This window comes from Lacerta agilis, chromosome 4 (genome assembly GCF_009819535.1).
Source record: "Lacerta agilis isolate rLacAgi1 chromosome 4, rLacAgi1.pri, whole genome shotgun sequence".
Lineage (NCBI taxonomy): Eukaryota > Metazoa > Chordata > Lepidosauria > Squamata > Lacertidae > Lacerta > Lacerta agilis.
In genome coordinates this window covers 63,668,762-63,957,119 of record NC_046315.1, presented here as the reverse complement: position 1 = coordinate 63,957,119, position 288,358 = coordinate 63,668,762, and the positions used below count along the sequence as shown (strand labels likewise).

The following is a 288,358-nucleotide window of genomic DNA, read 5'->3' as shown; positions in this document are numbered from 1 at the left end:
GTAAGTGTTGCTCAAGCTCCATTTAAAGATATTGACAGTGAACCTTAGCCTGAGCCTGGTCTGCGTAATGCAAACCTAGCCATGCTTTCTTCTGATGTACTATAAACTGTAAGAGACTCAGTAATGCCAACCCACCTACCCAGGCCTCCTGAGTTTCTTTTCCAACCAGCACCCAGCATTCTGTTTCCTGGAGGCCACTAAGAATGCTTAGTCCTTGTTTGGCTGTTTTGGAGATCAGTGAGTTGCATCCTTTTAAAGCGAAGTTTCTGTACTTCTGCAGGATTCACCCAAGGATACTGATTTCTTCTTTCTTCTTTCTTCTTTCTTCTTTCTTCTTTCTTCTTTCTTCTTTCTTCTTCCTTCTTCCTTCTTCCTTCTTCCTTCTTCCTTATTCCTCTTCTTCTTCTTCTTCTGGCTTCAATCCTGTCAGCATTCATTATTGGATAGAGTTTGGATAGTGTAGATTTGGGGATGCTGACTAGTAGGTTTCCAGTAAGTTCACCTTCATAGGCAATACTTCTCCAACTTCCAGATTCTAAGGACCAACAGAGGATGCTATCACAATCTCGACCCACCAGCTGTACTTGACTGAGGCATCCAGTTAGCCATTGTAGAGTCAGAACACTGTGCAGAAAAATTGATCTTTCCCAGATGGACCATTAAGCAAACCACTGTGGTGGTTCATACACTGTGTTATGTTCTGCATTTTGGCCTGAATATGTATGGGTGGTAATCTTGTTCTCATTCTAAATTATTTTGCTTTCTTTCCTTTTCTGTTGAAGTATAACAGTTTTACAATGGGTTTATATATCATTTTGTTCTAAAGCTGACTGCTCAGAGATATCATTAACACTGAAGAGCATCTACTGCAGTTGTGCTTATGTATAAACTCTGGGTGCGGAAACTGTGTCTATATTTCTTGAAGCATAAATTGATTATTATGATACATGCTCATCAGCAAGTATTTTTTCATCTGTCTACTATTAGAGGCATTACGGTGCTTTGGAAAGATTGTATTCTGCATAGAAAGCAAACAAGCATTTGTTATTCTGAATGCCCTGTAAGTTGTTGAAGGGGGGGGGGGTTAAAAGATAAACAGCTTCTATGAAATCATTCCAGGAACCAATTTTCGTGAGTAGCTCAAGTGGAGGGCAGGGAGGGGGCGGAAATGCAAACATTAAATCAAAGATGCCTTCAGTTTGGATTTTTGGCCCCAGAACAGGTTTCCCAACCTTAAAAGATGTGTACTTGTGAAGTGAATGCACAAGCTTGGGAGCAACAAGTGTTGTAAACGCATATAGACTATCTACCATCTGCCCATCTATTTATGTGAATGGACAGCATCTTGCAGCAAAGGAAGTCATAATAGGTCAAATAACCATGTTACCGGTTGTTAGACAAAGTATGCAATGCATTGCAATCATTTATATGCAATCTGTTTGCATTCAATTGTCGAGCAGCTGCTTGGCTTTCAGCAACTGATCAAGCATGATAATGTAGACAGAACTTAGCAAAACAAGACAAGACAAGAATCTTAGATTTGGACTTATCCATTGGAGTCCAATGCTATGGAACAGAAGAAGAGCCCTGCAGGATCAGGGCCAGTGGCCCACCTGGTCCATCATCCTGTTGTCACAGTAGCAAGGCAGTTAGTTGCCTGTGGGACACCCTCAAGGAAGAGCTCAGCCCAACAGTACTCTCCTCTCCTGGAACTGTCTTCTGAGAAAGGTTTATTAACTTTTTAAAGTAACCCGCCTTTCTACCAATGAAGGACCTAAGGCAGCTCACAATATAAATTAAAACAGATACAACTAAAACACAATAAATATAAATATTAAAAATAAATTAAACAATAAACTATTAAAAATAGCATTGAACACACATAAAATCATTTAAAAGCAGAACAGTGCCTTCCTCAAAGGACCCTGCCATAACAGCGAGTTAGTGTCCAAAGGCCTATTGGAACAAACAAGTCTTTGCCTGTTGGGCAAAGGAAAGCAGAGAAAGAGAGTGCCAGTCTAGCTTCCCACGGAAGCGAGTTTCGTAATCTGGGAACAGCCACTGAGAAAGGCCCTTTCTTGTGTTATCCCCAAACGTATCTGAAACAGTGGTGGGACTGAGAGAAAGACCACCCCAGATCTCAGACCAGCCAGGCTCACACAGGCAGATACATTCCTTCAGACAGTCTGGACCCAAACTGTATAAGGACTTATAGGTCATAACCAGCACTGTGAACTATGCCCATAAGTAGCCAATGGAATTGTTGTAACAAGGTGCTTCTGTTCCTCCTGTAACTGGCTCTGGTCAGCAATTTGGCCATGGCATCTTGGACATGCTGAAGTTTTCATACATTGTCCAAAGGCAGCCCCACACAGAGCACATCAGAGTACATCCTCCTTCCTACTAGTATAAATAACGGCAGGAAAAGAGCACAAGGAAAGTGGCATAATGAAAAGCAGTATTGGGATATAGCCGATATAGCAGCCAGTTTTCAAAGGCAAACTGAAACACGTTTGCCTGTCAGTTTTCAAAGGGCAGCTGAAATGTATTTACCTGTCAGGTACAGATGTGTCAAAAACCCTTTGGAAACTGACAGCTATGTCTGCTCCATCCCCAACACTGACTTTCACTAAGCTGTTGGAGATTTTCCCTTTCAAGTTTTTTTTACAGGTAGGTAGCCGTGTTGGTCTGCCATAGTCAAAACAAAATAAAAAATTAAAAAAAATCCTTCCAGTACCACCTTAGAGACCAACTAAGTTTGTTCTTGGTATGAGCTTTCGTGTGCATGCACACTTCTTCTTCTGTGTATCTGAAGAAGTGTGCATGCACACGAAAGCTTATACCAAGAACAAACTTAGTTGGTCTCTAAGGTGCTACTGGAAGGAAGTTTTTGTGTTTTTTTAACAGTATGGTTTCTGTTAAAATCCCATGGGTGTCATTGAAAGTGGTCACCTATCTATTGCTGAGAATAAGAAGACTGAAGGAATAAGAAGGAATATTTCCAGCAGCTTACCTGAGGTTATTTGTTATTTTTTATATAGCTGACCAGCTGTTACGATTATTACACTTTTCTGTATTTATCCTGTATTTAAGATTTTGGTGTACTGTGTGGTACATTTATTTCTGGTCTGTTGTCTGTAATAAAGTGATGGTGGTGATGTTATATAGGGGCAGGGGATAGAAATATCTTAATAAACTAATAAATAAAACCACAGTTTGAAAACTTGAAACTGTAGTGAACACACCTAGCAGATTCCAGATGCAAGGCAAGTAAATAGAAAGTAAAAGATCAGGGTAATGAGATTACAGAGTTTTTCTCAGAACAAGAGCAAGCTGCTTCCATTGTACCAGCCTAATAATGGTTTCTGTTTCAATTAATTTTGTTAAGTACACAATTCGTTACTGCGGCTCTCCTCTGTGTCTGGTCATAACCTTGCACTACTGTGGCAGGTTTGGGCTATTGACTTAGGCTTTAATTACCTCAGTGCCGTGGTCCATGCCCTTCTGGCAAAGGCAGAGACTCGCCTGGAAGTGAATCATACATGCAGACATTCTCTGATGGGGCTGAGATCATCTTTTCCATTCACAGCAGCAGCCAGGCTTCATCAGATGCTCCCTTCTTTTTGAGTTTAAGAAGAATGAAGCTGTACTATTTATGTTAGCTCCAGCTTTGCTAGCTGAATATCGCAGCATCTTCACTATCTTCAGCATCCTTCTCTAGACTGTGTCAAATTCATCTTCTTGTTTAATGCACGGGTGGAGGTGGAGGAACAGCATCTTTGTGCTATAGTTTGGCTCCTGCACCCACCCACCATCACCCACCCACCAATGGAACTTGTCACATGATCAGAGCATTATTATCTCCCCAATGATGGGAGCATTGTGGATAATTCTCCAAATTGCAGAAGACCAAGGGGAGAGTACCCTTAAGCAATCCACATTTAATCCATGAACTGACCCCTAAATCATACCATTTCATATCTAAAAAGGAACATTCAAAGCAGGAAAATTATATTTAAAAAACTCTTAACTCATTTATTTCAACTATAAAGATTCCATCTTTACTTTTTAAACCACTTTTAGACTTTTTTTTGGTGTCAGTCATACATCTTGGTGTTTTCAGACTTTCTGTCTTCAGGGGAAGCCCTTTCCAGTTTGACTTGCCTCCTGAAGAACTGCTGTAGGAACTCCCTTCACATTGTGAAATATTCTGGAGCATGGTATAGATCAAGGTCCATGAACCTGCAGCCTTCCAGATGTTGTTGGGCACCATCTCACATCATCCTTGCCCACTGGCTGTGCTGGCTGGAACTGATGGGAGTTGTTCGACACCATCAGGAGGGCTACAGCTTAGTCACTCCACATGGAGTCCTGGTGCATGTGATTCCTACCTCCATGTGTTTTTATGATGCTTGGAAAAGGATACATTATCATAACTTATTTCCTAAAAAATAGTCTGTGCCAGCCTAATCAATATTTAGTCATTGTACATGTCTGCACAGAAGTAAGCTCCAGAAGCTCAATGGGGTTTTATTCCCATGTAGGTGTTACTACTAGGAGTGTGGCTGATCTGCTTAAAAATGTTGTCTTTAATGTATGATTAAAATGATATAACAAAACAAAACACATGCAAAATAACCCACAACATAGTTCTTTGTGGGTCTGCACATTTGGGGTTCTTATCTGTAAGATCGGATTATTTTATTTCCCATTTTCTTATTATTTTATTTGTTACATATTTCGGAAATAAAATCTACTGGATTTCTCTCCCCCTTTCGCTTTTTTTTTTTTAGCCTGCATTCCTTGCAGCAATCTCAGGTACCTTCATTCTCATTCTGGTGAGAAACACAAATGACAAAAATGTCTGGTTGTGCAAAGGATTTCCTTGCAGGCAGAGCACTGATTTGACTTTTAAACCTCAGCAATCAGCAAATAATCCACTTTGTATTCTCTTACTGCTCTAATTTTGTGGAACAGGAATACATTTTGTTAAGCAGTTACGAGGAAAAAAATATTATTGCCTGAGGGACGGAGGGGGAAACGGTGAAGTAATTTGTGGGCTCTTGTTTTCATGGGATAAAAACATTGTAATTGCTTATTTATGCAGTCTGCTCCTGCTGACTCCACTTGTAAACATATCTGCTATTTCAACAAAGACATTTGTTTCCCTTGCAAAATAATTGTCCATTTAATAAAGAAATAGATTTAAGGATTAGCCTTATTGAGTTGTTTTCGGGAGATTTCCACGTTCAACTCTCATTATATTTAATTATGTAATTAATTATAACGGGAGCAGCACACTTAAATGTGCTTGGCTGTTTTATGTATTCAGCAGAAATTTTTATTTCAAAAGGACAGAGCACTTAATCAGTAGAAAGTGGTCTCCCAACCCACAGGAACTAATTTCAAGATACGAGAGAACACACTTCTTGTATATTGCACTTAGAAAAATGGTAAAATTATAGCCAACATTGCAAATGAACACTCCGTCTGGGAAACCCGCAAATCCTTGCTTAATTTATGGCGTGATCACTGGAAAGCATCTGTGTGATTAAAAAACCAGAAAACAAACCTCTGCAGAGAGAGTAGGCTGGCAGTTATCAGATGAGCCAAGTGTGATTTCTTCAGGGAAATGGAAAGTTGCGCCAAAGTTGACAGAACTCAGCAACAGCAAGTTAAGTCTTATGCAACTTAGAAAGGCAGTTGTACTGACCTCCCACTCCTTGGTCATAGCCACTGCTTAAGAAACAACACCAATTCTAGGAACACTCCTAAACTGTAAACCTGCTTCTTTCAAAGGAAGTTCAATCTTGTCCAAAAAATAAGCCAAACTTCCACCCTTTTGTGAGTTGCCCAACTCCCCATCAACAGCTTTGTCTGGAATGTGATTCAGTTTTGTTCTAAACTGGTAAGAGGGTTCGGTTGAAATCACCTAAGCAGTGATTTCATCAGCAGGAGCTGTTCACAAACAGGGCAAAGTCCAACAATAAACCAGAAACAATGAACACTCATGAAGCAGCACCCATGACAGGAGTTTCCGGGTAGACATCAACTTGCGCCAGCAATTTGCTTCTTGGAGACACCGAGGCTGGCTGAAAGAGCCTTCAGGAAGCACTGCCTTCACGCTCAATGGATGAACACTTTCACTCTCTTTCAACACAACACCAAGTCATTATGGAAGGATTATGCAGAACTGTAGAGGTTTATAGCTCAGAGCGCTACGATCCAGAACTGTTCATTCAGCTGTTGGCTTGTGTCTGCTATGACTCATAATTATAAATGTCTGCTAATGGTAATTCCACTCCTTAAATGGTCCATTTGGTCCTAGGCACTTTGGAGACTGGGCATTGTTGTTAATTCCCACAGTGTCTCTGATGATGGAGTGATCTCCTGTTTACCATGCCACTGTGAGTGACCTCTAGGCAACCAAATCAAATTGGCATGCATCCCAGACCAGCTAGGCCTTTCTGGAGACAATCCCTGACAACAATATTAGGCAATAGTTATTTGTTCCCTCTGTTCTTTCCTGCCATTGCTCTTCTTATCGGACATATACCAGGGTTATATATGTGGAAATACGCACTCAGTCCTACAAGCTACTGGAATGCTTGGGTGACAGCTACTCCATTCCCATAATATTGAAGGTGTCATGCGTTCTGAAGTGTTGCTGAGCTTAGGAGTGGAGTGGAAGGCAGAGATGAAAGAGGAGGGGAAACTGGAGAGTGGTAGCAGGGATATAAGACCAGGTAACAGAGGCTGGAGGAGGCAGTCACTTCCTTCTCCCGGGATATGGCTTCTTTGCATGAAGAAGTAGGACCTCTTCCATCTTGGGGAGAGAATCACAGCAATGGAAACTGAGGAAGGTGTCCACCACCTGCTAGGGGTGGAGAAACTGGAGTCAGAAGGTGAGGGCACAACCTGGTCATCCAGGACCTGGCAGTGCTCCCATCACTGGGAACCGATTCATCCTTCCCAATGCAGTGAGGACCTGCATATCCAACCACCTTGCAAGGCACAAGAGTCTTACAAGTGCGCTCACTTTGCCCCACCTTTAAAAGCTTGGTGAGTGGGTATGCTGGCCCATTGGGACAACTCTGTTGCTTCTCTGCAGCTCTGAATTCCTTGTCCTGATCCTAGGGGAGAGACCAGCAGCACCTCCTATTCACCAACAGGGGAGAGCTTCTGAGACATGAAGCAGGTGATGCATTATTTGGTGGTTGTATCTGCTGCCCCTGTGCAGCCTGCCACCTGAGTTAGTCACCTCACCTTGCCTCATGGATGGGCCAGTTCTGCCTGGACCCCTTGGACTGCTAATCCTAGTCCAGATAGCCTCACTTTACCTGTCATCTAGCCTGACTGTGGCTCTTGTGACTCCTTCCAAATCTAGTAAAAAGCCCCCTGAACTTAGTAAGACTTATTTTGGAATTGGCATGTATATGATTGCACTGTTAATTGTAAGGGATGGGTGGATCTGACAGTTTCTGAGTCTCTCTCTCTCTCTCTCTCTCTCTCTCTCTCTCTCTCTCTCTCTCTCTCTTTACAATCTTAACATCAGTTCCCCACATTTCTACATTAATTATTTTATTCTTTTAAAGTCCTCATGAAAGCTCATCAGCATTTCTCCTGATATACACCTTTTAGGGCACTTTTGTCTAACGTTCACATTTTTGCAAATAATTTTCCCTAACTTTTTTTGTCTGTTACTTTCACAAATGTATATGCATTTTATGCACACTTTATACACATTTTACACACATTGCTTGGCTGTAGAACTGCATGGTGAAATGTGGAGAAGTGCAAATTTTGAAAGATGGCTGTGTTTCATTTTGCACATTTATTTGCAGAGTGCGCCTTTTAAGTGTGCCTTTAAATGCGAACTAAATCAGTTTTATCCACCACCCCTAGTGGTAGCCAACTGTGGCAATCTCCCCACCCCACCCCAGAGGTTAATATGTCGTGACAGTCCTTGCAGTGAATCAAATCAAATCATTTGCCATGTTCACCGGTTTAAATAAATGACTATGATAAAACCAGAATGGCCACATCTCCATAGTGGTCTCCTGAGATGACAAATAAATTCAGCTCTGTCACCAGCGCAGGGTGCTGCCTTATATCATGTCTGCATAAATTAATCTTGCCAAATGTACTGGAGTTAACTGATTGCACATATTTGAATTACACACAGGTTGCAGATTGCCCATCTGCCCTTCATGCCTTTGGAGAGTCCTTCGCTGATGTTGCTCTGAATCTCTCAAGCAACAGCCGTTACGAATGTCCTTGACATTTTCTCCCAAAAGTGCATAGCATGTGCTCGTTGAATTATTTTGGCAGTATTCGATTTATCCTGATGAGATGCTTCATTAAACCATAAAGTAGGGTAAATCTACACCACTCGCTGTTTTATAAACCAGGAGGGCTTATAAGGATGCAAAATAAGATGCAATATGCTCTACAGAAACTAGGGCATAATGAGATGAAAAGCACTAATTAATACAACCCTTAAAAAAACAACTCTAGGGTGTTGGCTCTTATCAATTTAATTATCTAGCAAACAAGGAAAATTCTCATTAGTGCTATTCTTAGATCTCTTATGACCATGAAGTAAACAGTGAAGGGTTTCCATCTTCAGGGTTCTCATCTATAAGTTTCTGCCAACACAGCTTCAAGTGGTTTATTTCCTACATTTGTTCCCTCTTCCCAAACGTCACATGACCTTCGTTCTTATTATAGATCCTTAAACCCTCCTGCTTTTCACCCATGTCCTCTGACTGCTCCTTAGTCCAGGACCATACAGTGTGGTAAATCTCTTGGCAGTCTTTGACATAACGTTTTCCAGTTTAGATTTTGCAGCCCAGTCACACCATGCCTAAGGAGCGTGTCAAAGCTGAACCTGTGCCTTTAAACACCTGCAAGTTCTTGAAGCCTCATCAGTCATCCCTGTTTATACTTCTGCCAACTGCTGCAGCACATGAATCTGGACAATGTTATGTGTTCGTGGCAGTTGTGGGAAGGGGCGTCGCATGGAAGCCTAGAAATGTAGGTCTAGATGGGACTTAAGGTAATATAATCCAAAATAACAGCACTGAGGTGGCATCCCTCAGATCAGACCTACACAAGTTTTGTTTCTCCAAGTCAAAACAGTAATCATGTATCATGCCTTGCTGCAAGCTTGGCTTCCATCATGTTTTTTATAGTCTGAAGCAGACCAAAAAAAAAAAAAGCCCAGCAAGATTATACAGGGTCTCTCAAACAGGAAAGTCTGTGCTTGGTACAAAATGAATGACTTTCCCATTTTAATGTTTTAATGTTAGAACCTTCCCTGGGACCTTAGGGTGAAGGATGGGTTGTTATTGCTGCTGCTGCTGGTGGTGGTGGTGTTGTTTCTCCCCTAAGCCATTCTGTTCTGCATACCCTTAAAACACCTGCAAGCAACCAGGGTCAAGCTAGCCCTGTGCAAACTAAGTGTCCCAGATTCCTCTGCAATGTGCAGGGATTATGTGAAAGGCACTCAGAATTTCTTTGGCATATATGAGGGTGTACAGTGTTCTGTGAAGACAACCTTCTTCAATACCACTGTGTATCACCTAGGTAAAGGTAAAGGGACCCCTGACCATTAGGTCCAGTCGCGGACAACTCTGGGGTTGCGGCGCTCATCTCGCTTTACTGGCCGAGGGAGCCAGCGTACAGCTTCCGGGTCATGTGGCCAGCATGACTAAGCCGCTTCTGGTGAACCAGAGCAGCGCACGGAAATGCCGTTTACCTTCCCGCCAGAGCGGTACCTATTTATCTACTTGCACTTTGATGTGCTTTTGAATTGTATGTCAGGTATTAACTATGATGAGAGGGCAGTTGTTTATCAGTATAGCATCCGCCAGTAGGGCTAGGAAATAATTTCATCTGAAATTTGGAGAGCTACTGTCTAATACTGAGCTAGATGGATGGTCTGCCTTGGTTTAAGGGAACTTCCTATTTTCTACCAACTCTGCAGCATTTCTGCAATTTTAACCTTTTAATAAGCTTTTCAACTTTTAATCAACTAAAAAGTTGCTATGACTAATTGAACAGCAGCTTTAAAAAAATTCAGACATTGTTATTTTAAAACAATTCAAATGCCTTGTAAATACTGACTCAATCCCATGTTTTTTCCTCTCTCTTTCTCCCAGCAGGCAATGCTTCTTATGAGATTCTACCTGCAAGAAATATACTTTTTGCTTCAAAAACATTGTTTTGTTCATGCAAACATGGATATTCAGCCAGCATATCAATTAATTGACTAAGATGATTAGTTGATTAAAATCATTTCATTAAAGCGTGTTCTCCTTCATGGAGAGCACGTGTTGCGGTGGGGGCTAGCAAGTCACCCCTCTGCTGCTGGGCGGGTTAGTTTGGATGGCCACTACTATGATTGGGCCCTGGCTGTCGTTGGGGAGATTCATATGTTGCAATTTGTTGATGGACAGCCCAGAGCCTATAAATGACCCTGCACTCAGCGTCGGAGCCCTCCTGGCTTCGTGCATCGGATCGGACTGCTAAGCTGACGGATCGCTGAGCCAAGATTTCTTAGACGGTTGTATTGTGCCCTTTTTGCTTTTAACCATCGTTGCGATTTGCCTTTTTCATTAGCCTTAATTCTAGTTAAATTCCCTTACTTCCCCATACATTTCAGTATCCCGGCTCCCTCAACCACCCCCCCACTCCCTCCCCACCCCTTCGCCCTCCCCCATACCCAGCCGCCGCCCGGGATTGCCCGGCGCGGCGGTTCATTCGCCTCCACCACCCCCTCTGGCTCAGGAGCCGCACGGTTGACGGCGAGGCACCAGGCTCGGCCTCCGCGTGTGGAGGACTTCCTCGGGGAGGCCCTGCAGCCTGCGAGCCTCCGGCGCTGCTACCCGCCACCGTTTCAAGGGGATTCCCCCCCCTGCCTTGCAAACGGCTCCTCGCCACCTTTCAGGGAGCCGTTTTCTCTCCCGCCTCGGCTCCTGGCCGCCCTTCCTTTTCAGGTCCCACCCTCCTCCGCCTTGCCTTAGAGGAGGACCGGAGAGCCGCCGCCGGTGATCTGGGCGCGGCGGTTCTCCCGGCACTTCCTCCGCCGCTTGGTTTGCGGCGGGGCGCCGGGTTCGGCTTCCTCGCGTGGAGGATTGGTGAGGGGGAGGCCCTGCTGCTCGCGGGCCTCCGGCGCTGTTCCCCACCGCCGCAACTGAGCCGCTGCCGCGACCGGGGGAAAAGTTTGGCGGAGTGCCGGCTCTCGTTGCCTCGCGGTCGCTGCCTCGCCGCCTGGCCGCCCGCCTGGAGTGGTAGCCATAGATGGCCGCGTGAGCGGCTACTGGGGCGCCGCTTCCGGGCTGCACAGGCGGCCGCGGTTGCAGCAACGCACGAGGCGCCAGCTACCCACCGCGGCAGCTGTTGCCAGCCAGCGGTGTGCTGGTCTTTCCCCCATCCGGAAAAAGCGCGCCTGCCTTGGTCTCGGCAGCGGTCGTTTTTGCACCGCGTCCCAACCGGGCATGTCGGCTGGGGACGCATTTTTGCCTTAAAAGCTAGCTGCGGTGCTTGCTAGGGCCAGCAAGCCTGCCTCTCGGCTGTTCGTTGTTTTTGTTTGTTTGTTTGTTTTTGTGCCGTCTCTGCTCCTCGCCGCCTCCCCGGCAGCGGGAGCGGTCGTTTGCGCCGATTCCGCCCCCCCTGCGGCCGCCGGCGCAGCCAGCTGCCCACCGCGCCGGCCGTCTGCCAGCCTGTGGTGTGCTGGTTCCGTTACCCCCCACAAGCACCTTCCCCCCCACACACACACCTGCCTCAATACAAAGCAAATAAAATAATAATAATAATAATAATAAATAAATAAATAAATAAATAAATAAATAAATAAACTTAGAAAAATAATAAATAAATCAGTGTCATACCTGGTTCTTCGGGAGTCCAGGGGTCCTGGGAAGCAGCCAAGTGCCAATTTTGTATTCTCCTTCCCACGTGGCTGCCTCCTTGCAGGAGCTCCATTTGGCGCCTCTTTTCCCTGTGCATTTTTTCCGGTTGTGTGCACCCTAGTGGCCAGCCAGGTCATTGCACTGAGTTGAGTTACTTCAATTTTTGGTTTTCCTTCTGCTGCCCCCAGTGGCCAGTTGTGTTACTGCACCCAATTTTAATTTGGTTATTTATTTTCCCCCTGTTGCCCCTAGTGGCCAGGGGGTTACTGCATGTAAGATATTTAATTTACCTATTTTCCCCTCTGGGGGACCGAGCGGGTTTATTGTAGAAATAATAATAATAATAATAATAATATCACCATAATAAATAAATAAATAAAAAATTAGAGATTTGACTGGCCGCTGGTGTGTCACTTGATCTGTTTGTTTCACGTCTGCAGCTAAGTATGGCGCCAAAGAAAGTTCCAGCACAGTCGCCTCTTAGCCAGGAAAAGAGGGTCATCAAGGGTCCATCCCAGGCGTTGCGCTCTCCATCTCCTGCGCAGACCATGGAGCACATTCAGTCTTTTGTGTCCAGCCTGGCCAGTGATCCCGAAGCTCTGGCCCGCTTCACATCTGATGTGGATGGCATCATCCAGTGCTCTACTCCGCAGTCCAGCGCCCAAGCAGGAACTTCCAGAATTCCTCTGAATTCCTCTGTGTCTGGGGATGAGGGAGAGGGCGTGCAGTCGTCAGGGGTTCTGTTTTCAGATTCCCAGTTTTCCCGGATCCCGGTCTCCGCGGTCAGGGCCGGGGTTCGGGGGGCAGGAATGCCGGCCCGCAGACCTACCAGGGGGAGGGGGCCTCGGGCAACCACCTCTAGGACGATGGTTCTTCCTCGGCCTCAAGCCACTGGGGCTTTAGGAGTAGATCACTCACGCCTTTCTGTTTTGGCAGTCCCAGGGACCTCCCAACAGAAGCCAGGGTCGGAACAGCTGGAGCCAGAGTTGGAGTCTTCGGCTGAAGACAATGCACCTGTGCAATCACAGGCTCCCTCCAGTGCGAAGCACCGCCCAGATGGTCGTGGCAAGAAGCGGGCCAAAAAGAACAGAGCTGACGCTTCCGGGGCGTCGGCGGTTCCAGCTCCTGGCGTCACCCGGGTTACAGGTAACTGTCAACAGGTTTCAGGGTCGGAGTCTTCGGCTGAGGACACCCTTCCGGCACCTTCGCGGGTTTCGTCTGGTGGAAAACGTCGCCATAAAAAATGTTGCGGGGGGCACGCCAAGAGAGGTAGAGGATACAAGTCTTCCTCATCTTCTGGGTCGTCCTCCTTGAGTTCCGACGAGGAGTCTGGGGACTCCTTGAGACTCTATTGGGGTTTTGGTGAATCTGCCTCCGGCCTTCCCAGATGGGCGTGGCAGCGGAGAGCCAACTCCCATCGTGCCAGGTATGGAGCCACCCAGGAGTACTTGAATGATGTTCCGGTGCTGGAAGTTAAAGTCTCCACCAACAAGGCTAGGGACATTATCCCAGGGTCTCACCTTTCCACTAAATTGCGGAACAGGATTTTGGAGGGCCGCTATGTGGATATATTTAAACTTGCCCCTCCTGAAGAGGATTTACCTGGCCAGGAAAAAGGGGTATCTTCCTCTAAAAAACGAGCCAGCTCTGCAACAGTGGAAAAAACTTTTGAGCATTGGCTCGATTGTTTTCAGGTTTTTGCGGGAGTGGTCGCAGCTGCTTACCCGAAAAGAGCTCTTCACATGTTGGTTTATCAATCCATAGTTCGCTCAGCCTGTTCAATGGCGGGGGAGGCTGCTGCGATTACTTATGACAAAAAATTCAGAACCAGGGCCAACAAGATACACTCAGCCCGCTGGGATCGTAGGGATATAGATGTTTGGTCCACTTATGTGGCCCCTCACATCCAGAAAAGAGCCCTGGAGCAACAGAAGCAAAACTTTGGGGGTGTAAAACCCACCCGCAAGGTCTGTTGTTGGGACTACAACAATGGGTCCTGCCAGCGCACCTCGTGCAGGTACCCGCATGTGTGTGAAGAATGTGGTGGGAACCATCCCGCCACGGCATGTTACGGTACTGAGCAGCCCCCGCCTCAGCCGGCAGCTAGCGCCGCAAGATAGTCCAGACTTGAATCCGGCATCTACCCCAGTGCGTCTTTCGGCTCTGTTACCCTGGTTACAGCTTTACCCCAATCGCGAAGCAGCTTCTTGCCTGCGGGAAGGCTTTTCCCATGGTTTCAGGATTCCGGTAGCCTCGGCTCCCGTGGCACGCAATCCTGCTAATCAGAAGGCAGTTAGGAAGATGCCGGACGTGGCCAGGGAAAGGGATCGGGAGGGAGATCGCATTGGGGAGCATGGCCGCCGCCCCCCTTTCGACGCTCCTTTTCCTAAGCTGCATCTCTCCCCTTTGGGGTACGTTCCTAAAAAAGTCCCGGGGGAATTCAGTCTCATTCATAGGGAGTGGCCAGGCTTATGGCCAGCCTGCGGGCCCCATATCATCATACAATGGAGTGTCATTGTGGCACGATACTTTGAACATGCACAATGACTTCCAAGTTCACTTGGATGCAGCGGGTTCCCTCGGTTTTGGTTTGTATTGGACGGGCCGCTGGTGTGCCAGGCACTGGCTGGCGGCCTGGCAGGGGGAGGCAATTACGCGGGACTTAACTTTTCTCGAGTTTTTCCCATTGCAGTGGCAGTCCACTTGTGAACGTGTCGGCCAAGCGGTCTTCCCGCTCCTCTATGATGGAGCGGTTCAGGTCCCTGGCTCCAGAGGCGCAGGAGCATCCTTGGTATTTCCCGGGCAATCTCTGAAACCTGGTGGCAATTGGTTCTGCAGGGAGTAGCCGCGTCCATTGCCCCCTTCCACATTGCGGACCTATAGGAAGGCGTGGACGGATTTCTTATCTTTTGATGATCCAGCCGTCTCGGCCGACGTCAGGTCCCCCCCCCTTTTTTCTTCTGCCCAGGTGCTTAAGTGTTTGGCACACCTTTTCAGGTGGGTCGTCCCCCAAAGACACTCAGGACCCAGGCGGCTGCAATTTCCTTTTCTCTAAAACATGTTTTAAAAAAAAGGTTAGGTCACCAGGGGAGGGCCCATTTTTTGGTTCATACTGATGGCGCTCCACTGGCTGGGCATCAATTTGCTAAGGGGATGCGCAAGGCCATAATGGCCCACGATAACCCGGCTTCTGAGTATGCTCCCCGCTCATTTTGCATAGGCGCAGCAACTGCTGTGGCGCATTGAGGCCTGTCAGCGGCCAGGATCAAGGATCTGGGAAGGTGGAAGTCCGAGGTGTACAAGGGCTGCGGAAGGAAATAGCGCCGAGATACCGGTTGTAATGTTGCTTGTCTCCATTCTCCTTAGGTTTAGCGGTGGTTCGCATTTGGATGGTGGGGCACAGCATTGTCCACTGGGCCGGCGTCAGTGCCAGAGAAACAGGACTCGGACCCAGCCTCGGACTTCCACGCCATGTACATGTGTCCTGGTTTGCTAGGGGGTGCATGTTGTGGGGAGGAATTTATCCCTTTAATACATATGCGGGTACATACTGAGGGCCCCCCAATAGCGATTATAGTCCAGTTGGGTGAAAATGACTTGCCCATAGCGGATTGCCTCACATTACGCTCTATAAGGCAGAAGGCTTTGCAGGAGTGGCGTTGGGTCAAGATCCTCGCTTTTCATAGTGAGTGGTTTTGGCGGCAAGCCTTGCAGGCTTTTTGTGGCGGTTAGGCATTGGTTATAAATTGATTTAGGAGGGGCAGAGTTGGCTGTGGTTGCCCCTCCTATGCTGCGAAGGGGCAGGTTGGCTGTGGTTGCCCCTTCAAAGCTGCTGCTGCGAGGGGAATTCCATTACAGGAATCCAGGGGCTCACCATGCTTGTCCGTTTCCCCCCGCTCGGGGGACAGGGCCCACGCAAGAGCCCCTGGGAGCATTTGGGGAGAACGGGCGCACATTCTCTCCCCAAAGTGTTTTCCCCTATACTGACCCCACAGGCGGGTGGATGTCAGTTCTGTCCCCAGAGGGACAGATAGTCTTAACCAATGCCTAAGCAACCACTCACTTAATTTGTATTCAATAAAGTTGTGGCCAAATTAATGCCAAAAACCTAAAACTTATATCTGGTGTGAAGTGTGATTTACTTGAGGGGTGGATTGGGGACCTCGACACGCAAAGCGTGTTCTCCTTCATGGAGAGCACGTGTTGCGGTGGGGGCTAGCAAGTCACCCCTCTGCTGCTGGGCGGGTTAGTTTGGATGGCCACTACTATGATTGGGCCCTGGCTGTCGTTGGGGAGATTCATATGTTGCAATTTGTTGATGGACAGCCCAGAGCCTATAAATGACCCTGCACTCAGCGTCGGAGCCCTCCTGGCTTCGTGCATCGGATCGCCCGCCCTCCCGCCCTGTTATTAGGCCTCTGCGTTGACCTTGCTATGCCTGTCATGGGGTCGTCTGCGTTGAGCAGGGGCCTGGTAGGAATTTTTGCCACTTGGCTGATTGGAATGTTGCCATTTGGTTTTTCGCCTACTGCGTAGCAATTAGTCACAACTTGTAAGGTTGGCGGTTAGGCATTGGTTATAAATTGATTTAGGAGGGGCAGAGTTGGCTGTGGTTGCCCCTCCTATGCTGCGAAGGGGCAGGTTGGCTGTGGTTGCCCCTTCAAAGCTGCTGCTGCGAGGGGAATTCCATTACAGGAATCCAGGGGCTCACCATGCTTGTCCGTTTCCCCCCGCTCGGGGGACAGGGCCCACGCAAGAGCCCCTGGGAGCATTTGGGGAGAACGGGCGCACATTCTCTCCCCAAAGTGTTTTCCCCTATACTGACCCCACAGGCGGGTGGATGTCAGTTCTGTCCCCAGAGGGACAGATAGTCTTAACCAATGCCTAAGCAACCACTCACTTAATTTGTATTCAATAAAGTTGTGGCCAAATTAATGCCAAAAACCTAAAACTTATATCTGGTGTGAAGTGTGATTTACTTGAGGGGTGGATTGGGGACCTCGACACGCAAATTGCCCTCCTTTCTAACAGGTTTCCAGGAAAAGAAGCCAGACTGACATGTAAAACATCCTGATGCCCTTTTAAAAACTGGCTACCCTCCAATTCTCCAGGAAAAGGGCTGGTTTTAGTAATATGCACATTACTGTTAAAATTCATATTTCTTAAAATATATTGGGTGGCTGCCATCTGGCCTCTGCATCCTGCTAATTTGTAATTTATCAGTTAAGCTTCAAAATGTTGCCCTTTGTCACATAGCTCCTCTAGATGCTCTCTCTGAAAACGCTAGTTCAAATCCGTTATGTCAAAGAAGGCACAGAGTGCAATATCAGCAAGACCATCTCCAGCTACTACCTATATGGCTTTTTCTGTAGACTTTATAGCCAGGGATAAACTGTATCCCAGCAACTATCACTGTTGCATCTGGTTTCTAATATTCTATGATACTTCTGAGTATTTGATTGCCTATCCATTGTCTCTGCTAGCTCATTATCAGCTTCTGTCCCTTTGCGGGCATAGGTTCATAAGCATAGCTGGCTAATGGCTGAATAATAGCACCAGGTCCTGTGTCGTTGTTTACATTCACAGGAAGGAAAACAAACAGTAGCCCATTCTTTTATCACCTTATATCACCTTCCCCTAGCAAGAAACAGATTATTGTAGACAGCTTCAGAATGTAAACATTCAAGTTGGTTACATCCAAAGTGCAGCCAAATTTTAAAAATCCCGCCACAAAAAGTCTCCTCAGTTTGGAATGGTATGATATGTAGCGCAGGGGACTTCAGCAGGCATAGGCAAAATATCAGAAGCTGGGAGGGATGCAAGAGATTTTCTGGGTCCCAGCTATTGCATTCAGTCCAACCAAGTCATGTGGATTTCAATGAGAGAAAGTTTGGAACATGTTCAACTCTCCTATTATAATCAATTAACTTTGCCTGGATCATGCAAATCATACACAATGCTTCTAGCATGTGTTATTCTAGATGCTACAATCAAAGGCACTGTGTGTCACTTGCTTTTGGTTTCTCATTCTGTGGAATTGATGCTGTCTGGTGCAGTTCTTACAACCCCCAGGCCATTGGAATCAGTGACTGCAGAAGTGGGCAATGACCTTTTAAGAAACAGCTCCTCAAATGGGGTTGGATTACCAACAGGTCCAGCCCAATCAGCCTTCATAATGCCTCAAAAGGCCTCAGCATGCTGCTGAGACAACAGCTCCCCTTGGCTGTGACCTCTCCAGGGTCCTGACTGAATGGAAGTAACTTTTTTCTATCATAGACCAGCAGTTCTCAAACAGTTTTCTAGGGACCACGCTTTCAAAAAAAATAATAAAAAATTTGCTCATGCTGCACTGATTTTTTATTGATAAGAAATACATTGGAAAACAGAAAAAAGCAACTCCTAGCAATGCTTGATTTACAACATAGAACACAATTACTTTATAATATGATTATGAGATATCCAGAAAGTATAAAACAATGCAACCATATAAGAACTTGAATCATTCCCAGAATATAATTATAAACAAGCCTCTTACATGTGCACCTTAAGTATATAATCTCATTTATATTAGGTCTAATTTGAGACAAATGAACTCTCATTTCCTCATCAACACAAAGAAGCCTTTCTCTTTTCTGACCTTTCATATTTGTCAGAGCTGAAAACCCCTGTTCACAACAATAAATTGTGGAGAACTGTAGAAAAATAGCCAATGCATTTGCTCTCATTTTGAAAATATATTTATCCATATTCTGGTTTTTTGCTTTAAAAAAATCATTTTGATACTATACTACAATGAAAATGTTTAAATGTTTCTTCAATTGTCCTTGAATCTTCCTGCCACACTTGCCATCCTCTTCTGCCACACCCTTTGAGAACCACTGGACTAGACTTTGCCTTATTGGATATGACTCTGCTCTTCTGCTTCATTCCAGCTTCTTCTGGAAGCCTTGAGGTAAGCTAGAACATGAGAGCTATCCCTGCTGCGAGGAGGGATTCTAGCAGACCCCCACAGACTTGGCAGCCCTCATAAGTACTGTCAGGCTCTTGTTGCTGTGCTCTGACTCTCCCTGTGATCTGAGCCCAGAGAAATCCTGCAATATACTGGGTTCTTTGCCATTGAATTTGCCACAGCACATATGTCCCTAACCTGATTCTCACTTATACTCTGACCTTGCAGTTCAAAATGGAACTTATATATATGCCTGGACACAAAGTTCTACTATGCGACAACTTCCACACGTTCTTTATTGCGACAAGTCCCTTCTCAAACAGCATCACTGCATGCTGCACACCACTCCTTTACTGGAGATTTTCATAAGCAGTTTCTGCTATGCTATGGGGATCCACTTCTCAAAAGAGGGAGAATGTCAAACATTCCGCTGGGTTTTGGGTCCACCTAAAGTAGCTACTGGGAGCACGGCCATGATCTGCGCAGACTGCTGTTCTTTCTCTGGTTATTGCTGGTGTTTCTGGACCTTCCTGTTGAAGAGTTAGCCTTGATTTTCTGCCAGACATATTGACACAGAATAAAACCCAGATGTGACCACATCAAGAACAAAACTTTCATTAAGCAAACAGATCTTTTAATTTATAGCACCAGCTCCACGTGGAAAAAAAACCTGAGAAGTATTTGAGAAATACAGCTAACCACTCATAATGTTTGGAGAGACCTGAATAAGAAAATCCATACTTTGTCTGTGCTTCTTCTTCTCTGGGCTGTGTTCTGTACATTGCCTGATCCTGAAGTGCCAATAAGGATGTTATTAAGCAGAATCTTCCTTGCACTGGCAGAAGGTTGGACTACCTTACCTCTACTATTCTATGTTCCATTGTGGGAGAAGGAAACCCAAGCCCAAATGTCTTTCCCTTTAAAAAAAACTTAATTGCTTGGTTGAAAATTCAGAAACAAAAAGCAGTAGTGCATTCTCAGGCCCCATCTGCTCAATCCAGATAAAACAGTATCATACCAAGCCATGGCTTCCCTCAAAGAACCCTGGGAAGTGTAGAACCTTGTAGCAATACTTGGATCTTACAACTGACATACATCCACCCATCTTCCTGAAATGTGTACCCCAACATACTATAGAGTGCTAATGGACTCAGAAATGAGGCTGAACCTCAGAACGTATTTGCTATGTACTTTGCTATGAACGTCTTTGCTATGTGTCTTTGCTAGCTGGAGTCTAACTAAGGAAGCAGAAGAGATAAGCAAGAAGGACCAGGTCTTAGACACATGAGAATTCTTGTAACTGTTCATTCTTTTGCGTGTTCCCTATGTTTTACTCTCTCCATTCTATTATAGCTGTAGCTCAATACAGTTTTAAAATAATTTGAAATGGTCTGATCTATCACCACTTTGTTCAGTTGGTGGGAAGACTCCGATAAACTCCGGGTTTGTAATGTATTATTATTTATTGTTTCACTAGAACTGTTAGCTGAAATCATTTGCAAGGATACAAAAACACTGGGTGTCATAATAAATCAACAGGAACATAAAGAAAAAATATTTGCTGATGACATTGTGATATTAACAAATGATCCCCTGACAGCAATTCCTGCTTTAGTTAATAATATAGACAGGTGTGTTAATGTGGCTGTCTTACAAATTAATTGTACTAAATCTAGGAGAGTATGGAGCCTCCGCGGGCGCTGCCGGGGAGCCCAGGGTGCGGGACGCTCTTCCCGCACCCCAACCGGAGCCCCGCTTTGCGGTAGCGGGGCTCCTAACCCCCGGGATGGACAGGGCGCTTCGGACCCGAAGCAGCCCTCGACCACCCGGCGATTGCCTTCCCTCGCCCCCCCTGTAAAGGGGGAGTGGGGGTGAAGGGAAAACGGAGCCGGGCTTCGGGGACATGCCCCAACCGGGATGCAAATGCGGCGACAAAGCCCGCGGTGAGCGTCTAAGTTCTACCTTTGAAGAATGGAGCTAAAGGAACCCGGTGGTCGTGAGTAAAGAATCTGATTAGAATTCGTGTTTTCGGAACGATCCGGGGGGAAGGAGAAAGGCAGCCTGCCTCCCTCCCTTCGAGCTCAAACTAACCAATTTGAGTGACTACTGCTACAGAACTGGTTACAAAGTATTTAAAATTGACACATGAGACTGGCAATCTCTTTTTTGGGGAAGTTAACTAGAGGAAAATATCTCCATTTAAAGTTGCGGTATTTGTGCTCCAGCTCAGGAAAATGGCGACGAACAAAGAGGCAGGAGTAGAAATATGATACCCACTTCCTCCTCCTCTGCCAGTATGTTGGGCTTCGTCCTTGAACTGGTATTGAACTCTGGACTAACAGATGAACAGAGACTCACTGCCTTGAAGGTGGAACTGCTTTGTAGAAAAGTCAAAGTCTTGTGTGGGGGTCTGAAATGGAACCAATTGCCCACAGAGGAGGCTTTTAAAACTTTTGACACTTTGGAAGAAAGCCTTGCCAAGGAGCTGAGAGGGTGGATGGAAAGATGGAGAGAAATGAGTGAGCTACTTCGGAGAAGAAATTCGCTTTTTGGGGGTGGCAGCCCCAAGGCGACGTCAAGATTTTTTATATCCAGTCCCCGAGGTGTGAGCTCGGGGGCCAGGGACAGAGAATTAAGGTATTTACAAGAAGAAAAGGAATGCTACAAAGAACCGAAGAAGCTGAGGGATGATGAGATGGACACCCCTGAACTCGTGGCAAGGAGAGGTTTGGACTGTGCCTGGATCTGTGGACGTTTGGAGAGGGAAGCTACATGGAAGTTCAGTGCTGATGCCAACAGAAGAAGAATAATGGACAGAGGGGGTGTGGGGTGAAGCATTAAGTAAAATTTAAAGTAGCCTGTTATGGTAAATTGAAATCGGAGGGCGAATACTGTCAACAATATTTCTTTTTATATTTTTTATTCGAACATGAAAGGAGATATTTCAAGTTTTTATGTTATTAGCAGTGGTCTTAAGGATAGAAGAGATAGACTTGATGTGAATGATTTGTGAAGATCTGTGAGGTGGAGTATAAGCAAAGTGAATTTTAGTGGATTAAGTTTATGGATTAAGATTAAGATGTAGATTAAGATAAGAAATCGATAAGAATAAGTGAAGAAGAATTACGACGAGGTATTATTATGACGATGTATTCTTAGCAAAATGTTGAAGATATAAATTGAATGTAATTATACAATTGAATTTAATTTTCTTTTCTTTTCTCAGGAGAAATGGTTATAAAGTAGATTAAGGATATAAAATCGAAGGTGAAAAGGCAGGGGAAGTCATAGTCAAGATATGGAAATAGAAATATTTTTTTTTTAGAAAGATGCAGTAAGATAACTTGACATTGTTTGTATTTGTTTTATTTGTTTTGCATTTGTTTAATTGTAGGTGTGGGTGTGGGTATATGTTGTTATAGAAAAATGCTAATAAATTCTTATTAAAAAAAAATAAATCTAGGAGAGTATGAATATTCTACCAGGGCAAAAAAGACAGTATTTCTGGTTTTACTCCATATCTGAAACATTTTCATTATCTAGGAGTAACAATTCCTCCCAATTGTAAATAAAACTGCAGATATCACAATACTGTCATATATGTATCTATGGCTTGACTGCACTTGGAATATTGTGTGCTGTTCTGGTCACATCAGCTCACCTTGAAAAGGATATTGTAGAGTTGTTAAAGGTTCAGAAAAGGACTATCAAAATTATCAAGGGAATGGAGTGACTTCCCTATGAGGAAGGGTTGCAGCATTTGGAACTTTTTAGTTTAGAGAAAGGGTAAGAGGAGACATGATAGAAGTTTATAACATTATGCATGGCATGGAGAAATCGGACAGATAAAAGTTTTTCTTCCTCTCTCATAACACATGGAGCTGAATGTTGGAAGATTCAGGAAAGATAAAAGAAAGGACTTATCCATGCAGTGCACAGTTAAACTATGGCACTCACTCCCACAGAAGGCAGTGACAGCCACTAACTTGGATGGTTTTAAAAGAGGATAGACAAATTCATGGATGACAGGGCTATCGGTGGCTACCAGCCATAATCAGCTGCCTAGGACAAATCATTCCAAGCCTGTAGAGAAATTTGTTTTGGGACATTGTGAAATCTACTTAGAGAAGCCCAGTACCGAGCAAAAGGTATCTCAGTTGGGTTGCTTATGTAATTTGTAAAATTAATGGCTTGTGTTCTTCCTAGCTGTGTGACATTTACCTTACCCCCTGCCTTCATCTGTACCCTGCTACAGGTAGGGTGCAGTGAGCTCTAAGCAGCTCTTCACTGAACCTTAGCAAATTATTCATAGCTGCTGCTTAGATGCAGGCATTCAGTATCTAAGAAGTAAATGCAATGGATACCTCTTGGAACTACGACCAAGGACTAAAATTTAGCACACACCAAAGACAGCATAGCATAGTGGCTACAATGCTAAGATAAAAGACCCTGAAACTTCCCTTTGCCGTTATCCTAGGTAAACCCTCTCAACTCAGTTGCCTGCCCATCTTGAGGTAATAATAACAACAATCTATTTTATAGTATTGTTGTAAGGATTCCAATAGGCATTATGTTGTTTGTTTTTGTTTTTCCTATTCTAACTTTCAAACAAGCAGTTTCCTGCACACCCCAGTCCCCCAAATATACAAAGACCATCACCTTTTCTGCAGGTAGCATCTTTCACTGATAGCCATAGCTCAGTGATTTGTCTCGCAAGCAGAATGTCCCAGGTTCAATCCCCAGCAGATCCAGGAAGGGTTGGGAGAGAGCCCTGTCTGAAATCCTGGAGAGCTGCTGCCAGTCAGTGTAGACAATACTAAACTAGATGGACCAATGGTCTGACTTAGTACAAGACAGCTTCCTAAGTTCACATGTTCCTAAATGACCACCAAGTTTGGTACTTGGTGTTTAAACGCGTAATGGGCTATATCCAAAAAAGGTGCTTCCATTGGTACAAGGACTTTTGACTGTGCAGCAAAATTTCCCCTCCCTCTTCTTTCTGCTCTGGAGCAGATTTGGAGAGGGGGCACAGAGAGAGGAGAGGAAGGGGAAGTTCCATTGAACAAGTAGAAACTTGTGCCCTAGCAGATGTACTTCATTGGATACTGCTCAGTTTTATTAAAATTTCCAAAAGTCCCAGTACTGTACTCAATTACTCCTTCTCTCCCGAAGTTGCTCTCCATACACGAATTAAATCAGGCATAGGCAACCTTCGGCCCTCCAGATGTTTTGGCCTACAACTCCCATGATCCCTAACTAACAAGACTAGTGGTCAGGGAAGGTGGGAATTGTAGTCCAAAACATCTGGAGAGCCGAAGGTTGCCTATGCCTGAATTAAATCTATCAGTTAAATTAAAATATGAATCAGTAAAGCTAGAGAAACACAATTTTCAGTAATATACGGTAAAAGAGAAGATGTGAATGGAGGAAAAACATTGAGTCAAGCTATTCAAGGTGAAGAATCCACTCTTCTTACCTTGGTCTAATCTTCCCTGTTAGCCCTGATCTCAACAACAACAACAACAACAACAACAACCATGAAGCGATGGAGCAACGCTGAAGACAATGTTATTATCCCATGGAACACGTGCAGCTGCAAGTGTCTGCCTTCTGTCATTAAAGGGGCACATGCAGACCCAGCTGCTGCATGAAGCAGGCATCAATTTTTAAATACATTTACATTTTACGAGCACCTAAATTGTGCCTGTTTAGCTCAACCTGTATTGGAGGCCACAAGATCAACCAAACTGCAAAACATCTCAATAAATAAAGCCCCTGTGTCATTTTGAAAGCAGGCATCTCAGAACAGGAGTAGCAGATGTGCTGCGTGTCAGCTGTGGCAGAGTTGTTGCAGAGCGATGTTGCAGAGTTCCCCAAATCTAACATTTGCCTCACTCAGTCTGGCCAATGCTATTACTCATGTATGTCACAAATAATTTCAGAATTTTGGGGGATTCTGGAATAATTGGAGAGAGGCAAATTGGGAAGCCGAATGAATATATCCAATATCTGACCAGGTTTGTTATCGAGATACAATCCACACGTTTGTTTGCTAGACATCACTGCGCCAATATTTTTCACAGAAGCAATTGCAACTCACAGGGCATGCTGTATGGAGTAGAGCCCTGTGTCTCCCTTGTTTGTAGTGAGATTTTGTGCTGCATGCAGTGGCGGAGTAAGGCTCCGCGGTACCCGGGGCGGCAAAGGAAACGCCCCGGGGGCGGGGCGTCGTGACATCACATTGTGACGTCATGACGCTCCGCCCCCAGGGCGTTTCCGGGGGTGCCGGCGCCGCTTCTGCAGCCCTCTTTTAAGCCGAAGAGCTCGCTTTTAAGCTCTCCGGCTCAAAAGGAGGCTGTGGAAGCGGCGATCCGATGACTGAGTGCGCCTGCGCGCGCAGGCGCACTCCGTCGTCGGGCCGTGCGCTGCCGCTCCCAGGGTGACGGAGGGAGCGGCAGCGCGTGGGAATGGTGGGAGGGGCTGCCTCTTGTCACCCCCACGTGCCGCCGTTCGCTCCGTTGCCCCAGGAGCAGCAGCACCGCACACACCGTGCGCTGCTGCTCCCGGGGGGACGGAGCCAGCGGCAGCGCGTGGGGCTGACAAGCGCCGGCCCCTCCTGCCACTCCCCACGCTGCCGGTCACCCCGGGAGCAGCAGCGCTGCACGGACGGGGTGCTCCCTCGGCCGTGCGCTGTTGCTCCTGGGGTGACGGAGGGAGCGGCAGCGCTTGGGAATGGCGGGAGGGGCTGCCGCTTGTCACCCCCATGCGCCGCCGCTCGCTCCGGTCGCCCCAGGAGCAACAGCGCACGGCCGAGGGAGCACCCCATCCGTGCAGCGCTGCTGCTCCCGGGGTGACCGGCGTTGCCTGGGGAGTGGCGGGAGGGGCGCCGCTTGTCGCCCCCACCCGCCGCTTGTCGCCCCCACCCGCCGCTTGTGGCCCCTGCCGCCCGGGGGCGTACCGCCCCCAGCGCCCCCCCCTAGCGACGCCCCTGGCTGCATGCCACCACAAAATGTAATAAAAAGCCAGAGGGTCTTAAGTCACATGTACTGTACCTTCCAGGAAGCATGAGAAGTGGGTGCTGCTAGAATGTTGTTGTTGTTCAGTCGTTCAGTCGTGTCCGACTCTTCGTGACCCCATGGACCAGAGTACGCCAGGCACGCCTATCCTTCACTGCCTCTCGCAGTTTGGCCAAACTCATGTTAGTAGCTTCAAGAACACTGTCCAACCATCTCATCCTCTGTCGTCCCCTTCTCCTTGTGCCCTCCATCTTTCCCAACATCAGGGTCTTTTCTAGGGATTCTTCTCTTCTCATGAGGTGGCCAAAGTACTGGAGCCTCAACTTCAGGATCTGTCCTTCTAGTGAGCACTCAGGGCTGATTTCTTTGAGAATGGATAGGTTTGATCTTCTTGCAGTCCACGGGACTCTCAAGAGTCTCCTCCAGCACCATAATTCAAAAGCATCAATTCTACGGCGATCAGCCTTCTTTATGGTCCAGCTCTCACTTCCGTACATTACTACTGGGAAAACCATAGCTTTAACTATACGGACTTTTGTCGGCAAGGTGATGTCTTTGCTTTTTAAGATGCTGTCTAGGTTTGTCATTGCTTTTCTCCCAAGAAGCAGGCGTCTTCTGATTTCGTGACTGCTGTCACCATCTGCAGTGATCATGGAACCCAAGAAAGTGAAATCTCTCACTGCCTCCATTTCTTCCCCTTCTATTTGCCAGGAGGTGATGGGACCAGTGGCCATGATCTTAGTTTTTTTGATGTTGAGCTTCAGACCATATTTTGCGCTCTCTTCTTTCACCCTCATTAAAAGGTTCTTCAATTCTTCCTCACTTTCTGCCATCAAGGTAGTATCATCAGCATATCTGAGGTTGTTGATATTTTTTCCGGCAATCTTAATTCCGGTTGGGGATTCATCCAGTCCAGCCTTTCGCATGATGTATTCTGCATATAAGTTAAATAAGCAGGGAGACAATATACAGCCTTGTCGTACTCCTTTCCCAATTTTGAACCAATCAGTTGTTCCATATCCAGTTGTTCCATATCCAGCTGCTAGAATAATAACCTTTAAAATGAAATCGGGTACACGCATGCAGACCTCCACACATGCAAGCTAATGTTGAGAATGCTCTCTCCATTAACTTGAATAGGGAGAGGAAGAAAGAAGAGGTTAGTCCCCCGCCAAAATGTCTGAGGGTGTAGGGTGACTCTCAGCTCCAATAAAGGTTGTTACTGCAACGCTCCTTGATGAGTGGGTGAGATTGCCCCTCTCTGCCTAATAGTAGGGTCAGCCCTGGTGATTATTGTCCGCTGTTTGACTGAATACAGGTAAACTACCGACAAATAGGTCCAGGAGTGTTGTGCTATGCACCCTTAACATTTGTTGTTCCAAATAAATATTGCATGTAAATATTTATTGAAATTTGTGTTCATATTTCTTGTTGATGTTAATAACCTGTTCCTAACGATTTCTTTTGTTGGTATCTTTCTTACAATGGTGAATGCAAGTACTATTATTTTCCTTTACCAAATCGTAAAATTGAGCAATAGCATTAGATGGAGCCTGAAATCATGCTTGCTGACAGCTATATAATGGCTGCCCTGGAAATAATGGTGGTCTGTACTGTACTTGTGGTGTTATTCATATTTCTCCAGTAAATTTACAGTTTCCCCAGATGTTTGGCATGCTGACATCATTTGGTGCTCTGATTCAAGTTCAAGTTGACAGCCACAGGGGTCACACAAGTTTATGCAGACAATGTTATTATTAATATAAACACTTTTTATAATAGTTTGTTATCTATTTTAAATTATTATGTGTCTTTTATGGTGTATGTATAATTGCTGTAAACTGCTCTGGGGTGTGTGTGTGTGTGTGAGAGAGAGAGAGAGAGAGAGAGATTGTGGTATACAAGTATTTTTTATAAAATAAATAAATATTAATTTCCAAATGTTAACAATTGAAGACAATAACTCCTGCCGTGCAACCAATTTTAGTTTACCAGTAATTTATGTAGTTCTTTATTCTAGCTTTTAACCTTCCCTCTACTTAGAGCCTGAATAGGCAAAAAGCATTATCCTTGTTTTTCATTTGCAAGATAAAATTGCTGCAATCTTACAGAAAGTTCCCTGGGAGAATGCCCCACTGAACACAATAGGACTTTCTTCTTAGTAAACATGTAAACAATTGTGCTGTAAGAATATATAAAACACATTACAATGCCCAGTACTATTAGCATTCATTCATTCATTCATTCATTCATTCATTGTCCTTTCTTCTTTCCAAAGGAACCCAGGCATATCCAAACATGCTTCCTTGAATGCTTATGAGCAGGTTCATAGAACTGTAGAGTTGGAAGGGACCAAGAGGGTCATCTAGTCCAACCCTCTGCAATGCAGGAGTCTTCTGCTCAATTGGGACTTGAACCCACGACCCTGAAATTAAGAGTCTCATGCTCTACCAACTGAGCAGTCCCCAGATTACTTTATGCAGGGTTCAGCTCACCTGATCCATAGACCATTGTCCATTCCTAGCCATTTTCCTGCCCAATGTGAAGAAATTTACGTTAGGTGCAGAGATGGATTTATCTTTTAAGAGTGGACCCAAATCCATATCTGCCCCGAAGGGTGAACGTAACCGTGCATAAAGCAGTCTGAAAACCAGACTGTGTTCTCTCTGATCCTGCTCAAGGAATGCTCAAGGAGCATTCAAGGAAGCATAGTTGGATATGCCTGCAAGAACTCCCTCCACAAAAGTTCACCAGGTACTACACTACAGAGCACAAGGTAGCAGTAAGAGAAGTTAAAATTGCTTCCCCCCCCCCACGAGCGACTATAACTATTAGTCCCAGAATCCATAGCACCAAAAGGTATTCTGCTAGAGCCTCCAATCATTGCTTCCTCCTCCTCCTCTATCCAAAAGGGAGTTTCTATCCAGAAGGGAGTTTCTTCACTTTAACTTCTCTTACTGCTTCTCTGTAAGCAAGGGTATATTTTATCACCTGCCCTAGGACTTTGGGATAAGGTAGTGGCAGGAAGAGATGTTGATAAACAATCATTCTCTTCTCTTTTCCCATGATTTTTTTTTTAATGCAAACTGTTTTGGTGAGTTAGTATGATGAGCTCTTATCTATATTCAGCGAGACATTGTTTACACTTTTAAAAAGAGATGCTAAGGTACATTCTTTTCCCATTCTTAATTATTTTCAAAAGTACTTAAGGCATTGTGTTTGGTCCTTCGTTGCTTGCACTGATAAGCATCAGACCAAGACTGTGGTCCAATGTATGTTCATGGGAGAGGCAAATCCCATTGAAATTAATGACTCACCTCCAGGTAAGCAGGTCTAGGGCTAGACTACAAAGCAGTGAATGCCCCATTTGGAAAGCGTACAAGCCAAAAGATTAGAAAGGAACGTTTATCAGTGGAACATTTTAATGAACCCCTTAATAGGCTGTGGATTAAAGGAATACAAATCTTTTAGATAACTCTTGTTCTTACCCTTCAGTATTCCTGCCAGATCTATCTGTGAGTGGTACCTTTATCACACTCCTGCATCACAGTTTTCCAGTTAACACAATTCTGTGTCCAATGTCAGTACAATGTTATCACACGTTATCCAAGGTCAGCAGACTAAAGTTCAGAACTCTTTCCCCCTCCCCTCTCTCTGCCAATCACTTGCCAAAGGTGATGTAATTGTTGGGAGATTCATTCCCCATGTGCAGTCATGGGTTTTGTTATCTATCACATGACTGGGTATGTGTTTTCATTCCACAGAGTGGGAAGTGGGAAGTGACGGAAGACAGGATTTTTTGTCTTACTGTGTTCCCTGAAGTAGGACTTTTGTCCTTTGTTCTTTCTTTTTGCTGTCTGATGCTAGAGAGAGAGAGAGAGAGGGAGCTATGATGAAGAGCTCTGTTTGTATTATATATAATAAAGTAGATTAGCCTACATGCTGAGTTGCTGTGGTCTGTTACGCAACTGCACAAACCTCTGCAGATCCAGTAAGTGTGCTGTTGACCTCCCACATCAGTTGCTGTGATGTTCGGGCTGAAGAAGCTTAAGGAGAAGCTCCCTAATGATCGTCCAGGAAGGAGGGAACATGTGTCTCTGCCAGGGTCCTACTTGTGAGTAGGCCGTTTCCTGACAGCAATTACAATCTGATCAGGAAAGGGAACACACCATCTACAACACACACACACACACATACAATGTTCAGCCATATCTGATTACTCATAAGTAAGTCTTACCAAGTTAATAAAGCCTTATTCCGGCATTCTACTCCAGAGTCAAATCAACCCATGATGGCAGGGTGAATACAAGTGTATTAGGTCTGCACCTGCTTGTCCTCCATGATTTCAAAGGATAACTTCTGCAGTGAATAAGGTTTTGTATCTGTGTAGGCACCATGCGTGGGCAACCTACAACCCTGGAAATCAGGCCTCTACAGTGGATGGAGAGCCAACATCAGTACAAAAGGCTTCCTACTGCAGAACATATCCCTTCTACTCCCTGATGGAGTTAGTGTCTCAGCCACACTGTCTTCTCTCACATGGTTCCAGTTACAGGTGGGTAGCCGTGTTGGTCTGCCATAGTCAAAACAAAATAAAAAATTCCTTCCAGTAGGACCTTAGAGACCAACTAAGTTTGTTCTTGGTATGAGCTTTCGTGTGCATGCACACTTCTTCAGATACACTGAAACAGAAGTCACCAGATCCTTAAATATAGTGAGGGAGTGGGGAGGGGTATTACTCAGAAGGGTGGTGGGAATCTGAAGAAGTGTGCATGCACACGAAAGCTCATACCAAGAACAAACTTAGTTGGTCTCTAAAGTGCTACTGGAAAGAATTTTTTATTTTGTTTTCTCTCACGTGATGATTGTATAATGAAATAGAACACCTGATTACAATTTGAGACATGTGTCAAGTAAGAGTACCTGAGACTTCAGCCTCAACAGGCAGATATTAGGAGGCCAGGAAAAAAGAAGGCTTCTATATCTTTAGGGGGGGTGGGCTGGCATTTGGATGTCATTGATGTCGGCTGAATACTTCAAGAAACTTGCATGCTTAAGAAGCACTGATCCCACAATAAACACACACCTGGCAGCACCTCGATAGCTTCCTCCTCCAGTAGGAAACTTCCACTCGATCCTGGTTCCCTCCATGAATGGAAGGAGACTTTAAGTTTGTAGAGGGAGAAGTCAATTTTTAGCAACAGGGTAAGAAGAAGCAAAGGATTACATATGCACATGGGAAGAATTACACAAGCATAAATCTAACCTGCAAGCACAGCTACCTAATGTGTTCAATCTTCATATGTGTACGGTCACTTTATTAGGACATATGTTGAAACCACCATGAGCCACTTGCTGACCACACACCATGATCCAATGAAAATACATTGTTTGCACTGTAATCATTAGTGCTAATTGGTATAGGTTTAAATTATTAAACACTAGTTTATACTTCACGCACATACACTAGGGTGGAGTTTAGATGGTCCAACTGTGAGGTGATCCTGCAATTCAGGACATGTTCCCCAAATCCTGTTTAATAATGAACTAGGTTGATAAAATAGTTTTTTAATCAAACACATAAACCAAGGAATTGTTTGCATGGATTAAACAACCTATGAAAAGGCAGCGTTTAATGATAAGATTAGTTAGTAGAAGGAAAATGATTCCAATTGCTTTTGTTGATTTAATACAAAGCTCCAGCTAAACAGACTGTTTTGCTTGCTGTGCTACACAGCCTGATCCTGTACATCTTTACTCAAAGTAAATCCCACTGAATTAACTAGAACCTACTCCCAAGTAAATGTGCAGGGAAATGCAACCATAGGTTCAAGTGTGTGTTTTATTCATTACTTTATTCACTCAACTTGTTCAGATACCCAGCAGGAAATGCACTCTGGCCGGTGTAACAAAGGAGAAAAATATTAAAACACAAAAATACAAGCAGAAATTGAACAATTAATAAGGAAGCTAAAACCTTCTCCTTGTGCCCTCAATCTTTCCCAACATCAGGGTCTTTTCTAGGGAGTCTTCTCTTCTCATGAGGTGGCCAAAGTACTGGAGCCTCAACTTCAGGATCTGTCCTTCCAGTGAACAATCGGGGCTGATTTCTTTAAGAATGGATAGGTTTGATCTTCTTGCAGTCCATGGGACTCTCAAGAGTCTCCTCCAGCACCATAATTCAAAAGCATCAATTCTTTGGCGATCAGCCTTCTTTATGGTCCAGCTCTCACTTCTATACATCACTACTGGGAAAACCATAGCTTCAACTATATGGACCTTTGTTGGCAAGGTGATATCTCTGCTTTTCAAGATGCTATCTAGGTTTGTCATTGATTGTCTTCCAAGAAGCAGGCATCTTTTAATTTCGTGGCTGCTGTCACCATCTGCAGTGATCATAATGTAGCAGGTTCTAAAAGCCTGAGAGAACAAAAAGGGTTTTGTCTGGTGCCAAAGACACTAAATTCTTCAACACAATGGGACTTGGGAGAAAACATCTATAGGGTTGTGCCGTAAATCTGATGTTTGCTATATTTCTCTAATATGTCTAAATAAATTGGAACTGATCTCAGTGGAACTTGGTTCTGGCCATTGGTTCAGCCACAGCTTTAGAAGATTTCCATTTCAATTTGGATTACATCTGCTAATGTGACCTTTGGGGTCGGGGTCTTTTGATCCTACCCCTGGGAGTAATTCTGATTAAACTCAGTGGGGCTTACTTCTGAGTAACCATTGTAGGACTATCAGTCTACCTGCTGGTGAATGAACTGATGCCAATGAAAAGCACTGCAACAGTTCCACCTGTAGTTTTTGATACATTATAGCTCATTCATATATGTTGCCACTTGATCCCATGGCTGCAAAGCTTTGAATGGAGATGTATGAAGCAGGTCTTTGGCTTTGGGTGGCAAACGGTTACTTGTTTGTGCTGCTGGATTGCATCTATACGGTGCTAATTGGTGGCATTTTATATCTTAGCGCTGCTTCAGAGACAAGAAACCTGCAGCCTGATCAATGTTGTTGGATTCCTGAGTCCATCACCCCTGACCATGGGCCATGCTGGCTGGGACTGGTGGCAGTTGGAATCCAACAACATCTGGAGAACCACATGTTCACCATCCCTGCTCTACACAAAGTGCTGCATCTATGAAAAAACAATGGAGACAACATTTCTCTTCCTGCCTCCATCCTTTGTCTGTCGTCTCTGTCTAAGTTTGCGGGCAGTTCCTGACCTCTCAGAGCAAACAATTCCTGTAATGCATTAGCTCACAAAGGAAGGAAATAATTTCTACTTTTGTTGTTCAAATGTATTCAGCCAGGACACAAAAACGAAATACTTCAATGCATTCTTAGACTCCTTAGGTATATTAAAGGGTTTATGTCAGGAAACAGATACGCAGCTTCCTCTCTCCTATTAACTCAGAATCCAATTTCTCACTTGGCTGATCGTTTAAGTTAACATTTGCCCAACCTGAGAGACAATAGTAAAATAATGATTGATGCAGAATGTGCATGGGGATGCGGTAGAATGTGCACAGACTTGACAACCTTCACATTCTTCAGTCTTCTTCCCTCAACTTTTCTGAACATGATTTTTTATTTTTTTAAAAAAATGGCTCTCTCATACAATGAAGTACTACCTGCCCACATGCACTTCAAGAAAGAGGGTGACGCTGTGTGATGCCAACATGTTCTCAGATATTCTTTCATCATGTGCAGACTTTTGAGTGGACTCAACACTCAACTTTACAGAAAACAAGAAAGATATGAGTCACTTTTTTGGGTTGAAAAAGTGTTATTGCAGTAGAACAGTTGAGGCCTTGGGATGAGATGAGACTAAATTTATGTAGCACCCAAATATGAATTTCATATTGGTCAGGCTAGTGCCCAGACTCTTCAATGCACATTGAATGTTGCCAGAAGCAGTAAAACTTGTGGTTGCCAGCCACAGAAACTGCTTTCTTCTATTTAGTAAATGGCAGGGCAGAAGGCAGCTGGTTTTCTCTCTTTATTTGTCCCTTTGCTATTGGAAAGCATGACAATAAAAAGCATAGAAGATAAAGGAGAAGGGGAAATGATAAATCTCTGTCCAAAATGTTAAATCTCTGCCCAAAATGTTAAATCTCTGCCCAAAGAGAAAATGCTTTTAAAAGTTACTTTTATTTTAAGTAGTATTGGGTTTTATTTTGATTTGGATTGAGCCTGATTCAACAACCAAAACAGTCCCCAAGCGTCAAAGTAAAGCATAAAAGTATTCCTGGGCAGGGCCGGATTTAGATGAACAGAGGCCCTAGGCTATTCCACTTGTGAGGCCCCTTCCCACTCCCTACCCCCCACCCTCACAATTAGAAGAAAATGGAAGAGTGTTATAAACAAAATTGAGTGAAGCCAAGGATAATGACAGGTATTTAAATTTCTGAAATTCACAATTTCTCCTCTAAAGGACATAAGATGTTATTGTTAAATACCATGGTGATTTTTAAAAATCCATAAAATTAATAACAATTATAGGCCTCTTCTTTCAAGATGTGCTGTAGCTTCAGGGTGGGTCTTCCTGGGCAGGCTGGGTCTTCCTGTTATATACCTGCTGGGATTGACAAGGCATATGACCCTCACCTGAATGAATTATTCAAATTCAAATTAGGCCCCAGTGTTTTTCTTACAATCCCCTTCTCAGTGAGTTAATCAGTTTTAATCTAGCATGTAAATTCTCAAAACTTTCTTATTTGTTGATTCAAGTACTACTGCTCTCACTTCATTACAAACAGTATTTCTACCTGCAACACACTTGAGCAAACTTGCTCCTCTTCCTTTCACAGATATTTTGTTTCCATTTGCAACTGTAGCTGCCTCTGATAAGTTATCATTTAACTCTTGGGGGGGGGTTAACATTAGACGTCATGTGCATGGAAGTTGGCAAATCAATTAACCAACTATAAGAGTTACTGTTAATAGCACCAGTTTTCCTATAACTTGACATTGCTGGATAGTTTTGAGTTTTGAGTTTGCTTTCTGTTGCCACACTGGAACGTTTCTTTATTAGTGCCACTTTGTTTTGTATGATTCCTTGCAAATGAAGGAAAACAACTTTTCTGCTTGTATATGTTGATAATATAATTTTGGTTACTGAGAACAAACAAGATTGTACAAAAACAAGATTGGGTGCAGGCCTGGCCAGGACATAGGCATCCTGTGACAAAGGTGACCTGTGTGCTTTCTTGCTTGCTTGATTAACAGCTGTTGGGAACTTCAAGGTCCCTGCTCTCCCTTCTTATGGTCTTAATATTAGACCTGGAGATTGCAATAGAGAGCATTCCATGTCAAGAAGGAGGGCAAGTGGGCACCCTATCAAATGACAGGGCAGGAGCAACACGGAGCAGGGCCTTTTCACTGGTGGTGCCCATTGTATGCCTCGCTCTTCCCAGACCTGCTCTCTTTTGGCCTGTACTTTGGAGCTTTATAATTTAGGAAGACTTTGGAAGAACTGGTTGACAAGTCCTATCAGTCGCTGACATATGAGCGGATTTTATTTGCTGCTATTCTGGACTCCTAGTGCACCAGGGTTTACACCAGCATAACAGAGTTGGCCAGGACACCAGAAGGGATACGGTTTATGAGCTTTCTCAATTATCTGCACAGCAGGGAGTGTTTAGTCACCAGTGCAAAGGCTGTTTCTTGCTGGTTACCTGCTTTCAGCAATAGGGGTCGCTGTTTGGTAGTACCCGATTGGCTGGCTGTCAGATTCTAGAGCTCCCTATTGGTGGCTCTTAGGTAATTCCAAAAATACAGAGTCCATTAATAAAACACAGTGTTAGTTCATAAAGCAGTAACATTTCAATAACAAGTCCTTGAGTCTATACTCTGAATAGTGACACCAGGGACCTAGAAGGGGCAGGGCTTGTCAGTCCAACCCATGCACAGTTTCATCAGGGCTGATCTTAAGGCAATTGGAGCAATTTGGCTAAATTGGGCCCCGTGAGCCACTCCTAAGGGGCCCCCCACACCAGGGCAATCTAGATGAATTTTATTTATATCTATAAAATTTTGCAGATTTTGGCTGTGAACTAGGGCCCTACCAAAAAAAACCTAAAACTAAAGTTGGGCCCCACTTCTTCAAATTGGGCCCCACCGGCTAGCCCTGAGTCTCATAGTGGCTGGCCCTGAGTTGTCCTGCCCTTGCATGAAGTCTTGGGTGTGCAATTTTGGGAGAGGGGAGGTTGCCTGCTGGGGAGCGGGCAGACTGGCGAGACCCCCTAGATTTAAAGGCCCTAGGCTTTAGCCTACTTAGCCTATACATAAATCTGGCACTGCTGCTTAACTCAAACTACAGTCCAGAGCTTAAAGGGGAAAATAGGTCAATTTCTACCAAATACTTTCTGAACTCTTCTAGACTAGTTCCTAGACAAAGGTTATCCCATTGTAACCCTAGTAGTAGTGCCCAGCACTGAATATAAGCAAGGAAACAATAAAACACCTCATCTCTTACAGTTTGCTTTACACTAGCATATCTCATACTGAAATTATTTGTTGTATATTTTTTAAAAATTAAACATGACCACTCCTTGAACCTCTAGACCAGGGGTGGCCAACTCCCAAGACACTGCGATCTACTCACAAAGACTGGCAGTGATCTACCCCCTTTTTGGGGGTTCAGGTCAAAGTTTTTGAGCTTTTTTAGGAAGGAGGAAGGCCCATTTTGGGGGAGTTTGGGTCAAAGTTGTTGAGTTTTTTCAGGGAGGAGGTAAAATGTTAAGCTTTTTTTTAGGGGAGCCACAGTTGTTTAGGGCAGCCGATGATCTGCCAGTGATCTACTGCAGATGTCCAGTGATCTACCGGTAGATCACAATCTATCTGTTGGACATGCCTGCTCTAGACAAAGGTTAGGTTTTTGAGCATCTGAAAGTTCATTCTTTGTTCTAACAACCATGTCAAGAAAGATTTCAAAGGGTTCCTAGGCCTATTTGCTTAGCTCCATCACAATTTTGTTTCAAACTTTCTGTTTGCTCATACTTCAATGGCATTTAAACTTTCCCATTGGGGGGTGGGGATGAGTCGCCCTAGGTGCCATCATGGAGGGGGGTGACAAATTATCAAGGAACAATTACTGCCCTACTAGGGCAGTTCATTTAAAAAAAAAAAAACCTTTTTTAAAAAAAGCCTGCTCCAAAGGTCTTATCTTACTACACGAGGGATTATATAGCTATATATCTGAAATTTCATGCATATCAGTTAATATCTTGACCCTCCTCCACGAAAATAGCTGTTTACTTGGCTGTTTCCCTGTGTTGTGAAGGCTGAAATTTCAATTCCATTCAAGTTGCCTACTTGTTATCAGCGGTGCAGAATCCACATTCCTTGTAAGAAAATATGAAATAATGTAAAACCATTTTTGCAGGTAATAATAATAATAATAATAATAATAATCAATGGGGGGGACAAGAAAATTTCTGCACTGGGTACCACCTGACCTTCCTACGCCTCTGGCTGCTATTACTTCACATGTTCCAAGGCCAGCCTGTGGAATTGAGAAATAGATTCTTGAGCTATGCTGTCGCGGGCCCTTCCACCCTGTACAGCCACCCCCGGACGTTTCACGGTCTATGAGTGCTGCACCAACGACAAACGGTCCCCAGCTGCAACCCACCAGACTGCTAGCTGGAACCTGCTTGCTTCATATACCACCGACGAGGATAACGTGAACAAATAAGTTGTTTATTGAGTACAAAAGCTTGTGGTTGCTGATAAATAAAAGGTTGTTCAATAAGCTTATAACAGTTGTCCTATACTGGCCTATTACCTCTAAATGATACCGGCCTATTACCTCTAACAGTTAACTAAATACCAATAACAACACGTTTCACAATCTGTTTATCCTCTCTGCTAACTTCCACCTCAGACTCTTAAACTCCCAGCTCTCACTCCTGACTCACGCTGCTCAACTCTCCTTCTAACTCTCCACACTTCTAACTCCCCGTCTAACTCCCCTGACCACTGGGAGGGGTGTTTTATACCCAGGCTGAGCCCGCCCCTGAGGGTTCTAACTGTCAGAAAATTTAACCCCTACCTGGCATTGGGCTAGTTCTCCACATATGCATCTACCCAAAGTAATCCATGGGAACAACAGCTAGAAAGAAGGATATGCCTCCCTGCATTGCTTGGTTTGCACTACAGTGGACTTACCTATTTGTTAAAGGATTTCTATACTGCCTTTCTCCAAATGTAGCAAAGCAGTGCACAACTGTTTTACGACGCAACCAGATAATGTGTACATAAGGTATATATTAGCAGAGTATATAGGAATGCAAAAATGTATATGTTCATGACAATAGCATAACATAACACATTATATGATTACAAAACAATGCATGGTGCTTGCAGAATGTGCGTATTAGGAGCAATGGGCATTAAAATGTGGTTAATAATCTTATCAAATGCCTAGGAAAAGGAATGTTTGCAGCCAAAGAGCCTGTTTTCAAGGTGTCTTGCTTTTTCTTGTGCCTCTTTTATCTGACTCCTGCAAATAAAACATTCCCTCTGCACATGTACCATTGTGACACACCATCTCCCCCAATGCCTACCTTGCTACTGTGGAAAATGAAAAAGCCAAAATGCAAGCATTTCCATTCTATTCCATCTGCCAGTATTTGACTGGCATCAGATTTGATTTAATTACTTTATATATACAATATGGATGTCTTGGGGGGGGGGAATCAGAGATGAAAGTTTTAGGATCATCTTGTTCCACCAGGAAATGAGCAATAGCAGGAGATTTTTAATGTGTTCTCTGCCCGAACATTTAATTCTTTCTTCTTCTTCTTTTTAAAAAAGGGAGAAATCTATATTTCCAATATTGCCAGCAACCACTTTAGCAGAGGTAACAATGTGTGTGTTCAGTGACACTTGGTTTATATTCCCTAAAATCATTCACTTTTATTGGCTTGTTTTTCACTTCACTGTGTTCAAAGATTTTTTTTTATTACTATTTTGAGAGGGGAAATCTTGTATTCCCTTTGACAAGGAGGTGAAATAAAAAAAAATACATAGATCCTCTTTCTTCATCAATAGGACATAGAGACATGAACTTTTCCATGAAATGGCCAAGGAAAAATGTGTTTGGCTCTCCAATAAGAGTTCAAACAAAATGTTGAAACAACATCTCAATTAAAAAAAGAAAAGAAACAAAAACTCACCACCGTAGTTGTGATAACTGTATCACAGAGTTACGGATCCATAGGTGCCTTGACTGAAACTATGGCAACCACATTTTGAAACAAAATGAATATAAATGTTTATGCTTCACAAATACCCCCCTTCCCATTTATAGCTATAAAATTGCCTTTCAGCATCACTTTTGTCCAAGATAAATTTATTCATTCCCTACATGTATCCTTCCTCTTTTCACATATAATATAGGTAAATAAATGAATAAAACTCCCCATTTATGCTGCCATTGCCATGAGAACCCCACTGCATCCAACTATTTGGTTTCGAGCACACAGTAAGCTCACTGTGCCTGTATTAGCCTGAGATGTTGCTTTAATTAATGAGTGCTGTGTCCCCTCTTATAGCTCAGCTGTTTCACTCACCCGGATGCTTTGTCAGCTGCAAACACTGAGCTAGCAGCACCAAACTATAAAGCTGTGCTTCGAACATGTCTAAGGTCCTGTTCCATTGGATGCAATTTGTGATCTAGACACTTCTCTAGTCCGTGTTTATAAACTGAGCATGGTGAAAGAACGAATATATTATATCACCTGAGAGCTGCAGTAAACTTTTTATTAATGTCTGTTAAATGGTCCATGAAACAGTTAAGTAGCAGCACTATATTTTGTCTGCTCTGCCCTTCCAAACAGAAGTCCAGTAGTCAGGGGCGGAGGAGGGTGTGTGTGGTGGGGGTGGTGTAACCCAGTTGTCACCACTGAGGGGCGTGACTTAATGCTGGGCAGCATTCAATGCAGGGCCTGCAGGGTGCCCAAGCTTGGGCGCCTGTAAGCTCTGCGCTGGCGCCTGTAAGCTCTGCGCTGCTCCAAACGGTCTGCCCCCCGCCTTCCCCTCAGCTGTAGGGTGGCTGAGTGGGAGGAGGCAGACAGACTCCTTGACGGCCCTGCGGAGTGTCATGCCCTGGCTGGCCCTACCCCATAGGCGGCTGGCCCCGCCCCTGGGCGCAGGGCACGCACGCTGCCCCAGGCGCCCGATCGGCTTGCTCCACTGCTGCCAGTAGTGATTACTTTTTTTTACTGTGTTCGCTGTAAAACAGGTCTGATGGCACCTTTAAAGTTAGTAGATCTATTGTGGTGGCATGAGCTTTTGTGAATTACAGTGCACTTCATCCAAAGCATGAAGGATACTTGAAGGTATCTGAAGCTAACACTTCATGCATCCTATGAAATGAACTCTAGTTCATGAAGGCATGTGCCATAACAAATCTGTTACTCTTTAAGATGCCACCAGAATGTTTTGTGCGTCTCTTTGTATTATGGTAATCAACTTGCCTGGTGCCAATGACATGTACTATACTGAAGTGTTTTTCACCAGTGAGAATGTTCAGTTCTTCTGGTTTATTACTCAGATGTCTGCTGCAAATACATTAGCATAAAAAATAATAATGAACATCACTTTCTACTTAGATTCAAGGCAGCATAAAAGGAAGGTGGTGATCATCTTGAACTCTTTTGCCCCACTTCCAATCTTCTGCTTTCAGTATTGATTGATTTCTGAGAGAAAAACTGATTTATCATGTTGGGCTTACCATCCTTAGGGCACTATACCAACATGAAGGTCGACTAACCTTCCACAAAACCAAAACCTTGTCCATTTTAAATTAACATCATACCAATCTCTCTGTGAGGTGTGCAAAAGGACTACAGGCCCAGTGAATACTGGTGAAATAATTAGTGCTTCCCTAGTGTTGCAACCTTTTTTTATTGGGTATGCTCATGTGAATTTAACAACTTAACATACATAAAGTAAATTGAGTTTTCCATCACTCCCTGGCAGAGAAGTAAGCTCTGAGTCAGAACAGTAGCATGGAAGCTTCTAGACCTGATCACATTCATGACATAGTCACATAGGTGCCAACTCCTAGGAGCCATGAGGACTTTGGCCCTCCCACAATAAAATATTTGAGGGAGCTGGGCCCCCACAAAGTTGACGGGCATTCCCATTCATCATGTGATCAGTTATGTGGTGGGGCAGGACTTACCTGGGCCCCCACAATATTTTATTTAAGTTGGCATCCCTGCATAGTTGGGCAAATCTACTGTGAACTGGCACAATGAGAGACCATTTTAACTCAACATGGAAGAGGAAGAAGAAGAAGAAGAAGAGGAGGAGGAGGAGGAGGAGTTTGGATTTGATATCCCGCTTTATCACTACCCGAAGGAGTCTCAAAGCAGCTAACATTCTCCTTTCCCTTCCTCCCCCACAACAAACACTCTGTGAGGTGAGTGAGGCTGAGAGACTTCAAAGAAGTGTGACTAGCCCAAGGTCACCCAGCAGCTGCACGTGGAGGAGCGGAGATGCAAACCATATTACGAGTCTACTGCTCTTAACCACTACACCACACTGGCTCTATGTGGAATTCTGTGCATCCCTCAAAAAATTCACAGCTGAAAATATACTGATTTTTTTCCTGCTTTGTGGCAATCCTAGTCACAGGATGTGGAAAGATGCAATACTTGTTTGAGCCATGATACTGGGAAATAATATATTTAATTTTTAGCCACAACCCACTGGTTCAAATTCAAGCGTCCACTGAGGACCAAGAACACATACATATATAAAAAGGTTATGCATTCATTTCTAACAGATGGCAAAAGGAAAACTGGAATGAAGACACATAAGCAAAAGTTAGAAATGATAAGGTTGTCTCAGTTTCTATAGCACTGTCCAGGAGCTAATTTAGAAGCTAAGTCTAATCCAATTAGACAGAAGCAAAACTTATTTATGTACTGCTTTATAACAGTTTGCTGCATTGGCTTGAATCCCAAGATACATTCATTTATGAAAGTTACACTTAAAAAACAGGTAAGAACTACTTTATCAGGTTCCATGAGGGGAGGAAGAGTTGGAAGATTACATCCTGCTCAAGTACCGGGCAGATGAAAGACTATACTAAATGCATGAAGAAAGCAGACACATGGCAAGGGAGCCCCAACGTCAAAAACATCTAGGTTTATGATGTCCTCTTTCACCAAGAACTGATGATATGTGTAATGAAGTGTCAGTATATACTACTGTACGTGTTTCTCTTTGGGCAAGCAATGCAGTCTGTTTTTGACAAATTAAATGAGTAGGTACTGTGTGATCACAGTAATGACTGAATACTTAACAATGAATGCTATGGGATTAGAGGATTCAATTAAGAAGAGACCGAGCTTTAAATTTATTTTTAAAAGATTCCCCCACATTACATTTCTGCGAGAGACATAACTCGCAGAGGTTGCTAAAGCACTGATCCTTTGTTTCCCATTATACCACTCCAGCTAATTAAAAATCCTGGGAAACGGCAATAGTTTTGGCAAAATATTTCCCTTTTAATTGCAAAGAAGCCTGTAGGGACCCAGGCAGGTAGATCTGTATTTATCAAGGGTGACTAGGGAGGATGTGCTACTAACATGAGTTTTGGCCAAACTGCGAGAGGCAGTGAAGGATAGGCATGCCTGGCGTGCTCTGGTCCATGGGGTCACGAAGAGTCGGACACGACTGAACGACTGAACAACAACAGGGAGGATGTAAAATTGCCTTTGCTTTGATATATTGCCCAAATAAAACCAGCAACTCGATTTTCTCTCCTCCCTTTTAACAAAATTAAGAGAAATTCAAGGAAGTGGACCTTGTGATGGGGATAACTTAAACCAAATATATGATCCAGTAGAGTCAGGACAGGTTGACAAGACAAGGGGCACTTATGCAAGCCTTGGTTTTCTTGATTCAAAAGATGATTTCTGGGATGTATGGAGAACACTGAATTCAAGAATCAGGGATTATGCTTACTTTTCATTTTGAAATTTAACACTTGCTTGTGTAGCAGAAATGGCTGCACTTAAGAAGACAACTGAGGCTATTAAATGGGAATTATTTAAGAATATTCATCAAAAAGGGGTTTCTGGCAATTTTAAAAAGAAATTTTTATTCACCCAGTTTGGAGTCATTGTTTCAGAGCTCTTCATTATCCCATTTTGTTTTAACAACGCAAAACAATTTGGTGTCATCAGCAAACTTGGCTTCCTCATTCCTCACCTGCAACTCTAGATCATTTATGAACAAGTTAAAAAGCACAGCATGTCCTCTGTCTTCCCCATTGTTTGTATTGTCCTTGGAGCCTTTTGCACTTGTTGTTTAGTCGTTTAGTTGTGTCCGACTCTTCGTGACCCCATGGACCAGAGCACGCCAGGCACTCCTGTCTTCCACTGCCTCCCGCACTTTGGTCAGATGCATGTTGGTAGCTTCGAGAACACTGTCCAACCATCTCGTCCTCTGTTGTCCCTTTCTCCTTGTGCCCTCAATCTTTCCCAACATCAGGGTCTTTTCCCAGGAGTCTTCTCTTCTCATGAGATGGCCAAAGTATTGGAGCCTCAGCTTCAGGATCTGTCCTTCCAGTGAGCACTCTCCCCCATGACTCTCCCTCCCTCCCTCCCCGGTTTGCTGTAAAGCGGCAAAGCGGGAGCCGCTTACGGCAAGCTGGGGGGGGCCTCCCAGCCTCCCTCCCACCCTGGGTCACTGTAAGCGTCTCCCGCTTTGCCACTTTACAGCGAGCCAGGGAGGGAGGGAGGGGGACGGACAGGAGCCGTGTCTCCCAAGAGGGTGCGGCTTTGCCAGCACCCTGACAAAGCGGCGTGGGGGGTGACAAAAATATATATTCCACACTGGGTACCACCTGGGCATGCTACGCCTCTGTTGGGATGTAGACTGATCTTCTCCAATCCTCGGGCCACTTCTGAATTTTGCACTTAAGAGCTAATAAAAAAAGAAAAGCTTATACCCTAGGTGGCAAAGAACATCTGCTGAGTCTCTTTGTGGATGATATAGCTCTCATACTACAAGATCCAGAAATGATTATGTAAATTAATCACTATGGAGAGGGGGTAGGTTTATTTTTTATTTTTTAAATAAACTGGAATCCCTCTACATTAATTTAAGTTGCAGTGCTCAGAACTAGATAAGAACGCAAATGGGTATGACTTTTTGTTTAAGCTATTTACAGTATTTGGGTGTCAAAATTCAAAAAAACATTTTTCATGTCTTAGGAAAATTTAATAGGAAGTGAGAAGATGGGAAAATGTGGATTTCTCAATGCTGGGTAGAACTACAAGGATGAAAACACCACTTACTACTGTCCATGGCAGCAGTGATTGCAGCCCGACATGGCCGTGGGAAAGCCAGAGGGGGCCAGTGAGGATCCTCTTCGGGGGGGGGGGCAGCAGCTGCATCATCAGTCACAGTCAGTCATGGGGTATGCTGGGTCTTCCCACCAAAATTTTTAATTCAGATTGACAAGTTGCAGCTGTTTAACAATAGCTGGATGGAATCCACACCCCCACCAACATGTATCAGTTTTCTGTAATATATGCAGACCAGGACTCAATTGTCTTTGTTTGCCAAATATATTTCCACTGGTTGACTTGCATTTTCTCCACATGTATTTTCCCCATGCAGCTTTAAGACCCATAGATTTTTCCACTGAAGTGGAGTATATTTTACACACCGTGTTCCAGGAATCACCCTCTGCTTCCAGCACAACATTCTCAAAGGCTGTTAGAGTATGGGTGGCTTGTCCCTTAATAAACTGATTTCAAAAAATTTGTTGAATCTGCAGCCATTTGGTCTTATGTCCCATTAGACCAAGTTTCAACTCCGCCTCAGTACTGCATCAATTACTGGGGTAAGAAATGGTGTGAATCTTTGCCACCCTTTGCAAATAAGCAGGACTTTTAAAAAGCAACTCTATTATAAAAAGTTCTGCAAGAGGTTACCGTAATAGTATAGTAACTAAGTGAAATGTTTCTTCTTTAGAGAAAGAGGTTGTATTGTTAGTAGAAGCAAAACATTTCACTAGAGTGTCCGCCTTCATTATTTAATAACCCTTTTACTAGTGTAGTAATATCTGAAAGATCAACATATTCAGGAAAGTACTAGTTTCAAGTAGTCTACTTACGGCCATTTAGCAGGTTTGCTTGAATGCAGCAATAAAAAAATTATCTCTGCACTAGAGAAGTTCAAGGTTCTCTGTAGAGCCTTTTGAACACAGTAAAAAGAAAAATCGAAATTTGCACGGTGTTATTAAGCTCTAATCGTAAGACACAGATAGACAATAAACTTTTCAGGCCTCGTTGATCAGGTCATTCAAATAGTCATTCTGTGACAGCACCACATGCACTGCTATATAGAGATATTGGATGGATCGGTTGAAAACTGTCTATCAGGTGCATTTCTTTCTGTCCACACATTTCTGTGTACAGTATTTCTTTCTGTCCACAATCATACCACGGATTCTTGCTACGAATTCCTTTTACTTTAGTTCTCTACATCAAGGGTGGCCAACTCCCAAGACACTGTGATCTACTTACAAAGTTAGAAACTTGCCGGATTTAAGACTTTATTTTGAAGCGGCGGCCTTTTGCTGGTTGAAGGATTGGTTCAAACTAGAGAACGTGGACGTGTTGGACTTGGAAGGACATGACAATATGTTTGGTTGGCATGCATACCTGTGGTACGACAAGGTTAAAATCCACAGAACTTTTAAGAACCACATAGTTAGAAAATCCTTGTATCAGGTTTGGATAAGATATAAAGACTTATTGGAGAGAAAGACTCCTAGATGGATTTCACCAGTGGAGGCCAAGGCCTACAAGAGACCGAATATGTCTGCAAGTTGGTTACGATACATGGACATATTGCAGCAGGAAGGGGACTCATTTAAGCTGAAAAGCTATGATCAAGTTAAAAGTCAAGTCCCCGACTGGCTGCAATATCACCAGGTACATGAAACATTTAAATTAGATAAAAAAATTGGTTTTCAAGTGGAAAAATCAAAACTGGAAACAGAACTGATTGAATCGAACTCTAAAAACCTTTCCAAGATGTATAATTTATTGCTAGAGTGGCATACGAAAGATGAATTGGTTAAATCGACAATGATAGATTGGGCGAAAGATGTGGGACATAATATTATGATGGATGACTGGGAGAGATTGTGGCAGAAAGGTATAAATTTCACTGCTTGTAACAGTTTAAGAGAAAATATAATGAAAATGGTATACAGATGGTATCTGACACCAGTTAAGATAGCTAAGATGAATACTAAAATGTCAGATGTGTGCTGGAAATGTAAACATGCGAAAGGTACCTTTTTTCATATGTGGTGGTCGTGTCCAGGGGTAAATGCTTTCTGGGATAAGATTTATAATGAGCTTAAAAAGGTAATGAAAATTACCTTTAGTAAGAAACCAGAGGCATTTCTCTTGAGCATGACCAATGAAGAGATACCCAGTCAGGACAGAGTATTTTTTATGTATGCCACAACAGCGGCTAGAATCTTATTGGCAAGAACCTGGAAAGGTGAAGAGATCCCAACAGTGGAAGAATGGCAGATGAAGCTGATGGACTACATGGAACTCGCAGAACTGACCGCCAGAATCCGAGACCAGAGGGAGGAGAAGGTGTCGCAGGATTGGAAAAAATTTAAAGACTATTTAGTTAAATCTGTAAAATTGAACATTTGAGCAGAATTAAGCAGAAGATTGGCTTTAGCAGGGTTATGTTAGTTAAAACTGTTTAGAAGAAATTTTTTGTATGAATGATTTAATGGTTAAAAAGTATTTTAAGATTTTTATGTTTAAGTTATGATCTATATTTGATCAAGTAAAGCTAAGTGTATCAAGAAATATGGTAAATGTTGATGGAATAAGATATAAAGCTACCTACAACATATATACGATTTGGAAGACAGTGGAGGGAACAGGGGAAGTCCCCTGAATAGAGAAGAATGCAATAAGTAAATTACAAAGATAAGTGTTGGTTAAGGTTAGTATATGTTTTTCTTTACGTTTGTTTATATTGTTATTGTTTTTATTATGTTTATGTATTGTGTTTTTATGGTGTTTATGTTTATGTGTATGCTGTGTTTTTCTTTGTTTTAATGGAAAATAATAAAATCTTTATAAAAAAAGAAAAAGAAACTTGCAGTGATCTATCCCCTTTTGGGGGGTTCAGGTCAAAGTTGTTGAGTTTTTTGGGGAAGGAGGAAAGCCCCATTTTTTAGGCATTCAGGTCAAAGTTGTTGTTGAGCTTTTTTTAGAGGGAAGGGAAGCTTTTTTTAGAGGGAAGGGAAGACCTGTTTTTTTGGGGGGGGGGCGTGCAGGACAAACAAAATTGAGCTTTGTTTAGGGGAGCCAAAGTTGTTGAGCTTCTTTGGGGGAGCCAGTGATCTATCACAGACGTCCAGTGATCTACCTGTTGGACGTGCCTGCTCTACATCAAAGGTTGCACACATTATATGTAAATAGATTTAAAATTTCTTAGCAATCTATATTATTTTCATGATCGTTAATGTATGATTGCTGCTTCCTCCCCCCAAATGGCCCCCATTGCTTTGTCTTTTGTCTGTAGTGTTGTTTGTTGACCTTCTATGTATAGACATTATTGGTTGCTAGAGGCTGCAATCATAAAACTAAGATAGCAAGGCTATAATCCTAACCCCATTTACCTAGGAATAAGCCAACTAAATTCAATGAGACTTACTTCTGGGTAATATAGTTAGGACTGCAGCCATAGATGGATTTGCCATTGGCCACCACCTCTAAACATCTGTTGATGGCTGAGATATGCATACCTCCTTCAGGTCTTTTTCCTATAGAATTTTTGTACTTTGGGTACAAATATTTTTTGAACCTTTGGGTTTCCTCAGGTTGACTGATACCTCCATCTTGTGCAAAAATGGTATTATTTTGCCTAAATAAGGATCCACACTCTAAGAATGAATTCAGTAGTAATATATGATAGGATGTGCTATCCTAATCTATATAGTCTAAAAATGGAAATTATGTTGGTGGTCCTACCCACCCACCTACCTACCATTTTTTTTCAACATTGCAAATTGTTTTTCTCAGTTTCTCCACACCCAAATCTATACCCTAACCACTACATTACACCAGCTCAGTGCAGGGTGATATTTTCTGATACAAAATACAGAAACTGCAATGATCAACTGTCCTAAATCCCTAGATTGACACAAAACTGAAAAATACACCAAAATTATGTATGCAAGTAAATTTGTATTCCCCTAGTCTTTCCTTTAAGACCTTCAAAAGAAAGTGAGTTGAGTAGGCCAAAAACATCTGGAGGGCCGAGGTTGAGGAAGCCTGTTTTAAAATTATGTTGGTCCATTCTTTATAACTGAAGAGCAAGAGAGGACAGGAACTGGATCCAGAGAGCAAGTGGGCAAAAGGTGTGGCTAAAGCCCTAACGTCGCCTCCACTTGTGATGTAGGAGGATGACTTTGAGGAGAATGTGGTGCTGGAATAACAAAGTAGTACAAGACACACACCAGAGGATTAAAATATAAGGGTGAAGCAGCACAAACTTTTAAAAACCACTGGTGCCCTTGAGGAGGAAGGTGAAATTTGATTTATATTATCCATTTACACAAACATGGCCACTGCATCTTTAATGGATCCAGGTGCTTTATCCACTTGGAGTTTATTTCTTTAGTATAATATGGAGGAAATTCAGTGATCAAAGCAGCATGTGCTCACCCCTAGCAGCTCTGTTAAATTGGATAGTTAACTTTATTTTGAGATACCTGACAAAGGGAAGGCAACACAATGCTGGATAAATCTCAGGCAATTGTGTCTGCTATACACATATTTGAAAAGCAGTTTTCCCCAATATAATTCACTTTTGTGTGTTATTTTCATACTTGACCCTAGTGTATACATTGCCTGGAAGACTGCACTACAAAATTCAGAGAAATATGGATTTCAAAACATTTTGATTCCCATATTGTTTCAGAAAGTATGACTTAAGTTCACCTTGAAATGCAAAGTACAGTGGTACCTCGGGTTAAGAACTTAATTCATTCTGGAGGTCCGTTCTTAACCTGAAACTGTTCTTATCCTGAGGTACCACTTTAGCTAATGGTGCCTGCCGCTGCACCACCGCCATGCAATTTCTGTGCTCATCCTGAAGCAAAGTTCTTAACCTGAGGTACTATTTCTGGGTTAGCGGAGTCTGTAACCTGAAGTGTCTGTAACCTGAAGCATCTGTAACCCGAGGTACCACTGTATGCAGATTCTCCCTCCTACTTCCCTAGTTGTGACTACGGCAGATATCATAGTGGAAACTCTATGTAGCCTTCTCCCAGATAAGTGTGTATAAAAACGCAACCTTAATGTGCATCAGCATAGAAATGGCTTAGCCTCTAGACCTGAGAAATGTAGGACCTTGATACTGTAAAGTCTGAAGCCCAGCAATAACAATAATTATATCTAGGATTCCTATGGGAATTGTGAAGTTTCCAAAGCACTTCACAAGTATTACTGCTTTCAGTAACTTATACAAATACTTGTAAGATAAGTCCATGTTATTTGACACACAAACGAAGTTAGAGTGGGAGAGTGTTGAAGTGGAAAGTTAGTGGCTTGCCTACCCATTGACCTCACAGACTTAACCACTATACAACATCAACTCTCTGAAGATCAGGCGCAGCTAATCTGGCACCTGCCAGATGTTGTCGGACTACAACTCCCATCTTTCTTAACCATCGTTCTTGGGCAACATCTGGCTGGGGCTGATGGGAGCTGGAATCCCACAAATCTGGAGAACACCACATTGGCCACCCCTGCTAGAGATCCTTTATGATTGCTTGCAGACATCTTTAGACAGACAAAGCAGGACAGCTTGCATCAAATTAAGGCAGAATATGAAGACAGCATTTGTGACCATATTACAACCACTGCTATGAGGTGGTCTGAGAGCTCTGTTTGCATCGCATGCCACAGCATGTCACCAGAAATGTCTCTATTCCAGGAACTGCCTTACCATGCATGAATGGTGCAATAAAGGCTTCACTAATTTCACAGATTCCAGAGGATATTTCCCCCCTCCCACCTCCACCTCTACATGTCTTGTTTGTTCAACTAAGTGCAAGGCATGATGTGTCATTTTGACCTTTCATTTCACAAGTGGACAAATTAATAAGCTTGATGCTGCTTCAGTGGCCAACACAGAGCTTTTCCACATCAGCCTGAAGGCAAAATAGTTCAGGTTATGTATAACCTTAAGCTGATCCATAGATGTCAACAGTCAGCCACATCAAATTGAGAATGGTGATGTACTATATTAGAGATAACACCCCCGCTGATTCTCCCATACTTAAGGCTAGTGTCACCTTGACTTGCAGCAGTTTAAGTCAGAATATGTAGAAAACACATACTGCTGCAGTGGCTCTGGCAGACAGAACTTGAAGGATTTAATAGCCTTTCACCACCCACATGATAATAAAATCTGCTGGCAATATCAGCATCATGCATATTACATGCAACTCTTCAAGGAACTGGAGATAATTAAAGCAAATTGTTATGTTCCACCTGTTACTGCTTTATGGCTTTGAAATGATATAACTTCCAATTACCGGTATTTGCAAGAGGTGATAACAATAAACTTAAGCACAAGGGGTTTCCTTTCTTTCCCACCTCCTTTGTGCCACCTTGGTGTTTATTCAAATTTCAAGTGGTAAAATGTCTACCTGAAACAAATGAATTTAAAATAAACCACTGATCGACGATGACAAGCACTTTTGTACTGTACTCCTCAGAGAGGTTGATCTTAAAAGGAAACCAGCTCCAGAGGCAATTATAATAGTTTTATGACGACTGTGGGTGTTGTGCTGCTTTTGAAGTCCTCCTGCAAAACTTTCTCATGATTGGAACTTAGGGGAAGCCTCTGAGCTCCCATTTTGTGATAACCTTGATTTCCTTTTTACGGTATCGTGGACAGCTCCAGTTTCAAAATATAAATAGACTTTCTGTTAACTTAGCAGATGAATCTATTGATTTCACCTGAGCGCTTGTTTCCACTTCTCTGAACAAATAGGTGTTGCTCAGTACTGCAATACCTAAAGGTCCACCTTTCTCCATATGAACCAACCTGGAACCTGCTCTCATCAACTGAGACCTTTATTCGTGTGCCTCCTCCTCCTTCAGGTGTCAGTGAAATAAACAACTATCTGAAGGCAGCCCTATTTAGGAAAGTTTTTAACGTTTGATGCTTTATAATCTTTTTACTATTCTGCTGGGAGCCACCCAGAGTGGCTGGGGAAACCCAGCAAGATGGGTGGGGTATAAACAATAAAATGATGGTGATGAAGATGGAAGGTTTTGGGGGGGGGGTGGCAACACGAGAACAGGCCTTTTCTGTGATGGCTCCCTGTTTGTGGAATGCTCTCCCCAGAAAGATTCTCCTGATGCCTTCGTTACATATCTTTAGGTGCCAGGCAAAAACATTCCTCTTCTCCCAGGCCTTTGTTTAATTAGCCAACCTATGGCCTTTTAAACTGTTGGTAGTTATTGTTTTGGTTTTTACTATGCTATGCATTTTTTTGGTGTTTTTATATTGTAAACTGCCTTGTGATCCTTGGATGTGGGGCAGTATAGAAATTTAATTATTAATAATAATAATGGTGGTGGTTTTGGCAAGGCAATAAGGCAGAAACAGGAAGAATTTGGTCACAGATGCTTCAGGGATATATTGCAATGGGCAAAGAAGGATTTGATCTTCTTGGGTGATGTTTTGCTTGCAATGGGCTTTGCCAAGGCCAGCCTACCCATGAGGCAGAGGGAAGCAGTCCCCCTCAAGCAGTGGAATCCCACAGGAAAGTGCCCCTGCTGGCATTCTTCCTGCCTCTGCTGCTGTTGCTGGGGTTGCACAACAACAGCAGCAGCAGTAACAGCTTCTGGTGAGTTCTTGTGGATCTTGTGGAACTTCCACAACCCTGGTAAGTGAGGGGTGACGTTGTGGGAGGGGGGTTGTGGGGGGGAGTGGCACAGCCCTTAGTCTTTGTTGTTTATCCTCATTTGGTTAAATGATTCAACTGACTCATACAAGTAAAAATAAGCAGCAATATGGAGAAGGGACACCCCTCTTACTTATTCTCTCCAGACCTGTTGTGGCTTATGCAGTCCCCTAATAATCCTGTAGCATGGAAGTAGTAATGCAAGAATGAACTGATCAGACAAGTAGAGAGGGTTAATAGTGACTACGGTCTTTCTAGTTCCAGGGACAAATTTGAGAGGAACAAAAGGAAATCACTGATGCTAAGAGAGATGGACCAACCATGCTCATGTGTTGTTCAGAGTTTGCTAAGGATAGCTGTCTGGACATTTTCCCTGAAGGACATGTGTTAAGCTGGCAGGGAATGTAGAGAGTCTAAAGCCTCTTGTGTGCTCCCATTATTCCAGATTTAGGCTGACAGCTTACACATCATCAAAAAAGGACAAAAATATATCGTGGATTTGCATAAAAATTGCATACACTAATTTAGATGTATAGATGCAAATTTAGAAATGATTGCTACAATTAAAACAAACTGTTGTCTGGTGATCTGTGTGCCTGTTTAGTCTGCTGTACAGATGCTAAGTACTGATGGGAAACTTCAAAACCCTAACAAATATGGATAGAATACTTTCTACAACTTTCTAATACTTTCTCTTTGGACTCTTATGGCTCTTTGTCTTTATATTGGGACATGCAAATAGAAGATCATTTCAAATAGAGGATTGTACTTTTAAAGTAGGGCACATGGTCAGCATGGCCAGGTTTCTAGAAGGCCTATTTATGAGCAAAGTGTACCATAATGCCTGGTAGTTAAGAGAAGTCTGAATAAATCTGGCACAATTAGAAAGTATGGATTTTTAAAATGTGGTTAAATATTTATTCCCTCCCTTTCCTACTATTTCAGGCTGGTTGATGTACCTGTGGGCTTCCCCTGCCCAGTCATGTAGGTTCCTAAATAATAGATTGGTATGTTTGTTTATTGCCAATTAGGGCCTTAATTTATCCTTTCTGATTTCTTTTGCTAAATGAATTAAGCAGTCACCAGGGCACCAGTTAGTGTGATGTAATTACCAAAGTGCTCACACAATGGTTCCAATCAAGCAAAGCAATATTTAAGCACGTATTTGGAGGTATACTTTTAATTAATCTATTCATTTATTTTTTTATTTGTCCCCATGGCTTTGAACAGATGTTGTCTGCATTATGCTCTCTCGGGCCCGGGGGGCAGCAAAATTCTTACCACTCACTATTTGGCAGGTAGAGTTGCCTTACTCCAGTCCCTCATATCTGGGCAGCCTAATTTGTCTAATTGTTCTGCTAATTGTGCACACCATGCGTTGAATTGTTTTTGTATCTATTCCTGAAAACAAGTTCAAAAAGTTAGAGAAGGCTTTCAGGGATCAACTTTTTACCTAACCATTTGTTCAGGCTAGCGTTTCCTTAGTTTTCGAGGAAAATGGAAAGTCCCGATAGTTTCCCCAAGTCAGATTTATGCTGCCATCCTGTGATTTCGATGAGTTGAATTTGCTTCCAACAGACTTTCTCTCAATTATACCTAGATTAGAGGTGGGCCAAGATTCTCAGAAGACATATTTTTGTCTGAGAAAAATTGTGACATTTCAATCAACAGACCAATGCACCTGAGTAGGCATTCCAGCCTGCAATTTGAATCAGCAGAATGGAGCATCTCTGTCAGTAAATTATTCTGACTTGCTAGTTCCTCTCCATGACTGTGGACTGCCGGGGGGGGGGGGGACACCAGACCAAGAAGATGCCAAGCATGGCTTAAGGGATGGTTTTAATACAAGCAATCATATTATTCTTTAAGTGCATTCTTAACCTAGTTATACATAGGGAGGAACAGTAGAAATGCTTTTCTGCAGTTGGGATTCATTTTGAGAAACTGTTTGGTATTAGAGGATTTGGTTTAATGGCTTTCACAATTCTGCCGCCGTTATGCATTTACATCAATGTGAATGTCTTGAACCTATGCAAATGTAGTTGCATAAACTTAGTTTTATGTAGGACTTGGTGGCACCAAAATTATATGTGGCTATGTTTACACGGTCAGGGTCAAACATTTTAATATTGCACTGCTTCCCACATAGCAGTTTTCTAATTGCAAGTAAAATGGTTGATTAAACTGATGCCACACATTCAATGGTCATTTAATTACAGGGTACATAGTTTAGATAAATATGCACCATTGTTAACCTGTTTCTCAGAGAAATAAAATGCTCTTATTGAGCTTTCTATTAAAATGCAAATGTGAGTTTGCAGATGAAAATTGGTTTTATAGGAGAAATGGATTCCATTACTAAAAAAAAACAACCTATAATACATATATTCCTATCTGAGCACAAAGCAATTGCTGTGTGATATACTCTTGAGTTAGAAAATAGCTTGTGTCCTGTTAGCATAGGATCCCAGTGTCTGCAAAACAGCTTGTGTGTTGCAACAAATGACACGTTACACTGCTCTTATGTACTTCCCCCCTTTCTTAAATGAGGAATGTTTGTTCTGTTCTATCTTTTGAAAAGCACACATAGTTCTTCAGTACAGAGACTAAGTTCCAACTACGCTTGTAAAGTTCTGCGAGGTGCCAGTTCCCATTCTCAACAGATGAAGAAAAAAGCTACTTCTCTCCAGAGAACCTGCTCGCCTCCACCTTCCTTTCATTCATTCATTAGGAACTGCATCTTTCATTGAAGAAGTCAAAAGGCAGTACAGTCGTACCTTGGATCCCAAATGCCTTGCAAGTTGAATGTTTCAGTTCCCGAACACCGCAAACCCAGAAGTGAGTGTTCCTGTTTGTGAACATTCTTTGGAACCCAAATGGCCGGCATGACTTCTGCGGCTTCCTGCAGCCAATTGGAAACTGCGCCTTGGTTTCTGAACGTTTTGGAAGTCCAACAGACTTCTGGAACGGATTCTGTTCGACTTCCGAGGTACGACTGTACTGTACTTGGAAAGTTCATTTTAAAAAGGAACAAGTTCAGGTTCATCATTTTGAAAAAAAGAACTAGTTCAGTTCAAGTTCGTCCAGATGAGCTTTTTAGTTCATATTAAGTCCATCTTTGGAAAAATAAACAATAGAGGAAACGTTGCAACATTCTGAATGCTGATCTACTGTGCAGAAGTAAAGGTTCCAAAAGTAAATCAGGAGTTGCACACCAGTAATACAGATTAAGTTTACCCCATAACTGTAAAGGCTTACCCTCTTTAATTTGTGTTCACCTCACAGCAGCTAAAGTTACAAAACATCATTCAATTTGTTCCTATACTCTCACTGCAAGTTGCCCGTGCTAGAAGACAGCACATCTCTTCACCAAGTAATGTACTGGATATGCCTCACATTCCTTCTGATTACTTAGCAACAATGAGTAAGTGGTCTTAGCAACAGCAGAAGCTCAATATCTGCCTAATAAACTTAAGAAAATTGTCTCCATGTTTTGCTTTCTAACTTTCTTTATAGGTGTCCAATTGACACCACCTGAAAATGAAAACTGGATCATCTTCAAGTTAAAAGCTATACAAAATCCCTTGCTGCTGCGATTAAACAGTAAAACTGATGCTTTTCCATTAGGAAACACTCTGCTTTCAACTTAAAAGCAGTGCAACTCAATAATCTTTAATAAGTTAAATTTGTCCAAGGTTATTGAGGCTATCAGCCTGTCTTAATAGGTCTCCAGCTTAGCAAATATACACAAAGGGCTGCTTGCTTTCATCAGCACCAGCAATTAACAAAGCAATACTGATGGAAGAACAGGATGTTCATACTAAAACATAGCTTGATTCAGTGGTGGTAGCCTGTGTTTTCAAACATTAACTCATTCCTGTCACTTAGGAGTGACAAGGAAATATTTGTCCCCTCTAGAATTTTGCTTTACAAATGATATACGGTACGTACACAGGCATTGCCATTTGAATCAGACATCAATCTCATTTACATTCATTGCAGCAGGGATGAGGAACTTGTGGCCCTCCAGATGTTGCTGACCCATGGGAGTTGGAGTCCAACAACATCTGGAAGGCCACAGGTTTCCCATCCCTGTATTACAGGTTCCATTACATCCAATAAAAAAAATCGGCACTTATTGCAACAAATATTCCTTAAAATACCTTGGGGAAAGGAAGATAATACGTACCACATACTGAGACAGTATGAGAAGGTAGGCTGTTAAATAGGCTTGGATTCTAAGATAGGCTAATTAAAGGAAGCTCACACAAGTTATGTTTCTCTGCAATCACCTATGCCCTCTTCCCTGTCTCTATGGTCAATGTGGGATTGGCAAATCCCTCTGAAGTTATGAATTTTTCCACAGCTTCTGCACGCTGTCTGAAAGGATGGATCTTTTGCTGCAGAGTACTGTACTTTTTAAATGGATGGACATTTTAGATAACTGTGATGGAGATGCTGAATTTTAAGGATAAAAATCCATTTTGATGATCTCTAATTGTTCTAGAAAAAACAAATACAACATTTTGTTTCATGTATATTTCTATGTGGAGTTTTATTTTTATGTGGAGGCTTGATGTATTTTATTTTGTTCTCATTTGATGTGGTCTGCAGATTAATTCAGTAACTTTCTATTCTACCCAAAAATGGTTGTACTGCTGGGCTTTTTCTGTGCTTTTATTCTGCTTTTGCAGTGACATGAGAGGTGAACTGGCTGCTCTTGTTCTAACCTGTCTGTACCAGGTACCCATGGAGGCAAGGCTGGTTAACTGTTGCAGCACCATGGACAGCTCTGAGGAAGCAACTTGATCTGACAAAGGCTAGACGTGAACTGAGGCCTTCTAAATATCTTCCTCCTGCCCACCTTTCCTAAGCTGCTTTGGACTGAACTGTGGCTCTTAAAGGCCCAGCCCCTTGGTCTTCAGAAAAGCCCTTCTTCACCTTTCTGTGAACTCCTGTGCCATAAGGCAGGCATGGTTGCATAGGAAGCACTTGGTCATCTGATATGGTAGGCTTGGGGAACATCTATGAGGGTTCCAGCTCAAGTTCTATAAGTTTGAGACTACCAGGCTCCAAGGGCTCATACCACCAGGTTTCAGCTGTGTTAGCTCTGAAACATCAGCACCAGAAGCTTGGTTTGGTTCTCCAGTTGGTGGCGCAGCAGCCCTGGAACTGATTGGCTGCTCCTCCTCCTTCTCCAACTGAGCTAAAGGACATGACACTTCCACTATTTTGTGAAGATGAAGTTATCTCCTCCTCCATGTTACTCCCAGGTTGTCTTTGCTCCCTTTTATCGCTCTTGATCAACATGTATTGCCTTGTCATCTCTGCAGCTTTGTGAAGGGTTAATTCCTCTATTATCTATATGGTTTCCTACAGCTCTTTGTCTAGAATTCCACATAATATCCAGCGTGACATTTCAAGATGGTCAGTCAGAGAATCAGCTTGTGTAGCACCATGCTTCGGGCCAAAAAGAGGTGACCATTCACACAAATCAAGGAAGGCTCCTTGCACCAAAAGGCCTCTAGACATTTTTCAGATCATGCTTGTCTTATATCTAAGCAACTTGAAATTCTGTTTATCCTCCTACAGACAACCCGCTGTCTGATCTAACATCTAATATGAGTCTGACACCTAATGCATATCTGGAGTGGAGTCATATATAACAGAGTAATATCCACAGTTACATTATCCTCTTTTGAAATAATAGTTTTAGGGTTTTGATTTCTTTTTCAAAAAGCAAACAAACAGTAAGGCATGTGAAGTAGAGTGTTTAATGTGAACAGTTGATTGAAAGTTAAATGATTTCATTACATGAGCAGAAGCATATGGATCATGCACGGTTCCTTCTGCTTTGACTGGTTTTTGAGGAGACCTCTATTTCTCCTCTGCTATCCAGGAGCCTGTTTATGCAGGAAAATAAATACCAATTGCTAGTGAAAGAGCATGGTTCAATAGCTAAGCTAGTAGCAGTAAACATCACAAACAAAACTACAAAGCACTTCTGACAGTTGCCAAACAATTCCAAATTGGATGATTCACTTTAACTACAAGTCCTGCCTATTCCATTGATAAGGTTGACACAGAAGCAAGAAGAACATTCAGTGAACATTATTCAACATTTCATTTGCACCCCTACACCTGCAATTGTTTTTTATGTGAGTTGAGAAGAGAAATGTGTTGATAGTTCCAGTAATAAAGGGTCTAGTCTATGATATGTCTACATAAATCCTTTTGATTTATAATATGTGTTAGACATTGCAAAAGCAAAACACTCACTCTGTTTTCCAGAGAAAGTCCATTAAACCTCAGTTCTTTATTTTTATCCTATCTAGAGAAAGCCATGCCAAATTAAATAGAAGGATGGGAACTACAAAATTTGCACTGCATCAAAGCTTAGGATGAATTGCATATAGGTTAGAGAATGCTTCTCATGCGCTACAGCAGCCTTCCCCAAATGAATGCCCTCCAGTTGTTTTGGACTACAGTTCCCATCAGTCCCAGCCTGCATAGCCAAAGATCAGAGGTGTCAGGAGTTGTAGTCCAAAGATCTGGAGGCACCAGGCTGGGGAAGGCAGAACTATACCATCCCAAAGTTGCTAAAGTGGTATGTGGCATAATTGATACATAACTGAAGATTTGCAAACTTAATGGGATGGCTATGCAGAAGGTAACAAGGTGAAGCAGACTGTGACAATATCATTGCAAAACCATAACATGAGTGCAAGGGATGTGGGTGGCGCTGTGGTCTAAACCACTGAGCCTAGGGCTTGCCGATCAGAAGGTTGGCGGTTCGAATCCCCTTGATGGGGTGAGCTCCTGTTGCTCAGTCCCAGCTCCGGCCCACCTAGCAGTTCGAAAGCACATCAAAGTTCAAGTAGATAAATAGGTACCGCTCTGGCGGGAGGTAAATGGCGTTTCCATGCACTGCTCTGGTTCTCCAGAAGCAGCTTTGTCATGCTGGCCACATGACCTGGAAGCTGTCTGCGGAAAAACGCCAGCTCCTTTGGCCTATAGAGATGAGCGCCGCAACCCCAGAGTCGTCCTCAACTAGACCTAACGGTCAGGGGTACCTTTACCAGTGCAATGTTAGAAATTTATAGTTGGAAGTTCCCCAGAGTGGCTGGGGAAACCCAGCCAGATGGACGGGGTATAAATATTACTACTACTACTACTATTTCTCTAGAAAGTATTGCTTGCTTCTTTCCATTTTAGATGCTTAACCCTCAATTGCTCCTGTAAGATTTTCTTAACATTTTTCACGTTGTACAAGGGGTACAAGTAAACACAGTAGTGGTCAATAATGTGTCCATTCTTTTGTTATAACTATTGAAGATCTTTATTTTGTTGTATCACAGATGGATTTATCCATTATCATTGTTGCTATAGTCTGTTTTTTTCAGCTCAAGCACCAATGCTACAACCAATAAACTATAAATGATCTCATTAGAATGCTGTCTGTTCCAGCATCTGGAATACTGCTGATAGTCATCTGCTCTTTGTGGCTTTAATATTGTTTTAATGCTGTATTTTATGAATGCTGCTCTGTATGAGGAAAGGTGGGGTTCAATAAATGATGATGATGATGATGATGATGGAAGAAGATGAAGAAGGCTGTACTCATAGGAGTCAACTCCTAGGCCAACTCCTAAAATATTTTACCTACTCAGTAAAATATTTGAGGGGGCCATCTCCCCCCCCCCAAGTTGATGGGCATTGCCATTCAGATGTTGAGTGTGCACTGTGTCTTGTGATCAATTATGTGGGGTGGGTCTTACCTGGGTCCCCCAATATTTTATTCAAGTTGGCACCCTTGCTTGAATATATGACTTAATAATAATGAGAGGATATTTGAGCAAAGTGGCTTTCCCTCTTTGTTGAGCAACTACAGGCCACCTACACATATTTCAGTGTGGTGTAGTGGTTAAGAGCGGTAGACTCGTAATCTGGTGAATGGGGTTCGCTTCCCCGCTCCTCCACATGCAGCTGCTGGCTTACCTTGGGCTAGTCACACTTCTCTGAAGTCTCTCAGCCCCACTCACCTCACAGAGTGTTTGTTGTGGGGGAGGAAGGGAAAGGAGAATGTTAGCCGCTTTGAGACTCCTTTGGGTAGTGATAAAGCGAGATGTCAAATCCAAACTCCTCTTCTTCTTCTTCTTTTAAACTAAAGCAGGTGAAAGAGTACGTTATCCAAGCAGATTTGAGTCCCAGAAGTTCTATTTTAAGAAATTAGCAATTGTCTCCCAAAATAGACTTTATGAATGAAAAATAGTAATTATAACTTTTTTAAAAAGTAAAATCTATATCTCATTTCCCCTCCCACAAGAGATCATCATTCCTTACCACTCTCTTACTATAAAGAATTAATGCTTAGCTGCACAAATCAACACATTTTTTCCCTCACAGGCCAAGGATCATTTCCCCTGATAGATGCTTGCTTGACAACTTTGGGGAAAAGTCATTGTACTTCATATTTCTAATGTATGTTTTCACTTTGCTCTAATAAATCTGAGCAGTCTCAGAAGGCCAGTAAAAAGCCTGAAGGCATCATTTTACAGTATGTAATGAAGACAAAGTCTTGCTGGAATAAACCTGGATTGTATAATAAGAAAATTAGGTTTTATGTGTATCTGAGAATCATTATTTATCCGTCCGGCTGGCTGGGCAGAAACCAAGTCTCATCAAATGCCCGTATTGTGGCTATCAATATATTTATAGCTATATTGGATACAGTGTGTGCTTAGGTTTATAAAATATCCCATCAAACTCTTCTACTAATAAAATAAAAGGAAACACTGCAAATGTTCATAAACAGGTGGAAACCTCTGCTTCATCTTCTATAGAGAAATTAAATTGACTCCCATCTCCCCTTGGAAAATTGCTGGAACATCTCTGAAAAGCTCTGTAAGGTGGTAGAACATGGGGGAAGGGGTCTTATGTTTGCCAGATGCTGTTGGACTTCAGCTCCCATCAGCCCCAGCCAGTATGGCCAGTGGTCATGTATGATGGGAGCTGTATCCAACATTTTGCAGACTATGGGTTCCCTTTCCCTTCTCTACCACTTGACAGAGCTTTCTCATTTTTAAGAAACTCAGATTTTATACTTTCTCTCTTTTTTAGCACCCTTCACTGTCTGCTTGCACTTCTTTTGCCAAAGTTGGCATTCCTTTTCATTCTCTTCATTTTTTGAAGCCAGTATTCTTGCCTCTGATAGAACCTTTCCTGATCCAATTGAGCTTCTAATATTGTGTTTTTAAACAACGCCCAAGCATTTTTGAATGGGTTAACCTGCTTTGCTTTGCCTTTCAACTTCATTTTTACCAATCTCCTCGTTTGCGGGAAGGGTCCTTTCTTGAACTCAAACGTGAGCATGTTGGATTTTCTTTACAATTGGCCATTTGCATGTATATTTAATTTAATACCACTATGGTCACTGTTCCCAATTGGCCTGACAACATTTGCGTCGCACCCTAGGTCCTGGGCAACATTCAAGAATACGCCCAAAGTCACTATCCCTAATTTGGTTCCATGACCAGCTGTTATACGGCGCAGTCATTTAGAGTGTCTAGAAATGTTACCTCTTTCTCATGACTGGAACACTTATGTAGCCAGTTTGTGTGAGGGAAACAGTCAATTGGGGTGCAAAGCTGTAAGAATAATAGAATTGCAGAAGTGGAAAAGACCCCAACACTCATCTTGTCCAACCTCCTGCAATGCAAAAATCATAGCTAATGGGTCCAACCTCCCAGATGGTGAGGGTAACTAAAAGAATTCTAATAGTACTTCTTACTTTCAACAGCTGAACACAGGCAATGAAAGCAAGCTTGAGGTTTCCATTCTAGCAAACTCAATTTAACTTAGCTCTGCTTTTAGTCCATTTTGTAATGCAAGCGCTCTGTCTCCTGTAGAGGAGCTCATCCTTCACATACTGTAACAAAGGCATCCCAATACTGAATGAGATGGTGTGCATTCTGTATGATAAAAGGAGCAGTTACCCCGCTACCATATGTCACTTTCTTGTTTTGAATTTCACAAAGAAGTTCACAGTGAAAGCATGCATGCTCCACATTTCAATTATTTTTCAATAGCATTCCATTTAAAGTTAAGACTTTCTGAAGAGCTAGATGTCAGTTTTCCCCATTTTGGAAGATTTTCAGAGGAGTCCCGTTTCGAAGGATGCTAGGGAATCCAATCTTCCAAAAATCCAACCAGTCATTCAAGGGTTTAATTATATGGAAATTAAATTCTGTGATGATATGCAATTTTAATCATATTTTAAAAATAAGAAGAAAGTCACATATAGCACCCATCTCAAGCCATATGTGCAATGAAGGTGTAATCATAATAAATCGCCATGTACATGGAACAGTAATAGGTGACATGTCTTCCAGCTCATTCATGATTATGCTATTATGCCTGAAGTACTTGACATTTAATCCACTAACCTGGAGAACTGAAATACTCAAAGTTTAAAGCTATATATTCCGAAGTCTCTCATTACTGCTCTCTTTTTGTAATCAAATAGCTATAATATTTTTATGGTACTATGTAAAGGCCAGGTCATATCCTAGGTATAAAGCTCAGCTAGGAGAATTACTGAGACCTCTACCCTACTTGTGAGACCCCTACAAGTGAAAGGCAGCCTTGTGACTTTCTGGCTTTTTTATAGTTAATTTTAGGATTTTTCAATTACGAAAGACCAATACGTTCTTCAAAATTTCATTAACCACACATTTCAAACATAACTACCAATTACATTGTCTCTTTTCAGTTCTCAAAGATCAGATTAAGGTCCAATGGACAATTTGTATCACCTTCCCCAACATCCCTTAAATTCAGTTTTAATAATAATTTAAATGCTTGACAGAATCAGAATATAAAATAGGATTGAGACAAATATACCTTTTATACACATGCTGTTTAGAGTTAATATGTGTTAAAAATGGGACCTCTTTCTCCCAAGAAATTATCCCTGAAGTTAGGGTGCAAACCAGTCCTAATTAGGAAGATTTTTTAATCCCTTTTAAAGTAATGCTATACTTCGTTATACTACCCCTTGAAAGGAGGTGTTTGTTGGGAAAATTCTATTCCACCTTAAGTTGCAGACATGGAACTGTTGTGTGCCACATGTCTGTTTACATACCAGCACAGATTGCTGGGAACTTCCATTTTGTATAGCTTTTGTTTTTGAGTCTCTCTCTCGGAGCAGACAGAGAAAGACAGCATGTTTTTTTTCCTGATTTATGAGTAATAAATCCGTAGCTTGAATAGTATGTTTCCACAAGCCTCATGCCTGTTCTGTTCGCGCCGTTGACTCTGCAAAGAAGTGTGTTCAGGCTTTGAAGTCTGAGTTGCTGATTTACGTCGCACCGGAGATTGGGGGATCGAGGTAGCTGGAATAGCATGATCCAGCTGGGGGCTAGCCAGCTGGCTTCCCAACCCCCGAAGGATGCCAACAGTGTTTGGGGGTATTTCCAATTCAGTTGGGCCAGAATCATCATCATCATCCTCATCCTCATCACAGTTCTTAATAAATAAGAACTGTGATGAGGAGTTCTTAATAAATAAGAACTGGGGCTCTTAATAAATAATGACTGCTCCCCACATTAAATGGGAGACGACGTTTGCGTGTTCGTGTGTAGCCCCCTGAATTCCTGGGCGACACCTGGTAGTTCGGCTGGCTGCACCCTCCCCCAGAAGGGATACCTGGGGTTTCTGCCTACCCAGCTAACTGTCCAATCCCACCTGGGGGAGGCGTAGCCAAGGGATTGGCCAGGTAAGGGGAGGGACTACCCAGCCCACACAATAGAGAGTGTAGCTTACCAGGAAGCAGCAGTCAGCTCCAGAGCTTCTCCCACCCTCCACTCCCTCAATTAACGCTTACTTTACAGGTTAACCTTTTTTCCACAGGCACTCAGGCGCTGTTATGTCAAGGCCGCTGTTGAAGGGCCGGAAAGGAATTTCCCTGCATTGGCAAGTTTTGCCTTTCCTGTAGCAATTCGTCACAACTTTGGCAGTTTCAGGCCTTGGGCGGAATCCTTTAGTCATCTTCCTAAATGGGGGGGGGGGCGTGGGGCGGTGACTCCACGCCCCCAGTGTGGCGGCAATAACAGGGTTCCCCGTTAAAGGGGTATTGGGGGGAGGCATTGTCCATACGCCGAGAGGTTGTCATTGCTCTCCCCCACAAGTGGCAGCAAAATGGGGGGCGGGCTATCTGCTTGAACATATGTTCTCCAGAGCTAGCCCATTCCCCACACATTCTGGGTAACACTGCAGTTTCCCAGATCCCCGGCTGGGGGCTGGGAAGGATAAACGCCCAATACCTGAGCCAAGGTCTCCCTACATCTGAATCTTAATAAAGTTGTGGCCAATTTTAATCCCATAGCACATTGTCTTGTGTCATTATTCCACTCAGCGGTCGCCTGGGGTTTGGGGGACTTCGCCTGTCCACGCAAATGCCCATAGTGAAACCCAGAGGGCCACATTCAGTCCAGAGGCCTGTGGTTCCCTCCCCCTGACTGGAATTGTTTGTAAATGAAATAGTACGTTAGAAAGATCAACCATTTTCAACTCATGTGTTCTTATAAGGCATGATAATTTTTCCAGTAAATTTGAATTCAAAGCACCTAATGGATTTATATAGTGAATTAAATCTGAACCATCATCTGCAAGGTAAACCCCCATAATGTAATTGGCTGTAATGTAATTAATGTGAATGTTTCCACACATCCCATAACCCACGTATAACCAGAATGGGTTATACGTCATTCATTCATTCTCAATTATATTTACTAGTAAGATCTCCAGTTTTGCATCATTAACTTTAAGTACAGACACCTCTCTGCATTGGGCCAATGATCTATGAATCACTAAAAGAAGGACGGGGTCATATGAAATAAGACTTTCATATTTCTCTGGTTACACCTATAGGAAGCTAGACATCTAAACAGTGTTAGAAATAGATATGAACTACTTAAGCTGATGATGGTCCTGATGACACCCAAGCTTTATGATGGATAATAATTTTTATCTAAAGGATTGCTCCTTAAATCACAATTATGGGAGAACTTATCTCAAAAGTGTCAAGCCAAAAGCCCGAAATTTATGCATGAACGGCAAACAGAAATCAAACAGAAATATATCCTACTGTCATGTCCCAACCAATACCGAGCAGGAATGTCACAAGTCTGGACATTATCCCTGGGTAATAATGCTGATACAGACCTGGAGGACATGAGGGTCAGAGCTCACCCAACTTCTGGGGATCTGAAGCTCCATTTGGGATGGAGCCTATGAAGTCCAGCACAGAAGAAGCCTCCCGTCCAATAGGAATCAACAACCCAGACCTCTCAGAGTCAGCCCAAGCCAACCAAGCAGATCAGCTTGCGACAACCAAAGAACGACCTCACCAATTACTGAAGATTCCTTGACCGATTAGCAGGCATATCAAGAGAATACAAAATGCCAGGGTGAACAAACCCTAGACCACAGCACCCAATTCTCATTAAAGGCAAATAGACTCAGGCAGTTTTTGACACTTGCCTCACTACCTAGGGTTTAGATCTACTCAGGGAGTGGTCAGAATAAGTTTCCCCCTTAGAAGTAACCTGCAGTTCTTGCATCTGGCTAGCTCCCTGCCTTGCCTCAGCTTTAGGACTTCTGCTACCAGTAACCCACATCTTTTTATTTGAGACACTGCTGCCTGCTGCCTCCAGTTTGCCCCATTCTGACGCCACCCAGACCCTTAGGACTCTTCCTTGACCAATGGGTTTCAACAAACCCTGACGGAACAGCTAAGTTTTTTAACCAATGAAATTTGTTTGGCAAAACCCAATTTGGGAGGGTGGTTAAATTAAGTTTATGGAGCAAAACCCACCAGGGGGACTGAAATTCCATTCGCAAACCTGAGTTCCACATCAGCACAAACTTCACTGTAAAGTGTCAATTTAAAATTTGAAACAAAATAGAAAATTCTTTCCAGTAGCACCTTAGAGACCAACTGAGTCTCTTAAAATTTGAGTTTCAATTGATTTTCGTATTCTAACCATCTGATTTACAACTCTTTTTTTGTTTTTTAACCATTTTGGGTTTTGATCTTCTCCTCCTGTGAGGCGTGTAAATGAAGAAGGTACTCTTGTGATACACAATATTCATGTAAAGGACACACATTTGCCCTTCTACACCAGTAATTTATGCATTGGGTGCCACATTCTTGAAGCAGAGGGAAGCCACATAGAAATAAAATAAGAGGATAGGCTCTTAGGATCAATGAATTACTCCATCCCTGCTTATTTATTAACTTCATGAAGGCCGGATTGCCTGCAATGAATTGCAAGCATGCCAAGAGCTCAAACATAGTGCTTGTGTATAATCCAGGAGAAAAGAGAAAACTCTTTTTGTTGTGCAAGATGAACAACAGTTCTTGAGAAGAACCCTCCATTTTCCGAGCTTGGTAAAGGTCACAAACAGTACCTCCAATAGGATCTGGATCTGAATCAGGAGGCAATGAAGTAGATGCAACATTACATTGGCTGCCAGCAGTCTTGAGTGCTGCACATTGTACCAACAGCTAGTTTATGGACAAATTTCTAAGTCAGCCAAAAATGCATCATGCTGCAAAAGCTTTCCAAGTCCCAAATAATTTATGGCTATATGGATGCTTTGATTTGGATCCAGAACCCAGCTGGCATTCAATAAGCTGTTTAAGCACTGGTGAGATATGCTCAGTAGAACTGTCCCACTGAGTTATCTTCTTACTGCATTTGGTTCTAATGGAAGCTTCCATGAATCTTCAAAGGCAGCCCCCCCCCCCCAACACCTTGCAGTAGAGGCAGACAGACAGAAGAGTAATGCATGCTGGCCTTATCCCTCTCATTTTCGGTGAATGTACTGCCTCCTACACCATTTTGGAGCGGTACTTCCCTGTGCTATTTTCTTTTTCCTTTGCCGTCACAGGCTCTGACTCATCTGCTTACACTGCTGTTGAATCTACAGTGGCAGTGGCTAGTTATTTGATTTTTGTCAATGCCGTCACAACATTATGTCTGATATGAATAGGGGATAAATTACTTCTGTTTGCATACCGGTTCTGGAAGTGCAAATTAAAACGCAAACTAAAATGCTGCTATCTCTCAAAGTTCACATTTCTCCAAATTCTGCAGTGCATCTGCCAACCAAAAAATAATAATAATGTGCAAACTATATACATTAGGTAAAGCGTGTCCATAATGTGTGCATTAGTGAAAATAATACATGGAGGGAAAGGATTATATTAGTTGCTTGCCAAAAATGCGTATATTAAGAGAAACCTGTGTTCACATAGAGGGTGGAGTTCCTCTGAGCCTGGGTAAATACTTTAGCCCGAAGTTACTAGGATATCTTCTGGTGTTCAGATTTAATACCCCAACAATTTTTTTACATGGGGCTCAATAGATACTATGTGATCCCACTTTCCAGCAACCATGTGAGGTTTTCATGCATAGTAAGAGTTTCAGCTCTCTCCTAGTTCCGCTTTAGAGAAGTTGCTCTAGGTCTGCATCAGTCAGTGCCAGCTGGCAGCATCCTGTGCTCTCCCCGCAGCTTTCCCAGCAACACCTTTAAATCCCTGTTCACTGCATGTCTGGTACATCACGTTCATCTGCTTCTGCCTCCTGTCCTCCTCCCTGGGCTCTTCCTCCAGGCTGTGAATTTCCCTGCTTTGCCTGTGATGGTGGAAAAGCCGCACTGGAAATGAATTAGGAATGCAGGCTGCTAAGGAAGAGACCAGTCTTGGAGGAATTTTTCAATATCATGTATTCATGATGATTTCTGCTCATGGTGGTATTGGGATGGTTATTATAATTACTATGTTTATTACCGGTAAATTTGTATACCACCCTATACCCACAGGTCTCGGGGCGGTTGACAAGATGCATGTTGACAAGTGTAAGTTGTTAAAGTTATGTTTAATGCACATAAAATGCTGCTTTTGAATGCATAGCATTTAAACTGCTGCAAAGGGAAGTTTACCTTAGGCAAGAGGTTCCACTCTGGCAAAAGCGTCAGAGGGAGCTCCTGTTTTTTCATTTCAGTGAGATAAGTTACCTGATGATTCAGCACCAGAAAGAGGAGCTGCAGAGCTCCCACAACAGAAAGATGAGACTTGCGAAGCCAATTTGTGTGCTAGTGGGACCAGAAGGAGGGAAGTTTATTTAACCGCTTAAAGGACTGAAGCCCATTACTTGCCTGTAATGTGTTACCTTGTTATTTAGTAACATTTATCTTATTATAACTAATACTGAAGACTTTTCTGCAGTGCAGATTTATTTTGCCTTTTAAGCAATGCTGAATGAGGCAGAATGGGTCATGGGACTGAGTAAATCCAGGCCATTCTAGCTTCCAACCTTTCAAACTGTGACACCTACCATGTATTCTGCAGCAGACAGGGTGTTCCAGTTTTGTTGCACTATAGCACAAGTGTGTCCCTCCAGACACTGAGGAAGCATTGCAGATCAACTAGTGGAATGATGTGTGGACAGTCTGATATAAATCCACCACCAAGGCACTGTTATGGTCAACAATATGGCACAGAAGGCACCCACACAAAAACGTGACCCAGTCTGGAAGGGCCCATAGAATCAAACATAAAATGATTGTAATATGTTTTTGGCTCAGCCCTTGTTTTCAGATCTTGGGATGAGGAAAACCATAAGAGACAAATATGTAGGTTCTCTGACCTAAGAAGAAGTAAACATCTAACCCCCTTAATCTATTTGTCTCTTCCATACATTCTCCGCAGCAGCTCCGTTTGTCATGGTGGAGCATAGTCGTGACAAGTATACAAATATTCTGAAACAGATCATTTCTTCCAAATCCCCAATCTAATAAAGGCTGGGCTTCACAGTACTAATGTGGCTTACTCAAGTGTTTTACAGGTCATGATACCCTTCTAAGCACTAGCTAAATTGTCAAGCAAAGTAAGTGTTGCCTCAAGGCAGGAAACTGTTGATGAGTGATTGACCTCAGCTTATTTCCTGAAGTTGTGGGTGTAGGTGATTCTTTTCACAAGTTTCATTCTGAACTAGCTCTAGCCTCTGTGTTTTGTCTGTTAAAGCCATAGCAGGGTTTTCGGGTTTTCATTTCCCTTTTTAAATTGTAGGTCCTTCCCTCCCCTACTGAGATCCTCATGGGGAGGAATCCACACTCGGTTTAGGGGGCAGAGGAATCCATCGGTGCCAATAAGATTTTTTTCCTATCACGAATTGTAAATGTAAAGGGTAAAGGGACCCCTGACCATTAGGTGCATTCGTGGATGACTCTGGGGTTGTGATGCTCATCTCATTCTATAGGCCGAGGGAGCCAGTGTACAGCTTCCAGGTCATGTGGCCAGCATGATTAAGCCGCTTCTGGCAAACCAGAGCAGTGCACGGAAACACCGTTTACCTTCCCGCTGGAGCGGTACCTATTTATCTACTTGCACTTTGATGTGCTTTTGAAATGCTAGGTGGGCAGGGGCTGGGACCGAGCAACGGGAGCTCACCCCATCGCGGGGATTCAAACCGCCGACCTTCTGATCGGTAAGCCCTAGGCGCTGTGGTTTAGACCACAGTGCCACCTGCGTTCCATCATGAATTGTAGCACATGACAAATTTTGACAGGATACTAGCTAAAGAGAGGAGGGTTAAACCTCCCCTCCCCACAAGCTATATGATCACATAACATGATGTTGGATGTTGGTATCTGTTTGTCTCAAGAGACAATGGAGTGCGCCTCGGGTGAAGTCATTAACAGCACTGAATTGACCTCCATGAGGTGCTAGCCTGGGCAGTGTGCATGGAGGTCCTGGGCTGCCCAGACAACAAGACTCCTCTCTTGGCCTCACTTATGTGTTCCAAAGGAAATATTTTTGGCACCAGCTTGGCTGCAAGATAAGGTACCATCCAACCTTTTTAGGAACACCAGATTTGTGGAGAGCAGGGATGTCCAACAGGTCAATCGGGACCTACAGGTCGATCCCATGGAGGTTCTGGTCGATCGCGGTCTCCTTTTCCTTTGCAGTGGCATAAGAGCTTCCGGCCCTGCCCCCTCGCCCCATCCTCCATCTGCGCATGATCACTAGAACGGGAGACGGAATTTTCGCTGTGAGGCTGTTTGTTCTCTTAGCGAATCTTCGGTGAGCAACTTCTCCCCTTTCCCCCCTTTCTCCTTTACTAAATTTCCACACATTCCTTTCCTTAAAAAAAGCTCAACAACTTTGACTTGACCCCCACAAAAAGGGACTTTCCTCCCTAAAAAATAACTCAACAACTTTGACCTGAACTCTTGGGAGTTGGACGTCCCTGGCGCAGAGTTTGTTTCTCAGCCTTTTCTTCTCCTGTATATCTCCTACAAGGCAGCGGAGGTTTAGGATCAGAGTTTCCCTTCTCCTAGTTGGCCTCCCTTCCCAGGCTGACAACCCCCTTCTGCCCCTCACTTCCTTCTACAGCACATGCAGAAACTTCTTGACCATTGGACCCACTATTGGTATTGTCCGCTCAATCTGTCTTCACATAAAGTGGAAGACCCTTACTCACCAAGGATTTTAGACCCATTGGCTACCCTCACCTGGTTTAGCCAGCCAGTTGTAGCCGTTTCCCTTTTAGCCCATATGAAACACTATCCCTCAAAATTTGTTGCTGTTGTTGTCAATATCAGCAGTTCAACTCTTCACAATAAAACCTGATAAACTAACAAGCACTTTATTTAGTATTCTTGGAAACCACTGATATAAACTTTTGCTTCTGGCTCCTGCTGGTGCTGCCTTTTTTTCACAGCTGCACATGGCGACTGCCTCTCCCAGTAAGCTCTCTTCCGCTCTACATTGTACCACCAATTTTCTGAATGTGATTGCAAGTGGTTTTTGTTGCTGTTGTTTTCACTGATGTGGTGAAAATTGTAGAATTAGCACCAGGAGTTAGCCTTCTTTCGTCAGATTTCTCTCATGAATGAAAATCCATTTCCCCCACCAGGTCAACTAAGCTTATGAACAAGCTCTTACTGAGCATTTGTGACTGTGACTGTCTCTGCATAACTGGTACTGACAGGGCTAAGAGAGCTCCAGCCCACATCTCCTTCTATTCAATTATCTCCCTCGTAGGCCTGACATCTGTCTCCCTGTTGCATGTAGAACAAAAGTATCCAGGAAAATGAACTGGTCTCTACCTGCAACCTGCAATAGCCCCAGAAAATGTCTGCAAAACATCAACAGAAAACTGTGTTTATGTGAGAGTGATATATAAACAACCCCTGCCAGTCTTTTTCTACCTGTTGCTAGTCAGAAATAGCTCTAGGTCCCCAGGCACAACTTTATTATCTGTGCTTTCAGAGAACTGTTGTTTGGCAAAATACAAGTGAAACTCAAAAAATTAGAATATCGTGGTTCATTTCTTTCAGTAATTCAACTTAAAAGGTGAAACTAATATATGAGATAGACTTATGACATGCAAAGCGAGATATGTCAAGCCTTTATTTGTTATAATTGTGATGATTATGGCGTACAGCTGATGAGAACCCTAAATTAACAATTTCAACTTTGGGGTTTTCATCAGCTGCACGTCATAATCATCACAATTATAACAAGCAAAGGCTTGACATATCTCACTTTGCATGTCATGAGTCTATCTCATATATTAAACTCCAGTAGCTAATGAAAACAGTTGCTTACATAAATGGATTTTTCCACGATATTCTAATTTTTTTAGTTTCACCTGTAGGATATGTTCGCTAGAGACAGGGCGGGGGGTGGCAGGCTCAGGAACTGACCACGCACCTTCTTATCTGAAGTTGTTGAGTCATCTTGATCAGCAATGAAAAGTGAAAACTTCAATTTTCTGCTGCTGTACTTTCAGCTGAACAGACAGTAAAGGTAAAGGGACCCCTGACCATTAGGTGTCCAGTCATGTCCAACTCTGGGGTTGCGGCACTCATCTCGCTTTACTGGCCGAGGGAGCCAGCGTACAGCTTCCAGGTCATGTGGCTAGTAGGACTAAGTCACTTCTGGTGAACCAGAGCAATGCACGGAAACACCGTTTACCTTCCCGCTGGAGCGGTACCTATTTATCTACTTGCACTTTGATGTGCTTTCGAACTGCTAGGTGGGCAGGAGCTGGGACCAAGCAACCGGAGCTCACCCCTTCGCAGGGATTTGAACCACCGGCCTTCTGTTCGGCAAGCACTAGGCTCTGTGGTTTAACCCACAGCGCCACCTGTGTCCCCGAACAGACAATAGCATGTTGAAAATGGCTGCTTTGCTTCACTTGAATTTAGATGTGGTCCTACAATTTTGCTGTTTTCATGGGCACTAACAGCCATTTTTGGTCATCCAAAAACGGAGCAGCAGAGATGGCAAATTGATTATTCTTCAAGTGAGAAGCAGGAGGGAGGGGGGGCCTTGTTTATCACCTCAAGCTGTTAGCCTTCTGTGCCTTGCCTTCCATTTTCTCCATAGTGTGAATGAGCAGCAATTTTTGCCATACCTGTTATTTTTCTTTTTGCAAATGAAAACCCTTCTGTATAGATTTATAGGAGGGTGGGTTTGTTTACCTGTTATATATGTGTGTTTCCATGAACAGCTTCTTTTTTAAAGCCTTTTTTTGGTAGAATGAAGGTTCTGGGTTAGTTTGAACAAAGAGCTTGCACAGTCATTGGATGCAATCCAGACTATTTAAGCACAATTGATTTCAGTCATGGGAGAGCAATAAGTGCATTCTTAACTTTCTGCCACTGGAATCAATAGGACTCTCAATATGTTCTAATTGTGACTGCATCGCACATATTATGCTTTCCCAGCATTTGATTTCCAGGTAAGAATAATTTTTTCGTAAGATGCTCATTTGGGTCAAATGTAAATACAGCTCAAAGTAGGCGGCCTCCTGTACCTATGGTGACTCCCCACATGTTTGAGAACTCTGAAAATCTCATCCTGGCTGAGTTTCTGCCCCTTCTCAACTGTCTTATGTCATGCCCTGACTCCCAGCTTTGCAACAGTTCTTTAGATTGCTTTTTCAAGTGTGAGTGCAGCTACACCTTATTCAACAGTGATTGGCACTACGTTTCACTATTTGTGGGTAGGGTCATACACTGGAGGAGGAAGAGGCGGGCGGGGGGAGCGCACCGCCCTCGGCAGCGTGATCCCAGTGGGGTGCCATCGTGGCTGCTCCCCTGCCTGTGCTGGGTGCCACGCCCCCGCAGGTGGTGCACCATGCCCCCAGGGCGCACGTCATGCCCCTGTGGATGGCATGCCATACCCCCGGGACATGGGTCACGCCCTCTGGGACGTGTGCCAGCCACACCCCTGCCTGCTCTCTGCCACTGGGGTTATAGGTACTAAGTTTGCTTGTGCTTTCTCAAGTGGGGAAGCTTTTCGGCCCAGCTGGCCAGATCCTTTGACAAGGTGGATGCGACAACCCACTAATGTCATTATTACCTAAGATGACTGACAGGTAAATTGTCCTTTCAATCCATAAGAGCTCTGTCACACAGTGCTTCCTAAGCACCCAACATCCAATTGGTTGTCAGGCATTTGGGAACTGCAGCACATGGGTTTTTCTGCTCCTGTAGCACCAAGCATTGAAACTGCTGATAAAACAGGTTTTTTGCCCTCCATTTTAGCAGCAGTTTCCATGGAAACCACTTGGTGAAATTTGAAGAAGGTGCACTCCAGCAAAGGAATGGTTTAAGCTGCTCCTCCTTTATAGCCACGTCCATCTCACCATGGTTTAGGGGAAATGGCCTGGTGGGTCCAGTATGGAAGTCTGACAGGCAAAGTCTAGCACATATACTGGAGTTTTCCCACCCTTGGGGAATTCCCAACAGGGATACTGTTCCACAGAGTGTATGTGTAAAAATTATATATGCTTGTTAGACAGATGGCTTGTCATATGAGTAGCACACCTTATCACTTACAGTAAGAACAGCATCTCCCTGGAAATATATTTCAGAGTGAGAAAGAATTTGCTATACAGTGGTACCCCGCAAGACGAATGCCTCGCACAACGAAAAACTCGCAAAACGAAAGGGTTTTGCGATTTTTTGGTTGACTCGCAAGACGAATTCGTCTATGGCCGTGCTTCACCAGACGAATTCGTCTTGCACAGTACCACTGTAGGCCGGCTGGAGCCGCGCCGCGCCGCGTTTTAAAGCTGCAGTGAGCGAACAGCAGCGCTGCTGTTCGCTCGCTGCAGCCTCAAAACGCGGCGCGGCGTGGCTCTGGTGCCGGTCGGAAGGGGCGCCGGCCAATCGCGCCCGCCATCTTGGGTCGACTGCGCATGTCTGTACATGCGCAGTCGACCCAGGATGGCGACCGGCCAGCACCCCTTCCGACCGGAGCCGCGAAATGCAGCGCAGCGCAGTCCGGTGCCAGTCGGAAGGGGCACTGGCCAATCGCGCCCGCCATCTTTGGTGGACATGTGCATGTACAGACATGCGCAGTCCACCCAAGATGGCGGGAGCGATCAGCCGGCGCCCCTTCCGACCGGCGCTCCCGGATTTTTTCCCCATAGGAACGCATTAATTAAATTTTAATGCGTTCTTATGGGAAACGGTGCCTCGCAAGACGAAATTTCCGCAAGACGAAAAGTCTTGCGGAATGAATTAATTTAGTCTTGCGAGGCACCACTGTACTGTGATTGAAATCAAGGAGCTGTAACCAGTGTTAGTCATACTCCATATGAGCAGATCCATATGAAATTAATGGAGAGTAATATCTTAGGTCCATTAAAAACAAAACATTAAAAACAAAACAATGAATCTACTCACATTTTACTGGGTCTGCTCTAACTAGAACTTGGTTGAGTATTACCCAAAGGCAGCACGTATTACACCCTCAGTAAAATGCAATGTGTTTGTGGGGCCAATACAGTAAAACTCATCTGGATGTGTAATCTCTGGCTATGACAGAGAACTCTGGCAATATCTGGATCTATTCATCACATTGGCCGTATGAAACGACCTTATACCAAGTCATACCACTTACGCAGCACCATTCAATAAGATTGGCAGCAGTCTTCTAAAGCCTTAGGCAGAGGTCCCTAGGCCTGAAACTCTCTGAATGCAAATCATATGCTCTGCTGCTGAGTTTGGCACCTTCCTAAATTGCTTCGGATAATTTAGCACTCCCTCAGCATTGTTGTCCAGGCTTTCCTGTTGAATTCTGGGAGAGTGATCACACTTTTATTTCATTTTCTGCTAAGAACAGCATCGCTCTGGTGATGTTTTCCAGAGGCTGAGGTGGGAAAGGAATGTGCTGTACTTTTCCTGACCATCAAATGTACACGTTACTTATATTACCCAATGGTGCTGAAAGTTGCCAAGACAGATGGCCTCTCTAAAACTAAGATGCTGTGGAGGCCTATTTATCTTGTCAGCTTTGTTGCGTTGGCAGACTGACGCTACTTAATATCACAATGTAAATGAAAAGCAGTAGAATTCTGAAAAAAATTAGGCACAAGATTAAGCCATGCTGAAAGGGTATAGTTATGTTGATCAAATATCTACATACAGTGCTATTTTTCTAGAAAAAGAAGTGCCAGAACTCATCATGAACGCCTCCCTTGTTCTCTTATAATGGCAATGGAGCCCACCTGAGAGGTGCCGGAACTGAGTTATGTTGATCAGATATCTACATACAGTGCTGTTTTTCTAGAAAAAGAGGTGCCAGAACCTGTCTGCAAAGCAATATATTATCTAGAAATTATTATATCTCTATATCTCTCATTATCTAGAGATTTGTAAAGCTACAAACAAATGATACTTCATTTGGGGAACAGCCATAGTTCTATAAATATAGAATGCTTTAAATGTATGGTGTGGATGGGACTAGCGATAGAAGATGGCGGTTCTAGCCCCACCCTCCACCTGCTGCAGCATCCAGCCCACTGTTTGGCATTCAGCACCTGACAGGCTTTCCTCCCCAGAGAATATGGCCCTTGGAGAAGAGGACAGTTCCCCACCACTGTGCAAAGCAGTGGGCGGTTTTACTAGATGTAAAGCTTTGCTAAAATGTAGAGTGCTCTATACTCTTCTAATTCAGTTTTCAAATGAGACTTCATTAGATTTCCACTTGGATACTAATTCAGTTAGTGTGGCAAATAGCTAATTAACTGCTAGCTTCCAATCTTGTTTGTTGACCACATCCCCTGCATCTCAAAAGTGCAATCGGATGCTGCTATTCGCTCTACTGAAAGCTTGGCATCAGCTGTGGTCCTTCTCTCTTCATGGTTTCTCATATTCCATCTATCACTGTCATGTTGCCTCTCAGTACAATAGTTCAATCATCTGTCTCTTCCCCTGTCTCTACAGCTAAAGATGTCATTCCTGCTTTTGACCTTCCCCTTCTGCAAAGGCAAGTGCTTCTTTCCAGCCTTCCCTCTGCCTTCTCACCACACAAGTCCATGGCAAAGAGAGAGAGAGAGAGAGAGAGAGAGAGAGAGAGAGAGAGAGAGAGAGAGAGAGAGATAACACACAACACTTTTCTATTCTGACCAGGCAAATAGGCAAACACTACAAACAGGAGAGAAAACAAGAGAGGAAAAAATGAATTCTGTTTTCCCCATGGAATATATCAGACAGATCAATACCCATGATGCCTGTGCCACTTCTTCAGGAAGGGCATCTGAATACGGGCAAATAGAGGTGACACAAGGTCTAGGGGAAACAGACAAAATAATCAAAAAGGCACTGTGTCTGGATAGAATTCACTATCCAGGGGAAATGGCTGGTCTTTTGACAAAATATGCAACTTTTCTTGACCAATGCACTGGAAGAGAGCCAACATGCTGTTGTGGAGGGTGGGGTGATTGAAAAAACAACCCTCCTGTCAGACTGGGAATATCCCCTCACTCACCCAAGTTGAGGATATTCCACCATTCTTCAGAAGAATTTCTTTCCTTTCAGCAAAGTAAGTGATTCACGTATATGTCAAACAACCTTCAATAATAAAGAAAATTGTAAACTGAAGAAACGAAAACATCATGAGGCAAGAATGACAGTTGATCTCTCTAACTGAACCTAACCAAACACATGAAAGGAGGGGCCAATTCCGGAGCACAAGACAAAAGCCCCGTCCACCAGATGCCAGACATCCTACTATTCAAATTTGGCCCCAGTGTTTTTCTAACACATATCACCATTTTTTTAAAGGGAGGATTTGCCATTTTGTTGCCTATTCACTTGGCTTGAGGAAAGGCTTTTTGCAGCCCAACATCTTGAATGTTTGGGTGGCATTTGTAGAATTGGCCAATAATCTGCTCACCCTATGATCCCTGAATGCTGCAGAATTCTCTGCTTCTATCCTTTGTTTATTGTTCTTCAGCTAATTACTGATCAATCAGGTGGCCTATCTTCTTCTTCTTTTTTCAATAATCTTTATTGAAAATTATGTCATACCATACAATCAAAACAAAACAAAACAAACTGAACAACAACAAAAAATAACTAATAATAAATAACAACGTAACCAAATACATCAAATAAATCTTAAATAATATATAACAAAACAAATCTCACATATTCATTCATTCTAACAAAAACAAATCAAAACTCATTAAACCAACAAAATAAATCATAATACCTGCATTCAGCACTCAGTCTTATCAACTTCTTAGACTTCCACCTGCCGTCCTCTCGGGTTATTTGACTAAATCATTCACTACTGCTTCCTTTTACCACTAGACCACATACCTTACAGATTAAATAACCTCTTATCCTTCCCCCCTTTAACAATACGGAAGGTTAGAAATGGACCCAAGTTTTTATGGTAGGGCACTGTTTTTTCATATACTCCCCAAATTTCTCCCAACTTTGATAAAAATTTTGATTACTTCCTCCTCTTACTACTTCTGTTAACTTAGCCAAATCCAGATGACTATATAATTTCTCTTGTCATTCTTGGATATTTGATACTTCTTTCTCTTCCAGTATGTTGCGATTAATATCCTTCCTAGATAGCCTATCTTCTTATGCCATGTCCTTGTCAAAAGCTTTTCAGAACTGTAAATATACAATGTGTTCTGGATCCAGGGGATAGAAGTAAACAGACAGCAGGAAAGTACTGTAAATAGTGGAATCCACCATGGATCTGGTTTAAATGATAAGCCTTTGTGCTATTGTTCATAAATGAGTTTACATAATGTTTATTTATTGAAACAAAACTTACCAGTACATACTGCTTCATTGTAAGAAAATTTCATAAGCAATTGATCAGAATATTCACTGTTTATTGAGCCTTCTGATTGGTTTGAGCAGAAGATGTAGAATTTCCATCAATCAGTATCCTACACTGCTTGTTCCTGCAAAAAAAAATTTAAAAAATGGTGTGTTTCTTTGAAATATGTTTGTTGTGCAAAAGCTTCAGGGTGCTTTAATCTACTCTAATTGTGCAAAGGCAGGTGTATGATTGAATTCCTCCTGCAAAACAATAACAGTCTGGAAGCTACAAAGAAGTGAAGTATCACTTTATACATGCATCATTGGTACATGGAGGGAGTGGGAGAGAGTTGATGGTGCATAAGGCAATAATATTAGGGTAGCAATGTCAGTGCAAGAAATAAATCCCAGTTTCTGTAATAGCAAGGTGCCAAGTAAAATTAAAGGGGGGTGGGGAATCTAGGAGAAAAAGAAAGCGGGAAGCCTGGCTGATTTCTTAACTACAGAGCAGCAATTTAAAACAACAGAGGCAAGGAAAACTAAGGATGATGGCAGAGATGTGCAGGAGGCCTGGAAATGGGAGCCACACCACCATTTAATACAAACAGAATAGAGATAGGTACATTACAGAAAACTAGCATAATTTGAAGTACTGAAAGGGTCTTCAATGACAGCAATTACCTTCCTATCTCAGTGTTGTTATTTGATCAGGATCTGGCTGCCAGCTATGTTGCAGTAAGAAATTTTAATTCAGCTGATACAAGCACAAATGTAAGCCTGCAAACAGATTAGCTAATAAATTCATTATGTGTTGTTCATGTCTTAATGTAACTGTTTATGTCACAAGTTCCAAGGCATTGCTGGGCTCAGGAGTGGAGTAGCAGGCAGAGGTGGGCGAGGAGGCGGAACAGGAGGATGACATATGGGGGGGGGCTGAGATTGGGGGGGCAGAGGCTGGGGGACACAGGTACATCCTCCTTCCATGATACAGTTGGCTTGGCTGTGGAAGCAGGGCTCCCCTCTCAAGGAACAGAGTGCAGCTGTGGAATGGAGGGTGGGGTAGCCAAACACTAGGGGTGCAGAAATCAGCATCAGAAAGGCTTCCTTTTTGTTTATCACCCCACAACAGGTTGATAGGTATCTTATTGCAGGCACTGTTGCCTTACTCACAACAGGAGGAAGATAGCTGGGCTTCACCACATTTGCATGTACTGCAGACCCCCCAAGTGTCTCTGTTTTGCTGGGACAGCCCCAAATTTACAGAAGCCATCCCTGTTTTGATTTGATCCCGGAATATTCTGGAATATCCTTAGGACATCCTTATTTTCATCAGAGAAATATTGGAGGTGATTGTAGGAGGTTCCTTTATTCATTGGAGAAATGCTGGAGGTTATGGATTTATGCAAACCCCAAGCCAGGGAGATAGGTAACTATGCAACCTTTAGAAGGCAGGCCTATACAGGAAAGTTTTTCAAAGTTTGATATTTTGTTATATTTTTATGTATGTTGGAAGCTGCCCAGAGTGCCTGGGGCAACCCAGTCAGATGGGCAGGATAATAATAATAATAATAATAATAATAATAATAATAATAATAATATGGAATAGGGCATCCCTGTTTTCATCAGAGAAATGTTGGAGGGTATGGTACTGTGCATTTGGGTTTCTTTCCATGCTTAGGAAACAACACAAGCAAAAGCCATTGTTACTTGTTGGCTCACAGTCCCCTAAAGCCTATAGTTTTGGCTGTTCTTTGCTGGAAATGATCCTTTCAGCAGAGACTTTGAACTATTTAACTAGCTAATTAAATAACACAAGAAGAAAGGAAAGCTTGTAGCCCCGAGGAGTGTTCTGTGAGATCCACCAAGGAGGCCACGACTTTGATTTTCCATTGCTTTAACTTTGTTTTCCGTGAATCTCTGTACTTTAGCTATGAAGGCAGCAGGCAGAGAACAGTGTGCTACTTTAATAAATTTAATACAAATATAAATCTGGCAGGATAGCCATAAAGGTATGAGTTACGTCAGAGTCGCATGGGGCTGTGTGTGCTGCCATGTGGCTGCCTGTCCAATTTCTGTCATGAACGGGTAAGATCTCCATCATTATGACATTTGAAGAGGCAGGAGACAGGGGTCCCAAATATAGGAAGGACCCAATCAATGCGTCTTTCTGGATCCCTTCAGCAAAGGCTGAATCACTCAGTATCAGGGATGGACAAAAGTGATGCCAAGTGATGCACTTTTCTCACAGGAGTGAATGACAGCCTTGCACATGGAAGAGAAGGCGTGCTTTCGGAGTCACAGTTAAGAAGAGGGGTTAACTTGTCCCCTTGTCCTGGTGAGATCTTGCCCTTTCATCTCTTTTTTGTTCACTGCCGACTTTTATTTACTTACTTATTTTATTTTGTAAAATTTATATACCACTTGATTGCAGAGAAAACCTCAAAGCAGTTTCTGTTGTTCTTCATATTTGTTTGTTTTTATTGAGCAATTAAACTTTTTTTTAATGAACTGTTTATAGAGGTTTTGTTGCAACCAATCGGTATTTGATTTTTGATAAATCATTAGTAAAACACCTGCCATCTATTTTTAAAAATCCAGTGCCCTCCATTTTCAAGATGAGACAGTCAAAAGGCAGGGTAGAAATATTTGAAATAAACGTCTCGCTGTGATGACGATATAATAATTAATGCTAGATTTCAATAATGGTGAGCAACTCACCAAACATTTAGATCTGTGTCTTAAGTTTCGATGGTGTGTCTTGACATATCTTCACAGGGCTGGCTCAGGAAATTTTGCTGCCTGAGGTGGTGAGGTACCAGGGTTGGCTAGTCCAATGATTTTGGCACCTGAGGCAGAAAACACTCTTCCTGGTATTTAAAAAAAAAGTTGCAGTAATAATAACAACTAACAATTTGCTTCCCTTTCATGACCTTCAAAATAAGCCACTCTGTCAAAGGTAGGCCTGGCCCTATATGAATGAGAGAAACCAGAAGGGACAAGGCACTGTCGTATCTCCCTCTGCCACTAATCCTGGAAATGGGGGGGGGGGGGGCATGTGGGGTTCCCCACTGACAAGACAGGCAGCTGTTCACAACAGAAATGCTTGCTGGATTTTACCCCCAAATTGCTGCTTTCGGTTTCTTATGCGGTCATCGGGCTGGGCTTTCAAACTGATGTTCAGAAGAAGTGCTCTGCATTCCAGCAGAGAAATTTAATTGCAATAAGATTTAAGGCGATAATCAATAATCCCAAAGCACAGAAGACTCAGGCAAAACCTTCTGCATAAATGCATGAAGAAGGTAAGGAACAGGCTGACTGCAGGGCAGAATACAGCCCATCAGAGAGAGAAAATCACCATCCCTGACGCATTTCCCTTTTTGAAACAGAATCAGATATATGAAAATTGCTTTTAAAAGTTTGTTTCTGTCTTCTCAGCAGTGTCTCGGTGATGTTTCCCGGGCTTTGCGTGGAAAGGAGGAGAATAAATTTAATCCCTGGAGGCAATGCTAAAACAGAAAAATTCAAGTTCTCTTTCACTCTGTTCCCCCCCCCCCAGTTTAAACAAGAGAAGGAGAGATTTCCTTTTCTATTTCATCAAATCTGCAATTGTTTGGTTTGGAACAGAAAGCTAGCTTTCATTTGTATATAAAATATCAAATTGTATAATTCCATGTTTCAGCGTTTTAAGAATAAGTTTAGGCATTTATTTATTTATTCATTCATTTCTCTATATTAAAGTGTTTTTATACCCTCCAACAATTCTCCGATGAAAATAGGGAAGTCCTTTTCCATAATAATAATAATAATAGTAATAATAAATGTATTATTTATAATAATAAATGTATTATTTATACCCCGCTCATCTGGTGACTTCTATTTCAGTGCATCTAAAGAAGTGTGCATGCACATGAAAGCTCATACCAATAACAAACTTAGTTGGTCTCTAAGGTGCTACTGGAAGGAATTTTTTTATTTTGTTTCGACTATGGCAGACTAACACGGCTACCTACCTGTAACTCATCTGACTGGGTTGCCCTAGCCACTCTGGGCAGCTTTCAATATATATAGAAACACAATAAAACATTGAACTTAAAAAAAAAAATCCCTATACAGGACTGCCTTCAGATGTCTTCTAAAGGTTGTATAGTTACTTACCACCTTGGCTCACGGTTGCATAACCTCAGACCCTCCAGCATTTCTCTGATGAAAATAGGGATGTCCTAAGGGAACACGGGACATTCTGAGATCACATCAGAAACCAGGACAGCTTCTGTAAATCTGGACTGTCCCTGGAAAATAGGGACACTTGGTGTGTCTGCTCTTGCAAAACATCAAGGTGATTTACGACAACTTAAAACACTTTAAAAAGCAATACAGAGCAATCATTAAAATGACTGCCTACTTAAGTGTCATTTTACACAACTGCATAGGCCTGTCCACATAAAGAAAAGTCTTTGTAAGTTCAGAGCAAGGCTGCCTGCCTGCTGAATCTCTTCTGGAGAGTCCTTCACAGCATGGTGCCAGCCACACTAAATCTCCAGCTTCTGGAGATTTGGCCTCTGTAACATGGGGAACAAGTGACAGTGCTCTTCTGTATTATGTTAGACATTTCTAATGTATTTTGTAAAGAAATAAATTTTACCTGACTGAAAAGGAAGAGAAATGTCTGTGCTGGAATGTGAAATGCTTTCTGTGAAAACAGGCTCACACTTACCAATGTCACAAAAAACAAGTTGTGACTCAGGGGTTGTATAGTTCTGCATACAGCATTCTGCTTGTACAATGGGACTTCTATTTCGTCTCCTCCTGCACCCAAATCTACACCCAAATCTATTCCAGATAGTCCCACAACCCTCTGGAGCTGTTTTTAAGGGTGTGCGGCAGTCTAGAGGGGACAGGAGAGGGAGAGGGAGAGGGAGCCCTGTCCTATTCATAGAAGGAAGTTATACTAGCAGGGCTTCAGCATTTTGTTAGTTTGCTAACATAAATATGAAATATGAATTATGCAATGTGTTTGATATATTTATGACTTTGGCTGCTATCCCTTGTTCATCATACTGAAGTCAATGAACCTAATTCCGTTAATATCTGTGGGTTTATTTATTTCATTTATTGTTTGCTTCCCACAAGGCACCCCAAAGCAATTTACAATAGAAAAACAAACAGAACAATAGCATAAATCAAAACAGTTAAAACTATAATGGAAATAGAAATTGGTATTTTCAAAGTAATGACATTTAGGTAAATATAATTAAATACCGAATAACAATTTTGTAGAAAGGTATAGTGGTGTTTAGGGTACATATTAACATAGAATATTAAATCTGTTGTGTGTTGCAGAAAATGTTTTAAGTTATTCGTTTGGGAAAGCCAAAGAATGGCAACCGAATAAAAGTAATACAATTGTGGTATATTTTTTAAAAAAAGCAATTTCACTTTTCTAGTGAGGAGCAAAAAAAATAAAATTTAAAAATAAATAAAAACAGTTAATACTTACACAAACAACCAGAAACAACTATGTATGTGAAAACAAATTAAAACAACATGAACATAAAATCAATTCCTATCCAATACAGACACCAACTGGGATCAAAGTCTCCACTTAAAAGATTTGTTGAAAGAGGGAAGATTTCAACAGCCACCAAAAAGATGAAGGAGGCAATGCCTGTCTGGAACCCCCTCCCACTGCATAGCAGACAGGGTCAGTACAGCCACATTTAAGGCCTGATGCTAACACTGTGCACAATTGGCCTCTAGATAGGCTGGTACCTGCAGGATGATGCCCTCTCATACAGAGTGCAGAGATCGGTTGAATATAGAACGGGTGGGACATTTAGGTATCTTGGTCCCAAGTTACACAGGACTTTGCAGCCCAGTAGCTAATAGGTAGGGATGCAGGTGGTGCTGTGGGTTAAACCACAGAGCCTAGGGCTTGCCGATCAGAAGGTCAGCAGTTGAAATCCCCGCAATGAGGTGAGCTCCCGTTGTTTGGTCCCAGCTCCTGCCCACGCAGCAGTTCAAAAGCACGTCAAAGTGCAAGTAGATAAATAGGTACTGCTCCGGCAGGAAGGTAAACGGTGTTTCCGTGTGCTGCTCTGGTTTGCCAGAAGTGGCTTAGTCATGCTGGCCACATGACCCAGAAGCTGTCTGTGGACCAACACCGGCTCCCTCGACCAGTAAAGCAAGATGAGTGCCGCAACCCCAGAGTCGTCCGCGACTGGACCTAATGGTCAGGGGTACCTTTACCTTTACCTTTAGCTAACGGCTACCCAATGCAGCACTGTAAATGCAATACGATGCCAATATTTTACCTCAGTGAACAGTCAAGTTACCAGACTTTGCAGTAGCTGTTGTTTTCGTAAAACATTTACAAAAGTTAGTGCCATTAATCATGTGGAGAAGATAGATCGTTTTGAGGGTTTGCTTAAGCTAATTACTGATGTTTAATGTAAAGAGGCAGACAATGTTACAAGGAGGAGCAGTTAATCAAGCCTTAATGAACATATTGGCCAGCTAAAAAAGATTCCAGTGTCTTGTTACATATTGTAACCCACAAAGTCATTATTCTTTAATTGTTGCTTAAACCTATATTAATTTTAACTAAGAATACTGGGTTTTTTAAATTATTCTTGTAAACTCTGGCATTAGCTTGAGGAATGCAATAATTAACAGTAAACAATAAACTTTAGAATCCCTTGATATGAATTAATCATTAAAGGCCTTCTTTTACTGCTGGTAAAAACCAATTATGCTGGGGTGAGGTAACAAAAGGAGCACATCCTTGGGGATCCTGCCAATTTCCATTCCGTGGACATGACCAAGCCAGTGTAGACATCATTGAGACAGGAGTGTGTACATGAGGGCTCGGGAGAACACATATTTGCTTGAGACTGTCCTGCCATGCGGTGCCCAAAATCTTCCTGAGGTAGTGCATGTGGATGACATTGAGGCATCACTCCTGGTGGCTGTAAGTTGCCCACAGCTCACTTCCATAAAGCAGCGTGCTCAACACACAAGCCTTGTAGACCCTCATCTTGGTATTGGACATTAGCATCACATTTTCCCATCCCCTTTGGGAGCAGCGAGCCATTGCTATAGCTGCCTTGCGAATACACTTGTCCAGCTTAGCATTGATGGAGGCAGACAAAATTATCTACCACCTCAAGTGTGTGGTCACCAATGCTGATCCGTAGAGTGCTGGCTGGCGACGTCCTGACCAAGGAAGTTGGAGTTTGCCGTTGTTGTTGTTGTTGTTGTTGTTGTTGTTGTTGTTGTTGTTGTTGTTGTTGTTGTTATATTTATACCCCTCCCATCTGGCTGGGTTTCCCCATCCACTCTGGGCAGCTCCCAACAGAATGTTTAAAACAAAATAAAACATCAAACATAAAAAACGTCTCTAAACAGCTTCCAGGAGTGGCACCTGGCTGGCTGGGAGGCAGAGCGACGTGGCTCTGGGGCCTGATCCCCTTGTCACTGCATTACAATACCCACCACATTTCCTGGACGCACCTGGCCGGCAGATACAGAGCTGCCTTGAACCTTGCATGGCTTACTCTTGGGAAACCTCTGCAGCATCCTTGCCTCAGCAGCTCTTCAAGGATCTCCTTACCATCCAGTCCTTGGTAATTTTTCAAAATTAATAGCAAGTGTTTAAACTCTGGCAGGCCTCTTCTTATTTCATACTTTCTTTCCTTGTTTGCAAAGTCATTCCCTATTCTTTAGGTTCAGGGTGGAAAGGAAGCTGAGCTTGGCCCAGATGTTGTGGAACCCCAGCTTCCATCAGCCTCAGCAAGTGTGACCAATGGCAGAGATGATGGTTTTATAGCTCAGTAACATCTGGAGGACCAATGGTCTCCCACAACTGCTTCAGTGCCTATTTGGCAGAAGCCTAGAAGTGTATGGCCATACAATCTGCAGTAATGTTTCCAGAGCAGGAGGCTTCCTGTTAACTTTGATATCTGCACCTTTAGGCTCCTGCTGCTGGTTTCTTAAATGCCCCCCCCAAGTCTATTAAAAACCATATAAAGCACATCCTTCCATAGGCTTACAATGGGGTAACTGAAGTTGGTGATATTCAAACACCACTGTGCAATTCACTTTTTATACACATTGTTCCAATTTGCTGAATTTACACCTATACCCATGAAACTGTATCTGTGGTTTGCCAAGCCTTTATTTCTGGCACAGGCAGAAGAGCAGAGGGGCAGCTCATCAAGTACCTGTTTTCAGCACACAGACAGCAAATATCTTGGGACATGTGTGAACGCAGTGTACAAACCAGCCCCATGATGAGCTGAAATGCAGTCAGGATATCGACAGCTCAGACATCTAGGCTCTAGATTCTAGAGGGACTGAGATCCCATCAAAAGAGAAAATTAAATTGTAAGGTTAACTTAATGAAGTTATTTCCTCGAGGCTTAAGAGCCACAGCACAACAAACCAAAAGATTATGTGGGTCACGTCCATGCAATCCATTTAAAACCCTCTTATACCACTTCAGCAGGCATGGCTTCCCCTGAAGAATTCTGAGAACTGTAATTTACTAAGGGTGCTGGGAATTGTAGCTCTGCAAGGGAACACTAGGATTTGGGAGAGGCTATAACTGGGGATGGGGGAGAAATTCAATTCAAGTCACATTTAAAAGCGAACTCGTTGAATTTGCACATTCTGAAACAATATGTGAAGTGAAACATTGACATTTACACTTGTGCAAATTATGTTATGCAGTTTGCCAACCAGTGAAAAGCCTGCTCAGCTCAGAAGATGCACTGACCCAACATGCTTAGGACCTGGAAGAGGAACAGCTCTCCTTTTGGTTCACTCTCCTGAGGCTGAACAGCTGCTTCCACTCCCTCCAAGTTTCACTCTAATGGCTGCACTGGCTTTTCCTCCAGGCCAGGCCCTACTTTGAGGCAGAATGAGGCAGCTGCCTCGGGCGGCAGATGCTGAGGTGCAGGCAGTGGCCAGAGCTGTGTAGCCTGCCCTGTACGTCCAACACTAACCTGCCGCCCTCGAGTGCAGTGGGCAGCACTGTCCTTTCACCAGTACTGGAGTAAGATTCAACTAGCACTCCAGCTGGCTTCTGTATGTACCTTGGGGGAGGGTGCCATCTTGACCTTTACCTCAGGCAACAAAATGTCTTGAGCCAGCCCTGTTTCCCTCTCATTTTGCAGCAAACTGTGCTCCGTTGTTCACTATGCAGCTTGCATACAATTCCCATAAATGTTAGAAGTTTTGTTTCTGACAAAGCAGGTTAAATACATTTCCTGTTAGGAAAAAAAAAAACAAGCAACACATGGGGGACAAATAAATAGCATGCTGCTGACTGGTGTTTTAAAGTAAAGGTCACACCCTTTCACACCCATTCAGAAAAGCTGAGGTGAATAACTGGCGTATGTCATTCTCAACATTCGACCCTAAATATTGACATCTGGAAGGGTAGCTGGTACTCAGACAAGTGACATTTGGCACAGCTTTATTAAATTCCAAATCAGGATTGTTCAGTTTGCTATTCATTTGCTTATTTTTTTTCTAAATGTCAACCTGATTTTTCTCTCTCCATTGAATAGAAATCCAAGATCTAAAGGGCTTTCATTCCTGCATTAATTTTTTTTATTTTTAAAAAACAAAACAAAAAAGTAGTAAAGCTTTTTAAAAATTCTGTTGCTGTGTTAATTGGAGCTATCTTTTAAATTGGTAATAGTTTTTATTTATCCCAATGCTGAACAGTTGCAGCTCTGATAAATAAAGTTTAACTTTATACGTATACCTGTATGGTAACTCTCTCTCTCTCCAACCTGCATACTCCCTGTTTTCTCTGTACTTTGAGTTGGGCTCAGAAAGTAGCACTGAAAATGAAGGATGTACCTCAACCCAGTGGCATAGCATGCTTGGGCAGTTCCCCAATGCACAAAATTGGGTTGCAAAATTTCAACACTCGGTGCTGCCTCAGTATAGCTGTACGCTTCCATGCTGGCCTCCAATGAAAGCAGCTTCTGCATGTGAACCAGGAAGTGACTTCTCCAGACAAGGCCAGGGAACAACTTTGCTTTTCTCATCTCTGCTGCTGCAATCTCCTGGGTGGTGTGGATGCCGTTAAGCAGTTGAATGCACATGTGCACTCTGTCCATTTCCTCCCTCCCAGCCACTCAGCCTCTTTGCGTGGCCACGGGTGCTGGAAACCCATGCTACGCCATTGCCTCAACCTAGTACCCTCCAAATGTTGCTGGACCCACAGCTTCCACCACCCCTGATCCTTGGCCTTGCTGGCTATGGCTGAATGGAAATTGTTGTCCAAAAGACTTCTAGAGCAGCTAGTTGGGGAAGGTTGGAGGAAGCATAAACTGAGAAGAAGAAAGTGGCAGTATAAGTGTGGGTTTTTCAATTGCTCCCCCTAAAAAACAACAACAGCTGCTTAACTGGAGCCAGTTCCTAGGTGGGATTCAGGAATCAGATTATAATTAAATCCATTCCTGATGCAAGTTCCACTGATTCATAAGTTGAGTGAACCATTGCCAAAAAAAATCACAATCCAGCTGATGTATTCCATAATTCATGGAAAAGATGTGTGAAAGCATTTCTGGTGAAGCAGGGCCACTCTAACTGTCTCTACATCAGCTTAACCATGTTTCTAGGTGCCTTCTTTTAATCAAGGTTTAGCAAGCAGGCAATAAGGGGATTCCTTTCTCCTGATTGAATGGGGCGTGGGTGGCTCTGTGGTCTAAACCACAGAGCCTGGGGCTTGCCAATCAGAAGGTCGGCAGTTCGAATCCCCGCAACGGGGTGAGCTCCCATTACTCGGTCCCTGCTCCTGCCAACCTAGCAGTTCGAAAGCACACCAAAGTGCAAGTAGATAAATAGGTGAGAAGGTAAACACCGTTTCCGTGCGCTGCTCTGGTTCACCAGAAGCGGCTTAGTCATGCTGGCTACATGACCCATAAGCTGTCTGCGGACAAACGCCGGCTCCCTCGGTCAGTAAAGCGAGATGAGCACCGCAACCCCAGAGTCGTTCGCAACTGGACTTAACAGTCAGTGGTCCCTTTACCTTTACCTTTTCTCCTGATTGAATTAACAAAAAACTTCCATGTCAACATACATTCTGGCACTTTGTTCCTAAACTTATTAAATGGAGAAGAAAAATCTAATTGATATGAGTAGGGGTGGGGTGGGGTGGGGAATTGCTCAGGATTAATGAAAGCTAGATTTTCCCTTTATTTCAACCACATCTGAATAGGAAAATGTAACATATGCAGTTGAATCAGTAAAGATTTTAGAACTACAGTATATTCTGGCGTATAAGACTACTTTTTAATCCAGGAAAATCTTCTCAAAAGTCGGGGGTCGTCTTATACGCCGGGTGGAAAATCTGTGGTTGAGTATATCTCAAACTCTATATTTTAACTGGAAAAGTTGGGGGTCGTCTTATACGCCCAGTCGTCTTATACGCCGCAATATACGGTACATACAAGGTTTGGTACTAGAATAAACTCCACCCTATTGGGTTTTCACTACCCCCACTTAAAAAAACTCTTAAGAGGATTGAATGGGCAGCACTTGAATTTTGAAGTTTACTCCACTAAAGACTTATAGGAATTCAAGTTTGCTAAGGATATGCTAAGCATATCCTTATAAGATCCTTAGCTTATTTCCTTTCTTCATCCAGATCATTTGCAATGAGTTAAGTGCCATTTATCAAGGGATCTAGCTGCTATGGTATCGTTATGACAACCAGTTTACAGCTGAAGTACATATTTCCTTTTACAAACATCAAGTTCAAGAAGGGAAGATTCTAGCAGTAAATAGCCATTATGTTCACATGGCCAAAAAGAAGGAATTATCCAAATATCAAACCTGTTATTTCTGTCTCCATCTTCCTGCTTTTTCTGGGTTGCAATATGACATTACACTTTTGTCAAGACAAATTAACTCACACACATTTGATCTGCTAAAATTGGGAGGACACAATTGAACAAGGGAAGGATAGGTTTATACAATTAAGGAGTCACATAGGTTTGCTTTTCTTATCTATATAACATGTAAAAACTTGAACCAGTCCTCAAAAGATCTGGATTGGAATCTCTTTAGCACATTGCAGGTTAGGGATGGGGAGATGTGCCAGTTTAGGTTCTCATTTTTCCGTTCTTAAATGCTGTTCTCATGTTACAGTAGTGTCCTGCTCAAAATCCACACAGTGGCTAACCTGCTGCATTCCCACAATTTCTGCCACTTTGTTTCATTTTTATCTGACCTGGCTTATGGCTTCATCCGCCCCATCTCTTGCCAGAGTGTTTCTAGTGTAGACACATGATGTGTTACAGTGGTGCCTCGCAAGACGAAATTAATTCGTTCCGCGAGTGCTGCCGTATAGCAAAAATTTCGTCTTGCGAAGCATGGTCGGAGGAAGCGCGGCTTTACGGGGGGGGGGACTGCAAAAAGTTTCCGTTTTGCGAGTCGCGCCCATAGGGAAATTCATTTTGCGAGTCACCCTTTCGTTAGCGAATGCCTTTCGTCTAGCGAATTTTTCGTCTAGCGAGGCATTCATCTAGCGAGGTACCACTGTATTTCTACACTCAGCCAATAGGGTTGCAAGGGGTTGCACATCACCATAAAAGGGAACAAAAGAAGACACAGTTTTGCAGAAAATGTGCATTTGCTGATTCGTATGGATGCGGGTGGCGCTGTGGGTTAATTCACAGAGCCTAGGGCTTGCCGATCAGAAGGTCGGCGGTTCAAATCCCTGCGACGAGGTGAGCGCCCGTTGCTCGGTCCCTGCTCCTGCCAACCTAGCAGTTCGAAAGCATGAAGTGCAAGTGGATAAATAGGTACCGCTCTGGCGGGAAGGTAAACAGCGTTTCCATGCGCTGCTCTGGTTCACCAGAAGCGGCTTAGTCATGCTGGCCACATGACACAGAAGCTGTACGCCGGCTCCCTCGACCAGTAAAGCAAGATGAGTGCCGCAACCCCAGAGTTGTCCGCGACTGGACCTGACGGTCTGGGGTCCCTTTACCTTACCTTTACATTTTTATGTATTGGTGCAAATTAAGAAAGAAATAGTACAGTGTAAATATACATAAATACAATACCTCTCACCAGCAGGGGAAGACTGACTGGGCAACATGTGGCAACTGTACAGGTATTTTGAGTACAGGTATTTTGGGGCAGCTCCAAGGACTTAGCTCTTCTTTGTTATGGTTCTTTATTTTTAAACTGGTCTTGGCCACTGTCTTTTGACAACCTTTCAGACAGAGGACTGTCATCTGTAGACACATGGCAACCCTTTGGGATCGGTAGGAGCAGTTTTGGCTTGCAGGATGAATCTGCTGACCCTTAACTGGGGAATGAACAAGAAATAGACAATTTCTTCTCCATTCCTAACCCTTTGCAATCTGACTGAAGTTCTGCTTTATATATATATATATATATAGGTTATTATTTCCAAAACTTAGTTAATCACTGCAGCTGAAAAGCTAATAAATGGATACCAATAGTTAACTTCTTACAAACCCTAAAATGTTTAATACAATGTTTGGCTTCACAGTGCACCAGATAGGATTCTGTGTGCAGAAGCTGCAAGTGAAAACTGCTCAGCAGTATATTCATTAATCTGGACAAGTTGCTGTGGGAGAGGAAGTTGGAAGTTTTTAAAAAGTAATGCCCCAAATCTCTCAAGACTGCACAGCAGAGACAGAGACAGTGAGTCATTAGTCTTTTGGGACAGACCCTGGAAAACAGAGGTAGTTGGCGCATAAAGCATTATTAGAACTTGATTTATTTAATCATTCCTGTCACACTTTTGCAAGCAAATGGTTCTCTACTCTGCCGTCTATTCACAATCGGGCTTTGACCAACTCACCATTTTTTACCTCACCGCATATGAAATCGGAACTGTAATTAAAGGCGGTGGAGAGATACAGTGGGACCTCTGGTTACGAACTTCATTCATTCTGGAGGTCCGTTCTTAACCTGAAACTGTTCTTAACCTGAGGCACCACTTTAGCTAATGGGGTCTCCTGCTGCCACCACGCCACCACCGCATGATTTCCGTTCCCATCCTGAGGTAAAGTTCTCAACCCGAGGTACTACTTCCGGGTAAACAGAGCCTGTAACCTGAAGTGTCTGTAACCCGAGGTACCACTGTAGTCCACACCTCACGTGGGGGTTGTTTTGCAGATCACATAGGGGACAACAGTTGCTTCCCTCAGTTTTCAGAGGTCAGAATAGAGAACTGGAGAAGAGAAGAAGAGCAAGATAGACGGAGGGGGATAGATGAATGACCTCCATCGCAGTTTCATGTCTTCATGTGTAAACAAAGAAATAATACGATCACCCATGTGGTTTGTGCAGCTAACAATATTGGGCTATGAATTTGCACTTTGGCCCTGCGCAAATTGCTTCCCTTTTGTAACAGACGGCGTCTGATTTGCAGACATGCTGTGCGGAAGGGGGCAGTTGGAGGGTAAGACAGATGGATCACAATCTCTCTGATTCAATTTTCGTTAAAAATCCTATCATGTATTGTAGCTTTCTAAGAGTGCAAAGGCAGATAGGTTTCTAGTTGGGAGTGTAATGGGGTTTTATTTTATTTTATTTTATTTATCATGACATTTTCATCTTGCCTTTCTACTGCAAACAAATAGCAGCATTCATCAATGAAAAAATAATCTATATATGGTTTTTTTTAAAATAAAAAAAATAGACAGAGCAATAAAACAATAATGAAAGCAACAAAATAGCAATGTCAATAAATCAATACTCCAGATGAAGCAGGGTAGGGCACTGGCTCCCAGCTTCCTTTTTCTTAGCCTCAGTGTCACCATTGCACAACTGAGCAAGGAGAAGGATGGGGACAAACTAGAACTTGGTTGGCTCTGCCTCCACAAACTGTCGGTCTCCCTGCCTTCTGCCCTGCCAGTCCCAATGGGCAGCAGCCACCGCAGGTGGTCAGAATGGAAACACATGGCAGGGGAAGAACGTCAATAGCTGAATAAGCCCAAAAGTTTGGCTCCGGTGGTTAGAATGAATTTGCATTCAGTGTTTGGAAGAAACATGGCAAGGAACATTGCCTGCTATTTCACTAATTCAAAGGAATAAATGCATGGCTTCTTGAAGTTGACTTTAACTCAAAATTCAGCTTTCACTATAACAACTGGCATGTACAGGTAGTTTCTTTTCACCCGTCTAGACAGGCATTGGCCCCCGGAAAACATTTTCCCACAGAGACATTATTTGCTGGTACAGCAAGCAACTATTTACTGGTACAGCAAGCACCCTCTGCGTACCTTGAGAAGATTGTGTTTAATATTCCCCATTTGTTTTCAATGTGAGAGTCGTTATCTTTTCTAACTGCAGGCAACTCATCAATACTGCTTTCTGCCTTCATTCTGCTCCAGTGAATTATTGTTACAGATTACTCTTCAAATGCTTTGGCCATTACAGTCAGTTCTGCAGTTCATCCTTACAGTTGTGTTGGTGTTTGACTCCATGGCAAATACGGATCACAGTCATTGCTGAAATATTTCGGGCTTCGAGTGTGTGGTGCAGTGTTAAAATAACAAACTGCTCTCTTACACAGTAGTGAAAGGAGAAGTCCTTGGTTTGTGTGTTATATATAGACCTGTGTAAAAAGAGTTGAACTGTCTGCACCTTTATTCATGCATGTATATAATATTCGCCCTCCCATAACTTGAAAACTATAAGGCATAGCATAGGAAATATTTATTCACACCAGTGACTTTGACATGTGAGATAATTTTAATCAAAATCTGAGGTGTAGTAGTTTTTAAAAACGTGGTGATCTATCGTGGAACAACCCCACTGAACAGTGATTACCCAGACCTTGTTGCTGGTTGTGAAGGGAGGCCCCATAACAGTTCAAGCTTCAGCCCCCCCAAAATGTAGGTTTGCCACTGTGTTAAAATGCTCAATGTTGCTGAAAGTTTGTCTTGTGTGTTATAGGCTGAGGGGAAAGGGCTAGTATACTTCTTAATGCATCCCCCAGTTGCATTGAGATTAGTTTTAAGACTAATCACGGTACTCGGCATCTACCTGCTACCTAGACACAAATGGGAAATGGCACGAATTTACCTGATACAAAGGACTCAGCTACATCTTACATTTAGCACATGGTTACTTGCCATGTGATTCTTAGTTTATGGCTGATAAATGTGGATGAATGATAATACTTGGTGGTAGCTAGCATGCAAAAAGCACACTGGTATACTCACCCCACTTGTCTGAGCACTGGGAATTTCTGGGGATGCAGCATTTGACCCAGGTTTCCACTATAGGTCACTGTAGACATATGGGTGTTTGGTTACATGTTCATGGGTTTGTTTGCTTGTTTACAAATGTACAGGTTGAGTGGAGATGCAGCTTAAACTATCTGAAAGATAGCCAGTGACTACTGACTGGTTCCACATCAAATCTCCAGGAAATCAGCCTGTGATGCTTACAGAGCTGTACGTTTCTTCCACTTTTCCACTCAACTTGCAATCTCTCTTCACAGATCAGCATCAAGAGGTAGGGAAGATGAGGGGGAACCAGAAGTGAGAAGCACTCCTGTTAATTCTGCATCAATGACACATGCAAGGCAACTTTGCCAACCTGAAGTTAGAAGGGATGGCTTCTAGAAAAACCTGAACTGCAGGAGCACCTCTCCTCTTAGAAATGCACAGCGTATGAATAAATAAAATTCATAGCTGGCCGAGGGCAGGATGTGCAGTGCGGTTTCAAATTCAGTACGTGACAGAAACGGCTCCATGTTCTTTGGTCCATGAATATAAGGAACCACTGTGAGTTTAAGGCATGTTGTCAATTTACTGTTTCTCTAATACTGTTGACTAGTGTACCATGCAAGGTAGCTTCTATAAATTTTGAAGTGTCTTTCAACCAACACAACACTTCTAGAAAAAGCCTTTCTTTGTGTACCTCTTCTGCAAGAGGACCAGAGGATGGCAACCTGAGAATGGCCTCTGTTTGGGCGGCTTTCCATTTGTGGAATGCTCTCCCCAGAGAGGCTTGCCTGGCTCATTTGTTACTTTTGCCTGTAAGTACCAAGCTTTTGGCTAATTAAACAATCCATGGCCTTTTAAACTGGGGGAGGGGTGGTTGTTTTTGTTTGTTATTATGGTATGAATCTTTTTGTTTTTATATTGTAAATCACCCTGTCAGCTTCAGATTAGTGGATGAAAAATTAGGGAATTTCGCAGCGGCCAGGATGGTAGTGGCAAGGGGTTGGAAGGATCAAGAAGCACCTAAAGTCACTGACTGGCAGGTCAAACTACAAGAATTTGCGGAGTTGGCTTTACTAACACATAACCTAAGAGATAACACCAAGCAGGAATTTGCAGGCAAATGGGAGGTCTACAAAAGATATATGTTGAAATATAATAAGTGTGCTGGCCCCAAGGGTTTGTCCATGAAGCGAGGTCCAAGTCCAGTCCTGGGTCTAGGGGTCCAAAGGAGGTCAGTCCGGCGGGGAGCGAGGCAGGGAGCAGGTCAAGGTCCAAGGCAGGTTCAGGCACAAGGTTGCAGGTTGAGCACACGCTTGCAACTATGTTGCTCACGCAACTTGGGCTGGGTCTGGCTGGCTTTTATCTGGCCCTATGCTTAGGGCCGCCCCGATCCTCTGGAGACTCGCCTCTCCTCCGGGCCTGGAGGCGAGCACTCCTCCTGCAGACACTTAACTCCCTTCGCCTCTCTGCCCTGAGCCTCTGTAGCTCAGGAGAGGCTGGTGGGTTACTGGACCCAGGGGATGCCTCAGCTTCCTCTGAAGAGGCTGGGAGTGGAGCACCTGCAGGCAATGGGTCCTCCCTCCCATCAGGAGCCAGAGCAGACTCTGCTGATGCCTGCACCTGGGGATCCAGCACAGGTGGGGATCCTTCAGGCTCAAGCCCTGGCCCCGGCTCAGCTGGTTCTGGAGGCGGGGAATCCTGTGCAGGCTGGGATCCCTCAGGTTCAGCATCAGAGTCTGACTCCCAGGCCATCACACCATCCCCCCTCCCAGGCCTCCCCCTCAACTGAGGGGCCGGACCAGGCTTGCTGGGGTAAGCTGCATGGAAATCACGGAGGCAGGCAGGTGCGTGGACGTTTTCCACTGGTTCCCATGAACGATCCTCAGGCCCATACCCCTTCCAGTCGATGAGGTATTGGAGCTTCCCCCTGCGGTATCGTGAGTCGAGAATGCGCTCCACCTCATACTCAGGCTCCCCCTCAACCAAAACTGGCTGCGGTCGTGGATTGTCTGGGTGGAACTCGTCGGGCGGGGCGACTGGACTAAGTAGGGACCGGTGGAATACTGGGTGAACCTTGAGTGATGGAGGTAACTGGAGGCGAAACGCCACCGGTGACACCTGCGCAGTGATGGTGAATGGGCCGGCAAACCGTGCATCCAGCTTTCGTGAGGGCCGAGAAGGATGCAGGTGACGGGTAGAGAGCCACACCCGATCGCCAACATGGAGTTCTGGCCCCTCCTGACGATGTCGGTCAGCTTGGGCCTTGTATGCGTCCTTGGCCTGGCGCAGTTGCTCCATCAATAATTGTTGCTGGGACTGAAGCTCCTGAAGCCAGTCTGTCACTGCGGGGACCGCGGAAGCTGGCAGCACGTCCGGGAACAAATGTGGATGGTAGCCGTAGGAGGCCTGGAACGGGGTCTGCTGGGTGGAGGCGTTCACTGCATTGTTGTAGGCGAACTCCGCCAATGGCAAGTGATCGACCCAGTCATCCTGCTGGAAGCTGCAGTAACACCGGAGGTACTGCTCCAGCACCGCATTTGCCCGTTCCGTCTGGCCATCGGTCTGCGGGTGGTGGGCCGAAGATAGACAGACCTCCGTCCCAAGGGTCTGGTGCAGGGCTCGCCAGAAGTGGGATGTGAACTGGACGCCGCGGTCAGAAACCACACGCTCGGGAAGGCCATGCAGGCGGAAGATGTGCTGCATGTACAGTTGAGCCGTCTCCTTAGCTGTGGGTATGGACGGGCAGGGGGCACAGTGCACCATCTTAGTGAAATGGTCCGTGAAAACCAGGAGGCAGGTACAGTGACGAGATGGGGGCAGGTCTACCACAAAGTCCAGTGAGACCGTGTGCCAGGGACGTGGTGGGACTGGTAATGGCTGGAGCAGACCGGGGGGTCGCCCAGTAGGACCCTTGGCCCGCCGGCAGACATCGCAACCAGCAACATAGCGTGCCACATCAGCCTTCAGGCGGGGCCACCAGAACTCCCGGCTTACCAGATGAGTGGTCCGGTACCGCCCAAAGTGCCCTGCTGCTGGGGCATCATGGGACATCTGGAGAACCTCAGCCCGCAATGGTCCTGGTGGGATGTATAGACGACCCTGGTGCAGCAGTAGGCCCTGGTGCAGGGCCAGCCCTGGATATCGAGGGCATGACCCGTCAGACAGTTCCCGGAGCCGTTCCTGAGCCCAAACGTCGACCCGTTGCTGTTCTCGCACCCGAGCCTGCAGTGGCTTGGCCTCCTGAGTGGCCAGGAATGTGGCTGGTGGTAAGATAGTCGTCGGTACTGCCTGCTGTACAGTGTCTGCGACGTCCTCGGGTTTCCGGGACAGGGCATCCGCTTTCCGGTTTTGGGAGCTAGGGATGTAGCGGATCCGGAACTGGAACCGGGAGAAAAACAGCGCCCACCGGATCTGCCTTTGGTTCAACTTGCGGGTGGTCTGGAGGTACTCCAGATTCCGGTGGTCCGTTCTCACTTCCACCGGGTGTCGTGCCCCCTCAAGATGATGGCGCCAGACCTCAAAGGCCACCTTGATGGCCAGTAGTTCCCGCTCCCACACGGTATAGTTACGCTCCGCCGGAAGGAGCTGCCGGGAGTAGTAGGCGCAGGGTAACAGCGGCGCATCGGGTCCGTGTTGCTGAGACAGGATGGCACCGAGAGCCGTACTGGAGGCATCAGTCTCCACCACGAAGGGACGAGAGGGATCAGGATGCTGTAAAATCGGCGCCCTCTGGAAACAGGCTTTCAACCCCTGAAATGCCACTTCAGCCTCCTCATCCCAGGAGAAGGGTGTCTTGGGGCGCAGCAGTCGGGTTAATGGGGTGGTGCGATGAGCATAATCTGCAATGAAGGTCCGGTAATAGTTGGCGAACCCTAGGAACCGCTGTAAGTCCTTGCGGTTCCGGGGCGCTGCCCACTCTCGAACCGCAGCCACCTTCCCAGGGTCCATCTGCACCCCGTCAGGGGAGAGTCGGTGTCCAAGGAAGTCCACTGACCGCTGGTGGAACTCGCACTTGCTGAGCTTGGCATACAGGCGGTGCTCCCGCAAGCGCTGCAACACGGACCGAACATGACTCTCGTGACGGGCTGGGTCACGGGAATAAATCAGAATATCATCTAGGTACACCACCACGTATTTGTCTAGCAAGTCCTGGAACACGTGGTTGATGTACCGTTGAAACACGGCGGGTGCGTTGCATAATCCGAACGGCATAACCAGGTATTCAAACTGCCCATACCGGGTCCCGAATGCCGTCTTCCACTCGTCCCCGGCACGGATCCGAATCAAGTTGTAGGCCCCTCGGAGGTCCAGTTTGGTGAACATCTGCGCCCCCTGCACCCGCTCCAGCAATTCTGCAATAAGGGGCAAGGGGTACCGGTCTGGGATGGTGATCTTGTTCAGGGCCCGGTAGTCATGGCAGAGGCGAAGCTCCCCACACTTCTTCTTAACGAAGAGTACAGGAGCGGCAGTGGGTGAGGTAGAGGGCCTAATGAACCCGCGTTCCAGGTTCTTGCGAAGGAAGTCCTGCAAGGCTTCACGCTCTGGCTCCGAAAGAGAATATAGGCGGCTTACAGGCAGGGGCGCCCCAGGCTGGAGGTCTATGCCGCAGTCGAAGGACCGATGAGGTGGCAGCTGGTCTGCTCCCTGTTCCTCGAACACGTCTAAATAGTCCTGGTACACGGCAGGGAGCGTTGACACAGCCTGCCCCATGGGGGCAGCTGCTACTAACTCGGACTGAGCATGGGAACCCGGGTCTGGGAAGCGTACAGTCCGATTGACCCAGTCGATCTGAACATTGTGCGACTCCAGCCAGTCCATCCCAAGCACCAGGGGAAACCGGGGCATGGTGGCAATGTCCAGGGTTCGCACCTCCCGGTGCTGCTGGTAGCACAGGACCAAGGGCTGGGTCTCCCGAGTAACCGCGCCCGAGCGTAGGAGCCGTCCGTCAATTGCCTCCACCTGTACTGGTTCCGGCTTGTTCTGAAGCGGCACCTGATGCTGAGTGGCGAAGGCAGAGTCCATATAGGAGCGGGTTGCCCCCGAATCCACCAGAGCGTGGGTGAGAATCCAGGGCCCACCGGGGGGGTATAGACGCACCGGTATCATGAGGTGTTGCAATTCCACTGGTGAGGGCCCATCATGCGATGCTTGGGGCCCCAGGTAGCCTGGGCCATCGGCTACTGGGGTTGGCCGTTTCACCTGCGGCTGGCGTTTCTCAGGGCAGGTTCGGGCGTAGTGTCCACTCCCACCGCAGTAGAGACACAGGTTCCCCTCCCGACGCCGAGTCTTTTCCGAGGGGGAGAGGCGAGGCCGCGCTGCCCCGAGCTGCATCGGCTCCTCCAATGACTCAGCTCTGGCCACGGAACTGCAGGGAAGCACCGGCGCTGGGAGCCCGGAGTGCCGGCGGCCCCGGGCCTGGCGACGGTCCTCCAACCGATCATCTATCTGCAGACTCCGTTGGATGAGGGCATCCAGTGTGGCAGGGCGATCCAACGTGGCCAGCTGATCCAGTACCTCGTCTGAAAGTCCCTCGAGATACTGGTCCCGCAGTGCAGAGTCGTTCCAGGTCAAGTCCTGCGCCAGCAGCCGAAATTCTGTGGCGTAGATGGCCACTGTGGACTTGCCCTGTTTCAACCGCCGAATTGCCCGATTGGCTTGACTCCCCTTCTGAGGGTTGGCAAACGTGGTTTCCAGAAGATTGCAAAACCCCGTATAGTCTGTCAGCAAGGGGGAGTCTTGCCGGAGCAGCGGCAACGCCCACTTGGCCGCCTGGTCCTTCAGCAAGCTGATCAGGAAGTGCACCTTGGTGCGGTCGTCGGGGAAATCCCGAGCTCGCCCCTGAATATACAGCTTGGCCTGGGCGAGAAACATGGGAAAGCTGGCTGGGGACCCATCAAATTTCTCTGGCAGGGCCACGGGGTACTTGCCAGGAGCTGGGGCGGCGGCCCCAGGAGCCGGTAAGGCATCCAAACGCTGCTGAAGCGCCGTAACCACATTGCTTAGCTGCTGCACGGTGTGGGTCAAGGCCTGGTTCTCCTGGGCCAATGCCACCAGCGCAGCCGCCTGGTCAGCCATGGCTATTAGTTCCTCCCGAACGCACCCCAGCGAAGGGGGAGTGCGGGTGTGGCGTGAGCAAACTGTGCTGGCCCCAAGGGTTTGTCCATGAAGCGAGGTCCAAGTCCAGTCCTGGGTCTAGGGGTCCAAAGGAGGTCAGTCCGGCGGGGAGCGAGGCAGGGAGCAGGTCAAGGTCCAAGGCAGGTTCAGGCACAAGGTTGCAGGTTGAGCACACGCTTGCAACTATGTTGCTCACGCAACTTGGGCTGGGTCTGGCTGGCTTTTATCTGGCCCTATGCTTAGGGCCGCCCCGATCCTCTGGAGACTCGCCTCTCCTCCGGGCCTGGAGGCGAGCACTCCTCCTGCAGACACTTAACTCCCTTCGCCTCTCTGCCCTGAGCCTCTGTAGCTCAGGAGAGGCTGGTGGGTTACTGGACCCAGGGGATGCCTCAGCTTCCTCTGAAGAGGCTGGGAGTGGAGCACCTGCAGGCAATGGGTCCTCCCTCCCATCAGGAGCCAGAGCAGACTCTGCTGATGCCTGCACCTGGGGATCCAGCACAGGTGGGGATCCTTCAGGCTCAAGCCCTGGCCCCGGCTCAGCTGGTTCTGGAGGCGGGGAATCCTGTGCAGGCTGGGATCCCTCAGGTTCAGCATCAGAGTCTGACTCCCAGGCCATCACAATAAGAGTCTTTCTACCATGCCAGCATTCGAGGGATGAAGGGTACAGAAAGAGGTCGTTGAAAGAATGAGGAGCAAGGATATATTTAAGAATGTAGTTGAGAAGTGGTATAAGGGATAGTAAGGGTTTGTAAGCATTCATATTAACCTTTGTTTAAGCTAAAGGGTTTGTCAGGAAGTCGGAAATCATGTCTGGAAAGTTTTTTTAGTTTTTTAGGTTTTTTTTTCTTTTTTTTCTTTTTTGGAATTTTTAATTTTGTATTAACTTTTTCCTTTTTTTTTTCTTCCCCTTATTTTTCAATATCAATATTAATATCGTTATTATTAATATTGTTGTTATTATAACTCAGATTATGTATTACTTTACGATCTTGGTAGTGTTTAATAGGCGATATACCAATAAGATACAGTGCAAAAATAAGACATGGACAAATATAACTTCATTGTAAATAACTTTATTTTTATTGAAGGGTCGGGGTCTTTTTTTTTCTTCTTCTTCTTTCTCTTTGACGGTTGTTTGTCGTATTTGAGTTGTTGGAATTGTGTGTGGAAACCTTAAAGTATGCAAATAAAAATCATTATTGAAAAATTAGGGAATTTCAGCAGGAAGTTATAGGGTATGCACTGATAGGACATGAAGCAGCAGGACTTACCAGGTGCAAATTGTATTAAAGGTGGGGTGACATAAGACCACCCCGATTGCATCATGAGCACAAATCAGAATCAACATGCAATAAAAAGGATGGCTAGGGGGGACCTAGTGCTCAGCACCTCCCCTCAGCCACGTCTGCTTCAACCACATTCGCCTACCTGTACCTTGCACTCGTGGTAAGAGGCCCTCTGTCAGAGAGGTGGGCAAGGACTTGAGAAGGGGTCTTCTCAGTTGTCACACCTTGTGCTTAAATGCTTTCACAAAAGAAACAAACTCCTGGCACCAATACTGATGACATTTCCATGGCAGGTGAAGCTGATGATGACTGCTGTTAATTGTTGTTGTTGTTGTTGTTGTTTATCCAGTCATTTTGGTATATCCAGAAGCTGGTTTTAGTGTGTGACAACTTCTGTTGGGTTTTATTATCTGCCTTTGGTCTGCCGCTTTTTTAGTTTGTATTTTTGTTTCATCTATTTGTACTGCTTTGAAGTGCACGTCTGGGAGCCTTTTGCTGAAAGGCAGCATATAAATCCCTCCAAATAAATAAATAAATCTGCTGCCTGACTGGAAATATTTGAGAGCCTCCATGGCATTCGCCAGGAAAATACTACCCCCCCCCTAAAAATGACCTTCCAAAGGTGATTTCACATCAACTCAAACCTCAAGCGTTACGGGATGGGGCTCTTGTGTAAAGGTCACAAAATTGCCCAGACCTATCACATACTTTTCATTTGATTAGCTCAGAAACAGAGCACCAAACCCTGGATTTCATCAGCAGTATCTGTGGCGAGAAATACTTATCAGTATGCAGAAACTGTTGTGAGTAAAAATTATGACTTTGGTTGATCGCTTCAAATACTTTGCTGAGAAATTACATATGATATGTAATATCGTTAGCAGTCTTGCGTGTAAGTAATTGCCAGTGCATAATAACCTCTGGCAAGCTACTGAAATTAATAATTAAGCTACCTTTGTTATGAATATATTTCATGTATAAATGACTGTCCTAACAATTAGCTAAAAGGGAAACCACGTAGGGACCCAATTCTCCACACTCCAGGTTCTCATAAGTCTTATAGCAAAGGCCACCAATAATGAACCACCACTTTGCTGTAAGCTGGCAACAAAAGCTGTATGGAATATAGGGCTTTGCTGAATCTTTCTTGGCAAGGAGTTCCAGAGTGGAAGCAACACAGAACTACCCCCCCCCCCCAAAAAAAAAAGAATTCTAGCTGTGGTAAAGAAAGATAAGAAGATTCCATCTGCAGATCTCAAAGTATGGGGTTATACACAGCGCTTTTCTTCCAGAAAATAAAGGTGCTCATACTCACCATGAAGTAGCTTCAGTAAGTGCCGCACTTTTAACCAGGGCTTTTCTTGTAGAAAATAAAGGTGCCGGCACTGAGTACACTTGTGTATCCCCCCCGGGGGGGGAACACTGGTTATACGGATTATATGCAGTTATTAGTTTGTTTATGCTCACAATAGGTCACCATTATCCTCATTTTACAAATGAGAAACTGAGGCTGAAAGCAAACTGTCCGTGAGTCCATTGCAAATATGTTTCTTAGGCCCATCTAGTCCACCTTCCTGTTCTCACAGTGGCCAACCAGATGCCTATGGAAAGCCTGCAAGCAGCACATGAGCAACAGCCACAGCACTCTCCACATCTGTGGTTTCCAGCAATGGTATTCAGAAGCATGACTGCCTCTGACTGTGGAGGGAGAAAATATCCGTGAGGGCTGGCAGCTGTCGATATCCTTATCTGCCGTGAATTTATCTAACCCTTCTTTAAAGGCATCAAAGCTGGTGGCTATCACTGCCTCTTGTGAGGAGAAGAAGAGAAGAGTTTGGATTTGATATCCCACTTTATCACTATCTGAAGGAGTCTCAAAGCGGCTAACATTCTCCTTTTCCTTCCTCCCCCACAACAAACACTCTGTGAGGTGAGTGGGGCTGAGAGACTTCAAAGATGTGTGACTAGCCCAAGGTCACCCAGCAGCTGCATGTGGAGGAGTGGAGACGCAAACCCAGTTCACCAGATTACAAGTCTACTGCTCTTAACCACTACACCACTTTTCAGGCCTTTCTGGAAATGCCAAAAATATGGCTTACCATGGCAGATTTCATGCTGTGAGCTACACAAAAGTAATATGTGCAAAGCAAATTGTTGTTTTTTTAAGGGGCTGTAAACAGAGCTAAAATGAATGCTTATGCATTCATGTCAGTATTTTTATTCTGCCCATCTATAACATGAAGGACACAAATTTAATACTAAACATAGTAATACCAACCACTTTTATTTGGGGGGGGGGGTACTCCCAAACAATAAACTTGATAAATCTAAACTATTAGTGCTAAATTAGGGGGGGATGAAGGGGGAATCATAACATATAACCATTTACTGTGATAATTAAAAACCCTTAAATTAGGTGTCCAACTAATGGACAAATTATGAGAAGTGGTCATTAAAAACTTTATCCTTTGTGGCACCACAATTTCGACTTTCCATGTTAGGCACCTCATGCAGGAACTGTGCAATTTTATCAGCATTTAGTATTTAAATGCCCATAAAGGGAAGCTCCAGACTAGCATATCCAGTACAGCTTTGATTTTTTTCCACCACATTGAATAGTAATTTCTCCATCGTTACAAATTGTATTCAGGAAGCTCTCACATACTGTGTCAAACCATTGGTCTATCTAGCTCAGTAGGGATGTGAGTCTAAACCACTGAGACTCTTGGGCTTCCTGATCAGAAGGTCGGCAGTTCGAATCCCCACAACGGAGTGAGCTCCCGTTGCTCTGTCCCAGTTCTTGCCAACCTAGCAGTTTGAAAGCATACCAGTGCAAGTAGATAAATAGGTACTGCTGTGGCGGGAAGGTAAATGGTGTTTCTGTGTGCTCCGGCACTCGTCACAGTCCTCCGTGTGCCAGAAGCAGTTTAGTCATGCTAACCACATGACCTGAAAGCTGTCTGTGCACAAACACCGGCTCCCTTGGCCTGAAAATCAAGACGAGTGCTGTACCCCAGAGTCACCTTTGACTGGACTTAACTGTCCAGGGGTCCTTTACCTTACCTAGCCCAGTACTGTCTACACTGACTGGTAGTGACTCTCCAGAGTTTCAGGAAAGGAACATTCCCAGGTATATCTGGAGATGCTGGGAATTGAACATGGGACCTTCTGGATGCAAGTCAGATATCTACCACTAAGCTTCAGCCCTTCCCTGTACTTCTGTTTCTTCAGCTGCAATTCTGCGAGCAGTTAGACTGCTTACATCCCACTGGCTTTCAATGGGATTTAAGTAGCCAAACCGTGTATAGAATTGTAATCTAAGCTACTCTTTACCTTGTGTAATAAAAAATGTGCACAAAGGTGATCTAACTTCCATATATGACATCTAATGCGCAGAATAATCATTAAAAACCCAGAGGGACACTATCCTAATTGAAGTGATTAATAAATCAGATTAATCCTATGGTTCTAAATCCTGTGGACTTTGAAAGTGATTTCACAGGCTACGTTGGAATATCACTGGCCTAAGTTTTGTAGCGAAGGGAGCCAAACATCATTTGCTCTCAAAAGTGCCATGTCTGGACCATTTCAGACTCTAGATAGACACTCATAGAGCTGTGAGCCTCTATGTACACACAACATACCTTCTATATGGAAAACTGTAACATGTTTCTGACACACACACACACATGATTTATCAAGCTCCCCCTCTCCCTCATTTTAGGCCCCAGGCTAAGAGAGGAAAACAGCTGGCCTCTCTTCAGCCTGTCCACCTCCCACCCATGGCCAGCTGTCATGCTGCTCTCTGCTGCCTACATGTTGCTTTCTGCTGCCAGGGTCCCCTGGCAACATGATAAGTCCACCAGGCATGCACACATGTCAACCCTTTCTTGTGGAATTGGAGTTAAGTAGGTAAGTCGTTCTGAACCCCAACATTTTCCTGAAATGTTAGGCTCTACTCCTTGCCTGTTTCCTCATTTAGGTCCAACAGCTGTTTATATTTCGAGAAAACTACACCCATCCTTTTTTTCTCACCACAGTATGACATTCCAGAGAGTTATCATGCAAATACTGCATTTTACAGCACTATTGAATATAAATTGGAGTTGGAGGCTTACAGTTTGGAATATAAACCAGTAGAACTTATTTTGACTTGGCAGCATTGGAGATATTGCAAGCCAAAATCATCTGCCCCCATATTTTCCCTGAACGGCCAAAGAAACGTGCTTGGAATACATCTTTGTTTTAATCCAACCCCCCTCGTACATTTTCATTTTCATCTGGTGTATTTCCATTTCTGTTTTCATCCAGTACAAACGAACCATTAAAAGCCAAAAGGGTGCTCAGTCACAATAAGTGCTTCCAGCAACAAAATGTGGAGTTTATTTTATTTTATTAAGTGATTGAAAAGGAGCATTAAAAAGTAGCAACTTGTTTTGAGAGTTGCACTAGAGTCCCTCAGCTAAACAGTAAAAGAATAATTACCAACAGTGCTCAAATGGAAAGTGACCATGTCCTAGTATGTGACTGATGCTTGTGCCCTCTGACTCAAAGACCCTGTCCAGCACTCCAAATGCCTGAGGTCTACTTGTGCTTAAAGGTAATGGGACCCCTGACCATTAGGTCCAGTCACAAATGACTCTGGGGTTGCGGCGCTCATCTCACTTTACTGGCCGAGGGAGCCGGCGTACAGCTTCCGGGTCATGTGGCCAGCATGACTAAGCAGCTTTTGGCGAACGAGAAGAACGCACAGAAACGGCGTTTACCTTCCCACCAGAGCAGTACCTATTTAACTACTTGCACCTTGACGTGCTTTCGAACTGCTAGGTTGGCAGGAGCTGGGACCGAACAATGGGAGCTCACCCCGTTGCGGGGATTCGAACCGCCGATCTTCTGATCGGCAAGCCCTAGGCTCTGCGGTTTAACCTAAACTTGTGCTTACTTAGTAGTAAAAGAACCCTCTCCGCCCAGTCTGTGACAAAGCCTTTATACTGACAGAGTATCCTTTGTCTTAGCGCTAGTGAGTCTCTACCCATATTACGTCTTTCTGAGACTGAGGGAAGGCTGCAGTATCGAACCTGTACATCAGTACACTCACGGACCATTACTGCTCACCATCTTCCAGCTTCACCCCCATTCCATAAGCATTTGCTTGAGCCAGTGAGCTGTTATAATAGCACACACGCTAAGGTGATTATCGAGCAATAACTGCTAACATCTCACAAATATTGTGAAGGGTGAACTTCATCCTAAGCAGGTGGTTGTGCAACCAATACTCTGAACAAAGTAGACAGAGTCAGAAGGCCCCTCTTACTTGCCTGAAGCCTCTGCATATTTGACAGTGATCTAATGAACTATGTACAATTTGTAATGTCTACTGTAGGAACACCGTTACATGTACAGGTGGGGTGGTAGCAAGGTTAGGGCTCAAAGGTCTTCTCTTGGATACAGTCAATACTGAATTGTTAGAAGGCAGTGGATTTTAAGAGTATTTGTTGTGGTTACATTGATAAACATAGATATAGTAATCATGTGTGTTCTAATCTATAAGGAAGGGGGAGCTATTTCTGCCTTCCTGCCCCCAGGCTTTCAGAAGTGGTCTTCTGGTCCCTTCACTTGCCTTCTGTGCCGAGAAAGATGCACTATGTAAGATAATGAAAACCACTTAGGGTTGGTGTGTCTACACTCTGAAATGTAGGTCATTTAAAGTTAATATTCCCAACGAACTATATTATACTTGGAATCCCAATGCTGCCCCATTGGCATATAAGGATATCCCCTGTGCAGCTGAATCCATCCATTCAACTGTGCACAAGGAACACCACTATTGAAATGGTGCATTCGGAGCCCTTTCCAGAAATTCACAAAATGTTATATCTGGATCCAGTGCCGTGAGTTTCCATGTGTACACGTCTCAGTGATGGGTCTTGTATGAATCAGCCCAAACTATGAGCAGTCTGGTTCCCCAGAATTAACAGCTTGAAAACTTGTGACATGATGATTATTTCCCAACTTTGCGGGTTGTACACCAATTTTTTCGAGAGCTTTGAAGGCAAAACATTATACCGTACTTGTAAACTTCAGGCTAATTGACTGCTAATTGATTGCCCTGAAACATTTAGCATTCTTAGGCAAGATGCGCCACTAATGTGTGACACTTCACTTCTCACAGCTGGAGTTGTCAAAAGCAAAAGGCTGCTATTAACTCAACTAAGAAAGGGGGAGGAATCATTATTAAGGGCACCATCCTTGCAAAGCTATTGATTCTGGATATCTCATTAAATATATTAAGCCTCATTTTGTCATTACATGGCACAGCAGGTACTTTGAGGAGAAAAGCATTTCCAAGTCCCTTTGAACAAGGTTTTTTTTCTTTTCATTTCTTAGGTCCCATACATCTATCCTTAACAGGCGCTACCCCACCAGCAGAGTGCTCTCTTAGTTATTTTGCATATACTTGCTCCTACACAACAAGCCCTTGGCTGTTATATTTCACAATTCCAATAAATTAACTACCACAGATACAATTATATTTGTGTTCTGCAACACTGTTAAATGATCAGTGGTTTCATTCCTAAGTTGTACTGTATATTCCAACGGTAGAAATCCAGTCCAAACCAATTTTGAAGTGATCCTCAAAATACTGTAAATAAAAACATGTGTGAATCATGGGAGAGAACACAACAAAGACTGCTTTTTCTGTAAACATGCTTCACTTGAGTTCAGACCAACAGCTATTGTGTGGAAAAGAATGCATGCCCAAGTGCTCCATTATATACAATCAAACATGGCCGCCCCATCTTGAACCAAGGACCTTTTCTGTTTTCTAAACAGTCATTTGTTCCCACCAATTACCTTGGCAGATTGAAGGCATCAGCTGAAGACCTCTGCCTCTGGCATCAGATCTTCACTCAGCATTGCTCTCCACAGCAGGATTGGTTCTCAACTCCTGCTGGGTTTATACTCTTCCAGCACAACCCCATTCTCTAGCCAGCACAAGAGGTTATCCCACCAGGTCCATAACTTTGCAATGTTTAAGTAGTTACCTTCCTTCCATATTCTGTCTTCTGTCTTCATTTGCCCTCCTACCCAGAGTCACTCCTGAAGAGGAAGACACAGGGATTGGCTCTCTTACCCTGCCCTCTGCAGAAGAGAATTAAAGCCATCTGATGAAGGCTCGCAACACATATTGCTGTAGCATCTGGTAAAAGTTGGGGTCTATAACCAGCTGGGGCAACAACCCAGCAGAAGACAGGAGGGCCAGTGGTCTCTCGCTTTGACACCACGGTTATCCCTGCAATGTGTCTCATTACTTCTTCTCAGTGCACAGGGCTATGTAACCCATTTTCCTGCCTGAAGATGTTGGCATCAGCACTAGGACCTCATTCAACTGGCAATTGGATATTACTTCAGCCCTGGAGAGACCTCGTCCTCCACCACTTCTGAGGGCAGTTGGCTAGTTTAGCAGGTGCCGGGTAGGCAATGTGTCGCACACAGCTCTGTCTTCCAACATCTCACTGCCATTCCCTAACATCCAGCGCCAGAGGTGACTGCCTAGTTTTAGCGCCGGCCCTGTCAGAAACATTTGCGACAAGGCTGGTGAGCTTTGCCTTTAACAAAACTTAAATCCATGGGGTTTGTGAGATCCAGGTTTAGTTGTGCTTATGACAAACCCACTAAAATCAATAGCAGTTTTGTTGACTACAGTGGGCATGACATAGAAAGCAATCCCAGCCAGGGAGGTACAGATTTTCTTCTTCACCTGCAGCCCTGCCAACTCTTGCCAACAGAAAATGGGAGTGAGGGGAGGGAGCTTTGTTTACTGCACCAATTTCAGGCTGACAGAGGGAACAATATTGGGTCTCCTGTCCAGGAAATGGGCCAGCTTTAGATCTTGCAGACCCATCGCCAGCTCTGTCCCTACCATGCCCCTATAATGTAATGACCCATTTCAGGGTCTTCTGATAACTACTGCCTGAAGGCACACTTACAACAGTTGTGTACGCCCAACGAAGGTTTCAGTGGGTACAGCAGGGTCCTCTGCGGCAATGGAGTCCCCCATCCCATGTGCTGATAGAGACTGATGGAACCTATGCCCTAACCCCCTAGTGCTAACCCCCTCCAGCAGTGCAGATTGGGTGTTAGGATTGTTCTGTAAGCCTAAATCCAACCATTTGCTCAAAATATTATTTTTGGTTGTTAAAAGTTCCAGGTATTTGTACTGATGTTTCTGTCAACTAAAATAATATTCCACCCCTGAAGACTTGGTAATTCATTGGAAGAATTATGGTGCGATGCAGAGAGGTGAAAGAATGCATTTTACACAGTAGAAGTAGAGGCACACATATAGTATGAAGGCTCATTTCCAATAGTCCACCTTGTTAAAATCTAACTGTATAGTAGGTTTGGGAGAATCAAGAATAGATTCCATTATCCAAAGGTCCACAGAAGTCTTATTTACATGGATCTCTGTGGGCCTTTGGATAATGGAATCTATTCTTAACTCTCCCAAACCTACTGTACACTTAGATTTTAACAAGGTGGACTATTGGTAATGAGCATTACGAGAAGGATGATGTAGGAATGGGACATAAAAATTGCACAACAGAGAAAAAGTAAAAGTTGAAAGAAAACAAGAACGGCAACAAGGTGTACACGGTTTTAGAAATCACACTTTAAAAATACATTTTATGCAAAACAAACAAACACCAAAAACCTTTCACTCATACCTGGCTAAAGGGATGAGCCATTGTTACTATTTAAGAATTCATGTGTTTCTGTATCTTTTTAAAAATAATAATAATAATCCAAAGATCCTTTATCCAAGGATCACAGGGCAGTTTATAATATAAAAACACAAAAGTACATAACATAGTAACGAACAAAACAATACCCCCCCCCCCAGCGTTTAAAAGGCCATAGATTGTTTAATTAGTCAAAGGCTTGGCAGAAGAGGAAGGTTTTTGCCTAGCATCTAAAGCTATGTAATGAAGGTGCCATGTGAGCCTCCCTGGGGAGAGCATTCCACAAACAAGGAGCCACTACAGAAAAGGCCTGTTCTCGTGTTCCTGTCTTCCAGACCTCTCACAGAGAAGGCACATGAGAAAGGGCCTCAGATGATGATTGCTGGGTCTGGGTCAGTTCATATGGGGAGAAGTGGTCCTTGAGGTATGGTGGTCCTAAGCCATTTAAGTCTTTATAGGTCAAAACCAGCACTTTGATTTAGGCCCAGAAACTAATTGGCAACCACTGCAGTTGGGACAGGATTGCTCTAAGGTGCTCAACCTGTCTTGCCCCAGTGAGCAACTTGGCCACAAAATTCTGCACCAGCTGAAGTTTCCAAACTACGTATCTTCAGAAGCAATCCCATGTATAATGTGTTGCAGTAATCTACCGGTAACCTAGAGATTACCAGAGCATAGGCAACAGAAGTTAGGCTATCCCTGTACTAAAATGAAGGCTAAAAATAAGAGTGACCAGGCTGTTGGGTGCTGCAACATTGCAAGACTACTAGGAGGAAGGGGGGGGACACCAGTGTACCCAAATTCCCAGCAATACTGGGAAGAGTATTTGCAACTCACAATAACCTTTCTAAGACGAATGACAGCTTGAATTTGGATATGGCTTTTCAAAGCACTTTTGTCCAGTGAGGCACGTGATTTCAATTTGAAGTGGGCATTGTGCCATACCATTTTTTAAAAGGCTATTACGGTTTTTGGCAATGAAGCAAGTATTTTATAGCAGTACCATTTTAATGGTCTTATTCAGCATGAAAACAATCTGATTGATGGCTATATAGTTGGAACCTTTAGGCTTGGACTCTTTGCGCAGGTTTTGTGTGTGGGGGTGTGTGTGTGTGTGCGCGTGTGCAAACTATGGGAAATCCTGAAAAGATATTCAAAAGGAAATCCTCCTCCAGCTGCACATTTTGGGTAAATCTGATTTCAGCTCTGATTTTACACCTCCTCTTGAACAATGACACTTAAAGGATCGTCCGTTTGTGGTCATCTCTGCCGTTTTCCAGACTTTGATTATGTTGAGTGTCAGAGCCCAAACTGTATACTTTTGGGGGGGGGGGGTGAATCACGGAAATTCTGCAGGGCTTGTAAGTAACACTCTGAGAAAATAAACTGTGTGAGTAGGCGCTATCTAGTGGCAGAAGCCCTGTACTGCATACAAGCCAGCCTTAGGAGGGCTCCGTTCGCATACTGGGAGGAAATACAAAATTTAAGAGTATGAAAAGAGCCTGCTAGAGCAGGCCAATGGCTCATCTAGTCCAGCATCCAGTTCTCACAGTGGCCACCAGGATGCCTCTGAGAAACTGGAAAGCAGGTCTTGAGCACAAGAGCATCTTCCCCTCCAGTGGTTTCCAGCAATTTGAATTCAGAAGCATCTCCGCCTCTGACAGTGGGTGGAGGCAGAGCATAACCATTGTGGCTAGTAACCATTGATAGGCTTGTCTGGCATTTTCCAACTGAACCACAGGAGTTGGGTTAGGGAGCAGTAAACTGCCCATTTAGAAATTTGGTGTTTGGGATGCTTAGAGCGTGGCTTCATTTCTTAGAGAAGGATCCGCCCAAGGAAGGACTAAGCAACGTCCTCTTAACTAAACTAGCCCTGTGCAAGAAAGTGGAGCATTGTTGTAAGTTTCTGGGTGGGCCTGAAGGCTTCTTTCTGGTTGCTGGCAGAAAAAAACACAATGTGTCTGACAGAAGAAATATTATTAGGCTTAAAAGTAGGTCAGTTTTCAAGGAAGATTCGGGGAGCATCTGTATTGAGAGCCAACAACAGAAGCTGGACGCATTATCTGCAGACAGGAGACAAGAGGATAACTCCAGTGGAACTGTCCAGTTTGCTAAACTACGGAACAGCAAACATGAATTCTGACCCATTTTAAAGCTCTAGATTGCAATCCCAGGCTGTGCCTTTTGAATGAATTTCTCCAGCCTGTCTCTGACCGTATCTGGCTATTTTGATCATTGTCTAAATAATCAGGTGCCCTCCATGACTATGACTGCATCATGCACATCATCTATTTAAAGCATATTCAAATCACATGCTTCTTTTAAAGAATCCAGGGAACTGTAGTTTACCTCTAATAGAAGTACAATTGCAAGCACCCTTAGCAAACTACAGTTCCCAGGATTGGGGAGGCGGAAAAGTCATGTATGTTAAATGTGTGATGTGTATGCAGCCAGCATGTCTGGCCTTTGGGAGCCATGTACCTACATCCAAACTGGAACTCAGCTGGAAACTGTCTCAACGCTAGGCCATGTTGGAAAGTCCCATTCTATCTTAAGTTGCAGGTGTGTGAGATTGTTACATATCACATGTCTGTTTACATACCAGCACAGATTGCTGGGATCTTCCGTTGTGTATAGCTTTTGCTTTTATGTCTCTCTCTCGGAAGAGACGGAAGGAGAGAGACGACGTGTTTCTTTGTTCTGATTTATGATCAATAAATCCATAGTTGCTGGTATGTCTTCACAAGCCTCAAGCCTGTTTGTGTTGCGCAGTCTGCTCTGCTAAATAGTGTGCCCATGTCCGTAGACTTGGGTCACTGATTTATGTCGCACCAGAGGTCGAGGGATCTTCCAGCGTGCCCACGCCTAGGGGGCTAGCCAGCTGGCTGTTCGACCCCCGGATGCCGACAGGCCAAGCTCTGAAACGGATATGCCTTTTAACCAGAAAAATAATAACTCATTGATGGCTTTGGCATTTCCCTGTATTTCATTCACTTCAGAAATAAATGAATTCCATACTACTGTTCATTAAACATTATTTCAGGGTAGTGTAGAACAATGTTAGTGGTTAAAGTATAGGACTAGGACATGGGAAATCAGGGGTCAAACCCTCACTCTCAGACATGAACTCCACTGGATGACCTTGGGTCAGTCACTATCTCTCAACTGGATCTACCTCACATGGTTGTTGTGAGGAAAAGATTTTTTTTAGGGGGAGAAGCAGGTGTCCTTGAAGAAAAGACAGGATATGAATGTCAGAATAAATAAATAATGCCATACAATATACACAAACCATTGTTAACAACCATAATCAACACCAGTGGAGCAAAATTAAAAAGGAAGACAGAAGGATTATAGAAATTAAAATGCCTGGGTAAATAAAAAGCCTGGCACCACAAATATTGTAAAGTAGGTGCCAAGTGTACATTCCAAAGCCATGGCACCATGACTGAAAAATCCAAAACCAGCTAGCGATGCGATAGTTTCAATGATGGTGAAGATGAAGCCCACCGGGTAGTTATCCGAACACTGCAAGATTTACAGACATGGACAGGAATACAAAAACCCAAATTGAGCAAGCATTTATCAACTTTGCAATTTCCCCCCTTTAGAACCAGCACTAGAATTGTTTAGAACATACCGTTCATATTACTGAACAAGAAATGTCCATTTATCTAACAAAAGACTGTTATATGGATTGCCTTTGGGTGTTTTTAATGAACACACTGAACACAACAACAAAATTGGAAGAGTTAAACTCATGCTGTGAAAATTTGGATTTATACATCAATATACTAATGGAGTACATAATTAGGGATTTGGATGAAATAGTAAAATGTGTGTTATCCTCTTCAGTTTAATTCTTTCATGGAGGAGGCTGAATGTAGGGATGTGATTTGGACTGAGAGTACTGTCCTAATGTATTTATTAATCATGACAAAGAAATGCAAATTCAGGATGCATTTTAGCATAGCGTCATGCCAGTATTTAGGTGAAATGTTAATGACATTTTCTTCTACCCTATACTTCCATATTTATTTATTTTTTTGTGTTCCATCAGCATATAATTTTCTTATGCAGTTCAGTTTGTTTCAGGTCACTTATGAAAACTCAGCTGTAAGGCAATTAAGTATTTAATACTGCTAACATAAAATTTCATTATCTTTCTCGGCTTTACTCAAATGGATTTTGCCCATGAGGAAAATTTGAACCTTAGTGCAAAATTGGTGTTAAGATGTGTGAATTTTATTAATTGATGGCGTCACAATCAAAATAGCTCATAAACTCTAAAAAAATGTTATCCAAACAGAAGTAACACAAATTATTTTTAAATAACACGGCTGTATTTAAAAGGTGCTAACTGTATAGGGGATTTTTTTTTTAAGTAATCTGGAACCACTCACAAGACCTTCTAAAAGATTTAAAAGTAGTGGCAGAAGCGGGATCAGAGATTCTGTGGTCCAGAGGATGTAGAGTTGGAACTTCTTCTGAAAGTAACCTTGCAATCCTGTTCAACCTCTGCCATAATAAGCCTTGGACAAATCACACTCTTTCACTACCACCGCTGGTCTTAACAGTAAAATGGTATTAATAGAGATGGTCCTTGTAAAAAGATGCGTACAAATAACAGCGGATGTCTTGCAGGCAGGTGTTCACAAGGACAATATGAGGACTGTGCTCTCCAAAGAGGTAGCTATGAGCTTCAGTTCATTTTCTAACCAGTGGTACCATCAGGGCAGAACCTGAGGGGCAAAGTCCTTGCAGAAAGGGCAGCAAAGTTCCCAAACACAGCAGGGTTGGCTTACAATATTTTGAACTAAGTGAAGTGCAGGCAACGAACAAATGACGCGTAACCATGCACGCCAACCAATGGACGCCCTTGCATTGACCATTGAGGCCTGTAGAGAGCTGGAGTTTGAGCAAGGATGTTTGGAGAGAGCAATTGTGGTGGAGTTTGGTGCCTGGTAAGAGCTGCTGGGTATTTCAAGGATTTCCAGAGGTTTGGAAAGTGTTTGCAGGCTTTTCCATTGGCGTTTCAAAAATACGTGATTTCACGTAAACATGTGGAACCTCAGAATGTAACCCCCATGTAAATTGGGAGGTGTCTTTAATGCACACTGCTCCTGTAGGGTCATTATGTTGTACTGAAGAAACCAATGGAGGGCCAGAGGTGGCCCACTCCTGCTATACGGTGACCAGTTAGAATGGGATTGCAAGGAAATGGCAGTCCAGGGAGGAGGGCACTTCTTCAAACAATTACACCACTGAAATTTTGTCAGCACAAGTCACGCAACACATTATTTCTTGAGGAATCTGGGCACAGAAGCACAATAAAAATTACTCTTCATCAACCCGCAAATGATTTCTTACATTAGCAACTTGAATAAAGGTAAAGGTACCCCTGACCATTAGGTCCAGTTGCAGACGACTCTGGGGTTGCAGCACTCATCTTGCTTTACTGGCCGAGGGAGCCGGTGTTTGTCCACAGACAGCTTCCGGGTCATGTGGCCAGCATGACTAAGACACTTCTGGCGAACCAGAGCAGCACACGGAAACGCCATTTACCTTCCCGCCGGAGCGGTACCTATTTATCTACTTGCACTTTGGCGTGCTTTCAAACTGCTAGGTTGGCAGGAGCAGGGACCGAGCAACGGGAGCTCACCCCTAAATTATGCTAATCTATTCAAATATCTCAGATTTCCATTTTCATCTCATTCTGTATGAACGCTCGTAAACAGTTCCATAAAGCGACTTTATTAGAAAGCAAAACCAGACAACAAAAACCTGCAACAGCACCAAGGAAACTGTAATTGGAAATATATTAAGTGGTGGCTCCACTAATTGAGCGCTACGAAGTTATCCAAACAAACAAATGAGCCCAATACATTTTCCAAATAAGAGCTGCCAGCAGATTTATGGCATAGAAAATATAAGCAGACATAAATTGCAAGAAAGGTTTTAAGGGAAAGGTATGAGACAGAGGCTTGGCATATATCTCCGCTATTTTGGCTGCTCCTAGGAAGTCTAAGGTCAGGCAATGCTGAGCGAATATTCCCTCTGCCAACACCAGCTTTCTTAGCAATTCCAAGGAGGAGGGGAGTGAATCGAACTGGCCTGCAAAGAAGCGCAGGAGAACGACGCTGTCAAAAAAAATGGGGGGGGGGGGGTATTGCGCTTGCCATATTATATGTGGCTGAGTAGAAACCCCCCCCCTTTCAAAGTTAAAAAGCAACACAAAACTCTGTGCAGCACAGGGCTCTTCTTGCAAAGGCTTACATTTGGGCAGTGCTTCTTAGGAGGACTATGTGACTAAGCTTCAAAAGAAACATGAAAGGGAGACAACATCCACTTGTGCACTTCATACATTTAATAAGGTACACGTACCTCCCAGAAAACGTCTTTGAAGCTCTTCCACTCTCTGGGAAAGAAGCAGGAAGAAACAAGTACCTCTTTTGCAGAAAGCGAAGACTTTCATGAAAGTTGGGGGGGGGGCGCTTCACGCAGCAACTAATCTTAGGGAGAAAATGCACCAGGTGTATATCTTTAAACGTGTCTCTGTGTGTAACAGTGATGCAATTATACTGAGTCGAACCATTGGTCCCTATAGTTCAGTACTGCCCACACTACCCAGCAGGGGTCTCTCCCAGTCTCACCTGGAGATGCCAGCGAATGCCCCTGGAACCTATCATATGCAAAGCAGTGTGGAGTCTGTGGTGGCACAGTGGTTAGTGATGGACCTAGGACCTGGGAGACAGGGGTTCAATTCCCCACTTGGCCGTGAAGCTCACAGGGTGGTCTTGGGGCTGTCACCGCTTCTCAGCCTAAACTACCTCATAGGGTTGTTGTGGGGGGTTAAATGAGGAGTGGGAGAACCATGCCACCTTCAGCTCCGTGAATGAATAAAAAATAAAACACCGCTATGGCTCTTCCCAAAAAATACCTTACTGGTTTCAGGGGGCTTGAAACCAGTATTTTCTGCATGCAACACGGACATAACTTCTACACTATGGAATTCCTGTGCATGCTTAAACACGCATTTGTATGCGTGTTTTGGTTTCTCGTGGATTTTTCTGGCTGCGAATGCCAGCTCTCATTATGTTTCTACTGTCTTGTCTATTCATTTTAGTATTTTAAAAAAAGTTTTATTCTATGATATCGTTGTATACTATCTTGAGATACTCACATAACAGGTGGTATATATTTTAATAAAACAATTAAGCAAATGGAGGTGCAAAATGGCCCCACAGTTACACTGATCGTTTCAAAAAGGCAAAGAGATCACAGAAAGGAAAGCAACCCAGGAATGTCAATCTGCCTTTTGTTTCCTGCTCAACTGTTCAACTTGCTCATCACATGCAAAATAATTGAAGCTTTGGATTCGCTTTCAAGCAAGTAACTGAACTACAAGTAAGCTTTCCTAACCTCCACTGCAAATATTTTAATTGATCTAATAATTTATAGCTGCATCTTCTCCACATGTTCTCTGGAGCACTGGGGAATCATCAAATTTATCCCAGCTCCACTGTAATAACAGTGGGAAACAACTACGGTAAGCGCACAGATGAATAAAGTATCCCTCATGAAGCTCAGATTTTATGGGATATGTTTTGATGGCCTGTTTTACTGCCCTTCCATATAAATTATATGAACAGAATATTCCGCCATAATAATGCACGGCTTGCTTTAACTCTTTGCGTAGTATTCATTGAATCACAGAATGGTAGAGTTGGAAGGGAACCCAAGGGTCATCTAATCCAACCCCCTGCAATGCAGGAATCAAGCTGATTCAACCAAGTCTTACTCAGGAGTAGACCCACTGAAATTAATGAATATGATGAAGCTAGGTCCGTTCATTTCAGAGGGTCTATTATTATCATAATTTATTACCAGCCCTTCATGCTAAGGTCCCAGGGCAGGTTACCAACAATTAAAACACAATATTAAGAACAGTTTACAGCTACTTACCATCACGGAAATAAGGTGGATCGTAAAAATAAACTCCGAGCAAAACTTATTTAAATACCACCCTGAGAGATCAACAACAATTTCTAAAAGGAAATAATCCCAAGGGATGAATATAAAAGAGCTGTTGAGATTTTTTGTCATTTATTTCATGGAAAGTTAAGGACAGCGCTCAGAGGCATCTGAAAAACCTGTAGGCTTGACTAGAAAACCCATTTGCCTACTTTCTATAGCCAGTGTTTAGGAGTCAAATATTTACTGCATGCAAAGATTAGCCAAAATCCTCAACAACTTCTGCAAGAATTTTAGCTGTACTCCTTCTGGCCTGCTCATAACCAAAGGGCCACAACAGAATAGTAAGGCAGCACAATCAGGGCGGCTTCTCTGTTGCTCCACTGTGCTTTAATGGCAGCCAAGACACGTTCTGCCACAGTCCCTCTAAAACCCTGGACAGCCACTGCCAGTCAGTGCATACTGAGCTAAATAGACCAACGGTCTGACTCAGTATAAGGCAGTTTCCTATGCTCCTAAAATTGGTGACATACCAAGGATCTGAGGATTATACCCTGAGCAACCTTGAACAACCACAATAACCCACGTTTGTCATGTACCACAATGGTTGTGTAAACTAAACCAAAGTCTCTGCTGAAATCAGGCAAGAAGTTCAGCTGCTGTCATCCATAGAGCTGATACAAATTGGCCAAATATTTTTGCCACCACCCACTGATCTTCTTAGAAACTCATTTAGATCCAACATCAAAGGTCTCATCAATAGTTTACTAAATAATGGTTTTGCTTTGTCTTTATTACTTTTTAACCTAGGTGAAAGGTAAAGGTAAAGGAACCCTGGATGGTTAAGTTCAGTCGAATTTAACTAGGGGGTGCAGAGCTCATCTCCGCTTTCAGGCTGAGGGAGCCGGAGTTTGTCCGTAGACAGCTTTTCGGGGTCATGTGGCCAGCATGACTAACTTAGAAGACCTTATCAACACATTTTTGCAGCACATTTTCCTCATAATAAATTATTTTTACATGTACAGATAAAAAGTTAACATCTGGTTTATTCAAATTATGTGATCTTAATTAGCTGTCTCCATTTCAAAAAACTCCTAGTCCTATTCAAAATCTATACGCTTCATTGTACATCTTCCCATTAGTACAGAAATGAAATAAATATCAGTATGGACATGATCGTACCTGTCCTTAGAGACTGGTCATGGTAGGTCCAAAAATATTTATTTTTATTTAATGTATTTATTATGTTTTTGTACATCACATCCAAGCAAATTCTTTGGGTAGTTTACATAGAAGACATTAAAAGAAAAATACAATTTACAATTAAAAACCCTAATAATGATGATGGTGATGCAAAAACCCAATTAAAATTGGCCTAAAGCATCCCACCTAAAACAGGTGAGTTTCTGGGAACAGAGGTGCCACCACTGAAAAGGTCGTCTCCTTAGTAGCCACCCACCACACTTCATTAGGTTGGGGGGAGTGACCTGGAGAAGACCCTCCAAGGAAGATCTCAGGGTCCGGGTCATATGCTGTTTAGGTCTTCAAAAGGTCATAACCAACATATTGAACTGGGCCCAGAAATGGACAGGAAACCAGTGCAGATTATGAGCCCCTGTTGTAATGTGATGATTATTTACCAGTCCTCACCAATAAGCTGGCTACCCTGTTTGGGATCAACTGTTTTCAAAGCAGGCCTACATCTAAAACACTGCAGTAATCCAACTGGAAAATTAACAGAGTACAGGTAACTGCCACAGGTAACAGAGTACAGGTAACTATCTGTCCAGGTAGGGTTATAGTTGATGGATCAGGTGAAGCTGGTAAAAGGCACTCCTTGCTATTGCCGCCACCTGAGCCTCAAGTGACAGTGCTGGATATAAAAGCACCTGCAAATAACAAGCCTTCCCTTTGGGGGGAGTACAACTCTATCCAATGCAGACTGAACAAACCCCCCAAGTGGACAGAAGCACTATCCAATGACACCAACTTTGTTTTGGCCTGGAATGGGTCTGTTTATTCGCTTCAATAATCTCCTTAGCAAACCCAAGCACTGGTTCAGAATGCCCACTGCCTCATCTGGGTTAGATGAAAACAAAATAGAAACCTGGATGCCATCTGTATGTTTAGGCCCCTACATTTTGTCTTATATAGTCCGTTTTCAGTCCTCATGTATGAAGTGTGAATTATAAAAACATGACAAGAGTGTGCACCCTAACCCTGCTTATTTTGTAGCCCACAGCCAAATCGTCAGAAAATGCTATTTGCAGAAGAAAAAGAGGACATGAGCAGAAATGTGAGCTATACTTTCTTTTTAAAATCCAATAAAACTTACTAGGCCAATAGAATAACAGAATTATAGAGTTGGAAGGGACCGTGAGGGTAAACTAGCCCAATCCCTGCCATGAAGGACTGGGGCTCGAACCCACAACCCTGAGATTAAGAGTTTCATGCTCTATTGACTGCATGCAATATAAAATAACACACATATCTTCATTTAACTTTTTAATACATTTCAAAATTCAATTCAAACTTACAGGAAATCTTTAAGAAAATCTAACATGCTTTAGATGGCAACAATCAATGTATGATAACTGAGACTCAGTCATCTAGCAGCATCAACTCTCATAAAATTTTCCAAAGCATTTATATATGCATTAAAAAAATACAGGAACAAAGTTACTTTCCCCAGTTTTCTCTTCACATGTTACACTGGCATGAACATTAGGAAACTAAGTATAGAATTTTATTTGGAGGGGAAATCGCTTTAAAAACATACAGCACTTGAATAACAGGGCACTTTCCCGTAGTGACATAGGATATTAAAACACACAGCTTTTATTCCCTTTCTTCCTCTAAGAATAATAATAATAGGCATGCCATCAAGTTAGCTGGTGTCTGGACATATCTCCACTCACCTCTAAAGGGCTCTCAAAAGAAACAGTGCAAAAAGCAATCCTTTGTTGCTGCAACAGTGACACTGCTACTCTACTGCACCAGACATGCTGGAAAAGGTTCTACCTAAAATAAATGTATCTGGAAGTTACCAGAGTCTCCGAACCTCTCCGAGGCCCAAAGAGAAACACATCTCTGTCCCTAGTAGCTGTCTGAATCTTCCATCAATTAGAGCATCCCCAAACAGATGAGATCACATGGCACAAACTAGTTTCTGCTGGGAGACCAAAACAAGGAATTAGGATTAAATCCATGTTCACAGCCAACTCCCTAACATGTGTATGCCACAGATATAGAAACTAAGATATGGGCTTGTGTCTAACTATTACTCCCCAATCTGTTATATTAAATGTATGATGAACCCAATTATTTTTCATCAATGTATTCAGATTTTATGTATCTGTAGCATCACAAGCTATTATTTATTAGATTGGTACTGTGCAGCAATACTTTCTACATTACTTCTGTCCAAGGACAATCATCGTGTACAATGGTGGAGACCAAGATTTTATTTCTATATAGAAATAAATCAGCACCACTTAATATATTAAGACAGGGTTATAATGCATCAGAGGCGTCTGTCAATCGAATAACAATATGAAGGAAGCAGACCTAAAACAAATCTGTACTGATCATATTTAAATATATTGGACAGTTTCATTTTTTAATTTGATAAGCAATGCTCTTAAGGGATTCTGAAATTTCAAATGATTTAGAAATGTATTCAAAATATTCCCATACCTTCCAGTCATCAAAAATTAGCACAAAGCTAACATTCACCTGAAAACACAAGACAGGATGAGACAGTCCTTTATGCAATTTTAAAAGAGCTATAATGCTTAAATGGAATTGATTTTTTTGTCTGGGTCAGCAGAAGCATTGTCTGGAACACAGGGGGATCTTCACAAGATATATGGAAAGCAGCTGTGTGATGTTAGTCTTCTCTGGTGGTTTTAAAATGTAATAGGTTTCCCCCTGCTTGGAATGACCTTTTCAATTATGCCTTTTCTTCCACTTCGTTTTTTTTTATATTGGAAGGAAAGAAAGAAAGAAAAAAAAGAAAGAAGAAAAAGAATTACTACTATGCAACAACCTTTTCTACATGTGCAATTAATATCTCTATAAGCAAGCCCATAAATAAACAACTGAACCATTTGACCTTGAAGCAAATGGGAAGAAAATGTTGTCACTTGTAAAGCTGGTATTTTGTTTGGGGGTGGGAGGAGAATCTCCAACTATAGATTTAGTTTACCTGTTTCTTCCATGCTCTTCCTCTTTGGAATAATGTTCAGCCTCTTTCTGATTCGGGATATTCTTTTTCTGGAAAACTGTCATCACTAAGGTCACCATAGCTGTCACTGAACAGAAATGAATGAATGAATGAAAGAATGATTCACAGAATCATAGTCTTGTACACTAGGAAGGGACCCCAATGGTCATCTAGTCCAACCACCTGCAATGCGGGAATCCTGCCCGTGGCTGTCCTGAGAATTAATAAGTATCGTATTTCTGCCCCTTCAACTCTTAATCTCTATTAGTACAATAGCAATCAATATAAAGCATTTTCAATTCCCATTAGTTTCAGTGGAAGAATTAAACACATATTAAATGCTCTTCCTTACGGAAATCAGTAAACCTTAAAAACTATTTAACTTTGGCTGCTCATTCCCTCAGGATGATTAACAAAGTAGTAATCTAAACATATGAGAGCTTTCTTCCTGCTGATAGCATTTTAGCTGCGCTAAGCAGATGATGAGTCGCCGGGTGATAAATACTTGACATGGTTCAGCAATTGTGTATCAGTCACAATCAACATGCAACACCCGTAAACAGTGTAGTCATCTGAGTTCACCCTTATTTTAGCCAAGAGTTCCAAATTAGGAAAATGATTACATATTTAATATTTTTTTGAAGGGCGGTAGGCTAAAGTCTCTTTCAGGTTTCATTTGCGCAGAGTTTGTAAAACGTCCTTTAATGTCACTAGATGCAAACATTTGTTTAAAAAAACCTGTTATTATTCAAGCCATATTTCTAACTTTCAAAACTGAGTCAGTCTTCTTATATCAGTAGAATAGTAGAGTAAAATATTATGGTCCCTCTTATAAACTACTGTATTTCATGGGTGTTACTTGCAACCCTTGTTTGGTTTAAGCAGCTGATCTGGTAAGCATTAACAGCCTAAGTACAGCATTCGGTATTGATTTCCATCTGATGGCAGAGTTGCAATTGCCCATGACTGCTGATGATGCTTTGGGGGTGCCTTCAGAAACCATTACGCAACTGTCTTCTGGTTGTATACCGGTGACTGAATGAATCCATTGACTCTCCATTTCTGAACAAGAACTACTACTGCTTTGATACACAGAGATCACCAACATATCTGTAACCGTGAGGAAGTGGATTGTTCAAGAAGCGATTACTCAGGCTGGGTTCTCCAGCCCTGTGTTGTTGGGCACCCAGGCACCCCATGGTTATCAGCTCCCTCCACACCTGATTACAAAACAACAACAAACCTTCTCTGTGCTCTGACTGCTTTCTGAGTGAAGAAAAGTGATTGAGGAGACCATGGGGAACACTCCTATCATTCTACACAGTCTCAGTAACATCTCTATCATCCCAACCCATCCTCAGAAATGTCAAGGATAGGAGAAGGTTTAAGACTCAGCTGAAAGGTGCTTTTTTGATATTCAAGACAAGAATAGCAGCCAGGCAGTTCTTTTGGGAGGTTGGGGAACACAGCACTGTTCTCGGGGATTCAGTTGAGATTCAGCTTCCCCCTGACCCTGGGAAGCACAGTGCCTGCTGATGGGGACTCCGTTAGAGAGGAGGGATTGGCACTAGCTTCTGTTGTAATGAGGGGTGTTTTGCTAGTCACTGATTTTAAAGCACTATTAAGAACATGGTCAGAGTCATAGATCTTGTACTTACTGCTGCTGTACTTACTTTCTTCTGAATGTACCCAAGGAAGCATGGAATAGAACATGGTATTATGAAACAATTTTGCATATTGCACGAAAAATTAAAAAAGATATTAAAATACGATGACCTGGTTCACACATCATACCAAGTTAAACTATGGTTGCACACCCTTTCCAAACCTGGGGGAAAACAAACCACGAGAAGAACAAAACATTTGGTCTTGGCTTCTTCTTGCAGTGTGCCCAGAGAGAAACAAGCCACAAGAACTGTTCTGTACATAACACTGAGCCAATACTTTGGTTTGTCTCTTCCTGCTTTGGAAATGGAGGGGTGTGTGTGGGGGTGTAATTTTAGCACGTGAAAAAGCATGTCGAGCTATTTTAGGCTGCAATCCTAAACACACCTACTTAGAAGTTAATAGCACGGTTAATATGTAATTTCAAGAATTCAAGAACAGACATTTTTTCTCTTATTATACAAAAACCATTTCTCTTCTTTTATATCTCGGTACAGATATAACATTATCAGCTGAAAGCAACCAATTTCTGTATGAAAATAAAAAGCAGGGCATTTTGGAAGTCTGTTACAATTTACAATCGCTGTTACAAATTATCTGAATTTGTATCTGAAGAAGTGTGCATGCACACGAAAGCTCATACCAAGAACTAACTCAGTTGGTCTCTAAGGTGCTACTGGAAAGAATTTCCTATTTTGTTACAAATTAATAATACAAAACACAGTATTGTTTAGAGATGGCTCTGGACCTGATTATAAATGGTTACAAATTATTATTTCAGTTACAGACATAAATTATAAACAATCCTAATAATCTAAGGATCATGTATGAAAAGAAGATACTTGCTCTCATATGGGGTGGGGGTGGGGGTGTTGCCAATCTTCTCCTCCCACTGTCTGCAGCCCCAAACCCTCACTCCAGGGCAGAGCTTTCCAAACTGTGTGTTGCGATACATTAGTGTATCAGCGGCAATCTGTAGGTGTGTCGTGTGGGGCTGGAAAGGGGTTAGTTAACCTCTGGTTTGCTAGTAAAACTGAATGACTGGGTTGCAAAATGATGCATGTATAAAAAGTGTGTGACCAACAGGAAACGTTTGGAAGGTCTGCTCTAGAGCATGAGTAGGCAAACTAAGGCCTGGGGGCCAGATCTGGCCCAATCGCCTTCTAAATCTGGCCCGTGGACAGTCTGGGAATCAGCATGTTTTTACATGAGTAGAATGTGTGCTTTTATTTAAAATGCATCTCTGGGTTATTTATGGGGCATAGGAATTTGTTCATTCCCCCCCCCCCAATATAGTTTGGCCCCCCACAAGGTCTGAGGGACAGTGGACTGGCCCCCCGCTGAAAAGGTTTGCTGACCCCTGCTCTAGAGGGTCCTTCTTCCTCTGTATTTGGTCAGTGACACCCCCTCCCCCAATGTCCAGGTAAGTATATTTTACTCATTCAGTGAAATCTTTGAATCCAAGTAATTGTTTCCTGTAAAACTTCCATAAATAAAAAGGTAAGTTAGAAATCCAAAAATCTTTTATGATAATCAGCTTTTATTCCCTGCAGACAATCACGACTTAATTAATTGCCTGGGATTAAGGGATGGGTTTCTCCACCTCTACGTTTATTTGGCTCTCATAGAAAAAGCAATATATCAACTCATCAAATGACCTTTTAAAACTAATCATTATTCAGAACTTTTCTAGTACACATAATAACTAATAATAAACACTTCAAAAGTAATTTTGCTTTTCTGGAATTGCACACCAATCATGAAGGCTTCTGTATCTGAAGAAGTGTGCATGCACACGAAAGCTCATACCAAGAACAAACTTAGTTGGTCTCTAAGGTGCTACTGGAAGGAATTTTTTTATTTTTTATTTTGTTTTGGCTTTTTATGAAGCATCCATCACACACACACACACACACACACACACACTCTCACAAAACAAAGTTACCTAGGAGACAATTTACATCCACGTTGCAAGTAGGCACTGAGAGACCCTGTTGCAGCAATCAAAAGGCCAAGGTAGGCAGGCGATGGCTTCATAGGCCTCGAGGAAAACTCTGGATGGAACTGGACACCAATGAAATATGGGTGATCTACAGATAAATCACAGAGAAAAGAAAAGAAAAAGTTAAAAGGCAAGCATATAACACTAATAATTCTACAAACTATTTAAATTACAATGACTTTAATCCTGATTTCAGACGTGAAAATACATATTAGTGAGCATTTAAAATATAAATGCTAATGTCTGTAAATTTTAGATACCGGTAGCTTTATGGTTCAAAGCACATCATAGAAATTATCTTGTTATAAATCTTACTGCAGTATAGGCTAGTATCAGTGGGATCTGCAACAAAATGTTGCAGTGTGGTCTATGGTTCTGTCCAGCCAGTCACAACCTCCCACCACCACATTCCATTTTATTCTTCCTTCCACCCAATTATCTTCCTCCGTTGAAATGCTTTCCACTCAGCTTATCAATGCTGTGAGGCTGGAGAGGTAACAGTAGTGGAAGTGAACCTTCAGCCCCTTCCTTGCAATTAGCTACTTCCTGCTTTCAAAACAGGCCTCAGTTGAAAAACACTTGCCATAGGGAGAAGATGCTTCAATCGGTAGAATAAACACTCCGCCCCGCCCCACAAGCATATCTCAACTTGCATGCTTTGCCTATTAGTGGTGAGACAGTGTATTTCTGTGCGTAGCTGATTTGTTTTCTGCTACGAATGAAAAGACTTGCCTTGCCACCCAAAACAGATTATGGAAAACCATTAAAGATTGCACTGCTTGCTTTAAGGAAAATTTAATGAAGATGATGTATAGATGAAACAAAATAAAAAAAATCCTTCCAGTAGCATCTTAGAGACCAACTAAGTTTGTTATTGGTATGAGCTTTCGTGTGCATGCACATGAAAGCTCATACCAATAACAAACTTAGTTGGTCTCTAAGGTGCTACTGGAAGGATTTTTTTTTATTGTGTTTCGACTATGGCAGACCAACAAGGCTACCTACCTGTAAATGGATGTATAGATGGTATTTGATGCCGACTAAACTTGCTAAAATGTATAGAACTCAAGATAAGGCATGTTGGAAATGCAAGGAGAAGGAAGGGAATTTCTTCCATATGTGGTGGAAGTGGTAGTAAAGTTAAATTCTACTGGGATATGATATACAACGAATTGAAAAAAGATCTTTAAATATACTTTTATTTAAAAACCAGAGGCTTTTCTATTGGGTATTGTGGGATAGGAAATCCCAAAAGTAGACTTAAATATGTTTATGTATGCTACCACGGCTGCAAAGACAAAGAAATGGAAGCAGCAGGAACTTCCAACTTTGGAAGAATGGCAGATAAAAATGATTGAACAGGCAGAACTGCCAAATTGACAGGGAAAATCCGAAACCAGTGTGACGAACTGTTTGAAAAGGACTGGAGTAAATTTATACAAAATATGAAAGAACTTTGTAAACATTTGAGAACGTTTGCAGGTTTGATTTGAAATATTTTGTAATGATAATTTTTGAAACTGATTTACTAAAGTATTTTTTTTAAGTATAGTATAGTATAGTAAGAAGGTACTGTAAATAGGCTGATATGGAAATGCTAAGAGGATTATGATTGCTTAAGAAAGCCAGGGAGTGGGGGGGGGGTAAATTGATGCTCGGTATGAGCAAAGTTGTATGTGATGATATGATCTGATAGGAATGTGACAAAGGAAAATATGAAAACTTAATTGAAATTATATATATATATATATATATATATATATATATATATATATATATATATATATATATATATATATATAATCTCACATTGCTTATGTTATTTCTTTCATAGCAGCAGTGTTTAACAACACAGTCATATTTTATAAAGATCTGTGCAGAATTATTTTCAGTATGTATATCAGAAGCAATATAGCAGAAATAAAACAAATGCACTTAGACAGTTCTTTCTTATACGTTTTGAAATATCTCCAAAAGGACAACCTACGTTTTGTGCCATATCAGTATGAGACTATAGAAAGAATTATTTCTGTCACATCCTGGAGCCAAATTTAATTACTATAGGCTTCAGGCTTTCATAATCAGGTAAATTTACATTTTTGTTTTTACAGACAGCTAGTATCTCTGCAATAATTCAGTTTTTAATATCAGTATCATACATTTGTGACAAAGGATATGTACATTCCTAAATGTGAAGTACTGACAAATGTCAGTGCCTGGAATTCAAGACTTTTACACTCTCTGCTTTAAAACAGAGATTTCAAACTTTGTGGTTAGCAGCAAATAAAAATATGTTGTATATATACAGTAAATACACCTTTAAAGTGTAAATAGCCATGACTAAATGGCTGTAAGTCAATTTATATGCATACTGGTTATTGGCCACTTTGGAGTTTTGTTTGAAAAAATGAATATATAGACATTTCAAATAAATAAACAGCACATTTTGTGAGTGGTCTATCCTTAAGAACATTTTCCTTAAGAACAATTTAGACTTGAAACATCTGCAAGAACAGTTAAAGCTGAGTAGTTGTTAAAACAATGATTGTGTCTCCACAAAATGGGCCATAAGAAAGCAATCAGCCAATTTTTGGTGTCTGCTGATGTGTCCGGGCTATATAAAACCACCAAGGCAAGGCATCTTCTATACCTCTTTCCAGCCCATTTTCCCTTAGAGCAAAACAGACTGCGGCACATATCCTCCGAAATTAGCCTGCCTGCCTGCCTGTTTGTTTGTTTGAACTAAGAAGCAAACTTTCTTTCTACAGGTTCATGTATCCTACCATTTGACCAGCTGCTACTTGAAAATAGAGTAGTTAACAGTCCAAGACAGGGTAATTCCCTCTTCACAAATGTGGTTTCCTGAAATAACTGAAATCTGCTTTCCTTCTTTTTAACAGAAGACCGAATGAGAACTGCAGATAAAAGTCCTCTCCAGTGTGTATCTGTCAGGTGTGGTTCTGTACAGTGAACCCTCCATTTCCTATATATGAGAATGTTGCAGCTAAAAACCAAAGCCCTTACCATTCAGCTCAATGACCTCCATCCTTTTCCCTTCAGTATCATGGCCAACAAATCTCAAACCTTTATCTTCAAAGAAGTGAGTCAACTCAGGGTTCACCTTTGAAACAGCAAAGCAAAAGAGAGAAGATAAACATACTTTTAAGGTGAATATTCCAATACTGGTGGAAATGTGCACCCACGTGTGAATCAGTATTGGCAATGCATATAGATGGCTATTGTGCTACAATAATCTCTCTCTTGCTGAAATATACCTTTTTAGATGACTCTAATGAAACAAAGCTTTCAGGACTAACAATAACATGATAAGACTGTTTCAGACATAATGTCCAAACCATGGTTTGGTATTTGTGAGTGCCACACACACTGGCACTTCCCCTTCTTCCCCTTGTGTATAGATACCCCTTTGCTCAAACATGGTTTGGCCTGACTTCCGCATCAGGAAAGCTATGGCTAAAAGCTGTCTCCAAACCACCATTTGAAACTAGGTTTGAAATGGTGAAACTTCATACAGGGTTTCCTGAACAGCATTTGCTCAGTTTGGATATCCAGATGAACAGGAATGGAAGGAATCCTGAAAGGCACTAATGATTACCAACTCCCGGTTCAATCACAGCCCCTTGAACTGAGACAATGGATTTCAAAACAGCAATCAGCAGATGTTGCAATTTGCAGGTATTACAAAATATGGGAATCAGTTTTAAAGGAAATACTCATTTATCCTTTCCAGAAGAGAGAATAAAAACTCAATGTCAAGAAGTACAATGGATAGAAAGAAAGAAAGCTGTATTTGCCTGTATACTATTGTGTAGCCTAGTAACAAAACAAACAGAATCAGAAAAAAACTGTATTTAAGTCCTTTGTTGCCAGAGAGCAGTATTCTGCTATTGTTCTATGTGTCCTCTCAGAAGCAGCTTGATTCAAAGGCTTACTTTTGTCTGCAAATGTTAGCTAGTCTGGAAAAGATCTAGCAAGTTAAGTCAAAGTACACTTGAAAATTTCCCACCTAACCCTATTAAAAGATACAAGGGAGTGTCCACCCCCTCTGCCATCCTTTTCCAAACTGGTGCCCTCCAGTTCTTTTGGACTACAACTTCCATTAGATTCAGACAGAATGGCTAACAGTCTGGAATGATGGTGGTTAGAGTTCAATACCTCTGGTGGGCACCAGATCAGTGGCAGCGACTCTCCATATAATAGCATGGGACCTCCTGAAACCGTGTTACTTAATCTTCCTCAGTTCCTCATCTATTCGAAGTAATGCTGTTGATTGGTTATGGAGAGTCCTGAGTTTTCATGTGTCCCTTTGAAGAGGCATTTTATAAAATGAATCTCTGAACTGAGCGTCTGGAATCTCCTGATTCCCACCTGAGTCTCCCCTCAGTCCTCCATGATTCCCTTTCTCCAAGTTTTCTTTGTGCATTTTCATTAGTTTTGCTGGAAGAAATTCTGCTTAAGTTTTTGGAGTCCCTATCTGGGTGCCTGTTCTCAAACCTTCGAACCCCTAATTTCAGGTGGCTCTGAGTATCAATACTGATGTGATAAATGCAGGGCCTGAATGACCCTGGACTCTTTTCTGCAACTCTGTTTCCAGTGGACTCTGCTTCATAAACCCTCACTGCAGCTGACAAGTGTTTCTTTAGCTTCTTTTGGGAATGTACCCCTATGTGAAGAATTTTATCCCCTCCTCCATATTTAAGGAACAGCACATAGAAGGAAACACCACCTTGCACAGAGTTTATTTACAGTAAGGTTTGGGACTTTCCTTGTTGAATGGGTATTTGGTGCCACACCTCAAGCAGTAGTCCATAAGACTTTATTGTTTAGACTTATTATGCAGATTCTAGGAAGACTTTCCATTCCAGAGAAGGGAAACGCTGATAAAATAGACTTCCACCACACCCCTTTAAAGCCTATATTTGTCTGTAGTTTTATACAGGCTTAGGTAATAGTTCTAGTGGCCTTACTGTGAAAACCTGATGGAATGGACAGATAGCGTTGCCTTGACTCCAAACTGAGCATGGATGATAGACAGCAAAAATTACGTTAGTAGTTACTTGCCTCATAGCGATGCCTGTGTCGTTCTTCCACAAAAACTTCGTCACCATAAAGTTTCCCTACAAATACATTTAAAGGGTTACTTCTGCAGTACTGTTACAAGTAAAAATAACATTTTGTGTATAATTTAATATTTTCCCAATCAATTACATATTAAAAAACAGATATTCAAATAGATGCAGTCTAGCCATATAACGTGGCAGGACAATGTTGAATATATCTAAAAGATAAGCAAGAAAGATCATTAGAATTTTAAAACTAAATTTAAGGCTCCCTGTCTCCCCGGACTGGCAGGACACGGGTGGCGCTGTGGTATAAACCACAGAGCCTAGGGTTTGCCGATCAGAAGGCCAGTGTTTCGAATCCCCGCGACGGGGTGAGCTCCTGTTGTTTGGTCCCAGCTCCTGCCCACCTAGCAGTTTGAAAGCATGTCAACTGCAAGTAGATAAATAGGTACCGCTCCAGCGGGAAGGTAAACAGCGTTTCCGTATGCTGCTCTGGTTCGCCAGAAGCGGCTTAGTCATGCTGGCCACATAACCCGGAAGCTGTCTGTGGACAAACGCTGGATCCTCAGCCTATAGAGCAAGATGAGCGCCGCAACCCCAGAGTCGTCTGCGACTGGCCCTAACCGTCAGGGGTCCCTTTACCTTTACCTCCCTGGACTACATGTGGACCTTGCCAGAGGCAACTAGACACTTCCTGCATCTTATAACATACACAACAAACAAGGACAAAAAGCAGGTCTAGGGTATATGTAGAGTTTAAGAAATTGGGGTGAAAAGGACTGGAATGAAAGAGAAATACTTCAAAAACACATATTTTTGAAGCATGTATCTAAAAGACATGTTAGATGGGGAGTAGAAGTGCAGCTTCAAGAGACCTCATGACAAATTCTATGTCATGTCCCTTCTCCTGAAGCTCATAATATTTTCTGTACTTCCCTTTTTGTGGCAAAGCATAAACTGGAATATAGTTTCTTTGCAGCTATCTTGGATGCTTGTGAAATTCAGCAGAAAGAATGGCCAGAAACATAGGAAGCTGCCTTATACAGAGTCAGGCCATTGGTCCAGCTAGCTCAGCACCATCAAGAGTGACTAGCAGTGGCTCCCCAGAACCTGGGACTTTCAGCGAATAAGGCAGATGCTCTGACACTAAGTTTGCCCATCCATCTTAAAGTATTGCACACTACAACTACTACCGTACTATTAAAAAAAGTGAAATGGCATGAGAGTTCAGGGGTCAACCTCACTTTCCAGAAGTTCACAGATCCAGAGTCCCTGACAGAAGGAGATAGGATGACATGAAGGGCCATGAGAAAGGAAAGTCATAAGGAAGTCACAAACCCACCCATGGAGATGGCCAGCCAGTCTCGGAGAAAGTGAATGAGGCACTCTTACTGCAGTGACCCAAAACTATTCCTTTGCCTTGAAGCAAAGCTTCCTTACAATAATAAGATCATGAATAAAGGAGCTAGAAAACTGATATATCTAAAACAAGCATATGCACCAGGTCAACAAAAGTGTGTGCGGGGGGGGGGGGGGTCACTGACTCCACAACCACCAATCTGTTACTAAACAAATGATCACACAGCCATGCAATTTCTGCCTTTTTTCCAAGTTAGTTCCCCCCACCCCTAATCCAGTTAGTTACAAACAGGAAAGGACTCTGGAGCTTCTATCTCTCACAGCAACTATAAGTGCCTCTTCTGGGAGGGCTGAGAGATTACATTCCTCACATTATTAGTTAAATGGCTCCTTAACAATGTCTTCCTAATTAATACCAGTGTTTTAATTATAAATCCAAAGTATTATGATTATGCTTATTGCACTACTTGTCAAAAATAATACTGCCTAAAAGCGAAATTATACAGCTTACATGAAAATGAATAGCTTAATAGGTTTGTTATTTGACAAGTTCTTATCTTTAGTGGCATGTGTGTTACGGTGTGTTATTTTAGCGGGCAAAACTTAATTTTTGCTAATTTCTTCAATGAGGGGTCCTAAAATACATTTTTGGGTGTGAGAGATTCAAATCTGCTATTAATTTTGTGATTGGATAACGTTTAGCTTGGTAAATCTATGGTTGTTTGAAGAAGCACATGAGCTGATTCCAGAAAAACAAAGAATTTTAATTTTACCATCTGAAAGTGTCAGGTAATGCTAAATAAATAAATACATAACTGCAAATACTTGGCAATCATATTAGACTTGTATGCAATTTTACACACATTAAACTTACCTAAATATATAAATGTAACCCAAATACTCTTTTAGCACCCCTCATTTTTTGGAATTTGAATGTTGAAAAATGCATCCCAGTCTATGTTTGATATTTATTGAACCACAATTCTGACGGAATTTTTTTAAAGCCAGTTTTCTTGTGAATGTACTCTTTTCAACCTGGGGTGGAAGGTTGGAACAAATATGCAACAATAATAAAGGATAGATTGTAGTCAGGCTGTGCTTGGCTAGTGCACAACTTAGAATGTCAAGTACAGTATAGGTTTCCAGCCATGCCCACAATTCAATGGCGGTTGTTCTCCACAGCCCTTCCAGGGGCTTCAAAGAAGTTCAGGCAGGGGAAAGGGAGGCCATGAGGCATAAATCCTCCTGATACTTTCCAGTGGGGTCTGGGAAGTTCACTGCATCACACAGTGCCGCGCAATCCCATGTCTGCCAACTTGGAAGGCAGAACAGGAGTGATCTGGGAGTGTGCCCCCATCATGGATGAGCCTCTGTTACTGGCATGATTTGCAATCAATGAACTACTAAAAGAACCAGGACTGGTTTTCTCTATATTAAATTAAATTAAATATATTAAATTCTGTATATTAAATTACTGTATATTATATTACCGTATATTAAAAAGCAGGACTTCTTTAGAAAAGGGAATATGGCTACTTGTTACTTTTTTTGATGATAAAAATTAGGCCCCTTATTTTTCCATGATCATAACTAAATATTAAGAAAAGGTACTGAATCAAACCATTATTACACTTAAGGCCCGCAAACATTATATGAATATGTATTATTTTTACACACAGATATGATTTTTTAAAAAATCACAGAAGCAAATACATATGCCAAAGAACTTAAGACTTACTTAAGATAGAGTCCTTTGTATTAAAGATAGTTTTCCTTTCCCCTAGTCTCATTGTTCCTCCCATGTCTCCAGGATTATGTTCAGGCATGTCAATGACCTTAACGAAGAAAAACATTTACTTTGGTTTACATTATTTCTACACCATACAAAGCAAGACACTTGGGTCACCACCTTGCATGCCCATAAATCTTCCCATGTTTTCTAGTACAGCAACATTGTATACAATAAAAATAGGTTCAACCCACAGATGATGCTACCACTGAAACTGAGATGTTGAGGGTCAGGGAAGAGTTTCAACATTAGCTCTGTTCTTTATATTACAGCTACTGACAGCATACGGGGTGTGCTTTGCTCTAATGAAAGTGTAGCGCCCAGTGTATTTACCGGTACTATGTGGATCTTTTGCATTTTAGAAATCCTTTCCCAGAAAAAATATGGGCCTGACCCAGTTAAACTTAAGCAGCTTAGAGTTCCACTGATTTCAATGGGAGAATCAAAGTTACAAAAAGAAAAACAAAGACCGCAACACTGTGTTAGGTGAGTTGACCAAGTGATTTCAAATAATATTTACATTGATTTAGATTTAAATTAACGTATTAAGCATTTTGCTAAGACTAAAGCTTAGAATGCAAGAGGCTAAAATATTTTTGCTCAATTGAGATTTTAGTTTATCGTCGTATGGCGATTTTACTCTTGCAGCTCCCATGTACACGCAAAGGGTATATATGAACTAATGAAATTTCTGTCAAATCTGGTTGAGGATCAATGCTACACAAAGAACACACCATTCACTCTTGTGAAAACAATATTAGATGTTTCATAACAGCAAGCAGCTGATACAACACTGAATACATAATGTGCTGATAAGAAGAAAAATCTACTTTTTTTCTTAGCTTGGAAGCTCAAAACATCTGTAGCAAATATCCTCCCTGCCCCCCGAAATGTATTCCTGTCCTTCAGTGGCCCATCAGCATTACAAGGATAGCTTAAAAACTGTAAAACTATAGACAACTCTAAAACAATGCTAGAAGAAGGTAAAACTCACATGAATAAAAACTCACAATAGCTTAAAAGAGTGAAAAGTTAGCCTAGTGGAAAAAACCTGGGAAAACAGCAAGGTCTTTGCTTAGCACCCAAATGGTAACAAACCCTTCACTAATGCTAACCTATACAGAAATGATTTGACCACGATATTCTACATGGGGCTGCCCTGGAAGACGACCCAGAAACTTCAATTTGCCAGATTACTTGCTGAGATTCCATTCAGAACTCCTATCATCACCTTTTTAAAAAGAGTTGCACTGGATCCCAGTTTGTTTCCAGGCCCAATTCATTGTGCTCACACTAGTGTTTAAAGCCCTAAACAACTCGGGTCACAAATATCTGAAATATCTACAGGTGTACAGAGGGACTCTCTTGCTAGGTCCACTGTCCTCAGAGGTTTGGGAGGTGGCAGTGTGGGAAAGGGCATTTTTTGTGTCAATTTCCAGAGGCCATCCTGTTAGGCTGCAGTAGATTGCAATGGACTGCTCTTAACTCACATCAGCACCAAATGGAGGGGGGGTGGAATCACCCCCAACCGTCACTCCCCTCCCTGTCCTGTATTTTGCCAGAACAAAGGTGGCAACCCTAGTCAAAGGGAGTTCTTTCTTGCATAAATATAATTAGGATTTTGAAACAAAGACATGGGGAAAAAGTGCAAACAAACTTAAACTATTAATTATTATTGTTAATAGCAACGAACAACACAAACATTTCACAATCAGGTTGACACTCCTGCCTCAAATGACTATAAGAATGTCAGTCTCAAACTGCATCTTTTAAAGCTGCCTTGACAATTTCAGGGGGTCTTAGGTTTGCAGAGTAAAGTAAGTAAGATCTGAATTTCATGTGATAATCTATGCTTGTTTGTTTTATTGTTTTAAATAATTGCCCTGGAAACTGTAGTTTACTCAGTCTCGGGCTACTACCCTGCATGACATTGAGTTGTAACTTCTTATCCATTTTAAAACTCATCTGGTCAGTCTGAAAAACAAGCCCCATTTTCAGCCTGCAGCACAAATTAATTTAGAACTGGCACTTGCAACTAGTTCTGAAATCATTTGATATCTATATTTAAATTGCTTTACTATTGGCAGTATAGTATCAATATTTAGAGTTGTCATTGCTAACAAAACAGCAAGTGTTGTCATGCTATACTACTATATAGTATTGCATTGTGGGGAATGGCATATGAAAATCTGTAGCAATCCCCCTATAGAAGTGTTTGTTTGTGTGTGTGTGTGTGTGTGTGCGCACACATGCACAATATTCACCCCCCCCCCCAAAAGGCCCCTTCTGAGGGGCATGAATTGAAAAACCACGAAGTATGTCCTGGCACTAATCCTCCACACAATTCAGTTGCTTAAATGCAATGGCTCAAATCCTATTATAATCATGCTACAAAAATGTTGTTAGAATTAACAATGCGAGACATTGGCTATGGAAGCGTCTTTCTTAAACTGTTCAATAGAATTAGGACTGCACATCCCCACCAACAATGAATAGTTCACCTGTAGCTGATCATTCCCATTCCCTTGCTGGATCAGGGGACTGAACTTTGCAAAAGATGAAGTCCAAGTTAGTATTCCTAAAATGCACTTAATTGGAAGTAATTTGAAATGGGCAGGGTGTGCTTCCAGCAAAATGAACCTAGAAATTGTGGAGTGAGTGGATATCACCAGGTGTTTTTTTAGCTTCACAAAGTGGCAGACAGAAAGCCGGGATATCAGGCAATTCAGTTTTTTCAACTTTTATTTCTTCATGCCCTATACCATTTTCATTTGCTGCTCGCCTGTTTTCTGTGTTGACCACCTGCTTCCCAATCTATCTAATACTGTTCCAGATAAAAATTCTATTCAAATTGCTGTTTGTCCTTGCATGCGTCCTGAGTATGTAACATGCAAATTCAAACACATTACTCTATTGCTTTTGCAATAGAGTAACTGAAGAACCGGGTATTTTAATGCCATCATCATTGCAGAGGTGTCTGTGGACGGGATATATTGATTGAAAATGTCTAGTAAACCAGATTGGTAGTTGGGTTCCTACTGAGGGTATTTGGTGAGCCAACATAACAGAGATGTGGGATTGAAGACTGGAGTGATCATTCTGTGATATTATGACAGTGGACAAAGCTGTATTGTAACTTTTGAATAAATGTGTAAAAAAAACACCCATATATTTTCTGCTGCATTCAATCTGTTCAGGCAGTCAGTAGGCTGCATACAAACAGGAATGTATGGGGCCCATCAATGGACATGCAATTTGATCAGGATAAGGTAAAGGGATTAAATATATGAATTTGCCCTGTAGCTGCAATTGTGGAAGGCTGAAAAACAGAAGCTGCAACATGTACAGAAAACTGTTGCAGATAACAGTTTTAAACAAAGCTAGTTACACTGCTTTTTTAAAAATCCTGCTTGACTGTTACAACTGCTTTCGTTATCTTTTGATTTGTTTTTATTTGTAAGTCACTTTGTTTAGTTTTTCATAAAATAGTGAAATATAAATAATAATCAAGTGACTTGCATATTTCTATCCTCTTTTGTGGTGATTTTTTGTTAGCTTATTCTAGTTTTGTGTTTTTTCTTTATTTCTAATTTGAGCACATTGGAACATTACCTTTTCAGGAGTTCTATAAAATGGCCAAGACATCTACTGAAGAACTGAGAAAGGTTTTTGGCAAGTATGCTTCAAAGGGGGGTGATCCTAATCAACTATCCCAATGTGAACTGAAAGAATTAATTGAGAAGGAATTTCCAAATGTACCAAAGGCAAGTCCATAATTGTTTCATTGAGACAGCATATGAAAGTGTGTGGAAATGTCCAAATGCAATTACAGAAGTAATATTTGCCAAATATTTAACTGGGGGTGAAGAGAGCAAGATTGCAGAAAGCGCAGAATTTAAAAGAATGAAGCCCCAAGCACTTCTATTTTTCCTAATGAGGCATGTGCTCATAGTCCCATAATGTACATTGTTTTATTTAATGTATATATATTTACTCCACAATGCCTGCGATAGCTTGCTGGAGGTTCATTGGCACATATGTTATACTCAGAGTATAGCCACTGAAATTAACGACATTAGTCATGCTCATTGCTATCAGTGGGTCTACTCTGAGCATGTGGGTCTACTCCACTAACATTGTACGCAACCCCTTTTCACAGAAACAGAGACACAATAAATGCTGTGCTGAAGTTTAGATGAGCAGCATGTCAGTAGGTGTCCTCCACGGCAGGAGCAAAACTGACCATTACGTTCAAGAAATTTGCTTGTAATTGTAGCACCAGTGCTTTAATTTTCAGTTTTAATATCTTATTTATAGTAAAATCTTTAACGACTGGCATTCTAGTCCTTAAAGCACTGACTTAGTTCTTAAATTGAAAATTATGGGCTGTATTTTAAAAGTTATATTCAGAATAGACCCACTAGGTTGCTAACTTATGTCCATTGATTTTAGCAGATCTACTCTGAGTTTGATTTAGTTTAAGTGAGTGTGTGCAGGATTACAATCTATATGGAGCCTCGTTGTTAAACAACTGGGGAAGCCAAATATCAAATGGTAACCTAAGAAACTTAAAAAATGAACCACACAGTGACTTGACTAAGTATAAGCCAGGGACTGCTTCACAGAGACAGCAAATCTCAAAGTAGAGAGAAAATAGCAAAATTATTGTCACTAAGGTAAGCCAGCACCCATTGACTTGATCTTCTTGTTTTGTATTAAAATCACAGGCTTCTACTACTGATGTCATATTCAAAGAGATGGACAAAAATAATGATGGAGAAGTCAGTTTTGAAGAACTTGAAGCTGTGATGGCTAAACTAATGGGGTGGAGCCAATAGTACGCCCTACAAGAATATGAAAGAGCACTGCAATTTTGAGAAAGAAAGCAAAACAAAATCATAAAGGAAGAAACCCTAAAGTAACAGACTGGTTTCTTTCTGAGGCATGAGAACAAGGTTATGACAATAAAAACATCTCAATAAATGTGAACTGCTTTATTCTCTAAGCTATCATTACATATGAGTACGGACAACACAGGATATTTCTTTCAGTAAGGCTGTTAAACTGAATGGTAGCTGTGCAAGAGTACAACTTGAGCTAAAAAGAACAATTTGCTCCACAGGGTGTGGTGGGGGTGATGACAGGAGGAGAAGTGATACAAAAGCCGACACCTCACTTGGGTTGATTATAATCCCTTCCTCTACTGTAGTATACTGTAATATGAGAGGAAGCTACACATAAAGTTGAGTTAAAGAGAAGTCTTGTAAAAAGTGCATTCCTATTATCTAAGAAAAAGGAAAAGAATACAGTGGTACCTCTGGTTAAGTATTTAATTCGTTCCGGAGGTCCGTTCTTAACCTGAAACTGTTCTTAACCTGAAGCACCACTTTAGCTAATGGGACCTCCCGCTGCCGCTGCGCCACCAGAGCACGATTTCTGTTCTTATCCTGAAGCAAAGTTCTTAACCTGAAGCGTTATTTCTGGGATAGCGGAGTATGTAACCTGAAGCGTATGTAACCTGAAGCGTATGTAACCTGAGGTACCACTGTAAATTGAAATATGAGCGTTTGAAGTTTCTGAAACCTGACACATTCCATCCATATTTAATAAATGCCCATTCATTTATTAGAATCAATGAAATGTTTGGTTCATTGGATAAGGACTGCATTAGTTCACTTGAATTCTATCTCATGCTGCTTTATAACATGCCACTTCTATCTATTTGTCCTGGCGAATGAAAAATTCCCTATCAATCTATTCCCAAGAAAATTTAACCCACATCCGTTTTTCCCAATACTTTCCCAGCTAACCATCCGTATACCAATCTAGAAACCTTACTAGGAGCACCCACTGCCTACTCCCACATTCCTGCCCGCTTCCTACAATCCTCTTTTGCAACATCAGCCCCTCCAACATGCCACTTCTTCCTTTGTGTTCCTGTGCTCATCCTCTTTCTGTACCAATATATCTCCAGCCAGAGGTAACTGGGCCTGGAGCATCTCCAACCCATTTTTCTGTTTCAACAATTCCAATTAGGATGTGATCCATACTTTGTGATACTCTTAAATCTTGGCTCTTTCCAGGCTTAGTACGAACAATGCACACACACGTAATCTGATGTTTTCCACTTCAACACACTCTGGTGATCTGTTTATGAAACACTAGTTACATGTAAAAAGGTAAAGGTAAAGGACCCCTGACAGTTAAGTCCAGTCACGAACGACTCTGGGGTTGCAGCGCTCATCTCGCTTTACTGGCCGAGGGAGCCGACGTTTGTCCGCAGACAGCTTCCAGGTGATGTGGCCAGCATGACTAAGCCGCTTCTGGTGAACCAGAGCAGCGCACGGTAATGCCGTTTATCTTCCCGCCGGAGCGGTACTTATTTATCTACTTGCACTTTGACGTGCTTTCGAACTGCTAGGTTGGCAGAAGCAGGGACCGAGCAACGGGTGCTCACTCCAGTTACATGTAACAACTAGTTAATTAATCGAAAGATGCAGCTCGCCACTTCAACAGGACTTGAATGAGCATCCTTATGCACTTCCTCACTAGCAATATTTTTAATCTGCTCTTTAGCTAAAAAGACTATGAGAACAGCTTATATAAGATCAATAAACACAGGTACTCTCTTCCCCATGCCTTATATTCTAAAAGGCACAACTCAAAAGGAAAAAGGCATGAAGAGAAAGCAAATTTCTGATATCTCCTTCTGCTGAAGCCTGACAGAAAATCTGCTTTTACAAACGGATCTGAATTAAGTGACTGCCATTATTGTTATTTACTGTCACAAACTTATCTTCAGGGGAGATAACTTTCTACAAGCATTATATTCAAAACTGTTTATACATTTTCCTATTATTTCTGACGTGTTTATGTACTATGTTTTTGCATCATTACCCCAGGGTTTATATAATGCACTTTACCTCAGAGCAATATCTATAGGATCTCACATTATGCTTGAGATAGTCTTTAGGTACGATCAACTGGGTATCTGCATATCAGTAACTGAATTAGATGCCGCAGCAAAACCTCTTAGCATAGCAAAATGATGAAACGTCATACATGTGCCACTGCCAGCCCAAAGATTCATACTGAACTCAAAACAATATACACTATTTTAATTATATATCTTCAGCACACACCCTTTTTGCCCCTAAGGGTTATTTGGACCTTTTGCATTCTTGGGAGTTAAAGGATGGCAACTTTATCTATCCTTATCACACTTCAGAGAGCAAGCTTTTGGAAACCACACCCTAAGATGTATTTAACTTTAGGGTGTATTCAACTGACTTCTTTCTTGCCACAAAAACATTTTTTAAACTTTCCTTCCAGTTGCATGTGGATATGACACATGAACGGTGTAAAGAAATCCCCTCCTTTCTAACCCATTTGAAAGTGGCTTTTATTCAGACTTTACTGGATACAGTTTTCAGTGAGGAAAAAATTCAATTAAACAGTGCTTCATGCCGTTTGTGAGCGTCTGACACAAGATAGTGTGAATGTCACCATGACTGTGCAGAAATCAGCTGAGTGGCTGTGTGGCAAAGAAGCACGTGCACCTTCTGGTACTGGAAATATGCCTCAAAGCCCAATTGGCCAAATAAAATCTACCCTTCTGTATCTAGGTATTTTAGTATTAAAATGGTCTCTGACTTTGGTCTGATGGCCCCCAAGTGGATGAGGATAGTTGATTCAGCATCTATGCGTGTCTGGATACAGCTTGCTGGTTCAGTGGCAGTAACTCTAATGGCTGGCATTAAGGTGAGGCAAGTTATTCTGTACTTGAATTACCAAATGTTAATTACCAATTGTTAGCCTTTTCCTTAATTCTCTTTTTTACTGATAATATGTTATTATGCTTAAGTTTATAACCTCCTTAGGAAAACAATGAGATGGCTTCATAGTGAATATGCTATTTTAAGTGCTTGTGCCCCAAGCCATTTAGGGCTTTGTATGCTAGTACTAACACCTTGCATCAGGCCCAGTAGTTCATTGGCAGCCAAAGCAGCAATTTTAGGATTGGTGACACACATTCACATTGTGTTGTCCAACTTAAGAACAAAGTTGCCTCATTCTGCACAAGCTGCAGTCTCTGAACCATGTTTAAGGGTAGCCCCACATAGAGCACATTATAGTATTTCAGGGAGAAGATCACCTGAGTATGGACAACAAAGACCAGGCTATACCCAGTGTTTGAAGCTCCCATTGTTCTAGGCGCATTTTGCAACAGGGAATTTCATTAGGGCGAGCAGTTTCTGAGCTCTGAGGCACAGCACTGTGCCTAAGATTTCAGATTAAAACTGCAGAGTGGAAGGAAAGGAGTGACTTTTTCTGCCTCCCCACTTCTAGCTACTCTCTGAAGACTGGAGAAGAGACCCTCTTAAGAATATTGGGGGGTGGGCAGGGGGATGACTAGACCATGTGAAAAATGAACATAATATCTTAGCTGCTGTTCATTCACTTTTAACTTTGTATTCTTATTATAAAAAGCGCACCTAGACATTCCGTTGTTGTGCCCATAACCTAAGATTAAGGTTTCATTTAGCTCCAAGCTTTCATATCTCAGTTTCTAACATTGGCTATCCCAGTCCACAAATGACAAGCCAGCCTAAGATGGACATAAGCACAAAGTCACAGAAGCCACTTGGGACTCCAGTGACAAGCTGGAATCCAGGAGTACTCCCAGACTATGCCCTGGCACAGTATCGCCATCATATCAAGATTCAGCTTCAATTGATTATCCCTCTTCCAGCCCATCATGGTTTCCAGATGCTGGTCCAACACCTTCACACCTTCTCCTGATTCAGATGGAATGAAGAGATAGGAGCTGTGCACTGTGCTCCAAATTCTCAGATGACAACTCACAGTGATTTTCTATAGATGTTGAGCAGCACAGAAGACAGAATGGAACCTTACAGTACCCTACAGCTTAAAAGCCACGGAGCTGAGCAACAGTCTCCTAGTACAAATAGCACTTTAGAAATGCTGCAGTTAGGAGCAGAACCGCCACAATACAGTGCCTCCGAGTACCATCTTCCAGAGTAATTCCAGAAGGACTTCATGGTCAACCGTGTCAAAACCCAATGAGAGGTCAAAGAAAAGCTACAGGGAACCAACTCCCACTCCATCTGTCTTCCAATAAATGCCATCAACCAGGGGGACCAAGGCTGCTTTAGTGCTAAATCTGGACCTGAAACTATATTGAGCCAGGTCTAGATAAACTGCTTCATCAAGGCATACCTGTATCACTAGAACATCTTGCCCAAGAAGAAAATATCAGAGACAATGTGGTAGTTTTCTTAGACCTCTGGATCCTGAGAGGACCTTTTCAAGCAGGGCTGCACCACTGCCTCTTTCAATGACTCCCTTTCACAATGAGACATTAACCATTCCCTGCACCCATCGAGTCAGTCACTTACTTCTAGACTTTATCAGCCATGATGAGCTGGGATTGAGGGCATGTAGCTCATCTCACTGCTACAAGTCTCCTGTCCACACCTTCCATCTGCAACAACTGATGTTGAAACCACAAGCTGCAACTTAACAATTTTATCTTCAAAGCACTTAGTAAATCTCTTGCAGCAGGCTATTGAGTGGTCTTTTCTTAATGATACAGCACTGGTCTAGACCAGCCAGTTTACCACTCACTCTTTAAGACATAGAGCACACATTGGTTCTGACAGTGACTGCTCCATCACACAACAATGAAGAAAATAAAAAAAGAAAGCAGACTTTCACACAGAGATCCTTTTTTAGAGACTGAAGAGAACAGTGTGGGCAGACTTTCCAAAAAGTTCCCACCCCATAAGTTAGCATCACCAGTAATGTCAGCTGATGCTCACAGGGGCATGATTTGGGGGAAATGGCCTTGTGGGCCAAACTGGACCTTCTTGTGGGCCCAGATTAGGACCTTCTTGTGATCCCACAGGCCGGAAGTTTCCCATCCCATGTTGTATAAAGAATGTGAAACACCCTACCCTGGATTTCCCTCACTGGGATATTCATTTAAAGATTCCCTCACTCCCAGCAAAGGGTCCCACAACCCACTAGAGCCCTTCCTATGGTCCTTGTCACCCTGACTTGGCCAGCCCATTACATTCTTGTCCTTTGACCTGCTATAAGGTAAAGGGACCCCTGACCATCAGGTCCAGTCGTGTCCGACTCTGGGGTTGTGGCGGTCATCTCGCTCTATAGGCCGAGGGAGCTGGTGTTTGTCCGCAGACAGCTTCCAGGTCATGTGGCCAGCATGACTAAGCCGCTTCTGGTGAACCAGAGCAGCGCACAGAAATGCCGTTTACCTTCCCGCTGGAGCGGTCCCTATTTATCTACTTGCACTTTGACGTGCTTTCAAACTGCTAGGTGGGCAGGAGCTGAGACCGAGCAACGGGCGCTCACCCCGTGGCAGGGATTCGAACTGCCGACCTTCTGATCAGCAAGCCCTAGACTCTGTGGTTTAACCCACAGCGCCACCTGGGTCCCTTTGACCTGCTATAAGTTTATACAATTACATATTCCAAAGGATATATGAATTACCCTATAATGTTTAAAATAAATTGCTACAGACCACAAATTAAGTGTGAACATTCCAGCTAACAGATAATTAGTGTGTGGCATTGATTAACCACAAACAATTAAGGAAGGGATAGGTGGTTTCATTCTAAGATGCAAACATCTGCTGACTCACAGGACACATGTGGCAATTACAACACAATCCCAAGTATGTCTAGTCAAAAGCACACCCCAGTAAGTTCCCTGGGGCTTACTCCAGTTTAGGACTGTCGCCATAGATTAATTGTTCCAGGCTTAAAAGAGCACCAATAGAAGCTGCAATATGTTAGTCACTGGTGTCTGGAGCCTTTGTTGAATGCAAGGATGCTGTGCACCTCAAAATTTGAACTTTTCTGATTGTTTCCTAATAGGCCATCTGAATCTAGAGATGCAGGCACACCTTCATTGTACATCATGACACATACAGTACATGGAATGCAAAGAGTTGGGAGGGGTGCTTATGAACAGAAACACATGGGCAGGACATGGATATATCTGCCAGTGCTCTGGATATCTAAACCAGGTATCTCCTATCATGAGTACAAATCTGATTGTCTTAGACTGTTTACTATGGGTGATATCCAGCATGAGTTATATTCAGAATAAATGATTGAAATCAATAACCTAAGTACAGATTTCCAGGGGTCTACTCTTAGACTTAGTAATATACATCTAATATTACCGTGTGCCATATTTAATCTTAAATATTATATTCATTCCAGAAACCATGGTGTCATGGTAACCAACTACAGAACTGTGATCATTACAAGATATGGTGCCAATCACATCCACCATTTTCATGCTCATTTATAGAATTCTATAAGAAATGTTCACTGAAGGCATAGAACTGGAGGGCTCTGAGGTCAGATATTTCATGACAAGTAGGTGAAAGCTTCTGCGCTATATTCTGGCACTGGCCCAATTAAACTCTGTCCTATAGAATAAACCAGTAAATAAATTACTATTACTATTATTGTTATTATTCTTTTTATTTTTTAAAAAAACAAAAAACTAGAACTAAATACTGCCTTTATTCACTGCCATTACCAATTACCTGAACAAAACAAAACCAGACTTTACAAGGTGAAATGCCACAACACACTCAGATATGTTGTCTAAGAATGGTGTATTGGAGATTGAGTGTTAGTTGCTGAAGCCTGTTTTTAAAATCTGTTCCTTTTTCTAATGGGATACTTACTAAATGGGATATTTATCACCAAGCAATTCAGTCCTAAAGTGCTGTCATAAGCCAGGATAGGCAAGCATGTAGTTGACCACATTTTTCCAAGAATTTTGTCCACATCCTCAACTTGCACGAACCAAAAGGTATCCACCAGATTTGGACAAGAAAGAGCTGTAGCTACATCTGAGACAGGATCTCCAATCTGGATCCCTAAAACAATCCACAGCATCCCTTCCATACATTATTGAATCACCTTTAGGCTTAGGAAACGAACACCATTACGGATCATGTACATGTGATTTCATCCCTGTCCCCACCCCCCACCAATAAACTGCCAAAATTGCAAAATAAATTTCTGTTTTTCCCAGTTTAATGTATACTTTAGGTAAATTTTATAGTTGATAACAGGAAGAAATGACATTTTGTAGTGAAACAGTATGAGTGTTGGACCCATCTGAGTTTGACAGAGCGGGATGGAACTTAGGAACTAGCTTTTATATGGTGATTGCTTCTCTTGGCATGCCTTTATCCAAACATGCAATACTTCTGCCTGTTTGCATTAGAAGCCCCACTTCCTGAGTCTTCTGCAGCTGTTGCCTTTCCTTTAACCCTGTCAAACAACATCATGCCTCTCACCATCATACTACCTTTGGAACAGGCTTTGAGAATAAGCAAATAAATTCGTTAGCAAAGATTTGTTCTGTTGTAAATACATTTAACAATACAACAGATGGGGTACAGAAATGCACAAGTTGAATAACAGGTTATAACTGAGGATTAATACGTTTTCTTAGATCTTATTATCAGCAGATATCAGAAATGAAAAGGAATGATGGAAAAGACCATATTCCTTCTAGGCCAGCAATAACTTCAGAATGAAATAAAATAGAAAATTCTTTCCAGTAGCACCTTAGAGACCAACTGAGTTTGTTCTTGGTATGAGCTTTCGTGTGCATGCACACTTCTTCAGATACACTGAAACAGAATGAAATATCCTAGCGCCCTAGGCCAGTCATTAAGCTGCCTAGATGTACACACCCAGTTTATAGAGCATACGCCCTATGTGAAATGTGGGGGTGTTTAGATGTAGAGGAGATAAACAGGGAGTAAATGGCAGCAGGCATCATCATGGTAACAAATCAGTGCTATGCATCCCACAATACAACAGCAGCAGTGTTCTTCATTGTCACAACAAACAGGTGTGTCGTTCAGAAGATTTAAAACATCATCACTAACAAGGTGCAGTTAATGCAATAACCTGAAGCAGACCAGCAGTAGCACCCACCCCACACTCTCACAAATACTTACTCGACTCTCTTAACAGATTTCTGTGACTGTTCCTTCCCTCATCCCCACACCTGATCTCCTTATTCAGAAATTGTGATATATCGGAATATTGCGATGTTTAGCTGCTGATATATCATAATGTTGAAAACCAGATATCGCTCAGCCCTACTCTGTTTTTTAATATACCTAAAATCCTTTGCTTATTAGGGGCTACCCCATATTTTGTTCAAAAAATTGCTTTGCAGAGGTAACTACCCTGGAGCTATAAAAATTTTCAAAAGTCTGTGGCTTGGCCTTTGAAAAATAGGGGGTCCTCCGTAAATAGCCAATTGGGAACCAGTGATATAGAGAATTCATTAAAAGTATCAGCTTAGTTTGTCCTGAATTCAGATTTAAAATTTTATATACTACTACTGGCCAATGAAGTCAGTATACTTTGCTTAAAATATTATTTTATAACCTACAGGTAGCTGCCACCTACCTGTATTACCTATCTCTTCTGAAAATCATTATTTGTCTAAGTATCCTATTAGTTTCTAACATGCTGCTAAACTGCCAAAACTACATGGAATTGTGGTAAAATCAGGATGACTTACAGTCATTTTATAACTCTCGCCTCTTTCTCTGCTTGACACTCTTGCTCCCTTAATATTTTCAATAAATCTATTTGAAAACTAAACACAGACAGAGCAGCGGAAGAAAAAAACCCTTCTTCTAGGTTACTTAGTTCCTTTGAAAGGATAGATGTTTTCAAGGGCTACAGTTGTGCCATCTGGTATGAAGCTAAGCTAAGTGCATTGCTATGTCAGGGACTGGAGGGGTTCTGAAGAGTGTGTGGCAGAGGCAGGAAACTGAGGGAGTGACCCAGGAGAGGGGGGCCAGTGACATGGGGTTTGATGCCACCCGCAAGCAGGAGCCAGGGCATGGGAAGGACGGAGGTGAAGGAAGGTGTGAAGGATGTGGCAGAAGAAGAGGCTGTTCAAGCGACAGATGGGTCAGGAGACTCCCCACCTTCCCCCGCCCCAATGTCTCTGGGAACCAGGAGGGGCTTGAAGCAGGAAGAGCAGCAACGAGTTCGTGCAGAAGTCTCAGGTTGTTGGTATGCAACCCACCAGGTGAGGGAATATAAGCCAGCAGAGTGGCGGGGTCTCACTGTTGCTGCAACTGCCCTGCAGGGAGCGTATCTGTGTGTATGGGGGGGGGGACACAGTTGCTTGGTGGCTAGAGGCGTGTTTGTACATTTGCACTGCGGGAGTTGCTGTAAGTGCTTCTTTTATCGATTAAGACTTAACTATCAGACGTGTGTCTTCCGGAGCTGGCATGGGCCAGGGCATGCTGTGGCACTTTCTACTTACACCACAGATGTATTACAAGTATGAATGAGGGGAAACAGGAAAAACTTGTAATATTGCAATGTGTCTGGATACAAAGATTTTTTTTGGTCTGGCTGCTGTTAAAAATATAACAAATTTCTAGCAATATCCAGCTATTTCCTTATCTCAAAAACACATCTGAAAAGGAAAAAAACAAAGCTTCTATGATAAACCAGCAATTACCATATTTTGTCCTTTAAAAAAATAAACTTGAATGTTAAAAGTACAGGTATGTAACACATCCAACATCTGTCAGCAAAGACAAATTTCATAATCAGGGCGGAGTGAGAGGCATAACAGGGTGGAGCGGGAGAGACATAAAAGGATGCCTCAGTCTTGAGCTTCTCATATTGCATTTGTAGAGCCTCTGCTTTTGGAGTATTAGGTAAATATGATTTATGTATTCTATGGCTTTTTGGATGTCTTCTATGAATGTCCTCAATTCTACTACTTTCAGAATGCATTGAACCACAGTGTATAAAGAAAAATGTGTTTTTATTTTTCCAAGAAAAATATTTTTCAGGAAAACATGATAAAGTTTTTCTACAGGAAAAAATACCGAAGCTTCTTATATGTCAGAAATTTCACATATGATGTCAGTTAGCTTACAATTAATGTTGTATGAGCAGAATTAGCAACTTAAGAGAAAATGGCTTCATTGTAATTGCTATATAAAACTACATTTTCCACATACCTATGTAGCTGTCATATTAAATCAATGTATTTTCCCCCTACAAACTTCAAAATATGTTAACTTTGTTTGCTCTTTTACAGCTTTCGGATATACAAAAATATGGCAGAATTTAATAGTGAACAACTCTTAAGTCTCTTCACTCAGTATGCTATGAAAGAAGGTAGCAAACATCTGCTTTCCATGGACGGACTTAAAAGTTTGATTCAGAGCCACTTCTCAAATGTTCTGGTAAGTCTTTCCAAATTGCACTGCCAATTACACTAGATAACATTAATATTTCCCTAAGCCTGCTGTAACAAATCCAATTCACTAAAGTACAAACAAGGGACATAGTCTAACTAAGCTCTGAAGAATTTAAAACATGACTGGGCAGCAAGGGAGGGATGGGGAGGAACAGCAGTGTGGGAATAATTCAGTAAGATAGACAACAGCTTCTATTCATTGTAATAATTTATGTAGCTTCATATCCAATTCTGAATGAAATTAATACAGACTTTACTTTGGTGAACTGCTTCTATAATATATATAATATATACCGGTATATAATATATATAATATAAAGGCAAAAAGAAATCTAGTATACGGTACTTTACAGACTGAAAATATTGTTCAGAAAAACATTTGCAATATTTAGATTGTTTTAGTTGATTGCACTTGAAAAGTTTGAATTTAGATGAAATCCTATTTTCAAACATTGAAATCTCTCCATCAAAATGTTTTTCTAACATTTTAAAGGTTTCTTCAGACAAATATATGGGTTTGATTATACAAAACACTGGGCAATCTATGAATGTGTTCTGGTGAAATTTTAGCTACTGCTAGAATCTTAAGTAGCTAGAGACAAGGAAGTTGATTATAATATCAAATTATGAAAACAAAATTATTATTTTAGCTAAAGTTAGTTGTTGGTTTTTAAAGCAAGAGTCCTCTCTAAGTTACTTAAATAAAGAGCGTCACTGGATAACAGAAAAGGTGGGGGAATTAAAAAATGAGAACAGAAAACCAAAATGGAAAGATGTCCATGTTAGAAGAACTTAGAACAACAGAAGGGTGCTCTAAGAATTACCTAGTGAAATTGCTGAATATTCCAACAATATAAAGCCCTCAAAATTTTCTTTCTTTTTAAAAATGGTAGCATCCAGTTTTTAATATGGTAGCGCCCAGCAGGAAGAACTTTTTTAAAAAAATACCAGACCCCAAAGTGTTGAATGGATATAAACAAGACCCTGCCAGAGCATAAAGTAAATGTTAGCAAATTTGCTTAAGTTCTGTTTAAGATCATAATAAGCATTCCTTCTGAAACAAAGAGTCTAGTTGTCTATCCATTTCTGTGCAAAATGAAATCTAGAGAAAATTACAATAAACAGGTACTTTAAAAAAAAATACATGCTCCTTCCTAAAATGTAAGTGTTTCATTTAGGTATTTAGTGAAAGCTAATATTTGGGAGCAATTGTACATAAAGGTATTTTTAATAATAGTTTTGGAACAAAATTATTGTTTCGTGGTCATACCGTAAGTGAGATGAGTTCAGCAAGGACAGTGGGAATATACTTTTAAGGGAAAATCACAGCTAAAAAATGTAACTCACCACAGCTATTAGGACCAGTACAATCTAGTGGCTAGAATGCTTGTTTTGAACAAGGAAGACATACAGGTTCACATACCCACTTAGGTGGGCAATCACCGTCTTTCGGCTTAATGTGAGTCATAGAAGTATTAAAAGAAATAATACCCAGAGATAAGAATGCCACAAACACTTTGGTTTCAAAATGTGCATCACAGGTCACATTCACAAACAGCATTTGCTAACACAAAAGCTAAAATACTAAGAGATAAACGCTCTCTCTCAAGCAACCAGATAGCGTGCTAATAAAACAAGGGATGAGAAAAAGGGTGCAGCTGCACTTTTAAAAAAGCAGTGCGAAAGTAAACGCTTAAAATGCTAATATGCTCTGCAAAAGGAGACTGAACTACCTGCAAATGTATCTTATTTCTAGTTACAGGTAGGTAGCCGTGTTAGTCTGCCATAGTCAAAACAAAATAAAATAAAAAATTCCTTCCAGTAGCACCTTAGAGACCAACTAAGTTTGTTCTTGGTATGAGCTTTCATGAAGAAGTGTGCATGCACACGAAAGCTCATACCAAGAACAAACTTAGTTGGTCTCTAAGGTGCTACTGGAAGGAATTTTTTATTTTATCTTATTTCTGTTAGTGTACCTGGTACAGCTACTGAGAGTAGTGCAATCTTTGTGCCCCATGTAGAGTAGTGAGCAGAAGTCCTAACCCTCTCTCACAAGGCGCACAGCAGCAGGGTCATACCATTCACTGCTATGCAAAGTTCCTTCACACCTCCCAGCAACAGCCAAGAGATTGTTCTTCATCCACAAGCAGCCTATGTGGCAGGAGCCTGGGAATAAAAATAGTTGCTGAATGTTCTTGCGAAGCACTGTTCAGTGAATGGCAGTGCTGTGATCCTGGTTGTGGCCTGGAATAAAAGCAGCTGGGCAGAGACACCATGTCTGCTTTCTATAACAATAACAAAATCCCAGCCGCAGGCTAATGGAGGCCTACTAATGTGGGTCTCATGTCAATCTTATGTCATCAGCTTTTAACATTTGCATTGCTGTTTCCCTAAATTAAAGGCTCGTTTGGGCAGGACCAAAGCATACTTTGGCTGTGATGTTAAAGGCACAGTGAGTTAGGTTTGCCTTACTGGCCTATTACACTTTTTGGTAGACTGTCTGTTCAGTACCAGAGGACTGCTAGAGGGGGAGTATGCAATGGCCACAGAGGCTGAGCCACTAAGTGTCGAGAGCAGTGCAGATTTTGCACTGTAACAAAAGTTCAATGGTTTAGCTTTCTAGCTTAACTGCTCCAAGTACAGCGCTTTGTCTTTTTTCCACAGATGTGAATGGTACTCAGTTAATTCACTGAGAGTCTTTGTGAACTAAGCCAGATCCTATCTGCCCCACTTTTTAATGTCCCTTTACTCAAGTTACATATCTTGGTGTGATGCTAGAGTCAAATTATTATTGCTCTCATTGGTATTTTAAGTTGTTACACACCCTTCAATGCTAAGGTCACGGGGTGAGTTACAACTATTTGAAAAACAACTTTGAAAACAGCTTAAAAACTTACAATTACAATTAATGGCTTTTGCATATATTGGTTAGCGTAGTATTTCAATGTTTGTTTTATAAACTTCTTAAGTTATGATTTAGGTATCTGTTTTGATATGTTTTAATTTTATATTTCTATTATGCTTTGGGAAAATATTTATATTTTTATATTTATAAATATAAATATATAAATATAAATAAATAAATAAATAAAATAATTTTTATTTTGAAAGGCAGCTAGTAAGTGTTTGAAACCAATAAAAGCCTGTTATGTTGGATGTGAAGGCGAGTTACAGTTCTTTTTCTAACTCCACTCTCCCAATTCTCCACCACCTATCAATGAGGCCATTCACTTAGGCAAAGTAAGGGACAGGGCAGGTCTGCTTTTTTACACCTGGTCCCACATCTTGTTTTCCCAAACCAAATGTAGCCTCTAACTCCTGAGAGAACGGCAAGGAATAGTGTCTCCTCTTCTAACTTGGAAGAGGTACACAGAATGGGGCTGATGGAAAAAAACCCAGTGCTCTACAATTGTTCATATATGTACCCAACATATACCCTAATAAAATTGCACACTGTCAATAAGGAAATGAAAAGGCTTGCTCAAAATTATTGTGTATAGATAACCATGTTTCAAGGAAACAATTTAGCTTAAATATGTTCTGTAACTTACTATTCTGAAAGTTATCATATATTAAACTATTTTGCTTTGTTTTCCACTCCCTTACCACCACCCAAATAAAACTTATAGGGTTCAATGACTCTCAACGATATATCCAAATACGCGGACTTGGATAAAGACGGGAAAATCAACTTTAATGATTTCAAGGCACTGATGAGCAAGTTAGGCAGTTTGGCAGGATTGTCTAATTTGGCTGGAATAACCGGTTTGCTATCCTAAGGCATCCAATGAAGAGACGACAGATAGAAAGTACTTCCAAGATCCCCAAACCAACCTATTGTGGACAATTACAATTACATTTGTACAAAGAATCTCTCTAAAACTAAATTTAATCATTGTGGAACAATGGATGTCATTGAATAAAAATCTACTTTATTTACTTTATTTGCTTTCAAACCATGCATGTACGATGACTAGTAAAACCATGCACCATCTTGCCCAGTGGATTTAAAGGGTTTACACAAAGCATATGCAACTGGATCAAGTCTATGGTTGATACTTCTTTTTACATATATCTAGACCCTTTCCTAAAATCTTTGCCCTTCTCACTGTTGCAGTACACTGAGTTGACATTTTATATGAGCTTTCTCTGCTATGGCTCTAAGGAGCACTTCCCCACCAACTCAGTCTGCCCTCAGCCACCTGTCTGTCATTTTGCTTACAACCAGTCTAGGACTGGGTCTGTTGGTCACTGGTTCTGGCTCCACCAGCTGTTGGTCCCTCTGCCTTCCATCCTATGGAATGCACCGATGGGCACCAACCACCACCAAATAAACCTAATCTTACTGCCAGATGTTTACATCTCTGCACTGTAAAATTCTTTGTTATTCATAGCTTCTGGTTCTTGTTTTTTAGCTGGCTTTTGAACCCTAAAAATAGGGAGTACATCTCCATAATTGCAAAACTTTTTAGAGTCTGGGAGCTTGGCAAAAGCTATTTGAAAAGTCCAACCAGTGACGTATTCTTTAATATCGGCTCTATTATCCTATACAGAACACTAGTCAGCTCTTGATCAATGCATGATAATGGTTAGGGTGTTTTTGTCATTAAAGTAATTCCAGAATTATACTGACCACGTGCAACTGATAAAATTAGTACTGTTATTATTTCTTCATTTACTAATCCTTAAGATAATTATCTTTTTAAACAGATTTATCCAAAACCAACCAGCAATTTGCAAATGATTCACTTATTTGCTCTATGACCTCTGTTATGCAACCTCTTTACAGTTTGATCAATCACAATGGTGATATCCCATTAAATTCGTCTAATGGAAAGTCTCATTAACTGAGACCAGAGATCATCAGGGCAAAGTGCCAAAAATGTTTTCTCTGTTGGAGCTGAGCACCAGAACATACAAAATGGAATATTAACAAATGTGTAATTATTTCTTTGGATATGAAAATGGTGTGGGGAACATGTGACCCTCTGGACTACAACTTCCAAAATCCCTCAACATTTGGGCAGGTTGGTGCTGGTTGGAAGAGATGGAAGTGCGCCACAGATTTCCCACCCCCTGCTACAGAGGAACAAACTCTCAGTCTCTCTTAATGCCACTATGACTGACAATTGTTAAGTAGCCAGCACAAAAGATCTATCAAAAACATAAGGGAAAATTCAATACTTACAACAGGATTCTTTGTGTTTGGGTTAAATTCTGTAGAATTTGCATCTGCAGAAAAAGAGCAACTACATTTTAAAATGTTAAAGATGGTTTAAATATAGCACCCTTGTTATTTTGAAGGATAGGTTTTTGGCACATACAACAGCAAACGTTTGCGGGGATCATATGAATTTTAGCATCCAGAGAGAGAAACATATGTTCAAAATTACAGCACTTCATAGTCTTGTCCTTGTTTCAGGAAATAAAGATAAGTTGAAGGCCATCCACACCAGAAGAATGAAGATGAAGGTCAAGAAATGACAATTCTTTGTCTACCTGTCAAATGGGCATGGCAGGGAGATTTAGCCCATTGGCTAGCAAATGTCACCCATCCCTGCTTTAAATGAACAATTTCATAGAAGGTAACACACCTTGCCAGTTTAGACAGTTTCTTGCAAACTCCACTACTGCCAGCTGCATCCCCAAGCAAACCCCTAGAAGAAACAGGAAAGAAGAATGAATGAGCACAAAAACTCACACTTTTTATATTCTAGGCCATGACCCAGTTCATATTTATCGGCTTTTGAGAACTCAATTATGGGAAAGTGGGATTTAATATAAAAATGAAATCAAATGTGTTTGCCAAAAGATTTTCCATTAACTGCTGCAACATATCACTTCTCACTAACCACTATTTAAATTCAGAGTATTTTTTTTGGGGGGGGGCACTTCTTCCTTAGAACAAGGCAAAGGGCAGGCAATGCCAGAACCCTAAATTTGATTTTCTAGTACAGCCTTGGCAGCTCACCCCCAACTTGCCAGCACAAAATAGTCACAGTATTTGCAAAATAGGCAAACGCAGTCTACCCAGATTAATCAATGAAAACCTTACCAGAAGTGCCTGCTATAGGTAAGTACCTATATGTTCATTAGTGGTGCAAAGACTGCTTCAACCCCCAACTGTGACATAAGATTCTGTTTTTCTCTCCTATCACTCGGACCATATTCTCATTTTCCCTTCAGCTCCTGCTTGATCCAGAACCATCAGCATCCTATACCTCTTTCCCCTTCTCCCTACTTCTTCCACTATTAAGTATTATACTGCACTCTTCATTCTTCTCTTCCCTTGCTTCATGTATTACGATAATGCTCTCTGCCTTTCCCTCATGTGTCCCATTTGCTTCTAACACTTCACCCATTATTCCAGCTCCTTTCAGGGACAAACCAGATGTGATGTTAATAATGTGACTGGCCATTGCATGCTTGCTTTTTCTTAGATAAATGGCAGCTATGGGACGTGCAGATTGGGACCATGGCCTGGACTCTGGAGGAAGGGACTGTTAACACTCTGTACCCCTCTCCCTTCCCATAGTCCCAATCTGGATCCCCTCACTTCACAACTGCTATTTAGAAGAAAAACAACAACAAGCATGCACAGGCAAATCACTGATGTTCCATACATTTCCTTCCTCTATTTACTTGGTCTGCTGACATCCTAAATTCCTTTCTCTCATTTCCCCTATACCTTGCTGATTATTTGTCTTTAGTCGCTGCCTAGAGCTCAGATTCAGGAATATTAAAATCCAGGGTCCATATTTGACCAACTACTATGGATATTCAGAAAATGCAACTTCCACATGTGCAGTTTCTACAATATATGTATCATTTAAATCAAACCTTAATAGAAACTCTCAGGTACTGATTCCATAGAAATTCTTAGATGTTATAAAACAGCAACAAATTGTTTCCAAACACAATCCAAACCAATTTCTTTCCCACTCACTCAACATCGTAGCAACATATCATAATAAAAACAACCCTCAGTTTCAAATGTGAAAACTGAAATTCTTTCCAGTATGCAAAACTAATGATGCATTTTTTTCACAAGAGACCAATTAAATTTTATATTCCTGAAATGTTTAGCCCAATTTAAAGACTTCCTAAACTGTGTGAGCATTTTTTTTTCTGGCACTGACCACAGTGGACATTTTTGCCCTTATAAAAATTCAGAATTATCTTTGCAACTATTGGGGCTAAGCATTTGATTTGGATTTAATTTGAAAGATTAGGTTCTTCACTGTTTATACAATCCCAACAGGATTCATTATGCCTGCTAGATCAAAACTGACCAGTCCTAATTTACTCCTGCTAAAGTGATTTAAATGGGACCAAACTTATAACTGTATACTCCAATGAAATGGATACATGGACCTATCTAAGAACTAGAAAGCTTTTTTAGTTTCTCTTTTTTGCTTTTTTCAGCAAGGTTTGGTTTTACTTTACAAACACTGAGGGCAAAATCAGAACAGACAATAGGTCATACACAATCACATAGCTACAATGTTATAAAAAGTTGAATAAATGAAACCATGACAGACTTGGATTGGAGCCATGAAAATTGAAAGGGAAATTTAACCCTCCTCCCATGCACTGTTTGTTTTCCTGGTCTAAATTGTCCTCCAGTATGGTTTCATCTTGTCTAGTTTAACCTTATAGCTAGAACTCTATGCACACTTATGAGGGTGTAAGTCTTCTTGAACTCAGTACAATATACTTCTGAGTAAACATGCTGCATGTCAAAAACATTCAGTAAGAAATGGAAGTGTACTGCAGGAATAGTCAGCAGCAGTGTTAGAAACTGAGATATGAAAGCTAGAAGCTAAATGGCACCTTAATCCTAGGTTATGGGCGCAACAACGGAATGTCTAGACACGCTTTTTTATAACAAGAATACAAAGCTGAAAATGAATGAACTGCAGTTAAGATATTATGTTCATTTTCAACATGGTCTAGTCCTTCCCCTGCCCACCCCTCTAATATAATAGGAATAATTTATTGGCCAAGTACATTTTCCAACATACTTGGAATTTGATTTGGCTACATTGCAATGTAAAAATATACAAACACTAGTACATTACAGAGCAAGAGCCAAGGCTGCCCTTCTCGGTGCCTCTTAAGCTGTGGCGGTGAGTGTAGGCCCCGCCTCCTAGGCCCGATGGAGTTGGCCGGAGGAGGGAGCGGTCTTCCCAAGCACTCACAGGAACATCAACAGCAGCAGAGGGTCTCTTCTCCAGTTTTCAGAGAGTAGCTGGAAGTGGGGAGGCAGAAAAAGGCCCCCCTTTCCTTCCACTCTGCAGTTTTAATCTGAAATCTTAGGCACAGTACTGCACCCAGAGATCAGAAACTGCTCGCACTAACGAAATTCCCTGTTACAAAATGTGCCTAGAACAATGGGAGTTTCGAACATTGGGCAGAAGGTAGGGTGAGTTGATTTCCAGTAGATCCCTAGTGTTGCTGTCATATTTGCAAAAAATTAAAATGCCGGACTAGGTGAGCCTTGATCTCAATTAGTAGGGCACTTCGCTAAGAAGTGCAAATTCAGGCCAACTGATCACAGATTAGTCATGCCTTAATTAATAATAGTCTCTGAGTGGACACCTACATTTTGTAAATCAAAAACACATTGGTTAAGCAGGTGGATTCTAGTTTATAAATACTGTATGAGACTGCACAAGTTGGCCCACTTCTGACATTGAAGTCTTACCAAGAAAAGGCTTTTTCTTTTTTCTTGCCCATGAAATGGCTTGAAGTTTTCCCTCTGTTCCCCTATGTCCAAAACCTCCAGGAACTAATATACAACTGGAATAAAATACAAAATGCAAACACAACAGCAGATGAGAAGATAGAAAGCCGAGTTAGTTTAACATGATACTTAAAGGGGGGGTGACATGTATGTACAGGGACAGCAGCAAGACCTCACTGTGCACGAATGCATTCAGCTTGTTCAGATTTCTGATCCAAGAGTAATATGGCTATGATACAACTAAAATTCACATCATGAAAATTGGACAGTACAAACACATCATAATCACCATACAGCAAATCAATTCTGCTTCAAATACTGTAAATCTCTATAAACATTCACCAAATTGTTCAAGTTTCTCCAGAGTTTCAAGTCACAAATTACAGACCAAAATGCCTAAGTGTACAGTGTACCCACATTATGAATCCTAGCAGGTGCTTTGCATTGTAAACTTGAAATAGTGGAAGCATTCAGAAAGGCTTCCACTATATTTTAATGAAAATATACACTTTAAAATACATTTGTTTTATTTTACTTTATGACATTTCACAAATTTGTGCAAAACAAACTAGACTAGGCATATTTTAAAACACAAGGTGTTCAGTTTTAAAATTCCATGTCTACATGGCATTTTATGTGCCTATTAAGAGTCTCAGAACAAATTTTTAGTTGTGCAGAAAACTTTGCTTTAAATTAACATGTTCAAAATCATAATATAAGTTCAGCATGGATAAGCTATATACAGGCATCCCAATGCTTAAGGCAGAGTTTTCCAAACTGTGTGTCGCGACATGCTAGTATGTCAGCTGCAGTGTGTAGGTACCGTATATACGTGAGTATAAGCCGACGCAAATATAAGCCGAGGCACCTAATTTGACCACAAAAAACTGGGAAAACTTATTGACTTAAGTATAAGCCGAGGGTGGGAAATGCAGCAGCTACTGGTAAATTTCAAAAATAAAAATAAATACCAAGAAAAGGCTTGGAAAGAAAGGGTCTCTTACAGGGAGGGCTCAGGGGGTAAGGGGGCATATTGTGGGTACATTTCAGGGGGCAAGGGGAATATTCTGGAATGGATTAAGGGGGAAGGGGGCAGATTCTGGGAAGGTTTCAGGGTGGGTGGGGCATATTTAGGGAGGGCATGAGAGGCAAGGGGGCATATTCTGGGAAAGTTTCAGGGTGGGCAGTTTCCAGGGTGGGCAGAGCTGGGATGGGCAGGGGTTAAGAGGGAAGGCTTGGAAAGAAAGGGTCTCTTTACAGGGAGGGATCAGGGGGAGGGGGCATATTCAGGGAGGAATTAAGGGGGGAGATTCTGGAATGGATTAAGGGGGAAGGGGGTTGATTCTGGGAATGTTTCAGGGGTGGTTGGGGCATATTTAGGGAGGGCATCAAGGGCAAGGGGGCATATTCTGGGAAAGTTTCAGGGTGGGTAGTTTCTAGGGTGGGCAGAGCTGGGATGGGGGAAGGGGTTAAGAGGGAAGGCTTGGAAAGAAAGGGTCTCTTTACAGGGAGGGCTCAGGGGGAGGGGGCATATTCAGGGAGGAATTAAGGGAGCAGATTCTTGTAAGGTTTCAGGGGTTGATAGTTTCAGGGTGGGCAGTTTCTATGGTGGACTGAGCTGGGATGGGATGGGGGCAAAAGCAACAGGCTCTCTGGGGCTGAGCCGGCTCGCGCGCCTGCTCGTCCTCCTCCTGCTCCCGCTGCCACCGTCGCTACCTCTGTTCCCCTTCGGGGAGAAGGGACGGGAGGAGGAGGAGGAGGCGATCCTCGCACAGAGCAGTGACTGCTCTGTGCAAGGCATCGGAGAGGAAAAACATCGAGGAGGACTTTCTCCCCACTTTTCCCTCCCCGACGCCTTCCGCAGAGCAGGCACAGGATCATAGAGTCTCAGCGCAGTTTCTACAGTGGGCAGAGCTGGGATGGGCAGGGGTAGAGCAGGCACAGGATCATAGAGTCTCAGCGCAGTTTCTACAGTGGGCAGAGCTGGGATGGGCAGGGGTAGAGCAGGCACAGGATCATAGAGTCTCAGCGCAGTTTCTACAGTGGGCAGAGCTGGGATGGGCAGGGGTTAAGAGGGAAGGCTTGGAAAGAAAGGTCTCTTTACAGGGAGGGCTCAGGGGGAGGGGGCATATTCAGGGAGGAATTAAGGGGGGAAGTTTCTGGGAAGGTTTCAGGGGTGGGTAGTTTCAGGGTGGGCAGTTTCTATGGCGGACTGAGCTGGGATGGGATGGGGGCAAAAGCAACAGGCTCTCTGGGGCTGAGCCGGCTCGCGCGCCTGCTCGATACTTGTCCTCCTCCTGCTCCCGCTGCCCCGTCGCTAGAAGGGACGGGAGGAGGAGGAGGAGGCGATCCTCGCGCAGAGCAGGCACAGGAGGAGGGATCAGAGAGCAGGCACAGATGGGGGATCGGCAGGGCAGGGGAAACAAGCAGCAAGAAAGGATCCCTTTCTTGCCGCTTGTCCCTTTGCAGCCGCCCGCATCACTTGAGTATAAGCCGAGGGCGGCTTTTTCAGCCCAAAAAATGGGCTGAAAAAGTCGGCTTATACTCACGTATATACGGTATGTTGCGTGAACGCTCCCTGTGCTCCTCCTGGGGCTGGAAAGGGATTATTTTAATCTTCAGTTTGCTAGTAAAACTGAATTACTGTGTTGCAAAATGATGCATGTCTAAAAAGAGTGCCACCAACATGAAGAGTTATGAAAGCCCTGGCTTAAGGTCTAATGTGAGTTTTTAACAAACCAAAGTGTCTTTGTACAGTATGTTTGCAAAGGAATAAACTAACAAAAACAAGCACTTGAAATTATAAGGCAACAAGGTATTGAAACTGGAAACTTTTAAAATTATTTGAGCTTAAGAACTAGACCATCACTTACTCTGCTTTGCATAGTTTTTGCCAGGCTTGGTGGAATTTCACTGGATTCTCAACCTCTGTATTATTTTCAAGGTCTGTTGAATCTATATACTAATTAAGAAAACACATACACACTCACATTCACGTGTAAGACAATATAATTATTTTCATATAATGATCTTCATACTCTATAACTAATGAAAAAACTATAGGAATTTCCAATGGGGAAAAAACTGAATACATGAAAAATACAACTGCCTCAGAAAGGTACATACGTTTTTCCATAGATGACTAGGATTGCTATAATTTAAACAACATGAAAGCTTTGCTATGCTACAAAACTATCTTGTATCACTATATCCCCTTTTAACTTTCTGATAGAAAACAGCTTAAGCAGTTATTTTACATTTTTTGTTTTTTCCAAATGACGGAAAAACAGGTGTGGAGGAACTTTTAGCCTGGGGGCCAAGCTTGAACCATTAGGGTGTCCAGTTTGGCCTGCGAAGCCATTTCCCCCCAAACCATGCTCACCTGTCAATCAGCTGATATCACCCATGACATCGGCTGGGGAAAGGAAAGCAGGGTTCAATTTTGCCTTGGCTGCAGGTGCCTGTTCCTAATAGCAATTAGCTGATGAGTGGGGGTTAGATCCTGCTTAGGTTATGTGCCAGGCACATGCAGCCAAAGAAAGCCTGTAAAATGCAGAAGTTTGCTGCTATCAATACTTCACATAAATGCTCCTAGGTTGGCATAGTTTCATCTCCTTGTTTGGGGCTGCAGGGGGGGGGGGTGATTGAGAAGTCACTGGATCTTTTGGATCCAAATCTTCCTCTGGTCCTCGCATGGCACACATCCCATTGACACTACTGACACTGCAGCTACAGGCCACGGATGTTTCTATGAGGAGAGTAATCCAATACTGAATATTCCCCTCTTCCCTCTGAACTCTCTTTCCTGCTTCGGAAAGTGAGATCTGATGTTTCCTGTAAATACTGAAATGCTCTCCTGGGGAACACGGGAGTGCAGAGTTAAAACCACAGTCCACAGAACACTTACACCTAAAGTAGATTAGCCAGTTGAAAAATTGTAAGTGTAAATGGATATTCCTAGTCATATGTTAAATCAATGTGTTAGTACTTAATGCTGCAAATAGGATTAATGAAGTCAACAAATGTACACGTTAGTATTTGTTAAATGTATGCAATTCCCTTCATAATACACAAATCCAGTTAAGGGAATTACTGTATCATTTTTCAAAATAAACATCATGTTCAAGTCACTCCGTAGTTCTATGCCCATTAAGTTATAATCAACTTATCCTTTATTTCTAAGCAATATTCATGAAGTGAAAGCCTAGCTATTAAGTAAGGAAGGAGAATGCAAAGAATGGAAGCAAGGTACCATATTTTTCCGTGTATATGACAATGTTTTTTGCTAAATTATGTTAGATTGTCTTATACACGGAAAAATACGGTCTCTCTCTTTGAGCAACACAGCAACCAAGATTTCCTTGCTCTTCCCAGCTGCAGTGAAAGCTTCCGCCACCAAAGACATGTTTCCACATGGGAGGCAGGTGCAGCTCCCCGCAAGTGTTGCCTCCTCCTCCTCCTTTCCCCCTCCCCAGATGCACGTGCTGCTCTCTCTTGCACACATATGGGTGCCAGGTAGTGCAATGCCGTGAACTGTGCAAGGTTAAGGGCAGCAACTGGAGCACTGCAAGGAAAGTGCATCTGGGGCCTGTTCTACCTATTTGCTTGGCAGGCGGCATTGGAGAAACATAGCAAGTGTGTACAGCTGTCTAGGTAAACTTAAGACTTCTTAAGTCTTGGGTTTAAAAAAAAGGGGGGGAGTCGTCTTATACATGGAAAAATACAGTAAGTCCTCACCATTAAATTGAGTCTGTGGTTAATTGCTAGGGCTGAATGTTCTAGGGCCTTGAAAACAGAGGTATAGCAATCACTCAGCTTTGTATACTTGCCAACCAGAGCTACAGAACATGTCTTCAACATCCTTTCATACCTGACAATATAAAAGATCAATCAATGTGCAAATTTCCACAAGGAAGACGGGGGGAACATTTTTTCTTATATTTAGTAAGTCACTAAACCACTATCTATTTCTTACATATGATTTTAAAAAAAAGCATGGAAAAACATAATCTGAAGTGCTGTAAATTCAGATTGCTAAGGCCTCTATTACAACTAGGCTCCAGCCAAAAAGCAGGGCAAAGTGCTCTGCCTCAAATGGCAGATTTTGGACTATCATTAACACCAATTCCTATGAATTCGGCGGGAAGGAAGGAAGGAAGGAAGGAAGGAAAGAAAGAAAGAAAGAAAGAAAGAACAAAGAGATCCAACACGTGATTAATGATGATGGTATGGAAATAATTCTCATGCGGAGCCTCACTGGTTCAATAGTTACTGGGAATCACAAGTGGGGAGGGTGCTGTTGCTCTCTGGTTCTGCTCATAGACTTCCTCCAGGCATCTGGTTGGCCCCTGTGAGAACAAGATGCTTAACTAATGGGCCTTTGACCTGATCCAGCAGGAATCTAACGTTCTAAGAAGTAGAAATCAGCAAAGATCTTACCCTCATACTTTCCTAATCAGTATTTTCCAAGGGTAGGCAACCTAAGGCCAGTGGGCCGGATGCAGCCCAATCGACATCTCAATCCAGCCCACAGACGGTCCAGGAATCAGCGTGTTTTTACATGAGTAGAATGTGTCCTTTTATTTTAAATGCATCTCTGGGTTATTTGTGGAGCCTGCCTGGTGTTTTTACATGAGTAGAATGTGTGCTTTTATTTAAAATGCATCTCTGGGTTATTTATGGGGCATAGGAATTTGTTTGTTTGTTTTTCCTTCCAAAATACAGTCCGGCCCACCACATGGTCTGAGGGATGGTGGACCGGCCCACGGCTTAAAAAGGTTGCTGACCCCTGCTATTTACAGTGATGGAGATGCAAAGTTGGGCACAGAAATCAGAGAGGACAAGTTGGATACAATTTATCTTGCTAAGTCATATAAAACCTTTGTTTCAGTATTCATTGTCCAAAATGACACATTTCAGGTTTAAGAAATCATATTAACCTATGAACAAGTCTTATTAAGCCATTTCCCAGGATTATATATTAGCCCTGGGAGCACACTATAACTACTGTCTTGCTACTGTCATCACAAAACCTAAAAATTATGCTTGCATCATGTTGAGTTATTCACTACAGTGCAGCAAATAGATCTGCAAGTGCAAAGGAAGAAGAAGAAGAAGAAGAAGAAGAAGAAGAAGAAGAAGAAGAAGAAGAAGAAGAGTACTGTACCTATCTGCCATTTTCTTCCATTTGTAAAGAAGATCACTTGGCTGGTCATCAATTGGCAAATTCAGCCTCTCTTTAAAATATTTAATTATCCCTTGCTCTTCCAGCAGAAGAGGCACTCGGTAAGTAGAAGAAACATCATGGATGAATATTACCTATGAAACATAAAATTTAAATTACTGATATGTGAAACTTAAAATTGAAAGATACATCCATACAAATCATATACAAGTTATAGCTATTAAAAAAATTGATAAAAAGGAAGAAAATACTTTAAAGCTAGCTGGTAATCAGTTTAATTAATTAATTAATCAGTTCAATTAATTCATTAAAAAGTGCCCCAAATGAATCTGATACATGGCTCTCTGCTATGGTGCCTACTGCAACGTACACACAGATAATCTAAACACAAAGGCCTGATTCTCACATCACACTCACATCACAACAAGCAAAGCCAATGCGAGGAGATGAGCTCACAGGTACTTCGTGTTGCATTGAACTAATGCAAGCTGGAACTAATATTTGTCCTTTGTTAAAGCTTGTGGTTGTTCTGGACCCCAGGTTTCTGAGTACAGTACTCATGTTTAACATTGCATTGTAAATAAGCTTGTAATATACTGGCAGTCCAATATGTATTATTATTTTTTAATACTAAAAGATTGCACTTCCTGCAAACCCAAATTTGGGGCGGGGGAAAATCTGATGGGTCCAGTATTTTAACTTGTATTCAGAAGGCATAATTTTCTATCAAACATATAAAGAGCCTGCTGGATCAGGCCAATGGCCTGTCTAGTCCAGCATCCTATTCTCAAAGTGGGAAACCAGAAAGCAGAGCATGAGCACAAGAGCACTCTCCCCTCCTGCACTTTCCAGCAAGTGGTACTGAGACACATTACTGCCTCCATCTGAGGAGGTAGAACATGGTCACGATGGTTAGCAGCCATTGACAACCCTCTCCTCTATGGATTTGTCTAACCCTCTTTTAAAGCCATTTTTGCCTCTTAGGAGAATGAGTGCTGGTGTTAAAAGAGAGGGAGAAAACCTTTTCTCTTTCCACTTTCTCCGTGCTATGCATAATTTTATAAACTTCTATTATGTCACCTCTTCCTTTGAGTTATCAGCCTCTAAACAAACAATTGCATTGGGGGGGGGGAGCTCATGAATCTGTTTTCATTTCATGGTTAGACAACTTTGAATAGTAAATTTTTAATCTGCAGGCTTGTCTAAGAATGCAACACTGACCTCTGCTGGGATGTAATGGGAGTCTGATTTCTGAATAAGTTGATTGTCATAGTGATGAACAGCACAATCACCTGATTACGTTTAAGTAAATCACGCTGAATTCAATGAGGCTTACTCCCAGACAAATAGAGTTAGGTTTTTAGCCTATATTACTGTATGTAGCATAATGCATAAACTATTATAAATTACAGAATACAGTAAAGGAATCCTGAAAATAACTATTTGCTTTTTGATTATCTCAATGAGCTGCTGTTTGTCCCCTGCAACCCGCCTCCAATGTCCCACATACTGGGTCACATGAACAAAAAATAAAACACCTAGAAAATGATTACAGACATTAGAACAACTGTGACTGTAAAAGACCTCACAAACCTGTTCAGGTTCCACATGGCAAAACATGGAAATCTTTTCTTTCACAGCCATTTCTATAGGTTTAGTACTTCTGCAGACTATCTGTCAAAAATACAAATCTACAGATAAGCAGCACAAATTGTGAAAAGACCAACATCCTCCTCCCTTTTATTTGTTTAAATAATTAACATAATATTTAAATGTCCTGTTTTCTATGGAAGAAAAAACACACTCCCATTGAACAACTTATAGTGAAACAATAGCATCTTATAATCTAAACATTTATAAGTTTCTTTTTCTGCCCTACAATGAGGTGCTCTGCACGAGCAGGTGATACACAAATCGCCTCCATGTTAAGAGCTTTTCTGACTGAAATAAATGGACATGTTAAACGTCTATATACTGGGGCCCCGCTTGCATGTCTTGTACTTTTGCCAAAGAACATTCAATAATATGTGTTCCTTTTTTTTGGAGGGGAAGGGGTTCACTGACTAATAAATAAGCAAAGCAGATTGGATACAGAATTTGCCTTCCTCATGTGGAAAAGCTCCTTCTATCTGATGGAAGTATTTTGTGGATGGAGACGTGCTGTGAGGTGTTGCTGGGGCTGCAGAGTGATGAGTAAATCAGCAAATGTTGCCTGCTCACACCTCACCATTCTGGGACAAGAATTCCCCGCTAGCAGAACTCTGCTCACAAAACACACCTGATGGAGTGAAGTCCAGATCCGAACCAATATGCATAGCCAAAGATTTAAGGCAAGCCCTTCAAGCAGAAAACTTATATACATGTCTGTTTAAGGTACTTAACTTCCCCATAATTAAGTGTGGAGTATAATAGGTGGGAAACCAAACAGGCACAGAAAGAAACATAAAGTTGTGCGATCAACCGGACACCTAGCTTAACATTCCATTAGCATATTACCTGTTCCATCAAAGAATACGTTGCTGTATTTAACAAAGTATTTGGATTCTGAACACGTTTTCATGATTTTATTGAACACATTGCTACTCAAACCTGACAGGGGCAGCTGGTGGATTGGATCCACCACTGTACCAACTTCCCTGCCATCTCACACACACCCTCTTGATAAGTGCAGTCACGATGCTGAAGAGAGACTAGGTGTGTCGCAATGCCCCCCCCCCCACCAGCCACTCCTGCTGCCTGAATTATATTGCTACCTTTATACTGGCCTTCCTTTCTAACATGATATTGTAAATTTTTATCAAACTCACCAAGTCAGGAGAAAGGCCAAGCCCTCTTAAAGCCCGGACACTATTCTGGGTGGGCTTTGTTTTCTGTTCTCCGGTAGCATTAGGCTGAAAAATAAATGTTTTGAATAAATGTTTTGTGCCATTGACTGCCATTGCAAAATTATAATCTGATGGGCAACTATATTAATATGCACGGAAGCCACTAAAGTAGCTATTTCTCTGCTTTAATGACTTGTTTTATGGTTGCCTGAGCACAAGCATCCACAGTAAGAGTTGTACACTACTTTGTCTCATTAGTATGAAGCCACAGACCCATGTTGGACTTTTCTGAAAAGGAGTCATACAGTATCCCAGACTTCCTAAAGCATATCTTCAAACAGAGTAACGTGTCTACAGCTAATGGATTATTTTATATTAAATGATTGCTTAAAATCTGTTATAGGCTCAGTGCCATCCATCTAAAATGTTTAGGTTTTATTCTACTTCACCAGCTGTAATAAATGTTTAGCTTCTCAAACCTTCCCCAAAAGATACTATATTTTTCGCAGCCAAACCTGGGGTGAGAATAAGATGAACAGGTATCAGTGCATCTATCACCAAGTTAATGTAATTTGCTCGTTGTTTAAAAATACCCTATATGAATATTTTCCCCAAAATTTTAGATGTGTAAAACAACAATGCAGAACAGAGTATGAAAATGACTTACTTGTGGTACAAGGCTGACATGGATATTGCAGAAGTTCTCTCTTTTGGCCTTAAACTGAAATTGTCGGAAAGCTTCTACAAAAGGCATTCCTTCAATATCTCCAATAGTTCCACCCAGCTGAAAAGGAATATCTATAGTCAACTAGTTTGAGCAACATGGAAGGAAATTGACTTATATCACCTCTATATGCTTCAATTTTAGTTTAGTGTTGCTTTTTTTTTTAAGGAAAGAACTACCATCCTATGCAGAATGCCAAAAATAACATAGGTCAATGAGTGGTGGCTATTGACTGATATGACAACTGCTTCTGTAATGCAACCAACATATGTAATAGCAATAAATAATGATTGTTTCATAATTATTTCCTTGCAGTTATTCAAAGTAGCTTTAGAATGGCAGAATAAAACCAATGAGAAAAAATACTCTGCATTCACATTATAAAACAAACCCTGTCTTTATCCACTATTTCACACAATTTCTTACTTACCTCAATTACACATATCTGTGGTTCTTTCTTATCAGCATCCACAGGAACCTTTGCCTGATTCATTACCCATTCTTGAACAGCATCAGTAATATGTGGGACAACTGCAAGGCAAACCAAATGGCAATGCTAGAAAAGGTGAAAAATGCACGACAAGATACAACTCTGTTCAAAGTAAAAATCAGAGGCAATCCAATTAAATTAGAATAAAAAGATAGCATTTAAAGCTATAGCAAATTCCTTTCATATATGAATCTGAAAAAGGTCCCTCAAAGACTCCAAAGTAGAAACAATAAATGAAGTGAAAATAAAGTACTGTACAAATGCAACGGATGATATCTAGGAGTAGCATCCCACTTGTGCGACAGACTACTTCTTACACAAACATGATTTCCTCTTTAGGAGAGAGGAAACAATATGCTTACGAGGGTTCGTCTGACACAACCTGGAGGAAAGGTAACAGGGTGATTCAGGAGGGAGAAAAGGAATGAGAAGTCCCACAGTATCAGCTAGTGAAATGTTGGAACTCACCCATTTTGGGCTGGTTCTATACTATTAGAAATACTAGTAAAGTGGGTTTGAACACTCAGGGGCGTAGCGAGGGGGGCGTACCGCCCTGGGGGTGTGTGTGACACTCGGGGGGGTGACACTCGGGGCGGGGCCCCGCCCCCGCGATCGGCGCCTCCAAAGCCGAGCAGAAAACATCGCTTGGCGCGCAGTGGCGGCTGGCTTGTTTGCTTGGCCGGCCGCTGGCGCCTGCTTTCCTTTCTTTTCTTTTCCTCTAAGTGCTTTTTTCGGCCCTGGGCAGAGCGAGCAAGCGGCTGCTTCCCTTCCTTTTCCTTTTTTTCCCTAAGGGCTTTTTTCAGCCCCGGGCAGAGTCGTGGCGAGGAGTCGAGGGGCGGGCCAGCGAGGCGTCACGCTTGTGGCTGGGCATGACGCCCCTCCTTGCTGGCCCACCCCTCGCCTCTGCAGCTCCCTCCGGGGCTGAAAAAAGCCCTTAGGGGAAAAAACAAAAGGAAAGGGAAGCAGCCGCCGGCTGAGCAAGCAAGCGGCTGCTTTCCTTTCCTTTTTTCCCCTAAGGGCTTTTTTCGGCCCCGGGCGGAGCTGCAGAGGCGAGGGGTGGGCAGCGAGGCGTCACACTTATGGCTGGGCATGACACCCCTCCTCGCTGGCCCACCCCTCGCCTCTGTGACTCTGCCCCTGAGTGTTTAAACCCACTTTACCAGTGTTTCTAATAGTATAGAACCAGCCCCAAAAAGCCCTTAGGGGGGGGGGGGAAGGAAAGGGAAGCAGCCGCTGGCCGTGCGTCACGCATGCGCGATACGGAGCAACACCCCGCCCCCCGGGGGAGTGCCTTCGGGTTTGGCGCCCTGGGTAGCCAGGCGGCTTCCTCCGCCACTGTGAACACTTCTGCATAAGATTTTTAAAACATGCTTCTGTAAACACTGTATATACGCCATCGTCATTTGCTTTCAACATTTTGAACAGTTTTATTGCTACATGGCATCCAGGAAAGGTTATGCATTTAAATAAGAAAACAGTATCGCAGGGACAAATATGGCAACAGTGGGATGCCAGCCCTGCAAAGATTATTTCATCAGTCAAATACATTAGGTGTGTGTTTTGAACACTAAGCTAATAAATAAAGAATGCTTTTAAAAAAAACTTTTGGCAATTATACCACACTCTAAACTAATCCATATGAAGATGGCTGAAGACTTTGGATTTGGAAGTCCTATGATCAAACCTCTGCTCAAAGATCACTGGATGGCCTTGGCCAAATCACAATCTCTCAGTCTAATCTAACACCCAGGGGTTGTTGTCAACAAGATAAATTGGGATGACGACAGAGGGAGGAAGGGAGAGGAGAATATAAATATGATAAAGCACCTTGAACTGTTTTTCCCATGTAATCTCCATGCCTTTCTTTATTGATGACATGCTGATAGATCTTTCCAGTGGTGATGTTGTTATCCTTGTAAAGGTTAATATCCAAGAATCGTTCATAGTTTCCCAAGTCGAGGTCAACTTCTCCACCATCATTTAGCACAAAAACTTCACCTAAAGAAACAAACCATGCTTTTACATATTTTGGTGAAACATACATATTTATTCTTCAATCTCACAATGTTATGCACAAATATATATTTCAAGTACATCTGTTCTATATGTCCAAATTAAAGAATACGCCTTTTATATTTGACTATGAACCAGGAGCTTTTACTAGTTTCAGTACGCAGAGAAATAAATGTCTGCTCTAAGTACGTTAAAATGTTTTTGTTTTGTTTTTTTTAAAAAAATCAAAGTCAATACAAAAGTAACAAGAAGCACAAAAACATAAAATAAGACAGGCCAAGTTACTTTTAATAGACAGTGCATATTTCAAAAGCATTGATGTTGAACGGAGGTAATTTCTTAGTAGCAGAAAGGCAATGTATAATGGTTAAAAATAAACTACGCCAATTACTTGGCGAATATCACCGACCCCACCCTTCGGAGAGCTTTCACCATGGCCCGTTTTCAAACTATCCCTACGGCCTATCTGTCAGGCAGATTTGCAAAAATCCCGGTAGAGCACCGTATATGTCCTTGCCACATGAGAACCAAAGAGGACCTCACACATTACTTGTTGCACTGTCCCATCTACTCGACCTTCAGGGATGTGATCTTACAAACTATTCCCAATTCAATAGTCAACTCTGAGGACCAAGTAAAGTTTCTGCTGGTGGACGCTGATCCACGGATTTCCTACGTGGTAGCGGTCTTTGTGGCGAGAGCTATGAAAACCAGGGCGGGGTTCCTGGATGATGTAGTGAAGGCCCTCCCATCGCTCTCCTAACCTGTTGTTGTATCCTCTTTTCTGCTTGGTGGGGGGGGGGGTTTTGGGTTTTGTTTGTTTGTTTTTTGTTTGTCTCCTTTGCTGGGACAGCGCGGCATGAATTTTATAACCTATTTTAATAACTTTAATAATTTTAATTCTACCCTTTTGATAATGTTATATGGTATTTTGTGTAAAGGCATGGACCTCACAAATCTAATAAATGAATCGAAAAATAAACTAAAAGCAAAACAAATTTTCACTAGCAGATGCATTGTAAACAACTTGGAGAAATCTTAATACCATTGGGGGGGAGGGAGAGACTCCACCTATTTTAGTAAAATCATGGGAAAAAATTCATTTGGTAAAAATATCCAAATCTGTATAATCCATGAAATTACATGCACATTACATATAGAATAAGGCTGAAAAGAGATTTCCATTTTCCCACACTGTTTTTCTGTTCTGGACCTATCATATATCCTTAATGCCCTGACAAATTTTCTTCTTGTATGCTTGGGTCAAGGAGAAATAAACTAACACCAAAAAAATGATTAGCTCGGCAGAAAGGCTACCTTGCATCATGCCTTACAAAATAATAAAAATTAGTTAAGTCATAAAATATATTCCATGATCTGCATTACCATGGTCAGCTACCTCTACCAGAAATCATATGTCACAGATGTCAGTGCCGAAGGCTACTGTTAAAAATTCACCTCCTACATTAGGTCTAATATAAAATGCATCACATTTTACAGCCAGCTCTTTTGGGTGATTCTATGCTGTTGAGATTCTTAACAATAAATCTCAAATTAATTACCCTGTAATGTATGAGAATAAAAATCCTACAAATTAGTCACTCCGTCTTAGTAGCTATGTCCTTGTAACCTCTGTCTGCAAATGTTACCGGTATTTCCTTTTCTTATAACTGCAAGATTACATTAGTTCACAAGTCCCAGTTATTCTAGTAAACCTGGTTAGAACCACATAGAAAAGAGAGGCCCAAATTAGACATGATTGTGATAGATCTGTCTTCAAATATGGGCTGGCCTCAATAGTGGAAAACACTTGATTTATAACGCAAAAGGGACACATGGGTGGGGGATACTGAACATCAAACCCTGGGAGACCTTTCCTCCAAACATGCTCAAATAGTAAAAGTGATCCTGGCTGAAAGAAAAAGTCATTGGGGGTTAAGTGAGGCCAAGGTTCAGAATCACCCAACTGCATACCATTCTGGTGCTTTAAATCTACCGGTAACTCCTCAGTTTATATTGTTACAAAGGTGGCACGCCAACCCCCAAACTCTGCTGAGTGGTAGCTAGATTACAGGGGGTTACAGGCGCTCACCATGGGTTTGAGTTTCTGTTGAGAATCAAGATGCGGCAGAAAAATATGATTTATTCACATATTTATATCTGAATTTGGATGGAGGGACTTCAGATCTTACAGCATGGTCATCTCAAGAGGGGTTTGTTTCCCACAGCACTGCAATACTGGACTCTCCCAGCCTGCCTTCAGCCAGTCTATCGACATAGATCTGCCTTTGCTCTCCTTCCCAGCACACCTCTTGCCCAAATAACTCCTCCTCATCCATCTGCTATTCCAAACCTAGTTTTTTAGAGGAACATTTTTCCTGTGAGCACAACCTGCCCCCTCCCTGTCATCTTAGCAACTCCTGTCTGCCCAAGGATTCCTCTTGGATGTGGGTCATCAACACCTTTTGTCATGTTCTAGCCCAGGCAAGGCCCTTGCTTGGAAAGGAAGCTTAGCCTGTATTTTTCCACTGGCCTGGAATCTTCCCTTCAGTAGTACAAATATTAACTAGATTCTGACATTCATTAATTTCCTGGGTTTAGGGGGGTCTCCCCCCCCCAAAAAAAATTTATGACAATATATAACTGGTTTACATCAACATCAAAAGTCTTGCAGGCTTAGGTTGGATCAGAGGTTACTAGTGATAATCAAAGCAAGAGCAATGCCTCCCCCTTCTCCTAATTCTCATATGTCATGAATCAAGAAACTCTGCAGAGACCAAATCCAATTCAGAAATCTCTATAGACAGTTCAGATGTCTCAGAAAAAAACCCAGTGCATGAGGACACAAGATGGGAAATGATGTAGGACAGGGGTCAGCAAACTTTTTCAGCCGTGGGCTGTCCCTCAGACCTTGGGGGTGGGGGGGGCAGACTATATGTTGGGGGGTGGGAAATGAAGTAATTCCTATGCCCCACAAATAACCCAGAGATGCATTTTAAATAAAAACACACATTCTACTCATGTAAAAACACGCTGATTCCTGGACCGTCCGCGGGCCAGATTTAGAAGGCAATTGGGCCGGATCTGGCCCCCGGACCTTAGTTTGCCTACCCATGATGTAGGAGGACTGGCAGGAGCAGAGAACTAGATCCTAACAAATGTGAACCAATCCTACACAAGATAAACACGTTAAAGTAGATATTACACTGGGCAGTTAACTGAGAAATGCAAGACAAGTGTGTTTACTGAGATGTAAGTCCTACTGAGTTCAATGTGCATTATTGCAGTTTTATGAGCCTCATTGAACTCAGCATGACTTCCGTTTATACAGTCATGCATAAATGCCATATTGAAGTCTCTATTATATCAGACATTTCACAACTTCATATTCCAAAAAAGAAAAAGAGATCAATTTCTCAATAAAAAGGAATGCAACCAAATTTGTAGGGAAAACAAGTTTGTGTCACTCGTACCATGTTCATATGGCGAGAAGGTTCCAGCATCTATGTTAATGTAAGGATCTATTTTGATTGCAGTAACTCGTAAACCGCATGATTTCAAGATGGTGCCTATGCTGCTTGCAATAATTCCTTTACCAATGCCTGAGATGACACCACCAGTTACCAGGATGTACTTCATGGGACAATTATGGATATACTGTGGTAATTGAGCTTGAAATCTAAAAATGAAGAGTTAAAAGTGAACTTATGAAATACTACGAATTTCCCTGTAAAAATAAGAAAAGCTGGAGCTATTTTCAATATGGAAAAGTATTTTTCATGCTTTTCATGGAACTCCCTGTGAAATTTATGTTGTTCTGAAATTCTTCATTGACACCAGAAGACAGCAATATAAATAGGTTCAAGGAAGGACAGAGAAATTCCTAAAGACAGGACCTTCAACATCACCAGCAACAAGGCAGAGTACCCAAGAAGGCACTGTGGTGTTCAGAGTATTCCTAATGACAGGAATCATATCAACAATAAAAAAAATTAGGTGCTAAGTTAATGACAGCTATGCAGCCAAAACTAGGCTAATGAGAAACAAGAGAGAGGGTGCCTCAAAGCTTACTATAGTAGAAAAAAAATCTTTATAACAATAAATGTTAAAGTGGTGGGGATTGCTGAACTTGACTGAGAGCAACAGAATGGAGCATTCTGAAAGAAGGTAGCCATGGTTGGATCCCTAAAATCCTGAACAAGGGAACTCCAAAGGGTCCACTCACAGTACTCTTGTTCTTGTATATGATTTTGCGGAAGGCAAAATACTGAGCTAAATGGACAGTGGTGGAGCATATGCTTTGCTTGCAGAAGGCCTCAAGTCCCTGGCATCTCTGGGAAAAACACTTACCTGGTGGTGTCCTAGGGATCAGCTGCCAATGCCAGGGATGAGGCCCTCCAGATGGGTCCTTCACAGTTTTAATTATCCACCCTTGCAACGAATTATTTATTAACAAATAAATACTTGTTTTGTGGCACAGCACCGCACTTTTTTAAAAAAAGCGGCAAAGCTAAACAACCACGTGCGGCGATTGTACTGTTGGGACACACAGCAACGGCTGGGCCAGTCACAATCTCCCAGGTCAACAGGGTTGTTTGGAGGGCGAACTGCAGAACAATAATAAACGCAATCAACAAATAAACTCGCTCTGGAAGGGACTCTAAAGTGTGGCGTATTAAAAGATCCCCCTTCCCGAGAACTTGAGTGCGGGCGGTAAGTAGCTGAGGAACGGAACCCCGAATCCTGCACCTGTTATCGCCTTTGCGGAGAGGAGGGATCTAAGCAAGGAGGCCCGAAGCTTTGCTTTGCCTGCTCTAGCAACCGACCCCCGAGGAGCCAGCCTTCAGGCCGCCGCCATGGTCGTGGGACGGAGCAACCACTGCGCCCCAGGGGACGGGAGAGGGACTTGGCCGGCGCTCCTCCTCCTGCCGCCACCCCCGCCGCGGGGCCCCTCAGGTGACGCGGGGCCCTCCCGTGGTCGCTCAGGAGAGCCAGCGCGCTCGCCCTGGTGGGGGGAGGCCCGAGAGGCCGCTTACCTACGCCCGGCGCGGTCCGAGAAGCGGCAGCGGCGTCGCAGTCAAGTTCCCCGGCCGTCGCCGCCCCCTCCCCACCGGCCGGTTGCAACGAGACGGCCTCTTTCGCAGGAGCCGTATCCCAAGCGGCCGCTAGAGGGGGGCTCAAAACTCTCAAGCCGAGCCGCTGTTTTTTTCCCCCTCCAGAAAAGGAAAACAGGTCTCCGAGGCGCAGAAGGAATGAGGCGGAATGCGCTCTGCACGCGCACAGAGGCAGCGCCGTTTGCCTCCTATGTCTCCCTTGTTAATAATGACACTCGCTTTCTATCATGCATGCGAGCCGCCAGATTTGTGCACCGTTCGCATGCACAGTGATGAGAAAATCACATCTGTGGGTGACTGAGGCGACGGGTAAGCAGCAAGGAAGGAGGGCTGGTTTCGCACCATAACCAGGTCGTCCCCAAGACCTTCTTCAGCTGCTCCTGCCACTTATGGAGTAGTACCAGTGCCACCACAGGCTGCCTGCCATCTGTGTCGGAGTTTTTTGGCCCACAAAATCAATACATAGGGCCAGCTCAATACATTTTGGCACATGAGGTGAATGACAAAATAGTGCCCCCTCCTCGCCAGGGAAAAAGCAGGAGTGGAATAGAAGTGTATTAAGGCCCATTTTTACAAGAGGCTGAATGATTTGCAAAGACCTAGGAGTCCATAGCAGATGTCTGCTTTATAATATTGTCCCTTGGCCTACACTAAAGGCAAATATATGATTTTTGAAAATTCAGCCACTCAGTTATTACCTTGAGACAGCTGTGGGAACCTGTGGCCATTCAGATACTGTTGGACTCCATCAGCATCAGTCAGCATTGGCAAATGGGAAATATGGGAGTTGGAGTCCAGCCAAAGTTCCCCTCAGCCAGCCAGCCACCCATCCAATGACCCTGGGGGCACTGTTAATATATAGCAACACAATCCTGAATGTTTTATATAGCCAAGAACTAGTTTACTAGGAGCTACTCCCTAGAAAATGTACATAGAGATTGCAACTTTACTAGCATGCATTTTATTCTCCTTTTAAATCTACGGGACTGAAGAGATGGCTGTATCATGTGCTAGTTTATCCTTGGATCTCTTTGGACAAGCTCTGGGACCTAATTATTCCTTTGTGCTTTTCATTATTTGCTTTATTATTATTACTCTTTTGGGGGGCAAAAAAACTCTAGTGTGACAGCCTTGACTAGTCCCTTTAGCATTAGTGCTCCTTAATAGTGTTCAGGATGGGAACTGAAGTTCAGTTAGCTGTATTAAACCACGATTAATAGGATTACTATACTAGTAATCACTGCTGAAAACCTTCAAAAGGGAATCTGCTACAGTAAAAAATGCAAAAGAGTGTGTTGTAATAGCTGAAAGTCTAATAAGGCAGCAGACCAATGCACACCTTAAACAAGTCCCATTGAATTAAGTGGGGCATCCTGAGCAGATAAGCGTAGCGTTGCACCATTACGTATTTATGATGCACACACTTTTGCGGGCTACAGTTCCCTTCATTAAAGCTTATGCCATCATAATGTTAGAGCGCAATCCTCTGCACGTTTGTTTGAAAGTAAATTCCCCGTGCTGTGCCCACGTTAAACGCGAGCTACCCTCATTCTTTCAGGTGCTGCAGCCTGGTTCTTTGTAGGCTCGCCCAAAAATATTGCATTTAAGGCTGGGGTGGGGGTAGGGACTTCCACTACAACATTACTAAATGCAAGGTATAAAAATATCACGCTACGCGTCTCAAAAAATTCTTTTTCAGGAAACAATCTTAACATTGCCGAAGGAAGGAGCTCTTTCGAACAAATGCACACAAGCGGGAGCGTCAAAATAACTACGTATACCCAGCCAATGCCACTTGGAGGAGGTGAGAGGAAGCCTAGAGCGTCGGTGCCCGCGGTGACGCGTCGGGGTGACGTAACTCGGAAGTAGCCGAGCACCTTTTTCCGGAAACAAACAACGTAGCCTTGCTCTCAGGAAGGGGTGCCGTTCCCGTGAAGTCGTTGGAAACGGTTGAAGGGGTGGGGGGTGCGGGGCTTTGGCGCTGCATTAGTAGGCGACGTGCTCGAAGGAGCGGCGTTTCGACACTTATTTAGGATGCTGCGCGGCCTGAGCGGCTGGTTCGGCATGAGCCGGGAAGGTGAGGAAGAAAAGCCGCCTCTCCTCGAAGGGGAAGCCGGAGCTGCTGCCGAGGAGGGAGAAGAGAGGACTGGAGGGGACGCGGCAGTGCGGAGCCAGGAGCAGGTGGAGCTGCAGAAGGACTCGGACCCGCTTCTGAATCAGGCGAAGGGGCTGGGCAGTGAGTGTCTCCCTTGCCCCTCTTTAACGCCCTTCCTCGCGCCCAAACTCCCAAAGCATCCCTGCATGCCAACCCAGCGCCTGTAACTAACCCTCACCCCCGCCCCATGAATGTAGCAAACCAGCTGCTCAGATACCCTCTTCGCAGTTGCTTGGACTTAAGCCCCCCTGGACATGCACTTGCGCAGCGTGGAGCTTCGCAGGAGTGTGCTCACTAGGGATTACTGCCTCCCCAAGTGCGGCTTTTAAAGCAGCCTGTCTTTGGCTTTGGCACAAGGCAAGGTGGATGTGGGGATGTGAATTGTTTCTGAGGGCTGCCAGAAATAAGGCCTGCACATTAGACCACACTGTTCTATGAATTGGAAGAACTGAATGACTGACTCTGTAAGGCCCTAGTAGGTTATCATGCAGCATATCTTAAAGACTTTGTAATAATAATTAAAAAATTATCTTATTTCCAAAAGGTTATCTCTTCAGTTTTGCCACTACTGCCACAAAAAAGATATCTGAGTCGGTTGCTGAAACGGCACAAACTATAAAGAAGTCTGTAGAAGAAGGAAAAATAGAAAATATAATTGACAAGGTAACTTTTCTGCTGTAAATAATTTGTTAATAAATTTAGTATCTGCTCTTGCATGTTCTACTTATATTTAAGACTATTGACATTATGCATTTAGTGCCAATAAAGTGTTTTGATCAAGCACTGTACTCAAGGAAGAAAAACTGAAATGTAAGCCAGACCAGTAGCTAATAAAAACTTGATTGAGCTAATTTAGGAATATTTTAAACACATGAATTGATCAGTACCACTCATTTAAATTTTTATACTTAATAATGCAGTAATATATTCAGGCAAACCAAGCACACACTGGAAATATCCTGGAACAATTGTTAGCAGTTTACAAGAAATATATCAATTTGTGTTGCAAAAAATATTATGTGTTAGGCCAGTATTTGATATTTATGCTGCCTTTTCACAGTTGTTTGTGTTTATCAAAGGTAGTATGCAGGACTGAAAGCAATTAGAAACTTGTTGACACTATAATGTACAGACTGCAGGCACCAAAGCTTGAAACACCAGTCTAGAATGAGAGCCTTTGATGAGTTGTGGTTTTAAAACTACACACAGCGGTAGCAGCCATGATGTGTTATTAGAAATAAGTGTAGTCATGCTTTTTCCAGCAAATATGACATGACAGACCCATATCTGACTATCATTGACTTGTTAAACCTAAAATGTCAATGAACCTTTTCCCAATGACAGAGCTCCTTTTTAGCACAAACAATCAAACCTGAAGGCCTCTAATTAACTATAGCTTCTTGTTTCATCCAAACTAGGAAGCTTTGGTTACCAGATTCCAAGAAACTTGGGATATTAAACTATGTTTAAAATTAAACGTAGTAAGCTATGTTTTAATACCCTGGCCTATTCAAAATGTGGCAGCCATTGCTTCCTGCTGTGGACGAAATGGGAAACTGGTAGGTTTCCTCACACCCGGAAGGATCTGTGTAGATGAGCAAAAGGGCAATACAAATAGATTCCAGTTTTACATGTAAATAAGTTATTGGTAGCAGTCAAGAACCCAAGTAGTCTAGCGATGCTGTTCTATATATAACTTTGTTTTTTCTTATAGACAATTATAGGAGATTTCCAGAAGGAGCAGAAAAAATTTGTTCAAGAGCAGCAAACAAAAAAATCAGGTAATGCATAACAGCGTAATCTTAACCAGGGCTGGGAAGACACAGGGCAATGGAATCCTGCTGCATCTGCAGCCCTGCCAGCCAGGGTGTAAAGGTGTTGGGGTTTTGTTGCAGGCCGGGACAGCACAGGTATTTAGATTGGGTCCCTCTTTGGGAACTGAACCAGCTTTGGATCTAGTGGGTCCATCACAGGTCCTGTCCCACCACTGCAGCGTCCTATTTTGGAGCCTTAATGGTGATTTCTTTTTGCCAGTGGGAATTCCCCTCTGCTTTCTGATAGCACAGCAGAGATCTCTATGGCAGCAAACACATGCACACACACTGCCAGAGGGACACCTGGAGCATCCTAATTCCCTCAGCTAGAAATGAAATTTAGTTGGGAACACATTTCACACAGATCTTGGCAAGAGGCCTTTTTCATTCAAAAATGCCTGCAGTTCACATGTCTTCTACTGAATGTAATATACATATGCTCCCCTTTTCCTTACAGAAGCAGCCATGCCTCCTTGGGTAGACAGCAATGAAGAAGAAACAATTCAGCAACAAATACTGGCATTATCAGCAGTAAGTAGTGTAGTATTGTTTCTGTTTAAGGTGGTTCTTCTTCCTTCTTTTTGCCTACCTAAAACAGGACTTTACATTTTGAGGCATCAATGTGTTAAATAATAAAACTGTTGATGGGATTTAGTGAGATCATGTTAATTGATGGTATAAAGATTTCTTTTATTGAAAGGTGTTTTCCATGTACAGTAATCTGGCAGAGCTGCTTGTGCTGTAAGTTACTTTTCAAAGTAATTGATTGACAAATGCTCTTTGGAAAGAGAAACATAACCTTTTCACTATTATTATTTTGCAAAGGACCGAAGAAACTTCCTGCGTGATCCACCAGCTGGGGTTCAATTTAATTTTGACTTTGATCAGATGTATCCAGTGGCATTGGTAATGCTCCAAGAAGATGAACTTCTGAACAGAATGAGATTTGATCTTGTTCCAAAGCAGTGAGTGATCTGCCTATATTTTCATAAGCTGTTGAACAATTTTTAAAGTCTGAGTAAAAATAGTAGCTTCGTGTAACTTGCAATATTTACTAATATTGTGTTTCCATTTGTATATTAAACTGTGACAATAAATAGTTCATGGTATTCTTATCTGAAATTTAAGTCACAATCTAAACCTGAACATTAAATTATTTCTCAGTGGGGGGGGGGGTGTTTTGTTTTTTGGAAACCTAACTTGGTCTCTAAGGTGCTACTGGAAGGAATTTTTTATGTTTTATTTTGTTTTGCCAAATACTATTATGCCTACCTCTGAGGAATTTTATTTTATCTTTGTCAGAGCTAGTAATAATTTAGTGTAAGCTCATAGCACAACCTTATGCATAACTACTCCAAAAGCAAGTTCCATTTGGTCCAATGGGAATTATTCCTGGCCAAATAGATGTAGGTTTATAGCCATCAGGTTGGATCCAGGTATGCCCACCTGCAAACTCCAATCCAGCAGAGGCTTCCAGTGGAAAAGGAGGAAGAGTGATTTTTGTCATTTCCCCCTTTTTTCATGCCATCTCTCATACTGTTCTGGAAGGTCCTACACCTCTTCCGAGCTACTTTTAGGGGAAGAAACCGAAGCAGAGCTCCTGCTCCATTCATCCTTCCACTATGCATACAGTAAACTCCCATCTTGCATGCATGTTTCATGTTGTATTTATTATATTTTATTGTCTCCAGTGTAAAAGAAGATGTGTTTTGGAGGAATTACTTTTACCGTGTCTCCCTGATTAAGCAGTCTGCACAGCTCACAGCACTGGCTGCACAACAGCAAGCCGTGAGGAAAGAGCAGAATGGCAGCCAAGAGGATAGACAGCTAGCAGGTAGAGATTTGTTTCACTACGTTGGATGGCGACTCCTTTCTCACCTGGCTGACAAATGCACATTCCAGGCTTTCTCCCTCAGTCACTTTTTAAACATTGCTTATGGTGGAAGTTTCATAAATTATTAGCCTTCAACCATTTGAGAACAAGCAAAATAGTTCCAGTATAGTTCCACAGATATTCTTATTGAGGAAGAGAAATCTAAGATACATATTTCCACAATATAGCACAAGTTCAGGACTATAGTTCAGTTACTTCACAGTAGTCAGTTATACTACTTTCTCTGTTAAGAATTAAAAATAGTTTCATGTAAAGAGTTTTGCTCTTCATGAAAGCTGTGCTGCTACCTTTTGGTGGGGATGAAGCCCTAGCCTTTCACCTCAGGAGCTGAACATAGGGGTGCGGATTATCATTGTTCCTTCATTAGCTCTAAGGCTAGGGGGAAGATAGAGTGGTTTGGCCATTGCACTGAAACGAGGAGTGCCTTGAAAGCAAAAAGTCAAACTACCAAGGCTCCAAATTTGGAGCCTGAGGGGGAAGCAGAGTATTATCTCTAATCTCACATTATAGCACAGTATAAGGCAAGGGACAAGGGGATGGGTAGCTCCTGGCAATGATAAAATCTGTTTCAGCTATCGAGGCCAGTCAAGAATTGTGGAATCATGTTCAGACATGTGAATAAGCCATGCATATGCATAGGAACTGCAGCAAGCATAGAATTTGTGCACACACAATCTTTCCCTTCCACAAAAAAGAAAGCAAAGACAATGTGCAAACACTGACCAAAAACCTTCAAACTACATTTTGTTCAACCATAGTTAACAAACCAGAAAATCAAACTTGATAACATGGCTTGTACAGACCAAAATTTTACCTATACATAAAGGGAAGCTGAAGCTTGTTATAAATCAGAACCAGAAACTTTAAATATCCTTGGCGTGAAGAGAGAGGAAGGTGAGGAAGTGTGTGAGTGTATTGTACTTTGTGTGTAATGATAAAACCATGGCTTGTTATGTTTGAGTCACTGTTCACTCAGCCACAACTTAAGCTTTAAATGCTCTTCTAAATTCTATCCTTTCTGTCTTTTTCCTAGAAACTGTGCGACCAAAGACACCACCCGTAGCAATCAAATCTCAGCTAAAGCCTCAAGAGGTAACATTATTCTCCAGTTAAGATTAATATGTGTGTTTACAGCATAACCATTTTTTATTCTTTTAAGTTTTCTAGGTGCATGTTAGTTTGGCAAACTCCAAAATTGCTTCACAAAAAGCCCTTAAACAAATATACTGGAGGAATCAAGAATTTGGGTGAAACAAGGTTTAAAATGGTGGCTGTTTGAGGACCTTCAGAATCCTGAGCAAAGGAGGTCACCCTTTTAATCAAGTGATTGCCTATGATTGGAAAGTTCTAGCTGAGCAGCTAAAGTGCAGTTTTCCCTTCCCCAACCCTGTATCACAGCACTTTGCTTCCTCTCTTTGGGAAACTTTGCACTTTACTATGGTTGATTCAAGTATTTTATTTATACCGTTAATGCCAGATGTGGGATGGGATAGTGGAAAGGAATAGTGCAAGGGCATAGCTCAGTGCTGAATTTTTCAGCTGGAAAACAAAGGTAGCTGTTTTTGTAATGCTGGCCAACACCAAGTATGAGGAACCTTTGACCCTCCAGATGTTGCAGGACCTTCGTGCACACTGCCCAGGCTTGCACCCTGGGGAGGTCACTTCAGTGCTGCTAACGGTTTGACTTCATCCCCAGAGTCACACTCCATTGTCTCTTGAGAAAGATGGATGCCAACAACCGCTCCCAATGTCTGCTGGAACTGATGGAGTTGTAGCTTAGCAACATGTGGAGGGCCAGAGATTCTCCACATCTGACTTGTGCTTTCTGCTGCATTGCATATCTTCTAAGAAAGTAATACAGAAGGAAAATGAGGGCAAAAGACTTTGTCTATCCCTTCTATCTGCCATGGTGATTCTCATGAAGATAAGCTATTTTACAAATTCCTATTAGGCCTTTGTTCTGTGTAGAGATTCTGTGCATGTGACCTCATTGTTTTCCCTTTCACTATAGGGAAACAGTGCATAACATTAAGGAGAAATGTCCATGATATTAGTATATATATATATACTTTTAAATTCCTTCACCATCTCCTATAAATAAGGATTTCCTTCCTTTCTCATCTCCAATTAAGGAGGAAGAAGAAATTTCAACTAGCCCAGGTGTATCAGAATTTGTGAGTGATGCTTTTGATGCATGCAGCTTGAATCGGGAAGATTTGAGGAAAGAGATTGAACAACTTGTACTTGACAAGGGCAAGGAAACAACTACAGTAGAAGGTAAAAAAAAACTTTTTGCAAATTCTGCTCCCACTTGTTATGGGTATATTAAATTTGTAAATATATTCCATGTTTGAATCAAAAATAGCTTTAGAAATATCCCCTTACCCAAAGAGGATAGGCTATCTGAAATAGTAATATTTATGCCTTTATTTGCTTATTTGATTTACCGGTATTTATTTTGTAAGTTTCTATACCACCCTTTATCCAAGGCTCACAGAGTGGTTTATAATAAGCAAAGCTAGAAAGGTGTCTTGTTCTTAACACTGCTCATCTTCCCTGCATTCTTAAGTCTTGAAGTATCTTACCATAATTGTCAACAGCAGTATCCTTTATTTCCTGGATTGTGGCTGAAGCAGTATGCGCAGGAAACTGGTTTTGCAGATTTAGAGTACTTGGATGTCTAGGTTTATAAGAAGTGCATATCGCAAGGAAGAGAACAGGGTTGAAAAGGAAATTTAGATGTCACTAATTTGGGAACAGCTTTTTCATACAACTTACTTCCAAGTAAGGGTTTTATTTCTGTATGTGCTCATGTCTGGCCCTTCCAGTGTATTCTTTCAATTGGCATGCCTTTGCATGTGATTAGATAATCTTGGATACTGGCAATTCCCAAATGCATAGCATTTGGAAGATATTTTAGTCAAAAATATGGCAGTAATTTCTTGATGTACAGGTTTGTTTTCTACACGTTCATGCTTAAGAAAGCTTGGAAATGTGAATGCGAAAGAGAACAGAGTGTAAATTGACAAAGTAGAGAAGTATTTAAACAATTGTGATTTCCCCTTACTTGCAGTTTGAACTGGTACACATCCTTTTGTTGTGTGGGTAGACTTGTCCTTATTAGCAAAATTAGTACTAATTTAGTGCAACATTTATTCAGTCCTGTGACCTGTATACGTTTTGTTTTTAGAAGAAACTGCAGACTGGGAAAAGGAACTTCAACAAGAACTTCAAGAATATGAAGTAGTTGCAGAGTCAGAAAAACGAGATGATAACTGGGACAAAGAAATAGAGGAAATGCTACAAGGAGAAAATTAACCACTTTGCATTAATATTTTTTGGAAACTGATGTGACCATGTTTTTATACTTGCTTCAGAGACTTTTCTAAGGCATAAAATTGCTCTTTGTGAAAGAGAGAAAGAAAGAGAGAGAGAGAAAGGACTCCAGGTGATAGGTAATTGGGTGTAAAAACAGTTCTTTGAAAATACTGTTAATAATCCAGTGGCATGTGAGGCAAGTTTTAAAAGTTAACGAAACAACAAAAGTTGCCGGAAAGTGTTAACTGGATAATCGGAAGTGAATTTTAAAAATAATTTGTGAGCTGCTTTCTGTACTGGGGTAAAAATTGAAAACTTCTAACCATACTCCTACAAGTAATAGGAAGTCATGTTAATATTTTGATCCCTTTGGCTCATTTATAAATATAAGTTCATAATACATCTAGGTATTAGTTCCTTAATACCATATGTTCTCTTAGAAAGTGTTATCAGGCTTTGTCTATAGCTTTTTTTATCTTAGCAGAACCTCGGCACCTGGACATCAAAAGAGGTGAAGGTTTAGAGTGATGATGTGGTGTGGCTAATCAAAAATTCAGTGATTCAATTATCCTCACTTTAGTCACTAGACAGATAAAACAATGACCGCAGAAGATATACATAAATGGCACGTCAACTGGCTCAGGGTTCACTTACTTTATTGGGATTTTTTCACTCCAAGAATAATTGAGCGTTTTAGAAGAAAAACGGTTCAGTTCTTCAGTTTAAGATAAAAGTATCTCTTCATTTAATTGCTAAAATGTATAATATACTTTAGAGTGAAGCATAGGTTAAAAAGTAGAACCAAAGTGTAGCAAGAAATTCAGGCTTGGCCTGTGGGTGTGTTTGAGTAGTGCTATACTCCTAAATGTTAAATGTTTATTAAGGTGTGGGAGGAACACTGTAGTGTAAATAATCAGAAGTCAAAATATGACCACTTTGCATCAAGACAAGACAACACTACAGCTGGATAAAGGGGTCAGAACTGAATGGGAGGTAATATGTTAAATTTAGCAGTGTTGCAGGAGACTACCCATCTAACTTTGGGTCAGTAATTGACTTCTATTGCCTTTGTTTAACATGTAAAGCACTAGGAACTTGATTTTTTGAGGAAACTCCTGGAGAATAAACTGGTTACTAGTAACTGAAATGATGGTTGCTAAAGCATAATGTTAACTTTGGTTGATGTCCAGATGTAAAGAATTAATGAGACATCTTTTCTTACTAATTCCCAAATAAAGATTTCACAGAATCATAAATAAGCTATTGTTTTTCTACAGGAAATAGCTTGGTTCTCTGTAATACATGAGCAAGTTATTTGGTTTTGTGTGAAGTCTGGACTTCTGAGGATCATTATGCTAATCTATACAGTGTAACACACTACTACTATACTAGAAGGCTAATACAAAATGGAAACATATAAAATGAAGTGGATACAGTCATACCTCGGGTTGTGTTTGCTGTGGGTTGCTTTTGCTATGGGATACGAACGCTCTGAACCCAGAAGTACCGGAACGGGTTACTTCCGGGTTTCGGCGCATGTGCAGAAATGCTGAATTGCACCGCGCACATGCGCAGATAGGCACTTCAGGTTGCAGACTTTTCATGTTGCGAACAGGCCTCCGGAACGGATCCCATTCGCAACCAGAGTTACCACTGTACTGTGCATTAGAAGAGAATTTATCTGAAGTGGTGAACAGTGTTGTCAATTTTAAAAATGGGTACCCTATTTTTATTATGAAAATATAACAAACGTTAAAAGTCCAAAAATATTAAGAGATGTTTTTATGCCGATAGTTCTCTGTTGCACACTGCCAGATTGGATTAATTTTTCCTTCAAAGGGCACATTGGTTGCAAAACTAGGCTTGGGGTGGGGGTCTTTTCCTTTAGCAGGTATAGCCAAGCTGGGTCTGGTCTTGTAGGATGTCCTATAGGCTGTATTCTTCAGCCTTACAGAAACAACTACTAACGGTAGGGGTGTGATTTACACACAGGAATACATACAAGTACTGTATTTGACATCCCTCTATGCCTGCTTTCAATAAACCTTGTTTATTTTAGATGTATAAACAGTATCCTGGACTGAAGTTAGTGTTCACTTACTACACTGTGCTGAAATTAGATGGGCACTAGGGGTGTATCCAAAGTTACCCTTACCTGGAGTAGATCCGTTGACTCCCTTGGGTCCATTAATTTCCGCGATCTATTCTAACTTAGTTGCATACTGTTCTAAAAGTGTGGAAGTCAGACCGTGATCTTAAAAGTAAGTCAGGGATCGTCTTTGCTGATGCTACTCCTTTAATACGAAGTACATTTCTTCCTGGATAAAGCAGGGCTAATCAGGCTGTTTCGCGGCACTGTGTTCACACTGAATTGCCCCACCCCTTGAGAGACCAGGGTTTCACCCACCAGTATTCCATGTTTAGCAGTTTAAGGAAACGTCAGAATGCCTGTCCAGGATTACAAAACAACTCCTGAAAATGCAGTGGACTCACCCCAGCCTGGAGTGGGGCGCTTTGCTGAGAAAGCGCCTCAGGAGTGGAAGGCATCCTGCAGCGGACATGTGCGCACCCCGCCGCTACCAGCAAGAGAAGGAAGCCCGCCTTGGACTACAACTCCTGCGAAGCAATGCGGGCGGGAGGCAAGCGAGAGGGCATGCTGGGAGTTGTAGTCCGAAGCTGCTCTCATGGCCGCCTCGAGCGAGTCTTTGACTCGCTCCCTCATTAGTCTTCACCCGGGCCCAAGCGGTGGGCGTTTCTACTGCGTCACGTGACACGGAAAAGGGTGGCCGGTGATTGGCTGAAGGGAGGCGCTTCCGGCGTAGGCCGGCTTGTTTGGGTACTTATGTCACACTATGGCGGCGCGCAGAGCTGAGCTAGCGTGTGTCGACAGCAGCCGCGCTGTGGGGACCGGACCGAGTCCTGCACAGCCGCAGGAGCAGCGAGAGGGTCAAAAGAAGGCGGCGGCGGTGGCGGCGCGGGCGTCAGGAAGCGGCTCTGAGGTAAGAGCCTGCCGTTACCGTCCTCCGTTGCCCGGACTGGGGGCGCCTGCTCTCCACGCGGCCTCTGCTGCTGCTGCTGCTGCCCCGTGGCGCAGTGGAAACGGCAAGGGGCTTCTCGCAGGGCTCCCTGAGGAAATGGGGCACGGTGCCCCCAGGAGCGCCGCGCGCGCCTATCCTTCTTCGGTGTGGAGCGACTCGGGGCAGAGGCCCTTGGGGAAGTGAGGGCTTCAAGTACATTTCGGGGCGCAGGAACCGAAGCTTGGCTGCCCAGGGAGGCCGCTTGATAAACGGCAGCTCAGCTAATCCGGTTCTTGCGTTTCTCTTTCTCCCGGGGCGTTATGGCTTCCCCGCCAAAGGCAGGCAGACAGGCCGTTCTCGCGTAGCCGCACAGAGTAGTAACGACTGCAGCAGCAGGAAGAGATGTCTCTTAATAGGATTTTGTGAGCAAGTTGTTATTAATATTTTCCAGCCAGCCCTCCTTCATAGATAGGGATGGAAGTCGGATAGAACAAAATCATATCGATATGGGTTTACCATACGGCTCTCCCAGGCGTTGCTAAAGAACACCTGTTCAGAAGGAAAGCTTGCGAGTTTATGTGTGGGTATGCACTGGTTGCCCGTCTGCCTCTTTTAGCCAAACCAAAAATGCAGATCGTTTTTGCTTCTCTCTCTCATGCTGGTGCCCAGCAGCAACTGCGAAGGCCATAGGTCAGTATGGAAAGGGCAGTAAGGATGGACAAAGGCACTGAAACAGCTTTGACCAAAAGCAACACTAAAAGCCCCTGTGAATTTTTTCCCTGTTGGAAAAACAGGCTGGGTTGTGTGTGTTGGTTTGAGCACCTCACCAAGTAGTGGGCAAGAAAGCCATCCATACAACATGTCCTTAATGAAAGACAAGTGGAAATATGCTGGCTTGGACACTTGGGAGTCCTCTGTGCAGCAGCCAAGGAAGCCATTCCTCTGACCTTTCCTGATCCAGAGCCTAAAAGAGCAGATGGGGGCTTGATGGCTTGACCCTGCTTGCCAAACCAAATCTTAGCAGTTTGCTCATACAACTGCTGTATGTATCTCCACCCACTTTTCCAGCTTCAGAGTTAGAAGACTGGTTACAAATCAAGTTTGTCCAAGGACAGAGGGACACTTGTTACACTGAACAAAAAAAGACTTGAGTACAGTACTTGCTTAGATATCTATTATGTACTATTGGAAGAAAATTTTGCTTATGTGGGGTGGTAAATACCAGTAAAATGTAACATGTGAAAAAGGGTATTTGACTATATTTTGCTACATATCTGAGATGTGAGGTGTGCAAAATACAGTATGGGAAAGGGGATGACACCTTTTACTTCTCCCAGTATTCTGCTGATGTAAAATGAATTAATCATGCATACTGAACAGGAAGCTTACAACATATAATAAAAGCAACAACTGGATAAAGCAAGACTGCAGTCCTAACCCTAGTTAGTGGGGAGTTCACCACTTTGAATTCAGTATGACTTCTAAGTAGATTGTGCTGCAGAAGAATAATTTTTTAATATTAAATCTGACTAGACTCAGCTTTAGTAACAATAGCCATTTCAAATCTCACCAAATGATTAAAAGCAAAATTTTAACTGGTGCTTAAAACTCAAGGAAGGTTGGAAAAGTTCAAAAGAAAGGCTTTGTCTCTTGTAGCCACCCACCTTAGTTCAGAAGGTAGTGGCACATAGAGACATCCCAAGGTCTCAAAAAGTAGATTCCTATGCCAGCAGGCTGCAACACTTAAAGCTTTAAAATGTCAAAAACAGCAAATTTAATGTGTCCTTAAGCACATAAGAATTCTGTGAAGTTTTTAAAGATGATTCTTCTTGTTCATACCAGACAACAACAGGTATGTTCTGGACTAGCTATTCTGTTGTGAAATGTATTCACAAGGAACTTCCATAATGGATAGGAATATTTTGGTAACATCTAACATAGATTACTTCAGACCATAAATAATTTGAGAGACCATGTCACTGCAGTTTAGAAGTACAACGGATGACAATTTTGTGTGTGTTCAAAGCAAGTGTGCTATTTTCAAACCCAGAAGAGAGCGGGAAGGGCTTTTGTGCGATCTACCGATATGCATGATGACACAGAGGACAAGCTCTGCGCAAATCAGGCGTTGCCTGTATACTTATACTTTTTGCTCAGTTGCTGGGTAGGGGAGTATTTAAAACATGCTTTGAAAAGCAACTGTTCGTAACAGTTTGATGCCGGTGCTGTAGTCTTTCCATTAAATCACGTGCTTCATATCATTCTCCTACCTAAATATTTTTCCATAGGCCCCTAGCCTGTAGAGCCAGTATTATTTAGCATAGTCATAGTTTGCATCTTAGCACAGCCACGAACTCCAGTATGGTATCAATTTTGCTTTTGCTCCTAATCTAAAATAGACATAACTACCAACTAGCTCTGAGTTCTTGGTTGAAAATATATTTAATAATATATTATAGTTTTAAAATGCTTTTGCTTATTAAATACAAGTAAAATTAACAAGGCAAATTAGATCGCTCTATAGGACATCAGAATTTTTCTGATGCAAACTGAATTTTCCAAGGTGTATTCAAAAAATTTCAGAAAATTCACATTGCTGTAGAGAACATGAGATGAGTGGAAGGGCTGACTTTTCCATAGCTGAATTGCTGCATATCCATAGTTCCCCTTGCTGAGCAAGTTACAATGCATATGTTTTGGCCGAAGGCTGTATGTGTAATATATAAATTCAGGTTTGTTAACTATCAATTCTGAATTCTTACAGACTTTGTATCTAACTCTACAACAAGCAGAGTTCCAATCATGCAGTGAGACTTCCCCTTCCTCTCCTTGCACACACCCAAAATATTCTGTAGAGAGGACACCCCCCCCCAGCTGCAGAGAAAAGAAGGGGGAAATTTTGTTATACAGATGGAACAGCAGCGATGGCTCAAACCCTACCTTTTTAACAGTTTGCCCTTTATTCTTGATATTTGAATACATAGTTTGTTAGATAGCTTTTAAGTATGGATTGGAAGCAAAATATTAGTTTCTGTGTTCAAAGTAATTGTATGTGGCATGATTACTCTGAAGTTCTTTAAATCATCCAATTCAGCTCATGCATTCTGTACAAATCCTCCTTGAGAAAATAGTAAAGAGTACCTAAGCGAATGCAGCTTTTTAATTTTTACACAAGTACCACTTGAGAACAATGGGCTGCTAATACATAATATGCTGATCACACATAGCTTGTATATCTGCCTGGTCAAGGAGGGTAAATAAGCAACCAAATACTGATGGAGCATATTACTCAGTTTTAATTACCCAGTTAAAGAGGGTTAGCAAAACCAATCAAACCCTAGTTGCATCCAGATTCTAGTAAACACATTATAATCAATGGGAGTTAAATTATAGCAATCTGGATCTACTCCTTAATTATTATTATTTTACAATTTTATTACATCAGGATAAATATACAAATAATGACTATATAATTCATTACCCAACTAAATTATTGTTAGGTAAAACAAGATAAATCTAACACTGAAACAATAATTGTGCATTTGCTGTAGATTGATTTTAATGTACAAAAATTAAAGAATGACCACATTTTAACAAGCTTACTCCATTTGTTTCTTTGACCTTTAATTAGGTCATTTAACTATAGATGACAATTCCCACATGACCTCACTTCTCTGTTTAAGATGATATGCTCAGAAGTCTGCAGTATTTTGCATATAGATATCTTGCTGCTGACACAAAATGTTGATTCCTTGTACCTTTTTTCCTGTGCAGCAACAGTTTGTCTGGAAAAGAGAGGTTCTAAATAACATCATATCCCATCCCCCCACGCTATTTTCATTCCCCTTTTTTGGCCAGTCTTTACCAAAGATTCCAATAGGCTAAATTAATAGCTTTTTCTTTTCTAATAAGTAGAGCATCATATATTTTCATTACCTTAATTTCCCTTCATGATCCTATTTCAATAAAAATTGTGGCCAATATTCCATAAACTTTGCCAATCTAATCTGTAGCTTGTTTCCTAAATCTGGACCCCAGTTAACCATGCATCTCTGCCCTTATCCGCAAAGCAATTCATACCATCGATTGTGTTGATGGAATCTTTCAAATGCTGAAACTGCATATTGCTGATTTGTTACAGGGTTTTTAAACTACAGAGTAATTGAGTCGTCGGGTTTGAACATTTGGCACTGAGAGAGCGTGTGTGTGCACGTTTAAAAAAATAAAAAATAAAAACCTGGGCTGGCCTCCCATTTGGGGATGGAACGCCATTGTCCCCAAAGCAGCCCACCCTTGGCCTGCGCTTTCTTCGTCTCGGGCCGGCGGCCGGCACAGCAGATGCCGCTTCGACGTCCATTCTCCCGCGTGCGCGCCCAAGCCCCGCCCACGGGGGCGCACGCGACGGAGCTCCGGCAATAGCCGGGTATTTAAGCAGCAGGGAGCGGAAATCCCTCCTCCTCCCCTTGGCGCCGTTCTAGCCCCTCCGCCAGCGAGCTTCCGGCTTCGCAGGTTCCTCGGGTCCTCGGAGGTGGTGGTGGTGGTGGACGAGGCGGATGGCGGAGCAGGTAAACCGCTTACCGCCGCGCTCTCCTCACGCGCTCAGCTGAGCAACAGCCGCGCATCGGGACAAAAGGCGCCGGTAGTCGCCCCCCCCCCGTCTCTCGGTGCCGTCCTTTCCCGGTCCTCGCTTGTCAGGGAGGGACCTTCTTTGGTAGCATCTCCCGCCGCGCTTTTTCTGCCCCGCACAATCCTCAGTTCTTTTCAGGAGAAGTGGATTGTACCGAGGCACGGTTAGCTAGAAGCGTTTGCTCTGGCATCCCTAGCCTGCTGCTATGTCATTTGTGTAAATAATAATAATAATATATGGGGTTTTGTCGATGCCGTGTGTTAATCTCAGGACGAAATACAAAGGGGTCTTTTCCGCCTGGGTTACCTGAGCTTTTTTCTCTCTCTTCAAAGCATATGCTGCTTACTGAGGAAGAACCGCAAAACTGTAAATTTGGAAGGAGCAGCCTGGACCGGCAGCTGAGGAACAGCAAGTGCACTACGCTGAATACAATGTTGCAGCATTCAGAAACAAATTGCGATGGCGCGGAAAATGCAGGTGCGTTGGAGGAAGCAGAGGATTTTATTCCCAGAAACAGGAATGTGTTGGGAGCAGCATTCTGCCCTCAGGAATTGCGAGAGGAGACCCCTGGAAGAGAAGAGACTCGTACTGACCCACCTGATGGCCAGCAAGACCCAGAAAGTGAGAAAGGCAAAGAGAAAACCTTAGGTATATGACAGTGCTGAACCAGGATAAATAATTGCACCTTGACTTTTGAAGTTAGGTTGTCCAGCATTGAAAAAATAAAACACTTGTTTACATTTCTTGATAACATACTTAGCAGTCGAAAGAGGGGCTAAGATGGTGTGAAGTAGTGGATCCTCTGCCATAGCCCTGCCAGTTAGGACCAAAGATGTCTTTGTTGTGGCAGCTCTAGGCAGGTGCAGGAGACATGATCAGATCAGGCCCTTCTCTAATAAAATGACTGACTTAGGATCAGGTGGATACATCACTGTCCCTGATCTACCCCTGTTTTGGAACCCTATGGTAGTTCATGTCAGCAATAGCTTTTCAACAGCCTGTGCTTTTGGTAGTCACAGTGGAGGCCTCTGTGGTAGTGGAGTATCTCCCCCCATGAGCAGAACCTGGCAGAGAGACATTTCCACTCAAGCCTAACTCCCTCTCACAGTGCTGATCAGGGGATTAGGACACCCAACAGAAGGTTCTTCTACCACCTTGCTCTTTGCTTTTTTCCCTTTGCTTTATCGAAGCTAATTTTAGAAAATGATGAGACATTCTGATAACTGGAGAATAAGACTATGTTCTACCTTCAGTGTTGGAGGCAGTATGCTGGGAATCTGAACTGGGGAGATCACTGTTCTAGTCAAGTCCTGCTTGTGGGCTTCCCATAGGCCTCTGGCTCACAATGTGAGAATAGGATCCTAGTCCAGATATGCCTTTTGCCTGATCCAGCAAGACTCTTCTTATGTTTTTTATGGTACTTTGAAGAATACCTTGTTCTGTTTCATCACTTTGTCTTCGATGTAGAGATCTTAAGAAATGTTCAGTATTCCTACTGTATCAAACTTCTTAGGCCCTTTTTCAGTAATCTGGCCTTGTACTAAAGTTCTTGTTGCTTTTTTGTTGATAATTGCCTAATACTTTGCAATTTCTAGGCATAATTATAAATGTTCTATGTTCTGCTATCAACATATGTTATTCAGAGAACAAAATGTTCTGATAATACTTCTAAAATACTTTTCTTCTTGGTCTGTAGGGAAAGAAGTACTCTTATTGATGCAAGCTTTAAATACTCTTGCTACTCCAGAAGAAAAGTTGGCTGCACTCTGCAAGAAATACGCTGATCTGGTAATTATGTACTACAATCAAAGTCACATGCTTTCTCTGTAGTTGCAAATTAACTCTGTAAACATGCATAGGTATCTTAGCACTGGAGTTTAATTGCTTTGAATGTTGCTACAACCAATAGAAACAGATTGAAATGTCAGATGTCAAGAACAACTAAATGTCTTAACGTTGTTATTTGCACCGTTTCTATACTGCTTAATATCACCTTGGTAAAAGCTTATTATAACAGAATCATGGAAAAAATATTTTGTATATGTATGTTATTTGGCACTGTCCTCTCAAAAGTGAGGGAACATTTTAAATGTAAAGCTCATGGTTGCATGTTAAGACATTTGGTTTTGATAAAGGTGAGGAAGCAGTACTATACTTTCTGTTGCCTCTATTGCTGCTTCATTCAAAGACTCTCTAATTCAGGGGTGGGAAACCTGTAACTCCAACACCCATCAGCCCCAATCAGCACAAGTCAGAAGCAATATAGTGCAGCAGCAACTGGACAGTCATAAGTTCCACACCCAAGCTGTAATTGGAATATGTATAAATGCAGAGGAAATGGTATTTACATGTGTTTTGGCTAGTTGTCAAGACATCAGCTATCATTCAGATGTATTGTTGACTGCAAGATTGCCTGTTCCTTCTCTCATGCACAATGGATAATTCCCATACACACAAATTCTTAGAGAAAAGAGTGTATGCAATTTCTGTTTATGTGGAATCATGCCCCTAGTTCCTGGGTTGTATCCAAAATGTCCGCGTGACAGCAGACTGGACTTCTGCTTATGCAACAGGTCTTCTCCTTCCCTCTGCACACACCGCAGATCTGCTGTGTATTCAATTCATAAAATGTTTAGAATGTAACAAATCTTGAGTAGGAGATTCTCTAGATGGAGGTCAACATAGAATAGGTTGTCTATGTGCACTTACTGTCTTGTCAGACAAAACATTGTAAAAGATTTGCTGAGAAACTTGCCTTAATTCATGGTAGGACAATGTGGAAAGAAGAAAGGATTGTGGATTCCAAAGTCACAAGATTCTGAAAGAAACTAGCACTCTGAATCTTGTTCTGAAGCTAGTTCAGAAGTAAACAGGCATAATGGTTATAGGTGTATGCATTGTGGTGGCTGAGTTGATGGGGGTAAGGACACCTGGCCATCACCACAGTCCAAGCTTCCAGTTATACTACAAGGGTAGCAAAGATTGCAAACTAAAATAACTGGGAGGTGTTGACCCTCTTCTTTAAAATAGGTCTCTCCACTCTGGATAAGAGACCCCCGCAGTCCTCAGTCTTACCTGAATTTATTATGCTCATTTATAATGAAATGAAACAGATAATCCAAGTGGATAGCTCAGTTTGTTAGTATGTGGTGCTGATAACTCCAAGGTTGCAGGTTTGATCCCCATATGGGACAGTTGCATATTCCTGCATTGCAGGAAGTTGGACTACATGATCCTCAGACTCCCTTCAATTTCTACAATTTTATTATTCTGCAACAAGTTGTGATTGTGAGGTTCTGGTTCTGTTGGCTTATGGCATATTCTGTATTTGATAAATAAAAAATAAAAAAATTCCTTCCAGTAGCTCCTTAGAGACCAACTAAGTTTGTTCTTGGTATGAGCTTTCATGTGCATGCACACTTCTTCAGATACACTAAAACAGAATTCACCAGACCCTTATATATAGTGAGAGAGTGGGGAGGAGTATTACTCAGAAGGGTATATATAAGGGTCTGGTGACTTCTGTTTCAGTGTATCTGAAGAAGTGTGCATGCACACGAAAGCTCATACCAAGAACAAACTTAGTTGGTCTCTAAGGTGCTACTGGAAGGAATTTTTTTATTTTTTATTTTGTTTTGACTATGGCAGACCAACACGGCTACCTACCTGTATCTGTATTTGATAGCAGTCTGTGAATTAAAAACAAATGCAATCTGTTGGAGAGTGTAGCTACAATAAACCACTTCCGTTCTAAAGGAAAATGGCAAAGAATAGGTTGGGTTTTGTTTAATCTCTTCTTTTTCTCATTTAGTTGGAGGAGAGCCGAAATGTTCAAAGGCAAATGAAGATGTTGCAGAAGAAACAAGCACAGGTTGTGAAGGAGAAGGTCCACTTGCAGAGTGAGCACAGCAAGGCCATTCTAGCACGCAGCAAACTGGAATCTCTCTGTCGTGAGCTTCAACGCCATAATAAAACTTTAAAGGTCAGTTTGATAAGATAGCACATGAAGCAGATTCTGAGAGCAATATGATTTTCTAAAAATAGGGTGGCTGCCTGGGATATATCTAAACAATAGTATAGCAAAATGGAAAACAATTGGGAATGGATGGAAACATTGAGCACCAGTTTAGTTTATTCCTTGATGCTATGTTCTAGCAAAGATGCTTGATCCTCTAGTCTAGGAGTTGACCGCTGGTTATCCCCTGGAAATGAACAAGGATGTTAATACATTTTACACTGGGACCCAGGGATAAGAGGCTAGAAAGCAGGTGGGCTTCTCTCAATTTGTGTCCAGCTCTAAACCCATATTGGATGCAATGAATTATTGTAGGTACCGACAAGGATGTATTAGTAAGAGCACTTGAGATGATTAAGCAGCATACAGAATGGTGGTTTGGGGTATTGTCTTGCCAAAGGCAAGGTGGTTCTTTTAAAATGAGATTCAGAAGCAATACAAAATACACAAGTGAGTAAGAAGATTTAGAGATTTTATTCCAAAACAGCAAGCTGTGTATACGTACCAAGCAAGCACTTCAACTCTGCCACTTGGAAGCCCTTAAGAAGCGACAAAGCGACTCCCCCGGGTAACCTCAGTTTGAACGGCCTGTGGCCAATCAATCCATGAACGAGCTTCAAAAAAAACCTCTGCCCAAACTGTCTAATTTTATAGATAGCCTGTGTGGCTTCCAAGACTGGTTACGTGCAGATCATCCATTAGCCACCCCTTCCCAATGCCTCACTTTCTCAAAACAATGTCTAACATCAAAGAAGGTACCTAGCATTATCCTCCACAACTGATGAAGGAAACTGGGGGAGTAGGGGCGGCCTTCACCTCCTCCCAACGTTCTCAGGACATTAAAAACTGTTCTCACACCATCAGAAAACTTAACAAGAGTGAAGGGAGGGGGAAGGAACAGGAAGGGTAACAGTGTCAGTTCACTAACTCCTTGATACAATTTTTTCCTTCTGGATGCATTTCCCATACAAGTATATAGAGAATAGGGGAAAGGTGCATCTGTGATGGTTGTAAAAGCATTGCTTGATACTTGTTTGGAACAATAATTGTAGATACAAACTCCAACTTTAGTTTACTGTATCCATGAATTTGTATTTCTCCTTTAGTTCTGCTTCAGAAATTGGAAGACTCCCTGGTGCCCCCCCCCTACTATGCCCACCCCTCCATCCCTGTTCCCAGCTCTGGAAATCAGTTTTTGACTCTCTCTGACACTCTCTAGCATCCTTTGAGGAGATTAGTTCTGTAAGTGACAAAGAAGCCCCAGCCCCATTTAAGGAGATCTGCTGGTGCCTCCTGCTGCATTAAAAAGTCTAGTCTATGTGATGCAGTATCCCATAGTGCCCTAGCAAATTGCACAATGGGGGAAAGCCCATTACTAGTTGTAAAGCACATCTTTGCATGCAGAAGGTCCCAGGTTCAATCCCCCTCTGCCAGAGGACTCACTGCTACTGGTTTAGATGGGCCAGTGGACTCTGTATCAGGAGGTTTCTTAAGTTCTTGTGCTCTGATCAAGTGGGGGAGGAGATGGAGGGCAAGGCAATACTATTCTGTTCCTAGCTGCTGTGCAGATAGCATCACTCCCAAGTGTGAACTGTATCCTTCCCTTATTCCATCCTGAAGTTAAAGCCACGATATTGTTAGGACTTTGGGGAGTAGCTGTAGTGACATGCAACTGTTTTAGAAAAAACAACCTGATTCTTCAGTTAGATCAGCTCTTAATTCATGGAAATGTGCTACTACTCACTTTTGTTGATGTTTGTAGGTAAGTAGAAGTTAAAATTAGGATGTCCTACTAGTCCCATCAGTCACAAAGTTTGACCAGCTTGGTTCTAGATAAGAGTTATTTTGCATACTATGCGCTTGTACTTCAATGGAGGCAGGAGCCTGTCTGCTTATTTAAGGTAGGAGCAAGAACAGCAAGTTGGACGTCATGCTGGGTGTTGGTGTAGATCTTGTGGTGGCTATTGATTCTCATGAGGCAGAGGTGTGGAAGCACAACAGCAAAGGCCCTGCTGTGGAAAACAATTGATAGCTCCTTGTTTCCCCAAAATATAGACTTGCTTCCTTCAGTAGAAACCAACCTATTTTGCAGATGAAGTGACAGTAACTGTCTGGTGCTAGTAGCTGCTGGTACATGGAAAATAATTTATTTATAAGCTGCTTTCTTTTGCTGATTCAAGCTCATAGCCACCACTTCTCCAGTTCAAGAGGTATAACTTAATAATTGTGCCTCAGCAACAAAACCTACTGTGAAACTTCTGTATACTGGTTGGAGAGCAAAACAGTGCATGTTCATGTGTATTGTAGGCAAATTGTTCCAGAGAAGTAGAAGCTAGCATCCATTCCAAGGGACTAAAGCATTAAGATGACATTGGCCTGATTTTTTTTATTGTTGTCCAAAATAATTAGTAAAAACGCGTTGCTTTAATCTCTCTTGGTAAAAGGAAGAGAACATGCAACAAGCCCGTGAAGAGGAAGAGAGACGTAAAGAAGCAACTGCCCACTTCCAGATCACACTAAATGAAATTCAGGCGCAGCTGGAACAGCATGGCATACACAATGCAAAGCTTCGTCAGGAAAATATTGAATTGGGGGAGAAGTTGAAGAAACTTGTAGAACAATATACACTGCGAGAAGAAGTAAGTGAATTTATTAGTCCTTCGCTGTTTTAGACATTGCTTTGTTACTCATATTCAATAGCATTTCATTTTGGAATATTATAGCTTGATGATAAATTATCTCACATGAACATATTTACTCTTAGGTTTGAATGTGATGCAGTAGCTTCTGACTGCAGGATATATATTTGACAAAGTACTGTAATTAATAATCAAAGGTCACACTTAGAAGGAAGGAGATGTCATTTAAAGCTTGACTTCATAAGATGCAGTACTTTCACGCTATAAAGAAATACAGAAAGGACTACAAATTCTACTTACCTCAACTTAGGAGCAAATGTTTGATCTATACAATGTTTCTGTATAGCAGTGTGGGGAACCTGTGGTCCTCCACCTGTGCTCTTGACTCTATAATCCCTGTCCATTGGCCATGATGACTGGGGCTGATGAGAGTTGCAGTCCAGCAGTATCTGGAAGGCCACAGGTTCTGGCTCTTTCAGACACTCTGGGTTGTATTCAGAGTTGCCTTTCAGCGAATGGAATAGTTCCTTCAATTTACAGAGAGGGCTGAGCTCCAGTGGAGGCTCTGCTGAAGGAACAAGGAGGGCCATTATTTTCTCTGGCTCCACCCTCAGCACGCCATATCATCTCTTACTTTGTGATGGAGTGTCCATTAACCCCCTGCCCTCCAATCAGCAGGTGTCAGGGGAAGGAAGAATTCACAAATGTTGCTTTCTTCCATAGTACTGCCCCATGTTCTGCTCGGTGCAGCTCTAAATCAAACCCTCTCTTGTCCTGCCCTTCCTCCTGGAAGCAAGGGGGTGGTACACATGGTAAATTGGGTTGAGAGAAAGTACCAGTCCAAGAGTTACCTTAAGAATGAACACATACAGATATTATCCATTTTACATTTTAAAAATGCTGTTGCATTCCTTCAGGGATCCCTAAGACTCTTATTGAAATTTCATAGGGTTTAAATTGCACCAGTTAACTAATCAGAAACTCGGAATGGCATAATAAAATTATTATTATTATTATTATTATTATTATTATTATTATTATTATTATTTGCCACCCTCTCCAAACTTCAGTTACTGCTTGTTCTATTTAGTATTGAATAATCCACTGTATATTGTGTCTTGCAGAGTTAATGTTGCTAAATAATACTGTATGAAATGGCTGCACTTCTCATTTTTGATCCTGCTCCTTAATAAAATAAAAAAGCCTCTACTATAAATCAAGCTATTAAACATTTCCTCAAGCCCACTTCTGCTTACTTGTTTTTGAAGTGCCGCAGATATTCTGTGTTAGAATCAGAATTTATGCTTGTGGGGTGTATGTGCAGCACCTATTGCTTAATGGTGTAATCATGTGCATGTTTACTCAGAAGTAAGCCTACTCTGTTAAACAGGATTATTAAGCATAGGATTGCAGCCTGCATGTGTTTCGTCAGTCATACGTTGGTGGTGGTCACTTCAATTTCAAGGGTTTTTTTGATGGTGTCGAGACTGCTAGCATGTGTTTTCCAGGTTAAGCATGGCTTTCCGTATGTGGTGGTGGACAGTTAGTTAAACCAGGTAAGAGCCATGATGAAGATGAGGGTAACAGTTTGAAGTAAAAAAAAAAAATAGTCTGAAATCCAAATCCAGTTTTGAGTCTTTTTAAAAGGTTTGCTAGGTATTGATGGTACCAACGTTCATGCTTTCTTCTAGCACATGGACAAAGTCTTCAAGCATAAAGAACTGCAACAGCAGCTGGTGGATGCCAAGCTTCAGCAGACAACTCAGCTTATAAAAGAAGCAGAAGAGAAGCATCAGAGAGAGAGGGAGTTTGTAAGTATTTCTGATTGCAAGAAAAGTATTTGGATATGCCTAAATTTTCTCTCTGGTAGTAACTTGGTACAGTCGTGCGTTTTAGGCCTGAAACTATAACTAGAACAAAAGGTAAACTGCTCTATTTGAATGTTCTGTCTTGTGCTTACTGTATGTTAGCAAACTTATCAGTAATCTGTATAGGTCATAAGTCCTCTAGAATGGGAAGTTTGGCAACTTCTACACAGTTCACTGGCATGGAGTAAATTTGTAGCACTAAAATGTATAATATATAAATAATAAAAATTATGTATGCATGTATTTGTACCCCACCCATCTGACTGGGTTGCCCCAGCCACTCTGGGCAGCCTCCAGCACATATAAAAACATAATAAGACCTTAAACCTTAAAAAGCTTCCCTATGCAGGGCTGCCTTCAGATGTTTCCTAAATGTTATATAATTACTCATCTCCTTAACATCTGATGGGAGGGCATTCCACAGGGTGGGCACCACTACTGAGAAGGCCTTTGCCTAGTTCCCTGTAGCTTCACTTCTTGCAGTGTGGGAACTGCCAGAAGGCCCTCTGTGCTGGATCTCTACGGGCTGAACAATAGGGGTGGAGACGCTCCTTCAGGTATTCATATCTATGCAGCTTTGTTTCTTGCTGGTCTCATAACCTCTTAGCCTAGTAATGCATTTCTACATTATTTCTTCTTCTGCTAGGAATAAATACAAATGTTTTAACTCTTGATGGCTGGGATGCCTAGCAGTTTTATGAGAGTATTTTTTAAAAATGCTACAAGAAAATCTTTAGATTAACATATTTATAATTCCATAAATTCAAAATATTTTGAACAGATATTCTGTAGTTACTCAACAAAAGCTGTGTATTTTTAGTGAACAATTAAAGTATGTTGCGGAACACCAGATCATCACATTGTGTGATCCATGGTGCATTAAATTCTTCAGTGCACTTAAACTCAAAACATCTTTCCAGTGATGTTCATCCAAAACCAAACCTTTGCCTTTGCAAATAAAAATCTGTAGTAGTGTTGTAGGATCTCCAGTAGTTAGGATATAGTAACCAGTGATACTATATCTTATATACTACAGGAGTGGAAATCTGCAGTAGTGTTAATAGGAACTGCTAAACAAAACCAAATAAGACCGGCCAAATATGTTCATATTTTTGAACTTATTTGTAAATTTGTCTCACTTTAGTTTCATGTATCACCACTTTAATTGACCTTAAGAAAACAAATACATTTGTTCTGATTGTGTTTGAAAAAAATTGCTCTGAATTTGAATGCTGGCAGGTAGGTTTCTTCGTCTTCTGCCAATAAATAACTTTGTTTCAAACCTCTTTTACATAAAATAGGAAGAATAAAGGCTTAGCAAAATGTAGATAATGTGCTTTCTTTGGTATAAAGGTAATGTAAAGACAATAAAATTTTCTTCCTCTTCAGCTACTAAAAGAGGCTACTGAGTCTAGACACAAGTGTGAACAGATGAAACAGCAAGAAGCTCAATTAAAACAGCAGGTAAACTAATTTAAACATTTGCTGCATTGAGGATGTTCATGACTTAGTTACAGACTTGATTGAGAAAATTATTTGTTCTCTTAGAATTTCGAAAACATTTTCAGAAACTAGCAAATCAGTGAAACAAGTTGGAAACCCACAAGAAGCCCCTGGGAAAGGGAAGATAAAACAGTTGGGAAATTCTACCCCCCTTGCATAATACTGCAAGATTGGTGAACTCTTGAGATAATGAGTAGCTTTCTGCTCACCTAGCTCCCTAAATCTGTACTGGGGTTTCCCCCAACTTTTCCAACTAGATTTGGGGGAGGGGCACATGAAAGGAGAGGGACTGGTTCTGTTGCACAAGGGGAAATCCTTGCACTAGATTGAGCCTATTGTTATTGTTAGAAAACATTTTATTAACTCATTTCTTCTGATGGCGCTGGGAACATTTTGGCTGGTCTTTGGCAAATTCACAGGACTATTATTTTTCCCCAAGGTGGCTGTTTTTGGGCCATAATGCAGGTAACTTGTGAAACCATTCTTGTGAGTGGGTTTATCACTTTAAGTGGCTCCTCTTATGTCATGCTAGGTAAGTCTCAAAAATCAGACTTTCCTAGTGTATGATGATCCCACTAACAAGAATAGATTTTAATATGAACCTCCACTGCATGATGACATGTGGAAAAGTTCTACCTTGTGGCAAAAAGTTCTAATGCCTTGGTTCTTGGTTTGGTAGTGCCCTGCCTAAATCTAAATGCTGCTGGATTTACTTCTTTTTTCCCAATGCTTACTAATAGTGCATGGGAAAGTACCCCTGAGAAACTCAACGCTGAAACAAATTGCATACTAACCTATAATACTGGCAATGACTTAACAATATTAAAACCATTTTTGTGCACCCTGTGGCTTGGCTTTTTTGTTCTATGCCTTTTTCTGCAGCTTAAAGTAAAAGAGATCTTGGTCAATAGTGGCACAAGTAAGCAGTTCAATTGGGAATTTAGTTTCTAGAGTGATTTTGGCAAAAACATGTCTTGTGTGGTGTCCTGAAAGGTGTGTAATGGATTTACATTTCACGTTTGGTGGAGGACTGATGAGATATGTTCACCCTTGACAGCCCAACCACTCATGAACTTGTTATTCCTGTAGTACTTTCCCTTCCACCTCAAGTTTTGCATCATTATTGCATACTATGCAAATAAAAGAATTTGTATTACTTTAATATGGGTTAGGTATCCTACACACGTCTACTCAGGAAAAAGCACCATTAAGTTCAGTGGAACTTTCTCCCAGGTACCTGTGTGTAGCATTGCATCCTTAATCTGTTGATTCTAAGAGAGGAGTGGGAGAACGAATGGTTAGTTTGCAAGGTTTTTCCTAGGGCATGTGCATAGGTGGTGGTTGAGTTTAAAACTTGAGTGAATAGAGCTTATATAAAAGTTCTTCGGGGGGAAATGGGCTCAAAGCAATTCACTTCAGTGGGACTACTCATGAGTAGGACTTAGTTGACTACAACCCAGCAAAACAATCCTTTATTCTCATTATTGTTAACTCCTTTAGCATGCTTTTATGCTTTGAAAGCCACCTCATCCTTAGGTAATTGTCACATAAGTGAAGTTCAGTCTTTTGAAATCACATATTTCACTGTTTACCAAGTAGTGGAATTTCCATTTTGTGGCTACTGCATTTTATGTGTAACTCCAAATATTGCACGTGTATAGAGGACTTAAGCATTGTCTCCTTCAGCTTTCTCTCTACATGGATAAATTTGAAGAATTCCAGACAACAATGGCAAAGAGCAATGAACTTTTCACAACATTCAGGCAAGAGATGGAAAAGGTACTTCATTTACATGTATTATTTTCTGATCTGCCTCATTCATTCATTCATTCATTCATTTACAGTGGGGAGATAGTAGTAAGGCTGCAGCCTTTTCAGTGGAGGCTGGTCCATTAGGGTGAATGGGACAGTGCCCCACCAACCTTACTCTCCCCCTATCCAGCTCCCAACCACCTGCCTGCCTCCAGGGTTGGCATTTCCTGTCAGAATCCTTCACCTCAGCCTCGGTTTTGACCTTGTGGAATGCAGCAGGGAGGCAGGCAGACACAAAACTAGAATGAGTTGGTTCCACCTCCCATAGACACTTGCTACGGTCCGCCCTCCCAGTCCCAGTGGCCGAATCCTGTATACATTCACCCAGGAATAAGTCCCATTGAACTTAGTGAAACTTAACTTCTGAGAAAAGAGGTATAGAATTGCACTGTGAAAGACCTAGCTAGCCTGTGCACATCTTAATTATTGAAATCATCACTGTTAAAGTTGTTAATGATTTTAATTACTAAAATGCCAATAACTGAGTGATCTTGGTATGCTTTTCTTGTGGGAGATATTATAGTGCACTTAAAACAAAAACAAAAACCTTTAAATGAAACATTTAGGGAGCACTGGGGAAGGAGAGGAGAGAAAATTCCATTGCACAAGGGAAAATCCTCCTACTGATGGAAATTCACCTTAGCACTGTAATGTCTTTTTTCAGTTTAACATCTCATTTTAAACAGTGAGATTGAGTGACTTAAGAATAAAGAGGCATTGAGAGTTAAAAGGTAGGCTTGGCTAATCTTACGCCTCAGGCACCAGCTGGCTGAGGCTCATGGGAGTTGGTGATCACCAAAAGGTTAGTCGTGGTTAAGGTTAAGTAGTGAAATGTTATTGCTTAAATGAAATCAATAACTTTAACGTTTCAGATGACCAAGAAAATAAAAAAACTGGAAAAAGAAATAATAGTTTGGCGCACAAAATGGGAAAACAACAACAAAGCTCTCTTGCAAATGGCTGAAGAAGTGAGTATTAGGTTTCATGATTAAAATTTCAATGTGCCTTATATATTATGCAGGTAGCCTGTTTTTTGTATAGCTTTGTAGAATGTGAAGTTGAATCAAAACCACCAGGTCTCCAACCCATCATTGGAAAGCAGACTGTACAAAAGTGGCTGAGAAAGGCTTTACATTTTTTATGTTTGTGGATAAGCTTGTTAATGTCATGAACAATACAAATAACTTGGCTGTCTTGGTGAAAAAAATTATTTTGAATAGATCTCTTCAATCATATTCTAAATACATTGGGGAGTGTATGCTGCTAAGTGATTTCACTAGTGCAGTGGAACTTGCCTTCTCTATGTACCCCTGCACCCTTCCCAAATCTGCACCAGAGGGTTGGTGGGACCCCAGAACAGATTTAGGGGATTCACAGAGGGAGGGGAAGTTCTGATGCACAGCCAAAAGTCCTTGCACTAGCAGAAGCTCTTTGTTCTGTACTGCCTGTTGTCTTTCTTTTTCTCTCGTGAAATAGTTACCAGTTATTTTTATACAAATCACTTTTATTAATATCTTCTGGTAAACAAGGGGGGCCCTGCTTAATGCTTCTGAACATATAATTTATAATAATGTTTCTGAACATTTCAAGTATTTCTAGCATGATCTTCATTGTAATGGAGGGTACAACAATATATAAATGAAAACCCACCAAACATGCAATCCTAAAATAAAAAGAGCAGATAATATTACAGCAACCGCAGCAACAAGAAGAAGAAGAATCAGAAACAGGTCACACAAATGTCATCATATGCAATCTCTTGCTTGTTTTCTGCAGAAAACAGTGAAGGACAAAGAATACAAAGGCTTCCAAATAAAACTGGAGCGTTTGGAAAAGCTGTGCAGGGCTCTTCAAACAGAAAGGAATGAGCTGAATGAGAAGGTGGAAGTTCTTAAGGAACAGGTTTCTTTAAGAGAAACAGATGTTGATCTAGCTGTGCATGTGTTGCAGTCATGCACACTCAATTCGCATGAGGAACTGGGGAGTTCTACCAATGGAGCGCAAGAAGGAATTCAGCCAGATCCCGAATCATCAGTGGCAAATGAGGGCTCTGAAAAAACTGTTTGCCTGGATTCCATTCCTACTGCAGATTTTGTTGACTAAAAGTGTAAACACTGTATTGAGAGATATATTTTGTGTATAACTAACTGGTGGTGGTAACTATTAGTTTTGTGGTGAAAATTTTCTTACTTTTTCTACCATATCTGTATTTTCTTAGAACAGAACTTGCCTGGTACAGGAAGCTGCATAGCGGCTATTGAATAGCTTATCTATAAATTTTCCACAACTGTGTTGCACATCTGCCTCGTTTTTTAAAACAAACTATCATAAAGGATGCATGCAGATTCCTTCCTTCTGACCCCATAGCACACATCACCATGTCATCTAAGACTCGTGTACAAATTTAACATCATGTCAGGGGAACAACAAGTGTCACAGACTCGGTTTGGGGGTGGGGGGAGGGAATTGTTGCTTCTATTAAGTGAATTAAGGCTTAGTATTTAATTGTAATGACCAAATACTACAGTGAACTATAATTGGAGATGTGATGGCCAGTGGAAGCTCATTACTGGATTCATATATGTATGAACAAAACTAAAAACTCTTACAGGGTTTAGTGTAGCTGCAGTCTTGCCTACAGCTTTGAAATCTATATAATTTTGCAACTGGAAAACAGGGTGTACAACTCACATATTTCTCAGGATTGTCCTGCACAGTCAATTCATTGATGGAGTGACTGTTGCCTGACCTGTTAAAGTGAAGAAACAAGGGAAGAAAACAAGCACTCAAAAGTTTGTCCAATTAACCACTGACCAAAACTAAGGTGTATTTTGAGCACTTTTGCATCATCCTGGAGATAAAACCTTAATAGTTAAAATCTACTGCCTACAAATGCATGTGTGTAGTTGTGGCTTGTCTGATAAAACAAAATGCAATAGGTTTTTGGTTTGTGGGTACTAGGCAAAAGTACTTTTTTCTGCCATTATTTCTTCACTAGGTTTGGTGCCTAATTAGCGTGAAGTAATGAACAGCTACAAAGGTGTTCATCACTGAAAATGGATGTAATGATCAATAACACTCCATCTGTTGGTCCCTTTAGTAGACAGTACAGCAGACCATAATGCACATATTTGACTGGAAACATGTTCCCATGAAAACGTACTTGCCTATTTAGCAAGGATAGGTCAGAGAATAGATAATACAGTTTGTCATCTATCTATAGTGATGGAGGGGGAATACTCTGATCTATTTTCTCAACTATTGTTTTTGTAAAATAAAAACATATGACTAGATAAAACACACCTGTAAGCAAAAGTGCCTTCTGGTATCTATAGGTTACCTGGTAGATTTGGCACATCAGTTTATGTTCACTAATATACAGCAAGCGAGGCTCCACTTTATTTCTGTTGCGTTTGTGGTTAGTGTTGTGAATGTAGATTGACCTGGAAAAGCCCAGATACCCTCATAATTTGGACTTGTGTTTCTTTTATTTATTTAAAAGACAGGGACCAATAGTGTTTTCTTTGTTAATGTTAGGCAGAGTGCTATTAGGTCAGAAGCTGCTGTTTAACTCTGCCTTGCAGTTAGTAGCTTTCTAGTTGCTGGTTGTTTTCAAAAATACAAATACTCCTATTTCTGGTATTTAATTTGGTTTTCATTTTTAAGGGATTTCTGACTCAAGCACATAACTGTTGGCAGGTTCTCTCCTTGCCTACCCATTCTCTCTTGAGTTGCAGATTACTTGAATGTTCAGGCTATGTTGCTATGTGCTACCCTTTTCCTGATGAAATGTACAGAATGGAAATAGATGTCTTGAAAGGAAATAAAGGTTGGATCACACCTACTGAATGTTACCTAATACCATTGAGCAAAATCAAATTGGCATCTGCAATGACCTATTTTGGAAACTGGCCAGTTAATATTCCTTTTAAGGTGCATTTGCAGTTTTTTCTTTTCTTTTTTTGGTATGCATTTCAAGTACAGTAAAAGAAAGCAAAGCTGGTGGGAGGTTTACAGTGAGGAAGGGTAGAATGAGCTTTGTCAGTCATAACCATTTGATGGTAATTGATTCTGGAGAGAAATTTTCTGGTGTTTCCTTTAAACAAAACAGACAAAAACCCTTGTCCAATACTTTAAAGCATATATGTGGAAGCAAAGACGTCATACCGGTAGTAATTAATTTGAAACTGAATGCAATTTTGAAGGGCAGAACTGCAATGTATTTGAACCATCCCACCCCACCAACCCAATGTCTGTGGTTGCCTTGCCTGTAGCCAGAATTGGTGTAATGTTTGCTCTCTTTAGAGAAGAGTAGACTTTGGGTCCCGGTGCATTAAAAATTGCTTCCACGTTATAGCTAAAAACACCCTAAGTATTGTGGCCACTAATACTTAAAAGGAATTGAATTGAATTGACTATTCTTTCTGTTTCCTGTCTTTTCTAAGTGTAGAACTAAATTTTGTTTCCTGAAATCTTAAGACATTCCATACATTGACCAGTGAGAGGGCCAGTATGGGATAAGCTCAGTCCTTGTCTGATCTGGAATTGCACTGCTGTTCTCCAGCTCTTTTTCCAGTGTACTTCACCTGTACAACCCATGCTTACCACAGACAGCTGCTTTAATATGTGAATTCCAGTAATCATGTGCTAAGTTTAAGGCTGTTGCTTGTACCGTCCATCTCTTTATACCTTTTGCAATGATGCGTACAGTGTAGGGGGGGGAGTACACTGTTTTTCCTATTGCATAACCGGTGGTTCAAATGCAGTTATCTGCCGATTAAGCCCTTGAATCTTAAACTATTCTCACACAGGACCCTCAAAGCCAACACGCTTTTTCATTTGTAATTCTTAAGTGTATTTACATATATGCTTGGGGGCTGTATCTTTCCAATCCATTGTCCTCTCTTTATTACACCTGGTTATGTTACCGTTCAGTTCTCAGGTGTTGCAGAAAATCTACCTCTTCAGACTGTAGATGGAAATAACTGTGAAAAGTGATGCAGATATTTAGTTTGTGCTGAACACTCTGCTTTATTTTTACAACCCATACCTGCTTTCATGAAAAAGAAATGCTGAATAAATAGCCAGTCTTGTTTTTGCTTTTCAAGAACATTTTGTAGAGATTTTTCACTAATGTGAATCTGAAATTTTATCTACTCAGTTATGTATAAATTAAGTAAATATGTGTGCTTAATATACTAGGCTATGTGTCTTATTTTTTTTTTAGAGTTCTCAACTAAATTTCGCTTTTCTGGCTGTAGGTCTTTTCCATAGATGTGTGGTGTTCACTGTACGTGTTACTAAATGAACTGTAAACATGCAGTTTTGCACTTCCATAGCTATCCTAAGGATTCAGAATAGAAACCAAAGCCCTTCTATCAGTGTATCTAAATGTGAAAACACCATAGCTGTCTTAAACATTCCTTCATTAATGGCATGGAAAACTCTATTCAATTTCCCTCAGTAGTGCATCAAAAGAGTTTACCAGCACCATCTAGTGGCAAAAAGAGTCTTAACGAGCATCTATTGTGGATAAGTGTCTTAAACAAAACTGAGGACAACAATCCCTTTAAATTATCTATCGAACTTGTGGTCTATTCTGTACTATTTCTTCCATCTCAGCTAATAAATTGAATAAAAATTCTCTTTTTATAAATCGAAAAGTTAAGGATAGAAAGTGTCAAGATGTCATTCTAGCATTCATTTTTGTTTTACCACTCACTGTCACTGGCTACAGTGTGAACAAGCAATATTTTGCCCAGTAGTTTTCCCTCTGTCCTGTACAGGGAGCATTTTGATTTAATGAACCAAACTGCTGCTTATTAAGGTGACTAGTGTGTATTTTCGCAGCCCCCCCCCCCAAGTTGTGCCAGGTGCTTTTTTCACTCAAGATTATGAAAAATAAAATATTTCTCTACATTAATGTGGAGCTGGTGGTTTGGAAATGCCTGTTTTCCTAAGTGACCTTATGAGAAAGCATCCCAATCACACTACTGTTAGGCATGCCTGAGAGGAGATATGATAGCCATCTTCAAATATCTCAAGGGCTGTCACATGGAAGAGGGAACATGCTTGTTTTCTCCTGCTCTGGAGGGTAGGACTCAAAACAATGACTTCAAGTTACAATAAAGGAGGTTCTGACTAAACGTTTGAAAAAACTTTCTGACTGTAAGAGCTGTTCGGCAGTGGAACAGACTCCCACAAGAGGTGGTGGACTCTCCTTCATTTGAGCTTTTTAAGCAGAAGTTGGATGGCCATCTGTCATGGATGTTTTCGCTGATATTCCTGCAGTGCTGGGGGTTGGACTAGATGACCCTTGGGTCCCTTCCAACTCTTTAAGATTCTATGTCACAAAAGAGCTACAAAGTCTGACAGTTAGGGACAGCTCTTCCACAAGAAGCATGACCTTGCTTCACATTGTTCTAATTAAAGCCACAAAAGGTAAATTCTATGGTAAGGTAAAGATAAATGACCCCTGGGCGGTTAAGTCCAGTCAAAGGTGACTATGGAAACATTAGCAAGTAGTGTATTCAGTCAACTGAAAACCCAGAAAGTGCCATGTGTGTTGTCTTGTTTTCCTTTCATGGTGAAAGGTGGAGGTAATCTCTCTGGGCTTGTGGGATCTACGCAACTGTGTTTTCATAGTTAAAAACATAAGAAGAACCTGCTGGATCAGGACAATGACCCATCTAGCCAAGCACCCTGTTCTCACAGTGGCCAACCAGAGGCCTGTGGGAAGTTTGCAAGCAGAATTTGAGCACAAGAGCACTCCAGCTTCCTGTGGTAGCAACCGATATCACTGCCTCCAACTGCGGAGGCAGAGCATAGCCATTATGGCTAGTAGCCATCAAGTAGCCCTCACCTCCATGAATTTGTCTAATCCTCTTTTAAAGCCATATATGGGGTAGTTGAAGTCACCTATTACTCTAATGTCTTCTCTTTTGGGTGCTTTCCTTGTTTCATTCTTCATCTCAAGATCTCCCTGAGCATTTTGATCAAGGGGATGATAGCATGTTGCTAGTACAAAATGATTAAATTACCCCCAATGATTATGTGGGGAAGGTTGCCCCTTTGGGGATTTCTAGCTTGCTAGACTCCATGCTCTGACGTACAAAGTTCAAACTGACACCTTGAAACAGATGATCCGGCTGACCAGAGAATTATGCTACGTAGGGGGAAATGGGTTTGATCCTATGTCTTTTCCCCAGGCACAGGAGTTGAGCATGGGAGAACAGTCAACTCAGTAGCTTGCTGGCGCTTTGGAATCTGAAATATTCTTACTTGAAGGCGTTTCAGCTATTTCCCTAGCTCTGTTATAAGTGTTTTGCTAAGTGAAGACGAATTGTGCAGTTCAAGTACCCTTGAACCAGGACTGTAATGATAAATCTTGTTAATCACTATTGTTAATCCATCATTCCCCTAGTTCTATCAAATGAACAAATCTATTGCACAAAATCAAGTTTCTTTTGTACTGGATTAATTCATTATCTTTTGTTTGTTCCATTATTTTCTCAAAATGCCATTCTAATAGAATTGAAAGCGCTACAAATTTTTTTTGCCACGTTTTAAAAAGGACATTACATTTGTTAACACTAATACCAACCTGTATTTCAGAGAGGCATTTTTAATAATTGGGTTGTTTAAAAAAATGCCTTCTCTACTTGAAAAGTCTCCTTTTGTGGACTTCTATTCAGTGGTTCTCAAGGGGCAGAAAACCGCAATATTAAAGTCTAAGGCGATTAGAATGCTGTCAGTTTTGCATTACTGTACTGTCTGAAGAACTTTAAATATGCAGTTTCTTCCTTCTGCTTTGTCTGCATGTTGATCAGTATTTAGGTATACTATGCACAAATATGAGGGCATTCAGTTGTTATATTTCAGCTGGTGAGTAGGAGTTAAATCCTACTGCTTTGACTGCACATGCCAGTTCCTTTTGCAGAACCAGCAGGAGCAACCAACACAGAATTGAACTCCACCCATCATCCCAAATCGCCCAGTGATGTCATCCAATGGACATGGTTTGGGGAAAATGGCCTTACTGGCTACATTGGATCCACTGGTAGGCCAACATTGGCCCATGGACTATAGGTTCCCCACCCCTGATTTACATATATGATAAAATAAATTCACACACTTTTCTTTCCATGTTAAAGCAGAGCATGAAAGTTGTGAAACAAGCTCCACAAGGCTCATTAACTGCTTTATGCCTTACATAAATACTGTATGTATTAATGACCATTCAGAAAGGGATTTGAAGAATGGAGCAAATATGAAGGAATGTCTCTTGTTCTCAGGCACTGTTTACTTATTAAATTCTTATATATGATAAGTATAGTAAATTCCAAGCATACTTTGAACCATAATGAGGCATAATGCACCTTAGCCTGCCTCCTTGTTTTTATTGTTTTTCATATCTTAATAATAGGTCATCCTTGGAAACAAGGGTCAGGCGTCCTCCCAGAGATGCAGTAACATTCTTTGCATTATTCACTTACACATCAGGAAATTCACCAAGAATTAACAAAGGCAGTTGATGCTATAATCTCTTTCACTCAGGAAGTTGTCCATGCAGAACCAACTTCAGACTTTTAAGTTATATGCTGCTCCCAACCTCCCTTTCAAACTTGACTAGGTCTGCGGAGATGATGGTAATATGGAAATAAAGCCAAATGGTTTAAATAATTTAAGAATTTATGTACAGCTGCTTTATGGGCTGGTGCTGTTCCAAAGTCAAATATTCTGCAAGATCTGGTTCCCTGGAAATTATTTCTGCCATGACATATTTACTGCTTGCAAAGTAAGGTTAGATAGAGCTTCAATAGTTTGTTTGCTTTTTGTGTTCACAAATCCTTACAGGAGGTAATGCATTTTTAAATCAAAGTCTTTGCTCCCTCTTTCACATCCTGGATTTTGCATCTACTTCTAGCTGTTTTTGTTTAGCTTTAGAAGACATTTAACTATTCATCTTGAATGTAAGAGTTGGGAGAGGCAATAGCAGAACACCCACTAAAATAAAACACAGCTTGGGTGGCCTTCTGGCGGTATCCTTTTCAATGAAAGGGGAAAAAAACAGGTGTTAAGTAACACTCTAAATAATCTTGACATGCGCACTCAAGATTACGAGAAGATCAAAAGCCATCCCTTGTAAGGGAGTTGCTGCAGCCCCTTGATCATTTTGGTTGACCTTAATGCACAGTTTCCAGCTCTACAATATCCTTGAGATGTGGAGACCAGAATTGAACAAAATATTCTTAAGTATAGTCTCTTTCCAGATTTGCTGTAATAGCATATTAGCAGTTGTATGTTTGATTCCTTTCTTAATGATACAAAAATGGAATTCATATTATTCACAGCTGCCATATACTGGTGTCCTATCCTCCTAATAATTGTATAAAGCAGCCATAAAGACATTCTGTTAACTTCAGCAGAACCAATACATCTCTAATCCTGTATAAAACTCACATGCTCCTTGGATGAATGTTTGTATAGGAACTGCTTGCATATTTTCTATTTGTATTGAGCTTTACTTGCAAACCCAGTTTTCAGTGTGCCTGGGATTATTACCAGGTGTCTTTGCTGTACCTGCCCCTGCTTAAGTATTTACCTTTTTATAGACCTATAAAAGAAACTTAGGATAGTACCCCTTTTCTAATATGTCTTTGGACAATGTGAATGTATGGGATTACGATCATGGCATTTCCACTCTGTGAAACTACAGGAATTATTGCAGAAAATAACAAAGCCATTGAATATAGTTGGCATAGCATATTACCTTGCCATTTCATTATTCATGTAAGTCAACTCAAACTTGAAATAAACTCATTTTTATTATAAATGTGAAATACATGGTCATAGTTGTAATAATTTGAAAATGCGTAATTTGGAAAGGCAACTAACTGCTGGTGACGAAGTGTGACAATTTCAAAACTGATGACTAATATGCTGCAGTGGATGACAACCTGTTGACTAAATCGAGGCTTGTATCTTCATAGAACATATATGGTGGTCTTGAGAAAGGTTGTGGTTAGAATAAATGTAAAACACTGAAAAGTACAGTAGAAAATGTTTTTAAAATTGACTTTACATTAGCTGACAATTTAACAAGGAACAAAATCACTAATATGAGTGGTGAGTTTATCAACTTTGTGTCAATCATTATTGACATATTTACCAATCTTATGTTTTGTGAAATTGTGCTGAATAGTTTCTGGATTGTTTGGGATCTAATTTGGTGATGAACGGCTAGCTTCAAATTCATATGTGGTGTCAATATTGGTTCACACATTTGCTCAACTATGATTTTAAAGAAAGGTCTGATAGAACTTTTTATGTATGCCATTCCCCCAAATGTGATTCGTTGCCAAATAAGACTGATTATTTTGTTTTATGCACATTTATTAGCTGATGCTCAAGCCATAAGCATATATTTAACTTTCTACAGCTGTGGCCATACTTAAATATGCAGTTGGCTGTGTCTCTGTTTTCATTTGGCCTAAGGCACAAATGCCTAAAATAGAAGGTTAATAAAAGGATGCAATATCAACTTAAACATTTCCTCACTGTTTTCTATATCATTGAAACTAACCCAAACACTTTCTCCTTGCATCTTCTTTTTTCTTCTCATCTCCATTCTGATTCTCAGGTACATGGAGAATTGAAGCATAAACAAGTATTAAAATGTTTCATTTTATGTCTTGTCTGTTAATAACTCTTCTGTAGTTCAAGAAAGAATTCCTATTGAAATATAACCCTCCATCTGTTAATCTTGAATGGTTTCTTATGTCAGTAGGGTGGGTTATTTGAGATCTACATGTAGTTAAGGCAAAATAACATAACATACTGGGGAAATGGTCTACCCCTGCAAATCTGCCATCTTTGCAGTGGAATGCACTGCACATCCAGCAGGTTTTTTTTTTAAAGGGCAAACAGGAGCATAGTAGGTTTTAAGGGGAAGACAGCAGGTGTTTGTTTGAAAACTTCACTGCAGGCCGTTCTCTCTTCCCTGTTATTTATTTAATAATCACTTTTCTAAAGATAGGGTTCTCTAAAGCAGTTTTCAAAGCAAGCCAAAAACTCAAAGCAACCCAATGTCATCAAACTAGTTTTAAACTGCATGTCTATTTATATCCCACTCCAAGTACCTGAGGTAGTTACCGGTATGTTAACTGCAAAATCTTCTTGCCCTGTTGGACAGCTTTCCCTGGCCCACCAAAATAAAAGCTTGAGCACAAGCTTCTGGAAGACACTACTTCTGGAAGACAATGTTGGTCTCCAAGATGCAACTCCTAGGGGCTGATTTCTCTTCGGCCTCCCCAATAAAATATGTGTGTGGGTGCCCTCCCCCAATTGATAGGCATTGCCATTCAAATGGTGTGCGTGCGCCGCATCTTGTGATCGATTATGTGATGTGGGGTCTCCCTGGACCTCCCAATATTTCATTCAAGTGGGCACCCTTACCAAGACCAGGGCTTTTGGGGGGGTACTCACCAGAACTCAGTTCCAGAACCTCTCAGGTGGGTGCCATTGCCATTCTAAGAGAGAGGCATCTCGGGTGAGTTCGGGCACCCCCCTTTCCCCCTAGAAAAAAAGCACTGGCCAAGACTTTTTGCTAAGGCTTTTACCCCACGAGGGCTGCAGATGTGTGGCAAAGCGGTCACCTTGTACCCACTCTCAGAACTGGGCTTCGAGTTAAGTCTTCAGCCGAGAGGAAATTCCACAGCTAACCCCAGGTGGCCTCTGCTGGGCACATCTTGGTGCCCAGAGATGCCAGAGAGACTTAAAACGCTGTGGGGCTGCTTTTTTCATGGAGGGGAGGGCTCTCTGCACATGCTCATGCGCAGCCCTACTGCGCCGTTCTTCGAAGAGCAGGGCGTCAGGGTCAAGCAAGCCTGTCTGAGGTGGCCATGTGGGCGTCTAGGCTTTCTTCTGAGAGTGTGGCTCAGGCTCTCACCCCCCTCACCCTACGGAGGAGGCGGCGGCGGCGGTTGCCTCCTGCTCCAGCCCGGCGTGTGGAGGTGGAGGCTGCGGAGCGGGAACGCCGTTTTGGGCACGTGCCCTGAGGAAGCTTTTTTTTTCCCTTCCCCTTCCCTCCCCTTCCCTTTCCCGAGCAGCTGCCGCCGCCGCTTCCCGCTCTCGGCTTTCCGAGGGAAACCTCTGAGGGAAGCAGAAGAAGGCGCGAAGAAGAAGAAAGCTTCTCTCCGTCTCCCGCCTCCTCCTCCGCCTCCCCCCTCGGGCAGCACTGCAGAGGCAGCTCCGCTCCGCACTGGGGAGGAGGAGGAGGCGGGGGAGGCCGCCGCCGCCGCCGGACGGAGGACGAGGCTCAGCAGAGGCTCCCCGCTCGCCCCTCTTCCCCGCCGCGAGGAGTTTCTCTGCCGGCCTCGGGAGTCGCGCCGCCCCCTGCCTGATTCCCCGCTGCCATGGAGCCTGGAGCAGCCGCCGCCGCCGCTGGGCCGGCAGCCTCCGCCGGAGCCGCGGCGCTCTTCTTGGCTGCGAGCGAGCAGCAGGGCTACTCCGAGCTGTTCTCGCTTTGCGGCGGCGGCGGCGGCGGCCAAGCTGCGCCCGAGGCGGGGGGACCGGCGGGAGCGACCCCCGCCTCCGCCGCCGAGGGGAGCAAAGTGGCCGAGTTGTTCCGGGCGTCGCAGCTGCCCGCCGAGACGCTTCATCAGGTAAAGTAGTAGGAGGGGCGCGCGCGCGCGCACACACACACACACGTGTGCAGAGTGCCTTCTGGGCATGTGCAGAGTGCTTTCATCCTAACTATTAGGGGGTGAGGTTTTTGCATTCTGGTAGCGCCTAAAAATAGAGAGAGGCTATGACTTTCTCCCACTAGGTTGTATGAATCGCTTGCCTGATGCTCCCCCAGCCTCAGGAGTCCAGTTGTGCGGTTTTGGAAAAGAAGGCGATCTTCTTTCCTGCACCCCTTGGCAAACGCTGATATTCGGTGCAAGAACAGAAACTGATGTGTTCTTTCTCTGTGTAAACGTTTTGGGGTTTTTTGTACGCTCTTATTCTTTCTTCTGTCTCCTTTTGTTAGTAAGGTACATACAGTACATGCCTTTGAGTACAGGGAGTGTTGTTTAAACCGTGGCTCCTGTCAGATTGCAGAGTATAGGTAGACAAACCTTTTCAGTACAGAGTTGTAGAAAATATGGGTGCTGTTAGATTGTAAAAGTGAACTGTTTATTTTATACTCAAGAACTGCTAGAGGATAGAATAAACAAATTCACCCTTTAGTTCCCATTGCCCCATATACACATTCTTGGTTTGATCTTTGCAAGAAGTAATCCTAACAAAACCTACACAAGAGTAGATCTCATTACAGCTCCTATCTCACTTCCAAATTATTTTTGAATTTTGTTTGCTATTGCACGTACTTGGTGTTAGATTTCCGAATGCTGTTCATTCGGTTATGTAGTTCAGATGTACAGTATTGTAACTGCTAATTTTTCACATTGGGAGTCAGATTGTAGATTGCAGTGGAAGGGAGCCTTAGTTTTATGCTGTCTCATCATCCCACTTCCTTTATTTCCTCAGAAGTCCACAAAGGGAGGTGAAAACAAATAAAAACTGTAGTAACTCTTGCAGCTGTAAAGGCACACACTGTTTGTTATTGTTTGATATATACCTCCTCCTCTACCAGCTGCAAAAATGTTGCAGCTGTCTTTATATAATAGACATTTCCTGTTTAGTTTTTGTTTTTAAATATTTTTTGGCAAGCACTTGCCTCCCAAAATTTGGCTCATGAGTTTAACATCGTTACTAATATTTTTGCTAATAGTGGAAGATAGACACTTGTGGTATCAGTTTGTGTTATTTTGGGATGAATTAAAGGTTGAGATCCTTTGGGGTACAAATGAAACATTATTCATGCATACCACTCCAGTTACAAGATAGAGTAGAAAAAGTTGAGTTTTTAGTTGCCTTTGAGAATCAAGTTGTTTGCTTGATTGAAAGAATACCGGATACAGTAGAGAACTGTACACCCACTGCTGTTTCCACATTTCGAGACCTCCCAGCCCAATGTAACCTAACTTGGAAATAATCAGAACTGTCAAAAGGAAGAAAGGGAATGTGCCCAAACATCATTTAATTTCCCCATTCCCAATCCACTGAACCAAGAGTTTAAGTAGACATCCAAAAAAAAGAAAAAAGGAAGAAGAAGAATGGATGCAACAGACAGTGTTCTTCTGGCATCATTTATACACAGTCAACTTCTATTGATTGAAGCTGGTTTTATTTCTGATCAAGTAAGTTCAGGATTGTAGCCAAAGAGTAAAGTTTACACAAAAGCCAGTTAATGGATTCTATAGTTCTCCACTCCACCCCCACCCCACAGCAGCTGCCTTCTGTGCCCATACTGTGCTGATCCAGACATAGTCATATGTTCCCTGTTCTCATTTTTGTTAGTGGATTAGAACAGAATGTTCTTGGGGCTAGGGGTGGGGGTTGGAAAGGCTGATATACCCCCAGATTTATTAATGACATTTCTCAATTGGATCTACATTTCTACCCATTTCAGTAGACACAACTGTATTTTAAACTGATTGCATATCTGCAACAATTTGGGCACCAACCTTCCTGGGGTTTTATTGTTTTTTGCCTGTGGAACCATGCAGTATTGATTCACTATCACAAAGCTTCTAATAGTATGTTAAAAGGTAGAGGAAAACACAGACTATAGTTCATATATGAGAATATAACTTCAAAACACTTGTTGCAAATCATATAGCAAGAACAATTTTAAAATCTAAGTTGGGATGCAGGTAAAGCTAGCCAGGCCTTAAAGGCACTAATAATTGTCTCCTGTTTCCCTAGAAACTATCTGTTGTTTGTTGCTTGCTACTGTACCAGTATGGGCACTTGTTACTCTTTCAGGTGGTTCTATGTTAAGTTTTTGAGATGTCATTCTGAGATGCATTTGCATAAAATGTTATCTGTAAATTATTCCACCAAACACTGTTCCTGTGCATTGTGCTCATCACCTTTCAGGAGAGCGAATAGTGGCCCTGATCCAGTGCATAGAAATACATTTTTCATTTGCAAACCTATTCCTGTGGTTTATGATGTAAAGAAAAGCTTATCTCTGAACATGTCGGTTTTGGTGCTTACATTGCTTCTTGATGTTATCTATACAGAAGTGGTAGATTTTTAAAAAAATCTTTCTCAGACCTAGGTAAAGAATGTGGTTTGTTTTTGACACTTGCAAAAATGCACAGTGCTTGTCCTAAGTCCTTTTAGAAAAATGAGAGATAAGAAGGAATGTCATTATGGGAAAAAGTTGTCACCCTTACAGTGTAATGATCCTTCTAGTAGTGCAGATAGAAGCAGGTCAGATTTGAGGTACGCAGACTTGTAAAAGTTGGATGAACGCTGAATACTATTGTAATTCAAGCCTCTAATGTTCACCAGGTTAGATGGGTCCTGAAGGTTGTAGCAGTTCAGGCAGCTAGAGCACAAAGCTAGACCTGGCACCAGTAGTCAGCAAGGTAGGTACTGGCCAAGGGCTCGAGGGACTCAGAAGGCTTCCTTACCAGCCTGTGCAAGCCACATCATCATTCCTTTCGCCACTGGGCCCCTACATAACTGTTTCAGTGGCCAGCAGCTATGAATGAGAGTGGAGCATGGGTTCCATCTGTGGTTGGCTGCCCACCATCTTAATGTACCTCAAATGCAATGCCATGGATTAGCAGTATATAATCTATAAAACCCTATCTATAGACCTATAGAGGGGGCGGATGGTGGGCATCACTAAGACCATGCAGATGGCCCCCTGAATCCTTGTGCTAGCCCTGATCAAAGCAGTGCTTATGGAACTGAACAGCAAGGCTGGTCTCTGTTGGTTGGATGATTTTGTAGAGCATTTGAGGGTAGCATTCTACAACCAGTAGGTAATGTTGCCCTGTTTGGGTAATAATGAATCCTATTACTTAGTACTCAACATAAAGTTAAGCTCCAGCTTTGCTAATATAGAAACTGCCATTTTATGTTTTGGTTGAGTTCTCAACCTAACAAGGAACCTGTGTGTTTCACTTAAAGCTGGAGGCAGAGCTGCTGGATGTTATATTATTAAAAAAGGGGGATCAGCTACCGCCTGTTTCATAGGTGTAATTTGAAGCCTGCATAGCACCTGGTAGACACTAATCCGTTTAAGCCTACTATCTCCTCTTACACTCCATCATATGACTTTGACAAAAAATGCAGACTTTGTAGCTTCAACTTCAAACTGGTTTCTTTTCTCTGTCATGTACACAGCCATACCACTTTGCTTAACATCCAAGCATCCAGCCTGATGAATAGTTCTGAAAAACTTGAAAGCTTGCCCACTATTTTGTTAATAGCATAGATTGCCTGACAGTTGATGTTAGATTTTTTCCTTATAGACCAGCATGGCGTATTGTATTGTATTGTATTGTATTGTATTGTATTGTATTGTATTTGGCTTTTTGTGAATTAGTAGTAGTTCAGTGCTTAGTGTAATGCAGTGCTGTCAAGTATCCCGTTTTCCTCGGGAATCTCCCTTATTTCAAGCAGTTTCCCGCTGCTATCCCTTATTTTTTTATATCCCTTTAATTTCCCGTTTTTTTCAAAGGAAGCAGCTTCTCTCCCTCCCCCTGCTGGCCAGGGACTGGGAAGACCTCGCCTCCTTGCAGCCTCAAAGCAAGCGGGAGCCATTTCCCGCGCTTACAGGCGTCGTAGCCCACGGGCAGCATTTCCAAAATACAGTAAGCCTACTGTGCGCGTTCACACCAGTGCCGCCCGCTTTTGCTTCTGGCTCCGCCCACCACTGCCATGTGACTGTCCCCGGGATAGGTGAGGCTGCTGATCCCTTATTTTCAAATCCGAAACTTGACAGCTATGGTGTAATGCCATCTTGGGCTTTCTTAGCAACATATTAGGTTCTTTTTAGGCATCTTTTTAAAACGTATTTGTGATAAGAAAGCTTTTCAGGTTTTTACTTTTCTGTGTAGAACATTACAGTCTTCTATTTTTTGTTCTTAATTTTCTAAGCCATGCTTAAAATGCTCAGCTATAACATTGATAATTCATTGATACTACAGAATTCGGGAGGGGGTGTTGATTTATGTGGAAATCTTATGAACTACTATATATGATTTCATTATTTGACATTCCTTTTGATCGGTTTGCTCCAAGACAAACAAAACACTCTTTTTTAACCATTAGGAAATAAATGTTTTAAAAATGTGCTAGGAATATGAGGTGACAATTTTGTATGATAGTTTTGCTGGTGGTGGCAGGAGGAAGTACCCATTTCAGGAAAAGGCTTTCAACTGCATTTAATAGATAGCTTACGTATTTTGAAATAAATCTGTCAGTTGAAGTTACTGAGTGTTAAAATGTTTCCTCATTAGCACCTAGCATCTGAAGTAATCTTAGAGCTGTTTGAAATTTGCATGCAGGATACCTATGTTTAGATGCCCTGGCTTAATTTTGGAGTACAGGTGATCTTTGTGAGACCATAGTAATACGTAATCTAGTTTGAAGTCTCTGCTGTTGTCTTGCCAGGTGGTCTTTCAATGTTTTGTCATCAGAACACTGTAAGATTACGGTAACTTTACAGTGCAGGATTACTGTCATTATGTGGCTGTAACCAGTGCTATTTTTCTGGAAAAAGAGGTGCTGGAACTCACCATGAACTTCTCCCTTGTTCTCTTAGAAAGGCAATGGCATCCACCTGAGAGGTACTGGAGCTGAGGTCTGGTGACCTCTGCCTGGAAAAAAATGCCTTGGCTGTAACTCTAATAATGTGCACCTTTCTACATTAGATTTTTCTTTCATTTCCTTCACCATTGCCACTCGAATCTTCAGTGAGGCTAACAAGTTTAGGGGGAAGGTTTTGTCAATTTTATGGAGACCTGCTCAGATTTTCTTTTTCTTTTTAAAAAAGTGCAATGGTGCTGTGATAAGAAATAAAAATCAAGGTTTCTCTCTTGACCTTGCCAATTTCACTGGAAAACAGAAGGGCAAGGAGATGGGGGAAGGAAATGGAAGTTATGGATGATATCCACATTCACAGAAAAAGAGATGAACCAAGAAAGGAAACATCTGCTAATACAGTAATGTACAAAGACATACTTTTCTGACGTTCAATGCCTGACATTCAGTGCCCTTAATCGCTGTGATTGGGTTGTTCTTGTTTTTATTTTGATTATGTATTCTGTGTTTTTATATTGTGATTTTATCTTGTGAACTGCCCTGAGACCTGCGGGTATAGGGCGGTATACAAAATAAATAAATAAATAAATAAATAAATTTTGTAAAGGAAGGTGAAGTTAGCTGTGAAAAAAGGTCATTCCCAAATGTGTACAAGTCTATGGAAAAAAATGATGGGTGAAGGAAATGTGTTTCACATAGAATCCGTCTGTTTGTGGGTGACATACAGTTCAGGAAAGGTGAAATGAGATTACTTCCTGTATGTCTATTTACAAATCTGATACAAGCATATTTTAAAACTGAATTCCTGTTTTTCACATAGGCATAACACTCACAGGAAATAGGCTTTATAGTGCTGAATACCACTATGAAATTCGTTTGAATTTTATCAGGTTGCTATCTCAAAGCACTATGGAAGAAGCAATATTGTACTAAGAGTCCAAATGTCTACCATGAGGTTACATAACACTTACAAGTTTAGAATGTGATTAATCTCATGCAGCAATGAGTTAATAGCTAGTAGCTATAATAGCTAGCAGCTATATACAGTGTTCTCAAAGCTACTAACATGAGTTTGGCCAAACTGCGGGAGGCAGTGAAGGATAGGCGTGCCTGGCGTGCTCTGGTCCATGGGGTCACGAAGAGTCGGACACGACTGAACGACTGAACAACAACAGCTATAATTTGAAATGCAAAATTACTACGGAGCATTTTTAGCCAGACAGTACAGTATTCAGATCTGAATGCTGGAGAAAATGCACATCGCAAATACATTACCGGTATTTTATTATCACCCACAGTACATGTCACAGAATTTCATCTGAAGCATCTGAAGGTAGTGTTTTAGATGGAATGCTTACCTAATTTGATCTGATGGAACCTCTCCAGGAAAGCTGAACTATGAATTTTTGTAAAGCTGTATACCTGTGGAACAAGTCTGTCACCTGTTTCAACTTGATACTATCAGGTTTATGCTTGTTGGAACTTAATGAGATGCTGATACGAAATTGCTGCTCAATAGGTGGCTACTGTTGTTGTAGCAACATCACTTTCTTTTTTGGCCAATCATGTGTGACCTGACTTTAAAGGGACTGCATGTAAGTAAATTCTTTCCAGTAGCACCTTAGAGACCAACTGAGTTTGTTCTTGGTATGAGCTTTCGTGTGCATGCACACGAAAGCTCATACCAAGAACAAACTCAGTTGGTCTCTAAGGTGCTACTGGAAAGAATTTTCTATTTTGTTTCGACTATGGCAGACCAACACGGCTACCCACCTGTAACTGCATGTAAGTAGTGTATCCGCTGTTGTCATACTGTAATCCAGGAATATGGCCTTGGAAGGACATGTGCATAATTCCTACCCAAATTTTGTGTTTGCAGTGTTCTGAAACATATGCTGAAACCATTCTAGCAAGGACCTTTTTAAAAATCTTCATATGGGGAACAAGAAGTAAAAAATAATGGATCGTATCCAACCAGGTTTTCTTTGGAGGAGACCCATTGGAATTGCTATGTTCATCAGTTTCAAGGGCATTATTATAAGTAGGACTAACATTCCCTCGGCCTATAGAGCGAGATGAGCACGCAACCCTAGAGTCATCCACGACTGGACCTAACGGTCAGGGGTACCTTTACCTTTACCTTTAACATTGGCTATAACCCTATGTTTGAAATTCTGGGTTGCTAATTGATGCTAGATTCTCAAAATAGTTATTGCTGTAATGGGATGTTTGCTGGTATTTTCCTTATTCCAAACAGTGTACAGTGTTGTCATGGAAAAATGCTCCTATACCATTATTTTTTTGTGGGGATACAACATGTTGTATAGTGAATAACTATTCACTTAATACAGTGGATAGAGATGCCTTTTCCAACATTTGATATTGTTTTATAGTCAAACACTTAGTCCAACCTCTTGATAATATTGTGAGATATGGATGCAAGGGCTGATTTAGCTTTGTGATCTTGCTGAACAAAGGGAAGGACCATTGCCAAATAGTAGACCTCAAATCCTTGATACCCCCAATTATCAGTTTCCCAATACCATGACAGATAAAGATCCTTGTCTAAGACCTTGGAGTTTTCACTTTCTTTCAGAATTAAACAATGTTGGAGTAGATGGCCTAGGCTGATTCTGGGTAAGGCAGCTTTCTATATTCATACTCCATGACCCAGATTACTTGTCACACTAACCAAACGGGCAGTCCTATGAAGATCACAGCCACTGCACTTCTCCTTTGTCCTTCTGCGCTGTGCTACCCAAGGGCTAAACCATGGTTTGGCTTAGCATTGCATTTGAACCTGAACTTGTTGTTTGTCAAGGCAAACCACAAGGTATAATCAAAGTTTGCTTTTGGTTTGGGGAAGATATGGTACTCCATGAGTCCAGGCTCAGACATACTGTAATGCTAAGCTAAACCTCAAGTAGTGCACCAGACCTTTGACTGATTAATATTCTACAGCCTTTTAAATTTGTATGTGGGAGAGCGGGTTATTGTTATGTTTTGTTTTAGTTTTAACTATCTATCTTGTGCTTTTATCCCGTATTTTTTATCTTGTGAACCACACTGAGAGCTTCGAATGAGGGGCGGTATATAATTTTTATTTTTATTTTTTTTAAGAAATACTTGTTTATATAAACATAAAGTCCCACATGTTTAAAGAGCTTTTCTTCATGCATAGGATAATGTTTTATTAAGGACAATGTTTTCTAATTTTTAATTTTTTTATTTTCAAATATCCCAAAGTTCAATTATGTCACTTGTTTTTATCATGAACTGTTATGAACAAAGCCTAGGGCTTGCTGATCAGAAGGTCGGCGGTTCGAATTCCCACGATGGGGTGAGCTCCCGTTGCTCGGTCCCAGCTCCTGCCCACCTAGCAGTTCGAAAGCACGTCAAAAGTGCAAGGAGATAAATAGGTATTGCTCTGGCGGGAAGGTAAATGGCGTTTCCGTGCGCTGCTCTGGTTTGCCAGAAGCGGCTTTGTCATGCTGGCCACATGACCCGGAAACTGTACGCCGGCTCCCTCGGCCAGTAATGCGAGATGAACGCCGCAACCCCAGAGTCGGACACGACTGGACCTAATGGTCAGGGGTCCCTTTACCTTTACCTTATCATGAACACAGACCTATATGCCAGGGCATAAATTAAACTGTATAATATAATGTCTTCACAATGTCAATAGGCACACAATGTTGCAGACCTGTTTTTGAGCTGTTGCGATTGTGCAAAATGCAAGGGGCATGCTTTCCCTTGTCCCACGTGGTGGTGCTGGAAAATAGAACTTGTGCCTTTGTCCAATCACAATCATTAATCACATGAGCATTGAAAGCATCCGCAGTGGGCCACAATGTTCATATCTGTGAAAAATGCTGACTTGGCCCCCAGAAAATGGCACCTGCTTATATTTACAGATGATAGCAGAAAGGTGGAGGGAATAGCAACAGCAACAAGGCTCTGTTCCAAAACCTATGAATATAATTCTGCTTGCCCACCTGTGATTGTGTGTGTTCTGGCTTTGTTTAATGTCAGTATGCTCCAATAAGGTTTTACCCTATTCCATGGAACCGCTGGCAAATATTCTACAGCTGGGGGTTGATAAGGATGGTATCAGTGCAGAACATAAAATCTGGGGCAAAACTCCACAAAGATCAAAATGAATATCAGCGCAAAGTAATTTTTTGGAATGTAGGAGAGGGACTTAAAGCACATTCTGTCCTGGAATGGTAACCGGGTGTTCAAAAGGGGAAAAAATTGGTGATGGGTTCACAAAAACCCTTGTTCTTCCTAACTAGCTCCAGATTTTCTATGCAGCGCCTCACTTAGAGCTGGCCCACTCCATCTTTAGAGCAATATCTTTTAGCAGCAGTAATCTGTTGTAGCAAGTGACTGGATTTTCCCTTCAATTCATAGTTTTCAGCTCAAGTGCACATATGACAGAGTGAGCATTGAAGATTCAATTTATATTGAGAAATAAGCCATATAAGAACATAAAGGGCAGAATATGCTTTGAAGTTTTGCAATTCTGGCTCTCATTTAAAATATTTTTAAACCAGTCTCTCAAAATTTTCAGTTTCCCCCTCACAATCCTTTGATCTTTTGCTCGCACTTTTCTTAAGTCAGTCTTGAATGTGAGCTGCTATAGCATTTTGAAAGCTTGAGTTTCTTGTCCAATTAATTATTTCCAATCTAGTTGTTCACAAACAGATGGAAGCAGGTGTGTCATGACAGAGTTGGTCAGCAGCTTAAGTGTTGAAAACTACATTGGAAATATTTGTGATATCCAAGTCTATATTTGCTACATTGTAGACTAGAAAGATTTAAAAAACAACAACTTTAAGAGCACCTCTTTCCATGCAGAAGGCTCCAGATTCAATCCCTGGCACCTGCAGATTGGACTGAGCATGGCCCTTACCTGAACCATGACTCTTGTCTCTGCACTGAGTATAATGGCACTGTTTTTAACTTCTACCACCTCTTTTGATGACATAATGTTATATAGGATTGCCGTATGTCTGAAATTTCTTGGACATACCTGAAATACTGTATCCGAAAGGAGTGTCTGGGTGGAAATCAGCTAAATGCGCAGGAAAATCTGTATGGCAACCAATGTCGGCAGTGTTGATTTTGCCAATTTTCCTAAGAAAAAACTCAACAACTTTGCCCAAAAAGTTTTTTAAAATATGGAAACCTTATGTTATAGTCACCAGTGGTCAAACCAATCTGTAGCTGAGCATAGGATTGTGACTAAATTCAATTCCTGCTCCACTGTGTCTCTGTTGCTGCCTGCTTTTAGGGTTTGTGTAAGCATTGCACTTGTGCCATTATATGTGTGGTGCTATGTCGTCTCCCTGATGCTGGCATATCTTTGGGCTCTACCGGGATTTGGCCAGCCAGCATGAGTTGAGGATAGGGTTGTGCTGTCAGTTAATTAACCACAAGTATGAAACTTTTCTCAATGTGGGGGGGGGGAATTGAGGAAAGAGCTTTATTTCTTGAAGAGTAGTCATCTTGCATGTTCTTAAGAAAAGAGAAGTATTTTCATAGGGTATACTGAGTAATATGCAAACTCAGAGTCTCCTGTCCAGGTTTCGTACATTTAGGCATTTTGATTTTTTTAAGCTTTAGTGGTGTAAAATGAAATAACATTATTATTTTTAACTCAAATAGCTGCTGGGAGAGAGATTAAATTATCATTCTTCCCGTGCCCCATTTTCATAAAATCACAGTGCTAATAGTAGCTGGGAAGGGGAGTTTGTTGGAACCATGGTGGGAAGAAGTATTAACTCATTTCCCACACACTGCAGTCCTGCTTCTGTACAGGTGCTCCTGTTTACTTTGTTAAAAGCATGGTAGTTGCTTTCATGCAATAAATAAAACCTCTGGTTTGACCCTAAGAGAATTTCTGCATACTGTATAATATGCAGAAGCACATTTTCACATGAACCGTAGGCAAGCTTGGACACAAAACACTGTTATAATAATAATAATTTAATAATTTATTATTTATACCCCACCCATCTGGCCGGGTCTCCCCAGCCACTCTGTTTCTGGTAATTCTGACAAACTAAGACCTACAGATGTCATATTTACAGCACACTTGAAGAATAATAAAATCCTAGAATTGTAGAGTTGGAAGGGATCATGAGAGTCTTCTAGTCCAACCCCCTGCAATACAGGAATCTATTACCCAAGGTGAGGCTCGAACCCACAACGCTGAGATTAAGAATCTAATGCTCTACCAACTAAGCTATCCTAAGGTTGGAATGGGCAGCATGAGTAATATAGTCCAATCCCTTTGCAGTTACACAGATGTTACTATTTACTTTGTTAGTGGGATTTTCCATCTCTGAAAGAGTGACCAGCAGTATTTTTTTCAAGTCTGGCATTTTGCCATCAAGGGTGGTTCTTCCTTTGATGACTACAGCATCAAGCAGTAACTTATATGATTGAATGAGCATCACAGGTCACATAGCACAGACAGAACTTTTTAATAGTCAGTTCACACATCCCCTGCAGAGAAACATTAAAATATACTCTTTTCCGTTGGATTTTCAAATTCCTGTACTTGACAGTTCTTCTTTAACTCTCCTTGCTTTGTAGTCACCAAACCAAATGGATATTCGTCTTTTTCTCACAGCCATGACCTGATAACCCATCAATAATAATAATAATAATAATAATAGTAGTAGTATACGGTAATATATTATTTGTACCCCGCCCATCTGGCTGGGTTTCCCCAGCCACTCTAGGTGGCTTCCAACGAAGATCAAAAATACATTAAAATGTCACACGTTAAAAACTTCCCTAAACTAAGCTAATCATTACATTTCCTCCTTTTATCTGGGAGTCATGGCCTCCCATGACCAGATAGCAAGGCCAGCCCACCCCACCTATAAGGCATGGTGAGACAACTGCCTCTGGCAGCATGATCCACAGGGGCAGCAGATCCTGATGTAGATCTTTATTCCCCCCTTGTTGCTGATGTAGAGCTTCACTCAGCTCTTCTTCTCTGGCAGCGAGGGGGCGGTACGTGGTTCGTCTCAGGTGCCAAAATGTCTTGGACTGGCCATGCCTGATGTGCAGCTGTTTCTCATCCTTACCCTTGCTGTGCTCAGCACCTCTAGACTTATTTTGTGCTGTAGAGATCCATTTCCCTTTGATTTGGCTCTTTGCTAGCAGCCTTTATCATAAAATCATCTATCCTAATTGACTAAAAATGTGCATCAAGTTGGTAAGAGAAGTTCTTTGTCTGCGGCTGTACCCTGCAAAATGCTTGCAACTGAATGGATGACTTCTACCATTTTATTGGCTCATGATGACAGTTTTAGAGCACTATGATAATTTATAGACTAAACATCTAGCCTAAACAGATTACAGCATTTTAGACAAACTATATATGTATAACAGACTTCTATATTCTAAAGGATCTTTTCATTCTTCAGAAAGCAGCCTGGGGGCTTGGCCGCACAAGCTGACTCCCTGATAAAGTTGTTGCCACCTCACAGTAAGTATTCTATAATTACGAAGCACGTGTTTTCAGGACTAGTGTCTTACAATTTGCAGTAAAAAATCAAAATAAACAAAATCTCTTGTTTCTCACAGCGTGAAAACAACCCCCCCCCCACTGAAACTGGCCAAACTTTTGACCATATCTTAATTAAAATCAAAATTATGATTTGGAGGCAGTCTTAACTATAGTTTGCAGCTATGTTTGAAGTAAGCAAACGATGGTTAGGCAAGCCAGGAAAGAGAAGAGAATCAGAGTTGAGAAGGGAGGAAATCTGTGGCCCCACGGCACATTCCTATTAGCTAGTGTGACATCTGAAAGGAACCAGTATGTTTTCCTCTTCACAGGGTTAAATAAACAAGGAAAGGTTGCCTGGAGTCCTGCCAGAATCACAGCGCTCTTAACTGATCTGATGTAATGCAAGGCAAGCTCATTTAGCCTTTATGGGCCTGATAAGTGACCCAGCATTAAACCTAGCAAGTGACTTTTGTTTCTACAAATGTTTGTTGCATGCACAGATGTAGAGGGCATAAGTATTATTTACTTTTTATTCATTGGGTTTATATTTCTAAAAGGTTAAAGAGTAACTATGATTCATGTACTGCCACAAAAGAAATTAGAAATTTGTACAATCCAATTTTCTCATGTATCCTAGTAACCTGAGGATGCAAGACCATTTAAATAATGAATACGTATATACGTGTATATACTTGAGAAGGCTTTACACACATAATCAAGTAGTACAGGTATTACTTGGGATTTAAAAACTCCACCACCACTATAGTCTTATTTCTCTGTATCTTGTGTACTTATACAAGTTACAATGTTTTGTAGGATTATTGCAGGACAGATAACTTTCCAAAATAACATCATTACATTTACCTTCTGGAGCAACTGTTCTCTATCTGTAACTTTGGAGTGAATACAGAAGACCTACTGACAGGGCGGAGAAATTACAAGAGAGGAAATTCTTTAGTTTCTTTAATTGCTGCCGTTTAGACATTTGTGATTAATTGCGTACTATTCAGAGGTAGTTGTTACTCTACCCCATCTACTGATTCTTTCTGGGCTGTGAAGACATTAGTTCTACTTATCCTTCCAAGTTGCTGCAATGTTTTGTGTCATTTCCTGGTGACAACCCACAACAGATGAAGTCTCTGTCTATCTGATTGTCTGCCATCCTTCCATAAAGAGATAATCCTGTGGCTGCATCTGCAGTCCTAGGCTCTTGGATTATGTTGCCCTTCCTTTCTGACATTTGCCAGAGTCTCCACTGGATCAAATCCCTTTCCACTACTGGAAAGTCATTTTTGGATCCAATCCATTGTTTCATAACAGTTAATTTGTTTTGTTTTTTAGTTGGCATAAGTATGAAACTTGTGTTTGATTATCTTATTAGTTTTTATAGTATGACAGAATGTTTAGAAAATAACTATTATTTTTATTGGTCGATTGACCAAAATATTTTTGGGGACCAATCAAATGCCTAATCTTACATACATTTTTAAAAAAATCAAATCAATGCATTGGATTAGTTTGTTAGTCTTGCATCTCCCTGTTTCATGTGGGTGATGGTCCTGTTAAGAAACCATGTTAAAGTAGCATGTAAGTTCATTCTTCATATTACTAAACTAAAATCACAGACACTTTTAAAATCAGTTATAAAGCTGGTCAGGGATTGTAGGGCAGTATGCTGATATTGTTGCAGACACTAGCCAATATGCAGTTGACTTTTCTACAACCCTTTGGAAATGTGCCGAAACATTTATCTACAGAGCTTACTCCAAGATAAAATAATGAATGTGTTTCCAGGACAATCTCAACCATGACTTACAATATTATGTCTGTCTTCATTGTTACACTATATAAAAGATGTTGCTGCATAACTTTAGAAATATGTGCTCAGTATCCAGGTATAGCTCCTCACATTTTAAAATAAATAATGCTATCCATTGGCTTCAACCTATGCACATTTTAACTTGTAATATGTCACATATTTCCAACAAAACAATGGAACATCTGGTAAGTGTTTCCAGGTTTGTTTTTCTTCCCAATTGAGGAAAGGATCGTGGCTGTTTCCAGCCGTTTCTCTCCTGTAGTCACATGCTGCTTGCCCCTAAAGCCAACCTTGGCTGCAATCCAGAAGCAATACTCCTGACTTTATTATCATAGGCCAAGTTTAAAAGGACTATAGTAAAAAAGAAAAAAAGAAAAAGTTGGAAATATTTTGCACTGAAATGGAATCTTCCATGATGGAATGGAGTACCAATCCATTTTCTTTATTTTTGAAGGGTGGAAGTTTCTTAGTCACTTTGAAAAACTAATTGGATGATATAACTTGTGTGTGAAAATGTTGCTTTCTATAGCTGCAGATTGGACTGTGGTTGTGAAAATTACATTTTCATGCTATGTTTAAAGGAATAACTGTAAAGGAAAGCCCCAATAATATTGTTGTGCTTTATATTACCAATTTTATTTTATTAATCTTTGCTCTCAAGAGTTTTATTTCTTATATGCTGAAAGCTATTGAAAATATTCCTCAATACTGCCCTCATTTCTGCATCATGTTATATATCTGGGCCCAAATGAAATATAAATCTCTTACTGGCCTAAATCTGAGACTAATCCTTTTCATAGCTTTTGTAGAAAATCAATTTCCTCTGCATGGTGTCAAAGTTTTTGAGGTCAGTTTGGTTTGGAAATGTTCCCAATGCACTTTCGCGGTGGTATAAGGTCTTCTGGGGTGCAAATTCATTCTTGCTCTTGAATTTCTGACCAAAATGAAGACAACTGGGTTTCACTGTGTGTCTGTGTGTTTTCTCTGAAAATGTGAGGGAGATATGCATTGTGTTGGATAGGATTTTTTCCTTCTCCCTCATCCCCTGCATTGTAGTGTCCTTTTGGAACCAAAGGTTTTGAGTTTTCTAAAATGCAGCATTTCACATATAGACCAAACAGGATTTTAAAATTATGAAGAGCCAAAGCATAACACAACTTGATACTGAATAAATTATAAACAATGTGAAAAAGGCTAACATCTGCTAGCTTTGGTCTTAACATCATATAATGTGATTTTAAACATAAGGGGTTTTTTGTTTTGTTTTTCAGTGCTGCAAAACCAGTAGTAGGCAACTTGACTCAGCTTAAAGAGCTGCATTTAAGTTACATGGTTTGGCCCAAATAAACAACAAAATTATTTTTTTACAGTACATTTATATCCTGCCCATTAACACAAGTTCTCTGTGCAGCTTACAATAGAAGTTAAAACAATTACTTATAAAAATGGCTACAGCATGAAGCCAGCAGTAGAAGATAAAAAGGGAAACAGGAAAGCTCACAGCATCACCAGAGATTCACAAATCTTAAAACTCTGCAAACTAGAGATGCCATCACCTCTTGAAACAATTTGATGAGGCTGCACACAAAGGTTCCTTGACAAATGGTTTAATCTTTAAGGAGACCTAGGAATCATCCTGTAATAAGTTCTATTAAATCCAGCCCTGTTAAGTTCTATTAAATCTAGAGGGGCATACTGTATGTGTGAGGAACTCTTATCTTTGCTAGGGAAGATCGGACTCTTGTTATCCCTGCTTTCCTGCCCTCTTCTCTATTCCATTTGCTAATTATATGCACTCAAGAAAAGGAGGATAAGAAATGTTTGCATTCTACTTTTGCAAGTTCTGCTTTTGGAAGGTGATTGGGACTTAAATAACTCACCTCATTTTCTATCCATTCTATTCTAAAATATCAAAATTTAGTTAGAACACATATTTTGGAGAATAATTTCTATAAAAGTAAAGGGACCCTTGACCATTAGGTCCAATCGCGGATGACTCTAGGGTTGCGGCACTCATCTCGCGTTACTGGCCGAGGGAGCCAGTGTACAGCTTCTGGGTCATGTGGCCAGCATGACTAAGCCGCTTCTGGCGAACCAGAGCAGCGCACAGAAACACCGTTTACCTTCCCGCCAGAGCGGTACTTATTTATCTACTTGCACTTTTGATGTGCTTTCAAACTGCTTGGTGGGCAGGAGCTGGGACCGAGCACACCCCGTTGCTGGGATTTGAACTGCCGACCTTCTGATCGACCAAGTCCTAGGCTCTGTGGTTTAACCCACAGCACCACCCACGTCCCTTAATTTATATATAGTCTGGCCCAAATCCTAATATACGCACACACACACAAAAACAATGCACCATGTACGGTACCTCATCCTACATAGGTACCGCCAGGAGAGCCTCATCTGCTGATTTTAAAGCATGGGCAGGTTGATATTGGAGATAGCCTGTGAGGGAGTATTCTTGCAAATAGCTTTTCAAAGTGCAGCAGTGTGTTCACTATCAATTACTTCACTTCTGCACTGTAATTTGCACCATCATTACAGCGGGGAATAAACTACTGCATTTCTAAGATCTGATCTTTACTTAATTTACATATGTCTTGGGATGCTGGCAGAAAGTTCCTCCCATTTTATTTCCTGACTTTGTGTGAGGAACGTGGGATACTTTTGAAAAGGTATTCTGCTGAGGTATTTCTGCCCAGCAGGATGGGAATAGTTGTATTTTTCTCCAGAACTGTTTGGGGTCTTTCAGCAGCCAAGGGGACACAACAGCTAAATTAATAACTTTGATGATTCATATATCTCAATTTGTAGTGTTGCTGACCTAAAAAAAATATGCATATGAGATTTGGGTGCTTCATAAATGACAAAGTTACTCGTTAAGCAAAAACATTTTTTAAAAATCTCCTCTGAGAATTGGTTTTGTGTATGCTTGCGAACATTGAAGAGCCTTGAAAAATGTATTCAAGATTTGTCTCACAGGATCATAAATGTGGAGTAACAGGTGGAACAAGTCTCATAGTTAAAATATTTCTATGTATCGTGTCCCGACCTGTTTGTCAGGCTATTCTCTGTTACTCGCGGATGGAGCCTTTGGACTTGCTCCTCCCTGTGAAAGAGGGATTTTTAACAAAAGCAGTGCAGTGTGTGCCAATGACACATATTTTCATCCTCAACTTAAAACATGCTCTTATTCAGCCACAGGGCTCATAAATGTGCTCTGAAAAACCTATACAGTGGTACCTCAGGTTACATACGCTTTAGGTTACATACTTCACTAACCCAGAAATAACACTTCAGGTTAAGAACTTTGCTTCAGGATAAGAACAGAAATCGTTCTCTGGCAGCGCAGCAGCAGTGGGAGGTCCCATTTGCTAAAGTGGTGCTTCAGGTTAAGAACAGTTTCAGGTTAAGAACGGACCTCCAGAACCAATTAAGTTCTTAACCTGAGGTACCACTGTATCTTAATTCTACTGCATTTCTAGATTCCCACCCTCCATTTTAAAGAACACTTAGCCCCCAGACAGCCTATCAATATCCTGTGGAGTAAGGGGAAATGAGTGAGGGTGGAAATAAAGAAACAACATTGAATACAGATTGAAATGTATATATTTGTCGGACGCAAGCACTGGACCCCTATGATCATAAATATTATCACCTATTCCATTTACTTGATAGGTATTTGAGTATTTCCTAGAGCGGATGCCTTGAAAATATGAAAGAGTAAGAAATATTGTTGTCTTTGCCTCCCACACAAACTTCAGTCAGCAGGAGTGGGGGGATTTGATTGGATACTGTGCCATGATGAGAAGTGGGATGAGGATGTCTGCTCCACAAATACATTTAACCTAATATGTTCTGTGGCTCGTGAGTCAGTCCTGTTCAATCAGCATTTAGGCTGCAATCCTATACCTATTTATATGGCTAATACTGTGCACACACTCCTGTTTACTCTGCATCCAGTGCACTCCCACCACAGGTTCAGGAAGTTGAGTACACACAACGTTAACCACAATCTACATCTATCCTGTTTCCTTTTTTAAAAATGAAATGCTGTACTTTGATGTGTTTTTCCCCAAACCAGCTTGATCCAAATTGAAAAAAGAACAACGTAGCTGTGTTTTAAGCTAGTAATGCTTATGCAGTCTAAGCCTCACTGAAATCAACAGAAGTTATTGTGAGTTGACATGTTGACATTGTGTTGTTACATAGTTAAATATTTGTGTCTATAAAAATGCAATTAGCCTTAGGTTAAGGCTGAGTGTTCCCCCCCCTTTTTTAAAAAAAGCCCAGCCAAATCACCAGCTAGTAGTGTAGCTAACTAACTAACTAACTAACAAGAGAGAAGCTATTTCTTATCTAAAAGCTGCTTTTAGTGTGTACGTTGGTTTCCATTTCCTACAAATCTACACCAAAATGTTACTTTATATTTGGTGTGTTCTTAGAAGTTAGACAGGAAGGAGCTACTTGGCCAAATACAAAAAATGAAACAGGAAAATTGAGGAGGATGCCTTAACAATGTTTTTCCCAAAACAAGATTTTCTTTCTCTTGCTTTCACTCCCTTGGGCTTGGGCTGGTAATAGAGCAAGCTCAGCTGAATCTCTCCTAATTACAGTTTCTGGTTGTATGTTAGCCTCTTTTACTTGTTTTTCTCAGGAAGATAAAACACAAGCCTGCCTTCTAAGATCATGTTAAATTCTAGACATTTACAGTGTGCATTTTCCCATGATGTTAAATGGTTCAGTGTTGTCAGATACTAGTATGAACATTTATTGGGGGTTGGGAGACTATAGGATAGGGGTGGATGGCCTGTGGCCCTCTAGAAATTATTGGATTCCCAACTCCCAGCAGCCAATGGATAGGGATATCTTAACAAGCTCTGGAGGGCCACAGGATACGCGCCACTCTTGTTGCGAATGCAGTGTAATTTCAGGCAGTGGTGGTGAAAGTTGCCTAGTGAGCTGATGTTTCCAATGCTTTTTTTTTTTTTAAAAGCTTTCACTTTCTCTTATCAGTGATATTTCATTTGTTTACATTTATTAATTATCTAGTCCTCTAGGTGGTGCACAACACAAATCAAACAATGAAATGCAGTATCACATCAGAAAGAATAACATCGACACAAAAATATAAATACATTAAAAAGGACTACAGTAATCCCTTAGGTGCCAAAATAAAATGCTCAAATGCTGTCAGAGTGGAAATATTTTACCACTTGAAAAGGATGTGTCTGAAATATTTTCTAGTAGAAAATACCATGTGATGTGTATCATGGTATTATCACACCACATTAATCTCCAGCAGCAATCTGAAATGTATTCTGTTCTCAGAAAAGGATTCAACTAATGCTCTTATATTGTTTTTAGAGGTGGCGCTGTGGGTTAAACCACAGAGTCTAGGGCTTGCTGATCAGAAGGTCGGCAGTTCGAATCCCTGCCACGGGGTGAGCTCCCGTTGCTCAGTCCCAGCTCCTGCCCACCTAGCAGTTCGAAAGCACATCAAAGTGCAAGTAGATAAATAGGGACCGCTCCAGTGGGAAGGTAAACGGCGTTTCCGTGCGCTGCTCTGGTTCGCCAGAAGCGGCTTTGTCATGCTGGCCACATGACCCGGAAGCTGTCTGTGGACAAACGCCGGCTCCCTTGGCCTATAGAGCGAGATGAGCGCCGCAACCCCAGAGTCGGACACGACTGGACCTGATGGTCAGGGGTCCCTTTACCTTTAGGGTTGATAGAAAGATTTTTTCAGAGCATATCTGTGATCTAGTTATTTCTCATGCCAGCCCAGCACTTCCATTCTGATATTGTACTTTCCTGAACAATCTCCCTGTCCGTCCATCCCCAAGTGTCTCTAGCTCTAGAGCAGGGGTTGTCAACCTGGTCCCTACCGTCCAGTAGTTTCAGGATACTAGGTGGGCAGTAGGGGGTTCTATGGCCAGGGCCGTCTTACCCATTAGGGTTAGTGGTGCCCTGCACCATGGTGCCTGCCCATCAGGAGCGCCCAGCAGCGGGAGTCCAGGACTGACCAGGAACAGCTGCAAGGGCATGCTGGGCAGCGGCTCTTCCTACGACCAGCCATGCTCTCTTGCTTCCTGCGTGGGAGAGGCGGCGGCGGCGGCGCACAAACCTATGCAGCGCCCTTCTCCCTCCTGCCTGCCCCGCGGCACTAGCAGGACCGTTGAGGAAGCCCGCACAGCAAGCAAGTCTCAAGCTGCCCAGCGCAGGGGGCGGGGAGGATGGGGAGGGGGATTGGCACAGAGAACATCGCCCCCTGCCCTTTCTGCACCACGGCGCCGGATATGCTTAAGACGGCCTGGTCTATGGCACATGTTACTGCAGCACTGCTGGGCAGTAAGGAAATTTTACCATCAAGAAAGATGCATTAGTGGGCAGTAGGTATTAAAGGTTGAGTACCCCTTCTCTAGAGGGAAAAGGAAGGGTTCTGGATTGGACTCACCAGACTAGCCTAGCTGTGAAAGGGAATCCTCCAAGGCTAGTGTTTATAGGCAGTAATAGCACATCAGTTTCTGTTTACCTGCCACTCAAGTAGTTTTGTAGATGTAAAAGTGGCAATATTTTCAAAGTTTATTTTAGACAAGGTTGTAGCTGAAGCAGAGTTAGTGAGATGAAAAAGAATGGCTCACAAGAGCCCAGCAACACATCCTGTTTTCTGTTTGGGACCTTAAAGCAGTCAAGCCACTTGAAATTGTCAAGTTAATAATTTGATTGATGCACCAGAATTGGAACCTTGTGTTTTGGGACAAAGCACTTTGGACTATTTATCGCAAGAGTGTCTACACTGGCAGTTGTAAAACTTAAAGGAAAAAGACCTCTAGCTTTTTCTCTCTCTTCAAATTAGTTGTTTTTAAGAATGCTTTAACTTGCTTACCAAATCCCAAGCACATTTGTTAATGAAGTACTCTGCTACTTGTGACAGGATTAGTACATGCTTTAAAAATAATAATAGTGCAGAGGCCAAAAACTTTTTGAATGTGAACAAATTCACTCTGCCGTTTGTTTCCTAGCAAGTGAAAAACAGGACAACAGCAACAGCAGTCAAAGCTTGTACAAGATTGTTCTCCATAGCAGTCCACAAATTCCATGGTGCAACTAGTTATGACACACCTGAAAATGTTTTAGTTCAGTTTCTGTGCTCAGGAAGGGTAACAGTTAAAAATAAAGCACAATACCCAATTAGAGTAAAATTGGCTATGTGTCTTTGTATTTATGTTGATTGCCAGCTCAAACAGGAAAAGTTTTACTGCATTTCTAAAAGTATTTATTAGATGTTGGTCTTTTAGAGTAGAGATCATACATCCTTTTTATTTTATAAAAATACAAGCATTTATCCTGTTCTGTGATTATATCTTTTCACCACAGCTGTTGCTGCTGTATTACGCGCAACAAGGTTAGAAGTCTTTATGGCAAAGTTATGATATAGCAAAAATTCTGTTGGAGGTAATAACTTTACAAATCATAAAATTGTATAATAAAAATTAGAGTGAGTTTTTAGGTTGTCTTGTATAATTCATGAAAAACTACTATTATTAAAAGACACTGAGAACGATAATGTCAGGAAGCAGTTGCTTTTGCTCCTCTCACCTACGTGATTAGCCATTCTGATCTGGCTAGGATTGGCAGGTTGTATACAAGACTATCAACCTGCTTTTTCCTAGTTGAGATATCTGCATTTCTGGCGGCAGTCTGGAATCCTGACAACAGAAAACAGCATGAGGCATAGTAATATGTGCCCAGAGTGAGCTGCCTGGTAGAAGCTTCTACTCTGATGAAATTTTGAATGGTGGAATCTTGAAGAATCTAAGGAGGAGCTGTTCCCCTTTATGGTGCTGCTAGTTGTGCACTTGACAGAACAGAGGTTGCCCTGCCCCCATCAAGACAGACAAAAATAAAGTGCACCCACAAACACACTTTTCTTTTCTAAGGGATCAGGGTAAAGGTGATGTCCAGTAGAATTAATCTGACCTTTGAAAAGTGCATAGATCTGAAAAAGGAAGTAGGAGAGAGTGTCAACTCTTCTAACAATAGAAAAAAATAACCACCCCATAACACCTCATGACCAAGGGGATAGTGAGTGGGGCGAGGGGCATAGAGGCTTTGTGGGTGCCAATCAAAGACCTGAAGGTCACCATTACGCCCACATGCACCATGTTGGCAATCCCTGCTTTAGAAGATAATGGGTTGTTTCCAAAGGTTCCCTTCCTTCAAGAGGAGTCCTTTTGACAGCATCCCATGTTATTTTTTGCTGTGTTTGCAGCACCAAAGTGATCTCTCCATGGTGGAAGCCTGGACAGTGCATATGGAGGTTTGTCCTGGGATGCCCAGATGACAATACCCCCCTTTCAGCCTCATTGATGTGGTCCACAGGAAATCAGAGAAATACATTTGGCACCAGCTTGGCCGCAGGAGTTGCCGGAAGGAAGCGTACAAGGCACCATCCAACTGTCTTAGGGACTTTTCTGACTAATGAGTGTAGCTAAAAGACAGTGGCATCAGAGTTTTACTTTCCTAGATGAGCTACCTTCCCAGGTTGATGAGCCCCATCTGCCCCTCATTGCCCTCACCAACACAAGCATAAACCTCTTTCTTGACCATTGGACCCACTATTTTGACAGCCAAAGGATTCCTAATACCAGCGGGACAGTAATTTTTGAAATCATCTAATGAACCCCCCCCCCCGCTCTTGAGGAAACATTTCTTCCTGACTATATTGAGTGAGAGGGAAATTTCTGTAGCTCAACATCTGTTTTTCTTCCTTAAAAAGAAGAAACTTTTCTACATGCTTCCAACTGGTTATATACAATATTTAGGTTTTCCACACAAGGATTATTGTTCCCCCTAACGATGGGCAAAAGAACTGAGTTGTGTGAAGATAGACTGTGTAGCACAGTCTCTAGTGGGGGAAGGTATATTTGTAATGGGTGAGTGGGAGGATATGGGGAAACTGCCTCTGCAATGGAATGTTAGCTGTTTTCTAAGCCTTTTGGGGTGTCAAATGTAGGTCAGATGCCTGCACCAGAAGTTTATCTCTTTGCAAACACAATTCCAGCTTTTCTTCAGTAGCTTGCATCTTTACAATTTCATCTACAACTAATTTTTACATTGAAAGCATTAAGTGTTTTAATTATTTGAACTCTGTCTCTCACCACCCTTCGCCCCTATCCCTCCTTTCAGATTACAGAATTGTGTGGTGCTAAACGTGTTGGTTATTTTGGGCGTGCTCAGTTTTATGCTGCTCTGAAGCTAATCGCTGCTGTGCAGTCTGGCCTCCCAGTACGGATCGAAAGCATTCAGAATGGTAACTGTTTCAAACCCTAGTTGTCTTCCTTGGTGTTTATTCCAAAACCCCATTTAAGATGGTAACTATGAATTACAAAATGTGTAAATTCGGTGAATGTGTAGGATGTATTGTATAATGAATGGGGAAAATGCTACATGATTTTAAAGCTGTTCTCCTTTACTTAACCAATATTAAGTGTTATGCTCATATATCTAGACTATGCTTAAATATGGACTATTATCCCAGCTGTAAAGCCATGCTTTGAAAAGGATTGCAAACAATAGTTTTCATTAACCTTGCTCTATACCTGCACTAAACAGATTAACATCATGATTAACAGTGCAGCCCTATGCATATTTACTCACACTTACTAGGGAGAATCCTTTTGATGGCAACAAGGGTTGTAGTACTCCACAAACTAGTCTCTAGGCAAACGTGATACCCTCCGTTTAGCTGCTAAATGCAAAAACATCCACTCTTTTGCACTTTTCTACTCATTGAAACTCCATGTTTCATTTCTATACAGTCGTACCTCTTGTTACGAATGCTTCAGGATGCGTACAACACGGGTTACAAACGCGCTGAACCCGGAAATAACGGAACGCGTTACTTCCGGGTTCGGTGGTTCACACATGCGCAGATGCGTTAAATGACGTCATGCGCAGAAGCGCCAAATCGCGTCGCACGCATACACAGATGCGGTGCTTCAGGTTACGCACGTCACGGGTTACGAATGGGGCTCCGGAACGGATCCGTTCGTAACCAGAGGTACCACTGTAGATCATGTACAAGTACCCCATTAGAAATTCTTATATTGTGAGATACGTTTCCTGGTCTATCAATGAGGCTATAGATTGTGTTTTGTTGGGTGTAAGAATGAGTATACTTTTGGATAGGAATTCTATCTCTCTTAACACAGCTAAGTGTTAAATTGACTTTTGTGGTGGGGAGCTTTGTTTCAATATGCATAGTTCATGAAATTTTCTTTTTTCTTTATTTCTGTTATTTATTTAAGAATTGCCCTTGCCTCGATTATGGCACTGAAAACTGATAGTGAAGTAAGGTACAGTCATCCAGCAGAAGCGCATGGAACTAAATTTCAGATTCCACATGCAACACTTGAAAAAAATTGCTTCAGAAGATTGGATGGAGGAGAAAAACAGGTAAAGGCCCTTTGTAAGTAGAAATTTTGGTGCGCAACTAACTATAAGGCACTAGATTATTTTTATTTTCTATGCACACTGACTGTTGACATTTCTCATTAAAGTACACTATTATTTATCAGGATGATTATTTGGCTTTTACAATTGATTGCTGCCTCTTTGTACTGCAGATAGTCTTTAATGGTCCAGATTGTCAGGTTACAGCCGAGTAGCCAGCAGCTGCAGCTGTCTGACTAGGATGGCAGCCAAGAGCTGGGAGAGCAGGCTGTCATGGATACATCAGGAGATAAGACTGAGGGAAGCACTCAGTCCAGGGCTAATCCGAGTCTCTCTGAAAGCAGTTTGTCAGAGCCTTTACCGGATCCTCTTACCTCAGAGGAACGCAGGAGGGGTGGGGTGCAAGAGAAAGGGTAGTCATCGCAGAGGAGGCAGAAGAGGATGGTGTTCTCGCGAGGCTTTAAAGGGAAGAGGAACCACCCTGAAGTTTCAGATGAGTCATCAACAGAGTAGCCAGAGGTCGTGAGAACAGGGAGCTCCAGTCAAGAGGCTTGGTTGTTTTCTTTAAATAAACTCAACTTCACTGAGTTAACGTGTACGCGTCTTGCTGCTGCTACACAGATGTGTTAATTGAGACGAAAAAGGGAAATTGCTCAGTCATTAGCGTGGAAAACAGTTTATTCTATGGAACATCAGTGCTACAGACTTCTATGGAACGTCAATGCTACAGTCTGATGTATGTGTTTTGCCAATTGTTTATAAGGCCAATGGAATACAGTGACACAAAAGCAGTAGTCACCTAGCAAATTTGCCATTGAAAGTTACTACTTGCCCTGCATTCCCCCCTTCATATCTTACTCATAATAGGACTGAGGGAAGTCAGAACAGAACACTTGATCCCTTTTTTGCCAGCTCCTTTAATGGGTAAAAAGCAAACCAGGTTTTTTTTAAAAAAAATAAAAATAAAATAAAAGTAGGCTAGCTGAGGTCTTTCAAACACATTTATTTGCTAATGGTCATTCCTGTGCTTTCTTGAACTATGAATTGGGCAAGAGTGAATATGTGATGTGCCAATTTCAGAAAGACAGAAAAAAGATTTTGAAATCATCAAAATTTAGATTTTGAATTTTAAACAAGTACTTTAGAAAATCTCCTATGTGGTAATTTATTTCATATGGTAACAAAAATCAAATAGGAAACCTGTCCAATGCAATCTAATGATTTCAAAGTTTTATCTCTGCTTGAAACTGACATTCTTTGATAGTCAGTAGTTTTCACTTGATAGATAGGCCCTATTGGCTATCAAATCATATCAGGTAATAAATACTGTTCCATGTCAAGTGTCAAATACAGCAGATATGATCATACTATTGTAGTCATCTGTCAAATCATGTATCATGAATCTCAGATATTGACATGAAAATTTTGAGCGGTTCAGCAATATTTAATATAAAAAATCACAGAGGAGGATTAATGTGGGCATATTTATTTATGTTTACAATTTAATATTCTACTGTGGTTATATGAAATCACTTTGACTAGGGAACAGCCAGCATTCAAGTCCTTATACATTTTTTTTAAAATTATTTTGAAGCAAGAAGCAAAGTCTCCCCCCTTTGTCTCCCATTGATTCACCTCCTGCTTCTCCATCAACCTACCAGAGGATTCCCTTGAGTTACGGGTATGGTATCCTGAGAAGTGGGCTTGAGCACGCAGCACGGAGGTAAGATGAAGTCTGCTTTGGAGTAATTAAATCATAAAAGCACAGAAGCAGCCCAACAATTTCCTAAATTAATTACATCCCCTTTAAAAGAAACTTACTTGATTTGTGTGCTTTCTCATTATTCGGTCTTGTCTTCCTCTTCCTGAGAATCAGTTTAAATTAGAACAAGCATCTCTTTACAGAATTATATTCTCAACCCTTTTTAATGTAGGGTGTGGTGGGGGTTATTGTAGCCATAGCTTTTGTTGAACAACAGCAGTACTTTATTGAGTTTATTCAAAGTTAAATAATGAATGTCCTACTGGCAACACCATGGACAAACTTTAGGTGAATCTGTTAAGATAAATATAGGATATGGTACACTATGTGAACATTCAAATGAATATGGGATTTGGTTTAACTACTCCACGACGGGGTGAGCTCCTGTTGTTCGGTCCCAGCTCCTGCCCACCTAGCAGTTCGAAAGCACGTCAAAGTGCAAGTAGATAATACGGTACCACTCTGGTGGGAAGGTAAACAGCATTCTGTGTGCTTCTCTGGTTCGCCAGAAGCGGCTTAGTCATGCTGGGCCACATGACCCTGGAAAAAACTGTCTGTGGACAAATGCCGGCTCCCTCGGCCAGCATAAAGCAAGATGTGCGTCACAACCCCAGAGTCCGTCGCACTGGAATTGCTGAAAAACTCAGGCAGAATCCCCTTCCATGATCAGAGCTTCTATTCTTTTCAATGCCCCCGTTCCTCTTGAAGGGCCCATTCATTCAAGAGGGTTCCAGTTTTAGTGATTTAATGGAACCACAGTTCTGTTTAACTTCTAGATCTCATTCTTTACTTGTCACATGATGTCAACAGAATGTTGATGTTCAGAATCAATATTTGGATGCAAGCTTTAGTGGGTTTCAGTGAAAGATGCCTCCAAATTGGTGTGTGTAGTTTTCCCTAGTTGGCAAATTCCAGTGTTTACTCTTGGCTAACACTGAATTTCGTTGTTTTGAATCAAACTCTTATGCTGCCATCAATGAATCCTTGTTCATTAATGTTTTTCTTGATGTTAGCATGTCTCCTGACAAGAGCACTTGCTTCCTTCTCTGCATAGGATACTTAGACAAAAACTAGGATGTTATGCTTTTAGTGTTGATTTTTTTTAAAAAATCACCTTCAATAAACAGCATGAGAGGTAGCATTTTTAGAATCAGGCTTTACTGTAAGTGAAGGATTTGGTTGATAAAGTGACCTTTCATAGGAGGTGTGATTGTGTTTTTATTTTTTTGAGACTGAAGGATGATATATGTTTTGTCATCTCTTTGATTCTGCACAACATTAGCAAGATTCAGTTTTATTTTCCCCTTAATCTTCCATAGCTTCATATGAAGTTAGACATACTGCTGTCCACAAGATGGACCAATGCAGGGAATTATGTGGTCCAAATCAGTTCCACCACATTCATCTCTCATTCGGGTAATGAACTACTTTGGATGTAAGATGTTTAAAATGAAAACAGCAATGTGCCTAAATAATTATTGAGAATCAACATGATTTTATTATCAATAATGTTTGAAATAATCTTGAATGTAGCCACAAACAGATCTACCCTATAGCTCAAACTGTGGTATTCACTAGAAAACTACACAGGCTAATATGGATGTAAAACTAAACTTTCAGTAGTTTGTTTGCAATCTTGTTAGCTGCCTTTCTCAAGGCACATGCAGCATATGATAAAATCAGTCAAATGGATACACAATATTATAATATAATGGGCAGCTTCTAGGGGCCATTTTTCCCTGTGGGAAAAGAATAATTTGACTCCTAGGAAGCATTTAAGGTAGACAAGAGGCTCAGTTGAAACCAACTCACAATGAAATGTGTGAACTTCCATTAAGAGGAAGAGCTTGGCTCTCTAGATTCTGTTTTTCATGTGTGATTTCAATGGATCAAAGGTAAAGTGAGGACTTCCTACTAATGAAATACAGCACGAGCAGTTATATGGATTGAGCTTCATGTCATTGTATTGATGGGACTAGAATTTAATGAGTTTGAAGAAGTCTGATTTCAACAACCATACTTACGATTAATCACAGTTTCTTGGGTTCAGGGCAAGCTGTTCCTAATCAAAAATGGAAGCAAAAGCTTCCAATCTCCTTATGGTTGTGCTGAAAGAAGAGGACAGAACCGCATGAATCCAAGGCACAACTAGGCTAATTCTCATAATACTGAACCATTGTTTGGTGTTACATTCGAGTCAGTCCAATGTTTATATTCATACAGATTTAGTTTGATGTATGTAAAATTTCCTATAGTCCTATGAATAAAGGCATTTATTGTAAACCCAACAGGACTATTATTGAAATCAGGGCCTTCCCCATCAATTTATTTTAAAAAGAACTACACAGTAAGAACAAAGCAACTTTAATACTTTGAAACTTCAGACATCTCAGCATTTTCTCTACCTTTCAAAATGATACTTTGCCCTTTCCCCCCCTGAAGTCTCTTTCAGTAGAGAGAGAACCGCAGGACGGCAGTAGTAATTACTCAGATGATCCTTGGAGAATAACTGAGGAGCAACGAGAATATTACACCAATCAGTTCAAGTCCCTACAACCTGACCTGACCTCTTTCATTTCAGGTATGTTCATTGTATGCACAGCAAGGAAGGCTAGAGTAAAAGGACAAGGAACTGACACAGGCTATGGGCAAGCCTCTTGAATTTTTTTATATGTGTTTTGGGTGTTTTGTATGTATGGATATGTGCACAAGGCCCTTATTTCCTTTTTTTAATGTCACAGGTGAGTTACTGTGTTCTTCTTTGTTTTTAGAAAACATATCTCAACAATATATTGTGCACGATCCAGACAAAAGTTAAATGCTTTAAAATTCCACTGAGTTCAGTAGAAGAGATTCAATCATATGTGAAGAATGTTTTCATATGAGTTATGTTATGGTACAATTGCCATTTGGTTTTTTACTCCTAGTATGTTTTTATTTAATATGAGTTTAAAATTATTCACTATTAACTTGCATTTTAATTATGTCTGACAAATGTAGTTGTGATTCAAAAAATACTCAGTTGGGACTTTACACATCACATTAAACTTGTAATTTCTTCAGGGAGTTGATAACTCCTTGCATGAAAACAGTAATATAGTGACCATGCATCTCCAGGCCATTTCTGAAGCAGTCTCTGAATTAGACAATTATGTCTTGTCTTCTTTTTTCTGGCAAGAAAAACAAGTTGCAACTTGAGGGATGAGCAAGCAGTAAAGCCCCTTCCGCCCCTAGAAAGGAGGGGGGGTTTGCAGTGAATCACGAGCCCTACACGTGGCGGTTAGGCATTGGATAAGGTCAGGAAGGTCAGGATGTGGGGGGGGAGGACGGGCCAGCACCTCCCCCCAAGCGCTGAAGGGTACTTCGTAAAGGAGTCCGGGGGGCGTGTCCGTGTCCGAAGCCGTGGGTGGTGAGGGCCTAAGGCACGCCCCAGATCGGTGATCACGGGGTGTGTCCTTAGCTGATGTGCAGCAGCAAGGGCTCACCCCAACAGGGTTATCCCTTCCTGGACTGCCAGCACGACGTACTGGAGTCGGATATAGTCCTAGTTAGATCCAATGCCTAAAGCCAATGCCGCTCAACAACCGGAACCAATAAAGTTGTGGCCTTTTATTCTCCATTTAACCTTACTTTACGGTGTCCTTGTGCTTTATTCATGGGAGGATCGGGATATCGACATGCAACAGCAGTCTCTCTCTCTCTCTCCTCTCATCGCTCTCTCTCTCTCTCTCTGTGTGTGTGTGTGTGTGTGTGTTCTCTCCCGTCCCCCTCTCCCGTCCTTGCATGTGTTTCAGACATTGTATTTCTTTCCAACAAACCACCCTTGAGGGGTCTCCCTTTCCATCCCTACTTCACACACCTGATTTTATTGAATATTTCCCGTGTTTTTTTTTTTTTTTAAAGCAGTTTGTTGTGATGCTGGAACTAGGAGACTCTGGGTTTGAGCACTCCCGATTCTGAGCAATTTAAGTTCAATTAGTAGCAAAAAATATCAGCTGAATAAGAAGCTGAGCTTTTTGTGCTGTGCTAATTAATTTTAAAGATTAGTCCCATTCCAAGATATTTTCTTTAGGCATGTTGTTGCATTTCTGAAATATTCCAGAAGATTTGAAAGTGTATTATGCCTCTCACCCTTGGCCAGAATTTAAACTTAACAGGATTTTACAAACTAAAAAGCAACCCCAGTCACACATGCAGATGAGATTTCTCCTATTGGCTTGATCTCATACATGGACTGATCTGTGCCTATAAAGAGAATTAACCCCTTCCTCCATGTCCAGGTCCTCCAACAACATGCGCATGTCTTCTGATTAGAATAGTGATAGTGGAGCACAATATTTCAAACAAACATGTCTAGTGTTAAATAGCATTGCATAGTAAACAGTACTCTTGAGTAATATATTGAAATGCTTTGGAAAATGTGTTGTTCAGTTAGCTTATTATTTCACAGTTTGACAAGGCCATTTCTGTTGACAGGCTCTGTGGCTAAGAACTTCTTCACAAAATCTAGCTGCCGATCCCTGAGCTGTCACACATATGGTAAGTACTGTTTTGTAATTCAGATTATTTTTATTGTGTGTGAGAGAAACTACTATGGCTGAAAGTTCTTCATACATCTTACAATTTATCTCTGAAGAAATCACCATAATTGCTCCCATCAAAATCACTTTGAGGTCCAGGCACAGCAGGGTGTATGTTGATCTTTATTTTATGCTTGTTATCTTTGTAGAGATACTGTCCCTTCTCAGCAGGACTAGAGAGATTTGAACAGCAATGCACACTAGAAGAATATCTTAAAGAACAGAATTAGCACAATAATTCAACAGATATTTTGTGAAATGGATTCAGATAAACATACATTCAGAATAGTTAAGATAACATCATAAGCTTCAGTTCTAGCTGTGCTTATCTGTTGAGACCTAATTACTACCTAACTTATTTAAAAAGTACTGCTGAATAATTCATCAACACTTTACTAATGAGGCCTTACCCTGTTATTTTTTAAAGAAACCTTTCTAGCTGACATTGCATATGGCCCATTGCAACTTCAGTTTATATGATCCTATTAAATTTATAAACTTATAAGGAGTATATGTGTGTGGTGTGTGTGTGTAGATAATCAAATGACATTAAAATATTCAGAAAAGGAATGTATTAAGAAAAATTAAAATGGTTTAATGAAATAAATTTAAAGAAAAACATCTTCAATGTCAAAGTAAAAAAAAAAAAATCCATACCTCAAAAGCAGCGTTCCCCACAATTATATATATTGTGCACTGCAAACAAGATTTTTATTTCAATAATGCACTCAGCTATCTTATTCACAGGGAGCATAAGTGATGTAGACTGGATGAGCACTGACATTACCAGAGTTTTGTGCCGCCTTTCACCTCGTTGTTGCTCGGAAAAATGGTTATCTTTTGCCGACACCCTGCCAGAGACTCTGCTGCCTGACTGTTTTCAAGCAGGTGAAGCTTTAGTGTTCGTGGGTTGTTGTTATTTTTTGTTTGTTGTTTTAAATAAATCTGTTGATTAAAATGGCATTTTAACCAATGTCTATTTGAGATACAGTTCTGGGGAAAGATGGGCTCTAAATTGCATCTAAATGACAGACCTGAAGGAACCAGCTTAGCAGAATTAACACCAGCATAAAAGATGTGCTTGGCTTGACTAATACATTGATGATATGCATGTCCTGAAAAATCATTAGAGCTGTTCTCTGTTAAAATTGGATGTTGGAGGACAATGAACCTATTTGCAGTCCATACCTGTTAGGTTTTCAGTAATTGTTCCTGGCTACTCTGTACTGTGATGACATTGGCTGTAATTGCACGAAACACTAAACCATAGACGGGGGGGGGGGGGGCTGGATTCACCCGCAGGCCAGTTCCACAAGTGCCTTATCCTCCACAGGACACTTTTGACAAGTGTGACATCATATGATGTCATGTGATCACACTTCAAAAAAAGAAACAGGAGTAACAGAGTTGTTGGACCTCCCAGCTCCCATCACCCTAGCAAGCATGACCAGTGGTTGGGGTATTAAGAGTTGGAGCTCAGAAACATCTAGAGGGCCACAGGTCCCCCAGTGCCCCCAAATAAAAATAGTTTTTCCTTAAGGTGACCAAAACATAAAAATGGCATGTCCATAGCCCTAGAATAGAATAAAAGAGCATTTTAAAATAAAAAGTACTTGTAAAATTATAGCACACAATATATTAAATAAGAATGTTAATACAGTGGTGCAGTTCACAAAAAATGGTTCACAGTTCACAAAAAAGTTAATGCAAGGACTTATTTGCTTTTCTGTCCTCCCCCCTCCATTTAGCTCCTCTTCAGCCTAAAAAGTGATCGGCGTCTTGAATTCTTATTCAGACTCCTTGGCAGCAAGTCAACAAACGAGGGACTTCAGTAGGACTGAAGTAAGAAAAACTCACCTGCTGGTGTGTTTTTTAAAAAACGCATCTCTAGTTGCTTGGTTTGCCCATGTCTTCACTTCTTTTAATTTAATTTAACTTTAATTTTGTAAACAAACTGTTGAAAGAGAATACTTTATATCCTTAATGAGACTAATTTAACAGTCGGATAATCAACACTCCATGCTAGTTTACCTTTAGGCAGGTTACTCTCTGTGCTCCTGGCTTGACTTGTCCATGGCAATATGGACTATACAGTGGGGGGAGTATGTTGAACCCCTGCTAAATTGACTTGGAGAGGATCTGCAAAGAGTAGTGGGACAAAATACCTCCTGAGATGTGTGCAAACCTGGTGGCCACCTACAAGAAACTTCTGACCTCTGTAATTGCCAACAAGGGTTTTGCCACCAAGTACTAAGTCATCTTTTGCAAAGGGATCAAATACTTAGTTCACTCATTATAATGCACATCAATCTCTGACTTTTGTCTTCTGGTGTTTTCCCCTGTTGTTATTCTGTCTCTCACAGCTACAATAAACCTACCATTAAAATTATGGACTGGTCATTTCTTCGTCAGGGGGCAAACGGCAAATTTAACAGGGGATCAAATATGTCCCCCACCCCCTCACTGTAAGTGGTTAATAGAGAAATGTCTAGTGCGGGCAACCTTTGATGGTCCGGATGTTGCTGAACTACAACTACCCATCAGCCAGAGCAAGCATATTTAGATGACCAGATGAGGGCCAAGGGTTTCCACATCTGGGATCAACTGCAGAATGGGTTGAGTGATAGTACAGATAACAAGGAGAAATCCAGAAAGCCAAGGGTCAGTGCCAGACTTTGGGACAGCCAGTAGTATGGAGCTGCCAATGAGCCACCAGTATTCGCACAGTCATGCCCAACCTGTTTGAGCTTCAGTATGAGGATGGAGCTTCAATTGTAGCATGAGGCCATGTTTCAATTCTTTAGACCACCTATATATGGCCTGCCCATACATAAATTTTTCTTACTCTAGCAAACAATTTCTCACTATAAGCTACAATAAATATGAGACTGGGGAAACTTTGGTTGCCTTGCTTCAGCAATAGATTTGTTGTTAAAAGTTTCTTTTAAAACTGGAACAAGAATTATTCAATTGTCACTGCTATATAACTGTTTGGGAAAGCTTCTAGTCTTAGAATTTATACTGATGTGCTTTTTAACACACAGAGGATGATCTATGCTTCTCTCTCTCATTATTTATCCCTCAATTTTAAAAATAACCAGCTTGAAACTGTTCGTGAGGATCCAAGCAACTCGGAGCCATGGATTCTCTTTGAGGCAACTTCCATTGACCCAGGTGTGACCATTTCTTCATATTTATTGCATTATTCGCTGTGTAGAATTGCATTTATTTATTAATTAAATTTATAAACAGCCCTTCATCCAAGATCCACAGGGTAATTTACAGCATAAAAGCACAAAATGAAAACACAAAAGATATAACACACCAAAACAAACAGGAAAAAACCAGTAACCTCCTTCAGTTTTGATTGTACTTATATACCCTTTTGTATCCTTGCTGAAAAAGTATTACTGTCTGCATTTAAAAAAGATGACTGTGGAACAGTAGGAGAAAGTGAGCTTACTTCATTGGATAATTTCCTAGCAAATACAATGCTGGAACTATAACCTGTTAACAAATTGCATTTGGGTGTTGGCTGATAATGGACTCTGTGTTAGCTTATCTGGACAAATCTCATACAACAGGACCTGTTTCCATGACCCTGAAAATTGATTGAAATATGAGATGAACAACAGGCTGATTGTGATTGCAAGGCAGTCATCATGTATTGTTGGGCTACAAGCATATGTTTCAGGTTTTCACTGTAGACAGAACTCTTGCTGCAGTGTACTGTGTTAGATGTAGTAACAGTACATTGGGCTGCATATGGAAACACAGTTTCTTGTTAAAAAAAAAGTCACTGAACACAAGGAGCTTACTACTGAATAACTGTATGTAGATTGCAGTGTATATACATTTGTGAAGCAATTCCTTTGCTGTTTCACTTCCTTTCAAATTCAGCCCACCAGCTTGCTTTGTGAAACATAGTTAGCTTCAAAACTAGATTATATAATATAGGAAATTATATTTGTCCTGATTGTACTCTTCTTCTAAGGTTTTCTCCTGAGGTCTCTCCAGACCTACAGGTTTCTGTCAGCCTGTAACCTCTAAAATGATTTGCAGGTTGCCCCTCTCTATTTCTTTTTTTTTTTTAATTACAAGCTACTTTTCCTCTCTTTTATAAGGAGACTTCACTTGAAGGGATGTCTGATAAAGTTGCCCTGACACAGGACACAGTTAATGATGACAAACAAGGTACAATACCAAACTGCTGTCTTTTAAATTAATTAGGTTTCAGCTGGACATGGATAATTATACAGTTCCTCTTGGTTAAGAAAATGAAAATGAAACTGGGCATCTCTGGCAAGGCATGTGGCTCCTGTCAATGAAGGCTCCCCCTACCCCGCCCGTCCTCTTACCTACTGAAAAAGCTCAGTGCTTGTATTTCGTAATCAAGATTGATGCTTCTGCATACTGCCTCAAACAGTATTGATTTCTCACACAACCATCTGTGGAATAACATTATAGTACTGTAATGTTATAAGAAGTAAGGCTAAGCTCTGGGTAAAATTATGCATGATATAGTACTATTCTTATCCATTAGCTACTAAATGTTTTTCCTAAACTTCTGCATACTTTATCCTGGGCTTCCAATGGTTTACATCTCAACTAAAAACTCCTTAGTGTAGTTTACTGTTGGGAAGTCTATGCAGGAAACAACAAACATTATTGAGTTAAATGTAGCTTGAAGCTTATCTATATTATGTAACTTCATGTTGGTCTTAGATAGCCCTGATAGTTAGAAGCCCTGATAGTTAGAAGCAGTAACTGAATAACTTTTTTTCCTCGGTGGAATAATTAATAACAAGTAACATTCCAGTTTTTGTTTTTACTAAGGTCTGAAAGTTAGTGCTTCTTCCCAGACAATACAGAAGGAAGTCAAAGCATCTCAGCACTTGGCTGTCAAAACAGGTATGGAAAAAATTCATATATAACACAGAATCAGGTTTGTTTTAATGTGGAATCTCTTAAGTTTACTTACATTGGTGCTTGCTTCAGCATAAAATATATTTATTATTGGTTATTAGCTATCGGCAGTATAAAGGAAAATGGCTTCAAGGGTTTCCAGTATATATAAAGTATTGACCAGAATCTTGTGCATACATAGCTGTCTGCCTATTATAACTAATTGGCTCTACCTTGGAATATTTTTCCTCTTCACTGTGTGAAGTATTAGAGAAGCTTTTGTAGACTTGTGTATTTGTTGGTCTAGTGAATGAAGAAGAAAATGAAAAGAAGCTTACTCCTTGTTACTTTTAACTTCAATCTTATGCATAATCATTAGAATTTAATAGCACTTGCTTTTTCTCACATTGTTAGAAAAAGATATACTTTATTTTGATCTCTCTATAAAAGCTATCTTATTACATTTTTAAACTGGTTCAAAAAAGAATAATCCAAAAACACACCTAGCAAAAAAAACACCTAGCAAAAATTGCATCGCTGAGGCACCTGCGGCTGTAGTTCTGTCTCCTACATAAGAGGAATTGTCATTAAGGAATTATAACTATCCCATCTCCTTATGCAAAAAGTCCTGAACTTACACATGATCTAAAGTGATGAGCCCTTGTAAAATGACTTTTCTTCCTGAACTTTATTGACTGTCACTCTTGTTTAGTATATACTGCCTTCTTATAGTTCATATAAACATACAGAAAAATGTACCACTTGAAAGCAGATGTATATGTCTGAATGGTTCTGCATGTTAAAACCAAACCACTCTCTATATAAAAAGTTAGTATCTCAGGAAGAAATAGTATATCTTAGGTATCTCCTGTTCTGTAAGTTTTCTATGTTCTTTGTTTTCGAGCAATCAATAGATCATTGCTTGTCATGGCCAATTGAACCATCTTAGAGTTCTCCTCCCATAGCTGCAATTTTATGTGGTTATACAATGAAAACTTGTAACAGGTGTAGCAGTATAATAATGTATAGAATGTAGCTGCACGGGGTAATTTGTATATTATTGCTGTAGCATGAGAGGTTCACATGTCATAATGCTAATGGCCCAGTGCAGACATAAAAATCTTAGTTCAATAAATGATGGTTTTATTGGGCCAGGAACAAGCTGTCCATTCAGAGTGGCTGGGAAAACCCAGTCAGATGGGTGGCAAACAAACAAACAGGTTTTCTGTCCAGTAAGTGGTATATACCGGTACATTTTGCTAAATAAATAGTGTATAGTTTCTCATTATGTCTGAACCAGGGAACCTAAGGTTACTGTACTGATTTCCAAACAAGTCAGGTTAGCAAGCCAACTTTTTACCATGGCTTAGTAACTTGGTTTGTTTGGAAGTCAGTAACCTGCTTGTTTCTTAGCTCACATGTGGGAGCACAAAGCTTGTTTATATCTCATCTTGATACACTGAGAGATGATTGTTCAAATGCAGTCTGTTTGCTCAGACCTCAGAATACAGTCAATGATTTTTTTAAAAAAGTGAAATGCCTTATATCAATTGCTCAGTAGTGCTGTTCATAGGCAGCACAAGTTTACAGTTATTCATTTGAAGCATCACTGATAATTAGGGGATCTGACTTCCTGAAAATATTCCTAACAAGTGATCCTTTGTTACAGTTGCTCAGGAATCTAACACACTTAAAGCAAGACCAAGATCCAGGTAAGCAAAGGCAAGAACAAAGAATAATTCATTTCTTTCTGTGTGCACCTGTTCTTGCCTGCTACCTTCAACATGTTCGCAGTCTATGCTTCCAGGTGCGAAAATAACCTGATGATTTCCCCTCCCCCCTTGCAAAGAAAAAAAATCATTACATAAAAAATGGAGGCTTGCTTGCTATGAATCATTAACCAGTTAGCACTCTGGGCAGGGTAGAAGTAAGAACTAGTGCATTTGTATTCTTAATCACATAATATATATAAACTATTCACATATGATGGGAGAGCAAACTAAAATTCAAGAGATGGATTTTTTAATCGTGCAGAGCAAAAGAATGGAAATTCCTGTTACAAAACCATTCAGGAAATCCATCTGAATCCCGTGGCAGTGAAAAAGACAGCTGCAGGTAGGGAATTTATCTAGATGAAGTGAAATGGTTTGAATTGAGCAAAGTAGATGTAAATTTAATTTGTTGGTGCAGGCTCATAATGATGCCTAAATCTAACTCAGATTTAGGCATGCCTAAAACAAACGTTTAAGCATGTGTAACTCTGCACTGTTTAAGAACCCTCATGAAAATTCATAATGATCATAGTATTTTGTTTCCATTTTTAATGAAACAGTAACAAATATCAACTATATTCTAGTCAGCACTGAAAACAGTTATTGGCTTAGATCCAAAGACCTTATGTGTAGAGTTCTGTACATCCCCAAGAACATCCCTGTGCCTCATTTGCCACCACTCAGTTGCTGGGAAAGATGCCCAAGGTGCATGTGGATGAGAGATCATTGTTGTGTTCAGGTTCTGCTTGCAGTGGTTGGCTACTATGAGAACCTTTTGCTGGAGTAGATAGAACTTTGGCCTAATCCAACAGGCTGTTACGTTCTTAACTGTGATGATTTCTGTTATTTGCCTGAATGGAGGATACTTGCGTGTGGGTAGAGGTAGTGTAGAAACCTTTGATATTTGCAGAGCTTCAGTGTAGCCTGTCAGGCTCGTGCAGAGCTTATCAGAGGCCTGGGACAAGAGTCTTGTTGGAATAAAGTTATAATTTTAATGCCCTTTTAAAATGTGTTTGGAGGGGTTATTGGGTTGTTTTTGTTGTTATTTTGATTATGTATTTTGTGTTTATATATTGTGATTTTATCTTGTGAACCGCCTTGTGACCTGTGTGTAGGGCGATATACAAATTTAATAAATAATAAACTGAAAACAAAAGCCCCAGCCTGTCCATATTTTTGCTTCGGCCTCCGAGGCCCAGGGCAAAGGTACCCAGCTGCTCGCCCACCCCCTTGCATGGGCCTGCAGCCTATTGTACAAAGGTAGGAGTCACAACGGTTGCTCCTCACTTTTGCCTCTGGCCCAGCCTAGGATTAAGGCCCCAGAAGTTTGTTCATGAGGGAATGTGGCCCTTAGGTTAAAAACAAAAGAAGTCTAGCTCTGCAGCATTCCATGCCATGGTCTCACAATGCAATATATGCAACTAAGGAGTTTTCAAAAACTATCCATCTCTGAAGCCACAATATTTAGAATGTCAGTTATACGTAAGACTCCCTACTATGAAGAATTGCACACACGATATGTGTTGTGTACACCTGCCTGTAACATATTCAAAAGCCTTCAGTATGTAATCCCTGGAATGATCTGTTTCCAATATTTTATTTACACATTTCCATCCATATATAGGTTTACCATATATTATCCTTAAATAAAGTGCATTTAAGTGTGATTTCTGCAGATGACAGCTAAAGGCGAGTAGCCAAGTCATCAGATAACTATGAGGCAGCTTATCCTAGTTCTACCCAAAGAACATCCTGGCACAGTACTATGCCCTGACTTGTGTGTGTTTGAAGGAAGTGTTACAATCCTCATATGTAGAGAGAGTTTCACATGGTAGGTAATTGCATCCTTTCCACTGACACCACAATAATGCTTAATACGAATCAGAATTCTGTCTACAGGTAGGTAGCCGGTTGGTCTGCCATAGTAAAATAAAAAATAAAAATAAAAAAATTCTTCCAGTAGCACCTTAGAGACCAACTAAGTTTGTTCTGGGAAGTGTGCATGCACACGAAAGCTCATACCAAGAACAAACTTAGTTGTCTCTTAAGGTGCTACTGGAAGGAATTTTTTATTTTTTATTTTGTTTCAGAATTCTGTCTGTATGACACACATAGTTCACATTAAATATTATTGTGGAGTGGCCTCAAGCTGGCTCCATCATGTGGACTGTAAAAGCACCGTCTCTAAACATAAAGTCAGGGGGTATGTCATATTTATGAATACATTTCTCCAGTGTTTGTTTTTTACAACCCTTTGCAGTAGGCATAAAAACCCCAGTAACTTAACCCTTTTAATCTTGTCTTTTTTAACCCAGATCTTATTCAAGCACATCTATAGAAGATGCGATGAAAAAGGGGGGAGAACCACCAACTCCCCACCAAGGCCACAGAAATCACATTCCAGAGCATCCTCCTTAGATCTCAATAGGATGTTCCAGCAAAAACACACAAGGTAAGTTTCACAACCCTTTATATATGGCCTCTGCTGTTAATGGTTGTTAATAACAGCTTTAAAGGCAACTGTAGTAGTTACATGCCAAACAATTTTCCAGTTATTTGCACAGGCACTTACAGCTGCTTCACATATGCATCTTCAGTTCTTGAATGTTGCAATATCAGATGACAATTTGAATATTCAGTGGGTCGGCACAGATAGAACTTCCTTTTCCCTCACTGTCAGTGCGAGTTTAAAGTGCCACTCAACTGAGATTTGGCTGGACTTACTCTTCTTCCGGGAGTCATGAGGAATGTGCCTGCCCAGCCGTGTCCCAGGGGATCTTCCAAACAACCAAGCTGTTGTGGGCGTAGACAGCAGCAACAGACAGCCCAAAGTCCAATTCCAGGCAATCAGAGGTTCCAACAAGGGCTCAGGCAAGAGGCAAGTCGAGGGGCATTCCAAGCTGCAGGTAGCCAAGGCTAAGGATCAGATACAAGACCCAGTGCTAGTAGCAAGATGTTGTTCTAGCAGCAGATCTGCAGCCCCCTAGAAGTTTCTACAGAGAATCCTTCTCATAAGGAGGAGTCCTAAGTCACAGTTTACGAGGAGTCCTCTTCTGCACTCAAGCATTCTACCTGACTGTGTGGGTCTTGCTCTGCCTCTTGAGGTGCCATCATTCCCAGGATTTCAGGGGGGGTTCTGTCTCTGCTTCAGAAGCTGAGGCTTCCTTTCTGGGGGGTGGTATGCTGCCAATCTCACCCAAAGGCCCTCCTGGTTCTTCCTTGACTGTTGTTGTGAGCCATTCCTGAGCTTCTGTGGGCTCTAAATCACCCTAAGACAGACTTTTCTCAGGTGAGGAGTCATCTGTCGGGGATGGATATATAAAAGTTTATGAAAGTTATAACTGCTTGATTGTAAAAACCCTCAAGCAGTTTACAAAAAGGGAAATGAAGCCATGTACTTGCATTTGTGAACCAGTCCTTAGCCCTTCATGTATACTGGTTGAACAGTGGCATTCCTTTATATAACTTTGCTCTGAATGTCCAGTGCTTCCAGAGAATTTCTAGTAAACAGACAAGTTTGTCAAATTTCCTCCTCCTGGATTATATGCAGCATGCTAGCCCAATATTATGGCCTGACTGGTGTTTGATACACCCCAGGTTTTGCATATATTTATCAGATAATTGATAGGCTGCAATACTGTATATGACAGTTGTGCAATGCCAGATATGGCTTAAGAAAACGCAACTGCATGTTAGCACAGTTTAAAAGCTCATGAGTAAGAGGGAGTCTTCATTTGGTTCAAAACTAATAGGATAGTTTCATGTTAAAAAATAAAGCAAATTCTGTAGCTTATGGACCAGGTTTAATATATTACTACTTTGCTATTTGCATATTCTTCTTGGAAAACAGCACATGGCAGCTGCTTGGGTTTTTTAAATTAAACATTTTTCAAATGACTGTCAAACTTCAGGTGAAGCCAAAGCTGCCACTTTAGATGCATGGCAAAACTGTCATCATTTTTATCTTTAAGCTTGCTCTCACCTGAGCAGTGCCATTATTTTGCAAAGTTGCTGGTGACTTTGGCTAGGAAAAAATCTGTGCCTCCATTGTATGGAGATTTTGTCCATTTGTAATCATCTGAGAAACCAATCATACAATTTTGGTTTCGGAGGGGTTCTTTTTCATTGTTTGCTTACTTCCCATTGATGGAGATTTATTTATTAATTTATTAAATGTATGTCTCTTCTTATACATACATACGAATATTGCCTAAGGGATAGCTCAGCCAGTAGAGCATGAGACTCTTAACCTCAGGGTTGTGGGTTTGAGCCTCATGTTGGGTGAAAGATTTCTGCATTGCAGGGGGTGGGACTAAATGATCCTCATGGTCCATTCCAGCTCCATGATTCTTTAAATACATGCACCAAACAAAAGGTTTGGTGTGTGTATTCATATGTTTGCATATATAATTTTATAGATGCATACACATCCAACTATCTTTGGTAATAGTGGAGACCACAGCACTGTGATATGTTTTCATTATGATGCAGTGACCCAAAAAAAAGCATCCCTCAACAATTCATCATGCTGCCTTCTGTGTCTCTTCCTTGCATACTGAACATTTCTGGTTCCAGGACTTCTTCCACCTGGCCAGCTTTGCACTGATCCTTCTGCTATAGACTGTGCAAATGGCTGCTTAATTCCTTAACAGAAGAGCTGGTGTGTGCCAGCAATTTCCCTCCTGCTGCATTTCCTATGCTGTGTTCCTTTTAATCATGCTGTGTTTAATAGTCTGATCAGTACATTAAATTAAGAAAGGTGGCAACTCAGACTAGTCTTTCAAGTTTTATATGGATGGATAAAAACCAACAAAGCCCACCCACAGAACACTTAAGGTATTGCTTAAATTTATGATACACGTACAATCTTCTGCTGGCTATGCATGCTTAGTATAATTGGTCTTCATCAAACTGTGATGAAGCCACATAAATTAAATGGGTTATGTAAAATATAAGCAGAATCAGAGCATTTAGATCCTATACACATTGCCATGTAGTCTTCTGTCATATTAGCTCTGCATTTAGGATTGTATCATTCAGAAAGCCCACAAATGCATGTGAAATGGGAACTGAGTAGGCATCTGGGGTTTTTCCTTAGCCTTCTATAATTACAGGGAAAAGTCATACAAAGCTTCCACCTGTAAATCATGATTCCCATTCATGTTAAATGTACTATTCTATTCAAGTTGCTTTATGACAGCAGGCTGTGGATGAAAGGGCAACTTTCCCCCCTGAAAAACTTGTACAAGTCCTGAATAAATGAGTAGGGCTATACACTCCTGCTTCAGAATCTAGAGCTACGTAATTAATTTTTAACACAGTCACAAGCTATGTATTTGGAGCTGTATGTTGAAGAAAATAGTAAAGCAGAACTTTAAACAGTAGAATACAGGAACTTGCTTACGGAGTGGCATTGATGAAAGAGAAGTAAAATATTTGCCTTACCAGTTTTTTTCCAATCAGAAGGGGTAATTCAAAATTGAAAGGGTATCACAGTGATAATCTTGGCATACTGGAATTTTAACAAAGATTGTGTCAATATTATAAATTGCAACTGGTAGGTACTTTGGGTCTCATTTTAATCTTTAGTCATAACATTTGTTCCTATGTCCTTTCAAATTGATTTAAACAAGTATTGGAGGACGCCGGTGGCGCTATGGTCTAAACCACTGAGCCTCTTGGGCTTGCCGATCAGAAGGTCGGCGGTTCAAATCCCCGCGACAGGGTGAGCTCCCATTGCTTGTTCCCAGCTCCTGCCAACCTAAGAGTTTGAAAGCACTAAAAAAAAAAAGGTGCAAGCAGATAAATAGTCTCCCACTCTAAGAATATTTTATATGCAAGCTTTATTGGCCTTTGGCCATGGCACAGAGCAACAACTCCTTCCTCAGGCAATACAGTCCCAAATTCCCACAAGCTCTCAGAATAGTAGCAAGTCCTCCTTAATGACTTCTACTTTGCCTTTCTGTCTGCCTGAATCTTCTCCAGTGATATCTGCAGTAGACACTCAGAGCTTGATGTGGTCCCAGTCTGGTTGGTTGGTCAATAATAAAGTGACATCAGTTTGTGAAGCTGGTGGTACCCCAGTAGCCCTCTTTCCCAGAGCTATGCAGCTTTGGACTACTGCAATGCGCTCTACGTGGGGCTACCTTTGAAGGTGACCTGAAAACTACAACTAATCCAGAATGTAGCAGCTAGACTGGTGATTGGGAGCGGCCGGCGAGGCAACATAACACTGGTCCTGAAAGACCTACATTGGCTCCCATTACAATTTCCAAGCACAATTCAAAGTTGGTGCTGACCTTTAAAGCCCTAAACAGCCTTGGCCCAGTATACCTGAAGGAGCGTCTCCACCCCCATCGTTCACCCAGACACTGAGGTCCAGCGCCGAGGGCCATCTGGCGGTTCCCTCACTGCAAGAAGCGAAGTTACAGGGAACCAGGCAGAAGGCCTTCTTGATAGTGGTGCCGACCCTGTGGAATTGCCCTCCCATCAGATGTTGAGAAATAAACAACTGTCTGACGTTTAGAAGACATCAGAAGGCAGCCCTCTTTAGGGAAGTTTAAAATGACTGATGTTTTAATGTTTTTTAATCTTTTGTTGGAAGCGGCCCAGAGTGGCTGGGGGAAACCCAGCCAGATGGGCAGGGTATAAACAATAAATTATTATTATTATTATTATTAAATTATATTTGCATAATGGTAGCTCCAGCAGTTATCCTGGCATTTTCTTAGGGCATTCTAAGGTCACACAGTATCCCAGTCTCACCATATCCTCTCCCCAGTGGCTTAGAGTGGTAAGTGAAGCCTCTTATCAGTGCCCCCTGTACCTCCCTGCTGTCAGGGGAAGAAGCCAAGAGATGGAGAATTCTTGGGTCTCTGGCTCTCTCTTTCCTTCTCCCAGCAAGCCAGACTTTCTCCTCTCAGGGCTATTGAAGCCCATGAGCTCTAAGAGCTCTTCATTAGCACTTGGTGATAACAGTGGCTCCCTGTCATGGGCTGTACTGACTTGAGTTGCCTTGTAGAATTGCATTGGGAACTTCTTAAAGGGGCACTCATGCCCCTTTAAGGGAACCCCCTGGAGATCTTCCCAGCCCCAAATGCAAAAATTTTTTTTAAAAAAACCTGACTCAATTTGTGGGGTGTTGTTGTTGTTGTTTAATATCTATTTTCCACGACCTTGATATGAAGGCTGTGGGGCTTAGATTATATTGGCAGGCTGTGCTGTGCTCTCCTCTCTGTGTGTAGTGCTGAATTGTATTGTTTCTAAGTGTGTGCATTTATGTAAGATCAAGGAAGATCTTAACTTGTTTATAGAAATTATGAACCAGTACTTTCTAGCACCAGCTGTAGGTGCGTTGCACCATTGCTCTTTCCATTTTTGACCCTTCTCCCCCTCCTGTTCTTTATATAAAGCACTTTGGACTTAAGATGATTATATACTGCACTGTGGAATTTTTATTGGTAACTACACTTCGATTACAGAGCTCTAAACTTACATAAAAATGTAGCAAGCATTTCCAGAAGTTTAGCATGCTTCAAGATGTCCACCTATTTCCATGGCACTTCTCATAGAAACAGAAATGTCTGTTATGCTTATTACATATTTTTTGTGTGTGTGTGGAACTTAAGCCATTGGATTACATACCGGTCTTTGATATCCACATGGAAGTGGCCCCAAGTGAGCATAAATAAGCAAGATTTCTAATACAGTAGTTTCTCCATAAAACAAAATGTACAATCTGCATTGTTTTGGATGTATTTTCATTTGCATAAAAATTGAAAGCCATAGTCTCTGTTCTGAATATTTTTAGAGTTTGACTTTCAGATTTTATTAAGTTGAGAATGAGTTCAGTTCCTAAATGCATGCACACATGCCATTACTGTCTCTAACAAGCAGAACCCAACAGTGACAAATCTAGCATGCCACTATACTTGAATGTCTGCTGCATATATATTATAATATATAGAAATACATTCACATGCATGTGCATATTTTCTTTCTTTCTCTCTGACACACACACACACACACACACATTGCTGCCCTGCTTCGGAAGCGATTTTTGCTGATGCTCTGTTCTAAGAACTTTGGATTGTGCCTGGGAATACTGCTCACATAAGCATACTACTTTCAAACAGGTCAGAGATATTCTGAAACAGCAGGATTTTATGAATATTTCATGAATAGCTTAAGTTAGAATTTTAGGATTAAAAAAAGGCAGGAAACTGGGTCAAACATGCCTGGTCTGAGCATTTTGCTTGCCTAGAATGCTGAATGCCCAGAAACAGCATATTTTCCTAAGCTGAACAAGATGTAGCATATATATATATATATATATATATATATATATATATATATATATCCTGTTGTGAGAGAAACAACTTAATGTTCTGAAATGAACTGCATTCTGTACCTTTGGTAGTGCTGAAAAGATACTGCACATGAAACTCGTGCTTGGAAGAAGCCCCAGTTTATTATTTCCTTTTAATACAATTTGCTATTTCTCCTTAGGGATTTACCTGACACCACAGATGGCAATGTTAAGGGTCAGGACATGAACACACAATAAATAATTGCAGTGGCTTTACAGCAAGTTTAATAAAAGGACAGCAAATGAAGACTTTTTTGTAATCCTGTTGTGGTTAAAAATGGAGTTTTCAGTAGAAATTGATTTCAAGATATAAAGAAAAACTATGGATTATTGGCAACACATAGTTCAAAGTAACTGTAGTTTCTCATGTAGGTGCTGCTAAATGCATTTCAGAGCACCTTCACTGAAAGAATGCAGGACTCATTATGAAACCTGTATATAGATTGCAACATGATGGATTCATTTGTGATGTTGCTTCACTTTCAGTCTATATACGCACACTGGGAAGATCTGGAGAACTTCCTGACCTATATACCTATATACATTTTATGAACACAGACTTAACACACACTCATGATTACTCCCATCAGTCCCAGCAACTGTGGGATAATGGCCAGGGATGATGGGAGTTGTAGTTCAGCAACATCTGGAGGACCAAATGTTCCCCTACACATTGGCTTTGTGAATTCCAGCACAGGAATGTCTGTTTTGCAACAAATAATCTTGTGTCACCTAAAGACTAACACATATCATTATTACTTGAATTTCCATGGACTCAAGTCTACTCTGGAAACTCTGTGTAAAAGATATCTGATGTGTGATACATCCTTGGACTTTTTGTCTAGCTGTAAGGATAACATGGGTACACAGGTGGCACTGTGGGTTAAACCACAGAGCCTAGGGCTTGCCGATCAGAAGGTCGGCGATTCGAATCCCCGCGATGGGGTGAGCTCCCGTTGCTCAGTCCCTGCTCCTGCCAACCTAGCAGTTCGAAAGCACTTCAAAGTGCAAGTAGATAAATAAGTACTGCTCTGGCGGGAAGGTAAAGGGCATTTCTGTGTCCAGCTCTGGTTCATCAGAAGCGGCTTGGTCATGCTGGCCACATGACCTGGAAGCTGTACGCCGGCTCCCTTGGCCAGTAAAGCGAGATGAGTGCCACAACCCCAGTCGTCCGTGACTGGACCTAATGGTCAGGGGTCCTTTTACCTTTTCCTTTTATATGATATGACTGCAATATATACCCAGGTTGTATATGCTGTAGCCTCCAACTTTTCCAGGACTAGAACCAAGTTTTATTATTTTAATCAAATATTCTGCTGCTCCACTCTTTATGCAACCTAAAAGAACTTGGGGATTGGCTAATTCAAGATTGGAAGGGTTTCTATGTTGCTGTTTAAAGAGTTACCTTTCACCTCCAGCTATGTGCACAATATATGCTGGATTTTTTTTTTCTTAGCACACCCATTTCTTCCCAATCATCAACCAAATACAGGTATAACCCACAACTATTGAGTATGTCCACCCAATACAATTTTTTTCTGTGATAAAGTAAGAGGAGACCATAGTGATGCTGCATCCCCTACTGAGCTCTTTTGACATTCTCCACAGCTCTGATCATTGCGCCCTGTTATGTGATTGGTGGCCGCAAGTTTTTAATGGTTTTTAAGTGCTTTATGTATGTCCTTAAATTGTTTTTTTTGTTTTTTTATTTTTTTTTTGTTTTATCACTATTGTGTTTGCCACCCTGGGCTCCTTTGGGAGAAAGGGTGGGATACAAATTTAATAAACAAATAATTTTCCCAGTTGACAAATTAAATGCAAGGGTGCTACAAAGAGAAGGCTGATCACGCCTGCTTTCCCATGCTGTCTGTTCACCGGACAGGTAATGAATATCTGATACACATAAGACCCTTTCATACATTACATACATGAAGAAGGTTCACATGCTTATTAGGGTCACACACTTCTGTCCTGGCAACATGCACCTGGGCTAGCCTGTGCAGATATCTGGCAGATATCCTCTGGAGAGGAATCCCTGTATGTGGGCTGCTGTCCTTTACCCTGCATTATTATTTATTGCATTTATTCTCCACTTTCTGCAGAAATTATCTCAAAGCAACTGACAATTGTAAAATATACAGAATACAAAATAAAAGGCAACACCGAAAGATAAAACAAGTATTAATAAAAGTACTAATCTGTGGAATCCTCAGCATGCATGAGGAGGAACACACACAAAACCTTTTGAAAGAAATAAACATCACCACCAACATCAGGCTGGCAGTGAAATTTAAAAGGCTTTCCTTAGTGGCTGTCAGTTCCACCTGCGTGTAGAGAAGGGTGGGAATAAGGTTTTCCAGCAGAGAAGGGTGGCGATGTGTAAGAAAAAGGTGTTGTCAGTGGGGAATTGTTATCAGGAGTATTTGGATAATAGTGTGAAGAATTATTGGAAAGATTTTCCTATAGAGGAAAGATTAAAATGTGAAAACAGTCATTCCCAAATATGTACAATCCTTGCAACTCTATGGGGGGATTATTTAGTAGAGGTGTAAAGATGCACTTTAAGGGATACAAGAAACACAGAAGTGAAATTCAGGGGCAAATCTACTTTCTTGCATAGCCATCAATTTGATTTAAAAATCTTATACAAGAAACCGTGGATTAGGGCAGTCACATTTGATACTTGCATTGGGATAAGAAAGTAAGTTATTTACTTTTAAGAAGCTATCCATCCAATTGCTAATTGCATGGTTATGTCGGGCTCTCAAACTGGAAATGCTACAAAAATGCTTCTCTTCATATGAAAAGCAATCCAAACTTTGTAGCACACACACCTTCAAAATGTTGAAATCTAAACCCACTGACCATTCCCTAAGAATCAGGGACTGAGATTATTTTAACTGGAGACGTCTGGGGTTGCCTCGTAGTGCACTTGAAAAATTCTAAGTTGTACCTAGGTTGATGTTCTGCAGAAACAAGTTAAATGTTTTATGTACAGTGGTACCTCTAGTTACGAACTTAATTCGTTCCGGAGGTCCATTCTTAACCTGAAACTGTTCTTAACTAGAGGCGTGCTTTTGCTAATGGGGCCTCTTGCTGTTGCTGCACCGCCAGCACACGATTTCTGTTCTCATCCTGGGGCAAAGTTCTCAACTCGAGGTAACTCTTCCAGGTTAGCAGAGTTTGTAACCTGAAGCATTTGTAACCTGAGGCATTTGTAACCTGAGGCATTTGTAACTTGAGGTACCGCTGTACTTAAAACTGGCTGTTGTGATACCCTGCCTTGAGCTTGAACAAGTATTGAGTTCGCCTGGCAGTTCATCTGCACCTTCCTGATACACCTTTAGGTGCCACGTGAAAATCTTCCTCTTCAACCAGGCCTTTGGTTGAACTAACATCTTACATACTTTTAATTGTATTTGTGGGGGGGGGGTTTATTGGCTTGTTTTGTTTTTATTACACATTTTGTGTTTTTATCTTGTATTTTTATGCTGTGAACCACCTTGATATCTATAGACAAAGGGTGGTATATGAAATGAATGAATGAACGATGCCATTCTGAAGTCTGTTTCAGAATTGAGTAACCTGTTTGTTGTTTCAACATTTAAAATTCTAGCATTTGTTGTTTCAACATTTAAATTCTAGTGTTTGTTGTTTCAACATTTAAAATTCTACTTTGGTGTTTTTTTCCTGTTACTTGTTTTGTTTTGTCTTGTCTTGTTCTGAGTTGTTTGGTGTTTGTTAACTGTCTTTTAGTGTTATTTGTAATTTTATTATAACAATAAAGATTTATTTAAAAAAAACCAAAGTAATAAAATTCTAGCATTAAGGTAATGCCATGGGAATGCTAAACAGAAAAATGATTCCTATATGTACATTAATTGAACCCTGTGTGCAGGCTTTTCATAGGTATCAAACTGTTGAGAAAAGGATGCTGGACTAGATGGGCATTTGGCCTGATCCAGCTGGACTGTTTGTTTCTGTAACATTAAGCAGAGAACACATTTCTCGCTATAACCTTTGGTTTGAACATTCATTTGATTTTTCACTTTAAAAACATGAGCGGCCTTAAACACACATGTGGAAAAGTGAAATATAAATATTTTAGATAAATTAAAATAAGAACTAGCTAAATGGGGAGGGGAAAATACCAGTAACTTAATACATGTTTTTTCTTACATTTGATGACTGCAGTTTAACTTTTTTTCTTCCTACAGATGTGTTTGTGGGTTTTATGGTTAACGTTACCTGAATTCTAATAGCTCACCACCTTGGTGTTTGGGTTTCAGCATGTCACCAGACATTAACACACTTCAATATTCTCATTTATTCCTTCTCTTTGTTTGTTACACATACCCTTGGCCAGCATTCACTATTTTCCTATAAATCTTAAAATGCATAAGTCTCTATTATTCCCATATGCTTTATAAATATCCCTGCCCAAATAAGTTTAAAAATGAGAACATGGTTAAGATTTGATATACTTAAAAAATGCATGTGCAATAAGATACATAGCTTAGGATACATTTATCTATATAGCATTCTCGTGGTGTGACTTTAGTGCTAGAATTTTAAATGTCCAAATAACAAACACAAAAGAAGGTTGCTAAGTATCTTTTCAAATTGTGTTTGCTAAAAAGGATCAGCAGTTATAAGGGGTTGCTAGAAGGTTAACTATCAAGAGATTCTTCAGTCGTGCTTCATGTGTACGTATAATCTATGTGTCATTATAATTGCTTCACAAAGCTTCGTCTTCTCTGCAGTTCTGGCCTCTAAAGGTTTATGGATTTAACTGAAGCCAGATTGGGAAGTATAATAGATGGTCCCATCATGGGTGTTAGCATCTCAGATTTCTGGCTCAGAATAGAAGACTGAATTATATTATGTTACCATAAAGCCCTAAACTGACTTGTTTGGTCTCTTCCCTCTTCAGCTCCTGCCAAAAATATTTAAAAGCTACAACTAGCTCATCCAAGTGCCAGAACATCTAATTCCACACACAGATGTTTTCTGTACAACCCCACTTTTTCACATCATCGCATTTTATTTTGAATGCTCTCTAATGTCCATGTTAGAATATTGCTTCACTTTTTAAAGGCAAGAGTGTTAGTGACAAAGAACAGAAAACTCAAGGGGAGTTTGACTCTCATGTACTGAGCTCTGTATCTTTCACTGAAATTTGTTAATTGCATCGGCATTGACTGTATTTGTCATGTTTATTCTGAATAGATATGTCTGTGAGGTCATAGAAGATAGTGGTGATAGGTTCACTTGAAGTGTGTTTTCTTAAATTGATTTGAGTTTTTAAAAAATCAAATGGTGCTAATAGATTTGTTTAGTTCTAGGTTGCATTCATTCATGTTGTTTATCTCCTTCTGTTTTGTGTTTTTGTTTCTGCAGTTCGGGCGGGTTGGCTACCACCGCCACCACCTGCTCTACCTCCTCGGCCTTTTGTAACACAGGTACGTATAAAACTTCAGCATGAGAATATTGGGCTTAGTGTTGTCTTTAAAAGGAGCAATGGCCATTGGCAGAGTCTCCAGAAAGGCAAAGAGCAATTTTTCCTGGCACAGGTCTCAATTTGGGCCTTGGGACCATTTCCCCCAAACCATCCTGCCTGCCGCACACTGACATCATACATGATGCCAGGTGTGAGGCAGGTAGAGATGCAGCTGCCAGTGAATGAGCAGGAGCCTTAAAGTACATCCCCAATTATGCATTGGCAAGGGAGGCTTACAGTCAGTGTTGGAGCTAGCTTGTTGGGAAGCAGGGCATAGGAAACTACCGTGGGCTTTGAGTCACCACCCAAGTAGGTGACAACTCTGAACCTGCTTTCTTCAGGAATCAGCTGTGCAGCCAAAGAATTCAGTCATACAGCCTATTCCTCCAGAAAACAAACTTGGAGTTACCACCTGTCAAATGATAGATGCTAATATCAAGCCTGTCGGATCACCTGCACAACCAAGTAGTAGTTCAGCTGATCCCTGCAGAAAGCAGGCATGGTATCACAGCAGGCTTAAGAGTAGCTTCTTGGCTTACTTGACCTGGATTTTGTTTTGTAGTGTAGATGGAGTTTGGGACTTAGATCAACTCAGTGATAAACTTGTGCTGGTCCTTTCGAATGTGGTATAATGTAGTACCAGTTGTTCACTTTGCAGAATAGATCTTTGATCTGCAAGTTCTAGTTCTCTATTTTTATCATTTTAGCACCGTTTTCTGCCTTAAAACTGCATTCGGAATTCCATCACTCACAAGTGAGGTGACGAGGATGCTTAAGGATATGTTGTATTTTTGCCTGTTTTTATAAGTTGTGGCAAATTGGATTCATTCTAGTCTTTTACTTTTTATTATGTCATAAACCACCCTGGGATCATATAATGTAGGGTTGGCTAGATTTTCTCTAATTAATTAATATTATTCTGGACATTCTTGCCACCTAATATATCACAACTAACAGTTTGTCCTGTGCACCTGTGCTGTAGGTTTCTCATCCCGGCACAAATGCTGAAACAAATGCTCAACTCAAATCAAGCTACATAGACTTCAGGCTTCAAGAACAGGTACACCTTTAAATTTTAAGCGTAGAATTGATTTGGGTACGGATTGGGCTAACAACGGTAAGATTTCCCCTTTAAAAAGAAAAAGCACTATTGCCTGTTAAACTCTTATTCCCTATACATTTGCAGCTTGGGGGAGATTAACATTCTTTATCAAATAATTCAATCTTTTTTAAAAAATACATACATAATCTTGGTATTTTGGCTGTGGCTAAGCACCATTCCTTTCTCTCACCTTATATGTCTTGCAATAAAAACCTGCCTTAAAGTGGTCAACATATTATACATACTAGTTGGAGATTGTAATTCAACTTTGCTATTGCTCAAGTAGAGCAACTGGAGTTGTTATAAGCATATGGGTTACATTACTTAATGGGGCCCTTGGCTGAAAAGAACATACATAACTAGAAGTGAAAGAGATTTGTTTTCAGAGGAGTGGGGCGATGGAAAAGATTCAAAGAGAAGCAGAATCTTGGCATTATGTGGTTGGGGTATGTGTGTGTGTGTAACTAGTTTTCTAAACCCATGCAAAATAAATAAATATTTTCCTTCCAGTCACTTGGTTACAAAGAATTACCAGCACTTTCTTTCAAAGACTCCAAATTTAGATTAGGTGGCTGAGAGAAATGTGGGTTATGCTAGAGATTTGGGACACCATCCTGTGTGGCAGCTTTCCTGCTATCAAATGGTGCTGTTGGCATCCTCCATGCCCACATGCTTCTTGGGCAGCCGATTGCTCACACAAATAGAACAGTTGAATGAGCAATTATTTGCTCATATCAGAGCCAATCTGTAATGGATGAATCAGCTGTTAACAATTTTGCAAGTGTCCTTATTTGCATTTTACTCATGCGTTAACTCATGCAACCATATTGGCATGATATTTGAGATCTTTAATCTGATGCTTGTTGCACAGCATGGGGGCCATTGCGCTATACCTCTCTTCAGTTCGATTACTTGTGGGGAAATACCAAGAACCACTGAGTCCCAATTTGGGTTCAGATAAGTTGGTTTGTTTATGTATATAGACACAACGTACATAATGGTGGTCAATATGTAAAATGGTTTTGTAGCTTAAAGTGCTAGGTATAAATGTTACAGAATGGTGAGGTGATTAATTATTGCAAGATTATGCACAGGCTACCCAAATTCACCTTCATGCACCAACAGCTTACATAACAAGCACTTTTAGGAGTTGTTTCTTTTTGTTTTCCAGTGTATTTCTTATCAATAAAAGATTGGTCTGGCACGAGCAAATTTTTATTCTGAAAGTGTGGCCCAGAGAAAAAAGTTTGAGAACCACTGCTCTGTAGAGAAACTTGGAGAACATTACACTGGTTTCGCTCTTTGAGGTTCCTTCCCAATGTGAAAAAAACAACAAACATGGAAAAGAGGCAAGGGAATGGGGACGAGGAGACAAAGGAAGAGATATAGCTGGGGCAATCCATTCCTGTTAAGGCACCACAAAGTCAAACCAACCTGAGCAAAAGTATGGAGCAGCCCAAAACCCCAGTGGCTTCTTGGGGCAACATAGCCAAAGACTTGACTGCCTGAGGCAAAGGGGCGACTAAGACAAAATGCAATTAGGTTGAGGTTGAGGCTGAGGCAGCACAGAAGGAATACTCCAAGATAAGAGAGAGATTTGCTGAGTCACCGCTGTTAAAACAACCTCAAGTTTCCCATCTCAGACTGATTGGGCAAAACTAGGTAACAAAGAAGAAGACAGGCAAGAGTGAACTGACAAGGAAAGTGACATCTCTGCGCAACATGAACCATTTATCTGTGGAAAGCAAGACTCAGATGTCCCCAAAGTTGAATTCTCCCTCTCCCTGAAGTGTATGGGTCTAGCACATAGTTTTTTTGGTGCTGCTTATGTCCAGGGTTCAAATTTGTATCCCAGTGAGTAGTGTGGAGTCTGAGCAGAGTTGATGGAGTATGAGCTTCAGTTGCAACTCTAGTACACTCAGATGGAATAGTTCTAACGTATGCTAAAGATCTTGAAACTTCAGAGTCCTGCAAAAGAAAGGGGCAGGGAAGCTATACACATATATTACAGCCTTGTAATATTTGCCGTTCAATTAAGGAAGTGGTTTATTTTTGCTACCCAAAGTACTCGCAACGCTCTGCTTTATTCATCATCTGCCCACAACAGTTCTGACATTATGTCATGTAGAATAGGAAATCATTCTTCTTTTAAAACCCACAGGGGGTATGGATTCTGGTGCTATGAAAAGGGTTTATAAGCCCTTCAAAGGAAAAGAAAAGTGTTCATATATTGGCAAGACATTACTGCAAAGGTCAGATTGTAGCCTCACATTTATTTTTTCTTACGAACGGGCTACATGAGGACTTTTGTGCTGCAGAGGAATTGCGCGGCAGTGGCGCAGCGGCAGCGGGAGGCCCCATTAGCTAAAGCGGTACCTCAGGTTAAGAAGAGTTTCAGGTTAAGAACGGACCTCCAGGATGAATTAAGTTCTTAACCCGAGGTACCACTGTAAACTGGTTGAGCATAGGTGCAGGCACTGTTTAAATGCTTCAACAGACAGCCAAATCCATTACCCTTCATCTGTGTCCACCAATATATAATCAATAACAAAGAAATTATAGTATTATGTATATATCCCAGTCAGTATGCATGGCACCTTACAGAGTGTAAGACAAGTTTACCTTCCATAACATTTGTGGGCTTGCTCTAGTCAACAGCACATTTGACCTTAATTGCAACCATTGCCTTAATGAAATGATATAAATTGCTATATAGCATTACTTATGCTATCCTCCATCACCTGAGTACAATTCAATCGGATTTAAAGTGCAAGTCTTGATACCATTTCATTTTATTTATTCTATAAAATTAAATACTCAGTGGCATGATAAAATAGGTTTAAAGGCAGAGGAAGCTCTGTGTACTACAGAGCTCGTTGGTTGAATACATGAAATATTTCCTAAGGAATTCTGGTACTGCCAAAAAAAAATCATTCTGTATTATATGTATTAAAAAAACCCCACCAAAAAACACACACCAAGGAACCTATTAATACAGCCATAGAAGAGTACACATACTGCCTTCTATCTTACTTTAATCTGGTTTTGTGAGGCTGGAGTATGAAAGATTGGTAATATTTCCATCAAGGTCCTATTCATTACTTCTAAAAGCGCTGAGCACTCTTGTGATTTATATATGTTACTTCCTTTGCCCTAAACCTTATCACTGACTCTCAGACAGCTTTTTCTTTTTTTAAATAACAGCTTATCAAAATTTGAGCATTGCAGAGTGCTGCAAAAGCAGTTGGCTCAGCAAGATTTTGGCAGCTTGTTGCATTTGCATCCCTATAGGTTTTCTTTCTGTGCTATCACTTTCAGCTTCTACAACAAGCTGCAAAAAAGAATCCGATGTTTCACTGTGCTAGATAGTAGGTTCACAAAATGAACTGAAAAAGTCTAGCTGCTTTTGAGGAAGAGATGGAAAAACAGATTTAAGGACCTAAAATTAGCAACACTTTATAGGGAAAATAAACCATTCTTAATGCAATGGTGATTAATAATATTGCCATACATTTTTACTAGTTCGGTTTTATTGACCATCCCCTGGTGATTTCTTATTTGTGCATCTTTTGCTCTGCTTCAAAAATCATGTACAGGTGGAGACCGTTTGGCGTGTGTCCAATTGATACGTGAACGCTGACATGTGTCATTTTATGTTTTGAAAAGGGACGGGATGGGCTTACGCATGACCGCTGATGCACGCAATGACCCAGATTGCAACCCCATGCAAATGGGGAGTTGCCTGTATATGCAGAGAAATAGATGCTTGCTCAGTTTTCATGCGTGGTGGGTATGGTATACATGGATTGGGTTTTCTTCTTCTTTCATGTTTGTTTAGGAAAAACATGCCTATGTGTGTAGCCATTCTGAAAAATAAAGTCATAGGAAGAGAGTGTACATAAAGAGATGGTCATATGAATCACTCTTTAGGGTTATACACAACTAAATTCAGTTGTGGGCAGAATTCATTTTGATACTCTTACAGATTTGCATTACACGTGCAAACAGTGCTTTATGCTGCATACAGAATGGGAAGCCATGCCCAATCATGGTGACCACATAGGTGAATGTAGTTCATTCATAAAGCAGCTCTCAGTGGCAGCAGAACAATTAAAGCACATTAGAAGCTGAATCTGACTTCCATCTTCATGTGAATATAAATCTATTGTGCTGTGAGCCTGTTTTTTTTTTTTACCTAGCACAACACAGGTGCATTTACATGTTTTCAGCTGCTAGATAGTGGTGGATAAGAAAGGTGTCAGAGTAACTAGAAAGTTCATGTAAGTTCATGCTCTCATACATGTGCTCCAGAATTAACTAAATTCATGTGTCTCACCTGTAGACATTTGAAACTGCCAGCTTTTGCCAAGCAAGTGACCTTGTGAGTGTGTGTTTCACTCTTATTTGAACTATTGTGACAGTTTCCACTAGGTGGCACTTTAAGGATATGACAACCAGTTAGACTGTCAACCTCATGTTCATACCTGGTTATTTTCTTACTTGAAATAATATTTATATATTTATGTTGCACCAGACCTCTCCATGCAGCTTGAGTGTAGTGTAGATTTTGAGTTGAGCACCCCACAATGGAATAGGGTCCTCACAGCCTGGTGCTCATTGTTACCCCCCTAAACAGCCACTTGGTTTTTCCTAGGTTGTTCCATGAACTTGACTGGGCATCTTTGGAAAAGCCCCCCACCCCCCTTGTAATCAAGATTAGGAAATGTAAAGTCTGTGAAAGGTTTGGTGGGGGTATATTTTTTTAAAAAATCACTGTGGACATTATTTTAATGCCGGGAGACTGATATCTTCAATATTAGCCTAGTGATGATGCTGGTCCCTATCAGTCCTTGGATTCTGTGGTAGCACATAGTATTGTACTAGCCCAGAAGGAAAAATGCAAGGTTAATTGTTGTTCCTGTCCTATCTCAATGGCACAGAAAAAGCCAGAAAACAGTAAGAAATGCTGCCTCATCAATTATTTTGATGTCAGACCTGCAAGGAGTCCATAAAAACTAGTCTTTAATGTTGGCGCTTGTTTTTCTACTGGCAAGCACTCCACTCCCTTGCCTGGTGGTATATTTATGTTGCTTTTTCTACAGCTTCCTCAGTGTCAGCCATGATTAAGGTAACTGGGGGGGGGGACACATCCTCAAGTCTCGTAGCATAACTCTAGTCCCATTTAGAATATGAGACTTAGAAGGGGGGACCTTTAAATGGAGACACTTGAATTTGATGGAGATAGAAAAAATTGAACAATTCACTATGAAATCTCAGGAAATGAGTTGGATGACAGTACTACTGCCTTATAGGTGGAATATATTTATGGAATAATTGATATTTTACAGCTCTTCAAATAGTATTTTAATTAGGAGAGCAGTTATAATTTTTCATTCAGCAGCTTATTCAGTTTTATGTAACAAGCGCAGTGACACTTTCAAATGCCCTTTAAATTGCATGTCACCCTGTGTTCTTTTCAGGAAACAGTGTTAAGTAAGTTCTGAGCACTTTTTAGAAGTCCCACTGAGGTGAACAACTAGCTGAAAGCAAACAAGATGGACAGATAGAAATGTGGGGGGGGGGGGAGTGCTAGGTGTGCAGCTGCAAAGTGTTAGCTTGTTAAACTTGGCCAGAATCTGGAGGCAGAAACTAATGCAACTCTGGGGAATATAACTTTTTAGAACCATTTATCCAATTTTCCTTTCTTCTTCTTTTTTAAACCTTAATTTTGAGTGAGATAACTTGCCTCCATTGCATTCTCTTAACACTATTATTGGTGGTTCTCAGTTAATCAGCCAAACTCAATGCTCTGCTACATGAAAGTTCCATTGGCACAAAGATTTCTTGCAAAGTGAAAAATTCTCTCCCTCCTCCCCAATGCACCCCTTAAATCTGTTTCAGGGTTTCCCCCAACCCTCTGGAGCAGATTTGGGGAGGGTGCAGAGCACACACCGGGGGGTCCCCATTGCAGAAGTGGAAATCCTTATGCTGACAGGATGTAGTAATTGAATGCCATCCTTTCATATTTAACATGCATCATGATTTATCTTTGGGTAGATTCACACTAGACATTTAAGGTATGTTAATGGATTTAAAGCACACAACTTCCCCCAAAGAATCCTGGGGCCTGTAGTTTCCCCCTCACAGAGATATCATTTCTAGCACCCTTAACAGACTACACTTCCCAGATTTATTTGTGCTTTAACTGTGCATTGAATATGCTTTAAATGTACAGTGTTGATCTGCCCTAAGGATGTACAGTATCTGCACTACTACATAACCACAACGTGCAGTTTATGCATTCAGTTTACACTGCACAATGGATTCACCACTGAATGCACAGCTGACTCACATGTTTGCATCATGAAGGAATACAGCTGTGGTGCCTGTACAATGTTGGTGTAGAGCTGTTACATACTGCTTTGTATTTCTCTAATCAGATGCATGCGGGGCATATCAGCATGATGCTTTTTTTAGTGGAGCTGGTGCACTCATTCTCTGCATCTGATCTTGATAGCCCACATGTAGCATCCATTACAGTTTGGGAATTTACACACAACACACACAGCAGAATGCATAACTGGCTTCCTGTTCTTGTTGAAGCTTCCTAGGGAAAATATATTTTATACTTGTTTGGCAAATAATGCAGTTGGGAGTACAGGAAGCTCACAGTAGTAGTAGTAGTAGTAGTAGTAGTAGTAGTAGCAGCAGCAGCAGCAGCAGCAGCAGCAGCAGCATATCTGTATATGTAGCAGCAGCCAAAAAGAAAAAGTAGAAGGGAAACTTAGGCACTATGTTCCTCCTTTAACAGATTGTGAAATGGGTGGACGTATCTTAAACCTGTTCCTAAATCATCACAATCTCTGTCAGAACCATCTTACTGTCCAACTTTAATGTGGAACAAGGGACCCGGGTGGCGCTGTGGGTTAAACCACAGAGTCTAGGGCTTGCTGATCAGAAAGTCGTCGGTTCGAATCCCTGCCACGGGGTGAGCTCCTGTTGCTTGGTCCCAGCTCCTGCCCACTTAGCAGTTCGAAAGCACATCAAAGAACAAGTAGATAAATAGGGATCGCTCCAGCAGGAAGGTAAACAGCGTTTCCCTGTGCTGCTCTGGTTCGCCAGAAGCAGCTTTGTCATGCTGGCCACATGACCCGGAAGCTGTCTGCAGACAAACGCCGGCTCCCTCGGCCTATAGAGCGAGATGAGTGCCGCAACCCCAGAGTCGGACATGACTGGACCTGATGGTCAGGGGTCCCTTTACCTTTACCCATTGTGGAACAAACAATGGTTTTATATAATTCTGTGATCTAAGAGCTACAGATATATTTAACATCTGCATTGTTGACTTTTTCCTTTTCCTGATATATTACAAAATTAGGACCATGTCACACAATACTTTTTCTGATATGGAGACAGTATCTATGAGGTACTTATTCACACAGCACATACAGTAGTTAAATTATGGGATTTGCTGCCAGTAAGATGTGGTGACCAGCCACCAGTTTATATGTGTTTGGAAAGAAATTAGACAAACCAGCAGAGGATGAGGCTATTGATGTCTACCAGTCATGAAGGTTATATATGCATCTTCTAGTAACTAAGTCAGTATGCTTCTGAATGCCAGTTCTGGGGAGAAAACATCAGGAGAATTGCTAATTGCTTTCATGTTATCTTGTGGACTTTCCAGAAGCACCTGGTTGGCCACTGGGGAACAGGCTGTAGGACTTGATCAGCCTTTGGTCCGATACAGCAGGGTTCTTCTTATATGGCCGTATCATAAAAATATATCAGCAGTTTCCAGCAATTTAAAAACATAAAACCAGACAATGAAATCACAAAAAGCTAAAAACAAGTAAAAAGCAAAAATGAATTAAAAACAAACAGACCATTGTGGGGAATATACTCTTAATTGTCTCCTGGCAGAATAGAGATGTTTTCAGCAGGCATTTAAAAGTTGGCGCAGAAGGTGCCCACTGGATCTAGATTTATCTAGATTTCATCAGAGGTGTACCTCAGGTCCCTGGTGGCCTTGTATCGGTGCCATCCCCATCACTTCTCCCGTGTTTGATCTTGCTGCAATAGCAGCGCTGCGTTGCTGGTAGTACAAGGGACCCTAGGTATGCCTCTGCAGATTTGGATATACTGATCATGTTTGTTAATAGACAGTTGATGCCCTGCAAATGAGACATGAAGGCTGGTAATATCAACACCGCGGTGTGGGAATCCCTTGCAGAAGACCGCAGTACCTGAAGACAGTTAGGTTGTGTATCCACAGCAGTGACCAGAGAAGGAATGACCACTGGGATGAGTGCAGAAAGAAAAAAAGCAATGGTGCATCTAAAACTGCACATCCAGACACCTTCATCTGCCCCAGCTGCAACAGAACACGTCTTTCCTGTATCAGTCTCTACAGCCACAGCAAGTGCTGTAACTCTCCCTCCAACCCCAAAGGTGCACTCCTTCATTGTCTCCTGAAACAGATGCCAACAAGAGATACACTGTGCTGAGGCTGGTGTGAACACCGGAGAGGGCAAGACAAACAAAGGCCACCAGAAAAGAAGAGCAGGCTTATTGTGTTTCAAGTGACATTTTCTCATCTCAGGGTTGTACTGAGAAGACTGAAGGAATAGTGCCACGTAGGTAACTCTCAATGGTTGCAGTTAACAGTGGATTCTGTCACTTTAGCACAACCAATCCACTTAAAAAAAAAAAAAGAATATGGACTTTTTGCAGTTTAGAAAGTGTCAGGGAAATGCATTAACAAGTGTGGGATGAAAGAAAGAGTAATGAGAAGCCTCCCACCTAGGCACTGACCAGAGCCAGATACAGTTGCCTTCAGCAAGTTGGCACCTTCACATGGCAACTTGAATATACAGTGGGACATCGGTTGTCAAACGCTTCAGAAGCCGAACAATTCAGAACCCAGTGAATGTTTCCATTTTCGAACGCTCCTCAGAAGTCGAGCAGCTTGCAAGGCGCGTTTCTCCATTTTTTAAAAGGAATTTGCTGACTGGCAATTGCGCCTTGATTGTCGAACGTTTCGGAAGTCGAGCGGTCTTCTGGAACAGATTACATTCAACAACCAATGTTCCACTGTATGCAGCTGGGTCATTTACTGTTGCAGAAGTTAGAAATGCCAAATTTTAGTGTGTGTAAAATAAGTGCAGGCAGATATTACATTACTTATGTACACCAATAAGCCTTTCCAGGAAGCTGTCAGGCTTCATAAACTCTCACTTCATTGATTCACTAAAACTATCTGTCTTTGCATAAAAAGAGGGCTATCAAATCAGTTACTTGATTTCATTTTAACTTTGTTTTCATTTGCTACATGATGAGTGTTTGTCAGGGTCAGGATCTTAAAAGCTAGCTATTTGTTTTAATATAAATAAGACACCATTGGTTTCCCCCTTAGAATGTTCCTCATTACATAATTTGATTATATAATTGTTGTTGTGTGTTATTGTTGCAATCCTAAAACTCTCTTGGATTAGTTGGAAATAAGTCCCATTGCACAGTTCCATAACGTTGCTTTCCATGTAGCCAATGGAGACCACATGTCAGAAATTAAACTGTTGCTGGAAGTAAGAAAGTTTTTATTGTATTAAGCGGAGGAAACCACATATGTGATCCTTCATCATGCTCTCGCATATTTAAAATTGCTGTACTAATTTCCTAATCTGGGTTTGTTTTCACCAAGCACTGCCACTCCTCTGACTCTGTGATCTCTGAAAACTGTTTTATGGTGCATGTTTACTCAGATGTAACTCTCATTATGTTCAGTGGAGCTTGCTACCAGGTAGGGGCTGCAGCATTAAAAGGACTGGAGGTTGTGTAGCTGCAGTGCTGGGTGAATCGCATCTGTTTTCATTATATGTTAGCACAACGACTGTGTATACTGCAGTTGGGGGTAGGACTTGTATATTTTGTGGATCCTTGGCTAGGGGCAAGGTGCCTCTGAATCTCTTGTTGGTGGAAAGCATGCTACCTAGTGTCAGGGATAGGGAGCAGAATTGATTTCACTTGTACTGTAATATGGCTCACAAATGTAGCACACTTTTGTTTTTCTCATTAGAGTGAATGGCAGCCATTAACTTCTGTAGGAGAATGGGGTTAATTCACAGATATCACTGCAGCAGCAGCTAAACCAGCTTCCCAGCCTCTGAAAATCAAAGCCTGCTCCTATTTCTTTTGTTGGTTACACTGGAGTGTGACCAAGTGTTGAAAACTAGTTTTGATGGGTGGATGGCTGCTAGCAATTTTGGTGTTGCAGTGTCTTGTCTATTGTTACAGATGGAACAAGAATCTCAGATTGAAATGCATTTGCCAATGAACAGGTCCTCATCACAAGTTGAAGAAGGCAGCCCAGCCAAAAAGGTAAGGTCAAGGCATATAGTTTTATCTTTTCATTTCAGACCCATAAAGGTGATAAATAGTTCCACATACTGACTTCTCCTGAAGATCAGGGCACTAAGAAATACACTAGCAGCACTGTTCTACAAGGAGCAATCTATTGTGGCACCACATGAGTGCAACTTGTATATTTTTCCTACCACAGACAAACTGGTAGAGTCCTTTTTATATGTAAAGTTCATGCTTTGCACATAGAAGGTCACTGGATACCATGGTTCTTTGGGAGAAAACATGGTTGTGGTGGTCTGCAGTGCCTCCATGAAAACAAGCTATGGGTTGTTTTCATTTCCCAGGAGGCAAAAGATGTAAGCTGAATGGAGACAAGCTTTTTTTTTGTTTTTTGTTTTTTGTTCCCTTGAGCCCCATACCCTGCATTTCTTAAGCGAGGCATCTTGGGTTCTTCTCAAAGTAATGGAAAAATATAAGCAACTTAAAAGACAGAACAGGCAGCTGTGTGTTCCTTTACATTCCTAGCTAAAACTGAAACACAGATAAGAGAAATGGAATGTGACAAAGGTAGTCAGGATAAGGACATAGGGGAGTGAGGCTGTAAGGCTGGAGCAATCTATCCCAGGAAGAATCCCATGAAAACTGAAGCAAGTTGGAACAGTACTGGTGAGGGAGGGACTGACAAGAGCTGAACACTGAGGTTCCTGCGGTTCTGTTTCCTAAAGGGAGGGGTTTACTAGAACAAAGGGAAGGGGGCTCTAAGTAAAGGGGGGGTTAACTGGAGTACTAAGTTATTCAGACTTTCCCACCACATATTTTGGAAACAGGCTGAACACTAGCTTCCTGACTGCTGGTGCTGAGTGAAGGTGGAGGCAGAGTCTGGAGGAGAAGGGAGGAAGATTCAGGCTGGGATCATAGTTCTTGCTTTATTGATTGCTTCAGAAAAGTGGGTGATAGGTAGCAATAAATTCACACAACAGCATAAATACCATATTTTCCGGCATATAAGACGACTGGGCGTATAAGACGACCCCCAACTTTTCCAGTTAAAATACAGAGTTTAAGATATACTCGACCGCAGATTTACCACCCGGCGTATAAGATGACCCCCGACTTTTGAGAAGATTTTCCTGGATTAAAAAGTAGTCTTATACGCCAGAATATACAGGATGTGCATGGAGGAAAAGGAAGTGATGTGTAGCCTGACACCATTCATATTTCAAGTAGTATCCTATAGGTGCTATGACAATATCAAGGCACCTTCCTTGTAGCAACGGCAATAGGTAAGAGTTATCTGAAGAAATAATAATGTTCTCTCAGGTATATAAGTTCATCCAGTGCTTGAAAAATGAGGTATCCTTGCCACAAAAGTGGCAGAGAATTGCACCTGGAAAATTGGCAACCAATGCAGATTGACCATATAAAAACCTGATCAGCTGAAAATACGCAATGTTATACTGTAAGATGTATTTCCCCCCCCTCTTCCAGCTCTAAGTCTGTTTTAGTTGACAATGCATGGGCTACTGTATATACTGTCAATGCATATATACTGTATCAGTTTACACTATATCTATACTGATATAGAACATATAGTAGTTAAAATTCAACCTACAGGGTTAGGGTTTTTATGTCATCAACTATGTTTCCATTGAATGTGTTCATTTATGAGTTCATAATGCAAAATTTCCTTTCCATGCATTCTACCACCACTCTATTTTAAATCTCTTAGTGACTAACTCCTTCTGATGTAATTTTCCAGTTTGCATTTGGAATATTGTTTCGGTCCAAAATAAACTGATTCAGAAGAATCCTCATTGTGGTGGTCCTATTGAAATAAACAAAAATTAAGAGCATAATTATGATGTTAGACAACTCTTATTCTTAACAATGGATTTGCCCAGGAAACTTCTATATATTATGGAAAGTTGTTTATCTGTTTGCTATAGTTTGGACAACTCTTAAGATATTGTAGCCAGATTTTACATGCTGGTTTCTGGAATCAAGAAGCAGGATGGGTTGTTGTTGTTGCTTTTGTTGATTGTGTGTATTATGGCTACAATTAGCTGCCATTTTGAATCTAGATGGCAGACTGAAATTTTCAGAACTGCAGCAATTGCAACTAAATTTTGCGCAATGGTTCCAGAAACCATGGGGCAGACTTTCATCTATGTTTGCATACAGTTTGGATGCCATTTTGAATCAACATTGTGAATGGAACCTTTCAAGCCCTTTTGGTTTCTTTGAATTCCTGAGGAATGCCAGATATGAAGATACTAGTTCCTAAGAGATGATGCCATAACAGAGATAAATTAAATTGGTCTAGGTCTAGACAAAGCCAAAATAAACAACACCCTTTGTGTCCAGAAAAAAATTGCAAATGAGATTCTGATGGCTTTGTTGTTTTCCTAATGAATCGTCAATAGTTATTTTAAGCTTGCTCTCTTTTTTCCTCCCACAGGAGGTGTTGCTTACTCAGCCACCATCAAAACCAATTCGCAGGAAATTCCGGCCTGAAAGCCAGATGCTAGAGAACCAGGAACTTTCTCCCACGAAAAGTGTAGCCCCTTCCTTGCCTGCCATCAAATCCCACCATACAATCCCAAAGTAAAAAGGCTGACTTTTATGAGAAATTGGGGAGAGGGTTTTGTTGCAACATGGAGGGATATAAAGCATTCTTAAAAAAAAAAAAAAATGTGGAAGAAAGTGCAAGTAAGCTGCACTGCCTTCTACTGTCTTCCAGATGTGAAGTTTGAAAATAATTTTGTTTGGGCAATTCACAACCACCAGATGCTGACACAGCTTATGCAACTCACTTGTTTTTTCTTAGTACTTTAGAGCATGCAGACTCACTGAAAAAGACATCTAGTCTTCTGAAATACTCTTCTGTGGATTAGGGGTGGGCAGGGGCAGGAATCCGGAAAAGGACAGTTAATCTATGTAGAGATGTAGGTGGAAAATCCTGGTGTATGGCAAGAGACTGAATAGATGAACTTTGATACCTGTTCTAGTGTTCTGGCTCCATGATTTTGAGGGCTGTTGAAATGTGTTTTGGAACCAGTACAATGAAGGAATAACTGCCTGGCCATTAAATCCATGCAGTCAATTTTTTTTTAAAGTTTTCTAATCCCATATAGTACCTGAAAAGTGGTGGTATAAAGTCACACCCTTCTGAAGTATGCATTTCTGGCAAGTAATGTGGAAGGCTGGAACTCTTCCTAAGAGTTTTTAAGTGATCTGAAAGTATTAGTGTTGTTTGTAGAGCCTAATTGACGCTCTACTGCTGCTGGCATAACAAATTAGTCCTATTTTGAGAACAGTAAATGACTGAAGTTTACTTATCAGTCAGATAAGCATATTTTTGTTTTCCTCAGCTAGAGTGTTGAAGGATGTGGCGGAGGGCAACGAAGAAGCAGGGGGAAGACTTTCTCTTCCAAGGATCAAATTGTCACCTCTCTTTTTAGAGAGTGGGAAAGCTAACTCCACTTTTTTCACATGGACTTTGTGCTATTTTTAAAACAAATGTATCTGTCTTTGATCACGTTGTCATTTAAGAGCTGCTAACACCTTGCAGAAAATCATAAAAGCCTTCTCTCAGGATCAGTTCTGCTTATCTAGCCTATATTTTCCTTATTTTTCCAGTTTCTTGGTTTTTTCTCAAGATGAAAATTGCTAATATATTCACTAAAAAAAAAGGTAGAACAGATGGATGTACAAAATCTAAAGACCCATACTGGAAATTCTGTTTTACCTTGTGACATCATAACTTTGGTCTCTTGCATGCTGCAAAGAAGCAGTGGAGTACAAATGAGTTTTATTTATGCTTTTACTACTGTTTTGTAACATGCAAACTACCTCTATCGCTCAGGTGGGGGGAAAACCAAGAAAATATTAACTAATAAAGGGGGGCAGGAAACATATCTATATGCAAATGTTTTTAATAAAGTTTCCATAGGGGAAATACTAGTAGGTACAGATATGCTAGTAAAACCCAAAAACATGCTTTAAAAAAATCAAAGATAATATCAGTAGTCATGATGGCTGTTTATTTCTAGTGAACACGAGTAGCAGAGGACTTCAATGTAGATTATTGTACTTTGAAAAGTAGGGCACACTGCCACCCTGGTACTGCTTCTAGGTTTCCCACAAATACCTAGTAAGATGCTTCTAGTAAGATCTGTTCAATAGTGGAACAGACTCCCTTGGGAGGTTGTGGACTCTCCTTCATTGGAGGTTTTTAAGCAGAGGTTGGGGGACCACCTGTCATGGATGCTTTAGTTGAGATTCCTGCATTGCAGGAGGTTGAACTAGATTCTATGATCTAACTGGCAGCTGTGGGAATAGAGTGCTGGACCAGATGGACCATTGATCTGATCCAACAGGGCTCTTCTTACATTTTAAAATATATTTCTCATTCTTTATACTAAACAGAAAAGGGTATTTATGACTGTTTGTACTGAAAGGTTAAACACAGGTGCTGTCTTTAGTCTTATTAAGGTGAGTTTCCCCCTTAATATATAGGGGACAACTGTGTTGATCCATAAAAACGTGCCATTGTCCATGTCAGGTCGTGTAGTAGAAGGGCAGTTACCCATGAAGTTGGCAATATTAGGCTGGAGATCCCTCCATTTCCGCTGATCTCAGTTCAGTAGCATATAGGGAAATAAGCTTTAATGAGGAAATTGAGCCAGGCTGACATAGTAAATGAATTCTGGCTTACAGGTATGGCTATTAAAATGCCTGGATAGCCGGTTGGTTACAGTATGGTGCTGATAACACCAAGGTTGCGGGTTTGATCCCCGTATGGTACCGCTGCATATCCTTGCATTGCAGTGGGTTTTACTAGATGATCTAGATGATCCTCAGGATCCCTTCCAACTCTACAATTCTCTACAATTTCTTCCTTTCATTTCTGATTTCCACAAGATCAGGATCTCTTATTGAATAACAGCTTATTAAATGTCCTGATTTCAAAAATATTTATTTCTGCATAGCAACTCTCTTTTGGAGATGCATTTCCTCCCCCCCCCCATTTTGATTTTAATTAGTCTCAAGTGTAAGTATCATAATGCATCCCTTTTTACCAAACAGCAGGAAAGCCCTGCGATACATTTTCTCAAAGTGGTTTGTCTTTACTCTCTGGCAGACAGTCTTCAAAACAGAAGAAAGCTATTCAGACAGCTATCCGTAAAAATAAAGAAGCAAACGTGGTCCTAGCTCGGTTGAACAGTGAACTCCAGCAACAGCTGAAGGTAAGGAGCACACTTCAAGTAGGGATCTGTGCTTAGACGTGCCATGAAGCTCTCTGAAGCCTATGCCATATGCCTCTGTCTGCACTGTTAAATACAGGAAACAAACCAAAGTGTGTGCAACTTGCCGAGGCAGATACCCTCTTGCCCATCTTGAAATATGAGAGCAGCAGGATCACTTGCATTCTAAGCTGTGGGGGCTGCGGGTTAGACCCAAAAGTGCCCTTTCACAAATGGAAGGAGCTTGGATCCAGCAGAAGCTAAAGTACAGATTTTTGCCAATCCTTCCACCATTTCCCTGCAGCTCCATGCTGCTCCAGGGTTCCCCCTCAACCATCTAGATCAGATTTTTAGGGGACTGCAGAGGGAAAGGGAAGCCAGTATCCCAGACTGCCCAATTTGTGAGTAGAAATCTGCTGTAGAACTCTGGAGCCAGCTTTCTCCTCCCCACCCATCTCACCTTTTTTGTAATCTTGGAACAGAAAAGATAGTTCTGGCTTTTCTGCCAAGTGGTGACAAAATGTTCTCAGTTAGGTGCTTGGGCTAATATATTCCAGTCAGTGAATTTTATATTTGTATGAGTTGAAAGAAAAAAGATTCAAATAAATGTTGGTTAGTAAAATAAGGCAAGTGATTGACTAATTGGATGTCTCTCATAGCCATTGCTCCAAGATTGCTTTGTAGAGGTGGCCCCTCGAACTCGTTACAGCTGGCTGTAGTCATTATTATAACAGAGTTCGGAATAATGTTGGGCAGATCAGTTGACGAGAGCTAGCCTAATGTTTGTGGCATCTCAAATAAGCCATCTTCTGGAAGCTTTGTGTACTTTAATACACTGTTGTGTTTAATTCCTTAAGCACCCAGATTTAAACTGGCTGAGGATCCCAGGCCCGGCATTCAGGGCATACGGGAATGTCAGTGGGACATTTACTGCAGCACCCAAGCCACTAATTGAGTGTAAAGTCTGTAGTGTTGTAACATCAGTTTACTTGGGCATGAGTGCTGTAAGTATATTAATTATGGAGTGATTGTAAAAGTGGATTTGATAAGTCTGCATCTTAAGACAAGATTGTTTTTATGTGTTTATGCCTTTAAGGGCTATATTCTAATTGTTGTTTGTTTGTTTGTTTGTTTGTTTGTTTGTTTGTTTGTTTGTTTGCATGGTCTAGGAAGTTCACAAAGAACGAACTGCACTGGAAACTCAGTTGGAGCAGCTCCGACCTGTCACTGTCTTATGAAATTCTGTAACAGAATTTTTGCTTCAAGTACCTTTAACCGCACAATATATTGGCAGAAGCTTTTTTCACTAAGGCAACATCATTTGGAAAAAGTGACTGCCATATTTCTTTTGCATTTCTTGCACCAGTTTACCTTGCAGATGAAGAAGGTACACAATCTGAATGTCAGACCTTATGCCTATGAAATTGACCTTGTTTTCCCACTGACCCTTCAAGAATGCCTCAGTCAAATTCCATCTCTCTCTTACTGTTAACACTTATTTATTCCAAGAATTCTTGATTTATATGCATTGGGGTGGGATATTTAAATAGTATATATGTCTAGGAAATTTGCTTATATTTACCTTCATCCTGGATTATCACTTTTTACATATCTGTGATCTTTAAAGCCTATCTAGTTTTAGAATAAATGAAAGCAGCATCTACGAAGCTCCGTATTCCAAATGTACATTATCTATTTATTTTATTTTATTTTTTAAAAATCAACTTTCTAATTACTGACCATTTCTGGATGCAACACTAGTGTGGTTTTACAACCCACACTCATCTCCTTCTACAAACTACCATTGAGTGTTGACTCCCTATCTGTTTCCTGAAGCCTGCATCTCAGCCGCTCTGCAGTAGTAGCTTGGAGTTTGTGCACAGGTCCCAAGATATCTGTTATCTGTGTTGCTGTTTTCAAAATTCTGAACCATGGCTGAATCACGTTGTGTACTTCTCCACTACAATCTGCAGTTTGGCTCCTGAGCCAGTCGGTATAAAATGAAAGTCTGTGTTCCCCATTCACTATAATGGGGAATCTAAAAACAGCTAAAATGTTTCCCTTTTGGACAGGGTGGGTTAAGTTTATAGGAACAGAAGTGCCTCCAGAGTGAATTAGGCCTGCCAAATTGCAGACAAATTCCAGGTGCTTTTTGTGGGGAAGTAAAAAGAATGTACTTTTCTCCATAACCCCAGGGGATCTTGTCTTTTTCTTACCTTAAAATAATTAAGAGGTTGCCAAATGGTGCATATTCTAGCATATACATTTTTAAAAAAAACCTTTGCAGCTTCACATCAGCCTTTCTCCTGACGATTGTTTGTGACCTCCAATAGGCTTTATAGGCCTCCCAGTAGACCTATACAGGTCTCTAATATACTTTACAATTACAGGTGGGTAGCCGTGCTGGTCTGCCATAGTCGAAACAAAATAGAAAATTCTTTCCAGTAGCACCTTAGAGACCAGCTGAGTTTGTTCTTGGTATGAGCTTTTCGAAAGCTGATACCAAGAACAAACTCAGCTGGTCTCTAAGGTGCTACTGGAAAGAATATACTTTACAATGTTGAGGCAGCCTAGAATGCTGCTTGCAGAGTTCTAAAGAGCTCTGGGCTGCTGATTTTGTTATTGTTAAAGCAGAGCAAAGTACACTTAAAAAAAAACCATAAGATGAAATGT

The 288,358-nt window shown here is 41.7% G+C and overlaps 5 protein-coding genes and 1 long non-coding RNA gene across 16 annotated transcripts; 5 read left to right on the top strand and 1 right to left on the bottom strand.

Moving 5' to 3' along the window:
• Window positions 1-120,893: 120,893 nt before the first annotated feature.
• Window positions 120,894-187,757, bottom strand: CTPS2 (CTP synthase 2). 9 transcript variants are annotated; one of them, XM_033147348.1, is made up of 20 exons: window positions 187,623-187,757; window positions 174,308-174,513; window positions 170,649-170,819; window positions 168,762-168,862; window positions 168,275-168,391; window positions 167,590-167,673; window positions 166,376-166,456; window positions 164,765-164,916; window positions 163,336-163,468; window positions 161,472-161,560; window positions 158,560-158,654; window positions 155,447-155,509; window positions 155,041-155,084; window positions 134,475-134,571; window positions 131,376-131,431; window positions 129,318-129,414; window positions 126,237-126,381; window positions 124,300-124,305; window positions 122,609-122,714; window positions 120,894-122,370 (listed from the first exon to the last, which is right to left on the bottom strand). In XM_033147348.1, exons 1-19 carry the CDS (start codon window positions 187,688-187,690, stop codon window positions 122,645-122,647), a joined length of 1,875 nt encoding a protein of 624 aa, XP_033003239.1. In that variant the 5' UTR covers window positions 187,691-187,757; the 3' UTR covers window positions 120,894-122,370; window positions 122,609-122,644. The 9 variants fall into 9 exon arrangements, with proteins under 9 accessions (XP_033003239.1, XP_033003238.1, XP_033003240.1 ...); XM_033147347.1 differs by having other exon boundaries at window positions 120,894-122,374; window positions 122,610-122,714; XM_033147349.1 differs by having other exon boundaries at window positions 120,894-122,374; window positions 122,610-122,714; window positions 124,300-124,302.
• S100G (S100 calcium binding protein G) lies at window positions 138,055-139,504 on the top strand. Its single transcript, XM_033147358.1, has 2 exons — window positions 138,055-138,289; window positions 139,253-139,504. Exons 1-2 carry the CDS (start codon window positions 138,158-138,160, stop codon window positions 139,361-139,363), a joined length of 243 nt encoding a protein of 80 aa, XP_033003249.1. The 5' UTR covers window positions 138,055-138,157; the 3' UTR covers window positions 139,364-139,504.
• On the top strand, window positions 149,195-153,796 carry LOC117045860. Its single transcript, XR_004426488.1, has 3 exons — window positions 149,195-149,301; window positions 149,691-149,838; window positions 153,482-153,796. It is a non-coding gene; the product is annotated as an uncharacterized LOC117045860 (long non-coding RNA).
• Window positions 177,818-185,551, top strand: SYAP1 (synapse associated protein 1). Its single transcript, XM_033147357.1, has 9 exons — window positions 177,818-178,184; window positions 178,648-178,766; window positions 179,818-179,884; window positions 180,375-180,448; window positions 180,743-180,882; window positions 181,609-181,751; window positions 182,845-182,903; window positions 183,944-184,088; window positions 185,002-185,551. Exons 1-9 carry the CDS (start codon window positions 177,983-177,985, stop codon window positions 185,127-185,129), a joined length of 1,077 nt encoding a protein of 358 aa, XP_033003248.1. The 5' UTR covers window positions 177,818-177,982; the 3' UTR covers window positions 185,130-185,551.
• Window positions 187,758-187,964: 207 nt separating the features above from the next.
• Window positions 187,965-208,713, top strand: TXLNG (taxilin gamma). Of its 3 annotated transcripts, none has more exons than XM_033147346.1 (10): window positions 187,965-188,128; window positions 193,106-193,250; window positions 194,470-194,561; window positions 196,585-196,755; window positions 199,233-199,427; window positions 201,119-201,238; window positions 202,685-202,759; window positions 204,485-204,577; window positions 205,483-205,578; window positions 206,387-208,713. In XM_033147346.1, exons 1-10 carry the CDS (start codon window positions 187,982-187,984, stop codon window positions 206,711-206,713), a joined length of 1,461 nt encoding a protein of 486 aa, XP_033003237.1. In that variant the 5' UTR covers window positions 187,965-187,981; the 3' UTR covers window positions 206,714-208,713. The 3 variants fall into 3 exon arrangements, with proteins under 3 accessions (XP_033003237.1, XP_033003235.1, XP_033003236.1); XM_033147344.1 differs by having other exon boundaries at window positions 193,106-193,421; XM_033147345.1 differs by lacking the exon at window positions 187,965-188,128 and adding an exon at window positions 192,614-192,711 and having other exon boundaries at window positions 193,106-193,421.
• An 8,085-nt stretch (window positions 208,714-216,798) lies between these two features.
• Window positions 216,799-287,352, top strand: REPS2 (RALBP1 associated Eps domain containing 2). The gene is given in 24 exon segments (XM_033146383.1): window positions 216,799-217,275; window positions 240,823-240,946; window positions 241,944-241,958; window positions 241,961-242,091; window positions 243,690-243,812; window positions 245,186-245,266; window positions 246,293-246,431; window positions 248,327-248,356; window positions 248,359-248,393; window positions 249,178-249,274; window positions 249,277-249,318; window positions 250,199-250,272; window positions 251,532-251,604; window positions 252,556-252,624; window positions 253,267-253,341; window positions 255,005-255,047; window positions 257,423-257,478; window positions 257,481-257,550; window positions 268,865-268,937; window positions 269,958-270,035; window positions 280,371-280,454; window positions 282,898-283,043; window positions 285,583-285,688; window positions 286,855-287,352. Coding segments are annotated over 24 exon segments (2,082 nt in total). The 5' UTR covers window positions 216,799-217,026; the 3' UTR covers window positions 286,924-287,352.
• Window positions 287,353-288,358: the final 1,006 nt, after the last annotated feature.

Bases quoted from the DNA above. Each gene is read 5' to 3' on its own strand.
- S100G (XM_033147358.1), top strand. From the start codon at position 138,158: ATGGCCAAGACATCTACTGAAGAACTGAGAAAGGTTTTTGGCAAGTAT. The intron at 138,290-139,252 runs GCAAGTCCATAA...TTAAAATCACAG, and splicing joins AATTTCCAAATGTACCAAAG to GCTTCTACTACTGATGTCAT.
- SYAP1 (XM_033147357.1), top strand. From the start codon at position 177,983: ATGCTGCGCGGCCTGAGCGGCTGGTTCGGCATGAGCCGGGAAGGTGAG. The intron at 179,885-180,374 runs GTAATGCATAAC...TTTTCCTTACAG, and splicing joins GCAGCAAACAAAAAAATCAG to AAGCAGCCATGCCTCCTTGG. The intron at 182,904-183,943 runs GTAACATTATTC...TCTCCAATTAAG, and splicing joins CTCAGCTAAAGCCTCAAGAG to GAGGAAGAAGAAATTTCAAC.
- CTPS2 (XM_033147348.1), bottom strand. From the start codon at position 187,690: ATGTCCGCTGCAGGATGCCTTCCACTCCTGAGGCGCTTTCTCAGCAAA. The intron at 164,917-166,375 runs GTTTGTGAGGTC...TATGTTTCATAG, and splicing joins GCCATGTGGAACCTGAACAG to GTAATATTCATCCATGATGT. The intron at 131,432-134,474 runs GTAAGTCTTAAG...ATGTATTTGTAG, and splicing joins TACAAAGGACTCTATCTTAA to GGAAACTTTATGGTGACGAA.
- TXLNG (XM_033147344.1), top strand. From the start codon at position 187,982: ATGGCGGCGCGCAGAGCTGAGCTAGCGTGTGTCGACAGCAGCCGCGCT. The intron at 196,756-199,232 runs GTCAGTTTGATA...TCTTGGTAAAAG, and splicing joins GCCATAATAAAACTTTAAAG to GAAGAGAACATGCAACAAGC. The intron at 199,428-201,118 runs GTAAGTGAATTT...GCTTTCTTCTAG, and splicing joins AATATACACTGCGAGAAGAA to CACATGGACAAAGTCTTCAA.